Below are 245,036 nucleotides of genomic sequence, written 5' to 3' on the forward strand. Positions count from 1 at the left end.
TCCTGAATAGTAAGTTAAAGCCTATTCACAGTTGATTTGGTTCTGTTTTTGGTGGCATGAGACCCTCAGGCTGCATGGGGAGATGAGCTCTCCCACAGAAGAGCTGGCAGGAGCCAGCCTTGCAGAATTAGGAGCCAGGCTGGTCCTGAGAGGTGAGTCTGAAACCCCACACAGAGCAGAAAAGGAGGATGCTCCGAGCACAAGAGCCCAGACCTGTGTGCCTACACCACGAGCCCCAGTCAGGGACTGCAAACAGCTTCACTCCCTGCCAGGAGCAGAGAGAAACGTCAGAGCAGCATTTTGTTGAAAGGGGGTGAGCAGGAGCGTGGGAGGATGTGTTGATGCTCCCTCCCCAGAGGAAAGGGCACAGTCTTCAGTGAGAAAAAGCTGTGCCATTGAGGATGGAAAGCACTGGACAGGGAGTGCTGCAGCCTCCCCTGATGCCCAGGATACATCAGGGCAGCTCTGACACCCAGGTTGACCTGCAGAATCCCTGGCAACCCACCTCTGCCAGCCACCACCTTACAAGTACATGCACCATGATTTTAGTCCCGCTCTCCTCAGCATTGTTTGGATGCAGTGTCCTTAGCCATGAGCCAGCACTGCCTGGGAAGGGGCTCTTACCCACCTCCACTGCCAGGCACACAGGCTCTCCCATACAGAACACAGAACCAAATACTGGAATAAACAGGACAGCAGCCTACTAAAAGCCTTGAATAATGATTTCTGAACACAGTGACAGTAATGCAGTTGGGGACATACATCCACTGTGGATACCTGCTCTCAAAATACCTCCTGTAGGCTCAGTTCCACCAAGATGTTCACCTCCAGCAAGGTGGCTCAGCCCCACCAGCCTGGGCACAGAGAAATAAGCAGCCTCACTTTCCCACACAGCCCACGGTGCCCAGCAAATATTCAACCTATGTCTAACATGTGAAAACCATTTCTTTGATTGCATTTGCCCTCTGTCCCCCTCCAGGTAAGCAGGGACCTCCAAAAGTCCCACCATGCAGATGTGGAGAGGATGCTTTGAGCAGCACCCTGTTGCAGTGGAATAAACCCCTGCTCCAGGATTGCTGGGACAAACCTTGATTTTACAAAAGTGCTGAAGTTTCAGGGGGGCTTGAGAAAAGGAACAGCTTTGCAAGTGAGGTAGCTACATGGCAGTATCCATATTTCTCACTGCGAGGCCTTCCCAAGGAGAGACAAGGCAGGAGGTCCCTAGCATCTCCCCAGGGCTGTCCCCAGCAAACCCTTCAGCACCCCCAATGCCCTTCTAAAGGGGCTTTCCCTGCAGGACACTGGCAGGAGGCCAGGAGCTGAGGGAAGGGGGCTGCTGTTCCTCCAGCCTGTGAGCCAAGAGAGATGCACGTGACGAGGTGTTGGCTTGGATTTCCAAGCCCTGCGACAGCACCAGCTGCTCCTGCCCATCCCTCTCCTCCCAAAGAGGCCCACAGATCAGGTTTCCTGGGCTGCCATATCCAGGTGAGTCCCTGTAGATCAGGCCAATGTCCCCTTCTCTCAGCCATTCCACAGAGATGCCAGACCAGCCCTTCAGCAGGGGAGTACTGGAGCATCCCTGCTGACTCCAGCTGACATGTGGGCAAGAGAAGACAGTGCTCCTCACCTCCCACAAGCCCGGGGGATGCAAGAGGTGTGCTGGGCAGGGACTTACCCCAGCAGAAACCAGATCCGGGCCGCCCCAGAACCAAAAATAACCTGCCAGCTGCCCAGGAAGAGAGGAGAGCCAAGCGCGCACAGATCAGGCACATGTCAGGAGGGGAGTCATCTGCATCCATCTTCTGGGATAACAGAGGGGAGCATGGGGTTTGGTGCAATTCAATGCATAACAGCAGAGCAGCAGCACAAAACAGCCTTCAGGCTTTTTTGGGGCAGCAAAGCAGCAGACGGTCAATACCCCCAGGGTCCCATCCTCCACCTGGGGAAGAGCTGCCATGCCTTGTTCCTGGGAGCCGCAGAGAGCCCCAGTGCAGCTGTACCGAGGAGAAGAGACCCCCTGCTCTGTCCCTTCTGTCCTCCCCCAAGAGGCAGCAGCAGCAGCCAGAGCAGCTGGGAGCTCAGAGAGCTTGCAAACTCGTGCTGGGTGGGAGGGTGTTCTCCCACCTCCAATCGCTCCAGCAGCAATCACCCAGAAATGCTCTCCCAGACCGAGCAGGGATGAGTGGTGCTTGGAGAGGACTGGAGAAGCAGGAAAGAAAATCTGAATGTGCAAAACAGAGCAAGGAGGCACATCCCATGCCAGCCTCCTGCCAGAGGCTCTTGGTGCAGACACACCTTTTGTTTTTGAGGAGCAGCAAGAGCCCTGACCCTCACAGCTGTCAGGGAAGAGGGGAAGATAGAGCCTTTTGTCCCTTGGCTTAGCTGTGATGGGACAGAGAGTCCAGAGGTGCTTTTGGGATGAAGGAAGGCAGTCAGACTTCATAAACAACAGCCCTTTGAGCAGACCCAGTCCACATCAGAAATACATGTTTTTCTTATTCCCATTATTACACACCAATCACTACCAGAACTGAGGAACAGGGTTAGGCTGAACTAGAAAAGCAGCAGGTAACATCTCCAAGCACTGTCACCACAGCCCAGGGGAGGGCATTCCCAGGGCACACCTCATGGAAAAGCTCTATAAAATGGGGCCAAGCCCTCACCAGGTACAAGCTGACCTCAGTGAGCAGAGCCACAGCAGAGGTGACCTCACAGGGAATGCAGGAGTGCTTCCAACCAGATTTGGGAGGGAAGCTGGCATGAACAACACAAGGGTGCAGCGCTGCAGGATGCCAGCATTCACATTCACGCCACCTCCCAGGGTTGTGCACGGGATCAGGGCTGCTCCCACTTTTCCTGAGCCAGCCCCACTGGGCAGGAAGAGACAAGCACGAGCTCCATGCTCCTGGAGCTGCAGGAGCTTCTCCCTTCTCTAATGGTGGGAGAAGAAAACAACATCAAACAAGTTTTGGGCTGTTGCTTCCTGGCACCCTCGGCAGTGTTGCCCATGCCAGCACGGGATTTTTCCACCTCCTTCCCATTGCTGTGGCTGTAGAGAGAGAAGGAATGGCTCTGCTTCCCAGCCTGGGGGTAGCAGTGGCTGGGGAAGGATGAAGCCAGTTCCTCCCCATTTCCCAGCCCTGGGGCACTGCACCAGCCAGCAGGGCACATCTCCTTCCTGCTGTCCCAGCTCCTGGTGCAACAAGGACTGGGGGAAACCCCTGCACAGGGCCGTCACTTCCATGGGAAAAGCTCATCTGTGCAGGGTGGAAGAGGAAGCCCTGGCACCTCACGGCTTCATTGTCATCTCCCTGGAATTGTTTGCACAGACCTGCACTGTCCAGGTCTTCCTGCCCATTGCTAGAAGAAGGAAGGTACCAGCCCATCTCCCACACCCAGACTTTGTTGGCTCTGCTTCATAAGAGAACCTCCATGAAGTTTTGGACCAGACTCTCTGGTTGTCATCAGTAAGTCTTCTGGGCCAGAGGTTCTAGCACTCAGCATTGCCCACCCTGCCCTACCAATCTTCCTGGTGTGGGGAAAACCCTTTAACTCTGCTCTCCAGTCTGGGTCCCCAAAGCACTCACCAGGGATTAAGACTTCTCTGTCCTGGCCCTCAGCATCCCAAAGTGCTAACTCAGACACACGAAGAAACCAGAAGCTCCACACTGGTGATCTGCACCATCTAAAAGCCTTTTATCTCATTTCACTTGCTCTCTCATTTTAAGCTAGCCGCCAATACCTTGGGAAACACAGGCTAGAGAGACTTAGAATTTATTTTTGAGAGCTTAACATCCATTATGCTCTTAAAAAATTTATGCCCTTAAGCATCTCCACAGTGGCTGCTGAACACCCATTAAAAAAATTTCATCCATTGCTTAAGCCTGACAAGTCTCACCTTCAAGAGATACCCGTAAAGACCTGACAAGACAACTCAGCTTGAGCCCTGGGCTCCTAAGATCTGACCATAGCAAAAACAGCCCTGGGAAAGACGTTATCCCCCAAGAGAGCGAGACACCAGAGGTGAGGTTTATATCCCAGAGCAACCACGATGTGCTGACTTTGCCGCAGACGACCGTGGCAGGACAGCTTGATGTGTCAGTTGGAAATGCAATTAACTTCGATGTGCAAGGGGATAAGGGAAGAACTGAGGTTCCTATGGATGCAGTTGCTTGGTTCTTAATTCCTCTAGCAACGCTAGCCTAGCAATGCTATCCATGTTTCATTTCTACCCTTGCCAGAGTCAAAGTTCCCCTCAGCCTTGGGGATGCCTGTGCACACGGGAAAGTCACACTGTAAAAAGGGCCACTGCACCCAGGAGCTGTTTGCAAACAGCTTCACCTTCAAGACCCCCAACCCACCGTCCCTGCTGCCTCCTCCAGCAGCTGCATTTCACCCTTTGGGGCTTCTGTTCCAACATCAGACAGGAAGGGTCCGGGCTCCACCTTAGTCTGAGCAGGACTGTGTCAGAAGCAATCAGCCTGGGGTGTGTGGAGGGGTGCACACCTCAGCAGCCTCAGTGCAGGGCTCCTTAGAGGCACCTGCTGCAACACAACCCTCACAATGTGTTAGGCAGCTCTGAGGCTGCTGGTATGAGGCTCCCAAATGGCAGGCAAGGGATGAAAAGCGAAAAGGAATAAGCAACAGAGCTAAGACAAGCCTGTAGGAGAGCTTTCCTGTGCCCTTCTCCACCAGAGAGCTTCACCAGGTCTCTGTGGAGCCCATGATTCCCCCCCAAATGCTGTATCAGTGTTCACACAGTCTTGGAGGCAGGTCCCCGCTGGGCCAGGCACAGCACACACATGTACAGGAGCTGTTTGCAAGACAACAACTGGTCAGCATTGCAGCAGCAAGGAGCACAGGGAGCACAGGGAGTGAGTGACCAGACCAAGGTACAGCCCAGTATACAGCACCCACCACCTCACCTAGCCCCTGAACAGACTGGAGAGCAGCCAGGCACAGCACAGCATGTTAGACTGAGCCCCTAACATCTTCCCTGCATCCCACAGGATCCTCACTGTTCACAGTTCACTATAAAGGTAGCAGTGGTGCTTACACAGACTGCTGTGAACTGGCCACAGCCAGGGCAGGACCCCTTAGTCTGCTTGTCTCAGCATCCCTGAGGCAGCAGGCTGGCTGCATCCACAGCACAGTAACATCATGGGCTCCCTGCAGCCCAGGTTCCTTGTGGGATGCAGCAGCCAGGACTCCCCACAGGCAGCCTGTCCCACTCCACTGTTTCCTTTTGCACAGAAAAGGATGTGATACAGACTCTGCTGCAGCCCAGAAGGGTCTTTCTGCTGCCCTCGATGTGTCCAAGAGGTCACAGCTGCATGGGTTGTGCTCCAGCACCCAACCACATGAGTCCCTGCACACAGGGCAGCCAGGGCCAGGCACAGCAGGTCTCTCCAGATACAAGCTCTGATGAGCTTCAGCCCTTCTGCTCCCACCATGTCACTCAGGCCCCAGGCACTTTCTGCACCCCAGGGAAAAGTTCCTCTGCTCTGGGTATGAATTTCACCCAGATAACTGCAAAACTGAACAAGACCAGCAGCTCTGCCCACTGCCAGCCACGCCAGACCAGGCATCAGGCTGGAAGCATTTTGGACACCATCCTGAACTCATAGCATGGACCAGTCAGAGCCCAGTTCCAGGCAGGAGCACGTGTTCCTAATGCTCTCTCCAACACCCACACCCATGAAGGAAAAAGGATCATGTACAGCCCCTCAGCAGGCAAACATCCAGGCTGTGAGGAGGCTGAGCTGCACCCAAAAGCCCAGGAGCAAAAGGCTCAGCCAAGAGCACTGGGTTCATCTCTGCCACCCAAGCCCTCCCCTTGCCTTCATGCTGGTGATAACCCATGGGTGAACCACAGTGTGTGACCCTAGGAAGCAAAGGCAGGCCTGGGCCATCTGCCCCAGAGCGTCACCCAGCATCAGCCAGCTCAGCTGCCAGCTCCCTGCAGCACCACAGCCCCCCCCCACACACACACACCCCAGTTGCGTTTGGGTGGTTATTCCTGCTTTTCCAGTCAGCAAGGTTCCCGTACTGCGCTCCACCAGCCCCTCTCCAGCACATTCACCTGCCACAGAGATTTCATCCCCCTCTGCCGAGGCTCAGAGGGGCATGGAGGCAATGACCACCAGCACAGGGAAGCAGGGACAAAGCAGTTGAAAGCAGCCAGTGCCAGCCTGCAGCTGCCCAGCTTCACTGGGACAAATGTTTCACAGGCACCCCGATCACAATCCCAGTACAGGGTCGCCCACCCAGCTGTGGCTCCCACCACACACCCAAGCCAGCTCCGGCTGCCCCACAGCAGACAGGAGCTGCTGAGGGCTGGATGCTCCGCAGTCATCTGCCTCCAGGTTTGCACAAGCTGTCTAGAGGTAGCTGCTGGCAAGGAGCCAGGCAAGCCGCGGTGGCTTTGATGTGGGTGTCTGCTGGGCACATGCCAGGGCCGGGCCAGGGTGTTTAGCTGGAGGCACCGGGTGCTAGACTGAATTATGCCGGAGGGAGGAAGAAATCTCCAGGTCACGGCTGTGCCACAGTGGCATGAGAAATCTGCCGCGCTGCCCACGTTGTCGCTACTCCACACTTCTCTCCAGAGCTCTTTATCTACGGCGACCATGAGCAGGGACGTCTTCCCTGCAAGGAAACAGATTTTCCGTGGTATGAAGAGCGCTGGGGGGTTCGGCACCCACACCCCGACAGCTCCGGGCTCCCAGACAGAGAGTGCCGGCAGGAGGATGCTCTGGCGGGGATGCAGGACCAGAGCGGTCCAGCGCAGCGCAGCAGCCCCGCGGCGGGCGGGCCCAGCACCGCGCCGGCTGGCGATGCCCAGGCGCCGAAGGAGTTACTGAGAGCGGGAGATGTCGTTAATAAGGGAGGCCACGCGAGTGATTTTTATCTTTAAAAAGCCCACAGCCCGGGTTGCGCGGCTCCGCTAGGGAGCTCGCTCGGGCACAGCCACTGCTCCTTTAAGGTATATAACAACAAAGTGGGTGAACACGCTGGCTCCTCCCCGAGCCGGCACATTCCCTCCGGGTCCCCGCGCCCCAGCCACGAGTGGCAGCGGGGACCCCCCACGCCAGCCCCCGGACTACCAGTCCCGGCACACCCCGGGGGTTTGCTCCCTGCCGGGGATTGTAGTTCTGCCGCCGTCTGTCCGTCCATCCGCAGGGCACCGTAAGGCCACGCTGCTCCCGGCCGGAGGGGCTCTGCTCAGGAAAGGCTGCAGGTTCCATGACAGACGAGCAGCCATTAACCCCTTCGGAGCCCCGTGCCCGCTGGCAGCACTCCTGGAGTCACTTTAGCGGGGAAGAAGTTCCCCACTGGGACCCCACCGCGCCCGGGGCCAAATTCCCATTCACTACCCCAGCGTTCATTCCCCAGGCAAGCCAGAGCTCCAACTTTACTACAGTTTTTACCCCAGCTGCCCTCCCTACAGATTTGGCAAGAACAGGGAGCAGAGTTTGGTTTGGTTGCCATCAATGCCAAGCGTCACCTGGCACCCCAAGCCCTGGGCAGGTGGTGTCACTGGAGATGAGCAATGCCCAACACCCAAGGGTCCCCCGCACCAGACACTGCCTGTGCGATAAGATGGGCTCTGCCCTGCTCTGATGAATATCTAGAAACCACTGGACAGGGGAGATGGAAGGGGAAACAGAGGCAGGATTAGCCCTAGATCACAGGTGCCTGGTCTCCACCCCTCCCAGAACCCTATAGCAGCTGATGCCCAGCCTTCTCCTGCTGCTCCCATCGCCAGCAGGGAGCACGATTACAAATCCCACTCAGTCCCCAGCAAGTCCTGTCCTGCTCCACCTAGGACAGACGGGAACAGGATTTGCAGGTAACATCCCTCATTCATGCTGGTGTTGGAGACAGACTTCCCAGTTTGGGTAAGGACTCTGCTCCAGCACAGCCACATTTACAGCTGTAACTCGGGGTCAGACCAAGTCCAGGGATCAACCCTTGGCTACACAAATAAAGACTGCAGGATAACTGACCTAGCAATTAAAATAAGGTCTCTATCAGATACCACATCCCAGCAAACAGCACTGGTTGCCCAGGGCACCTCACGGCTCCTAAAAGTGATGCTTTGGGGCAGCAGCAGCGAGACCCCACAGCAGCTGCAGAGAACCACCAGCTGCCAAGGGAGTCCCCCAGCACAGACTTGTTTTCTCCCCCACAGTGTCAGAGGAACTCCCAGGATCCCACATGGCCCCAAAAGAAGGGTGAGCGCCGTGTCTGTTAGGGAGATTTAATGAGCTCCTTGGCTGGCAGGGCCCAGGGGACCACCCAGTCCAAGGTGTGAAATGCTCACTGGAAGGAGTGGACCCCAACTTCACCCCCTCTTCCAAAAAGGGCAGCTCCTGAGCTTGCCCTGAGCAGCTGTAGCATTCTGCAGTGGTTTTGCAGGAAATCAATGGCCTTCAAATGCCAGAAATAAGGAGACAAGGCACCAACAGCAATCAGCACAGCTGGACAGATTTGTTAGAGACATGGAGAAGTGCCTGTGCCAGGAGCTTTACAATGCAGAGCATCACACAAGCAGCTCTGGGCATGAGGTGAGCCACGCAACTCACACCAAGACCAACCAGGACACTGCAGCCTCTCCATGAACACCCACAGCTCTGCTTACACCATCAGCAGCTCATTCCCCTCCTCAGCTCTAGCAAGGAACAGATCTGCTACTGTTGATTGACCTGTGGGCACAGCAAGACATCAATGGGCTAAAACACATCAGCACAGACAGAAACCCCCTTCTCTTTTGGGTCACAACACCAGCTGGCCGACACAGCCAGCATTTGCCCCCTTGCAGCAGGATAAGCAGAGCCCACTGTGGAGAGGATCAGCTGGTAGCAATCACCTCCTCAATTCCACCCTTCCAGGATAAGTCAAAAGAAGAATCATACAATTCCCATCCAAGGGACCTCCCAACACTATGGTAGGAGCACAGAAGGCACCAGGAGAGTTTGTAAGCACCATGTCGGGCACAGGTGCTTGGCCACCCAGCAGTAAGAGGCAATGAACCAATGGCAGGGAAGCTTATGGAAGCACCCATACCCTGCACAGCAGTTCCCAGGGTACCAGGAACACAGGAAATGAGTTGGTGAATTTAGGTAGGAGGAGACCAAATCAAAATACTGAGCATGTCATCCATGCCCAGTGCCACTGTCGTGCTTGGGAGGCATTATACAGCTCCCTGCCTAAGAGCATGGAGAAAAAATAATTATATGGATGCTTTTTCAGTATGGTTTCTAGCCCTTTTTCTCCAGGATTTTATACAAAGTATTTGACTATGATACCAAAGCTGTGAGAAAGAGCTAACAGCTACAACAGCGAGGTGACAGCCCTACCCACAGCCCGCTCAATCAATACAGATGGTTACGCTTCTCCAAGGGCTGCTGGCTTTGAGAGCCGACATGGCCCATTCCCCATACGCTGCAGCAGAACCTGTGGGTCTGCCCTACAAGTCCCCCCAAGATGGGGAGCATCTTGGGGAGCCAGGCAACATTAAGCCTGCCCAGCACAGAGGAGAAGGTGGCAGAGGCCAGCCCTGCTCCAAGAGCTCAGCCTGAAAACCTTGTTCTGGCTTGTTTTCCCACTAGCTTTGGGTGCCTGACTTGTAATAAGTGAGCCTGAAAAGCAGGCTCCTTTTCAGACATGCCAGGCACCCGCAGCTCCAGCTCATAGACGCGTCTCCAGGGAGTCAAGTTCCAGGTGCACCCAAAAAACCTTGTGTTTCAGCCAATACCCAAAGGCCTCCCTTTCCCTGTCTGAGAAAAGCTGGGCAGTACCCAGGCCCAGGACTCCGAGGCTCAAGGGGAAATTGCTTTATAGCAGCCAGTCTAATTGCACTGAAATTATGAGATCAAGCAGTAAATTCACGTCTGTGTTCATTGCTCTGGGTGGCAAAGCTGCACTGGCAAGCGCCTGATCTCCAATCGCTGCAAATTCACGTTTCATTGGAAAGGGAAGGAGGGGGTTAATGAAGGAGAGCATTGCCAGTTGGAAGTGCTACCTAAAAAGGGTTTCTCCTACTAGCTGAAGCAAAATGGTTTCTCTTGCCAGCTTGTTTACTCTGCAGCTGAGAGCAGCGGACCGCCAGGTTTTGCTGCTGGAGCCCACTGCAGGATCGATGGCTGCGAAACCGGCCCTGGCACCAGGACATCAGCAGGGCTGGACCAGGTGTGGTACTGCTGCACCATCCCCAGCCCAGGAGCAGCCCCACAGTGCCCACATCACAGGCAGTCCCCAGGACCAGCATCATCTACACCAGGAAATGTGTAGCTTAACCCTTCAGAGAGCAAAACCTGGGCCCATCCTCTTCTTCTTTGGGGAAATAATGATTCTCACCATATAAAAACCAGCCAGGTAAAAGCTGGAATTACATTTAACCAAGATGGTTTTACATGAACTGTCCTCTACAGCAGTAAGGTTCTTAGGGCCCTTGCCCATGGAAAGGGCACCCAAACCCCAACACCAGGGAATAGGGATGCTGGACAGGACACACAGGTTTTCCTGAGAAAGGCAAGCACCAAACCCATCCTGCCCCACCTTGCTGCTGCAGAGCCAGAAAATGGACAGAACTCATTATCCTCTTTAGAAAAGCAGAACTTGCAATCATGTGCCAAGACAGGTATCAGCCAGATTCCTGTCTCTGGGAGATTTTGGAGTTCACAGGCCAAACTGAAGCAGTGTGGCTCTCGCAGTGCACAGCCCATCCCAGCTCCAGGATTAAAGCCACCGTGTCTGCAAACAAAACATTGGCACCTGCCAGGAGAGCCAGCCAGAGAGGAGAGCCAGCCTGCAGCTGCCACAGCCCCGCCGGCCGCAGCACGGTGCCTGGCAGTCAGCACGAGGATCAGGCCCACATTTTATAGCCTTTATATTAATTACCCAGAGTCTAAATAAGATTAAAGTTTTAATTCCATCTTCATCTCCTAGAGGCTCCTGCTGTGCTCTCGGGTTTTCCTGGTGCCACGAAGCTTCTCAGGCAGTTACAGCAGAGGGCACTTCTCTGACAGCCAGAGACAGCAGCAGCTCCTGCATCCAGGACTGCCCCACGATGCCCGACCAGCCCTGAGGATACACCACCCTCTGCACCTCCCTAAACCCGGCACTGCTGCAAGCAGAGCTCTGCAAAATCTATCTGACCCTTCACTGAAATCCCCAACTCAAGGCCAGCAGGGCCACTCGATGATTAAAAAGCAGAGGGCCAGCACTGGGCAGTGTCCTGAGCCCATGCTTGAGTTGTAGGCAGGAAGGTGAGCAGGAGCTCGAGGCAGAGTGTGTCTGCCAGGGCAATGCTTTGTGCCTGGCACCATCCACGCTGCCCAAGCCACCCCATCACAGTCAGCCAATGGGCAATTCAAGCTCTTAGCCTGGACCACCTAGGCTGGAGTTCTACAGCTGGAGATGGGCCAGAGAGCAGCAAATGCCAGCTGAGCAGGAGAAGAAATCACTGCCTGCGCTGGGTGGAGGATGTGGCACAGGTTGGCGGCAGCAGCAGCGCTCGCTGCCCTGGTTCCCCAGTGCCCATGAGGACAGAGAAAATGCTGCAGAGCTGCAGCTGGGGCTCAGTCCACAAGCACCAACCCCAACAGCCCATGATGGCAGAGCCTTTGATCTCACTGAGCAGCAGCAAGATCTGGCGCAAGCCACCAAAGCACCCAAAGCTCAGCACTGCTCTATGCAATGTGCCCAAACCCCAGTCCTGCTGCACCCCATAGTATCTGCACAGACCAGCTCCAGTTATCACCTCCTGGACCCCCAGCTGCTGTGCAGCCACAGCCCTGGAAAAGCCAACTTGCAGCCAGGGAGAACTGCAAGTGAGAGAGACTGGTGGAGGAGAGGACGGACACAGCATAACCCCCCCATCTCCAATGCTGCCTGTACCCACTGCCTTGAGCTACAGCCATCCCTTTGGAGGGTGTTAATGATCACTTTTTGCATTCTGAACAAGGAACAAGAGCATCCTACCAGAGCTCGGGAATGCACAGAGTGTCGTTCACCCCAGTTTGCGTGGCTGAAGGCAGATTGTGGAGAAGGTTGTTCCATGAGCATGCAGGACTTAGCCAGCTGCTCCTCAGGGAGAAATGAGCTGCCCCAGCCCAGCTGCTGCCCCAACCACCCTTCCACAGGAACAAAATCCTCGGTGATGCTGGGCCTGCTCCCATTCCCTTGAGTGGAGGACATGGTCAAGCTGGCCCAGCAGAATACAGCCAGGCCAGGAAACAAGAAAAGCCTCCAAGCATCCCCCTCAAAACCCCCCATAGAGCCCAGGTTCTGCACAGTGAGCTGATGACCCCAGTGATCACCTTGTGTCACTGCCCCTGTGGTTTGGCGTTTGGGCTGCACAGCAGTAGCAAGGGCTTCAGGGGCTTTCTTTCCAGTGGGCTCCCCACAACACACAGGCATGAGGCTGCCCATAGCTGCTGCTAAGGTATGCATGCCAGGGTGACCCCAAGGCAGGCACCTAGCCTGGAGGCCCTCTGCAGTCAGTGGGGAAACCCCCTCATCTCTCCCCTACCTTCTGCTTTCTACAGAAGATGCCGTTTCAGAAGCAGCTCCCATTGCCCCAGCACTGCAGCCCCTTCCTGGCAGCTCACAGCCCCTTCTCCCTGCAGCCTTCTGCCCTGAGCTCCCCAGCTCTTACCTGGTGAACAAGGGCTGCTGCTCTACGGTGTCACCAGCTTCCGCGGGTGCTGCTGCTCCCCAGGCAGGTGGTTGGGTGACTGGGTGACTGTGGCTTTTAAGCAAAAAATGTGGGGACACCCCTGAGTCTCTGCATTCCCTAAACCCACCCCCGAGCCCCTGCAGTCCCTAACCCCACAGGGACCAACCCAGACCCCTCCCCTCACACCCTTCTGTGAGGAAGAGCAGGGGCCGCGCTGCCCTGCAAAGCCAACACTGCTGTGTGTCCCGAGGCGGGACGGGAGGCCCTAATTAGCCCATAATTAACCCGAGCGCGGTCCTGCTTTCACTTTGGGGGAAAACCAGGTGTGATTGGGGCACTTTGTGAGAAGTGACTGATACACGGTCCTGCCCCCACGTCGGGGGAAAGCCCTGACTCCCCTCCAAACGCGGGGTGATGGCCGGAGCTCTCCAGGCAAGACAAGGGGTGTCCGTGCCGAGGGCTGTCGGGGCGCGGGGGGAGCCGGCAGTGCTGGCATGCCGCCAGCACCGAACCGGGAACTCCCAGGACTAGGACAGCCCAAAGCGGAGCGGGGCATTCCCCCCGCACCGCCTGAGATGAAATCCACAGAGAGTGCCGGGACCACCGAGGGTCCTGCTGAGAATACGCCGTGCCCGGGGGTGTCACAGGGCGGGGCGGGACGGGGCGGGGCGTGGCGCGCCCCCGCCCCCGCGGCTGCTCGGGACCGCCCACCGGCGCCGGCACCGCCCCTCGCTCACCTGTGCGAGGAGAGCGGCGCAGGGAGGCTGCGCCCCGGCCCCGCCGCCGCTCGGACAGGACTCCCGGTGCCCTCGGTGCCCCCGCCCGGCTCGGCCGAGCCCCCGCCGCCCTCACGGGCCGCGTCGCGCCTGACACCATTTGAACGGCACGAGGGGCCCGCCTCGCTCCTATTGGCGGCGCCGTCCGCCCGTCAAGCCGCCCGCCGCCTTTCCATTGGTGGCGCCGGCCCCGGGGGGCGGGGCCCAGGGGCCGGCGCAGCGGTATAAAAGGCGGGGGCCGGGCGGGCGGGCGTTCAGTGTCTCCGCGCGACAGGTACGGGCGGGCGCGGGGGGGGCAGCGCGCGGGTGGGCGGGGCGGGCGGGAGCGCGCGGAGGGGCGGGCGGGGGGCGGTGCCGCGCGGGAGGGCGGGGCGGGGGCGCGCGCGGCGCTGGTGGCGCTGCCCGCCCGCGCCGTCCGTGCTCGGAGCGCGGCGGCGGCGGCGGCAGCAGCGGGAGCCCCCGGCGATGCCCGCGCTGCTCCCGCCGCTGGCCGCCCCCTGAAGACACCCCTCTCTATTTCCCCCCCTTCTCCAGCGACCTCAGGCTCTGTCCCCCCTTTTCCCCTTCCCCCCCTCCCCTTTATTCCCTCCCCCCCCCCCGCCTCTTTATCCTCCTTCCTTACGACCCTCCGCACCCGCCCGGCTGCCGTGTGGATGCGGGCCGGGGTGCCTGGCTGCGCGGGCGGCGAGAGCCGATGCTGAGGGGCCGGAGGAGGATGGAGTGCACCCTCGATGCGCAGAGTTTGATCAGTATTTCCCTGCGGAAGATCCACAGCTCCCGCACGCAGCGAGGCGGCATCAAGCTCCACAAGAACCTGCTCGTCTCCTATGTGCTCCGCAACGCCCGGCAGCTCTACCTGAGCGAGCGCTACGCCGAGCTCTACCGCCGCCAGCAGCACTACCCCGACGGCGCCCCGCTCCTCGCCATGCCCGCCTGCCCACCGCCCGCCGCCGCCGCCCCGCCGGAGCTGGCGGCACTCCCGCTGCCCGCCGACACGCAGGACCGCGAGGCGCGGAGCTGCGGGGCTGCGCGGGGCGGCGCGGAGCTGCTGGAGGTGCCGGTGTGCGCGGCGCCCCCGGAGCTGCAGCGAGCGCCCTGCAGAGACTCGTCCCCGGGCTTCTACCGGGCAGCCGGCAGCGCCGGTCCCGGTGGCGGCGGCAGCGCGGCCCCGGGGCTGCTCTACGCCGCCGGCTGTGACTTCGGGAGCGGCGGGGCCCCGCACTGTAGCAGCCGCACCACGGTGCTGGATTTGGACACTCACGTCGTGACCACGGTGGAGAACGGGTACTTGCACCAGGACTGCTGCTCGCAGTGCCCCTGCTGCTGCCAGCCGGCACCGGGGCTCGCCTCCCCGCCGCCCGCGCCCGGCACCAAGCGCAAGTATTACCCGGGGCAGGAGGAGGAAGAGGAGGGGGTGGAGGAAGGGGAGCCGGGGGGAGGCGGGGTGGCGGGCGGCCCCCCCTTCGCCCCGTGCACCAAACGCGCCCGCTTCGAGGAGTACAGCGCCGAGCACCCCCAGGACTCTTCCAACATCTCCAACTTGATCTCCATCTTCGGCTCCGGTTTCACGGGGCTGGTGAGCCGGCAGCAGGCGGACTCGGAGCAGCCCCTCAACGGGCAGCTGTGCAGCAAGCAGGCGCTGGCGAGCCTGGGAGCCTGGACTCGGGCCATCGTCGCGTTTTAGAGAGAAGTGGGGGAGCAGAGGGGGTGTGTGGGGGGTGTTGACAAAACGGGGGTGCGATCCGAGGGACGGCGGCTCCGGAGGGGGGACCCTGAAACAAAGGCAGGGAGGGGGGTTGGGGCGAGGGGAGGGGGGGGTGCCGAGGGGTGCGCAGGGGAGGCGGGAGGGCAGAGCCGCGCTAGTGTTTTATAAATTGTACAATAAAGAAAAAAAAATCTAAGATCTTGGGACTTTATTTTTGCAGAGATGAGAGAAAAAATCAACAACAAAAACAAGCAAACAAACGAAAACAAAACAAAACAAAAAAAACAACAACGAAGCACCTATTTAAATAATCCTCTTTGTGTCCGCTCGGGTTCTCTTCACGGCGCGTTTCCCGGGGCCGGTGCTGGCGGCCGGTAGCGCCACGTGAGAGCCGGGACCGGCCCCGGGACCCCGCGGCGGGAGCGCCCCCGGCCCCGCTCCCCGCCCCGGGCCGCCCCGCGGGTCCCGCCGCCCCCGGCTCGGCGCGTTTCAGGGTGCGGACAGGGGAAAGCCGCTGCTGCCCCGTCGCTTTTGTGCGTTTCTTTATATATTTAAAAGAAAAGGAAAAAAAAAAAAAAAAAAAGGCAGAAATGAAAACATTTCAACTTTCCTCCCAGAAGAAATGTGTGCGATGTGACTTCTTCCCACCGCTTGTGCCAGGGGAGCGCTGGAGGGTTCTGAGAGCTGAATTTGGGGAGGGTGGGAAGGGGAAAAACAGGGGCCGGGGGTCCCTCCGGGCTGCGCCCCGCCACGCCGGGGAGGGGGCGAGCCACCCCCGGCAGCCCGGAGCCTCCGTCTCGGTGTGTGCTTGTGATGCCGCAGGTAACCGTGTAGCACGACTCACGTCTCCAGTGTGTGTGTCGGGTCTGACTCTTTTTTTTTTTTCTTCCCCCCCCCCCCCCCCCTTTTTTTTTTTCTTAACTGTTCTGGTTTCAGCCTTCCCAATCATAAAACCAGCATTGTTTGGTCTTGTGAAGAGATTGTCTCCTGTAGAGTCTCTTGATTTTTTTTTTTTTACATTGTTTTTTTAAAGAAAAACCTTTTGTTGTAAAAAGGTGGGTTTTCTGGTCGTCGTCCCCCCTCTTTTTTTTTTGCCCACTCCCAACTTCACTATCAGCACTGTGTGTAACTGAAGATGCTTTGCCAAACGGTCTGTTGGGGTCTTCTTTTTTTTTTTTCCTGCTCCTTTTTCTTTGTTTGTAAGCCTGTATTTTTGTGCATATGGAATTGTATATCACCGGGTAAAACTGTTCAGATTTGTTTAAATTTATAATCTTAATAAAAAGTCGATTATAAAGTTGCTGTGCCCTTGCTTTCCTTCACCCCGCAGCCCGCTGAAGCCCCTCTCCTGAGCCACCGCTTCCCCTCCGCACCGGGGAGCCTTTGCCGAAACTCCGACACCCCCCGGCCCCGGAAAAACCCCTTTGTCTCCTCCCCAACACCATCCCGATTCACCCTCTCCCCACACACACACCCGCAGCCTCCCCGGCTGCCAGGATGCAACAAAAGCCCCCGCTTGGGTCTGGCCGTGCCGCTCAAAGCGAGTCCCAGGTGGGGAAGGGGCCGGGGCTCGGGTCCCCTCCCCGCGCCCCGGGGCGGGGGGAGCAGCCAGGACCCCCTGGCCCTGCCTCGACCCGCACCTGGGCAGCGCCGCCGCCTGCGCGCCCCCCGACGCGCTCGGAAGTTTTTTTTTAAGTTGGAGTTTGTTATCCCCGCGCGGGGCCGCTGGGTGGTGCGGGCGGGTTTTCCTTTTTTCCCCCTTTTTGTGTGTGTGTTTTTCTCCTCCCCTCCTTTACCCCACAGGAACGAGCCGGGGCCGCTCCGCACCCCCTCAACAACCCCCGGCCACCTCAGGAGGGGAGATTTATTATTTCTTTTAACTCTGAGCATAACTCGCAATTTCTAGCGTGCAGCGCAAATCCCGCAGATAGAGCCGTCCCTCTGCCCCCGCACCCCCAGCATCCTCGGGAACCCCCCCAAATCAACATATGGACAAAACCTCCCTTCCCAACCCCGCGCATCACCGCGGGAGCGCAACCTTCCCTCCTCCCGGGCCGAGAGCCCGAAGCCAGGGGATTGCGGAGCGGGGAGGGGTTGCGGAGGGGGTCGCAGCCGCAGAGGAGCCGGAGCGCGGAGCCCCCGGCCCGGCTGCGCCCCCGCTCCGCGCCCCGCGCCCGCTCCGCGCCCGCAGCGCCCCCTGGCGCCCGCCGCGGGACCCGCAGCGCCCCGCGGGGCCGGGGGAACGGGGAGGGAGGGGGCGGCCCCGACCCCACCGTGGGGCAGAGGAAGGGGCAGGGGAGGCCGCGTTGTCCCCAGCCCCCCGTGCTGCTGCCCCGGGCCAGCTCTGTCCTGCTCAGGAACCCGCAGGGCTGAGCGCCGCTCCCGTCCGCTGCTGATCCTCCAAATAGCCTCCCCTCAAAAAAAATTACAATTGAAAATATAAGCCCTGTAACCCCCTGCCCAGGCGCAGAGGCACTGCGGGAGCACTGCTGAGCGCACTAGCGCTCTGCGAGACTAGAGCTCGATGCTTCGACCCGGGGAAATTAACCCATGGGGCCGTCGAGGATCGCCTTCCCTGCCCCGGCCTCTTGGGCCGGGACCCCCGGGGCCTCCACCGGCTGCATCCGCTCCCTTGCCCCGGGAGTCGAGGCTCCCCAGCACGGAGACGGCTGGAGAGGGGCCCCGGCAGTGGGATTAGCAGAAGCAGCAGCTCCTGCATCCATAGCCCTGGCTGCTGCAACACAATGTTTGGGGGAAGTTTGAAAACCCAGGTGCTTCTGAGGACGCCCACAGGTCAGCGCAGCCGGCTGCTGAATCTTAAACCCAAATCCTTTTCCCACAGCCCCTGCTCCAGGCAGCCCAGCCAGACGGGGGAGAGCTCGCTTTAGCCCAACAGCCACATGCACGCATTCATCACCCTTCCGAACCGCCTCCCATCTCCCAGACCTCGGGGTTTCCCGTGATAAAGGGGCCATCAGCAGGAGAAACCCCCGTTCCTGCAGGAGTCCACCACCCCAGGCGCACCTATCCCTCCAAATCTCCCCTCTCCCGGGGGCAGCCAGCTCTCGCCCGCCTTCACAGTGGAAGTTTCTGGGGCTTCACTCAAGGTTTCAAAGGCTGGAATTGGCAAAGACGCCTCCGCATCACCGGTACACACACGGGGAGGGGGAGTCGGGGTGCATATGCCACAGGGACACTCAAAAATCCCTGTCACTGAGGAACGAGGAGATCCCACAGCTCCGCGGAGCCGCGAAGACTCACACGCTCTCGGTGGCGCAGTTATTTATTTATTTTAAACGCTGGTACATGACATTTCTCTTCTTACGAAGGCGGCAGCAGCAGAAAACCCATCACAGCCTCTCCTGAAAGCAGAGCCTGGAAACCAGAGTCTCATCTGCATATTCATAAGTACCTGATAAATTAATCATGATGGCAGAAGCATTCAGGCTAGAAGGGAGGTGACAGGGGAAGGTTGCACCCCCCAACACAAGCCCATCCTCACTCTCGCACACGCTCCTCGTCTTCCAGGCACAAAATGTTTTGATCCCTTCACAAGTCGGCTGAACCCCCTGGGTGCTGCGGGGAAGGGGGCTGTGCCCCCCCAACACCCCGGTAGGAACCCACCATCTCGCCCCCCAACCCCTCCGGTCCCTGGCTCCGGTGAGAAATGCAGAACAGATGGGCTGGAGCAGGGTGGAGGACCCAAAATCTGAGGGAGCTCAGCTGCCACCGCCGCACCCCCCGGCCCAGCCGTGCGCTCTGCTCTCATGCCAGCGCCTGTCCCCACACCAGCTCTGCCCCCAGCACGGTCCAGCGTGCCCCAGGACTGCCCGACCTTTAGCTGATGCTGAAGAGTTTGACCCTAAAAATCCTTCCATATCCTCTCTCCCCTTAGTGCTCTCCCGGCTGAGGGTGAACGAGCATCGCCAGCATTTTGTGCCCGGCAGCCCTGGAGCAGGAACAAGGCATGGAGGGGTCCTCTGGAAGGGACAGGTGGAGTGTGGCTGGCACAGAACGGCGGGAGGTGGGAGACGGGGAGAGTGAGGGGAGCGAGGGGAGTCCTGCACCGTGCCAAGGCAGAGGGAGCCCCGGCTCTGTGCACGCACCGCCCGCTCTGCCAGCTGCGAGACAGCTGTGGCTTTCCCTTCCCAGCGCAAAATGCTCTCCACAAGTAGATCCGGTGCTTGTGGTATCCTCAATGTCACCACACGGAACCCCGTCGGTCTAGGGGAAGAGTCACCCTAACCCGGGCAGAGATGCTGCCTCCGGTAACAGAGGCAGAAATTCAACCCGAGGCTGGAGCAGCGCCTGAGCCCACCCTGTTTTTCCAGAGGGCTGCCCTCAGCAGAGCGGGCAGGAAGGGCAGAAGGCACCTGGCAGCTGCCTGTAGAACTCAGGAGGGTCCAGATCTCGCTTGATTTCCCTGACCCAGCAGCAATTGCAGAGGCGGCTGCAGGGCTGGGCTGGACTCATCAACAGCAGAGGGTCAGCACAAACCCAGCACCCATCACAGTGCTCTGCCCTGCACCACCAGCACCCCATGGGCACTTGGAGGGCTCAGGTCTGGCATTAGGGAGTCATAGATCAAGCCCAGTGCCAAAGCCAGCGGTTCAGCCAAGTCCTCTTGCCACTGAGGCGGCTCAGCTTGGAGGAAGATGTCACTGCACATCCAACAGGTCTGTCCGCACCAGGAGGGACAAGGAAGGACACAGTGATGGAGAACTGACCCTCTCATCTCCCAGACTGCCAGCCCAGCTCATCCCCAGGTCGCAGGGGGAGGTTGGGCACCCACCCGAGGAAAACCCACCCTCACACCATGGGCAAGCACCAATTCCCAGGTGCTGACCCACAGCTGGAGCAGCTCCATGTCCTCCTAAACCACAAATGCCAAGAACAAGCTCATAGCCAGTCCCAGCAGCCCATCCCCAGAAGAGCAACTTTGTGCTCTGCAGAACTCAGTGCAGGATCTATCTGTCCTTCCTTCCATCTGTTGATTTTGAGTCAGATCCCTCCCATCTCATCTCCCCAGCTTAAACACGAATGAGCAGAAGAATATTTTGGGATCTGCACGTGTTAGCAGATGTTTGTAGGAGTCCCCTGCAGAGAGAGCAGTAGGAGAGCAATGGGGGACCCAGCAACATGGTCGAGAGGCTGCTGCTGTTAGCGGTCTGTTTAATATGTTGGGTTTGGTCTGGGCCTGGGTAATTAGCACCTGAGCAGTAATTATTCACACTTGGCCTTTCTATATCCTGCTTATAGATTTGATGATTAATGTTGCTCCTTGAGTTAAGCCTGCCCTGGATTTACCAGCACGCAGTGGGAAAGTTAAGGGAAGGCTGTTGTGTGGCAGAAGCTGCTGTCCCCTCACATCGAACAGCAAAAACAGCACAATAGAAAAATTAGAGTAAAAAGCACTTTGCACAGAAGCAGCAGCCACTAAGCACAGAGCAGCCATCTCAGCAACACTCTGCCACCACCATTGACACACGAGGAGCTCGGTTGTACAGCAGGAGAAGCAAAAAACCTCCCTCAGCATTCAGAGCACACTGATGCCAAATGATTTGGGGGTTTACTGGCACCCCAGAGACACAAGCTGGACAGAGCCCTGCAGCAAAGCTCGGGTGCACAGACCCCCTCAGCCACCTTTCCATCACAGCAACACAATGAGGGGTCTGCAGAGAAGGACCTGCTGCCCCCACAAGCTGGGAAATGGGGAAAACAGCTGCTAACCACTCCACATTGGGACTTACACAGCTCAGCCAAGCAAAATCCATAAGCCAGTGGTGGGCTCACCTTCTCTCCTAGGCACTGGCTCCCCTGGTGTCAGTGCTGGTCCTGGGCGAGGGGGCTGCGCTGCCAGTGACAGTCCTGGTCACCTGCAGAGGGACCTGGAGCTGCTTTGCAGCACTGCTGACCAACACCCTTGGAGGCTGAGGGCTTCTCCAGCGCTCCTCAGGGCAAAAGACATTTCCAGCAGAGTTGCTCTCGGGGATTTCTATGCCAGGCAGGCAGGAGCTTAATCCAAGATCTTGGCCAATGCCAAACAGCACATGGAGGTTGGCATGGAGTGAAGGAGATGGCCAAGCCCAGAGGCAGAGGAGAGGCAGAGCTGCCCTGGCTCCTTTTCCTCAGGGAAAACACTGAGTGACTCCAGATCCTATAGATAAAGGAGCAGAACACAGAAGGGGGAAGCCCCTCCCAAAGCCTGCTCTTATCCTCACTCCTGGCCCCATGACTGGTCCAGCTGAGCAGAATCACCTGCCCCACACCTGCAGGGCATTAACCCCATCTGTGCTTCTGCCCAGAGGAGGGAAAAGGGTTTTCCCTGGGAAACTCCCACATCCATGATGCTTCTGTAGACCATTCCTACTCCCTGCAATCCTCCTCCCTTTTCTGGGACTGAAGCTGCCCCTTCTTGCCTGGCTGGCAGATACCCCATCAGGCCAGATCCATATGTTTTCCCTCCATACCTGTTGTCCCAAACTCATGAGGACTCCTACGTACCAGAGCACAGCATCTGTACCGTGCCCCTGTTCCCACCTTTCCCATGTGGGAAGCTCCAGCAGACACTTCATGGCCCCACTGGGCTTAACCCCAACAGACAGGAGCAGTTTTCGGGCAACCCCACCTGCCTCAGGTCCCTGATTATTTCCACACTTCCATTCTGGGAGCTTGGTTTCTAATAAACAACCCCCAAAGCAGTGCTTTCTCTCTCTTTTCCTCACCAAAATGAGACTTTTGCATTGAAACGTGTGAAGCTGCATTTTTTTCCCTCCCTTTGTCCCCAGGTTTTGCAACATGAAAGTGGATGTTGATGTGAATGGAATTCTGAAATTGGAGACAGGGAAGTTCTGTGCTGGGAGGTGACTGTTTGCTCACAAAATCGCCCTTTTTCAAGCTCCCCGATGAAATTCTGCACAATTATTTTTGTCTCCTCCTCACCCAGCCAGCCCGGTGCCCCGCACTGCTCCTGCTTTTGTTTCTCCTCTTCTCCCTGGTGAGGATGAACAAAACACCAACCACTGCCCATGCCCACTCCTCCTCCTCCTCCTCCTCCTCCTTTTCCTCCTCCTCCTCCTCCTCCTCCTCCTCTCACGGCTGCCAGCGCAGCCCGGTACTACCCGCCTGGCAGAGTGCTGAGGATTCGGGGATATTCCAATGAACTCCCCCCCAGAAGAGAGCCAGGGCTGGTTGGATGCACAGCTCAGGGAAGGGCATTCCAGAAACTCACCCTTCTGTTTGCTTTGGTGCTGGAGAGAAAACACCAGCCCAAAATACGTGCAAAGGGACAGGCTTCATCCTCACCAGCCCTGTGCTGGTGTGAGGCAAGGGGAAGCTCTGCAGACAGATTCCAGCAGGACTCAGGCTGGGATGTGGGATGACCCTGCACAGGGGTAAAGTAGAACCCAGGGTGTCTGGGGAACTCTCAGGGCAAGAGGAGAACCCCCACATCCAGGCTCTGTGTCTGCTCTCTTCCATGACCCATCTCCCCCCAGCTTGTGGTCCCCACAGCACCACGACCATCCCGGCTCTTCCATTCCCACATGAACCAGAAGGGAAGGACATGGCTGAAAAGCCCCAGAAGCTGGGACATGGAAACCCCAGGCTGTGTGGTGCTGTGACCTCGGCTCAGTCACATGAGAGATGAGGGGGAGGATTGAGCCTCCAGTTTCTCCCCCTGGAGTTACCACTGGATTAATTCAGCCTTTGGTTATTTCAGGAGCACTTACATCCAGAGATCTTTCAGCTTGGCCCGTCGGTGCCTGCAGGGTCAGACAGTGCCTCCAGCTTAAACCTGGGCTCGGGATCTGTTGACTCTGGAAAATCCTCAGGTTTTGGAGCACATCTATTAAAACAAGCAGTGCTGTGGCCATCCAGGCTCTTCCCCTTCTGCTCATGGACCATGGAGACCACAAGCTTCAATCTGGTGGGAGGAGAAGGGGAGCCGAGTGCCAGCCAGGGCGGATCAGCAATTCCCACGTGGTGCTCTGGATAGGGTATGATCTTCTTTCTTTGTCCCATGATCCTCACCACAACAACAGGCAGTGACCAGAGAACCCAGATGCGTGATTGGGGTAGGCAGGATAAGGAGTGCAACCAAAGACTGGCAGATGGAAATGCTGCAGGAGGGAGGAAACCTGGTCCCTCTGACCCCAATTTCAAATTCTCCTTGGTTTTGGTACCTCAGGTTGCAGTAAATAGGACCACACCACCAGGCTGGGCAGAGGGGACACACAAGGAGCTGCTGGAAGCCAACCCATGCCCAGCTCCCTGGATTTCACCTTACTGGTGTATTTCCATCACCTCGTGCCCAGATTCACCGGGTTTGTACAGCAGGACGGTGTTTTTATCCTTGCTCTCCAGGTGGGAAAGGGAGGCAGTGACCTCAGGTAAGGGCACAGTGGGGCTCCATGTAGAGCAGGCAACTGAACCCACAGATCCCTAATCTGTCCCAACCAGTGGTAGCTCTCTCATGTGTATGAAATTTATGTTTCACTCTCTCCCCGGGGATTCATCTCCCATCTTTCCCCTTTAATTATAAAAAATAGTAGGTTTGAGGTATATTTGAGGGTTTTTCTTTTCCTATGTTGATAAAGTGCAATATTTGATGACTCTAACCCCAAATTCTCTGTGACACAGATACCCTAACAATTATAAAATACTTCCAAGCTCGCTCCATAAACCCCTTTGCTGTTGCTATTAGTATGCATTAACATTTTATTGGTGTTACAGGATGAAACATCCAGTCTTGCAGCTCCAGTGGGCTTGGGGATTTCCAGCATCCTGCAATATGTATCCGTGCAGAGGAAATTAAAATGTGGATGGATCAGCAAGATACAGTCAAATCCTCTACAGTAATTTGGAGAAGACTAAACTCTGGTCTAGTAGAGCATATTCCAAGCTATCTAATAGAGAGTTGATGATCTCTGTAACAGCCTTTTTGTAAGTTTTATTCTCGCCTACAAGGGAATTTTTTCAAAGGGGGTATGTAATACCTAAACTAATATTTTTAAAGGTATATGCTCTAAACATGGAAAAGTTAGGCCCTCTGCAGAGCAGTCACTCCAGTGGTCAGCCAGTACCCAACAAAAGAATACACTCTGGTATCTTACAATCTAGCTGGAACTTCTAACCACTACACCAGTCATTTCTCTACAGTTTGTATCATCATAGGACACATAAAGTCTTAGGAATATTGTCATGCTTTGCTCTTTTAGCCACAGTGCAACACAGATACCCTTTAGCAGCATCAGCACTTGAAGCCCGAAGTGTTGTGTCTACCCAACAGCTGTCAGAGCATGGTGCTGGTGTCCAGCATCACATACTTCACCATCTCAAAAAAAAAAACCCAACATTTCCACACATAAAACTGGGAGGATTTCATGTTGTCCAAATGGAAAATCTGGGTACCTTGACTTGTGCAGTGCAGTCTGCTTGGGTTTATCTCTCCCAGGTGCCTTAAAACACAGGAGAAGCAATAAAGAACTGATCCTCTGCTTTCTCTCCTTCCTCCATTTATAGGGTCAGCAAAACCTTAATCTACTTTCTAAAAGGAAGAAAAATGTGCTCGGGAGGACTTAACCCTACACCTTGGTGCCCGCTGGGTCGGGGCACGGCAGCACCACTCCTACAGGACCCCCTCCTGAGAACTCTTTTTTCCATGGGTGTGACCACAGGAAGCATTAAGGAGCCCAAATTCTAATGTGGGATTTGGATGTTATTTATTATCCGTGTTACAGTTGCAACTGGGAACATGGGGAGGGACTCGTTCCAATTTTAGCGACAAATGCATTAATGCCCTGCATAGAGCTGGCCCATGTAGACATTCCCAAGCCCAGGTTTTTTATAGCAAGCAGAAGCAACCACTCCACCCCCGAAAGGCCTTTTCTAACCTCCAAAAACTGCTCACAGCCTTGTGCTCCTCAGAACAAGCCCATCTCCAAGCTGATGATGCCCATCACGGTTCAGCCCTCGCTGATGTGAATCTGATGTGCAGACAGCCCTTTTTCAAGTTGGCTCATACTAGTTTGAAGTTTGGCACCATTTCACAAGACCCTGTGTGTCCCCAGGATGTTCAAGGTGTTTCTCCAATGTCAATGGGCAGAGTGCTCATCCACTGAAGGGGAAGCGAAGTTAAAGGATGAAGATATGTCCTCTTGGCTATTAGAGCATGAAACAACCTCCAAAAGCCCTGTTAAATTCTACATCTGAGCCAGGAGAGTCCTTGTTGAAGCAGCAAGAAGATTCTTCTCAACCGTACAAGGTTTCCACCAGCATGTTGGCAGCGGTAGAGTCCAGGTTGCTTTAGCAGTTATCATTAACAACCAGTTTCACCTTCTCCAACCCATTTCTGCCTCCTTCCTTCTCTCAGGAAGCCAGTGCCGTTGCACAGACACAGTGCAGAGTCCAGGGCTCTTGTGTGGTTCACCACCAGGTCCTTGGGGTACAAAGTGCATCTTCATCTTGGCAAGTGCCCGCTCAGATGTTACAGGTCCTGCTGTGGGGGCTGCTTTGTTTATTCACTCGCAGGATCCCAGCACTGCACAGTGGAACTGAGCCACACACCAGGGACAAGTTAATACAGCAACAATGACATTAAGTAGTTCTATTTTTTATTCTGTTACTTCTATCTCCACATGAGGCTGCTTCACTCAACTCTTACTCCATCACTGGCTGCCACGAGCAATCATTTATGAAGGAGGGCTGTGAAAGAAGAGACAGGGCAAGGCTGATGGCGATTTGTGAAACGCACCCCGTGCGAAGGCAACAGCTGCTAAACAGCAACACGAACTGGCCTACGTATGGCAACCCCAAAGACCCAGCTCTGAAAACTGAATTTTTAAAAAATGGCTTGGTCAGTGGGCTGAGGGGGAAGATGGCCAGAAACCCACACTACGTCTGCTTCCCCTTCACTGCGCGTCATGTTCGCCAAGGGACACGTTCAAGACGAATTCAAGTGCCTTCAAAGAAAACATTTGTGATCCAAGATGACATTTCTGCTCACCATCCACCCCTCCACACTGCTGCCGCTTTTAGCAACATGCGCTCACACAGTTGGCCTGTGTTGATGGAGAAGATGTAACCCAGAGACAAGAAAAGGAGCATTTGCTAAGCACAGCTACGCTACCTCCAACCACTCGTGAGAAGGTCCAGGTTTAATTTAATTGAGGTCTATTATAAATCCAACAAAGCTGCTGAACTACACTGATGCTGGAAGTCCTGAGTCAGCTCCTACAGCAGGACAGGAAAAACATCTGAAGAAAAAGGTTGCAGTTCTCACCCTGCCTCAGAAACAAGGCTCAAACATCCTTTGGTTATGAGAGTCTCTGATCTTCAAGAGGTATTTGCTGGCCTGGGATCAGGCTTTGCACATCACCTACCTGCCAAATCCCAGCTGGGATGGGGGGTGGACACAGCAAAAAAGTTAATAAATAAACCATACAATAAACCAGAAAGACACCTTGGAAGGACACAAAGACAGACCGGATGGAGTTGATCATGCAGTTAAATAATGAATCAAATTTGGTGCAAGCATGAGGTCAACCACCGACATGGCAAGTGCCTCCACAAAGGCCTCTTCCCTGTGCCGAAGGCTCCGGCCCTTGGCTTTGCTGGCTCTGCTCCCAAAGCAGGAGCAAACCCAGTCTGAGAGAGACCAACACAGTCACCAGTGCAAAACACAGAAACTTTAATTAAACCTACAACACAGGGGGAGGTGGGAAGTGCTGCTTCAGACACGGAGCAGCCCTGGGTGCTGCCATGCGCGTGGGCAGAGGAGCTGAGCCCCTGGAGGATGTCACTGGGAGCAAGAGGAAGGCAAAGCAAGTGGCTGCCACGTGATGGGGGCACATCCCAAGCAGGCTGATAAGACTCAAATGAGAACTGACATCCCAAAATCTCCAGCAGGACAGATGTGCAGATCTGGGCAAGCAACAAACACAGAGCTGTGCGTGAGCCTCCTCCCTCCGCCTCCACAGGTCCCAAGCCCAGAGACACTGTCCCAAGGAGCAATGCTGCAGCTGCAGGGGAAGGAAGCACCTCTCCACCCTATTTTGGTGCTGTATTCCACATTTCTGGAGTCCCTCCCATGTATCAATGTCAGAACTTCCACCCATCCTTTTGCATGGAAGCCTCATTTCCACAAGACGACCTGGAGAGATGTTTTCCCAACCCTTGGGCAGATAAAGAAAACCAGATGCTTTTGCTCAGCCATTGCTGGCCAGATGCTGCAGAGTCATTTAAAGCATGGGGACACCTGCCAAAAGGCACAGCAATGTGAGGGGACACAGGTGGAGACACTGTGAGTCTCTGCTCCAGGCACGGGCTGCTCCACTGAAGATGGACTCATCAAGTCCCAGCAAGCACACAGATTTCCAGCAACATTCCAGGAGTGGATCCATTTGGAAAGCCAAGACAAAACACATCCCACTTAGGAGTAAAAGAAGACTTAACCCCAGTCTTCCATTTTCATTTAAAATACAAGTTTATAGTGTTGTTTCAGGCAGGTCAAAGGCTCCTTGTCCCCCACCCCCTGCCCAGGGCCAAGCCAGGAGCAGACAGGACAGCTGTAGTGACAGAAAGCTCTGCTTCAGCTCTGTGGACAATTCACCACCTCATAACTTAGACTCTTTTCTTACTCTCCTTCCCCTGACTGCCTGCAAGAACCTTTCTAAGATGGAATGAGTGGGTCTGTTAAAAATAATTAAAAAAAAAAAAAAAATCACAACCAGGTTTCTTCCCCCCACCCCAGCAGTAAAGCAGTGCAGCAGCAAAAGCTGAGCAGCCTGGCTGGGGGCAGCCCCTCCATGGTCTGCAGGAGTGCCAGAGGAAGGATTCCTGCTGCTCCTGATCCCCAGCAAACACCAGTCCAGAGCCATGTCCCTGCCACACCCAGCCTGGGAACCCCAAGAAGAAACATCCCCACTGCAGCTGCAAAGCTGTGCACCACCTTGGACAAGACCTATGGACAGACAGCTCTTCTCAAAACAAGCACCAGCCCTTTCTGCCCTCCAGTGATGCTGCTGGTGTGATCCAGACTACCTGCCTTCAACACACTGCTGCTGGTGGCATTGCAAGTGTGGTCCCTCTACCTGAGATCCAGCACAGCAACACCAGCAGGGAAGGAAAAAGGGAAAGAGCTTTCTCCAGGTATAACCTGCTGTCCTGGGCTATTTATGCTTTTTGTTTCCAGCACGAGTATATAAATGCATGAGAAGCCACATGCTGCCCCCTCATGCTGCCTGTGCTCCAGGGATGTCCCCCTCGAAGAGCTGGGGATAGTGCTGCTTCATGAGGAAATTCCTTTGCTATGGGGCTGTCACTACAATTTATGACCAAGCAGGAGCAACCACTGTCACCTTGTGCCACTGAGGCCAGCCCAGCCCCAGGACAGCAAAGCACAGGGAGTGCAGAGGGCAGGTTGGACCCAGGTATGGATGTGTGTGAATGTGTCAGGGTTTGTGCCAGTTTAGAGGGAGCCCAAGCAGTGTCTTTGCATAGCTGTTCCCACAGAGCTGGGTCCCTCCAGGGACCTTGCCTCCAGCTCCAGAGCCAGCTCAGACCCCCACAGCCCAGAAGGTTCCCAGTTTCACCCGAGAGAAGAGGCCCTAGTGGGAAAGGAAGACCCAGGAAACCTTGCAAAAGAGGTGGAGGAAGGGTGCTTTCCTCACCCAGAAAAAGGGAGAGACATACCCTGGGCTTCCACAACCCACAGACATTCCCTACAACTCCCTTTTCCCATTTCAGACCTCCTGTGCAGGCAAGAGCCGGCTGATAAAGACACGCACAGGCTCACACCTCACCCCGTGCAGTGGTTTCCCAAAGCAAACAGCAACAGGAAACTCCAATGAAATTCAAAAGGGAAATTGCAGTTACCACTGCCCAACACATACACACATGCCTTCCTCCCCTCCACACCCCTTTCTCTCGGGAAGAAAGCAGAGGGCCTTTGCTGCAGGGCAGCCCCTGCTCAAACCCATCCCCATGCCCGGCAGTCATGCAGATGCGGCACAGCGGAGCAGCACGGCCCCGGCTCAGCCGCTGGCGAGACGTCCCCAGGGTGAGGACGTGCAGGAGGAGCTGCTCCAGGTCCCATCTCCCGTGCCAGGCCGGCGAGTGCTTTGGATCTGTGGTTGCCAATGAGGATGTGCAGGAATGGATGGGCTGGGTGGTGAGGAGGGGGTGAGGGGAGGAGGAAGAGCACTGCGCTGTGCCTCCGCTGCCTCGACTCCTCCTGCGGTCTCCTTAAGATGTCACAGGCTGGATGGGGAGCAGGCTGCCGAACTTAAAGTGCTGGATCACAGGAAACTTCTCCAGGCACTGCAGGAGGGGAGATAAAGAGAGGTGAATTCAGGAGACATTTCCACCTTACACACATAGCCAGAGCCGCATCCTGCCCACAGGGTCAGGAGACAGTGAGCTCAGGGCCACTCAGCTCAGGGCCACTCAGCTCAGACGAAGGCAGAGGATCAGCCCCATGTCTCCCCCCTCCCCACATTCCAATCAGGCTTCTCAGGCCAGTAGCACTTCATAACCCCATCCCTTTCCCTTCAGCCAGAGTCTTTTTCTTACTGAAATTCAGGCCTGGAGCATGAGCAGAAGCAGCATGTCTATGTCAGCAGCTTTCTCCCTCACCACTCTCCTTGCTCAAACTGATCTCTTTGAAGAGCTTCACCCTACAAACATTGAGAACTGCAGAATCCCCCTGGGCAGAGAGACTCTGTCCCCCAGGCCAGTGCCCACACTCTGGGTTTGAGGCACCATTCAGCAGCTGCAAGGCACTGCCCAAACTGCATTCCAGACTCTCGGGTCTTTGATGGACAAGCACCAGTGATTTTGCTGCCATAGTTTAAGATATGATCCTATTTCCAACAACCCCTCAGCCCTGAAATTCTCACCTCCCATTGCAGAGGAATGGATCACAGGTCAGTCATACAGGTCCACTACAAGGCAGATTAGCTCAGAGCTACTTCCTGCAGCTACACCCGAGCTCAGTGTGCGGTGAGCAGGGCTCCAAGGGCACAGCCCCTTCCACTCACCAGCCCAATGGCAGGAAGGTCAGGGACTGTGGTCCATAACCACGTCAGAGTTTGCCAGCACTCACCTGGCAGAGCCACTCAGAACTCTGGTTTTTGAGTCACTGCCGACACAGACTGCCCAAACCTCACAGAGGACACAGAGCAGGCTCAACTCCATCACAGAGACCTCAGCAGTGCGTGTTTGCCAACCACAACGTGGTTACAACTCTCTACAGGAAGGAGTCTTGCGCTCTCCATGGGGCCAAACTGGACTCCCTGCAGCAAGGGGAGACTCTGGGGCTGGGGAGGAAGCTGTGTGCTGCAGACAGCTCTCACCCCAAGGCAGGACTCGGGCACAGGCACCCTGCCCTCGTGCTGTCGTCACAGGCAAGCGGGAGGATTTGTGCTCAGAAGCCCAGGCCTGCAGTAATCCCTTTGGAGCCAAAGGTCAGGCACACTGGAGCCAAACCAGTTTGGAGGTGGTGAAAGCACAACACGGCTGTATCCATTCCTGGGGAGTAATAGCCAGGCAGAAACCCACAAATCTCCACAGCAGGGCACCAAGGAGAAGTAAATCCTGAGAGCATCAGGCCACGTCACCTTCAAAGCTTCCTAATGCTCAGAGCTGCTGCCATCTCTCCACACAACCACTTACACAAACTCTCAGAGGAAGCAGGGCTGGGTAACAGGGACATGAGGGGAGAGCAGAGAGAAATGAACACTGGAGATGCTGACAGCTAGAAATGTCAGCCCAATTAGCTCCAAGGAGTCCCATGGAAGACCAGACTGGTTTGGGCTCCAGGTGAAGAAACCTTATCACCAGTGGGAAGAATAGGTATCCATTCCATGTAACACATCGCCAGCTCAAGAAGAGACAAGCAGAGAAACTTCTCCTATATCCAGAAGGACTGGCACGAGTTTACTGGATTATCAAATGTACCAAGCGACAGGGCCCTCCTTGCCTCAGCTGTGGATGAAACTGTATCTAACACTAGCTCAATTTCAGGTTTATTTCTTCTTGCTACCATCTTGATCACACTGAAGGTCTGCTTGGGACTCAACTGGGGAGCAGATTCATGCACCAACTCCAACCTTTAAAGATGGAACTGGAACTAGATTAGTTACAATGGAAAGTATTTCCTGACTGACTGCAGAGAAGGAAAGGTCAGGAGACTCAAAAGCAGGCTCAGGGGAAAAACATCAAGGCTGCTACTTTAACCACACCATTCTGTCAACTTCTTCACTTGCCTTTGATGGAGAGAATAAGAAAAGACCTTGGACTTTCAAGCAAACACGTCTTCACCCATTATATTATAAATAGACACATTCAGGATTTCATAAACACACAGAGCTGAAGACACATTGTCTTCAGTCTACTGCTCATCCACCCTGGAGTGCCTGGTCCAGACCACAGCTCCTGGACACATAGACAAATGTGAGCTTTCTGTCAGCTGTTTAAAGTCACCCCATAGAGGAGACAGAGAAGAGATAAAGCCTTTGGAGTGCTTTTTAAATGAACTAGGTCTGGGGGCTGCCCCACTCCCACCAAGTGGGATTTCTCCTGGTCTGTTTCCAGCAAGTGACCCCATCCTCTGCTGCTGCCTCCACTCAATCCCGGTCGGCGCCGTCCGGCACCCAGCGCTTTCCAGCCTCCCCAGGCGTGTCACAGAGCTGGAGCTTCCAGATGAGTGTCTGATTTCACCTGATCTAATTGCAATGGGTGATCAGTAGGGCAGGGAGAAGGGAGGGGAAAACAAATAAAACCTGAAATCTTGCTCTCACCTTCGCCAGTTAGACAAAGTGACACCACAACCCCAAACCTTCCCTCTCTTTGCCATCACATGCCCCAGGCTCTGCCACAGAAGCTGCCTGCCTTGAGCTGGACAAAGACCCATGTCAGCACTTGATGGGTGTTGCTGACTTCTCTTCTGCTAATGCTGGCAGTGGTTAATTCCAGAAAGACTGCATTGGTGAAGGCTACACAGAGAGCAGAAATACGCTGGAAGCCAGCAGAAAAGAGACAAGGTCTGTAGCAGTGACTTTGTACCTGGCCTAAGACACCCAGATGGATTCAGTTTGCAAAGGATGAGGGTTCAGTGACTCCTAACCTTGCATCATTCCCAAAAAATCAGCCAAAGAGATCCTCTAGTTGCAAATGTTGGTGTAACCTGCAGGGCCAGGCACACCATAACTGAAAGCTCTGCCCAGCCATGCTGCCATGTGCACATCCACACCCCCATCATCTCCCAAGACAGGCAGGAACTGGCTGAGCAAGCAGCAGGGTAGAAAACTCCCCAGAACAGATTATATCTAAAGATGTATCTATTGTAAAGAACCCTGAGGACTCCTAAGCAGGAGTGCCCCCTCTCCTCTGCCCATCCAGGTGAACACAGCTTCCATGCCAGGCCATGCCATGCCAGGAGAGGACAACACTGCACAAGGATCATGTTTTTATGATTAGTCCTTTAAGACCTACAAATATTATTTGAGGCAAAAAAATAAATTTAAAGCTCTTGGGTTGACTCAATGTTTTTTACACTTTAGCCTAAATTAGTGTCATTACCCTTCCCAGCAGTTTTTGCCTTCTCCCTTTGACACAGCTACCTCACAGATATTTCTAGAAACCTACCAGTAGTGGATCCAGCATTTTCACACAGAAAATTTTTGCTACTCAAAACAGATTAAGGCCTTTAGAAAAGACCATGTCTTGGGTGCACGCAGAAGAGCCAAAGAATGTCTCAGTCTCTAGAGGATCCCTGAGCTGTGCTGTCTCCAGCCAGGGGATAGATAGATCTGCCAGCACATGGCAGCCCCAAAACATCAGTGAATGTGTGCACTGCACTGTGGGCTCATCACTGCCAAGCTCCTCCAGCCACAAACAGGTGGGAGCAACCATGGCACAGGGCATGTGGGGCACCAGGCAGGAGCACCTGAACATGCTGGGGAATGTGGGATGCCAGGGGAGTACCCAGCTTGTGAAGGAACTGATCCAAAGGAAAGGAAGGACCACGGCAGGGCTGTTGAGGCAGCAGCAGACCACACTGAAGCTCTAGGTTTTAGAAGACTCATGTTTCACTTTAAAGGCATTCACAGTGCTCTGGTCCTCCCTTCAGACCCCTCAGCTCTCATACCTTAGCCTCCAGCTGAGGGTTTTTCAGCAGGCAGTGTCTCCAGCCCCTGTGATGGAGCTGCAGCCCAGGGACACCCCCCTCTCCAAGGAGCAGCCCAGAGCACCCCTCCCAGGAGCAGCCAGGCAAGGGGGTCGGCCCCCAGCCCCACTTCTCCTCTTTGGAGGCTGGGAGGAAAACTGAGCTGGGGGTGAGCTGGGGGCGGAAGGAGCCAGTGGGCCTGGGAGTGACACCTCACAGATTAGAGAGGTATGTGGCCTGGAACCTAAACACAGGATGTGCAGTGCAGAGGAAGGGCTGGGGGAGGGAGCGGCCGCTCGGCACAGTTAACCCCTTTGTGCACTGGGCCTGAGCAGAGCTGCCTGCAGAGCCTGTGTGTCCCAGCAACAGGAGCTTGTCCCAACTCCCAACAGGAGCACGGCTGACACCAGCAGCACTGCAGGGTGTGGGATTAACTCCTTCAGGCACCACCGGTCTCCCCCGGTGCCAGGAGGGAGTTGCACCATCCCTGCTCCTCCAGTGCTTTAGTGCAGCCAGTGCGTCCTGCAGAGCCAGCACCATTCCCTCTGGACTCCCAGATGTGTCGGTTCCTGTCCTGCTTCCTCAAATCCAGGGTTAGCTTCAGCAGGAAGGAAGATAAGGGAGAGCCAAAACTGCCCACTTCTCCAGGTCAGGGTTCGCCAGGAAAGCCTGGGGCAGCGCCAGCAGAGCTGGTGGGTGGAGGGCTGCCAAACCAGGGAGGTGGCTGTGGCCTTGCTGGGTTGGCACACGGCACAGATGGGGCTTGTAGAAAGGGTAAATCAGTAAGAAGCATTCAGCCTGCTCTGGGGCTCTTGAAACATGGGATGGTAATTTAAAATAAGTTTCCTCTAGCTGGTAAAATAGTGGTGGACCAGAAGAACAAGCCGGTCAAGACATTGGCCCTAATTTGGAGATCCGCACTTGCACTATGGTAACACAAGACCTGGCAAAAGTCATGTTTGCAAGGAATAGCCACTTTGGGATTGGTTTTGGGGCAAACACGAGGCAGGAGCTTCCTTCTAGCCAGCAGCACCTGAATGGCCAAGGGCTCCCAAGCCAGAGTCAGCAAGAAGTAACAAATAGCTGTGATGGGATCCCCACACCTGGAGCAACACAAGAGCTGACCCATGGTACTGTGGAAGAGAGGAGGTGTGTGGCTGAGCAGCCTCCCCCTGCCCACGGCACTCACCTCTGCCTTGTACATGCGGATGAGGCCCTGGTTGACCTTGGACCAGGAGGCCACGGCACTGATGTTCCAGAGCTGGTTGGAGTGCTCAGCAAAGGGGCCTGTCTTCATCTGAAAGAGACCCAAGCACAGGGCTGAGGGAGCCAGGCCAGCCAGGAAGCTCATGCACCAGCAGTGACTCACGCTCACACTCTCTCCAAGCAAACATTCCCACCAAGCCCAGTGACCCACGCACCAGCCACCTCACTGCGTCTTCCCTCCCTCCCTCCATGCTCCCTCCCGCTGTGGCCACATCATATGAAACCGTGGCAATCCAGCTCCCCTCCTTCCCTGATAAAATTAAGCCTCTTCCTGCCACGCTTTCCTAATCAGACCTCCCTCTGCACACCTCTCTTTTAATGACTGTATTAAAAAAGCCCCACATAAGTCCTGTCCTCCCCCCGAGTAGAGCTTGGCTCAACGCGGTTCCTATTCTACCCAGAAACCTCCCAGTGCAACACTGCTGGGCTTTCCAAGAAAATGACTCACTCCCCATTCAGATCAACAACAAGCAGCAGCGACAACCGTCGCTGCCTTCCCTGAATACAGAGGGCAGTGCAGGTTGGCAGCAGCTCTGTGTCCACAGCCCACTCCACACCTGCCTCTAGCTGAGGAGGGCTCTAGGGGAAGCAGGAGGGGACACGCTCCCCAAACTAGCTCCAGAGCTGTGAGCTGCTGGCTTGCAGCAGACGCCTTAAATGGTTTTTTAAATTTTTTTTTTATACTCCACTGTTTCTCCTCCCAGGGTGAGGAGTTTGGAGAAGGGAGGGCAAGAGGGAAGCTGCAATCAGGGGCAGTTACATGTAGATTCCCTGGGCAGTTGTCTCTCCTTCTCCTCCATGAACAAAAACAGACCCTTAGGGAGAAAAAGAAATACAACACAGCCACTCTGACTGAGCAAAGTTCCCATGACATCAGAAACCACAAGGCCGAAGCTCACGCTAAAGAGGAGCGTGGGGAGAGAGGAATCTCTTGGACTCTCATTCCCGACTTGGGGCTCGAACAACTAACCCCTTCCCTCTGTGCACGCACAGGCCTGGAGAGAGGGTGGGAAAAGTGCCTCCAAAACAACCTCCATGCCCACTAAACAAGCAAGCAAGGCCAATCAATCTGCTTTGGGAAAATGCTGCTGCTTTTCTGCAATGCCTGTGCGACACCAGCCTGCAGCAGAGAAAGAAAGAGAGGGAGAGGGTGGGGGGACCCAAAAACCCCACTGCTTGGAGGATGATGTGCTTCAAACCCACTGGCCTTGGGGTTGGAGCAGCGGGGGAAGTGGGTCTGCAGCTGTGCCTGGTGCCGGGAGAGCGCGGGTGCATCTCCACTTCCCCTCGGAGGTTCCCGTGAGCTGAGGGATGACGGATGAGCTGCTCCCTGTCCCCTCCACCACACGCTTCCCTCATGGGTACGAGATGAAATGTGCACACACACAAAGCACGGCGCTCCCTGGCAGTGCCAGCGCGTTACCCAGCACAGGACTTGGCATCGGCGGGCACCCAAAGCAGTGGCTGCCAGGGAGCTCCGAGCCAGGCAGCTCCATCAGAGCCTCCCCTCTCCACACAGGAGGTTTGGCTGCCTGGGTTTTGAAGCCAAACCTTCCCCCAGCATCACTGCCCTTCACAGGGCCACAGCTGGCATCAGCCACCACCACCCCACTCTTCTCCCCTTCCCAAGCCAGAGAGCACGGAGGAGGCAGGCACAGCTGGCCAGTCCCACGCTCGTGCCTGGCACAGCCACCACTGTGACCCTCCTCACCCAGGACACCCATTGAGGGATGTCTTGGCCATGGTTTCAAGCTGGGGTGGGAAAAATAAGAGGGATGAGAAGGGGAACAAAAAAAAAATCATCTCCTTCCAGCCACAAAGGGCGAAGAGGGAGAGCTGGGGGGGAGAGCGAGAGGCGGCAAGCGCGCTGCAGTCCCGCAGTGACCCCAGGGGAACGGAGTGAGTCAGAGCAGCCATATTGAGCAGGAAATTACTCACAGACGCGGCGTTCCTGCCTCTCGGTTCCCAAGAGAATCGGCCTTTTGTAAATGGTTCCTCTGTCAGTGCAGGGGGGAGGGGGACGGCTGAGGCCGTGCTTTCCTGTCAGCTCCTTCCCTTCCAGCAGAAACCCGAGCCCTCCCTTCCCAAATTTAGAAGCCAGATTGAAGCTTGAAATTCCTGCTGCCTGCCCTAAGCTCTCGGAGGAGCATCTGGGCAAGTGCCCCGATCCCCCACAACAGCTGGGGTGTACCCAGCTCCCCTCTTCTGCACACACACAGGCAGCCCTGCATCACTGCCCTCCACAGCCCCTGTGCTCCCAAACCCTCCTCATCCTCACACCTTCAGGTACCCCACACACCCCTTTGGCAGGCAAAGGCAGCAGCAGGGGAACAGTTCGAGTCCCAGCCAGCTCTGCAATCCTCACCCTGTTCCAGAGCCACGTGTTCAGGTCCAAACCCACCCTGCAGATTTTCCAACATCAGGTCAGCTCATGCAAGATTCAGTGCCGTGCCTGGGCACTGCTCTGAGGAGGATGCTGTGGTGGGTTCAGCCTGGACATCATCTTGCTGCTGCTTTAAGAGCCTGGGGTTTAAATATACACGTGGCAAACACCACAACAGCGTATATTCATATTCCTGAAACATCACCTGGGGGCTGAGAGCAGTATCTGCTCAAGAGCATATTCTCTCAGTTGACAGAAAACAACCTTTCTCAGTTGTAGTCTGAAACAAAACCTGCTCTCATGTTGGTAAAATGTACCAGACCCACCAAGGGAACTGTTGTGGTGTTTGTTACATGTTTAACACCTTTAAAGGAGAGCTGTTTCTAGACGACAAGCTCAGAAGAAAATAATATCGTTCATTTATCAAAGTCTTTAATCCCTTCTATCTTTTTTCCCTGCTATTTTGTTTTGTTGTTGTTTTTGGAGAGAAAGCATTTGGAGGGCACTGAGGCTGCCTCGCCCCCCCTAGTGGCAGTCATGGCCTTCCTGGGCGCTTGGGATGGAAAAACCCCAAGTTTTAAAAGGAAAATCTTTAAAAAATGAAGCAGTACCCGCACGGAGATGCATTGAATATACCATAGATTTGGTAATGCAGGTTGCTGCCGTCCTTTTCAGCTCACGGCAGGAGGGCCAAGAGGGCTCCTTGCCACCAGGTGGCACTGGGGAACTCGGAAGAAACACCGAATTCCATGACCCACAACAAATGCTCGAAAAAGGAACTCAAATCACTTATTTGAAAAGCCTACTAAAAATCTGACTTTCTGCAGGCAGAAGCAGCAGGATGGTGCTGGGTATTTTAAACTTCACCTGTCAACTGGGAGCTGCAGAATCTTCTACACACATTTCAAGAGATGTATGTTTTTAACAGGTCAGTGCACTGTCTGGATATTACAGAGGCCTAAACTAAAATAAATCTTTGACCCTCTTGGCTCCTGATTTCCTGTCCTCATCTTGATCTCTTCCACCAGCACCTCTTTGCTATCCATGGTATGATTTATCTTGGCATTAAGGGTTAAACCCTGTGAGGTGCTTAGTACCAACAAACCCTACCAGATTCAGCAGGACTCGACACAGCACCTCCTGGGGTTTGGGCCAAAGGCTCCTATGAAGATTTCCTACATGAAAGGCTAAGTTCATAGTCTGTAACCTCCCTTCTCATCTAATCACTAAACTAGACAGGCGAGGAGGGGGAAAGCGAACAGAACAAAGGGGAAGAACCGCACTCTGTCCTTCAAAATTAATCCCATCAACTCCCTCTTGCCAGAGACAAGAAATCCCTCACCACAACAGAGCGGGTAGCTCTTGCTCTCCCTGTCCAGACTGTGCAGTGAGAGAACTGGGAGAAACACGGCCAAATCCTCCACTGATGCTGACAGCAGTAAGCCATGAGCTCCCTCACTGAGAAGCAGCCCATGGCTGCCAACAAGCTGAGGATCACCTGCCCCTCTCCCAAGGGTCCTGCAGTGCCTGAGCAGAAACAGTCCTGAGAGCACTGCCAGCTGAATGAATCTTAGCACCACCTCTGCTCTAGGTCACTTGTAAATAAGGTGCATTTAATGGGCAACTCTTTCGGTAGAAGCTGGAGGAGACAGAGCAGCACAGGAGTTTGGGAGCCTGCCCTAAGCAAGGGGAGGCCCAGGGCTGCCAGGCAGCACCCGAGGGCTGCAGGGAAGGGAGGTTGTCTTGGCAAGCCCAGTCATTTTGCAGCTCCTACTTCATCTTCCTAGTGTATCTGCAGGAAACACTCTTCTCCATCCAAGCTCCCACTGACTGATCCAAGTGATGATCCAAGGTTATTTGTTTGCACTTGTTACAGCTCCCTTCAACTACAACCCACAGCCCATCCAGCTCAATTACACTTTCCTCTCAACATCCCTGTCTCAGCTCATTCAAGGAGAACACCTCAGCCATGCAACAATGGTTCATCTGCACAGTTCCACGAGAGCAAACAAACAGGCAAAGGAGGAAGAGAAAACCACCGCCAGAACCAAGTATCTAATGTCAAGAGAACGTCCCTATGGGACAAAGCTTCCATTCCTCACCTCTGTAATGAAGAGGATGCACTCCAGGAACATGAAGTCCTTATGGTTTTCATTTACCACCTTCTCATCAACAAAGTGCCGAGGTTCCAGACTTGGATGGTCTAAAAAGAGTAAGAGACAATAGGAAGTAACCTGTATGGCAAATCCCTCCTGAGACCAAGTTCAACCAGGTGTTGTCCTGCCCCACAAACACAATCCTCCCATCAGAACTCTTTAAAAGGCAGCACAGAGTTGCTCCCTTCTATCTCATCTCCCACTCCAGTGCCTCTGCAGGTACAAAACTCCCCAGAGCAGAAATTGCACTTTTTAGCACCAAAACCAAGACTCTCCTTTTAAAAAGCTTCATTGCAGTCATTGCAATAAAGACAGAAGTACTATACAAGGAAGTCTTCCATCTCCCAATCAGCTTTATTTGGAAAGCTGAGGTAAAAAAAAAAATCCAAGCTCCAAACTCTCCTGCTGTATTATACACAAATCTGACATATTTGAATTTAAAAGTCAGCACCAAGTCCCATCATCTTTAGAACCTAGACAGATGGGGGAAAGGGCAACCTGGGACACAAGAAGATTTTTATTAGTACCTATCAGCTGGGAACTGCCCCATATGAAAGGCAGGAATTGGAAGTCATCCAAGCCCCACACGCCCTGGCTGCCAGCAGGTTCCATCCTGTAGGTCTTCTGCAGTTTTCGCATCACTTCCAGGTACCTGAGACCAAAGAGAAGAGGAAGCATTAAGGCAAGGCCTTCTCCTGTCTTTGACTTATGTGAGGACAAGAACAGTCTGTCTGGGAAAGGACACAACTTTATCACTTGTAAGCAGGACCCCCACATGCAGCAGAGTTCACAGAATATATATTCAGCTCCTTTGCCACAGAAAGCAGCCTGCTGGTACCTCACACCAAACGCACAGAGAAATCCAGTGGCAGGAGTTTATTTCATCTGCAATGTCTTATGTTGGTGCAGATCTTTCCTCATCCCCACTGTTATGTGAAAACACTGACACTTCACATCCCTTCACCAACTTCCAAAAGAGCAGAGTTTTCTGCCTTATGGCAATCACTACTTCCACTTTTCAGGTGGAAAATTAAAGCTGGAAGTACTATCGAAGGAAATTGTTTCCATGCCACCAAACAGTGATATGGCTGGGATTAGATCTCCAGACTCCAAACACCCATTCCACCAGTTTCATCACTATCAACTCTGCCTCCTGGGCTGGAAACACATGTAGAGGAGCAGTGGAGGCCTGCCAGTTGCATAGATTTTTTTGTTTATGATGCCTGAAGAGATGTTAGATCAGATATTCCTGTCTATCACAAAGCACAGAGCCTCACCCACAGAGCTCAGTAACTTGTGCTCCACTAAGGTAACTTTCCAGAAGGACACTCTGCCTCTGGCAGACAAGGGGCCATCACCTCTTTTGGAGACAGTTATAATGGGTCAGTGTACAGTCCATTAAAAAGTACATCTGCTCCTAATTTTGTCTAAAATTGTCTTCAGCTTTCCCATTCTACCCTTCCCCCCCAAACTGCCCAATACTTCCAGCCCTTCTCCTCCCATTACCTCACCTGTTAAACACTTTGAAGACAATGGCCATCTGGTCATCCACTCTGAGCACACCGATTTTGCAGAGGCAGCAGAGAAAGGCTGCAAATGCAGCTTCGTGCCCTGGAGTTAAAAGACACAAAGAGACATGACACAGCTGTCTCTGGCCCCCAGGACAACCTTTCTGTGGGCACCACAACAGCTCTTCAGAAATCACAGCAGTCACAGTCTGCTCTCAACCCTGTTGTCACTGTTAATGCCATGAGCCGACAATATTTCATCCCCCTGCAGCACCCACCCAAATTATACCTTCTAGACCTTCATAAGGTGATCACGAACTTTGAGAAAAGAAGAAGTTCTTAAGGAAAAACAGCTCCAACTGGGCATGCTGGGAGCAAGGCAGGGACTTTCCCAGGAGCTTGCCACAGCAGGGGAAGTGGAGCACTGCAGAGTCATCTGCTCAGGGGATGCAAGAAAACCTCACATCTGCAAGCAAACAAATTTCCTCCTGCTTCAAAAATATCTCCGAGTCAGAAGGATGTAGATCCCATGACACTGCCAGAACAGTCTGTCCCAGAAGGTACTGGGATCTCAGGCTGAGCCTCTACAGCTTGGTCCTCCAGCAAACAGCAAGGAAAAGAAACAAACAGCAAACCCAGAAACGTGTTTTAGTGGGAAGGACTGTGGAAGAAGGGAGAGTACAAGATCGGCAGCTCTACACAATGGGCAGGTGCAGCTGCTGGTGTAGGAACAAAATGCACCCATAGTCTGGACACCATGAGCTGGGACATGGGCCCCTGGCTTGGGCCACACGGGATGGGAGGAGAGGTTGAATTTCCTTCTCTGAGCTGACCAAACCCCATCCATCGAGTCCCTTTCCAAGGACAACATCTCCCCCTGGTGCCAGTGAGCCGCAGCCAGCACTGCACAGCCTCCAATCCTTTAAAGCCTTTACCCATGGCCTCCTCTTCCTCTCCCTGCCCAAGTCCAAAGTCATGTTTCCTTACACTCACAGCATCCTGCTCTCCTGCCTTTTGGTGAGGACACACCTATCCTCCAGAGAGGAGCAGAGCACATAGACAATTCTGTATTTAGTTCTCACTGAAGCCTGTGTGGTTACTTCAACCTGCAATTCAGTATCTCCTCAGGTGCTTCTACCTTCCGATTTCAAGTCCCTCTCTAAGCAGTGATTCCCTTCTAGGGACCACCAGGCCATTATGATGTCCCTCTAGGGACACCTCCCACTGAACATGAACATGTTTCTCACTCTAGTTCCAATTCAAGCCAGTATATTTTATCCCTTTAAACTGCCTGCTGCAGGACTGCTGCATGCAGTGAAGCAGGTCCTACAGCTCATCCCAGAACAGCTTGGTTCCCATTTCCTTGGATGAGATGTGAAAGGGTGTCACAGCTCTAGCACAGCTCCCAGCCCCAGCTCTCAGTCACAGCCCACACAGGGCAGAGGGGTGAGGGAGCCCTAGAAGGAAGGTGTTCATTTCAAGCTGGCACTAAAAATAGTGGTAATGATATACTTAAATAAATACAGCACCCGACTCCAAAGGGTCCCTTCCTGACAAACCCAGCCTCGGCCAGTGTGCAAGCCCAGGTACCTGTGCCGTAGTCAATGCGGGTGGAGTTGCCCACAGATTCCTTCAGGTACACAGCCACTTCTGGGGCAGCATCAGCCAAATGCTTGGGAATCACTGCTGACACCAACTTTTCCGCCTCCTGAAAGACATAAAAGACTCCCCCAAATGAGCACCTGTCACCGTCCCCAGGGACAAGGCACCCTGTGCTCAGATGCTGTCACAGAGTGAGGGCTGCAATGGTGCTCTGCAATGCCCAGAGGCAGCACGAGAGACGAGCAAATTCTCCTGTTGGAGAAGTCATCTCCAGAGATGGAACAAGTCAGGGAGAGCTTGTCCTGAGACCTATGCAGGCCACGCACATCCTGTAAGACAGAAAAGCCTCATCACCCACGTACACTGACCCAGTTACCCACTGAGCCATCTCCAGGACGAAAGCACCACTAGAGCAGCAGAGCAGCTGCAAGGCCACTGCTGTGGGGACTTGGGGCTGTGCCACCCACAGAGCTTGGTGCAGGGCAAGTGCTCTGAGCTGAAGGAATTCAAGCAGTTTTCCCCAGTCTTTCTCTCATTTTGTGACACAGTGGGCAGTTACAAAGCAAAGGAATTCCTTGGGCTTGGACAGCCCTTGTAGCTCATCCAGAACTTGGAGACCCAGCCAAGAGCATTTACATGGCCCATATGCTCTCACAAGAGGAAAAGACAGCACCAAGTCAGGGGCAAACGATGCATATCAAGAGGTGGATCCTTCAAGGCTTATCCGAGCAATTCCTCTGTGAGCTGCTTGGCTGCCACACAGTGACAGAGCCATTCTCCCACCCCTGCTGGGCACACTGCCCTTCTGTGGGAGCTGCAGGTAACACTACTCACCTGGTCCAGTTTGGCGTACCAGGTCCTAAAGGCTTTGTTCCCAAAGCGAGAAGGTTGATCCACTGGTGGGGTTTCATCAATCCATCTGTCAAGGGTGTTCAGCAGAGCCACCAGCTTTTCAATGGGCTACAGAGAGCAAGAGGGTGAGGGGTCACAGTGATATAAAATAGCAGTCCCTCAGTCTCCAACATCTCTCCCCTTGATGGGAGTCATTAAAGCCCACACCATTCTTCCCAAGAGGGCACGTGGAAATGGGCTGTGCCAACCCTCCTCAAAATGCAGAGGGGACAGAAAAACCATTCTTCCCTGCAGGAGATCAGTCCAGTACAAAGACCAGCCTGAGGCAGACTGAGCCCCAGTCACCCACACAGTCTTTCATGAGCTGTAACAGCACCATGCTCCAAAATCTCTTGGAGAAGAGCTACAGCAAGCTCCCAGCTGTAGAACAGCCCTCACAGGATTGAGAGGCAAGGAAGTGCTACACAATTCGGGGACCTCCAACATATAACTCAGGCTCTACATCTTAAGGGTCCTGCCTTCCCCACAGGATAAAGAATAGCATGTATACAGTGCTATGCATCCTCACCAGTGGCTGATGATGTGATTTAAAGGCCCTCCCTAAGTGTCTCTCAGTAGCCAGGATTAGCAGCAGATGCTGTTAAACCACGACACATTTGTACAGCAAGTCAACCCTCTCAGCATGATTCCTGCTGCTTCAAACTCCTACCAGCCAGACCACCAGGCAGCTCCAGCCCAGGGACACCCACTGCATGTGGCAAAACACAACCTATCCAGGGGAAGAGGCAGCCTGGTTTGCCCATCAGTGCTCTCATCAGAGTAGGAATGAGAAGCTCTCAGAGAAATGTCTCAATTCAAACACAAAGCTGATAGGAAGACAGCAACAACAGCAAGACCACAGCGATGTTTCTCACACCCAGTGCTGGAAGTGAGGGACCCATGTAGGATGTATGAGAGTGGCCATGAAGAAAGAGAAAAGAGGTGCAGCAGGTGACATAGCACAGTGTCTCCAGCTGTGCTGTCAGACCAGGGCTGGCCAGTGCACACCCTCTCCCTGCCTGGCCCAAATGGCTGGGGAACACCTACAACCCCCATACCATGAGGCAACACCACAGGCAGCACTTTTAGCAGCTCCAGACAGTTTCAGGAGGCTCTGCTGACAACTGGTCAAGCCTGCCAGAGGCTCTGGGATCCTCCTTGCCTGACTCCAAGCAGCTGGAGAGCTGTCAGCCGCCACAGCAGCTGGCCAGGCCCCGGGCAATGTAGGCTACTCTGTCTCGAGAGGGGATTCCTCCTTCAAGGGGACAAAGAGGACAGCAGAAGCGGCGGCTGGTTTGACTTTGCTGGAGGCATCGACCGTGTGAAGCTGGCTGGTCTCCTGGGCTGTGGTTCAATTCTTCACGCTGCTGACGGGAGGACAAGGAAACAGCAGAGCCCAGCAAGTTTCCAGCCCTTGAAGTGCCACTTGAAGGAGGTGGGCAGAGCCAGGCATGGCAGAGCTGTGCTGCCACTGAACCAGCTGCAGGTTGCTGCTGAGAGGAAGGGTCTCATGGCAGACACAGCCTCCCACAAACAGTGACTCCTGAGGTGCCACCCCAAGGACATGGTGGGAACAAGCAGGAGAGGGATCCTCCCACCCCAGGAACTCGACATTTGGCCACTGAGGCAGACAAGAGACTGGGACAAGACCTGAGCACACCGAGAACACAAAAAAGCCAAGGGACGAGACGGCCTAAAGCTCTGGGTGGCCCTGGAGGCACTAACAGGCCAGTGCCCCAGATGCATGTGGACCAAAGCAGCACAGCCCCCTCTGCTCCAGCTCCCTGCTCCCAAAACACCGTAGGAAACAAACACATTCCCATTGCACTGGGCCAGGTTTGGACTCAGCCCTACTCCTTCCTGGCTATTGCATTCCCCTCCAATTAAGCAACAGCATCCCCAGCACTGGGTTGCATTAAATAATTAAATCGTGCTGGTGATTTATCCGCCGGCACCAGCAGCTCATTATGAGCAGCCACCGTATTTCAAACCCTCTCCACGAGCACTCGGTGCTGCCTGGATAAATGGCTGGCACGGACCAGCTCCTTCCCTGGGGAGCAGAGTCCAACCTCCCCTTCCCCACTCGCTGGTTTTAAAGGGATTAAAAGCCCAGCCCCACTGAACACGGGAGAGCAGGACCCAGCTGTCGGCTCAGCCACACCAATAAATAATTAAAGAGATGCGGCTCATTTTGGGCTCAAGGCCCTTTGAAAAGGGGGTAACTAAAAGAAGCAGCTTCCCATTGTCCAGCAGAGGAAGCCTGTACATCCAGGGCCGACCCCTGTGGGGGAGAAAGGAGCTTATGGGAACACAGCCATCAGCACACCACTGCAGCCTGTTTTGCCTGGCTGGGTTTTTAAGCTCTATTTTTGCTTTACCTTTCCAGTGATCAAAGCAAGGACAGCCTCCCCCCTGCTCTCCTTGCTCTTCTTGTTGTGCTGATTTTGCATCTCCTTGACCCTGAGTCTGCCACCAGTCCCAAAGGCAAACCACAGGGTTTCCTACAGAGCAGAGACCTGTCAGCAGCTCTCAAGAGCAGGGGCCAGGCAGACAGAGGTGCTGAGGAGGCATCACAGCAGCCAAAGCTGCCCATGGGAACCAACTCTCCCCCTCCGGGCTCCTCAGGTCCTGTCAGAATGGGGAGCTGCTAAAATCAGCATTTGCTGCTTCCTCCACTTCCTTCCTGGAAGCAGAGCAAAGCCACAAGATTGACCAGTTTCCCCCAGTGCATTGGGCTGTTTGAAGGGAAGGTCTGCTCCTTGCATGGCCAAAATTAACCTCCTCCTCCTCACTGCACTGCTCCTCTGATCCAAGTCACTGCCCCAGACTGCAGCCCCAGCAGTCGCTGATGGATCCCCACGTGGAAAGCACTCCCTCCAGGAGGGGAAGGCAGGTCACAGCCTATCACTCACACAACCTTGTGCCAGACACAGTGTCTGTGCCAGAGTCTGCTATCAGAGCCTGTCAGATGCCTCCAGCAAACCCTGGACAGCTCCACGCAATGTGTCAGTAGCAGCAGCGCAAGCTCAGCAAGTCTCCAAGGGGGCTCAGCCCCCACAGGATCCAGCTCCTGCTCCAACAGAAAGGTTGGTATCGACACACACTCTCTGGAAATCACTAAGCTGTCTCTTTCAAAGCAGAGCAGGCCATACTTCCATTTTTTATTCCATGGCAAAGCAATACCAGTAAGTCACAGAGAGGATATGCATTCAGCAGAAAGGATTCCAGGAGGTCATTTGCCAAAGGAAGGTGCCCCTGGCATTTGATCAGGGAGGAAGATGGGATGGCACAAAAGCACAAGGGCAGCAGGTACAGCAAAAGAGAAGAAAGCCGGGCAGAGATGCAAGAAGAGGCCACGAGGGGCTGAGCCTTTAAAAGCACAGATAAGCAGTTTGATCTACAAAGGAGCCTATGTGAACAAGCAACCTCATCAACAAGACAACCCTGGGGATGCTCCACCTGTGCCTCAAGTCACAGGCTTCTGCTCTCCTCAGTGTGTGGGGAATGAGGTTTGTTCCCTGCTACTTCCCAGGCAGTTGGGATTGTGTCTCTTGTTTGTTACTTGGACTGGGACCATGGATGGAAAACATTCACTCCAAGAGGGCTCTTCTGCAGGCACAGCCCTGGTACAGCTTTTCCTGACAGCTCAAAGGGCTTGTCGAAGCGGGTTGGGTTCCTCCCCGCCCCCCCCTTTGTTTTATTCATTTTTAATGCTCTGTTTCCCTAGAAGTGCTCTGTGAATGGTTGGGAACAAGCGAGATCATGACAAAGACAAAATTCAAAGGTGAAATGCAAGGAACAAAAAGGGAGCACAAAGCCTGTTAGGGAGAGACTCATTATCCCTGATCCCCTCCATGAACTACAGGGGAGATTCTCATTCACACACTGGCTCCTAGAAGGGACGGCTGGACTTAACACAGTACTTCAAACATGAAGACTGGATTAAACACCGTCATCAGCTGCCTTCCCACATCAGAATGAAGCTATAAACACAGGGCCCAGTCTGCTGCCCATTTTGCCTAGATCTTTATATACCACTCTCAGCTTTCTTGCACAACCCTGATCAGTAAAAATGTACCCAAGAATCTCTTCATTGCAGCGCAGAACAAGGGAGGGGGATCCAGTGTGCAACAAGGAAGCAAAGCTGGTGGCCAGTGTGTGCTCTGTGGATTGGCAGCACCCAGAGAACCCTCAGGGCAGCAGTGACACCACTGAGGGTGCCTGCCCTTTCCCTCTGGCTCCAAGTGATCTCACTGTGCTCTGAGAAGGTGAACAGCCATTAAAATTGGCTATGGCAGCAGGCAGAGACAAGTGACACCCATATTCATGCAAGGGAAAAACCAGGTGCTTTCTGCTTAACACCTTGGAAAGGGCGATCCTGCCCCACAGTTTAAACCTCCCAGCCCAGCTGCAATCTCTCAGCCCAACCCAGCACCCCTGTGAGCTCTGCAGCCCCTGGGACCTTTAGCACGACCCTGGGCAGGGCAGGTACAGCCAGTGACACACCCTGAGATCACAACTGTCAAACCAGAGCTTGCACAGAGTAGCTACAGCCTGGGCTGAGGAGATCGGTGCCGCTAACACAGTCTGAGCAACGAGGAGGGACAGGAAGAGAAGTGGTTTGCCCACAGATTTTCCTACAGAAAAACCACTTGGGGAACGGGAATGGTACAGACATCCCAGCCTTTTGCCTGCAAGCAGGAGGGAATATCACATCTTCAAAGCATCACTGGTTCCCCACCAGCTTCTGCCCACTTGCTCAATTTCCTGTCCACCAAGCACATCCAGAGTCTCTGCATCCAGTGGGAAGATGGCACCCTGACATTTGCATCCCCAACCATAACCCAACCACATTCATTCTCCCCTGGCTCCCAGATAAGCTACCAATTCATTCCTCACCCACAAAATACTCACTGTAGAGCCAAAAAAAAAAAAAAAAAAAGGCAGGAAAGGAGTAACAAGAGGATCCAAACTCTTCTCCTACCTCTGAAACTTTGTATTCACAGGTCAGCTTCTTGCCCCTGACGCCTTCGTTCAGAGTGAGGATGAAGCCCATGTAGTCTGCGTATGCCTGTGAACACAGTGAGACCACAGAGCTTCAGTGAGAGCCCAGGCTCTGTCTGAGCACAAAACACAGCACAGGAGCATCCTGCACCCCAAGAGAACCTTTCCCAATACACAACACTGCTTCCTTGGAGACACTCAGGAGTGCAGGGCTTGCTGTGAAGTTACTGCTCTTTTTGGCAGCCCTGGCAGCAGAAGGCAGGTGGCGATTGCATTGCTGCGAAAATTACAGAAAGGAGAATCCTAAAAATGCTCACACTGACCCCAAAATCATTCCCTCAGCTCCTATCAGGTCAAATTCAAACTCCTCAATTCTGCAGAGTCTCAGCTGTGCCCAGGCACCCTGCTCTGCACTGCTCCTCCCAGACCTGCGCTGTTATCTTCCCTTTCGCCCTCAGACTCTTCCCCCGTGCTCACACATGATAGGGAAGTGGGAGACAGCCCAGGCTCCTCACTCCTCCTCTCTTTAAATTTGTTGCTTTGGATGCATCATCTCCAGTGCAGCTCCACAGCAGCAGAATGCCACTTCTCCCTCCCTGCATCGAAATCCTGACCAGGTGCAACACCTTTAAACCCAGGAGACTTAAATTGGAAGCTGCACCCAGAGGTTTGCTTGACACCTGGCTATAACCTCAGCTTCTCTCAAGACATCTCACGTCAGTCATCAAGCAAGAATTTGCTCCTAAGAGGTGGGACAGGTCTGGGCCAACACCCCAATCCCTCAAAGGCAGAGAGGGAATAACCTGCTTGTTCCACCAGCTCCACAAAGGCTGTAAACAAAAATTATCCGGGAAATTGAAGGGCTCGGCTCTAGAGTCCTTTCCAGAACAGCACAGTGGGAAGGAGCCAGCCCAGGCTGGTGCTACCAGGGCCAGGCAGCAGAACCATGTTTAAGGTGAGCTCAAACAGGGCTGGGTAAATCTAGTTTGGTTATAAAGTACAGGCTAGGTAGAATGAAACAGTCACCAGCTGCTCATCCAACTTGTTGGGAGGGAGCAGTAATCATTAGCGCCAAGTAATTTTCCTACAAACGAGCACCAACTCTTCTGCTTTAAAACACAAATTCAATTATTTCCCATTCTTTCCCCAAACCTCCTTTACTTCCTGGCTGTTCCCAGGCCAGACCTGGCTGCCACCAAAAGATCAGCAGCACTTGCCAGTCTTCCCTGTCCCCAGAGCCGTACCTGAGATCGCTTCCACTTGGCCATGTCAGAAACCACATTTATCTCCTTTTTGGGGACCATGAAGCATTGCTGGACAGGAGGAGCCACCTCCTCAGAGGCACCTGGGAGATGCAAAAGAGAGGTAAGACACAGGCACTGGAGAAGGAGAAATCCTCTATTTTTCTTTCTTAAAAATGAACATTTGTTTCTCAGGAGATACAAAGCACACAAATCCATCCCAGCTGGGCAGTAATCTCACCAAGTCCTCCTCACCAACATCCACCCAATCCATGGATAACATCCTCCTAAGGACACTGCAAGCCTTCAGAAAGAAGCAGTATGTCTGTTTTCATTGTTAAAGATGCATTTTCCATTCAGACAGAGAGACTGGTGCAGGAGATAACAAAGGCAACATCCAGCCAGTTTAATTATTTCTGTCTAGTGCAGCCAAGCCTCAGGTCATGCTGAAGCACTGAGCTCTCCTACAAACTAACTCTGCCTTGTTTTCAGGTGTTAAGCCTGACCTTCATTCCTCTAGAAAGGATAATTCCTGCATGGACAAGCTGGAGCAGTGCAGCAAATGCAGCCCAGAGCCATAGCCCTGGTCCAGGCAGCACCAGGGCTTGGGGGATGATGGGACACAGCCTCTTTCATGTGGAAACTGTGAAGATCATTTAATTTCAAAGCTCTCTCAGAGTCCAGGATGCAATATTTAATGCAAATGTGAGTTGCTAATGAACTAGAGGGGCTCTTCGCCCCAGCAACAGAACCCAGGTCCCAACCTGCAGAACCACAAAAGCTCCAAGAGATTTAAAGTAATTTGTATTATGCTGCTGTAAGTGCAACTTTAAATAGCAAGAGGCAGTGCAGAGAGCAATGTCAAGGAACCTGGGCACTAATGTCAATTTATGAATCCTGTCAGAGTCACTCAGTCCACCTTTTTAATCGCAGAAAATCTGCAGTCACTTATTCAGCACCAGCTGTCCTGACACACTCCAGCAACTGCTCTCCACAACCCAGCCAGTTCAGGCACTGTCTCCCTAAAAAATACCACCAAACTCCAACTCCTTAAAATATCATCAGCTGCATCTACAGAGAAAACACCATCCAGAAGCATCAGCAGCCTTTTCCACAGTGCTCTCTAGCAGGCAGATCAGATTAAACAGAATCCAAAGTCCCAAGAACCACACAGAGTCTGCTACAGATTTGTCATACAACCTTTGACAGTCATTTGACTTCTCTGCTTTTCACATTCCCCATGCACAGAATAAATTCAACCTCATTTCCTGGCCTGGATGTTGTGATGTTCAGCTCATTCCTGCAATAGTTACACCAAAACTTCCAGCATGAGAGGAACAGCACGTGATGAAATTAAATGACAGACAGGTGTGTCTCTCTTCTGAAAATTCAGCACACAACTCACAGCGACTAGCACCATAACAACGGAGCTCTGCTTTTAAGAGTTTAGAACATGAAAACAATGAGAAACTCCCAAGCAGTGATGTGAAAAGGCAAACACTGACATGTCCATGATCACGACAAGTGCAGGTGACACATAAATCCCAGGGCAGTGTCCTGATCTGGGTGTTTGCCCTTAACAGAACTCCTTTCATTCCTCTGCGTTTGTTTCTCAGCCATCAATGCTTCTGACCCACACTTTGTGCAACTCCTCTTGGTGAGGAGACCAGGAATACTCAAGGAAGGAAACAGTGAGGGCTGCAGGGGTTACAGTATTCTGGGATGAATACATAGGAGTCCAAATCTACTGGTGTGATAGAGACGGGAGCGCGGCGGGTCAGCTTTATAACGAGAAGCAGCTTGGCCAGAGGGGACACTTTCAGGCTAATGTCATGGTGTGGGGAGGGGGAGTCAAGCCCCGACCTTCTAGAGCGCCAAAAGCCACCCAGCTCAGCACGAGAACCAGTCACAAAACCAGGCAGGGGCTCACAGGGATCCCGCATCCAGAGGCCCAGTCCCGACCACCCACCTCGCTCTGGGGTGGTGCCGAGACTCGGGGCCCCAGGCCCTCCACACCCTCAGCAGACAGCCCCCTCCCATCCTCTCCGCGGGCCGGGCGCTGCTGCCACCGCCCCCCCCGGCAGCCCAGGCCCGGCGCCCTCGGCCCCGCACCCCCGGAGCGCGGGGCCCTGCGCTGGAGCTCCCCGGCCCCGAGCACGCCCCTGAGAGGCCCAGAGCGCAGCCCACAGCCCCGCGGTTCCCGGAACCCCCGGGCCGCCCCTCACCTGCCCGCCGCTCGCTCTCTGCCATCTTCCCGCAGCCCGGCCCGGCCGCCCCTCACCTCCCACCTCCACGCACGCCGAAGCCGCCGGCGGCCATCTTTGAGCAGGGCACGCCGCGCGGGCCCGTCGTTCCCGGGGCTGTCGCACGGCGGAGCGGCTCCTGCCGGCCACCGTCGTGCCCACGCCGCCATGTTTGTGCAGGGCGCGGCCTCCGCTGCCCGCACAGCGCCGGGACGGGAGCGCGGAGGGAGCGGAGGCGCGGAGAGGCGAGCGGGAGGACCCTCCTCACCGCCCCCGGGAGAAGGCAGCGGAGAAAGGGGCTGTAATACGGCTCCGACACCGGTCGCGGCGCGCCCTCCGCTTAAAGCATCACTCTGCCCTTCTCAAAGATGGCAGGGCGGGCTTCGCCCTACTCCAGGATGGCGGCGGGGCGGCCCCGCCCCGGGGCGGTGGAGCGGCGGCGCCCGGTGCAGCCGGGGTGTCCTTGCGACGGGCCCGGGGTCCGGGGCGCGGGGCCATGCTCGCCTGGGTGGCCAGGGCTGCGGTAAGAGCGACATCGGGAGGGGCGGCTCCGCCAGGACCGGCCGGGGACGGGGCGTGAGGTGGCGGCCGAGCGGGTCGAGGGTCCCTGCGCCGGGCGGGGCACAGGGCGGGAGAGCAGGCCCGGGTCCGTGCGGGACCTTCAGCTGGGGCAGGGCAGGCGGTGGCTCCCGGCGGTGCCACTGTCGAGTGCGGCCCCGCGCCCCAGCCTGGGGCACAAGCCCGGGTCCCCGGTCAGGGACGGGCGGGCGAGTGGTTCGGATGGGCTCGGTGCCACCTTCCCCGGGAGCGGGGCAGGGACCCTGCCGAAGTCAGTCCCCCAGGCCCGCTGGTGTCTTCCCGTGCCTGGCGGCAGCGTGCGCGCTGAAGCTGTCCGGGATGGAGATGACAGAGTCCCAAATTGTTACGTTTGGAAGGGATCTCTGGAGATCACGCAGTCCAACCCCCCCTGCCAGGGGTCACCTGGAGCAGGTGACACAGAAACGTGTCCAGGTGGGTTTGGAATATCTCCAGAGAGGGAGACTCCACGCCCTCCCTGAGCACAGTGCTCTGCCATCCCCAAGGTAAAAAAGTTATTCCACATGTTGAGGGCAGACTTCCTGTGTTTTTAGTTTATGGCCATTGCTGCCCCTCTTGTCACTGGGCACCACTGAAGAGAGTCTGGCACAACCGTCTTGACACCCACCTTGGTGATATTTATATGCATTGAGATTCCCTCTCAGCCTCCTCTTCAAGTTAAACAGGCTCAACTCCCACAGTCTCTCAGTCTCCTCATATGAGAGATGCTCAAGTCCCGTAATTATCTTTATGTCCTCTGCTGGACCCTCTCCAGCAGTACCTTGTCTTTCTTGTACTGAGATGTCCAGTTGGGGCTGCACAGCAGAAAGGTGGCTGCTGGACAGGGAGGGGCCAGGGAAGCCCAGGCAGACTGCATCGTTGGCTCCCAACGTGCCCATCCTGCACACACGGCAGAGCTGTCAGATCCCTGTCAGGCTTGGGAGCTGCTCACTGGGAGCAGTCCCTTACAGGTCCTGAGAGGAGGAGACAGAGCAGCAGGACAGCAACTACAGTGTGGATCCATTCCCAGAGTTACTGAGGGAGCAGGCAGAGCCAGTTGTCTCTGGGCTTAAGGGGTACTCCAGCTTCTGATTTAAAAATAAAAGACAAACCTCTGACATCCTAACACTCAATGCTGTGGCTGTGCTGAGAATCAGCTATGAAATTCCTCCTGCTCCCCGTGAGGTGGATTTCCTTTCCCACCAGCTTTGCAGGCTCTGCAAAAGGTCCTTTGCTGTGTGGGAACGTGGCTCGGCAGCTCGGCTGGCCCTCTCTGCACACCCTGCTCCAGTGGTGTTCGTCTTCCTGCTGCTTGTGGGGAGGGGCAGGCTGTTCCCTCTGTTTGCTGTCAGCTGCCTCTTCGGCTCAGATCACTGTTCCTCCTCCCACCAAATCGTTGAGTTTAACTGCAAACCAAACAAGCAGGGGACAGCAAAGAGGGAAGATAAAAATGCATTCCACATTTTAACATTCAGTGGCTTCCCTGAGTTTGTTTTTGGATTTTCATTGTTATGCCATAGAAAATCTACAGCTGTTTGTTTGGAATCATCATACTCTATTCAACCTATGCAGACTGCACTCATCTACCCCTCAATTCATTAGACAGACACGAAGGAGGGGTTGAGATTCCTTGTGACTGCATGGCACTCTTATTGCCCTGCTGTGGAGTTACTTTTTGGTTGATTTTTTTTTAGGAGTTGACAACCCAGAACTCCCCAAAGTCTCAGCTTGCAATAATGACCACACATGCATGGGGAGTGAGGGCAGTTGAGATACTCCCCATGGTGCCATCTCCAGGACATAAACTGGGGTCTCTCCTGCCTTATATCCAGGTGTCTCTCCCAACAGCCATGGTAGTTTTGTGGTCCTGGCAAAGGCTGAGGGAACAACATCCCCAGCACCTCCCCCAGCACTTCTGCCCTGGCTGGAGCCCAGAGCTTAATCAGAGAGAGGCTCTGCCCAGGTATTGATCAGCACCACTGTTCAGAGCCACTGACAGTCAGGGCTGCCCAGAGAGGCACCTTCAGGGCAGTTGTCGCAAACCAATGGGCTCGTAAGTGCCAGCCCTTGAGCCCTCTGATCGGAGCAGTCATGTGGCAGTTGGCTAATGAGATGACGCCCTGCACGGGCAGCACATTGTCAGGTGGAAGAGGAGACCCAGACAGGCCGAGGGAGAGGTTTACAGTCTTTTCTGTCCTACCAGCCATGGATAGGAAGCAGAAGCAAGCAGAGAAGGTACAGTATGCCCACGCTGCTGTGATCAACACCCTTCTCTTCTTCCCAGTCCCACTCTTTTTTCATGCTTCAAAAATTCCTCCTCCTGTTGTTTTTCTCATTCCTTCTCCAAACCTCAATCTCACAGCTCTTGCCAGGTTCCACAAAGAGCACAGGGCAGTTTCTGTGGGGGGCTTTGTCACCTTGTAGATTTAGCTCTTTCTTCTCTGTGCTTAACTGATGGGAGGAGGTATGGGGACAGCTATTTTCTCACTGCTTTGGAAGTCAAAGGGAATGTTCTCAGTGGCTTTGCATCCTCAGTACACTGACAATGCAAAGTCCAGAGTCCTGCAGGAGTGTCTGATTCAGTAGATCCATTGGAGAGGGAGGTGTAGAGGGAACTAGAAACCTTGAGAGTAATATTGAAACATCTTCAAGTTGAAGAATGTCCAACCCTGTTCATTCAAAAGGATGTTGTTACTCTTTTTGGGGAAAACTGGTGAGTTGACTTCCGGGCGAGCACTTGGGTTTGCTCTGTTTTATTTCTCCAGCCAGGGAGGTGGTTGGTACTTTCTAAGGCTTTTGCTCCCATGTGACCCGACTGGATGCCAGGAGCCTGTTGGCGTCAGCCCCAGTTTCCTGAACAGGCAGAGAAGAGGCATTTTAATCCTGCCCCAAACTTAGCTAGATTCTGCCTCCTCAAAGCCAGAAGGGTAGTTTGGTTTGGCACAAGGATTCTGCTTAACTTTTTAGCCTTATGCTGTTGTAAGAAATAATGAAAGTTTCTGATAGTACAGAAAGTTGTTTCTTTCACAACTTTCTTCCCACTTACCATGGGATGGGAGAATTTGAATTTGTCCATCACATGGAGACTCTCAGCTGGAGGGTGTCCAGAGAGTGGGGACGTGTGTCATTATCCCAGCAGCTATTTCTCTGAGGAGCTGAGAATTGGTATCTTGGGAGATGGAGTTTCTCTTTCGCAGCTTTCCTGGATGTCCTGCACCCTCTCCAGCACACAGCTGTGCTCTGCTCCCAGGCTGGGACACCCGTGTGCCCACAGAGAGGCTGGGATGGAGACTCCTGGATCCAGGTTGTTTGCTACCTCGGGGAAAGTTTTGTCTCGACATTTTCTCTGTGCTTTGCAGGCCAGGCCCTGTGGCCTGCTGAAGCCGACAGCTCTAGACAAGATCCCGGGCAGATTCCAGCTCCACCAGGAAGCACTGCCCCACCTGCCCGTGCCACCACTCCAGCAGACACTGGATCGGTACCTGCTGGCCCTGCAGCCCATCATCAGCCCCGAGGAGCTGAGCCACACACAGGAGCTGGTGGCTGAGTTCCGCAAGCCGGGAGGCGTTGGGGAGAGGCTGCAGAAAGGCCTGGAGAGAAGAGCCAGGAAAACAGAGAACTGGGTAGGTCAGGGCTCTGTCCCCAGCTCCGATTAGGGAGGGTGGAGGGCTGATGTGCACCTCTCCCCTGTCCTAGCTGCATCCACTGGGCACCTGTGCTTTAATGGCATCACCTTCGTGACCAGTTTGCTGCTGATCTCCCCAAGCTGTGCAAACTCCACACCAGGACTTGGGTGAGCAGAGAGATTATGGCAGAACAGGGAGTCACTGGCCCTGCCTGTGGCTGCTGAAGCCTTGAACCTGTCTGCATCACACAGCTGCCCCAAGAAGTTGAAGGAAACCCTCTGCTCAAGCCCCGCACCAAAAGCCCCCCATGCCTTGCTCAAATCCTCCTCTCCCCTTCCATGTGCATAGCACAAACCCCACACACTTTGTTTGCAAAATGTGGGACAGAACTGGGGGAAGGATGCTGAGACCCATCAGCCACGCTTGGGTTGGACAGCAGCAGTTCCCTGCACGTTTTCTTTCTCCATCCCAGCTCTCAGACTGGTGGCTGAAGACAGCTTACCTGGAATATCGCCTGCCAGTTGTGGTCCACTCCAGCCCAGGCGTGGTTTTACCTAAGCAGGATTTTCTGGATCGACAAGGTCAGCTCAGGTAAAGTCCTTTTCTACCTTCCCTTAGGTTATAGGTGGGATGAGCATTCTGTGCTGAACAGGGATGAGGGTATTAAGGCAGATTGGGAAAGAGTAATTACTATGTGGTCCCCAGGTCTGAGCTGTCTGTGCTGTAAGAAAACTCCTGGTTGCACCAGACTATAAATATTTAATCAGGAGAGAAAGAGTCCAGTGGTTCAGGTATTAAACAGGGACTGAAAAACTACATTTAGGTCTTTGCTCAAGCACAGATCTTCACTGCAAAATGGTCCCATCACTGGCTGGAGACATTGTGAGGATGTACTGGAAGCACTATGATTGTATGTGCAGTTAAAGGAGACATAAAAAGTAGCCCAGGCATGTAAAGGAGATCACCCAGAAATGCCTCTGGAGTTTGCTAGTTTATAGGGATGGGGGAGCTTGACAGGGACTGTCCCCTATTGTGTCATTTCACTTGTGATTTATGGTTTGGGAAACTTCACAGTGACCAGCCTTCCCACTGTGAGCTTTTCCTTGAAATCAGACCCTGCCATGCCCTCTTGTCCTCATGGGCTCCCTTTAATTTTTAACCACTGCTAGGAGTGTGGTGAATCCACCTGCAAAACTTTAGCACTGACCTTTACACAGTTACCTTTGCCACAGTTACCAGTCAGCACTGCCCTGGCAGACCAAAAGTACCAGGGGATCAGTGAGGCTGGGAACAAATCCTCCCTCCCACTGTCTGATACACCTCAGCAGAGGATAAGCCTTATGACAGTGCAAGAGTACACAAACGTCTTTGAAAGCTGTCATATTATTGACTCTTAAGTTTTCCAAATAATCTGGAGAACTGCCAGTGCCCAACCAGTGGAATTCATCAGTTGCATAAAAATGTGGGCTCCTGTGTGAAATACAATCTAAATGTGTGTTTGGGTAGTCTGTGGCTGCACAAAGAAGTTTGACAGTGCAGCTTGAAATTAAAGCTTCCAAAAGCAGAAAGCAAATTTGGGATTTGGTGCTTTTCTACTCCTTAACCTGTCAAAACTGCTGGCTGAAAGCAAGTTGACCAACCTCTCCCATCTCCTTGAGCCCAAACTCCAGGCTGTTCATTCTCTGGAAATGCCTCTCTCACTGGTGTTTCCCTCAGGTTCTGCAATAACGCTGAGAAATTTTCATTGAAAACTGCTTTGCAGAATGTCTCATTAAACAGAACCCTTAGGTTCTTGGAGTTGTGCCCACTGATCTTTCCTAGGGATGGGTAGGCTGAGCTAATCTAAAGGACACTGCCTGCAAATGCCGAATGCTGGCACCACCTCAACTCAGCCAACCACAACCTCCTGTCCCAGTGGCCTCCTGCCTCCTTCATGGAGAGGTGAGACCTCCCATGTCAGAGAAGGCTGATCTGTCACTCCCAGATAAGCAGTTTGATGTGGCTTGTCACAACCCTGCTGGGAGCTGGCATTGGCAGTGTTTGAGTTGATCCTGGTAAGCACAACACCTCAGTGTCCACATGTGGCACATCTGCCTTTGTTTCCAAGCCCCCGATGCCAGAGGAAGGTTCTCTGGAGTTGTGTTAGCAGCAGGATGTTCACTGGGGTAGGAACTCAGTCAGCAGTGGTGTCTTGAATGCAGGGAGAAACAGCTGCATCTTGGCTTGACACTCCAAGGTGGCCCCTGGCCAGGGAAGGGCAGAAATCCCCTTCTCTTGGTGCTGTTTTAATGCCGAGAATCAGAACTCAGATGTGATAAAATCATAACACATCAGTAGCAAACGCTACTGTTAGAGGGTCATTAATGCATGACTGAATCCTGCTTTCTTGCAAGCTGTCCAGAATTCCTTGGCTGTAGAGTAAGACACATTAAAAAACAAAGTGCCACATGGTAGGACTATCCAGCAATCTCAAATCACAGCCCAGAGTGGCTGTATCATTGAACCAGAGATGGGCACAATGGGGGCTTGGCAGAAAGGCTGAGCTTTCTGAGGAGCAGAGAACAGCTCTGCTAATCCTCCTCAGCTCGTCCCTCAGCCCCAGACAGTCTGTGCTTGATCTCAGCTTGCTACCTTTGGTATTTTTCCAGGTTTGCTGCCAAGCTGATCGAGGGTATCCTGGATTTCAAGTCCATGATTGACAAGTGAGTTACTGACCCTCCTGACAGCTCACACAGCTTCCTTACTGTCAGAGAGAGGCTGAGCCTTGTCCAGAAATCTCCCTTCCACGTAGAAAGGCAAGAGATGACGGCACATATTTGAAGAGAGATACTGTAATGGCCAGCACTGCTCACTGCCACAGTCCCCTCCACTGGAAAAAAGCAAACTTACTCTTCCATCTTCACATTGTTTACTTTAATGCTTTCATTGGCATGTGAAACGTGCTTGGAGGGAGCAAGCACAACTGACAGTCCCATGGAGCTTTGCACTTCTGTTTGCTCACAGGACAAGCTACAGCTCAGGCAGCAGGAATTTGAGTCTCTAATTTTGGGTTCCTGGTGTTTCTCATCTCCCAGCTAGATGGGATGAGCTCTAGAGAAATTTGTTCCTCTCTTACCCTTTTTCTTTTGGTCACCAGCAAATCTCTGCTGGACATGCCTTATTTAAGGTCCAAAAATATGCTTACCAACACCAACAGTCAGACAAGGTTCAGGGTAGTTGGAATATGACTGCAGAAGCGAGTGATTGAGCCGCTGCCTAGTTCGTGAGTCATAGCAGCACATCAGACACTCGTCACTCAGCCCTACAGCCATAGCAGCACATCAGACACTCGTCACTCAGCCCTACAGCCATAGAGTAGGTCCAGAGATCTGATTCTCTGGTGTCACAGAAAGGACAGTTTTTTCCCCTTCCCAAATGAAAGGCCAGCAAACAGACATTTTTTGTAGCCCGTACTAAGAAAGCTGATAGGAATGGGGAAGGACAGCCCCTTTTTTATGCCACCAACACCTTTAGGTTTTGTGCGAGGGAGAGAGTGCGTGCAGCTATAGGGCTGAGCCTGTGCCCCATGTGGGGAGCACAGGCCTGCTCACACTGATCTGTTTTCTCTCTCCTCCTCCTTACTTTGCTGTGTCTCCAGTGAGACCCTTCCAGTGGAGTACATGGGTGGGAAGCCCCTCTGCATGAACCAGTACTACCAGATCCTCTCCTCCTGCCGCATTCCCGGGCCCAAGCGGGACTCCATTGTCAACTATGCCAAAGGCAAAAAGCAGTCCAGGCACATCACAGTGGTTCACAACTTCCAGGTAGGGGAGCTGCTGGGCTTTCAAGATTTGTTGAGATGCAGCTGTCCCTTTCACTAGCTGTTATCCAGAGGGAAGGGAATAACAAAGTCTCTGCCCACAAGCTTTGCCTCACCAGGGATTTGTTCCTGCTCCCTTTATCCCCTTTGCCTAGCTACAGAATTGACATGGGTAAGCAACAGACTAGAGGCAGAAAAATGCTGTCTTCTGCTGTTTCTTGTCCCTGCAATTCCTGTCTCCCAAAGATCATGTCTGCAATTGGAAACTGAAAGAGGAAATTGGATAACAAACACTCCCACTGCAGCTTAGTCTCAGAAACAGGAATTCCTCATTGGCCCTTGTTACTATGGCTTCATAAAACCAGGACTGTATTTATGCCCTGCAAGGGAAGCTGGACTTGGGTCTCTCATTTCTGAGCATCCTTCAAAGGTCTTGCAAGCTAAGTTCTTAGGCCAGGTCTTACCTTCTCAAAGTAGCTGTTCCTGGTTTCTGGGGTTGGACAATAATGATCTCTCATGTTCTGTCTCTGTCTTTGCCTGCTCTTCTCACCTTCAGTTCTTTGAGCTGGATGTTTACAACAGTGATGGATCTCCCCTTACTGCTGACCAGCTCTTCATTCAGCTGGAGAAGATTTGGAACACCTCCCTCCAAACAAACAAAGAACCTATTGGGATCCTCACCACCAATCACCGAAACAGCTGGGCAAAAGCCTACAACAACCTCCTGAAAGGTCTGTAGAGCCCCTAATACACAAGTGTTAATAAACACTGCAGATCCTTGAACAACAAACCTCACCACTGTGCTCTGCTCAGTTCTTTCCTCTGGAAGCTTGTTTTGGACACATAACATGAGCTTTCCACCTTCAAGAAACAACCATTACAATCTATTGTAATTTTTGGGTTGGAAGGTACAGATTCAAAGTGTGAAGTGTAGTGAAATCCCAGAGTTTGTTGCCTTGCAATGGAGAGGATGTAAGAAAAGTGAAAAAAGGAGGGTGAATGCAGCATGTTTACACCTGTAACAACCCAGCTGGCTGCAATTTTAATAGCTGTGGACACCCCCAGTGAGGTACAGTGGGAACCCAACACTGCGTCCTTCAAACCCACTCTTTCAAATTTCAATCTCCTTCCAATGACACAACTCCCTCTCTTACTCATGGTTCATTTCTCTCACAGATAAGACCAACAAGGAATCCGTGCGTGCGATTGAGAAGAGCATCTGCACCGTGTGCCTGGATGCCCCCATGCCCCGGGTGTCCGAGGACATCTACAAAAGCCGCGTGGCCGCGCAGATGCTGCACGGTGGCGGCAGCCGCTTGAACAGCGGCAACCGATGGTTCGACAAAACCCTGCAGGTAAGAGCTAATGCTCTAAAGGTGCTGAAGAGATGGCTCTGGAAATGTTTCCTGAGAGTAAAAAGTCAAAAAAAATCCCAGGAACCTTTTGCAGGCAAGGTTCTCATGTCAAGAGAGTGGAAAAACAAGGGAGACAAGGAGTGGTGTCTGACAGCATGAGATCCTGTGGTTCCCCCTGCAGTCACCAGCATTCACTGCTGCCTCAGGGACTTGTTTCTTTTCTGCCTCTGCCCAAGTTTATTCAGTGCAGCAGGTCTTTGTGTTCCTTACAAATCAATTTTCTGCCTGCGGTGAACAATGCCTCCTCTGCTCGGAGGCAGCCCAAACGATGGGAGGTCTGTTCCTTGGATCTCCTCCAGGCTTGTCACTTTTCCTGGTTCTGCCAGAAGCTGCCCAATGGCATTTTGTTTTGTATTTTGAAACATGCAACTGCCACCCCACAGCATCCCTCTGATCTCTTCTCCATTCAGTCTTGTCAAGATCCTTCAATAGCAGCTGCTGTTGGAGCTTTTCCTTCATTAGTTGGTATATCCTGGCTTGCAGATTGTAGCAATGGTGCTTTAGAGGACTTTCCTTGTACCTGCTGAACTCCTCATAGTGTTTTCAGCTGGTTTGTTCCTATTTGGAACTCTTCACCAGTGGGATAAAGTTCAGATGTTGCAGCTGATTGAAAAGAATGGGTAAGCCAGCATGTGGTGATGTTACTCCTGTACTGTGAGTGCATCTCAGTAAATCAGAACCATTGAACCTCTGTATCGCCAAAGCACTGAGCACACCAATATGTCAGGCACACCCTTATCCAGGGAATTTTGCAGAACTCTTAACAGTGCTCTCAGATCTTCTGCACCTCCTGAAAGGCTTCCACTGCTGTCCTGCTAAAGGAGACCTTTCGGTGTGCAAGGACAGGCTCTGATACAGACAGGGAGACAGTGAGGTCTCTCCGGGTATCTCGTGCCTCACACACTGCCTGTCTTCAACGCTGTCCTCTCGTGCTTCTCTCCCAGTTCATCATTGCTGAAGATGGCTCCTGTGGTCTCGTATATGAGCATGCTCCCTCTGAAGGCCCACCCATCGTTGCTCTTCTGGATCACATTGTGGAGTTCACGTGAGTCCTGCCCCTGCTTTTCCTCAGCGTTGGAGATCCCTTATTGGCACTGTGAGGGGTTTGTCGGGCTGTGACCAGTGTCACCGTTAGGGAAGATCTCCTGTGCATTTCTATGCTCTGGCATTCCTAGCTGAGCCTCATGCCAAAGGTCTGGTCAAACAGAACCATTTCTCTGTGCAGGAAGAAACCTGAGGAGGTGGTCAAATCCTCCATGGTTCCTCTGCCAATGCCCAAAAAGCTGCGGTTTAACATCACCCCAGAAATCAAGAACGACATAGAGAAGGCAAAGCAAAACCTCAACATGTGAGTATGAAGCAGTGGAGAGCTGGGTGGGTGACCGAAAGAGTAATTCATGCCCCCCTTTGGAGCATGCCAGTGGTTTAAATGAGGCTTTCCCCACTGCAGCCAGGGAGTTTTCCTGGTGACTTCTGGGATCAACAGCATTAAGCTGAGCTGAAAAGCACTGCCAGGAATAAGGTCAGAGGTGCTGACCTGGTTATTACTGATTCATCCCATTTGCTGAGAAAGAGCAAGGCTGTACTGGATCCAGCTAAGAATACTGGAGCATGAACACACACATGACCATCTAACCTAGTGAAGTTTTTCAGCAGTGGCCAAAAATTCTTACCTCTGTGGTGCTGCCCAAAGAGATCCACATGTGCTGGAGCTCTCTGTCCCTGCATAGGTCAGATCCAGATGGTCTGTTCCCTCTGAGCCTTGTGAAAGCAAATCCATTCCTCTGTGTTACAAGAATGAGCAACAAGCAAAGGAACAGTTCCTCTTTCTTTCCTTGTAGAATGGTTGAAGATCTGGATATCAAAGTCATGGTCTTTCATCAGTTTGGGAAAGGTTTCCCCAAGTCAGAGAAGATAAGCCCTGATGCTTTTATCCAGCTGGCCTTGCAGCTGGCATACTTCAGGTAAGACCACCCATAGGTCATTCCTCAACCTCCTCACTGACAGACTCAAACACATGAGCTTGATAAAGGTGGCACAGACAAGGCTCTTCCAGCGCAGACTCACTTGTGTGGCTTTCTCCTCCCTGTCCCAGGATGTATGGCCACGCCTGTGCCACGTACGAGAGCGCGTCACTGAGGATGTTCCGCCTGGGCCGCACCGACACCATTCGCTCCACCTCTGTGGACTCCCTCAAGTTTGTGCAATCCATGGACAGCCCTGACAAATCGGTGAGGATCTCAAAGAAGTGGAGTAAGAGGAATCCAGAAAAAACTTATTTGGCTAACCCTGTGTCATCTGGTTTCAGCTATGGAGGCCTGCACCCCATATTCAGCTATACCATAGCTTGCAGTATCTTTACACATCAGGGGTTTAATTTAACTTTTCCTTCACATGTACTGAAAGCCTGGGAAACATCATGTGGATGTTTCTTAGCCCACCAAAAAGTCCCCTGTAAGTCTGTTCAGCTACTCAAACTAAGTTCTGCTACTGATGGATGAACTCCATTCAGAATGAAGTAATGCTGACAAACAAAATGATGTAAAAATTAATTCTAGTAAATATTAGTTTCATGCACACACAAGGCAGAAATGTCCTCCATCCTAGAGAACAGCCAAAATTAGGTTCTCCATTCAGCAAAAAAACCTAAACAGATCTGTGTGTTCTCAGGACCAGGAGAAAGCAGACCTGCTGAGGAGAGCCACACAGGCCCACAGGGAATACACAGACATGGTGAGTGTCCTCTCTGCAGCCAGGCTTGGGGGTTTACCCAGCAAATGAGAGTTCTGGGAAAGACAAGACCTTAACACCTTTTGCTTCTGACAAAGCAGTGTGGCTATTAGTGTTGCAAAGGTCTGACTCTGATCTGACAGTGCTCTACAGCCACAGACTGAATCCTCTCTAGCTGGTGTGTTAAGTGTCCCTTGTGACTGGCCTAACGGAAAGAATCAAATACTAAAATAGCTTCATTTCTTACCATCATTGTTGCCGATAAATGCCAAAGTTGAACGGCGAGTGCTTAAACCAGAGGGAGTCCACGGGCAGGAACTGTAAGATTGTTTCCGCTGGTATGTTTAATTTCACAGTCCTTATGAACAAGACTATTGGTCTTAAAGGCAAGATCTAGTTTCCTTCTAACTTTAAACATTTAGAGACTTTCTAGAAGTGTTCTTTTCTTTAACCCAAAGAAATAGTTTTGCTCACTTGCTGCTGGCCTGGCTTTCATCTGTCCATCCTTCCTTCCCTCCAGGCCATACGGGGCAATGCAATAGACCGGCACCTCTTGGGGCTGAAGCTCCAGGCAATCGAGGACCTGGTGAGCATGCCCGAGCTCTTCATGGACACAGCCTATGCTGTTGCAATGCACTTCAATCTCTCAACCAGCCAGGTACAACTCATCTGAGCCAGCAGTGCTGTTTCTTTTCATGCCTTCCTTCTCCACATTTCTCTTCAGTTCCTTTCTGTTAGAAACTCATTTACATTGGGGTCAGAAATTTCTAAGCTTGCTGCCAATCCCGCAAAGCTACAGATCTGATCTTACAGCTGCCACAGTCCCTCACAGACATGTAGAACACTAACATAACCGAAGCTAGGATCACCAAGAGCGTTTGGTGTCTAAATCCAAGTGAGATCAATGAAGTCAGCAGCCAGAACAGCTTTGTATTAAGTGCTGTGCTCTGATTCTTACTGAATAGGTCTACTTGTGACTTACTACAAGCTTACCCTGGGGAGAAGCACTCCTTTGCAAATGCAGAGGAAAACACATTGCTGCTAAATTATAGGATCCAGCTCGTGTGTGGTGGGAGGTGAGGCTGACCAAAGGCCCTTCTGGAGCAGTTTAATGAGATGAGTTTCCTCTGTTGACAGAGCTGTTTGCATTTGGTAGCTTCATTTTTCTCTGACTGGTCAGCAGGTTTTAATCACATTGTCTCCACAGGTCCCAGCCAAGACAGATTGTGTGATGTGTTTTGGTCCCGTGGTTCCAGATGGCTATGGAGTCTGTTACAACCCTATGGAGGAACACATCAACTTTGCAGTTTCAGCCTTCAATAGCTGTGCTGACACAAACGCAGCCCGCATGGCACATTATCTTGAGAAAGCACTGCTAGACATGAGGTTCTTGCTCCAGGCAGCTCCCAAATCCAAACTGTAAGAGGGAAACCCCCCAGTTAAACGGGCTATCCCTGATGCACTGAAGCTCCCAGTTCCTCAGAAAATGATTGAGAGAACAGCTTGCCCTGGAACCTAAGAAGATATCTAGCATTTGTTTTCAGCAAGATGTTACAGAATAGTCACCCCGCAGATATCAGACTGCTGTAGTGAGAGGAAACACTGTCTCAACCAAAGCAGAACTGACAGGGCCTCTCCCATCAATGCAAAGTGCACCTTCCTGTCCTCAAAGAGGACTCAAATATGACTTTTATGAAAATTACTGTAAGGGAATACAGAAAGCACAGTCCTTACCAGTATCTAAATCCATTTGGTGAGGAAGGTAGTTCTTGTCCAGAAAAAGCAGGGAATGTTTATTGTATGACAGAACTACTGTAAGACCAAGTCTTTTTCCTGGTTTCATCTCCTGAAGAACATCTTCCAAACTTGACTGAAGATTTTTCTACTGCTCCAGCAAAACTTCATCACTGAACTTCAGCAAGGGGAGAAGGAAGTTAAGCCAGTGCAGATCCAGTCTCGTTAGAGCACACTGCACTACTTATCCCAGGCACTCCAGCCAGTACAGGCTTTACAGGAATGTTCCCTTCCCCTTGTTCAGGATACTGGGATCTCCTTTTTCTTACACTGACCCTCTTAACAATAGAATATGATGTGCTACAAACTAAGGTGATTTTTACTGTTTCAGGTTATTTTTGTTGTTGTTCTTGCACTGGGCTTTTTGTTAAGCTTCCTGCCATGGTCCTACCATTGATCTTCCAGCTCAGCCTAAAGCTTTTTCCCCATAAAGCTTCTACAAAACTCTCCTCACGCAAGTTTTGCCAGCTTTGGCTTTATGTACCTTCACATCTGCAGAGATGGGAAGGGATTTCCTATGCATTTGGCAGTACACTTGCTCCATGGTACCTTTCTTTGGAGCTGAGGAAAAGAAAAAGATGCTGACTCTGTTTACTAACCAGAAGGCCACATGCCTGATGTCCTTCAGGATACACACATTAACCCAATGTGATTTTATACCTTGCTTTCAGAAACAGCCTTTTTGTGCACAACGTTATGCCTGAGCTGTGGACAAATAAGGATGTTTCTGATCAGGAACTCCAGAACATACTTCCATTCCTGGCCCACAGTTAAAATCTTGTAAAAGCCAAAGGAAAAACAGCTGCAGAATCACCCTTCTTTCACATCACTCTGCTTCAACAAGGCAGGAAATCTTGAAAAACAGGAAGAAAGCTGAGTACACATGGACCCTGTAGGTGTTTCTGCATGGTGGCAGCCACTGTTCCTGCAGTAACAGCACAGCACCTTTTCTGCCCCTCTGGGGAGTTATTTCTTACTGAAATATTACTCCAATTCGTGCCAGCTTTATTGTGTGAGAGAATGATCTCATGATACTGTTTTCATGTTCAGTTGACAAACTTGAGACAGTAAAAGATCATATATAAACATTAACATACAATGGTAGCATAGTATGTACTTCCAACCAATCTGTCAGAACCCAAGCTCCTGACTACACTTTTATTTAGTAAAACCGTATGGTAATAAGGAATTGTAGTGCTATTTCTGCAGTAGGAATTCTGTATTTAAATTTCACACCCTTCAAGATGTGTCTGCTGGGACATCACCATAAACAAGAAGCATTAGGAGTGTGATGGCCTGTTTTGTTAAGAGGAAAATAATTGCAAGGGACATGATCAAAGTGCCTTGATGAACATATATGAAGAAATTTGCACTAAAGCTGTTTAAAGAAGAAGAAATCATTCTAATTTGTCTCTCAAAAGATACAAGCCAATGCTTTGGCGTTTTTTTTTTTTTTTCCTGAAAGGATGTTATTTCAAAGCTTCTATCTCATACCTACTAACAAACTTTAAAAGAGGAAAATTTAACTGAAACTCACCTGCACAGCCAGTGATTGTATGAACTGCCACTTTCACATCATCTACATGGATTTAGTTGATCTATTAGAAGAATCTTGAATGGAGTGAGACAGCCTAAAAACATGAATAGGAGCACTACAAACCTGCAAGCAGAAACCCCTGCTCTGGTGACTCCTCTGTATCAATGAGACTGAAAACTGCAAGAGGATACTCAGTATTATCAAACTCGAAGTGATTGTGTAAATACTACAGACAAGAATAAACCTTACTGGAATAACATCTGGATTTATGGAGCCTTTTACATGGAAAAAATAGTCCTTTTGCCAAAGTAATCCTCCCCCCATACTGAATCAGCCTCTGTTGCCAGAGGATGAGTTATTTTTCCATGTCTGCAATGCCTTCAAGCACAAGTAATGCCACTGAAGTATTTGAGACTGGCCCTTTTCCACTTCTGTCTCAAAGGGGAAGGCTCTCAAAGCAAAGTGCCTATTAAAGATTAAGCATAAGCATGTGCTGCTGAAGACTGTACCTCAGAAGATGGGATTGACCTATTCTGGATCTAAATCTGGATATCCCACTAGCTTCAGCAGCATACAGCTGCAAGGAGCAGACTGTCACACTGAAAGAGATACGAGATTCATAAACCACTTAATGCATCCTTACTGATACACAGAGCTGAAATTCAGATGAATGAGGCTGATTTTTAAAGTGCTTGAAAGGACACTAAAATCATTACAAGTTTTTTTTCCTTTTAAAAGTCTTTTCTTGTGGTACAAGTTCTAAAATGTGATGTCCTTCTGGTTCGTATCTTCTAGATTTTTTCAGTGTTGACTTACTGAATACTGTTCTCCTTGTTTCTGATTGTTTTATCAAGAGATGTCCATTGTCTTAAAGGCACATTAAGTAGAAGAAACTAAAGCTCCAGAAGAACTACTGATTTGGAATAAATTATTTCAGAAATTCATAGACTGAAAATATTCAGATAACTCTTGGGGTATGAGTGCAATTTTTGACACAGCCTGGTAGTGTTGCATGTTTTGCTGGTTAGCTGTGTTAAGTACTGTTGGGTAGTGGGATCCATGTCATGCAAAGTTTGGAAACGTTCATTGAATAAACTGAGACACAATAAACAGATAAATGCTACAAAAAGGCTTAAAATTCTTTGAACTGCAGAAGTTATATAACTGCCCTTATTGGGAGGATGTTTGTGTGGGAACAGCAAGAACAGTGAACCACAGCATTCTGTCACCTTCCTTTTATTGTCACATCTCCATCCAGCCCCCTTCAGTACAGGGGAGGAAGGGAAAGCATCTGCTTGCAAAGCCACATATTCCAAAGAAAATACTCCATTTCAGAAAACTAGTGGCAGGAGACTTCATACAAGTATAGGATAATAAGGCAGAGCTCAAATCTTTTTCCTGCACAGCACCATTTAGTTAAGAAAATCCATGGAATCACTAAGGAATTTCTACTGTATATCAAGTATTGCAAAGGCTTCTGAAAAGGTACAGCAAAAGTAGGCAGAAGATGCAGATTACAAACAACTCACAGAAAACAGAGGAGAGTTTATTACAGTGTCTTACAAGAGCTCTTCATCCTCTCCCTCACTCCTAAGAATTACTGTAGGAAGCTTGGGTTTGAAACCAACATGAAATGGAACAGCTTTTTACACTGCACTGCTCTCCATGAGGAGATGAACCCTCTTCCCTATGCTCAATAGGTGTTTCCATATTTCTTTTTTCCAGCAGTCTGTCATAACAGCTCGAGAGGCTGGGGAAGTGCTAAGCCACTCCTAGAAAAAATCTACTCTTTCAGCAGCCTTGGGGAAGAGAGGTGTGATCTCTCTTCTGGCTTTGTAAGTTCCCTTACAAGAGATAAAGATAAAATGAATGGTTTTACAAGATGTCAGTGATCAGTACCAGTTTTCAAACTGAAACACATGGTACCACCATGTCACGGGACCTGTCTGATGTCCTCTCTCATCCCAACAGAGCTGGTCTAAGTCAGATCAAATGTCCTTGTGAAAGCTGCAAGATGCCTCTTTATTATGATGCACCTTCAAAGCAGATCCAGTGCTCAGGTCCTTTAGATGTTACAGGATTGCTCATGTTATGCAAGTACTAAACAGTTCTTTAAAAATGTGTACCTATACTTGCTGTAACAACTGAAAACAGTTAATTTACTACCCATAGCTATTTAAACACAAATTTAAACAGCCTTTATTCCTGATCTCCTGGATCGGGATCACTTTCTACAGTTAACACTCTGGGTGTCCAACAGCAGCTCCCACTCCACACAAACACACAAACTCCTATAGCAACAGGCACACATGAAAACTTAAAAAAAAAAAACAAAACCAAGATGAACAGAAAAAAAACTCACTTCAAGCAGCTTTATAATGCAGGAGTCTGATTAAAGTGGAGATAGTAAAACAGGCAGCAAGACTGAGATGTGACAGTCATTTTACCTCTGCTCATGACTGCATCGAAGGCACACCGATGACCTTTGAGCCAGTTCAGAAGCTGTCCTTTATCTGTGAAAGTTCAAGTCAATTGTGCTTTGAATAAATACTTCTCTGTAGTTACACTTGAACTGCTGCATTATATACTAGAAATACAGAAAGTGTCCATGCACAGCCCTGAAGCACTTCGAGTATAGCCCTTGCCAGGTCAACTCATGGGTCACAGAGGTCGTAGGCATCACCAGCACACAGAGATGGCAGGCACACTCCCACACAGACACAGCATCCAGAGCGCCACTGGCCAGACGGAGAATCAGAATGGAAGAAGGATGGAAAGCAAAATTTGCTTGTAGGAGTTCAGCATTCAAGGTTATAGCTGCAGAACCCCAACCAAGCTACTGTGATAACTGGCAAGAGCCTCTGCTACTTGGAGCTCACGGATGGAGTCTAACAGGACTCTTCAAGGAATAATTCAGAGAGCAGCTGAGCTAGTTATTAGTCATTTGCCTTGTTGTTCATTTGTGGTTGTCACTGTGTTCATTCTTAAAAATCCCTCCCTTAAGCTTTACAGAAAAAAAAAAAAAATCCAGTGCTTAAGACAGAGACCAGCAACTGAATTTTGTAAGGCTTTGGGCTGACTCTTACTGGAACACAGCACTGCTTATAACCAACGGGCTTCCCAGTGCCCTCAGCACACTCAGTACAACAAAAGCTGTACAGATCACAGCAACCCTGAGGTAATAAAAGTATAAAGGAAGAGATGGAATAAATGTGAGATATGTATGATAATCTTGCCACCTAGAAGAGATTCTGAGAAGGACACTCTTGCTAATTACACAACAGGAGCAGCAGTGGAAAAAAAATAAGAGTCAGTATATTTGTGTTTTTCCTTTGTTTTACACACACACTCCCCTTAATTGGTATCAGTGCAGGCTTCCCTGCAGAACTGTCACTAGTGTTAAAAATCAGATATTTATAGTCTGTCTTTCTGTCTGTACAAAGTACAGTTGGAATTGATTTTGATCTCCCAGACTGACTGCAGAAAGGAAAGTCTTCCTCTCCCTTCTGTCTAGGTCACCCCATCCTAGTTCCCCTCCCTCCTAAGAAGTTTGTAAGAATTAAAAGCCCTAATTAAACATGATCAACTTGAGATTAGTTTTGTCATCTTCTTCCAAAAAAAAAAAACAAACCCAAACAAAAAAAAAAAAAGGCAAAAAAAACAAAACACACAATCAATGCCTCACCCACCCTATAAACAATAGTTCCATTTAAAAAAATAAATAAATAGTGTGTATATTTCATGCTGAAAAAAAAAGTCACAGAAAGGATTCATTTTTGGTTTTCCCTCCCCCGAACACGACACCAGGCATTTTCTCCCCCCTCCCCTGACGTAGACACGATGGTACATCCAACCATGTGCATCTGTGTTCAAAATGAGTTTCTACTCCTGCACGGTCCCACATGCATCAGGGAGCATCCAGCTTAGCTGCTAAAGCAGAGCAAAGGCTTTCAGGTTTTGGGTATGGTCCCTGCCTGTTCCTTTGGTCCGTCTGTTAAAAGGCTCCTTGCTGCTCCCAGGTCTCTGCTCTTGTCTGTCTCCGTTAAAACGCGCCCTGGTCCCCACGTTCCCGGTCACTGGAGCTTCGTACCCAGCTTGCGCTGTCTGTTCCTGCAAGGCAACACAGGCACAGGTGACACGGCAACCCCAACCCCATCCCAGGAGGCTGCAACAAACCAGGGGGGAAATACAGCAGGATTAAAGTAAGGCACACAAAACTGAAGTGCCTGTGCCATACCCACCAGGCAGATCAGCCCTTCCCACTCTCCACGCTTCCAGAACATCCACCCCATCTTCAGTGTACACAAGCTCACATGTGGACACAAGATTATAAACAACTGCTTGCAAAAACCACAGGCCAGGGAGCTGAAATGCTACTTAAATGAGATTAAATTCTTGGATCACTTCCTCTCCGCACTCACCTTTCAGGTGCAGCCATTAACAACTTGCTGTTTCTTTCCTCCAAGCTATTCTACCCACAGCAGCTGAAAATTATCAGCTACATATCAGAAAATTATTTAATAACTGCATCCAAAAGGTCAGAGCAGCAACCGCTCCTCCACTCCCAACAGAACTTACCTTGCTTCTGCTCTCGTGACTGTGTATTCAAACCACAGGATGTTAGGAATGAGGCTGGTATCTCGGATTAAAAAGAACTCTGAAATTGGCCTGAAAACAGACAATGTGGTGGAAAGGGGGAAATAATTAGACTTTCTCCACTGCAATTTTGATTTAAAAAAAAAAAAAAAAAAAGCACAAAACCTGCTCTAGTTAACAGTACTATTTTATCACTTCGGGCTGGGAAAAGGATTCTTTGTTATATTTAATCAAAAACTTATTCTTCTTTCCTTATACCATATTTCCAGACTATATTGCATGTAAATGGCTCTGCAATTTTACTAGGTCATTAGACATTCATTAAGAAAGATCTGCTGTTCATCTTGCAAAGCTCCTCCAGCACTCTGCCACACCTCACAGCTTTAGTAGGGCTTTACAAAATGTAGCAGTTGATCGAATTCCCTCTTCCCCACCCTTATCAAGGACACGTCATCCTTTGTATATATGCATGCACAAGAAAACATGGAGGAACAAAGTAGGTTACACAACAGCCAGTATGCAAAACTGGGACAGAGCCCAGGAATTCTCATTTCCAACATCCATAACAAACCTCCACAGAATAAAGAGATTTACCACGAAGCTATCCTCGGGAAGAGGGGAGTTAGGATCTCTTGTGTGAAGGCAAACCAGGCTATGGCCATGATGCTTCCTGCCACACCTCCATATAGGACTTGGCTCCAGGTGTGGTAAAGCAAATAAACCCTGCAGTGGAAGAGAAGAGTCACCAGACAGGCTTAAAACAACAGGAGGAAAGACTCAGGAGCTGAGGTGTCACGGGACCCACAGACGGTGTGAGCAAATTACCCTCCAGATGTTAAAAGTGGGTGTCTTTTTTCAGTAAAAAGCTGGCAAAAATAGTGGGGGGAAGAAACTGGGAAAAATTCTTCCCTGCTACAGCAGTTTCAACTTGGAGCTCTTCTAGTCTGAGCTTAACTCAATAACCCTCCACATTCTCCTTCATCCATCTTTGGATCAGCTGAAGAACTAATACTGTTAGTTCCCACAAGAGACTTTTTCCAAAGGCCGTAACAGGACGAGTCCCCTCCAGGCCACCAAAGCTGGGGCTTAAAGGCTTTTAAGAACATGGACAGCATTTTTTTTTGTGTGATTTTGCTGCTCTCCAATGTGACAGGCACAGAGGCTGCATGACCAGTGTGCTCACTGTGACTGCAGCCACTCAGAGCTGCACTGTTGGCCTGTTATATGTGTGCACAAGCTACGATCAAAATTCTTTTCGCCCATATATCATTCTGATCATCTTATCTGACCCTCTGTCTAACACAGGCCACTTGATTTCCTCTAATTTTGTTTTAATTAGACCATATACCTCTGACAAATTTGTCCTGTCAGAATTTTAAAATAATTAGTAGCAAGTAATCAGCTGTAGTGCACAGTCAACTGTGCCAACAGGTAATTACTTTCCTGTGGAAAATGTGACCCTATTTCTAGCTCGAATTTGTCTGTTTTTCCAATCACTGGAGCTCACTTTACATTTAATCTACTAAAGAGAAAAAAAATGCATGATCAAAGTTCCATTTTCTTTATTCATCTTAATACAACTAAACCTTGCAAGCCAAACAGCTATAAATGTTTTGATTAACTAATGCTCAAGCAAAACAATGGGACTGATCAACTGTAGCGATCCACATGCCGCAGATGCTGGTGTGCCAAGGCACGGGGCAATGCTTCCATGATCAGTGCTGGAAAGGGCGAGGCAGCAAGGCTGGAGCATGGCAGTGGAGCCCATGGGGAACTGGCACAAGCTCAGCTGGTTTGGGGTTTTACAAATGCTTCTGTGAAGCACCACACACGTAGCACCTTTGTTTATTGGGTCTCATGGCAATGCTTCTACAAAGCTCTGACTCGTACAGCCCAGCGGAGAATCAGGTGGGAAAGGCAGGATAAAGAATGCCAGGGTGGCTGGCTGGGACAGGCCACGGGGCTGTATGAGAGCAGAAGACAAACAGTTGCTCCATACCTACTATATGAGACTAGCAAAGCCACTGTGACGAGGCAGATGGACAGCACATGTCGCCATAGTAAATCCAGAAACCTCGCATTGTTTGTTTGGTGCATTCTGAAAGAGATGGAGAGCCATTAGCACAGGGCAGGGAACTGAAAAGTCCTGACCTCTCTCTCCCTCTGAAACCCTAGGAAAGCTCTACTCCAGTGGGGTCACGGGCAGCTCAATCCCATCCCAGCAGCAATCTGTCCCACTGGCAGCAGTTAAAGAGCAGCCAGGACACCACACATGTGTCTCTCCAGCTGTGAACAGGGATTGCTGTGATGGAAGGCAGGATGCTCACACTGATGTGAGAGGCATGTGCTGAGCATATGCAACAGGGAGCCAAGACATCAGAGTCCCTCCATCGCCCACAGAGCCAGGAGGAACTGTGAGTTTTGTCTTACTCCACACATACAGCCACAAGACAAAGCCATGCCCCAGCAAGAATTTTGTTAAAGTACAGCAGGTAAACCCAGTCCTTGGTAAGGGAGGTGAACTAAAAAGTCATGCAAGTGGACAGCTGGTATTACCCAACAGACTGTAGATAACCCCACTGAAACTGAGAAAAAATGAGAAAGGAGCTCTTCATTTCTCCTCCCTATCCCCCACCTCTTCCCTCACACTGGGGCAACATCACAGCTTAGAAAAAGAAAATTGGGAGACCTTTACTCTGACAGGTAAAAGGAAGCCCACTCACACACTCCAGTTTTCAGCCATGGTAACTCCAGCCCTACATTCAGATTGAGACAGACATGCTCCAATCCCACCCAAGCCACAATAAATTGTGCAGGTCCTCAGATTTAATTCCATTATCCCACTCAAGTGGCACCCAGCAAGGGAGCCACCCATTTCAGGTGTTTCAACATATTAACAGCCATAACCTGACCTGGAATTTTTACCTTAAATAAAGGAACAGAAAGGAATAGACAGAGAAAAACCACATGAATTGGGAGTGGCTGGACGGCATCCCATATTTTGTGGTCACTGTTGAATGGGCTTCTGGGAAGAGAAGAAGAAAGAATATGATCAAGGTATAGTCAGCAGATGGAACATTCCAGATGTGAAGCCAGACCACGCTGCTGGAGCACGCACAGAGTTCACAGGACGCGTCCCTGCTCAGGTGGCTCTGCCAGCCTTTTTACACCCAAACATCCACAGTCAACATGAGGCAAAGGGGGAAAACCCCTCTAACCCCCCACAGTCAGCATTCCACCCAAAACTCCCCTGACACCACCACACTCATGGTCCATACCCTACCTTCGCATGGCCGAGGCTCCCGGATTACATTTTTTATTAACCAGTTCACTCCCTCGTTGAACACCAGCCCTCCCAAGAAAGAGATCTGTGAAGGCAAGACAGCTGTGTCACCCCCTCTAAAAGATCCATCTACTTACCAGGCTCTCTCTCTCTGTTGACAAAACCCCAAACATTATGTTTCTAATTTTCTTTTTTCACTACTAGAGTTAAAACCAACGGCTTCCAAATTCTATACCTGAGGAAGGAAAGCATTTCTTTTCAGCTCACTTTCTATTTGGCAACACATTGTGTATATGCAGCTTTTCAGCAGCTGATACACAGAAAGACAAAAATGACACAGTAGGGCACTTCTGCCAGCACCTTGCACCAGCAAGTGCAGAAAGTGACCTTTTTAATAGGGCAGGTTTTCGGGAATTGGCTTTTCCCAATGACCAACAGGGGGAGTGCAGACACTGCTATTTGGGTAAATAGTTTAAAACAAAGGTGACTTTTTAGGCTTTCTGGCTTTTCCCTCTATGAGTATTTTCATCTTGAAGCTGCTGTCTTCAGTCTAAGATGAATTCACGTTCTGAGCTAAGCCAGACCTGGCAGCACTTATTTTTACTCTTCAACTCCACAGTTCATACACCTCCCCTAAATTAGTCCTGCTGCTGTGATCAAATTCCCAGCTGGTGATGACACTCTGCCTCCTTAACACTCAGTCCCATTCCACGTGATGAAGCAAATTTTCACTCCACATCCTGAGCCACAGATCAGGCTGCTGCAAGTCAGCCAGTATCTCTCTCCAGCCCAGTGGTGATCTCCCACATGAAGATCTGGGAATCAATCTCAACACTTGTCTCATTACCAACACCAAACAAGTTCCTGTATTCAGAAACCTATAAACCCGTGCAATAGTTACTCTGGCTTGGTCTCTCTTTTGGGCCAACACAAAACCTTTGAGTTACCAAAAGCAAACAGCTGCCTTTCCTAGTTAAAAGCCCTATTCCCAGGTCCCTTGGGCCACTGCTTCCCAGGACCCTGTGGCCCTACATTTGAAATGTGCTGTCAAAATCCTTTCAGTGGCTCCTGTTTTATCTGTTTACTGAGGGCAAATGTTACTAGAGGTTTATACGACCTATAGGGAGTTGATCCATGACACTGATTCCCAACTACCTGGCAGAGCAGATAGAAAGCATTATAAGAATTTGGACAGAAATAAGTCTCTTCTGCCCCTGGTATTCAACTCACATTTGAAAAGCAGCCCTTAAAGACAGATACACTCCCTTGGAAAGCTGTAGGTTTTATTTTTTAACCCCTTTTCTGCCTCAGGAGTTCAAAGAAAGTGCATCCTCCTGTGTTACACACATCATTTCCTGCATATGCTGCCCAGTGCTATGATCCTCCTGGATCTTGGGAGTGTTCCCTACTCTGCAACAGCATTCTGTACTTCCTCAGACATCTCCCTTGATGGTTCTGGACAGATAATGTCCAAAACGCAGCACAGAGTAACAGAGAAGTCGGCAAAGGCTGAGCAGCCTTTTAACCTCGTACAGGTGCTAAGTGTCTCCTGCTGTTCCCTGACAGGAAGATGCCTTTCCTAAGCTTGCTCCTTATAGAGAGAAAAAGAAGTGTGAATACAGGAGCCCCAGGTGACAAAGGAAAAGAATTTTGTCATAAGGAGAGGCTGGGAAGGGAGAGAAGGACTCACCGTGTGAAGCTCTCTCTTGAATATGATGAGTGTTACAAAGCCAACAATAATGAATATTGGACCAAGACTCAAATAAGCTAAAAGCTGGCCAGAGAAATCACCTGGGGAAACAAACAAGAGAAACCAATCAGTTTGAACTTCACAGGTACTTGCCTGCCACCACAGCGTGGGTCAGTCAGAGACCTGGAGCACAGAGCAGAGGGGCAAACTCAGCACTGCAGCCAAGTCCCCCTGTTCCAGTGACAGAGGAGCCGAGGCAGGGAGACAGCAGTGCTTCCAAGCGGGTTCAAAATCAGGGATGAAAGGAGCCTGGAATCGTTCAGCAGAGATTACTGCCACCCAATTTACAACAATAACCATGGGTGTGGGCCCAGAGCCACTTTAATCCAACATAAGCACAGGCTGCTGTAAAAGAGGCAGCATCTTTCCCTTCCCCTCGTTCCTATTTCCTCTCTGTGCCATCAAACAATCCCCAAACAAATCCTTTCCCACTCCCTCACTAAAATGGGTTAGTTTTCAGCTGGATCAGCTTCCTAATCTGTCTCACCATGTGTCTGCACGAACACTAGCATTAACAAAATGGGAAGGAAATAAATAGCTAAACATAGCAGGCGATGTCAGGGAAATAAAGGAGGCTCTGCATTTTTAACCAGTAGCCCACTTGTAGCACACAGAAGGGGATTTGGGCCTCCAACCCAAATAATTAACAGTCTAGTTATCCCCCAGCGAGAATCAGGCAGTAGCAATGGGACCTCAGAGAGGTCACAAGGTCCCTCAAAACCTTTATCCTGAACTACAACAGACACAGAAGTGAGCAGCAACAATAAGGAGCAGCTGTGCATTTTGATCCAAGTTTCTCTTGCCTCTATTCCCAGAAAAGAGACACATACAGAAGTATTTGGAGAAAAGATGTCAGCACAGATTCCAAGGAAACAAAAAATTATCAGAGTAATTTTGCTCCAAGATCACCAATTCATATCAGAAGAGCAAGAACTGTCTGCCAGAGACTCTTTAAATACAGAAGTCCCCACAAACTCGCTGTATGAACCCAGGAGCAACAGAAGAGATGGGTAGTTTTTGTATTGGTTCTCAGAGACCAGACTCTCTCCATCCCATCACTGAGCACAAAAGGATCAGCCCCCACATAAATTTGTCCTCCTTCCCTCCTCTCAAAAGGAAACAGGATGCCTCTGCAAGGCTGAGCACTGGACTCATTCCTAGATCAATTCCACTGCAAGATACTGAGTCTCCCCAGCCCACACACCCACATTTCAAAGCAGCACTTGGTGAAAAGGACTTTAACCTCAGCCTCTGAGTGCTGGAACTGATGAAAAAGAAGTTATTGCCCCTTTACAACAAAGTTCATGCTGCTGTTGTTATTGCCACATAGTTGGGGTTACATCAGGCATAGTGCATGGAAGCCTCTGGAATTCCAAACTCTGAGTTAAATTTGGGAACCAGCAACATCATCAGCAAGGATTATTAGCAGGAGTTAGGTGAAATGAGAAGATTTGGAGGACAAAACCCCCAAGTACACTGGGTTTCCACTGAAGTGAGGTTCTACTTTGGTTTTAACTTGAAAAGCGTTGAAATACTCCGAATTTGAAACTTTTCTTGCTCCATATGGCAGGTTTGTCTTGCATCAGGTGTGTTCCAAATGCTATCAAAGCAATGGATTATGGTAACATAAAGGGGAAGTAAGTAACAGTACCAGTTACCTGGCAATAGAGAGTCAAGCCCCTTATGGTTTTACATAAATCACAAACTCTCAACAAAATGAATTTTGTCATCAATGATGAGGGAATTCATGAGACAAGCCACCTTGTCAAGAGACAATTAAACTATCCTGAAAGCCTTAGGAATACTTTCCAATAGTCTCAATTCCAGCATTACCAAATGAAGAGAGCTCATCATCAAGAGATCACCATGTTTCAGATCATTCACTCTGTTAATCCACGGTACATAAAGGCTTAGCGCTTCCAGACGAAAAGCCATAATTTTGTCAAGCAGAAACCAAACCAGATTATTTATCTTCTCAGGGGGTTCTATTTCTTGTGCAGATGGTGAAAAGGTACTTAAGCAAGTAGTCTTTTAATTTAAATAGGATCAGCAGTAGCAAACTCAAAATCCTCTGTTATGTTACGTGATAACATTCCAAATCAATCAAATCACTCCGACTTCACAGGCACACAACCCACACCTGAGTGGGGAACCAGACACCATCACTCCCAGATGTGCCTACAGGCACCGAGCCCTTTACTCAATCTTAACATAAAAGCTCCTCAAATATTTTAGCTGTCCATTTAAAACAGAGCAGATATCCCTAATAATACTTCATGTTCCCGTGGCTAATGGCAATTAAACAGAGTCACATTCTGAAGCCACTTTTTCTACGGGAGGAGGCAAATAAACAGCTGGGCACTAGCTGAAGGCAGCACTGGAGCTGCCCCAGGAACACACTAATGCCATCACAAACAGACCCGCTGGATCAGCAGCTCAAGGCAGAGCTGCAGTGACTAAAGCAGCCCTGAAAGGACTGGAAATCCCCAGTGGAGGAGGCAAAGTGAGCTCTGAGAGAAAAGGCCAGCGCTGCTCAGCGCGCAGTGCTCCAGGGGCCTTGGAGCGTGATTACTTCTGTCACTCCTGTCTCCTCTCACGCTCCAGTGCACTCCGAGACTTATTCCCAGGGAAAGGAGACGTGCAGGAGAGCCACAGTTGAAAGTCCAGCCAGATCTAGCAAGCAGCACCCGTCCCTTTTTTTAAAAAAATTAATTTTCCTTTAATTTACTAAAGTTGGGAATTTTAAAGCAGTTCCTCCGACCAGTAGGAAGAGAGACAAAAATCTCTGCAAAAATGCAAAAGGAGACTCTACTTAATATACATCTTGGGTTTCATTTAGTTTTAAATTTTGCTTTTTGGAAGTCCAGCTTTCCCTGGACATTATTTGGAGCTCAAAAAGCAAAAATAAAGGATGCAGCTACCTCATTTTTGGGCAGCCAAGAGATAAGTACGTGCAGCACTATACATAGCTCAGACACACACTATTTTTTTCAGCCTTCATTCAGCATCTACTTCTGCTCCAATTCAACATTTTACCCAGCATCCTGTCAGTGGAAATATCTGAGCTTCACCACATCTACTTAACCTGTATAGGATGTAAAAATGTGAATCAACAGCCCCCAACCACATCCTACCACAAGACTGAGCTTTGCCACCGCCACTTCCTATTGAAGGATCTATTTGTGGCACTGCCACTGGTTGTGTGTTCTTGGCTAAGTCCATGTGTGCAATTTGAACAGACAACATGCAGTGTACGTGTGTCATGGGCATATTCATCACTAAACATTCATGATATAAAAGAGTCATTTCCTCTGCTTGTGCATATCTCCATAACACGAGCTGTGGGACAGCAAAAATATCTGCAGGAGGCTTTAAATTATGGCATAAAGGCAGGAATCAGACATAACTTTTGCAGGGAGATTAAACATAAACCCTGCATTAAAGCAGCCAAACAAGAGTGGGATCTGCTTCTTCCAAGAGATATTGCTTAGCTCTTGGAATGAGCCCTGACTTGTGAGTTCCCACTGCACAAAATCACAGGAGGGTTATCAGAACAAACATTCCTATAGGAGCTGCATGTGCTGACACTGAACGGCAACAAGAACTGCCGAGCCAAAACACAGACACAGCACCAGCACCTTTGAACCTCTTCACCCACAGAATGATTCTGCACACATGTCCCTCCAACTCTGCCTGGCTGTAGGAAACATCCTGGAGAAACTGGGAAAATGGGAATATTTTCTGTCATTTTGCAGAGAAAAGGTCAGGCACACCAGGTTTCTCCTTAAAGAATTTGTCCCGTGTGAGGAGGTCCAGAAAGTCTCAGAGCTCTAAGAATCCCAGCTGCACCAAAGAGAGGAAGTTTTCTTTCTTTTCTCCAAATAATAATAAAAAACCCAAACAAACCAGGAACTCAGTGTTTCTCCAGTGAAACTCACCCTACAGACAGGAAGTCCCTGAAGACGAGTTTTAAGTCTGCAGCACAAAGTCATCCCATGCAAAGCAATGCATACGGGAAAAAACAACCCTAATTATACTCATGACATGACAGGATTTAGTTCAGTTGTTATCAAACAAAAACCCTCACACTTAGTGTGTGCCAATACCTTCAGAGGAGCATCCAGTGCTCTGCAGCAGTCAAAAAGGCAAGAAGAACATTTTAAAAAGCTCAACAGAAGATACTGTTACAGCACTACAAAAATTTATTATGCAATTCTGGTGTCACCAGCTAAAATGGGAGAGTACACACAGAAAAGGCAAATAGAATGGGGACAAAGATAAGTATGTGACAGTAGCCATTCAGAAAACATCAAATAAATCAGATTTTCAGCTGAAAAAGGAAAACAGATGATACAACAGTTCTATAAAGTCATGAATTATATGGAGAAATTGACAGCAAACAATTGCTGCCTCTCACTGCACATGAGAGAGTGTTTGATGAAACTACTGAGCAGTAGACTTAAAAACAGAAAAGAAACAACAACCACATTAAGCTACAAAGCCCAGTGCCAAAGATACTGTGAGATCCAAAGCGGAAATGGATTCAAAGAGCAATTAGACATACAGCTTTTATACATCCATCAAAGGACTTAACAGTCCTGATGCAATCACCAGCTCATTACTGGAAGGACATAGGGAAGAAGGATTATTCCTGCCTACCTGCCAGCAACCTGACACTATGCCAGATCATTCCTTGGTCTCACCAAAGCAGAACTGCTAATATGAAATGCTCCAGGATCAAAAAATTCTGAAAGCACCATCAGGATGATATTTTTACAGGCTGTCCTCTGCAGAAGCGTGCTTCAGCACACCCAGGCAGCACTGCCATGGCTGGTTTTTTTTCTCCCTATGTTTAAGCCTAGCATTCCCTGTGGGTAGTATTTCAGTCAGGTCTCCAAGATTCCATTCCTCAGACCAGTCTGCAGTTGATTACCACAGTGTTCATCTGCTGTTTCTCATTTATTTGCTCTAAGTGGACATCACAGAAAGCCCAGGAGAGCTGTGCAGCCACACAAGCAACTACAGATGGATTTGATGTACCACTATTGATAAGGAAACATTAGATCAGGACAGGGAGCACCCTTCTGGAGACACCTCTCCCTTTCACAATTAGAAGAAGAAGCCCAAATCCAGGCTTTGTCTGCCAGGCATAAATCAGCAGTGACAGCTTTTGACCCGGTCCCAGAGAGTGGGACTGTCACCCGTGGCAGATGAAAGCTGGGGTGGCAGCAGTTCTGCACTGGAAATCTTTAAAGATGTGAGATTTCCAGAGGCAGTTGCCACAGTGGCTCAGCAGCCTCTGGGATCAGCCAAGAGACGAAGCTGTTTGCCACGGAGCAGTGCATGACATGCCAAGACAGCTTAATAATTGATGTTGGTAAAAGCAGGATCTATTTCTCATTCCGACCCCTCTCAGCAGCACAAGGCTGCATTAACTCCACTGTGCTGAGCACACTGCCAACATCACTACTTTATAAATATACATTATCTAGAAGCTTTATGGACCTGGACTTTAGATGTGCACAGGCTGAACGTAAACAGCTTTCTAAATAAAGTTAAGAGCACTTTCCCCAAATCCAGGTAAAAGCATCAGACCTACTATCTTACTGCAAGTCGGTTTTTTAAACCAAAATGTTGTCTACCTTGACTTAGTAAAGCCTTTGACACCGCTTCCCACAGCACTCTCCTGGAGAGCACCCATGGCTTTGATGGATGCTCTGTTTTTGGGGTAAAAAACCTGTACAGGCCGAGATTGGCAGGGGATGGAGCTAAATCCAGCTGCAGCTGGGCACCAGAGGTGTTCCCCAAGGCTCAGTTCTGGGGCAGGTTCTGTTTCATATCTTTATTAATGATCTGGACAAGGAGATCGAGTGCACTTTCAGACAGTTCACCGATGACACCATCAGCAGCTGGACACTGCTAAGGCCCCACCTCAAATCTGGGGTCAGTTTTGTGCCCCTCACAACAAGAGGGACATTGAGGGGCTGGAGCATATCCAGAGAAGGGAACGAAGCTGGGGAAGGGTCTGGAGCATCCAAAGTGGCTGAAGGAGCTGGAGGGGCTCAGCCCAGAGCAAAAAGGACACTCGGGGGGACCTTCTGGCTCTGCACAACTCCCGGACAGGAGTGTACAGCCAGAGGCAGGTCAGGCTCTGCTCCCAGGAAACAGGGACAGGAGGAGAGGAAACAGTCACAAGTTTTACCAGGGGACATCTAACTTGGATATTAGGAAAAGCTTCTTCACAGAAAAGTGCTGTCCAGCCCTGGCACAGGGCTGCCCAGGGCAGTGGTGGACTCCCCATGCCTGGAGGGACTTAAAAGCTGTGTAAATGTGGCACTTGAAGACGTGGTTTAGTGGTGGCCTTGGCAGTGCTGGGGGAACAGCTGGACTCTGTGATGTCAGGGGCTTCTCCAACCTAAATGAGTCTATGAAAATAAATTAACAAACTCATACCTCTGGCTGTTTTACTGTTTTAGTCCTTTATCTCCACTTTAAAGGCTTTAATAAATAGATGTTTTATCCAAGATAAACACAGTGCCCATCCCCTCCATATACAACCCTAAGCTGGGTAGTGATTTACCCCTCCACACAATCATCTCCTCCCTTTGCCTGTTTAAGGGCTCTCAACACAGAGAGAAAATAATCGGGTTATGTCACATTGTTCAAGATCTGACAGATAACCCTTGTGCAGCAATTTCCACCACCATTTCCCAAACCAATCCAACAACTGGAGCACAGGACGCTCTGTGTATACTGCCAGGTTCAGATAAAGAGATAAGATACAAAAATGAATATATCAGTACTACTGGCAAGATTATTCCCCATCTCTCCCAAACTGTCACATTAATATATTTGAGAAGGGGAATGGCAGAAGAGCTTACCGTGTGGAGGAAAATGCAAGACAGAAAAGGAAATGCCAGTATTTCACATAAAGCATCACAGAAAACCATGAAACAGCCATAAGGGGGAGGGCCAAGAAATAACATACCTCCAGTGCCAGATATTTTTTCAGTGTTGTCACATTTCAAGTCTCCTAGCTAAATGGGCACTTTCAATCCAGAAGATCCCTAAGCACTTTAAAAGCTTTAGGAATTGCACTACTGAGAGGAGCTTTCATCAGGAACTAAAATCCAGCTATTGAAACAGGACATACAGCAACACTTCATGGCAAATAGGGGGCTTGCTAGGAGAACTGGAAATATTGAGAATAGTGTTTAGACAAGATTTGGATTTTGCGCAAATGGTTAATACTAACACTCCGACACTTCATTTTTCTATTATCTCTGATTATAACAAGCACCCAAACCCAGTACAGCACAAAACACCCAGAGGAGCTCCAAAGGACCACAGATACTGATGGGACACAGTTTAGACATCTGCCAGCTGAACACAGACCCATTTGCTCTCGAACACTGGCAGATCCAGGAATTCATTCCACCTGGGTCGGGCTGCTGGTGGTGTGCAGGACTTTTGTGGATCATATCCGTCCCAGCTGGAACAGCCCATCCTGCACTCAGGCACCTATTGCTTCTCAACGCTGCCAGGACCCAAACCCACCTTGCCAAGAGCTGAGCCACGAAACACCCCGCGACTGGAGTCCTCGGGGCATTTCCCTCGGCGCTGACTGACCAAAGTGCTCCCAGAAAAGCCACTAGACCCGCCTGAGACAGGGACACCCTGCCACCTCCACTCCCAGCACAGTCACCGAACTCCCGTGGCAGCCGAGCGCACCCCGGGGACATGGCCACCCTGCCACATCCCCGCTCCCTGGGGTGCCACGAGGGGCCCCAGAGTCCGCCGGCACGGTGACACGCCAAGCCAGACCCCCAGCACACGGAGCAGGGAGGTGACACCAACCCCAGCACGCTGCTGGGGAAGCGGCGGGGAGCTGCACACCGTGGGTGGGACCCACGCCTCGAGGCCGGCGGCGACCACACATGGCCAGAGGGCTGCAGGGGAGGCGAGGCTGCGGTGTGGAGCGGGCAGGGCGGCAATGGAGGGCCGGGCGACCCCGGGACCCCCGGGAAGGACCCGCTCCCCTCCCCATTCCCGGACCCCTTCCCCGTCCCCCCCCCCCCGCAGCACCCTAACCCGGAGCCCCCACCGCGCATGCGCAGCGCCGCTCCCGCCGCGGCTCAATATCTGGCAGAGCGCCTCACCGCCCCCAGCACGCACGCGCGCCCCGCCGCCTCAGCACTGCTGCTCAATGGCTCACTATTTGGCAGCCGCCAGCCCGGCCCTCGGCGGCGCCGCAGGGCGGCGGGAAGGGCCCCGCGACGGGCGGAGGCGCGGCGGGGAGACCCGGCGGCGGCGAAGTGGAGAGTTACCTGCGGGATACTCGACGTGAGTGAGGGAGACCGGCCGCCACGGCGCGGGCAGCGAGCACTCCCCGACTGCGGCCATCTTACCCGGATACCGGGCCGGGCCGCTACGGCCAATCGGGACGCTCTCGAGGGGCGGTGCGGCCAATGGGCGGGGGCGCGGGGAGCGGCGGGCCAATGGTAGCGCGCGGCAGGTGAGGCGCCGCGCGGCCCAGCACCGCCCAATTAAACATCCAGCCCGGGGAGCGCCTCAGCCAATCGGCTGCCGGCACCGCGGCCCGGTAGTGGGTGGGCACAGAGAGCGGCACAGCCAGTCGGAGGAAAGGCGGGCGGCAAGACGTTTCATCATTGGCCAGAGGTGCCGTGCGGGTGGGCCAATCAGCAGCTCGCCCTGGCGCCAGTTCTCAGCCAATCAGCGACGGCGCTGGCGCGGCGGGCGCGGGGCGGTGAGGCGGGGGCTCGGCGGGAAAATGGCCGGGCTGGGCTCCCCTCAGACCCCCGGCGAGAACGGCCCAAGCTCCCCTCACATCCTTACGCCCCGGCGCGACCTGCTCCAGGTTCCCCTCACACCCCGGCGGGAACAGCCCAGGCTTCCCTCACATCCTCACACCCCGCTGGGGACAGCCCGCGGGTTCCCGCTGTGGTGCTGCCCTCACACCCCCCAGCCGCCCTAGTAGCTGTTGAAAAAAAAAAAAAAAAAAAAAAAAAAAAAACACCGAAATCCATAAAAATATGTAATATGTGCATTTAAATGAGAATCGTTCATTTCAAAAGGGTGTTACTACATTCAGCTCTATATCACAGCATCACTGCACTAGCCCGCGCACATTTCTATTTGCCCCACACAGGAGTGATTCACTGATAACATCCAAGACCCGTTGAAAATGCACATTTGGATTTTTTTAAATAACACTTAGGAACCACCTCTGTAAAGGACGAGCAGCTCCCGTGTGGACATGCATACGTGAAAATAAAAGCCTGGAATAAAGTAATCGAATCTCGGAATGGTTTGTTTGAGAAGGGACTTCAAAGGTCATCTCGTTCCACCCCCTGCCATGGGCAGGGACACCTTCCACTGTCCCAGGTTGCTCCAAGCCCCGCCCAACCTGGCCTTGGACACTTCCAGGGATGGGGCAGCCACAGCTCCTCTGAGCAGCCTGTGCCAGGGCCTCACCACCCTCACAGGGAACAATTTCTTCCTTAAGTCCTGGCAGAAAATCCTGTAAAGATTCTGCAAATGCCAGGCAACACCTGGTCCAGGTGATACTTTTTTTTCACCCCCAAATACCTTTAACTACTAAAATCACCCACTTTGAAGACCAAGCCAAAGGAATGTTCCCATATGCGACCCCAGAAATAAGACTTACCTGGGGAGCCTGAGGAAAAGCATTGCACAGAAAAGCTTTCAGAAGGCAAATCCACCTTCAGACCAACCAACCAAAGTTAATTCAGTATAAAAAAATTAAACTTACAGAAAAATAAATAGGCAAGAGCCCCGCAAGAAGTGATCAACACAGGCATGAAGTTGCCTTTAAGTGGTGTCAGGAAAGCACACGGATCAGGATTTCTATCCCATAAATTAAGATTTCAAAAAAGGAGGAAACTCCTTTTCCTGCAGTTGTAATATACCTGCTTCAATTACGATTACATCCCATTAATTTCAACAAGCTCTTCATAGCTGACATTCTCCCTGGCATTTCAAGAAGAAAAATAGCATTAAAGTCTTATTATTTGGAAAGAAAGAGCAAATATTTACTGCAGGAGCTCAGTTCATTGCACAAGACTGCTATGAGGGAGCATGAGTGATTTACTGCTTTCATTATTCAAGTTAAATAAATCTCCTCCTTTCCAAGCTATTGAATGTAGAGTTATGCTGGCAGAGTGGATTACATTTGATCTATGTACCATGACAAGTACTGAAAATTGTGGGCTTCATTGCTGTATTCACCCACTCCTTCCTGAACAGGAGAAAAAAGTGTCAATACATGGAGCAGCCTTTGCTCTGTGCCTCAGCACAAGAAAGCACAAAGCTGCTCTGGAGCTGTAATGAGTGTGGAGTCTGACTCCATGGAAACTGAGATAAACTCCTTTTAACTCTCTCAACTAATGATCAGGGTGTGGCGTGAGACAAAAATTTTCCTATCCACGAATATTTTATTTGCATACATCAGAGTTCATGACAGGCTTGCATTAATGCTAACAGAGACTCGTTTTTACTTTTTTTATTTTTAAGCATAAGAATGAAATTTTAATCACTGTGGAAGAAACAGCCTATCTGATTCAGTCTGGTTTCTCTATCATCTGAAAATGAAACTATTTAAATCCACTATAGTTGTTTCAGAAGAACAAGAAGATGATTTTCTTGCCTTGCTCAGCAGACAGGCAGCTCTGATACCAACCCGCAGGCTTTAGTCTGGGTTTCTCTCACAGAGTTTGGGAAGCTGATAAGTGCTACAAGAACTTGGACAATGTGTAAGAGATTCTGCTCCTCACTGGGATTTTCTGTTACCACTTCATCACAGCCTCCTCACACCACACTCCAACACAGCCAAACCACCACAGAAAAATCTGAAAAATTAAACCCCACAGTTTCCAACCATGGTTCAAAGTACAAGGAGTTGTTTTGTTTATTTTATAGCCCACTTCATCTGTGGACTTGTCAGTAGACCCAGGAAGACTCCCCATGCAATTAAACCCTTTAACTTTACATTTAAACCTTTCAAGTTCATCATTCTGGCCCTAGGAACAGCAAGCCTAGTTTGACACCATCACTAGAAGCAGAGGTGCCACCACAACTGTCACCTAAATCAGAAACCAAAGACTGAGTTTCTACCACGTTTCACCAGGAAATTCAGGAACAAAACCCACAATCATGAAGTAAAGTTTTATTTTACTTGTAATGCCCACATCCTAAGATTAAAGATATTTTTTAAAAATCAGCTGCAAAGAAAAAGATAGGAGCAAATCAAGAACAGATTTTTACACCTTTAAGAAATCAAGAAAAAAATAGGCACAAGTTTACATTCATTAGTTTCAGATATGGCAGAGGAATGTTCTACTGAAGAGGGATAAATAAAATCCTGCTTTCCCACCTCCCTGTATGAGACAACACAAGTCATGCTCTTCAAAGCCACACTGATTTTGTAGATACAAGGCAGATTTTTCCTCATAATTTTATTACTGTGCTTAAAGATCATAAAGACCCTCCTAGAGCAATTTGGCATGGTCTCTACATACATACTAAAGTACTGCGCTTGTTACAACCTCCACATAAAAAATGAAAGTCATGCATATTTTAAATTCTGTTTAAGCATCAGACACTATTGAGGGATTTTACTTCATGGCTGCTAAGCCACTTTAAATCCCCATCAGTGTTAAAATCTTGCAAGTGTCAGCCCAGGATGATTTAACCCCTTGAGAATAAGGGTTCATCATAAAAAAAGGTGAATGTCTCATCTCAAGGGATTCTACCCAAATACACATCTCAGCTGCTATTAATACTGAAGAATTTCCTTTGTTAAACACAGTAGGTGGGGGAAGGGATTTTCTAGGGATCTCAGGAAGCCAGAGGGCAGGCAGGTGTTCCATCATACCCTTTAACTCTTCCCTGCAATACAGGTGAGTATGAGAGTCACCTTTTGGGCTGGGCCCTGCAACCCGAGGGCTGCATCCAAAGGAGTTGAACACAGCAGGTCCCTGACAGCACTGCTCAGGCCAGGGAGAGCTTCTTCCACAGGAACAACTCCTGTGAACCCGCTGATCCTTGCAGTTCCCTTCAGAGGCTGCAGACACCTTTCTGCCTTTCCTCTTGAGCTACACTGGGATTGGGGAGGGACAAAGAGCAGCAAGGAAATGAGGGGGAGATGTAGAGAAGTTTAACATCCATCCCAGTAAAGATAAAACCAGTTTGTCTCGGCAAACATCCTTGGCTGGTGCAGGACTAAGTCACTGCTGGTGGGCAAAGGCAGAGAACTCGACTTTCAAGAAGCTGCAGATGTTCCCGAGGCCGATTCATCTTTACCTTCACTGGGAGGGCTGTGTAACCTACTTGCAATAAGGGCTAAGGAAAAGCATCAGGCTGTAATAAAACAGTCTTTCTTCATTTGATTGATTAGGAATTTACAATTCCTCTGCTTAAAAAGCCACAGTGCAAGTTAGTGTTCGCTTCAGGGGGACCCTGTTTCAGTATCCTCTCCCAGAAGGATGCAAAAGCTCAAAGTTAGCGGCCAGTGTTCTTGTCTGTACACAAAACAGGCAGGCTGCCCAAGCACTGAGGCCAAAAGACACTCAAAATAGTAAATAAATACACATAAAACAACACTAAAAATGAGAATTTAACAGCACTGATTGTTTAGAATTACAGTCCATCTCATTACGTTAATCTTCATATTTTAGCATCTTTTTAATCACTGTACAAAAGCTGCTGAAGTGACTTTCTTCTAAACCAGCCATACAAGAGCACAAAGCACTATCAACATTATCTTTTTGGCAAAGTAACTTGCTTTCAGAATATACCATACTTTCGAATCACAGTTTACATGTAGCAGGTGTGACATGCTAATACAACATCCTCCATTTCTTCTCTTCCTGCACACTGCCAGGAGCAAGACACCTCAGAGACCTTTCCTAGTTTCAACTGCTGTCTCTTAAATCCTTCTCATAACAGTTTATTCCATGCAGCCTCACTTGGGGCAGCTGCTCCTAATTTCTGCCTCAGCGTTGGTCCTGTTTATTGCATTAATCTGGTTTCCAGGATAAGCCACATCAGTCTGATGTGCTTACAGAGCACCAGATGTTACTGTGCTCTACACGCACCCCCCTGCAAACATCTCAGGAGCATTTCAAGGAATCAGAGAGCCACAGAATGGGTCAGGTTGGAAGGGACCACAGTGGGTCACCTGGTCCCACCTCCCTGCTCAGGGAGGGTGACCCTAGAGCACATGGCACAGCACATTTATCTGCTCCTTTTATGTCCTCCTGTTTACTTTTTTTCTCTGTTTGCTTCCTTCCTGCTTTTACCAGCAGAATCCACAATAGATATCTGAAGAGGAAGAAAGCATTTGTATTCTCCAAGCCCACGGACTGATTTTCCACTCATATGGAAATTCCAGATTCTTACGTATTTTTTTCCACTTGCAAAAATACGTCCAGATAAGCCTCATGTCTTTCACCCAGAACAGACACAAGGGGTAACTAATCAGTCTGGAACAAAAACAGTGAAGCTCATGTTTTTGTGGAAGTCCTGAAGACCTCCTCATTCCGAGGGTGGGACTTGGACTTACATGTGGACTGAAACAGAAGAAGGCACAGGCTGGATCTCAACCTTCATCTGTGGCGCTGTACTCACAGAGGACTCAGCAAATCATTGCAAACCTCACACAAAAGCCAGGACTGCCTCAAGTCAATGGCATGACGCTGAGTTGGGAGAGGTTTAGGTTGGATATCAGGAAAAGGTTTTCTACCCAGAGGGTGGTTGGGCACTGAACAGGCTCCCCAGGGAAGTGGTCACAGCACCAAGCCTGACAGAGTTCAAGAAGTTTGGGCAACTCTCTCAGCATATGGTGGGAATGTTGGGGTGCCCTATGCAGAGCCAGAAGTTGGACTCAATCCCGATGGATCCCTTCCAACTCAGCATATTCTATTATTCTGTGATTTTTATGATTCTCTAGTTCAGCACACTCCACTGCTGCTGTCCTACACGAGTATCCAACTCAGCTCACATCCCAGAGGAGCCAGATTCCAGGTGCTTGCTGGGCAGTCAGGATCCCAGCATTTGAGAAGCACTACCATATACACACATTTGATCATTACCCAAAATTATGTTGTATTTCTTAGGACTGACAGACGGTAAAGAGTCATTTCCTCTCTAGAAGCTTGATCCCAGCTCTCCAACTATCCGCACACATAACCTCACATCCAACATCTACACCTCTCACTACCCTGTGCATAACAGCAATAAGCACCATGTTATTACCCTTTCCCTCTGCTTGTACACACCCCACACCTCTGACCCAGCAAAAGCTGCTGCTGTCTCATTCTGAAATCCAGCAAGGCACTTTGATGGATGCCAAAGACTTTGTGCAAACACAGGCAGGATGCAAATCCCTCCCCTCCTCACACTAACTTGTCTTAGGGGAAAACACAGACCTCAGCAACCTCCTAAGCAAGGATGACCAGGACACAGAGCTCGTCATCATCTGGTCTCCAAAGAGCAGCAACACCAAGGGAACAGACCAATTCCCCTAGAGCTTCAGACTGCTTACAGAAGTCTGCATTTTACTTCAGTGCTTTACAGAACTATTTCTTCCTCCCCAGGAAAGAAATCTTTGCTAGTCACATTACATGTGTTAACACACTTAGGGTAAAAATTAGCAGTAATTAATGTCTGTAGGAACACAGCAGAGCAGAACAGTAACAAAAATCCCAAAGCAAGCAAAGCCTCCTTGAGAAGGTAATGGTCAAGTGGAGAATTTCCCAATGATATTCCTGTTCCCACGCACAATCGTAAACGTCGGGGATTTACCTCCCAGAAAACACACAGGCAAAATAGGTACATACATTGCCCTATTCAAGAGAATTGGGCAAAAATCTGGGCCCGGGCAGTTCAGGACACGATGTATATATAAGACATTGAAAGTAATAGTAATAAGAAGAACAGGAAGGTGGAACAAAGGAGAAATTCAAACCATAAGCTGGCAAGTGGTCCTGGATCCATCCCAGCAAACACTACTGGCTACAAAAAGCAGAAGGTCCCACCAGATTGCTGTGTCTTCATGTAGTCTTCCTGCCACCGCTGCACTTTGCAGGTAGTTTTATCCATCTCTGGGAGGAAAAGGTCCCTGTACAAAAGCGTTTTCCTCTGCTGACATCAGATGAGCTCCTCCTTCAGCGGCTCGGTTACGCCAGGAAGCATGCCGTTCATCTCTGGGGAAGTCTCGGTACCCAGGTATCCTAAGAGGATCTCGCTGCGCCGCCGCGACAGCTGCAAAATGTCCTCTGCCAGCAACTGCACCGTCGTGTACCTCACATTGTCGAAGTCAAACATGTCCTTCAAATACTGGACGATCTGGTGCTGCAAAAAAAGGAAGGTTTACAGTCGCATTCCTTCACCTGCTGGTACCAGCCACCAAGAGCACATATCAGCAGCTTTAAGCCAGCAGACAGGAGTCCCACACAGATGAGGTACAGAAAAGCCACCTTACCTTGAAGAAGCTGCAGACTTCGGATAGCTGCTGCTTGGGCCCCAGAAAACCAAAGGCTAGAACAGGACTGACATGCTCCGATACGGAGTAGAAATGAGAGATAAAGCCATCTGGTACCTGCCACAGGGAAGAACAGAATTAGATGGTCTTCATTCTCAGACAGAATTAGCAGCTTATTCCAAATCAGCCACCAACTTCCCTGCCAGAAAGCTTCAGTAACTGAAGTTAAGAGCTATTTGGAACATCTCCTCCTGCAAAACTACATTTATCTTTCAGATCCCTTGAAGGATGACTAGAGCTTTGTATCTTCATGTTTCTAAGCTGCTATTTCAAGAGGAAAATGAACAGAAGAAAATGAAAAGCAATCACCAGCCAGCCTTTATAGCCTCTATTTATAATTTGCTGACCAAGCCAGGAAAGGACATGCAAATATCCAAGGCAGAGCTACTGCATGACAGCACCAGTAGAGCTTCTAGTGCTCTCATTTCTCTCTGTGCCATCTCAGGAGCCAAACCCCGTCATACCAGCTGGCTGTTGGGACTGAGCTGAAAACTTGCCAGAGGCCACAGACCCTGTGGCAGAACTGGGGTTGTGAAGTTGTGGCTTCCTGTTCCCCAGCTCCATAAACTCGTCTGCTGTGATACTTTAGGAAGTCACAGATTTAAGTGAAACTCATCAAGTAATGGCTAATTAGCATCAGCATCAGGGAGCAGAGCAGTGCCTGAACCATTCAGTTTGGTGCCAGCAAGGAAAATACAATTCAGGAGCAGTCCCTTGTTGCTTGGGATCAGCAGCCACTCCTACAGTATTGTGAGCAGGGAGAGGGAATACCAGACAGGCAACACTGTCATTTGAATCCTCACATTAAGAGAATAAGGGAGAATAAACTCAGATTGATTCAGTAAAATACTGGCATAGCACTGGAGCAGTGACCGCAGGACCCCAGGGCTCTAAAGCATCACAAAGAACGTGACTCTGTTCAGTCTTCTACCACTTAAGACTTCATACTTTGTCAAGATCTATGTGTCCTCTTTTCAGCCTCAAATACATTAGATTATTTCCCTTTGGATTAATTTTGCTTACCATCAGAAGCCTCCTTTTTGCTTTCAGAACTGACCAGCAAGCAGTTGCTAGAGCCTACAATTAACAGAGAGAGCCCATTAGCTACTGGGATTACTTAAAAAAACCCAAAGTTTACCAACACATTGTCATCAAAACATCAAAGCAGCCGCCCTTTTGTGCCAACAACTCTAAAATGACAAAATTGAAGTGAACTGGAAGCAGATTTAGCCACTTCAGATCCATTCCAGAGAAGCCAAAGGGTTTCTGAAGATTGTTAATATGATCTGACATAGTTGCCCAACAGCCCACAATCCCCTGTAAGCAGGCAGTTGTTACAAAGTGCCATTTTATTCTCAGTCTATCAAACTAATCAGTCTTAAAAATACAACTGGGGGCAGGACTAAAGGAAAGCTTTGCAATTTCAGCTTCAGTGTCTGCTGAGGTACTGCCAGAATGAATGGCCATGTGCTAAAACCCACATATTTTTCCCTGTATTTTGACCCTTTTATTCTCATTCATAAAAATAGGTGCTGTCATCTTTTAACATCTCCATGGCATAACTGATAAAGGCCCCTAGAGCCATAAGTCTGGTTGCCAACCAGATGCTTTCAAAATAAGGAAAGCTTTCCTGTAAACAATTTCCATGCACAAGAAGACTGTTGTTTAGAGCTTCAGGAAAGCGTGGCATTGATAAAGAGAGAATTCAGCTGAACCAGGAAAGATGAGGTTATGCTCTTTTCTGGCCTTGGCACTGATCTCACACTCACACCAGCACTCCCCATCTCACGCACCGTCTCCTTGAAGCTGTCGGACAGCCAGCGGTTGCGCAGCACAGCCAGCACGGAGGAGGGAGGGTTCTCCAGATCCTCAAAAGCATCCATGAGGATGAAGTCCAGCACAATATCAAAGAAGCTCATGCACACCACCTGTCAGGGAGCAGAACAGTCTGTAAAGGGAACGGGTTTTAAAGAGACAGGCTTTTTTGGTTAGAAGCAACAAAATGTAACAAGCTGAAGTCAATGTAATCTTATTTCACCAGCAGCTCTTTCACTCCTGGGCCATTCCTACATTTTCATTATAATAGAATCACAGTGGTTTGGCTTGTAAGGGACTTTAAAACCATCCAGTTCCACCTCCTGTCATGGGCAGGGACACCTTCTACTAGACCAGGTTGCTTCAAGCCCCGTCCAGCCTGGCCTTGAGCACTTCCACGGATGGGAATTCCACAACCTCTCTGGGCAAGAAATATCTTCCAACTCCTCTGCAACTCTGTAAAGATAATGTCTTTACCAACCCCTCTTCCCTCCAGCTCCTGCTGAGTGGTCGGCCAGGTCTCTTGCTTCAGGGCATAACGCAGCATCTCCTCGTAGCTTTCCAGGAAAGCTTTGGGATTCTGGGAGAGCAGAGGAACAAAACAGAAGTTTGACTACTCAGATTTGAGCTGACATCAACATCACAGTAGTCACCAGCACTCAGATGAAGTTTTCTTCTTCCAACATACTGGACAAACTCTGGGGTGGGATGGGGGAACAAGTGTCCCTGTACTCAAGACACAGCTTAGTTGTTACATAAACTTCCTACCTTTTCAGCTTTTGTCATCAGTCCTATCACCATCTGCTTCCCAACCTCCCCAAAAAACAGCTGATTGCTTTCATCCTCCAGCAGCTCCTGCAAAGGGAACACAGATGTCTCCTGTGAGGACCTACACACCCTCAAATTCTGAATTGGAAGAAAAAAAAAGGACGGGACATGAAGCAGTGCAATGCTGCACACACCAGTGTCATTAACCTTTAACAAGCTGGAATCTAGGAAACAAAACTGCGCTCTCCAGGAACGTGCTGCTGGCAGCCATGTACCCATAGAAACCTGGGAGCCTGGAGCCAGTCTCACCTGGAATGCCTGCCTGACACAATGCAGCTTCGCCAGGAAATCCTGGTCACTGTAGCAGCCAAGGAGCTCTGTCCTAGAGGGAAAGGGGAAGAATTGCGTAAATTCCAGTTCTCCTGATGTTGGTGCTCCTACCAACTAACCACAAAACTAAATTCCCAGTTTGTGCATAGGAGAAAGGAACAGTCACTTTCTCTTTATCCAGCTCCCTGGGGGAACAGAGGACCTCTGCCAGGCTGGTACAGGACTATGCCAGCCTCCCAGAACAGTCACACTTCCTATCACTAACTTCCTGGGACAATTACTCTTTCTTAACATGTGAGTCCCTAAAATCTGGGGCTAATTCCCTGGGAAGGCCAAACCCCAGCAGGAAGGATGCTGTGATTTTATGACCCCAAAGGGTTTTTCTGGTTATGGGGCTGCTCAAAGGCAAATGATGTGTTCACAGTGCCGCAGGGGACACAAGATCCCACAGCTCCAGCTGCCTCTTCACCTCAGCGTCCGGCACGCAACCTTCCCTTCTTTCACCAGCTGCAGAGCTTCTTCGTATGCTGCCACTGGCTTGGAGAGGTGGAATGGCATTTCCTCAAAGAGGAGAGAATCAAAGAGCTGCAGAGGTAACAAGAGACGTGGGAAGAACAAAATGAGCTCATTAAATATTTGCAAATACACAAGAGACTGCACACAAGCAAGGTAGGCCTTCTTCAGAGAATTTTCAGCTAGCAAAGTTTGTCAGTGACAACTGTTTCATGCAAAGATATTTCTTTTTCCACCAAAAGCTGTCTCAGCTCTGACATAGCCAATGATCCATAAAATTTACACTACCAAGCCACCTTACATTAGATAACAGCACTTTCCTAGCTGTTATGGCATGTTTTCTACAGTAGATAAGAAGATGACATGAAGTGCTGGTTGGAAAAGCCTGCACCATCCCCCTCATTAAAAAGCTTTTTCCTAACATCCATCATGAGCCTCCCAGCCTGGGGCTGTTGCTCTCTGTTTGATCATCTTCCTCTCCCAAGATGCGTTTGGCTCTGCTGACTTTGTGCCTTCCCTCCAAGCCACTGGGCTGTGACACACAGCTGACACTTCAGTCACCTCTGCTGCAGAGAAGAAGGAATCCTCCGAAGCCGAGCTGTCCTCATCATCCGTCCGCAGCCGCAACGATCCGTCCGCCAAGGGAAGCATTAAAGTCTTCTCTGGAGGAGAGAAAGAAGCCACACGTGTTGGAGTTCACGGACCAACATTCCTCTCAGCTCCTGTGCTCTCTTCCACTCGCACTTTGTCACTCCTCCTTTACTTGGCTTACAGAAAAGACATAAAACCACGCAGGAAACTGGCATTTTACTGTAGTCAGATGCCCTACCCAGATCCAGCAGCACGCTGTCCGACGGGAGCGAGGAGCCAAACTCTTCCTGGAGGTGGTAGGCTCGGTGCAAGAGGGACTCCAGCTTCTCAGCAAACTCCCTTTTCTGGGACTCCTCCTGGAACACACATAAATGCCACCCTTAGTTAGCCAGCTGGGCACAGACAGATTGGACAGCACAAATATGGGAGGAAAAATTCAGTGAAAATGGGATTTTCAGTTTGCAGATTAAATGATTAAAAATAAAAAGAGAGAGGAGTCGTTAATCCTACAATGCAGCTAATAATGCACGGAGAGGGAAGCTTCCACACAGCCTACTCAAACCCTCTGGCTTTTGAGCTTCACAATTTTGTTTTCCTCTTAAAAAAGGAAGAAAGAACTCAAGAACTTTAACCTGCCACCCAGAAAAACAGGTATTTTAATAAGTTCTACACCACTTAATTCTCCTGCCTTTTGACTTTAGCCTCATTTCCAGGAGAAATAGCATCAGGAAACCTGTGTTGAATATAACAGGATATCCAGAACTGGATAACAGTATTTAGATTAAGGTGCTGGGTATAAGCAAAGTTTGCTGTAAGCAACACAGGAGGATGGAGGAAAAAAAAAAAAAGGTGTGGGGAAAATAAGACTTGAATGGCATCTTGCCTTCATGCCCCTATGTTTGCATGAGTATCTCACCCGGAAGACAGAAGCATTAACAAGAAGCACAAAATCTATTTTCATAATGAATCAACTGGTCTTAAGGCAGTTTTAGAAACACTACAGGGCTCTTCAAGGAGAGCCAACAACAACATAATCCAGATTTTACTTGGATAAATATTATCCAGCACAAAAGACAAATGTCCCACATACTTACTACACCAGACTCTGTTTACAAAAGGCTGGGAACACTTTTTCCCAGTGAGAACTCCTGGAGAGTTGGGAGTTCAGCTCCTTTCACAGCCCTGAGTTACAGCAGGTTTTTTAGCTTTGTGGCTGTCACTGAGCCATTCTAGTTTAGATCTCCTTTAACACAGGTCTTCCCTGCATAGTCCTCAAGTCTCAGACAGCAAAGGGCTGTCCTAAAATCCTGGCTTCTGTAGCTGCAGGCTGAGTGAGGTACACATCTCCCTGCAGGGACCAGGGCCACACTCAGCTCCTACCAAGTTACCACTGCTTTCCTCATCCACACACACACAGCTGGGCTCTGCTCTCCACCCAGTTCCCAGAAGGGACAGTGACCATCAAGATCTCCATTTTCAAATGCATTAAAAAGTTACAGAGACAACACTGCCAGCCAAAGCTGTGCTGCATTCATCACAGCCTTTTCTCACCACAGGCTGTGCCACGGGAGGACACGTGTGACAGTGAGTGACACAAGGCTGGAAGGTGGGTAGAAAAGCTGGGGAATGAGGGGGCGAGACATATTAAAAAGAGAAAGAAATTAAAAACACCCACTTCCATTGCATAAGGAAGCTGCAGATACAGACAGCTCTTAAACAGAGTCTGGCCTGTCTCTGCCCTTAATTTGCTCTCCTTTTAACCTCCCACTGTTTACTGCTTCCAGCACCCAGGCTGGCCTTTCAGCATGTGGGGACCTACCTCTGAAAGGTTCTCAGACATGCTTTCTTGCTGCTTCCTGCTGTCCCAGGGCACAGGGGTGCTGGTACAAGCACTGTCCCTTTGCCTGATGCTCAGTGCCTGTTCCCATTTCTGCAGGGCCTCCTCAAACAGCTCCATGCCTGGAAACACGACCAAAAGCTTTGAGAGTTCCAAGGCACTCAGGAACAAAGAGATACAGGATGAGTCTTTGCTCACTCAGACAATCCAGCAAAGAGGGAAATCCCTCCCCAGCTGAAAGAATAAACATATTCCCTTTCTTTCCTGTTTAAATATGGTTTATTTTGGATTAGAAGGAGAACATCCCCAAACTGGTTAGAACATTATCCATCTTACATTCAAAGTACTGTTCTCTGCACAAGATGAGCCTGTGCTCAAGAACAGTATTTTGGAAGTAAATTATTCACTGACAAAAAAGATCTTTTTTTTTTTTTTAAGAGAAGATGGGATTTTTATTTGAGTTTAGGCTGAGAATGGAAGGGAACTTTCTGTTAAGAGTTCTACATTGAGTGCTGATGCTCTGTGTCAATTCTCACACCCTTCTTGCTCTCACAGTGATAAACAACCCCCCCAGGGGAATGACCTTGTGCCTGCTTACCTTGAACATAGAGGCTTTCTGCACTGGAATCACCAATGGCTCCAGCATCTCCCATTGCCTGGGCCTCCCACATCCCTGGGGGTATTGGACTTGAGGAGTTGACTGCTACCATCTGCAGGAAGGGAGCAGAGGGCACCAAATGCATTTAAATTCTCTCAAGGTTAGAGATGCTAAGATCAAACAAACACCAGTTAAACTTCAGCAAAAAGGCATTTTTCTTCCCCATGTTTGCCCTGTGCTCCCCTGTATTGATAAGGACTACAAGGAGAGCACTGATGGAGGAAACAGCCCAGGAAAGGTCCAAAGCAATCACTACAAAGGCACCAGGATTTTGATGGAAAGCTCATGTCAGCCCCAGCTGCCTGTACAAAAAACACTGGAAGTGGCAAGGAAGAAAGCACAGTCCAAACAAAAGAAACAGTTTCCCAGAAAAAATACAGCCTGAGGATTCCCCAGAGGGCAAGGGGAATCCTCACTCTTCTCTTTGTAACCAGACCCTCTCCTCGGAGGGCTGAGCTCAACAATCCACACAGCAGTGTCAGCTTTGTCCAGTTTCACACCAAGGTATCAATGTCTTCTAAAGTCTGACCCAGTAAAGTGCTGGATTCAACACTATCAGTGACTAGCATTTTCCTGTGGCTTAGAGAAGGATGTCCAAACATGAGCTTGGTACCAAAAACAAGCTACAATAATCAGCTGACAGATGAATTCCTGCCCTGCCTCCATTGATCAATCCCTGTGGGATGTTAATAAATCACCTTGAGATCCAGAACTGCAAATCATCAGCTCACTGCTGCCAATTTACTTACTGGATAGCAAAGAGGAGCCCAGGAAGCAAAGGAGAGCACAGGCAAACCTGCAGCTGTGCAAAGGATCACTTGTTTTTCCACCAAGTAATATGAAAACTGTAAGTACAGGGTCAGCTCATCTGTACAGAAACAGATGCCTGTCCGTGGGGATATCCCCACCCAGGCACCAGCAGTGGGAAAAGGCATTTACGGATTGCTTTTTATTTAAAGAGAAACAGAATTTCAGTGTTACAAAACCTGGATAGCATCCGTGTGAACTGAGAAGCCATGGGGGAATTACGTGGATGCGAGTCCCTGTGGGGGGAAAGAGGCCAGAGCTGGACACAGCTTGGTGCTCACGGTCACATCCCATCACACCCCAGCTCTCCAGGGAATGCTGTGCCGTGCCCAGCGCCGTGCAGGCACTGCCGCCTGCTGGAGACACACTTTGGCCAGCACGGATTTTGGCAACTTCTGGTGCTTTAGCTGTACTAAAACCAGCAACACCAGCATGTGCTGTGGGGTCCTGGCACCCAACAGCTCCCTTCGAAGGGATGATTTTTCCCTCTCCTTTCCCCAGCATTGCCAAGCAGCCTCTGAGCCTGGGTGATGACGAGGGAGGACTTTGCAGCCACTCACAGAGGTTCATCTGTGCCCCCCTGCTCCAACAGAACATGAGGCTCTGGGCAATGGGGATGTGAAACAGGTCTTGAAGCCACATATGCTTCCAGTTTTGGTCTCACAAAAGGTGGATATAAGCACTGATGGCTTCTCCTGCCTGGTTAAGCCTGAATTACCAGTACTGATAGGCTGCTTTTTGGCTTTGGAGGAGGCAGAGTGACTGGGCTGTGTTCTCAACCTGTGCTGTTTCCTGAACAGAGCCATCAGATTTTAGTAGCTAATTTGAGTTAATTTGGTTTTAAGAACAAAGCAAGCTGTGAGCAGCCCCAGCACAGAAGGGAGAGGCTGCTGGGCCACCCAAACCCGCACCATGGAGGGAAGCAAACAAGCTCTCCATGGCTGTGAGACCCAGAAACAACCCAGCCTAACTCCTTGAGAGGGTCACAGACAGCTCCAAGGAACCATGGCCATGTCCCACAGGGAAATCCCTCCTGCAGCTCCTCCTCGGCCAAAGAATTGGCCAAGGAATCCTGGAGCTCTTGGCCACAAAAAATTGCTGTTTGCAGGGAACTCCAGACACTCAGTGCAAGGTTAATATCAGAACCCGCCCTACAATTACACTGCAACCTGCTCTGCTCCAGAGGCTTTGGCATTCTCCATGAGCCAGTACAAGCCCAAGGACTTGGTGATCTCGTGACAGGTACGTGCACTGACATCTCCCAGCCCTGCCAACAAGGTCCTTACCGAGGCAAGGCTGTGGGAGGAACTGGAATGTTTGCTGGGCTCAATGGAGGAAATCCCGCTGAGCGTGTCATTGCTCTTGCTGCCAGGGCTCTGGACTCTCCTGCTGGAGTATCCTGCAGTTGGGAAGGTCACACAAAAACAGGATTTTAGGCCCAGGTGACTGCAGCAGGGAATAGGGAGGGGAACATCACCCTGTCCAGTGTGACTGTGAATGGGCAAAGCAGCATCCAACACCTAGAAATAAGCCACAGATCTCCTGTCTGCTCTGCTTTGCTCTGAGCCTAAGAAAGCTGGTGTCAGTGGGGATCTGAGGCTGAGGAATGAATTCACTGCTTATGGACAGCAAGAGACAAGTGGAAACAATCAAGCAAAAACTCCTCCACCTTCCCTCAGGGCAGGCAGAACACAGACACTGCTCCCTTGATTTTCATACATTTCACCAAACAAATGCTTAATCCCTAAAGTGCTTTGCTGAGAGCCTGGGTCAGTCGTACCCCTAAAATCAGTACAAGCAGGTGAGGAAGCTGGGAGTCACCGCAGAGCTGGAAGGACACTCCCAACTCCCCAGCCTGGCCCAGGCCACCCTCCCCTCCCCTGAGCAGAGCACAGGACCCGCACTGACGTCACGAGATCAATGCAGAACCAGGTCACTGCGTGCCCTGGTCATTACTGGGCAGCGTGGTAATTGTCCACAGGCTGCCTGCAGGAAAGGGGATGGGAATGCAAACCTCAGGGAAAACCTCAGGACACCTTTTCTTCCCGAGGACTGTGAGCTCAGAGTTGTCTCCCTTTGCTCCCCAAAGCCTGTGCTCATGGCACTGCACTTCAGAATTCCCACTTCATTCCCCATTGAAGCACTACACCAATGGCTGTGCTTTCCTCTCCCCCTGCCTTCCCATCCCTCCCCGTACAAAAAATCCTCTTTGGGGATTTTTCCCTTTTTGTAAGGCCAACCTTTCTTCACGGAGGAGACCCTCCTGGTTGGCAGGATGGGCACTGTGATCCCTCCCGGTTTAAAGCCACACTTGTCCGGAGCAATTTGTTTCTTTCGGCGGCGCCGCCGCTTCAGCTGATGAGCTGCAAGAGCCAAGGCAACCGTCCCCAGAGCTGTGGCAAACAGCACCTTGCGCAGGCCTGGAGAGAGTCGCAGCTGAGAGAAGACAGACTTTAAACACAAAAGAAATGGAAGAGCAACAATGAAAAACCAATTCCATTGCCCTTTTTAAAAAAAAAAAATTTAAAACCTGTGTTAAACATGAAACACGTTGGCTTTACCCTCCTATCTACAAAACAGGCCCCCTGCTACACAACTAAGACATAGCAACAGAGAGACTGTGAAGCATCATTTTGACAGGACCTGGAGAACTTGGTCTCAATCCTCATTGCCAAAAAACACTGCAAAATCTGCACACAGCCTGGGACAGATGCAATCCAGGTTACCCAAATTCAGCTCTGAAGCCCTGGCGTGAAGCTGAGCTTTATTGCTCCAAGTGCTGCATCACTACAAGTGGGGAACATATTACTCTTCTTTGAAAGACACGTCTTTTTATAGTGCCTTTGATGAAGAGAAAGATTGAACCTGGGTGTTCTCCCAGGGAGGAATGTGGGAAGCGCTTTTCTCTCCTCTCCAAGCCCACTCAGAACAAGTCTCTTCCACCACCCCGAACTCCCCCTGAAATTCCTCCAATCCCTCAAACTGCCCAGGTCCCCCAGCACCACCCCATTGTGCCTCCATCTCACGCAGACAACCCCGCAGAGCCAGCCCCAGGAATGTGACAGGAAGACCTTTCCCGCTCCTTGTACCTGCCCAAACGTCGTGTAAACAAACACGGGGATCTCTGCCACGGTCATTGCCAAGGCCTGCATGATGGACATTCCCTCTGTCCTCCTAAATGCCATGTCTGCACGAGGACCTCGGCACCTTCAGGAGCCGCCACGGGGAAGGGCACTTGTGGATGCTGTGTGAGCTGCTCACAAAAGAACCCAACTTTTCTCTGACATGTGGCTCAGAGTCCTGGAATTGGCCTCCATCCAACAATCCTCCTGCGGGAAGAGGGGAAAAATCGGGTGAGTGAGGGGAACACACGCCCTGCTCCTCCTTGCAGTGCACTTCACAAAACACACACCAGGTCACTTGGAACAGCGAATACAAAACATCTTCTCACCAGCAGCAGCAATTCCTTTGCTTGTCCTACCAACCACGGGGACAGATTCCCAAACTGCTCTATGGCAGCAGCACCCTCAGATTTAGCAGCTCCCAGAAATTTCTACATGTACCAGAACTGCCAGCACATGGCTGGAGGAATTTTCTTTGCAGTCCCAATATAAAAAAGCCCCAATTATCCCAAATAACCATACACACGTTTTCAATGCCAAAACTCTGCTTTCACACAACTGTCTGTGCATCACAGCCTTGCTCAAGAGCCACCAACCAAAGGGGGTTCTCCCAGGAGATTTCCATGCTGCCTGAGCTCCCTCGGAGCTTTGCTAGCGGGGCTGGGCAGGAGGGATGTGCTCTGGGCAGGAGGGATGTGCTCCCGTCAAGGACAGAGCGGCAGAAGGCACCGGCGTGTGACAGAGCCCCGCACCCACTGCCCCGGGAGCACCGACGGAATGTTCTCCGGGCACCGGGAGCCCGCACGGACCGGACACCGGCCATGGGCTCTCCCCACAAGGTTAAAACACAACGTCCTGGCCGCAGCAGAGATGAGCAAAGTGCAAGGAATTTTGGGCACGGAAAACAGCCTAGGGGTTACCATACCGGGATAGGGAGTACAGGCGCCGGACGTACCAAGGCAGCCCCTCTGTCCGGGCATCTCCCCCCAGCCCTGCCCGCCGTGGGCAGCCGGCGCCGGGGCTTAAACCCACCGGCCCGGCGGCGAGCGTCCCAGGGGACCCCCCGCACCTGCACTGCAGCACGCAGGGCTCCCGCACCCCCCGCAGCCCCGGAGCATCCCCGCACCCCCGACATCCCCCGCATCCCTGAGCATCCCCCCTGCGCCCTCAGATGCCTCGCACCCCTCCGGCATCCCCGGGCCCCTGCACTCGCTCACCCCGGGGGCATCCCCGCCACCCCCGCACCCTCTGTACCCCCCACCCCCATGACCGGATTCAGCCGGGGGTCCCCGGCTCGGCGCTTCCCCCTCCTTTCCCCCCCCCCACTAACGATGGTGCGGCCCGGCGGGCCCGGCCCCCGCGAGCGGGCGCGGGCGGCACCACTCACCGCGGCGGGGGGGGCGCGCGGCCCCGCTCGGCGCCCTGTCCCCGCGCCGCGCGCCATGGCCGCGGAAGGGCAGCGTCTCCTTCCCCCGCGCCGCAGCCCGCCCCGCGCAGGGGCCGGGCCGCGCGGAGACCCCGCCCCCTCTCCCATCTCAGCCAATCAGAGAGGAGAGCTGCCCGCCGCCGCGCCAATCGGAACGCGCCCGGCTCGGGGATGAGGCGGCGCGGGCGGCGGAGAGGGGAAGGGAAGGGGCGGGGAGCGCGGCGCGAGTTTCTATTGGCGGGCGCTGACAGCTCCCCCCGCAGCCGCCGCCGCGCTTAAAGGGGCCGCGCCCGCCATCCGCGCCCCCGTCCGCCGGGGCGCTGCCGAGGCGCACGGACCCGTAAGAAGTCGCAGCCCTTTTAAGAGGCGCGGAGCGGGCGTCACCCGGCGCTATAAAAGGCGGCGGAGCGGCGGGCGCGGTGACAGCGGGGGCGCGGCGCGGCCGGGGCGGCTCCGGGGCCGCCATGGAGTTCAACGTGAAGAAGCTGGCGTCGGACGCGGGGGTCTTCTTCTCCCGCGCCATGCAGGTGAGGCGGGGCTTGTCGCCACGGCAGCGGCATCGCCCGGAGGCCGCGGGGCGGGAGGCGCGGGGGATCCGCGGAGCCAGGCCCCGGAGGAGCCAGGGGGGTTTGCCCGGCCCCGGGGAGGCTGGAGAAGGAGATCGGAGCTGGGTGGGTCCGTCTGCCTGAGCCGCAGCCCCCGGAGCATCACCCGCAGATGCATCACCTCGGGAGCTCGGGGGTGCCGGGGAAGGTCCCAAGGGAAGAGCCCCGGGGATGGTGCTCGGGATGGGGAGGGGAGTGCGAGGAGACATTCGTGCCTGGGGTTTGCTGCTCTTAAAGAAACAAAGGTGCTGGCACACGGCTGCTTTGTCCGTACCCAGACCCAGCGGGAAGGGGTGCAGAGCTCTGGAACGGGTGCCCAGGGAGAGCATGGAGTCTCCCACCCTGGAGACATTCCAAACCCGGCTGGACACGCTCCTGTGTCACCTGCTCCAGGTGACCCTGCCTTCGCAAGGAGATTGGACGGGATGATCTCCAGAGGTCCCTTCCAATCCCAGTCATTCTGGGATTCTGTGGAATGGTCCCTGTCGCTGGGGAGGGGTGGTGGAGGTGCCTTGCACCTGGTCTGCGCTTCAGCCCCTCGGGAGGAGCAGGAGATCCCGGGGCCTGCGAAGACACTGGGATGTTCAAGGGATGGGATGAGCTGCTGAGAGTGAGCAGGTCAGGTCTCATGGGGTTGCTGAGGCATCAGGACCATGCGAGGAAATGTCTGGAGCTGAGTCGGGGTGGGGTGAGGTTGAGTATTAGGAAAAGGTTCTTCCCCCAGAGGGTGGTGGGGCACTGAACAGGCTCCCCAGGGCAGTGGTCACAGTCCCAAGGGCTACAGAGCTCAAGAAGCATTTGGACAATGCTCTCAGGCACAGGGGGGATTCTTTGGGCTGTTTCTGAGCAGGGCCAATTGTACTTTGATGATCCTTGCGGGTCCTCAGAATATTCTGATATTCACAACTTGAGATCAGGAGCTTCTTGGGGATGAACTGACCCTCCTGGAGCTGTGAAGAAATTTGGGTACACGTGTGCAGCAGATGTGCAGCAGGTGGTGAGATGGGGCTGCTGAGTGTGTTCATTTCTTGGGCATAAGAACTGGAATATTGCTCTTGTTTGACCAGGAGAGGAGAGAGGCAGGTCAGAACTGGTTGGGATCCTGCCTGGAAAGTGAAGCCCAGACTCTGGGACTGGGCTTCTTGCTCTACCTATTGTGTGGGGGCTGGTAAACAAACAGCAGAGCTGCCTTGTTCCAGACCTTCTGTGCAGGGGAGTAATTCTGGCTCTATTGAGAACTGGTCTCCTGTAAGCAGATATCAGCTCCTGTAGCCGTGCCAGTGAGTCATATGTTATGAAAAAGAAAGATATTAACTACAGGTGCAAAATAAGGAGCAGATGGAAGGCCTAAAGATGCCGTTCTCATGCAAATGACCTTGGATGCAGAAGAAATGCTAGAAAGAAATCTTGTGTTTAGAAGCCTTATTGTAAGTCTCTGGTAAGTGTTTTTTAGCTCCAAGGCGTAGGAAGGAGACAGGCCTGGGAACAGTGTCTGCACACAGTGATTCCAGAGCAAGGAGGCGTTTATAAATCGTGGCTTCTGCTTGCTACACCTACTCCACTGTCTCGTACATGAATATTCATATGCCTAATTACAGTAGTAATTTCTTGAAATCAAATGAGCACTGGCACTTGTGGACAGTGAGCAGGTGTGTAAGGAGGGGGAACTGGAAGGAAAGAGATCTCTGAGGCTGAAAACCACCTCATGAAGTGTCACTGCTGGGGGAATTCAGCCTTTTTGGGTCCTCACAGACTCCTGGTGTGGGTGAGCCCTGCCCTTTCTCCCCCGAGAGCCGCCAGTGACAGCTGAGGTCTGCTGTGGGCAGTAAGGGCTGGGTTTGTAGCACTCTTTAGCACTGCAGATCTTCTAGGACGGGAATAAGCTGTCTAGAAAAAGCTGTTTTCTGTAGCATTTGGAGATGCTTTCTCCAGCTCCAGGCATTTAACAAAGTGATGTTTTACTGGAACTGCAGCAACTGGAGATAAATGGACTGGCCATTATGTGCTGTTCCACTCAGACAGCATTAGCTCCTGCTGTCTGGCAGAGCTGTCTGACCAACACACAGGAGCTTCACTCAAACTGGAATTGGGGCTCAGCTGGGGGAAAGGAGACAGGGCATGGTCAGCACAACACCTCTGGGCTGGCTCAGGGCAGGAGCTGATTTGAAACCTGTCAAATACAACCCAACGTAGGTGCTGGAAGAAGGATTTTGGACTAGGCTCCTCATGACAAAAACAACCCAATCAAAACAGCTCAAACCCACTGCTGCCTTTACATGGCTCTTCCTCGCTCAGGCATCAGTCACAGGGCTCCTCCAGAAAAGCAGAGCAGACAGTAAAGGTGGGGTAGGAAAGTAGTGGACAGCTCTGCTACCCTGGGAGTGGGGAACAAGCTTCTAGGCTGGGGCAGCTGCAAGGATATAGAGCTTGTGTAGGATTCAGCATCTCACCTGAGCATGGCCTGTATTGACACTTGCACTACCAGTTGCAGCCATCAGATCAGTATTCTCTGAGGGGATGTGGCACCTGCAGACAGATTCCAAACAGGTCACTCTTCACTTGAAGGAGGGCCTCTCCCTTTGATCAGATGCACCTTCCAGTTATCAATGAGTGGGTCTGATCCCAAACCTTGGCCAGTGGAAGCTGTGTGGCCACACACTGAACGTCTCTGTTCTAGATAGGCTGCAAGGCAGGCTCTTTCAGAGAGGTCTGGAAATAATTGTAGGTGTCTGTCTTTTGTCAGTTCTGATGTAAACAGGCTCTGGGTGAAAATGCCTAAGTGTGAGTACAGCTTTTGGGTGCTTACTCCCCCACTAATGTCATTACTAGAACGGCTAGAGGCTGACTTACTCTCTCTTGAAGCTCCTGCAGACAGACTCCCCCAGCTTCCTGAATTCTGGTGATAAAATAGACTTTTATCATTAGTAGATAAAATAAACCCTCTGCTTGCTGACCTTACTGGTGTTCACACTTTAAAAGTTCAGAGAGCAGAAGGTGACCCAAGGAAAGGACAAGGTCTTGGTAGGGACACCTGACCCAAGCTGCCCAAAGGGATATTGCATACCATAGGACATTGCAGAGCAATAAAACCTAAGAGAGAGGAGGAGGGGGGACATTATTATAGAGCACATTTGTCTTTTGGGGTAACCATGCCATGTACTGAGGCCCAGCTTCCCAGGAAGTGGTCACACATCACTTGCAGATGGGAAGGAGACAGGAAAATTTTTTTGCTTCCTTTGCTTCCATGCACAACTTTTTCTTCATTAAACTGCCTTTATCTTTCACTATGAGGTTTTTCCATCTTATTTTCACCCCCCCTGTTCTGCTGAGGAGGGAAGTGATAGAGAGATTTGGTGGCACCTCATGTCCAGCCAAGCTTAACCCACCACAACAGTGTTTTTTTTTCCTCTCCTAGATGCCTTGCTCATGAGTTAACCAAGCTGTCCCTGTTAATGACTTCCTTCTGTCCTCTAGCACAGTTTCACTTGGCTCCCAGCCTGGCTTTCCTGACTCCTGGTGACCAAATACTTGGAGCAGACTCTGTATCTGGTCCAGAGTTGCTGAAAATCAGGTAGTTTTCAGATGCTGAGTGGCTGTAGCTTCTTTCTTACTGCAACACTGTTCAAAGAGGGAGCCAGATTTGCTCAACCTATTGTGTTGTGCCTCTGATCAAAAAGAGCAAATGTTACTGTGTTTTGGGCATTTTGAGCTATTTGGAGGCTTTGAAAAACCCAACAGCCTAAATCTACTGGCAGGTACAGGAGACTATTCCTGGTTTAAATCTCCTGGCTCTGGTTTGATCATTGTAATTTAAAGTGGAAAGTCATAAGTAACGTCCAGTTGGATAAAATGGGGACCCTGCAAGTGGTACAAGGGCCTGAACTCTGCCACCAGATCCTCTGCAAGGGGGCTGCAGCCACCCTGTTAGAGATCACAGCATACAGGCCTGGGCTTTTATTATACTGGGATTTTATTCCCCTCACTTTTAAGGAGAGGAAGGTGCTGATGCTTTCAGCAAAGGAAATACCATGGGCTATTTTATAGCCTAACTCTGATGGCATTTAGTCACAGGCCTGTTTGATCTATACCTGTAGTGCAGGGGGGCCCCTCCAGCTCAGCACTACTTGCCAACCCCCCTGACATCCCAGATGTGTGTCTGCCAACTCTCTTGGGGGAAAGGGCTTTTCCCCAAGCTGTGAATGCTTAGGGCAGCTGCCCTAGCTGTAGTCCAGCACATCCATGCTCCTTTTGGGCCTGTGGCCCAAGTGCTGCTCTCCTGCTGGGTCACCCTGTTTGCCCACCTGGGCCCTGATAAAGCATCTCTGGTTCCTGCTGTTCAGCCAAGACTCCCAGAGGAAACCCAACCTTCGGCTGAATTATTGATGACCTGGAATGCAGCACTTCCTGGAGAGCGAGAGTGGCACTGACAAAAGGCTGCCCTGCGTTATTAAGCAGCCGGGTCAGCTGCAAGGATGAGCAGCCTCTCAGCACTGTGACCTGGCTCACGATCCCAGGATGCAGATCTGGGAATTGGTTCAGGGCTATTGACCCAGTCCTCAGGTTCTAGAAAACAAGCAGTAGCTCTGCCATGGCAGGATGGAGGAGCTGGAGGTTCTTTCTCAACGCTGCAACTGCCTGTGCTTTGCCAGCCCTGCCTTCCTCCCCGGGGATCTGCACCAAGCCTGTAAATCAACTTGATGAAACCAAATATCACTCCTGTTTGTGGCAATCTGTTGTGAAAGACAGCAGTGCTGCTAGTCTGGGAACAGCAAAATATAAAATACTCAAAATCTGTCTTTTTACAGTTAGGAGGCTTGAGGGTATGATCAGTTCATTTGTTCTGCATCTCTTGATGTCACAGTGAAATCTTTTCAACCAAATTTCTCTGTTACGAAAACAAATTCTCAGGAATATAAATCCTTTACAGAGGAGTTCTGCCTGAAGTGCTTGAGTAGCCAAATTCATAAACTGCTGTTCTTCTACCCTTCTTTTCACTGGGCAGCCAGGTAAGAAGGGATCAGCAGCTGAGACCTTTTGTCACCTAAAATCTCAGATTTCCACTTGCACCAGACAAAAAAACGAGCCAGCTCGTAGGTCAGTGTAACTCACCTGTAATCTCCTGCACTGGCTGTGCTTCCAGGAGAAGCTCCATCTGATCTCATGGCAGGCTGCTCCTGCAGGAGGTGGTCCTGCTCTCCCTACACTTCATGGCACATCCCCACTACTGCTGTGAAGTCGGGTGGGCTCTCTGATAGGTCTAAAAAGTCACATTAGAGGTCAAATGGAGCTGGATCAGTGACTCCCTGTGCACAGGGAGGAGGAGGTAACACTGGGCAGCGATAGCACCCAGTGCAGCCCCTGCAGTGAGGCACCAGCCCCCCGAGGCTGTGCCTGGGCTGGGTTCAGCACACCCAGCTCCTGGGCAGGGGTCAGGGAGACACTGAATGAGTTAAGTGTCAGTGGAGTCACAGCCTTCTATGCCTTGCACCTGCTTCCCGACCTTCCTGCCCTGCTTTCCAACCCTGAAAGGAAGCCTGAATAAGAGATTGTTTTCTGGCCTGACCCTTTGGAGCTACGGGCTGTGACTGAGATTCCTGCCCATCCTCCCCTTCTGGGATAGCCCCCAGGCTTGCTGTGATCCTGGTGCTGCCCTCAGCCTTGTTGCAAGACAAACAGCTTTATTGCCTGACTTGAGATAAGAATTGTTTCTGAGTCCTGGCGAGTGCTGAGCTGTGACCCCTGCACTGGGTTACACAAAACAGCCACAGAGGACAGTGATGCCAAAGATGCCACTTGTTAATAAAGCAAAGGGCCCCAGAGCTGGAATGGTTCAGGACAGTGGCAGTAGTGCTGTGGAGATGCTGGAGGGCTTCAGCAGTGATCTGGCACTGCAGCAATGCTGTAAGAAGCTGACTCAATTCAGCTGATAAGAAACTGGGTTTAGATTTGACAGCTCCAGGGCAGCTGCTGGTGCAGGATAAGCCTAAACTGCAGGAAAAAGAGCTGGACTTGAAAGTGAGATGAGGTCTCAGAATGCTGTCTGGGAAAGGGGGATGAGAGAGACTTATCTTTGCATCAAAGAGTCTTGGCTTGTTTAGGAAAGATCTTAAACAGATGACTCAAGAATTGGTGCCAAATACCTGGGAAGTCCCAGTTTGCTGCATGGCAGTGACTCAGCCCAGCCTGGCAGAGTCTGAAAACAGCTCTGGGCTCCCAGCAGTGACAGAGGAAAGCAGCCTCAGCTGCTGAGAGCCATGTGTGACCCCCCAAAGAAATCAAACAATACAAACACCCTCTCACCTTGAATCTGCTTTTACCCATTGTCCAGAAATGGCATGGGGGACCATGGCAAAACCCAGTTAAAATTATGTGCCAGTAACCAGGGGCTGCTGGTGCAGGGGACAGAACAGCAAAGTCATCCCTGGTCCTCTGTCCCCAACGGGCTGCGGGGGACAGTGTGACTGTCCTGTCCCTGCAGCTCAGAATCTGTCACCACCTGCCTCTGGCAAGGCACTCCACTGGCTGGAGCTCGAATCGTGCTAAACAGGTCGCTGTGTAAACATACCTGGAGGGCTTGTATATCTCAGACATCTGGTAACAGGACTCCAAGGGCTGTTTGCTCCTGCTCTGGGCTCTCCTTATCTCACTTTGTTCCCAGCATTGTGCTGGATGGGAAAGGAACAGAGCTGGCCAGGAAGCCTTTCAGGAAGGGCAGCAGACATCAGAGCAAGACCCCATGGAAGGGACATTTTAGCCTATCTAGAGCTGAGCTCTGGTGTAGGGAAGCAGAGAGGAGAAGGTACCAGCAGTAGATCAGACAGGAGCTGCATTTCAGCTAAGAGCTTTAGCCAGGCTTTAATCTTTGGCATCTTTTAATCTTTGGCCAGTATTGCACAGTACCATGTCCTGATAGTGCAGCAGTAGCATCAGAGACCATTAACAAGGGTTAAAGGACAACTGGAGCCTCTGTAGGATCTCAAATGGCACAGCTGACCAAAGGGTCTTTTAGCATGATCCAACAAGATGCTGGTTCTGTCAAGAGCAGGAAATTGTGCTTAAAAATACACTGAAGTTGGCCAACTTCACTGAAAGGAGCACGTGGGAAATGGGGATGGGATGAGAGGGAATGGGCTCTTCTCTCAGAAATCCCTCAAAGAAGCAATGGAGGGTGTCCAGGCCATCTGATGGTGCATCTCCAGATTGACAAACCTGGTCAGATGTCACTGTGCAGTATGAAAACACTGGAGACTTGCACAGCCCAATTCTCCCTGCTGCTAATTTTAAACTTAAAAGGAATTGCAGAGGGAGGGATTGTCCATTGCCAGTATGAATCTGAGTGCTGAGAAGAGTTGAACAGTGTTATATTTCAATTCCCTGCTTCAGAGGGTGTCCCAGAAGAACAGTCACGTGCTGGAAGTGGTTTTATCTAAATCCTGAGTCTCCCAGCTTGAGGTGGTAGTGGCATTCCCAACCCCTTGGGTTTGCAGGACACAGAGTTGATCAGGAGGATATGAAGGGATTCAGCACCTTCCCTCATGTGAAGGATGTCTGTTGCTGTTCTGCATGAAGCAGTGGAAGGCATGTGCATATTTAAATAGATCCCTCACAACTGGAGTATTTTCATACTAGACCTTATTAAAAGTTACTTATTCTGGAACACCTCTCAAACCTGGAGTCTATTTTAGGTTGATGTTTGTTCTACTCTTGGGCAAAAAATTTGCCCTCTTCCCCTGAAAGATGCCTGGGAACAAAGAATGACATCTTGAAGGGTTTTTAGCTCTGTTCTAAGGTAAACACACAAGACAAAAGCAGCTTCACTGTCCCTTATTAGCTCTATAACACTAAATTTGCTTTGGGAGAACAGACCTAATGACTGCCTTCTTCCGGCAGTTTACTGAAGAAAAGCTGGGCCAGGCTGAGAAGACTGAACTTGATGCCCACTTTGAAAACCTTCTGGCCAGGGCAGACTGCACAAAGAACTGGACAGAGAAGATCTTGCGTCAGACTGAAGTTCTGCTACAGCCAAACCCGAGTAAGTGCAGCTTCTCCTAAGGCTTGAAGGACAAATGTCGCTTGCAACTCAGTGGTGAAAGACATGGCCTCTGGCAGAGAGCCCTGTAGAGTTTGTGGGGCTTGGTGTCTTTGCAGGGCCTGTCCTTCTTCGCTGTGCAGCTGAGAGCACCTCAGAGCCTGGCAGTGCGCTGGGGCAGGGACACCTGCTCCTGGCACTGGTGCCTGCTGTCCAGTGCATCACTGAGGACTGCGTGGGGTGGGCTATCATGAATCCCAGCTCAGGGACTCTCTTCCAGCCTCCCTGGTCTCCTCGTTCCAGGTGCCAGAGTAGAAGAATTCCTGTACGAGAAGCTTGACCGGAAGGTGCCTTCCCGGGTCACCAATGGGGAGCTGCTGGCACAGTACATGACAGAGGCAGCCAATGACTTTGGGCCCGGGACACCTTATGGTAAGTCAGCCTGGCTAATGAAGAAGTCCTGGGAATCCATCCCTTCCCAAGAGAATATCCCTAATACTTGCATTGAGATGAATGCAGCAGGCTCCTTCCTGACCACACAGAGCATCTTTCTGCTCTTTAAATTCTCATAGTTGTCCCTTCCTGGGGGAATTTTGGGTTTCTTTAAGCAGCAGACCTGCACAGAGACACAGCCTTCACTTCCAGCTGTCCTTGCTCCTGCCATGAGCTCTGTTCCTGCTCTCCAAATCAATAGTTGTTCAATAGTGAGTCCTGTTACAGCCAGAGCAGCTGTAACTGCATCTATAGCCAACACTGTCTAATCAACTCATGTTTTCTGCTCTGGTGCTTTTTAATTTGCTGCTCTGTTCCTGTGCCTCTGTTTTATGAGGCAAAGAAGGATCATTCTGCGCAAGCAGGTAGAGCAGTAAAATACATCAGTGCCATAAGTGCCTCAGCAGATAGATAAGATCAGAGTTGCCCTGGGAGCAGTGAAAAGACGCCTCAGGCCAACAGCAGAGTGGGTATGGCTGGAGCTGGTGTGGGACTTTGCTCAGGCCAGGCACTGCTGTGCCTGTGTCCCCCAGCATGGGAGTCTGGAAGCTCTGGGTGAGTTGGCTGGAGGCAACACGTGGTAATTGGTTTCTCCTGGAGCTGAAGGTTCCCGTTGTTGCAGGAAAGACTTTGATAAAAGTTGGAGAGACTCAGAGGCGCTTGGGTGCAGCAGAACGGGAATTCATCCACTCTGCCTCCATCAACTTCCTGACCCCTCTGCGCAACTTCCTGGAAGGGGATTGGAGAACCATCTCTGTAAGTGTGGTGGCAGGGAAGGGGAAGCTTGTCACGACCCTGGAGACAAGGAGGGCAGGGGGAGAGAGAAACAGTGCTAAGAGAACCCCTTATCTTTCCTTGTGACAAAGGATGACTCCATACCTCTCCCCTTAAAGAATGCAAGGATGAGGGAACACCAACCCTAGATCTGCTCAGGTTCCCCCTCTGACAGAGAAGGATTGCCAGCTGATGTGCATGAGGAAAGTAACTCCTTTCCCCACTCCTGCAGCTTGTGGGCACCACCCATCACAGGCTGCCCTGTTTTCAGGAGGTTATCCTGTATCCCTGGCAACCAGCCCCAAAACTACTGCTAAGGAGACGAGCATAGCAACGGGTTCTTTCTCCCTGGCATGTTTTGATAAAGAAATAGATTTGATTCCTAGGTGATACCATGTCCCCTCCTCAACCCTGCTTCTAAGCAATCTGCTCTGACCCATCTCCTGTCCCTTCCAGAAAGAGCGGAGGATCCTGCAGAACCGACGCCTGGACCTGGACGCCTGCAAAGCCAGGTTGAAGAAGGCCAAAGCTGCCGAGGCAAAAGCAGCGGTAACTCCTCCCCTCATTTCCCTCCCCGTCTTTCTGGCCCCAGGGCTTGGCTCACATCGTCAAAAATTAGGTTACCCTGCTGTGTCCTGTCTCTTGCAGGCATGGGTGGGGCAATTCCTCATCTGGGATGGAAGGGAACTGGGAGCAGGAGCCATGTGCCTGTTTCTGAGATGTCCTCCCTTGGAGGAGTTGTTGAAGCAAACAGTTCTGAGCTTCTGGAGTCTGGAAACTTGCACTTGACCCAGGCTCCTGCCTCCTGACTGATCAGGGTTGCTGGATGAGTTGTGCTAGTAACTATAAGGCTGCATCTTCTGAGGACTTGCTTTTCACTGGGGATCTCAAGCCAAGCCAAGAGAGAGCTGAGCTGAGAGGTGCACGAGGGAAAAGCTGCTGGAGCTCTGCAGCAGTCCCAGCCTGTCAGACTAGTTAGGATTCTGCCAGCTCCCAGGCAGGAGTGCTGTGGGAGCAGGTAAGGGGTGGCCAGGGTCAGACTGGCTACAAGGTCCACTTCTGAGCCTCTCTGCTCACTCAGCTCATGGTGCTCTGGTTACAGGTTTGTCTTGCCCTCTGGCTTTGGGAAATTCATCACCTTGGGCACTGATGGGTTCCCTGGAGGGCCTGGTTGGAGCTGGTTGTCATCCTATAGAGCTCTGGCTGTTGGCACAAGGACCTGCCAAGTTCTGCTTCTGCCTTGGGGCCAGGAGCTCAAGTGGCAAATGTGTGCAAGTCAGAATCAGACTGTCCTTGTCAGTCAGTCTCTGGGATGCACTGGGATACCAGCCCAGCAGCCCTGCTATGAGTCTGTTTCTAACCATCTGCCAGCTGGGCCTCTGGCCTTGTCTCTCCCTGGGTAGCCAGTTCCCAGGTGTTTTCCCTTTCCTCCAGCTCCAATTACATCCATGGCAGATGGGGAAGCTGTGCTAAGCTCTGCAGCCTCCATCAGCAGGTCTGACAGAGTGCTCAGACCTACACAGGACAGCTGTGAACAGCAGTAGTAGCTGCCCCTTTTAAAAAAGCCTCCTCTAATCAGTCAGGTCCCCCAGATCCTCTGAAAGTAACTTCAGGAATCTCACATTCCCCTTCCAGAGGGGTCAGTGCCCCCAGTCTCAGGGGGAACTGGTGGCCCTTGCTTTATCTTTAAGCTCAGATCAGAGCAGGAATTGAGATACCTCCTGTGCTTCCTCCCTTTCCACCCTCTTTACCTTGCTTCCTACAGGAGGTGATCCCAAGGCCTCTCACCTACACACACACCCTTGGTTGAGGGACTCCCCTGTAGCTGGAAAAGAAAAACTTTGTTTCCCACTGGAACTTTTGGGGTGCCCCAGGCAGGTGCAGAGCCGATCCAGGCTTTCCAGGGTGTTGTCCCCAGGCCAAGCTTCAAAGCAGCAGAGTGGCTGAAACACTGATGGCAACAGCAGAGCAAATTCAGCTGCTGCTGTGGGGACCCATCTCTCAGCCAGCTCAGTTTAAAGGTGGGGTCCCTGGTCTCTGGGTGCCTCCCTGGCTGCTGGATGACAAGGTGGAAGCTCTCAGCACCGGGGAGAGCTGCTTCCTCTGCTCTAGACACCTCATCTAGATCGCAGCATTCCCTGTAACATGCCTGGAGTCCTGTGTCACACCTCCCCATCCAAGCTGAAGTATCCCAGCTCTCCCAGCTCACCTCTCTCTTGCTGCTCTTCCCCTCTGTACTGCAAATCTGTGTTCCCACAGCTTCTGTCTCGTGATGCCCCTCTGAGTGCTGCTGCCCAGACCCGTGAGCTGCTGTGGAGTACCTGGGCTTGTGCCTTTCCCACAGACTCTGTGCTTTGTCCTTCCTGTTGATGCTGTTTTGTTTACTAACCTTTTTGTTTTGTTTCTTTGTAATTTGCTCAGTGTGAGGGAGATGTGAGTATTGACTGTGCTAACAGTGCTGTGATTTTTTTTTTTTTCTTTAACACCTCTCATTGTCTCTCCCATTTTTAAAAAGAAAATTCATATCTTCTTTGTCCCGTTGGGACTGGCCCTGCAGCATGTTCTGAGCGTGATCAGGGCTGTGGCTGCCTGGGGAAGGTGCTCCAGAAGGATGGGAGTGTCAGGGACCTGCCTGCAGCCCCTCTGGAGCATCCCTTGGGTCCATCCACGCTGCCTGCAAGCAGTGCTCAAGAGAGACAGGGGCTCCCCTAAAGACCCCCTCGGGCTCCTCCAGCTGCAGGCAGGAGGAGGTGGGGTTGGGTGGCCAGTCCCTCTCTGGAAGGGCAGCCCAGAGACAATGACAGGCAGGATGATCTGGTTGTGGTGCTGTTCTGCCCCTTTTCCCCATTACCAGACTGGAAGAGGGAGGGAGGTGGGTCCCTTTTGACCACTGCTTGCAAATACAACTTCTCCATGCACAGAAGAGAAGCTTGCCTCCTTCATCCCATGTGCTGTGACTAGTTTTGGGACTCCCTGGAGACCAGGGAATGGGAGGAGAGGTTTCTTCAGTTGCTCTTGATCTTTAAAAAACAAAAAGCATAAGCAGCTATTTCTGTGAAACATCCTTCCTCCCCACAGGGAGGAGTCCAGCCTACTTGCTTTGCTGGCCTCAAACCTCACTGGTGCATTTTTCTCCCTATACTCAGGTTTAACTTGTAATAGGAATTGCTCCTCCTTATTCCTTCCTCCAGCCATCCCTAAAACTCCTAAATGGTATGGAAAAAAAAAAAAACTGTTGGGACTGCCTGACTGCTCGTCCACACACTGGTCACTCATTCCAGCTGGCTGCTCGGGGCCCAGCAAAGTGGGCCAGTGTGTATAAGTGGATCTGGGTGACTACAGAGAGATTAACCTGGGAGAGAGAATGAGGGGCCTGAGGGGATTAATGCCAGAGCTGGGATCCAGCACGACTGTGCCAGCCCTGCACAGCAGCTACTGTGCAGTAAGGGCTGGCCAGGAGGATTCCTGATGTCAGGCAGCTCAGTTTGTCTCTTCAGGTGGTTCTACAGCCAAAGGCCATACCAGGAGGAGGCCTGATCTTAACTGAATAAAAGCACCACGTTATGTGGTGGTTAATGAGCCCATAACTGTGTGGGAGTGGACTGAATCCGTTGCACTTCCAATGAGGAAACTGGACTCCAGAGTGCTCAAGTCTTCCTGCCCCAGGGCAGAAGTTTAGCTGTGGAGAATGTGGCTTGGAGGTTTCCTCACCTCTGGGATGAAAACTCCTACACTGCCTTTGGCTCTACCTGGCTTGGCTAAGCCGTGTTCCTTCCTGAAAACAGCAGATCTGGCTCCATTTGGAGGAAACATGGCTTGGAGAGAGTGAGAGCAGTAGAAGGCACTGTGGAAGGGGTGCTCCAGTGCTGGTAAATCCTCCTGCCTTAAGGGCAAGGCCCTGTACAGTGACTGTAGGCAGGAGACAAGGGGAAGGAAGGTCCTGCCCACGGAACTGAGCTAATACAACAAGAGCAACCTGCTGGCTGTAAGGGAATGGGAATGCCCTTGGGATTGTGCTCTATGAGCTGATAGCTGTAAGTACAGGCAGAGTTTCTAACAGCAGGAGTGTCTGCTGTTCGCGTATCAGGTGTGACTGCACAAGCCTGGCCTCCACGTGCCACTGCTGAGACATCGGGAGACCTCCCTCCTGCCTCTCATCAGAATCCGAGCAAAGCTCCCAGCACAGGCAGGAAAAAAAGCCACTGGTCTCTTGTTCCACCCATCGCCCAGTGACTCCTGTTGACCCCTCTGGTGCCTTGTACATGACACTCTATTCCCCCCCAGGCTGTGCCTGACTTTCAGGAAACCAGACCTCGTAATTACGTGCTCTCCGCCAGCGCATCAGCGGTAAGATCACCTCCTCCCAGATACTGCCTCTTCCTAGATATTGCCTCTTCCTGCCCTTCTCTGTACCTGATGTAAACTCAGACCTAGTGCTCTGCTGTTTTCAACATTTTAATGTGACATGGGCTGCCCAGGGTTCCTCTGACTCGGCCTTGAGGATTCACATCACCCCCATGCGGCTGCCTGCTCAGGGTCTGGCCCTTTGCAGCTGGGTTTGCTTTCCAAACCAGTTTCCCTGCCAGCCCTCTTCCACATTTCTAGTGGGGATCTTCAGATGGGTTTTTATTGCTAGTGGAGCAGTTGAGAGGAACAAACCTCCAGGAGTGCCCTTTCTGGATGGTTCCAGCTGTACAGTGGCAGCGTCACACATGTGACTGCCTGATCTGTACCGTGGTGTCAGAGGCTTTGTAGCTAGTCAAGAGAATCAAAGATGGAGGAATCTCCCTGCCACCAGTGTCAATAACAGTGCAGACTTTTCTGTTCTGCAAACAGAAGTCATTTTTTACTGTTTCATTGTGTTGGCAGCTGTTCCACAGCCAGATGTGCCTGGGGTGGATGAACAGCCCACTGCATCTCCACTCTGTTGCACTGAGTGGATGTGGCCAAGCAATTGACTTCCCATGCTGTGTTCATGGCTCCCCATTGCACAGTGTCACATTTCTCGTTAAAATGTTGAAAACTGATCATCTTGCTTCCTAACTAGCATTCAGAACAACACTGATGCCTGCTAATAGAATAATCTGGAAGTGCTGGGGAGTGGAATCTGCAGATATGGAAAAGGACAGCCCGGCCTTCTCAGAAACAAAAAACACTATGGAAACAAGGTGGATTTGGTTAATGGGAAACCCATCCCATTTGGAGACAGAGGTGTGTCTGAGCTGACAGCATCAGTGTTAGTTCCTAGGGCGATCTGTCCTGACCTTGGAGAGTGATGCTGGGATCAGAAATAGCTTTGCACAATACCTAGAAAACGATTTCCATCGGTCCCAGGCTCAGTGATGAGAGTCCTGCAGAAGCTGATACTGATGATGCTGCAGCAACTGCTCAGTTCTCCTGTCTCCTAGTGCAGCTCAGAGCCAGCTTGTGGCTCTGGCTTTTCCCTTGGGAAGGTCTGTTCCCAGAGACTGCAGTTAAGCTCTAGGAGACCCAGAGGAGAGAAACTGGGCTTTCGCTGCCTCTGAATAGACATGGGTATCCTGACTGTTCCCCAGGGCTAAAGCACACCTGAAGACAAGCATTTGAACAATGTGCATTGGCATCTTGTGGAGTGCCCAGACACTCAGTTGGACACGTGCAGCCCTCACCAGAGAGTACCTTGATCTGCTTCTGCTCTATTGCAAAGCTGCTCTGGGGAGCAGGTGCCACATACAGAAACATAACAGGAGAACAGATTTTGTGAAGATTTTTAGCCAACAAGTGTCTAGCCTGGGACATCTGTGCCTAGTTCAGTGCTCCCTCATCAGGCTCTGCTAGTGCTGGTGGCACTGGGCAGCAAGAGCAGGGCTTTGGGAGAGCAGCCAGCACTGACCCCGATCGAGTTTGATGATTGCACAGCAGGGCCTCCTACCAGAAGTGCCTGTGGGAAGTGTGCTGGCCCAACCAGTGTCAGGCCTTGTGGCTTCCAAAGCTCTTTCAGAGGCTGCAGTCGGTGGGTAAAGGGCCACCTGAACTCCAGCTGCACTGGCAAGGGTGACCTGAATTACAGTTTACATCTCTAATTAGCAAAACACAAGCTGAGCCCAGGCTGCTCCCCAGCTCTGAACAGGCAGCTGCTTTGCTGCAAGCTCTCTAATCCCAGCATTCATCCCAAGGGGTCAGGCACTGCAGCAAGGTAGGAGCTCTTCATCCTGTTGCTCTGCTTTTCTTCCAGGCCAGAGTCCTTGTGCTACTTCTTAGTGTGCACTGACAGTGCAGAGCAGTGGCTGCTGCTCACCTCGCTCTTGAGCTCGGCTCCTTTCTGGAGGGAGGGGTTGGTTATGCCCAAGGTAACAGCTTTATCTTACAGGTGAGCAAACAGGTCAGCTCTCTCCTGGACCACACGCCCTCAGCAGGGCTCTGATTTGGATTCTAAATTTACATTGTTGGTTTTTGGAGAGGTGGATAACACGGTGCTTTTATTTTTTTCCCCTTCCATGACAGGAGGGCTCAGATGGAATTAAATCCAAGAAAAAAAAGCACCTCCCTTGTTTTGTATGAGTTGGAGGCTGAGGAGCCATTTCTCCTCTCTCCCACACTGACCTTTTGTTTTTGTGTAAGAAGGTGTATGTGGGCTGTGCAAGCCTAAATATTCCTTTCTCTCAGACCCTGCCACGCAGTGTACCCCTAGGAATGATTCCAAGAAAAAACATATTGAGTACCTTAAAGAGGATTCCTCTGGCTTGAGCTGGGGTGCAGGAAGACAATAGCAGATCATGGCCTTTTCTGCTCTCTGAGCTGTCCAAAAAGGAGCTACACCGAGTCTTAGCCCAGGGACAGATCTGGGCAAAGCTGGACTGTTCCAGAACACCACAGGACCAGACCTGGAGGTAGCACAGCAAAGGCAACAGAAGAGAAACAAATCTGGCTACAAATTCAATGGGTGCTGCACTGATAAATGGGCCTGATGTGGCTTAAGTACTGTTCACAGTGTCTGAGTAGGAAGGCCTGGGATCAGAGGGAAAGCTTCCCCTTGCTCCTATGGTAAACCATGCTCCAAAAACACGGAGGTGTGCTGGCAAAGGCCTTGTGCCAGAGAAGCAGTTCAGGAGCTGCTTCTCAGCTTCCTACAGGATGCTTCCACCACCTCCTTCCAGAGCAGGAGCTCTTAGAAGGGAAAGGGACTCATGTCCCCACACATGGCTGAAACTGGCCAGGCCTTACTCCAACCAGTTCCTGATTTGCAGTAACAAAACATCCCCATAGAAGTCGAAGAAAACACCCACCTCAGCACCCAGACCAGTACAATAATTCCACTGAAGTAAGAGATGCCAGTCAGGCTACAGACCACAGAGCAGGCAGCAATCCCAGGAGCCTGGCAAAACACTTTCCTGCTTCAGCCCCTCCCCAGTACAGGCAGGGCCTACAGGTGCTCCTTATATTGGCTGCTGAAGTCTCTCTGCACCTGGGGCTCCCACAGCCCACCTGAGGACAGTTGGTGAGCAAAGCTCAGCTGGGAGAGCCTGGTCCAAACAGAGCCTGTTCTCCCTCTGACACCCACATCCAGCACAGGTGCCCCCAGTGCAAATTCAGCTGTGTCTGGTGAACTTCCCTGACCTGCAGAGGTGACCCTGGGTGGTGAAGCTGAGCTCCACAGGGGTCATGCCCCTGGCCCCACTGGTGTGGGTGTTGCAGGCAGGCTGCTGTGCTCCCAGATCCAGGGGGATTTCACATTGCCAGGACTGAGGCAGTAGTTGGCTGCTGAGTAAAGGCCAAGCCAAGGACCTCTGGGAAGGATCAATGTGTTTTTCTGCCTCCTCTCTCCCTTTGCCATTGCTGTGTGTGACTTCTGTTCATTGTTTCATGTCCTGAAGCCAGATCCCACGAGCAGCTGGAGGTGTCCAAGTCTGCCCCTGTGGGGAAGGAGAGTAGGAAGGAGTCGTGTGATGTTTTGCCTGGCTCAGAGGCAGCAGCCAGCCCCTGCTTCCTCCTTGCTGTGGCTAAATAGGCCTTTTGGCACTTCAGGCTGGGTGGATTATCCCACTAATCTGAGCTCTCTGGACCATGGGTGAGGAACACTGGCCTCTGTGCAGCCTGAGCTCAAAAAGCTCACTTGCCTCTCCACAATCCTAAAAGAAGGGCTGTCCTTCAACACCAACCTCTGCAGCTTCAGTGAAGTGAGCCTTGCTGTGCAGAGGACTCTGCTGTTAATCTTTTTTTTCCTGGAGCCTGTGGAATGCAGTGGCTGTAGCAGCCCTGGCAGGGAGCAGAGCTGGCGTGCTGCTGGCTCTGGTGGCATGAACTTGCTCTCCCATTGTGAAACTGAGCTCAAGGGTGCAGGAATGAGGGGAAGGGGTATAGATCTGGCAGCTGCTGCTGGGTGAAGGGCTGGCTTGTCCCTGGAGTTGGCCTGCTGTCCATGGAGCACCCTTGCCTGTTGGTGTTAATGCCGAGTGCTTCGCGACGTCTCCAACACTGATCTCCTTTCCTGTTGCTCTGTGGCCCCTACAGCTTTGGAGCGACGAGGTGGAAAAAGTAAGTATCCAGCTGGAATTGTGCTCAAACCTTCTGGGGGTGTTCAGGGGACAGGGGTGCTGTGGAGCCCTTCCTGCTCGCAGGCAGGGGAGGATCAGGGGCTGCTGCTGTTGTGTGCCCCAGCCCTGATCCCTCTGTGTGGTTCAGTGCAATGACAGCGGCTTGGGATGAGCCATGGGCCCGTTGGCTGTCCCTGGTGGGAGACACTTCCCTGGCATCCAGGCGTGTCTGCGTGTGGTAAAAGGAGGCTCAGAACACTGCACTGTGTGACAGGAGCAGAGGTGATGCTTGAGGTGTGATCCAGCTCTGCTCCTGTGGCCAAGGCTCTGATCCTCCGTGTGCCTCTGGTAGCCCCTGGCCTAATCCATCCAGCTGGCTCTACACAGAGCTGGAGCAAGGACAGAGCATTTCCTGTGCCCAGCCCCAGCTGCTGCAGGGAACAGCTCGGTCAGGGGTAGGGTGGAGGGAGGTTTGAAGCCTCATGGAGTTGATTCTCTCTGGGTGAGCTGCACTTACCCTTCTGATCCATGGAGGCTCTGGAAGGGAAGTGTGACTTGTCCATGAAGGTGGATGGAGGGCTGAGACCAAGGTGAGCTCTCTGTGGAGCTCCAGCACATCAGGGAACTTCCAGAGACACCTTTTGGGATCCTGTTCCTTTCACACCTTGAACACCCCCAGCAGGCATTGCCGTGAAGCCTGAAGTGCAGAGTGGCAGAAGTTCTGTGTGCTGTGCATGACAGCAGCCTGTTGCTGCCTTATTCCAAAGGCATCTGCAGAATGGACTGGCTGTTCCCAAACCAGCTCTTCCTGTTCTTTAAATCCTTCAGTCCCTCAACCAAACAAGCTGGCTACAGTTAGCTATGAGCATGCAAAGATCTGTTCCTCTATCCTCTCTCTTTGGGTTATTCTGCTTGGGTAGACCGAAGTATGTAAGTAAATACTGAAGTTCTCCATGTCTTGGAGAAGCACAAGACTGGAAGGGGCCTCCCAGGTCACCATCCAACTCTGGCTTTATAGGAAACTACATCCTGCAACTGCTCAGAGTTGGCAGGGAGAGGCAAACCCCAGGCAGCACCAAATGGAGCTGCATCTGCCTGGCACAAGTTTAAATAGTTCTGAATACTGGAGTCTCAGTTCATGGGAGCAAGAATCACTTGGTGTTTTGAAGGCATTGCACTGGTATTTCCTGTTACATTCCCCCTTCTCCTTTAAATAATCCCCTTCATACAGAGGATGCAAGAAAATAGATCAGTTGAGTTGCAGCTTAAAATAGACAAATCTGATTAAAAGACAGTCAGAGCATTTCTTTGTTGTAGCCTGGCTCTACACTGGTAGAGAGCTGTGCTGGCCCCAGCAGCACCTCCAGCTTGTCCTGCTGAGAATACTGGGTCTCCTCTGGGGTCACCAGTGATGTGGCCTCTGCTCTGAGACTGTCAGCCGGGCTGGATCAGCCCTCTGGGCTCAATTCCAGACATGTCAGTCCTGGGCCAGAATGGTCAGGGCATTCCCAAAGCAGTGAAAGGAGCCCGTGCACCAGGGCAGCTCTCTGAGCTGCACGCTCCTGGAGGAGGGGAAAGGGTTCTCTTTCTAGTGAGCTGGAGCTGAGTGGGTGTTGCTCTTCTGTGACCAGCCACAGCACATCCCAAGAGGACTCCAGCACTGTTAAGGAATTAAGGAATTAAGGTGTTGAGGAATACTGCATGCTGGAGAGAACACGTGGGCCTGCTTGTCACCCCTTTCCATCAGCAGGAGGGGAGAGCTGGCACCAGAACACTTGGCTGCTCCAGCACTTCTGGAGAATTCCTTACCAGGATCCACCTGGGTATTCTGGTACTGCCAGAAACTGCCCCAGTGTAAATGCACTGTTTGGTGGTGGGGGAGAGATGGGTCTCCAGTGTGAGTCTGTCTCTGGATTCCCAAAGCCTGCTGTGGAGCTGCCTGCTATTCACCAGTGTTTAATTCCTCCTAGCTCAGAATCAGTAACTAGCCCCAAAGGAGACTCTTGGGTAGAAGTTGGATTGGGATGTTCATCTCCATTGCAGATTTAATTAGCAGCAGCAGTTTGGTAAATACTGCCTGGCCTCAGCCTTTGTTCTGGGGTGATAAAAAGGAATCTACTGCTCTTCCAGAGAGAAGCCTAGGGAGGCTGTGACATTCCTATGCCTGCAGGTGCAGAAAGAGGGGACTAAAGGGACAGGAGCTGGCATGGGACTGGCTTTCCACATACCTCAGGATTAACAAAGGAGCTTCCCTGCTTGATGCATCAGTTTTGAGCTGCCATTCCATCACCTGCAGTGACCCAGTGTAGGATTAAGAAGGAATTAAGCTGAAATGCAGCCAGAGGTCTCTGGGATCCCAACCCAGGGTCTCTTGTGCCTGCTGCTCAGTGTCACAGCTGCACATGGATCCTGCAGCACCTGTGTCTTGCTGCCAAAGAGGGGGTGTGAAGGTAGAGGGCTGCAGAGACAGAACAGGGCTCCTGCCCTGTGCTGCCTGAGCCCCCATCCTGTTTGCAGGCGGAGCACGAGCTGAGGCTCACCCAGACCGAGTTCGACCGCCAGGCAGAGGTGACCCGGCTGCTGCTGGAGGGGATCAGCAGCACACACGTGAGTCCTCTTGGGCACCTGGAGGTGAAAGGGACTAAGACTTTTGGCTCCTGCCAAGAGGATTATAGAGTCCTGCATGTGGAATAGAGGTAGAAGAGGTGGTAAATTTGGGGTACCTCAAGGGGGTAGTAGCTGCAGCAAGAGTTTCTGTGCCTGGTAACCAAACTCAGTCAAGCTGATGGTCCTTTTCCCTCCAGGTGAATCATCTTCGCTGTCTCCACGAGTTTGTGGAGTCTCAGACCAACTACTATGCTCAGTGCTACCAGTTCATGCTGGACCTGCAGAAGCAACTGGGCAGGTAAGACAAGAGACTGCTTTTACTTCTCTGAGGGTTATTGGTCTCCTTACCCCCAGCTCAGGGCTCCTTCCCCCTCCCACATCAATGTTGGGCAGAAGTTATAAAGTGCCCTCACAACTCTGACAGAGCTTCTGAGTTTACAGAGTGGTGACCAGTCCTGGTGGTGGTGATGCATTTGGAGCAGGCTTTGCCATTGGCTTTTTACATTCCTCTCAAAGCACGATGGCCACAGGAGTTTGAACATTCTTCCTCTAAATTAGTTAGATCACACGAGACTCAAATTCCTGTTGCCAAGCAATGAGCCTGAGCATGCTCTGGTGCAGCAGTAACAAATCCCAGATTCCATATTCCGTGCTGCTGGCTGCACATCCCGTGGGGTGGGGTGGGCTGGGATGTTCTGTCTGGTAGTGTCACACCAGCACAGGCCTGACCCAGGAGGGGCTGTTGCCTCTATGTGATCACTCACACTCCTGTTCCGTTCTTTTTCCATGCCTGCAGCTCCAAAGGAGAAATGTAAGTATGATATTGGCCAGGATGATTTCTGAGGGCTCTCCTCCCCCCAGTGACTCTGGGATCTCTGTGTGATCACTGCCAGGGCCAGAGCTGTACCCCCTTAGATAACTGAGCCTGAGCTCCATTACTGTCTCTAGAGAGCCTGTAAGGGCTGGGAGCCTCCAGCTGTGGCATCCAGTTCAACAGCAGCAATGCCCATCCCTTTGCTGAAGAATTAGCAGGCAGAACAGGTAACACAGACCGTGTGAGAGCAGGACAAGGACACAGCACAATGGACCCAGTCACACAGAGCCGAGAGCAGTACCTGTCCAGCCCCCTCTGCAGTGTCACATGTCAGTCTGGTACTCTGCAAGTTGTTGAAACAGGCACTGGAGTCAAAACAGGCAGACAAGTGTCACTTGCTGCACAGTCTCACCTGAGAACTGAGGGTATTTCCCCACATGAAGGGCAGTGTGGGTATGTTACAGCTGGGTATGTAGGCTGCAATTCTCGAGCATCATCTCTGCAGTGCAACTGCTGAAAGGAAGAGCTCGTGGTTCCTCAGGCTGGAGCCTCACTGAACTGTGCTTTTCTCTCCTGTGCAAGATTTTCAGGCACATTCGTAGGCAACGCGGAATCCGCATCTCCCGCAGCCGCTACCTCTCCTCCAGCTGTTGCTGCTGCCACGCTCCCTGCTGTGCCTACAATTCCAGTGGTGCCCACAATTGTTGGGGTGCCCAACACCGTAGCAGAGGGTGTGCTAAACCCCAACGAAGTCAAGCCTCCTGCCAGTGGGACACGCAGGGCCAGAGTCCTCTACGACTACGAAGCGGCTGACAGCACCGAGCTGGCACTTCTTGCAGATGAGGTTGGTGGCTTTCCTGAGTGTTGGATTTGGCTATAACTGCCCAGCAGCCTGTGGTGTGCCCAACAAGGACTTTGGTTCCTTTTCCTGCCCCTAAAACCTGATTTATGAAATAATAGAGTCTTTACCTGGATACCAGTATCTGCTGAGTTGCAGTGAGCTTGTGCTCACTGCCATTTACTATTTAACATCACCCAAATAACTCCTCAGTTCCTGTTGGAGCCCAAAATAAAATACTCCAATACTCAGTATCTTCACTGTGACCCTCAAATACAGCTGCCTTATCCAGAGCCATAGGATAAGCTGTTGGCTGGAGGCCTGCTCTAATCATGCTGAGAAAAAAAGAAAAATCAGCACGTTGGAAACTCTTCTGTTCTCTAGACTGAACTTCTATATTCAGAAGGGATGACAAAGCAACATGTAGAAGTACCTTGAGTCACTTTGGAGAATGAAAAAGCAACAGGGACATCACTGGGCAGTTTTCCATAGATCTGGTGTTAAAGCTGCAGATAGCTCCAGGGAAAGGGCACTGATGCCTGCTAAATGAACTTCAGGAATTACTGTTCTTTCAGTCCCCATCTGACTTAATTTCTTGGCTCTGTCTGCAGAGTAAGGTCCTGTCTAATGTGCTGTCTTCTCTCCCCAGATGATCACTGTGTACAGCCTGCCAGGCATGGATCCAGACTGGCTCATAGGGGAAAGAGGGAACCAGAAAGGGAAAGTTCCTGTCACTTATTTGGAACTGTTAAGTTAAATGTTAAGGAAGAAGAATGTACAAGCAGAATGCATCCCTCATCTGGCACTTCTAATGCGGATTTCCTCATCCGAGACCATTGCTCTCTTCAGGGTCAACACTCCATTGCTAATATGGGAATTATGGGAAAGAAGTGGGAAAACTGTTATGGTGAGGTTTTGGGAAAGGGCTGATGGCACCCAAGACTGAATTTGTTACCTACCAGTGCAGCCTGCTTTGAGGTTAGTCCTGATGGCACAAGATTCCTTGATTACTTTTTCCCTTCCCTGCCCCAGTCTTGTTCCTCACAGTGGCTTTCCCAGGGCGAGCGAGCTGTGTCCCTCAGCAGCTGCTCACCAGTTACACTTCCCTCATGTCTGGTGTGGGTTAGTGCCTGTCTGCCCCTCCCCTCCTCTCTTCTCCAGCAGCAGAATTGCCCAAGTCCAACCATCGAGCACTCCAGTAGGGAAGTGTCCTGCACACCCTCTCTGACATGTCCCAGCACATAAAACAAGAAGGCTGCAGCTGAGATTTAGGAGCCTGTTAAACCCACCCACCCTGCTCACCCGTGGGAGACCAGCAGTGCACGGCTGGCCAAGAGCCACACTCACCATCCTGGGGCCTGGAGGCTCCCACCTACCCCCGTCCCCTGAAGCTGGAAGATTTCTTTGTGGAAACCACCCTGCTACCGTAGGGCCTAACCCCAAACCTCGTGCAAGGGACCATGCATCTCGCTTGCATTTCCTCTGGGAAATTGCTCTTGGACTGCAAAGTTTGCAAGCCTTTTTACAAGCTTTGCTCCCTGTGTTATTGTCCAGGCTTTTCTTTCAGTGTGTCTGTCCAGGCTTGTTTTAGCCTGACTTTATTTCCACCCTGAATCACTGATTTAATGAATGTTTCCCCTCCCATGTCAGCAGTGAACAGACTTGGTGCATCCTAGTGCAGAAAGGGACAGTCCCACCTGCTGTGACCCCCAACACAGAACTGTTCTTGGCCATACACACACCATGACCCAGGCTGTCCTGGAGGGATGGGTTGGTTTAGCTCAGGTGTGTGTGTGCCCACTCACTCCAGAATGAACTCCTAGCTAGAGCTCACTTAAAGGACTTCCACTTGATGTATCATGAGTTTTCCACTCAAGCTGGATGGAAGAGAAACTCACCTGCACCAAGCTCTCTGTTCACAACCTTCCCCTGGGTATGTCAGAACTAACTTTGCTTGTTTATTGATCTTTTGCACTTTCCCCAAAGGTATCGTGACCATTCTAATGTAACGGGCACTGAGCACCTGTGTTTGTGGGGCTCATGGGTTTCAGCACTTATTTGCCAATAAACAAACTGCCTGACCTCCTGCCTCAGCATCTTTCTGTGGGCTCAGGGCTGTCCCTGCTCCCCAGCCACAGGGCTGTGGAGACAAGCAGGGAGACAAAGGGAGCAGCTCAGGTGAAAGCAGTGCCCTCCTGCTATACTCTAGGCTTGGAAGCTGGGGTTAAAAGCAAAACAAAGCTGCTCATCCTTCCTGTCCCACCTGACACTCCCAACACACTGTGAGAGCCTTGTGGTTCCTTTCCCAGCTGATGCATCTCAGTTGTACTACAGCTTCAGGGGCTCTGAGAAACAACAGCTCTTCCTGCACCTGAAGCAAAAATAGAGCAGCAGCATGACTTCAGCTGCTGAGAGACCCAAGTGCTATTCTAGATCTAACAGACTTTTTTAGTTGTTATGGAAACTAGATCTGCTGCTAATCTAAAATCATAAAGTCGTGTCCCTAACACCCAGCTTGGAAGGAACTCCTGGGAAAAGCAGCTGTTGAAATGCTCTGTAGTGCAGCAATAATGTTTAGCTGTTCTAGTTAAGGAGAACAGGGAAATCAAATGATGTTCCCATTCTAGTTGGTTTTAAAATTGCCAGGATTACCACTCCCATAGTCCTGATCTATTAAAGATCCACTCCTGCCTATTTCCCTTCCAGCATGTATATTTTCCCTCGGGCCAGTGACATTCCTGTTCCCCTGCTATTCTTCTCCTTGGTACATTAAAGAGGAAAAACTGTTTTAGGAAAAACAGCAGCAGCTTAATGAAGCAGAAAATGGCCTCAGAGCAGCCAGAAGGAATTCTCTTCCTGGCACCAGCACTCTGTTCCCTCTGCAGTAGAAAAGAAAGCACGTGGAAAATCCGTTGCTACTCCTGACTCTGTACAGAAGGTGACACTTGTGCTGCTTCTTTGCAGATGTCAGGGGAACCCCCCTTGGCTGGATCCCCTCTGTGCCCGAGGGACAGGGACAGGTACGACTCAGGACTGAAGTGCTGCTGTAGCTCTAAAATACACATAACCAACAACACCCACTGCTTTTGGTGTCTGGCACCAAGGGCTCCTGCCAAGCACCAACTCACTCTGGTGCTTGAATAAACATCTAGAAGAATCTGTTCTTGTTGAACACCAATACAGTGATGAGCACACTGTAACTTCCAAAGCCATAACAAAAAGGAAAGATCCCAACCAGAGCTGTCAAGTACCAGCCTCTGCTGTAACTGAACTGACTTAGATGGACCAGCTCCAGCCTTGCTTCCTCTCCCCATGGTGCCTCTCATCCATTTGCTGTCTCTGCACATTGTTCACCTTCAACTCTCCATGGCCACACCCAGTTCCCCCATAGCACGAAGTGTTTCTGGTTAGAGGCTGCCCCAGCAAAACACCGCTGAGTTTAGGACTGTCACACCACCTCACAAGCCCCTCTCCCTTCTACTTTAAGACTTTACTCCAGCCGGTTCAAATCTCTCCAAAGCCCTCAGGGCACATGACATTAGATCAAACAAATGTACGAGGATATTGCCAGCACTTAAGCTTACAAGGTAAAAAAGCCCAAACAACCTCAAACCAATATAACCTCATTTTCTAGCTCTAGTCTCTTAAAACCATTGAAACTAAAAAGGTTCTGGCTGGTAAAGCAATCAAGTGTCTCTTTAGGAAAGAACTGGTAGGTTAATAGCTCACAGCTACACTGAAATTTGATTTACCTTAGGTAAGTCCGTCTAGATTTCCAGCTGTATTTTAAGCAATAATTACTGACTTTCTCTTACTGTCCTTACTACACACTGAGCCTCAGAACCTTAAAGTTTGTTGATCTAGAGCTATACCACATGATCCACCTTCACTGCAGACAGCGATTCCTGTGCAGGGCCCTCATCACCATGTGCAGGGGAATCATCCTTGAGGAATATTTTATAGTGCTGCTCATTTCAAACCTCCTACAAGTTCCCCAACAGCAGAGTAAGAGAAAGGCAGTGGGTGTGGGGAACTCAGGGAATCAGCCTTTAATTACAGTAATTTCAGACAGTCTCTGGATTGTCACTCAGAAGTCACAGCATTAGCTGGGACTTCAGCTCAGCAGAACTACTACCCAGACACTGCAGAATTGGTGCTGCTGTGACCAACACAAACCCATGAACACAGCTGCTGTCTATAAAGGTTTTAATATCAGTATAAATAGGGCACAGTTACAAAAAACTGCAAGACTGGAGCAATGGAATTTTGACGTAAAAACCTTAAGTGAGGCTTGCTCTTCAGAAACACACACAACACACAGACTGCAGGGTGAAGGGAAGGCATGAGCACACATACACCATCGTGCCTTGAACCATTCAGTACAAAAATAGCAGTAGAAAGATGGTCTCTGAATTGCTGGCTGATCCCTTGGGTGTGCCTTAGCTGGAATCCACGTGGGAGATGCAGATTGCACCTTGTGTTAGGAGCAGAGTTAATGCCCAGCAGAATGTGTCTCCCCCTCTCCATCCAGCCACAACTTCCCCAGCTGAGGTACAAGCTATAAAAATAAAGGTTTTGACTGCTCAGTGCTTGTATGCAGCCAGGATGCTCTGGCAGACAGAGCGAGCAGACTGTGCACGCGGGCTGGTCACCGGAGAGCCAGCTGGGCACTCCTTACATTCACTCTGCTCCTGGGGGGCGAGAGTTCCATGGGATCTCACTGCTCAGGTGACACCACTGCCCACACTTGGCCTCCCTCCCTTCCCAGTCCTCATTACAGCTCTGCCGAAGGTGATGCCTTCTGTGGTGGACGTGAATTGTTCCGCTGCAAGTCCTGACAAGGGAGGCAGGGCCAGGACAGGATCTATCTCTGCACATGCCGGACAAAGGCCTGCACAAGCTGAAACAAGGGCTCCTGCCCCTCTGGACCCAGCTTGGAGGCAGACTTTCCTTGAGGAGAGGGAAGGACCCCGCTGGCAGGTGAAGAGGGACCACCCCGGCGAAAGTAACGGGACAGGCTGGAGAGCAGCGTACTCTGAAATTAGAGTGTGTAACAAGTCAACGTCGTTCCACCACACGCCCTCTCCCACCCCAAACCAGGGGCTGTGGCACAGGAATGTGCCAGTATGAGCAGCCCAAGGCTGTTCAGTCATGCTGGGAAATGGGCAGCCACAGATGAGACACATTGAACCGTGAGAGGACAGCACAAGGTGCTCACCAGCTCCGAGCTGAGCTCCTGCTTCATCCGCTGCTTATCCCGGGGGTGCACAGCCGGGTCCCGCAGGTACCGAACAGCCTGGGAGATGAGCAGGTAGAAACAGTTTTCCATTGTAAACATGAGCAGAGACCTGTGCAAAGAAACACAAATCAGCAGGAGCCAAAAAGGTCAGCACACTCTGGTTTCCAGGTCAAGTAGTTATTGAAGGACTTTATGCACAAGGGATGCAACAAAGACACACAAATGCCTCTACACCTCAGTTCTGATCTGAGGAGCTCTGACTTCTGCTGCTTGGCTGTAACTACATCAAGTAACTAGAAACTTACTTGAGGGTTTTGGTTCCCTCTTGCATATTTAGCCCTGCAGCCTGAGGGAAAGGTTCCTTCTTCTTATCCATCTTAGAGAGAAAAAAAGACAGGCATTAGAGACAGGAGATAGAAAAGAACTACTCATGCTCTTCCAAGTATCAGTTGAATGAGCTCTCTGAGATCACTGCAACTGCCGTGCTCCCAGTTACAGATAGGGCCAGTACCTCTCCCAGCATGTTCAGGGCCACGTTGACTGTGGCAAGCAGGGTCCCAAAGGAAGGTGCAACGTCCGAATCAAAGGCTGGTGTGGTGAAACTCAAGACAAAGAGCACATTGTACTCAGCAAGGTCCAGCGACTATGGAGGAACAGAAAGAGGAGTGAGACCCTGGAGGCCATGAGTATGGTGTTGCCATAGGAACAGGAATACCCAGTCCCTTATCACGCTTTTCATATGGAGAAATAGAAGCACTGTGATAATTTCCCAAATCCCAAGTGTACAGCTGGAGCAGTAAAATGTCCTGTACAGCACTGCACAATCAGACTGTATGGCTCTCCTCACACAGCTGCCATCACTGGCACACCAAGGTACTGGCTGCCCCCAGAAGCACAGAAGGACGTGCCCTATCCAGCAGTTAGCAGCAGGACACTGCCAGAATCAAGGACTAAACCTTCCTTTTCTGAACCTGGAAACCAGGCACTGGGTCACACCACCATGGGTGGATGACAAGAGGATTTTTCCTAAAGAATGTACTGAAGGTACAAACCAACTAAGTTATTGTTTGCTCCATTAAGGTCACACATACACAGCCTTGTGTAGATCACACAAAAGCTCAGCCAAGTCTTCCCTTCACACTGTGCAGTGCCACATTCCCAAGGCAAATTCCTTGTCTCCTGCCTTCCTGCTCTGTGCAGAACAGCAGACAGGTATACAGTGGGGTCACTGTATCAGGACACACAGACCCAGAATATCCCTGGAAATGCTGGAAACTCTTCCCTTTGGAGAGCAGCACCTCTCCTCTCTCCCCACCTGGTCAAGGAGGATCTGGCAGACATCAGGGGTGAAATGGCGCAGGGCAGCAAGAGATTTGCTGAGGATTTTGAGGAGGCTGTACTGCACTGTGAGCAGGGCCTTCTGCTCTGCTGCCTCTGACTCGGGGCTGGGGTGTTTGGAGCAGGCCTGCGGATTACGCTGCACACGGGGAGTCACACTGGATGGAAGGGAATCGCCATTTTTTGTCTGTGGAGAAAGAAAAGAGAAGGTCTTGAATACAGAGACGATTATTTTGCACTAAGACAAGTGTTTTGATAAAAAAAATATGCTGTGAACAAAGAGAATGAGGAAATAAGGCACCCAAAGTCTGTCACCTGCTGGGAATCTACAGTTGGTGTGGGCTGGGGAGACACTGCATTGCAGGGAGGCAGCTGCAAAGAATGTTTAGATTCCACACTCCGGAAAAAGAATGATCAACAGACCAAGTCTGAGCCATGCAGAAGGAACACTGCAGCAGCAATGCATCATCTCCACCTCATTCATCTAAAGGTGTCCCAAGAACAAGAACTATCTGCCTTTAACAAATTAAATCAAATCAAGGACACCAGGTCAACAGTGGCTTAATTAATGGCACTCCAGAGTCCTACAGCAATGCAGCCTCCTTATGACAACAGCACCATTCAGCACAGGCTGCTGGTTATCTAGGACTGGCTTTACACAGTCCAGAGGTTTTCAGAGTCCAGACTACTCTTTGCACTATTTTTTTTTTTGCCATTAAAAAATGCAAATCCTAACTGTTAATGGGTGTCAATAATCACCACGAGGACTATCAATAATCCATTCAATATCCAAGACCCTTGATACTTAATAATGCTCCCTTCTAACAGGGAGCACAGGCATGCAACACAACTTAGAAGTTTGGTGTAGGACACTCACCTGCAGGTAGTGCTGGAGCATTTTGCGGCTGTGCAGGAGGGAGGTACAGGCCTGGCACAGGTAACACAGATTCACCTGAAAGAAATAAAGACAGGGAGAAATCTCATAAAAGCTCAAACCCCATCTATTCACTACCACTGCTGGAAACTAGAAAATCCAAACACAGCTCACATCTACTGTGATCATAAAGGATCCATGAAGTCTCTTAATTTCCCAGTATTTTCTTGAAATCACCTGGCACTAAGAACTGAAAGTAAGCCACTCTATTCCCCAAGTTTACTTTTCCAAGCAACACCACTTCTCTCTCTCCCAACAGTTATATTTCCTCACTCGAGACAAGGTAGTGACAGAATGGGCAGTTAAATAACCTCAGCTGTAATTCCCATTAAAGGAATGGTACTAAAAAAGTGATATAGTGCCATTTTCTCTGAAGACATCCAAATCTCTGCACTCCAAGGCAATGTATTATCCACAGCAATATCCTTATTCCTACCTGCATGTCCCTCATAAGTTGTGGCAGGTGGAAATGCCACTCCTTTGTGAAATTTGAGAGTTGAAGAATGAAGCCAACAGTATGATCAGCCTCTTCCAGACAGGCCAAGCTCTGCACGGTCCGTACTGCATTCAGGCACTGGGAAGGAGAGAGAAGTAAATCAGGACCATGACAGATAAGGGACAGATGGGATAACATGCCATCCTCCTCTCACAATTATCTCCACTGTAACCTTTCCCAAGGCAGGAGTGACTTTTCAATGCTTCTGCCCTTTCTGAATCATTTCCACTGCTGTTGGAACACATGAGCCAAGTGAAGCACAGAGGCAGTTCGTGGCACACCTGAAGGATCCTCTCTTGATGGACACCCACAAAGTCCAGTGCTTCTGTCAGGAAGTTGTATCTCAGTGTTTTGAGAAGACGTTCCATCAGGGACATGGAGAGGCGATAGACCCCGGGCCAGGAGGGGGCATCCAGGGACTTCCGGGATGAAGCAGATGTCTGAACAAATCACACAGAGAAATAAGCGACTTTTGTTCCCTCCACACCAATCTGGCAGTCTCCAGTCTCTAGGGGTGGCTGCTGTCCTCCCACCCTGGGAGGGCATTGCTCCAGCCACAGCCTGTGAGGGCATGGGAAGCTCTCTGGGTGCATTCCCAGCTGGAATGAAGGAAGCAGCACCCACCTGAATGGTTCCGTTTGTGCTGAGCTGGTACACGCTCAGGAGGGGCAGGCAGACGCTCTGGGTGACACCAGCTCCAGCCATTGCTGCTGCTCCCTACAAGAACAGACTACTGTTGGAATCTGTGCCTCTGCTCTCAGGGACTGAAGAGACTTGTGTTGCAGTAGATATTTCTGTCCTTTGCACTGTCACCACCCTTTCACAGAACTTTTATCTACACACACTTCTATGTTGTCAAAAGTTCAACATCAAGAAAAGCAAAATCTAGCCTGCATAACTGTACTCAGAATTCCATTTATCACCTCCTCTGGTATGTACATTATCTTTGCAAAGGGCTTTGGAATAACCTTGTTTTCACCTAAAGCCCCACACAAGTTGAATTTGTAATAGATAAATAACACTTTATTAAAACTAATGAAGAAGCAGGTTCCAACACTCAATGCTGGTTTAACAAGGGGGTATTTGCATTGCAGAATCCACTGAGTGAAGGTGCCTGCTCTAAATGACAGGTCTGCCTGGCTGGCTCAGCTTTTCCCAGACATCCCACTATAGAGAACAAGACACATTAAGCAGGTGTACATACAGGACCTGCTGCTTTCCAGCCTCCAAAAAATACCCCTTTATCTACAGCTTATCATGCAGCTGCATCACAGACTGGATAATGAGATATAAAATGAGACACACTTTTCTTATTTAAAGTGTACAGCTATGTGCTCTCACTTCTCTGCATCTCTCACCTGCTGAGTCCTTGCTAAGGTCAGCAGCAAATGTAATGAGGCCTCTGTGAAGTGCAGGTTTTGTTTAACTCTCAGGCTGATCTCCAGTGCAGCAAAGATGGTAGGAAGCACAGGGACTTTCCTAGTAATCTGCAGCCAGCAGTCTCCATCTTCATCCACTTCACAGAGCTCCTTAGCCAGGTGCAGACCCAGAACACACACCTACAGTGACAAGGAAAGGTAGGTAGGTACAGGGTTGTACCAAGAAAAATCTCAAAAGCACTTACTAACACAATCTAAAGTTCAATCATTCTCAGAACCATGAATGAAGGCTCCTGGTATCCCTCACATTATACTCTGTACACCTCTTGGCTGTATCAGCACTCATGACAATATTTTTTAGGACACATCTGAAGGAGAGGCAGCAACAGCCAATTGCCAGACTGATGTGAGCCAAAAAAACATCGAGTAATTCTGAAATAGAAACTGCTAAAACTTCCTTTGAAGGCAGCAGGCTACAAGGGAAAGTTGTTCCAAGCATCATGAAACTTTTGTCTAGAGAGAAGAGACAAGGCTGCAGAGCAGAGGAACGGGTCCTTTACCCCATCTCGCTGGTCTTTGTGCTTCACTCGGGAGGCATCATCAGTCTCCATACTGTCCTTGTCATCTGCAGCATCTCCCAAGGTCAGGCTGTGCCGAGTCTGGTCCAAAAGTGCAATGACCTCATCCTGGAGAGTCTCACACACGCTCAGCACCAGCTGGGGGTACTGGGGGATGTCATTCACTGTGACATGCACAACAGACACCAGTTAACACACAGTCCTTGTACTCAGGTTTCCAGTTCAACTGATAACATCACTGAGCCACATTTCTTGGAATTAGCATTTATTCTGTTCTCATTTCAAAAGCTATAAAACAATGGGAGGAACTGTGACTAAGTTAGATGTTTAAGTCTAGGAGGATATAATAAAGGATTATATTCATCTGGATAACAAAAACATGTAGTTTTACCAAGAAGTCATATAAATTCATGACATGTCAAAGCATAAATCGAGCACTACTATGGACAGATTATTCCACCACAGCAATTCCCACCCATTGCTCCAGACTGCTGGTACCAGCCCAAGCAAATTGGGTGTAGTCTATGGTCTGTGAGTCCATATAAATACTACATTCTTATCAAAACCATTTTAATAAATTGCACCACCTTTTACCAGCATGACTAGAAACTCAAATTCAACAGCAAAGAAAACAATTAAAACCAAACTAACCCTCCACTTTCTATTTTTCAAAACATAACAGGCTTGCAGAGCCAAAGCAGTGGGACAAGGAAAATAAGACAAGTAACCTGACACACTTAATCCCAGTGGCCTTTGCATGTGCTGTACAGAGAAATACTGCCAAGATTCCACTGCAATGCCAGATGCCCCACAAGGGACAGGAGTAGTGACCAGACTGGTTTCTGTGGTTTGTAACAAAATGTACCCTTTCTCATGCTTGGGTCTTTTGTTATCTCTAACTAGAAACCCATGTCAGAATCTAAGCTCTACAGTCACTCTGAGAGAGCCTGATTTAGGTGTCTCTCCACCATACACTGAGCTGTTTCCAAAAACACGCAGGAACCAAACTGATCAAACAGAGGTTATTGTCAGGAAAAGACAAGAGAAGGGAAGACATGGACATAGAGTGAACAAATGATAAACCTCATCTCTTTTCAAAACCAGCTAAAGAAAGGAAGAAAAAAGGAGAGAAGTCCCACAGGCTGGTGACTACATTCAGCACCCTGCACTACTACCAGCACCACACACGTGTTTATCTTGCACATGTTGGGTGTAAGGTGTGTTCAGACCTGGCAACCTGGCACCTCGACACCTGCACATGCACCACCTCACCTTTCATCTCCTTCATTTGCAGAACAGTGATAAGAGCTGAGAACACTTTGGCTTTGGTTTTCTCCATCATCTGCTGATCTGCCTGTAGTACTCCCTCCAGAATCTGCGTCAAGGAGTTTATGATTTTATCCACAGAACCCAACTCGCTGACAACAAAAAGGGAGAGCTCTTCAGATTAGACAAGATCCCTCAATAAATAAATTGTCTTGAATGAGCTGTGTGGATCATAAGTTAAATGACCCCCAAAAGTAAAAGCAATTCTTCAAAGTAAAATTTAAGTCACCACCTGGATCTCACTAAAGACATTCCACAGAATGAGAGAATGCATTTTCCCTTCATTGTGAGAATGAGAGTGAGAAAGCAGGGCTACCTATCACAAAAGCTCTTTTGGTACTTTTCACCAGCAAGCAGGAAACCAAATAAACTGTATTGCTACTAGAGACTTCTTACAGTTTCAGCAACAACCAAGAGACATTTGACATCCCAAAAGAGAATTCAATGATTCAGTTCTCTCCCCAGACCACTAAGGGATTCACCCTAGAAGCAAAACACTTCAACATAATCTCCCGAATTTTTATTTAAACGTGATCTCCCAAGTTTTTATTTCTAGCAGTGACTAACAATTATCTAAACAAAATACCTACCTTTTCCACTGCTTGAGCAGGATCAGAAGAAGGGTACACAGCATAGACCCCAGCTGCAGACAGGACACTGACATGGGAACTTGGAGCTAAGGAGAAATACAGCAAGAGTTACAGCTGGAACAGACACATGTAAAAACACTTCAGAAATGCTCAGCCCAAGCACCACCACCAAATGACCAGGTTTGTTCAGCAGAACTGAGGGGACCAGAGCCAGGACCCTCGCAGGGTCACTCAGTGATGACAAGAATGACACATACAAAATAAAGATTTAAGCAGCTCATCAGTTCAGGGAGAAAGACTTTGTTTCAGCCCAATTTCACAGGATCTAAAAAATCTATGATCACAAGCATCTGCAGAAATAGAACCCCTCACAGTGCAAAGAAGATAAGCAATTAGGAAATGAAAAGAACTGATAGGAAGCAACACCTACCAAAACCTTGGTGCCATTTAGCACATCCAGAAACAACTGCTGATGAACTGCAGAATCGGTCAGATGCATGATATCTGCCTAAATCCACAAAGATAAAGATCAATCAGCACAACAAAAGATGCATCTTCTAAGAAGCCTAAAATCAGTTTACTGTTTTGTTATTTTATGAATCCATCAAATTTTATAGTTGCTGAGTTTTACAGAAATCATTTTAGTCCTACATTAACCATTGACAAGAAGCTGGTAATGACTAATTCTCCAATGGTGCATCCCTGCCTCACTTGACACAGGAAAAGCTTGTCAGGATTACAGAATTACTTAGAATCCCTCTAAAAAATATTTACTACCTCCCTCCTCTGCTGAGAGAACAATATGCCCATTTTGATCAAACAGCAAAATATCACCCACTCTAATCTCTTGCACCATGCTCGTGCCAACCTGCACTGTGTTCACACACACAACAAAACTGAAAGAAAAAAACCAGTGAAGTCTGCTTAGCTGGCCTAGGAAGCTGTTGATATTGTATTATTCAAAAAGTTCACTTCAAACTCTCATGGAAGATAAGAGGCAGCCCTTACATGGCTTGTGGAGATGATGAGCAGCATCCTCCAGGCCGAGATGAGCATCTGATACTCGGTGATGGAGGCACAGCTGGTGCCCTCGGTCTCTGCCACGTGCTGTGCCAGGGACTTCACGTACTCTGACCAGTAGGCAAAGCGCTTTTTGGTGGAGAAATTCTTCAGCGTGTCTTTCAGGGACTGATCCAGCGAGCCCCTGACCAAATCAAGAGGAGAAGTTATCTTCATTTAGTCTTGGGTCAGAAAATACACTTCTATGATTCAGGGAGGAAAGCCAAGGACACAGCTTGCAAGGAAGGCTATTCCACATATTAGACCTGTGCAGGGAATCCCACTTTTTGTATCAAATATGAAGGAACAGTATGAATCCTGAAGAAAATCTATGATTTTTTTTTTTGAACAGAGATTTTAGTTAATCCTGACTTTTCAACGTAGGAAACAGCTGTTATGTTCAGGAAAACAAATCAAGTGGGAGAAAATTACTAAATGTGATTCATTCACTGCAGGTTTACTTGGCTTAGTTGACAATTAGTTTTAATAAATACTGTATATTCTTATTCCAGGATACAAGGAAAATACTGATACATTCTCACCTAAAGGCTGCAGAAGGATTGTAATATCTTTCTGCAATTGGACATTGCAAGAATCTCAAATGAATGTTTGTAATGTGCTCGTGAATCACTCCCAGATTTTCCCAGGATTACATGTGCTTTGCCCATCAAAGCCCACATGGTGTATCAAGAGTTAACACACACAGCTGCGACAGCTAAAAAGTACAGGGATGAAGGGGAGACTACCAAAGACTCACTTGACAACATAGTAGATCTCCAAGCAGATGATTTTCATTATTAAGGCACAGGTATCCAAGACACTGAGCTATGAAGACAAAAAAATCCCAAGCAATTTAAAAAAAAAAAATCTGAGCTCTATAGCGTGAGTGAAATTCTGATTTATCCCTACCCATCCACTTGGGATGGCTGATACTCCAGTTCCACAGGAGACTTATTTCTCCCTCAATAGGAATAGTTATGTCATTTTGTCCACAGATAGGTGACAATAAGGACAGAATACTGTGCTCAGAGTTCAAGCTCTTCAGTGAGAACACAGGGCTTTCAGAACGAAGAGAAAAACTCGCACAGAAAGGAAGAACAAGAACCTAATCAATTCCTCCATAATACCAGTCAGCCTGAGTCCACAATATAGATACATTTCAGACAGCACACCTTCCACAGTGAGTGTTACTACAGCTGCCACATAGCTGTTTTTGTTTCGTATGTGAATAAATAGCAGAGAATTTCAAAAGACAGTTCATGGCTGCCCAATCTCTGAAAAGCCAGACAACATTCACTTCACCTCCTGCCTGTGTTTAACCCACTTGGTCACAGTCCTTTTAGGAAGCTGCAAGCAGAGGGAACAGCCACACACATCACTTAGAAACCTTTTCTGAGAAATACATAAATCCCTTCATTTTGTTTGGATGTAACTCACCTCTGACGATTCAGAAGGCGGAGGAAGGGTCCCAAAGAGGGGATTAGTTAAATTTTCCCAAAACTTTGGCCTAAAAGATATGAACAAAAGTAGTATCAGTTATCTCCCTCATGTCACATGCCTAGCAGCATTTTGAGTGTTCCAAATGTAGAAAATATGCTTTGGTAAATACAAGTTTATTTAGCTTTGTATAAAAGAAACAGAAATATATTTGCTTCTGACACACTGGGGCTTCTCATCTTTCACACTCAAAGCCCACACAATGCATACCCTCACCAGGGCACACGTTGACTAAAATGGAAATGTTCCTGAAAAGCCTGACAAACCACAGAAAGAATGTCTTGGAAAAGAGGAAGGAAAATGCCTTGTTGAGGAACACCAACTCACTTTGTCCTTAGCACGAGCATGGCGCTGTCACGACGGTCCTGCCACAGCGCGTGCAGGAAGGCGATGGCAGCGCGGTGCAGGAGGGGAGGGCACCAGTACCTCTCCTGCTGTTTGGAGTCAATCAGCTCTAACACCACTTGGAGGCAACTCCACTCCCCTAAGCTGAATTCCTAAAGCAAAAGGAGACAAGAGGTTACAAGTGGTTATAATGCTGGAGAATTATATTGTCCATTGTACCCAAATCTTTAGCTTTCTCATTGCCACAATGTCATGAACGAGTGTTTTAAGGTCACTTAGAGAACAGCACACAGAGTGAAGAGAGCAGGTCACAGGCACCCTTGGTCTCAGCAGATGTTCTTTTGCTAACTCAGTATCTGCCTTGAAACACTGGGGAAAGTTTCTCTTTGGTTACAGGGAAAAGTGAAGCTGGGATACACCACATCCATTAAATACAAGCACAACCTGCATTTATCTTTACATTAAGCACATCAGGTTACAAGTAAGAACTATCAGATTTTAGCATCCAGTGCTGTAATATGCAAAAAAAGGCGAGTGAGTCCTCAGGCAAGTATCTGCTATTGTACCTTCGACCCATCACTGCCATCCTTCACTTCCAAGTTCAGGAACAGTTCAATGAGCCCAGGTTGAGTCTCCACTGCAACTGTGAGGAACTCCAGGATCATGACCTTGATGCGCATGTCCTCGATCTTGCTCTGCAGGTGCGTGAGGAAGGCGTCGCGGATGGCAGCTGCATCACTGCCCAGGCAGGCGTACACGGACATGGGAGCAACCTGCCCATGGAGACAAACATCAGAGGGAAAAATAAACATGCTCTAGAGAATGCTTAATTCTACATAAAAGGTGATTGTATTGTATTGAAACTCAAAAATATTTAATATTGAATCTACGAACATATCAAAGTAAGTTGTCATTAAGCAAGAAGAAATGTGACAAGTGATCCAAATATTGCTCTTCAGCAATTCTGCTCTATCCTCACCTACTTCTCTCAGGTTACAAAAGAAATATAAAGGACAAAGAAAAAAAACAGTCTGGGAATTACACTTCTTGAAAAAGGTAAGCTCAGATCTGGATTTATATGCTTTAAGAAAACTATAAATACTCAGATGTTTAGCAGACAAAAAGAGCAAGTACAAAAGGCTTTGTAAGTCTAAAGTCTACTTTTACTAAGTACGGAAGTCTAAAAGTTGAAAGGTCCCGATAAAAACTTAAATAGGACCCTCTTCTCAGTAAGATGTTAAAGTTCCAGATAGGAAGGTCTAGGAATTGTATTTAAGACTGTGACTTGTGAAAGTTGCTAAAAAATTGGGAAGAGAACAACTGGAGGTGCAAATATTTTGCAGAAAAAACCCCACTCACGGGATGCCTCTCAGTGAGTGCTGAGTGACTTCTGAAACAGCAGAAGATCACATTAAAAAACTAAAGGACCCTTTAGATGATTTTTCATGTGCCCTAACTTACAGCTGTCAGTCCACCCTGCTTCAACTGACTTGCACTAAGCTCCCTGATAGAAAAAAGCCTGAGGAAATTATCTTGAGAAAATTGGAATCAATCCCAAGGGGAGAAGCAAAGGAGCACTGGTGTGTCTTATCTTACTGTAGCCAGTCGTTTGAGCAGCTGGATGGCCAGGCGTGGAAGAGCAGGGTCATGCTTGTGGTAGATGTATTTGGCCAAGACAGCAATAAGGTTGTTTCCATGAGCACCTGGAGAGAACACAAATAAAATCAAAGAGAAGAAACAGCAACAAGATGTAACTATTTACCAAATAATGATTTCCACAGCAAAAGATGAGAACTAAGTTGGTCTCCCAAAAGAACACGGTATTGGTCCAGCCAGAGGCACTAACAGCAGCTGATTTAGTATATTCTGTAATTACACTAATCCCATTACAAAACAGCAAACAATAAGCCATGTTTGATTAATCCTTTAAAAGCTGTCCCAGAGGGGAAGAATGCCTTAGAGGAGGGAGAAGAGGCCTTCCCCCATCAGTAGCAACCACTTTTTGTAACCTGGAAACCTTAACTCGTGTTTGTGATGAGACACACAGTGCCATTTGCAGATCACCCAGAAGCCCAGGCTGCCCCAGGGAGCAGTACCCACCATGCTGAGTGAGTGCCTGCTCTAGGGGAGACACCACGCTGGAGGGGGGCTTGAGGCGGATGACGTTGTTGGTAACGGAGAACGCCAGCTTAACTGTCTGGATCAGCAGCTGCCCTTGGCCTTGGGACTCGTCACTGCTTCCAAAGAGAAACCAAAGTAAGGAACTGTGTTCACAATCAACATTTATTATTTGCACAACATTTAACAAGGAAACTCCATCGGGGTTACAAGACATTTTCACTCAGAGCCAGCACACAGAAGCTGCCCAAACAGCCACGCCCCACTCACCTGCTGGACTGGGAGGCCATTACCATGTCAATGGTGTCCACCCCAATTCCCATGATGTTAATGACAGCTTGCCCTGCCTCCGTGTTGGCCAGGCTGAAGATACACAAGGACTGCAGGCTGGGGGCATTGCTGTGACACAAACACAGGTCAGTGTCACCAGGTGCATTTGTGGCATTTTGCCACACCACACTTAGAAAACTACCACAAAGTAACCTCTTCATTTCTACATCCCCACTAACCCTTCCTTTACTTTCCCTTCTACTTTCACCAGAGTACACCAAATAGGCAAGTGGATGGCAGTGTATCCCAGGAAATCTATGTACTCTTTTCTTTTTTTTTACCAGAAGTGATGTGATTTGCTCTGTCCCTAATCTTTTCTACCCTTCCTGTACTCAGTAATGCAGCAAAGAGCTGAAACCAGCGCTACACAGCAATGCCAGCTCCCTCCTACTTGTTTGAATTCAAAAACTGAAACAAAATGACAGTGATTCCTGCACTGTAAACCAGGCTACTGCAGGTCTGAGACCTCTCACCTGTCTTACCTGCTGCGAGGATCCATTTCAGGGCATAAGTTCAGTATAGCATGGATCAGCTGCAGAATTAGGCACCCTAAAAGAGAGATGAAATGGACTACTCAGTTTTTGAAAACTGTTGCCTCATTCCTAATATTTTCAAACAAATCACAGCATCTAACAATATCAGATGTACAATGCAAATCCCAAATGGCTGCTAGAAAACAGAAGGCAGGTGATCCCTTTTACTCCCTTGTCCTCCCACTCCCCCTTTTAACATTCTTACCGATTTTCTCTCTCACTCCATGAGAGTTGTATCTCCATTTGTGGTAATTTGGTAACATTTCCTTCAGAACAAACACAATGCAGGGCACCAGGCCTTGGCTTTGGGTGCTACCAAGTTGTCCCTAGGAGAAACAGAAATATTATTTAATCAGGAGGAGGACAAGAAAACTTTTGGAGGAAGATACTCCTTATGGTCTTTGAAGTGTGAGAAAACCACAGAACACGGGGACACAGATGTACAAGCAATTTCTAATCTTTTCTAGTCATTTGAGATGACTCAAAATGGTTTTTTGTAAGAATCAGATCAGAGAAAGCACAAACAGCAGTGCAGAAAGGAGTGTCAAGCAAAGATTACTGAGAGAGATTGATCTCAGACAGGGCTGTATTTCACTTCCCAATTACAACAGCTCAGAGCTGGTGTCACATCAGAGCATTCCAGAAGCACTCACCCGGACGAGAGTTGTTACCAGGTTCAGGAAGGAGATGGTAACACTGTACTCGCCTTGGGGCTGTTCCATGCTCATCAATAGGTTTCCATAGCCCCCAGCATTCATCCCCTCTGCACTGTGAAATGAGCAAGAGGGTTCATCACATGAATAGCACGATTCTGACATGAGTGAGAGATGTCAGGTGCAGAGATTGCACACTGGCAAAAAGTTCTTATCGCATGTTATGAATAGGTTAGGCAAAAAAAAATGGGGTGGGGAACATGAATACCTAATCATGTGATTCATACTGGACAGTGGATTGGCAACAAACGGCAAGAACCCTGTGTGGTGAAGGTCAGTCCAAACCTGCAAGAGAAGAGGTACAGATACACCTTCTCATTTACATATAAATGTACCAGTTCCCACCAGCAGGTCCTTTCCTCACCTTGGCTGGCATCCGAGCAGCCAGGACTGTCAAGCAATTGACACAAGAAGCAATAACATCCACAGGGGGAGAGATTACAGTTGTTAGCCTACAAAGGAGAAACAGAATGCATGAAAAGCACTGCCACCTGCGGTCTAGTCTGGTTTTTTAATCAAAAAAGCTTCTTTCCCTCTCACTGAAGTACACATATATAAAATTTAAGCAAATAAATACAGACCCCAGAGTCTGCACTTTCAATCTAGACTTGCCACCTCCCCCTCACACCTGAGTCAGATCAATTTATTGCCAGAGCAAGGCTGGCAAGACGGCAGGTTGTCACAGCAAACAAAAACTATACAGCTGAACATCAATTCCCAGGCAGTTAACTCTGGGAGGAGTTAGCAAGCACAACTGTTTTAAAACCTGGGAGTTACTGCTCTTATGCTAAGCTTTATCACCCTTCCATATAAATACAACTACTAATCAAAACTGCCTTTAAATTGATAAAATTGCACATCTTTCAGGAAAGAAGTAGAAGAGGGGCCATTCTGCTGCATCAAAACATTAAACTATGTGTAACCAGAACAGTTTTGAGAGCTGAACACCAGTCTTGGGGAGTTCAAGTACTGACACACATCTTGTAAAGCTCTTGGCAAAATAAGTAATCAGCTATTCCTCCAGGTCACTCTATCTGCTTTAGGTACCTCTGCTGTCAGTGACTCACCTCTGCAGGAGCATGTAGATTCGTGATGTGATTGGCAGAAGACAATCTGCTATTGATACATCAGTGCTGATCACTTTATGAACCAGATCAATTATGGGCTTGACCCTCTGGCAATGCTGAATCACATCTGGGTCAAGAAAACCAAACATCAGAATGCAAAATCATACTTCAGCAGTAATCAAGCTGGAACAATGCACATTTATCTTACCACATATCTTCATGATTCAAAACCATCCATCTCCCATACCAAAAAACATCTGTTTATCTATCTCAACTTCTTCCTCATCTAAAATGTATCTTATTTCACTACATGCTCTTGGCCTTTTGCAGTGAATTTTACAGAATAATAATAATCACCATCATCAGGTTTCTGAGAAACTATTCCATGCTCTTTCGGAAGTACTCAGAGCTTTTCAGTCCTACTACTAAACTCAAATTGACGCCAATTTATAATTATTTGTTCTTTTTACAGTCCCAGCCTGTCTCACCTGCTGTTGACACAACATGGAGCAGCATCTCAATCTCACAGGTGAACAGAGTCCAGCTGCTGTAGGAATACTCCCACCGTACCAAATAAGCCCGATCATCCAGCATCACTTGGCCCACTGTTCCCTGAGGTATCCGTAGATTTGTTTGACCTAGTCCTAAAGATTGAAGAAGAAGGTGAAATAAAGTCACAAACTTATCCATAAGTTAGAAGCCAGGTAAAGAAAGAGCTAAATTTCCCAAAGCATTTCAGTAAGAAAAGGTGAAGTGCAGCTTCCTTACCAAGAGGATAGAGGAGCTTTGGAGCCTGCCTTCGCCACAGTGTGCCGTCCTCATGGGAGATCACATCTGGAGGTTTGTGCTTGTACAGTTCAATATAGAAGGACATTTTATCCAGGAAACTGTACACCTGCATCAGAGAGAGCTTCAACAACACAGCTGAAGAGCCAGAGCTTCTTAAAAATTTATCAACCAGGTCATTTCCAGGAACAGGAAAGTTTTCTTGAGGTGTACAGTATTTTTCTAATACATCAACCCTACCAAAACATTATTACACAGCCCACCTGTTCAGACAAGTCTCATCTAATGAATCAGGTAAGTATCCCCTAAAAATTAGTCAGCATCTTAATCTTCAACCACTGAAGTTGAAAACTTTTCTAGAAGCCAGAAAACAGCGTCCTGCAACAGCACACAACTCTGAAGGAGCCCTGTCCACTGTTCTTAGACAAAAGCTTAATGTCTGTTACCTAAGACTGCAGTTGAGATAAGCACATGTAATGGAAAGAAAGAATCACAGAACATGTCATCCCTGTCTTGAAATAAATCATCTCCCAAACACCAAGAGAGATCCTGTACCTTTTTTGCAGTAGATTTATCAGACACAAGGGCTTGAAGCAGCTGAAGGAGAGGAGTGAGAAGATGGGGGAACATCCCACAAACACTGTCCAGGATAATACCCAGACCTGCAGTAGGTTCCTGGTGGTAGAAACGAATGTCTTATTACTAAAAAGAAAAGCTAGAAGGGTCTCGGTATAGCATAAGGTTACAGTTCCTTTTGAAGCTGTACATTTAACATTAATCATGCATAAAAGTATCACTCCAGTGACTGGAGATCACACTGGCACAGACTAAAGCATGAGGCAGTCTGCAAGTATAAGGCAAGAAGTAAGACTGTAAGGCATTACATATCACCCTAATTCTGTGACAACAAAAAATAAGCACAATGCTTTTGCCAGCAGTTAGTTCAATCCTTGCAGCCCCAGCCCTGCTTTCAACTATCACCTATATTAAAACTCGCTCCAGTATCCTTTTCAAGAGTAAAGCCAAGGCTGTACCTAAAAGGCAGGAAAGGGCAAAAGTAAATCAAAGATAGATGCAAATGAATATTTGCTCCTCAGGCCCTCCTAGAAACCAACTCACTAATTACAACCAACCTAATCCTTTCCTAAAAGAGAAACTTTTATCAGGTCTTAGTTATAAACAAGGTAGGTCAAACAAGTTGCAAACACACTCACCGTCTTCCAGAAGAGCTGAGGAATGCTGGAAGCTGCCAGAACTTCACATGCAGCATCAATTATATCCTACAAAGGATGATAGGATGGAGAAAATCAAAGCTACTTTACACAGGGGGATTTCGTCCCAACCAAATTCTGCCACATCTTTGGAATTTAAGTTTCCATGTTTACCCACCAAGATGTAACTACCTCCTGGAGCCAAAACACACCAACACACTCACTCCCAGACCACAACCTAAAGCCATGCTCCTCATCATGAACGAACTGGCCACAACAAAGGTGTCCATGATATCTGCAGAAGGCTGTAAGCTGTCCAGTCCAACTCAGAAATGGAGTTTGTATTATTTCCATTGTTTTGGGACTAACAGATCAACAATTCGTTTCATACCCATAGGATTTCAAATGTATGATGTGCTCTTTCACTACTTTCATTATCTGCCAGTCTGTAAAGGTGTTTACTAGGTTTGCATGGTGTACATGCAGTAGGAAAACCAGCAAATCACTCATTTGGGTCTACCTAAGCCATATAAAGCTTGCAGTCTGAAATGCAGGATTACAATTTAATAGGCAATTAGCATCAGTTATGACAGGTTATTTTAAATTATGTAACAGATGCAAAGTGCCTTGGATGCTTACCTGCTGATTGCCCAATGTATGCAATTCCAGTGATGTCAGGACAAAGGAAAGAAGTCCATAAATACACATACAAGCTGTGCTGGCAGTACACTGCAAAGGAAGAGTACACAAGGTTGCTATGGGAAAGACTATGAACTACAAACATGCTGTAACTCTACTCAGTCTGCTTTACACACCAAGTAACTGCCCTTTTCATATATCCTTGCTGCAAAGGAGAAGCAAAATAGGGAGCAGTCATTAGTTAAGCTCCACATTAATATGAAGTATTTCACTGAAAGGAGAAGTCTTGACATGACTATTATCACAGAAATGCCTTGCAGACCATCAAAATAAAAAAAGAAGCACTCAACACTTCTAGGAATCAAAAGGATTTGCTTTCACTGGCTTCTGTCTACAAAGCAGTTTACCCTAATACACCATGTTGTCTAATGAAACCATATGCAGAGAATAGTGCAGTTAAATCATCCAGTACTCAAGATCCACAATGGCAAATACACTGATGGAGGCAAATCAAAAAACGTGATTAACTGCAGTCTATTCTGCTCAAGAGAGATGTAGTTCCTTGCTTTACGAAGCTTTTCTTAATTCTCTGGACATAAAAATCTGTTTCATTCCAACTTGATTTCTGATCCTCACTGAAATTTAAGATGATAGTACATGCTTTACTGCATGTTTAAAAAGAACATTGGTTCAGTCATCTGCTTCCCATCACAGCTTTACATCAGGAGCAGTTAGACCTTCAAAAGCTTCTATGTTCAATCTAAGAAACTCACATTCTTGCCCCCACTGCTGAGGGATCGCAGCAGCTTTGTCAGATACTGGAAGACGTTCAGCTGGATAGCAGTGCTGCCCATCCTCCTGATGATGTTTGTGGACTCCTCTGGGTTTATAGTGTGACGGAGCAGAGCCCAGGCCAAAAGCACCGGAGCATGATGTGAGACATCCCCTAACTGCAGCAGCTGATTGTCCATCTCCTGCACAGAGACAAATCAAAAGCAAAATAACTGAGATCTGAAAGTAATCCATACTCAACAAGCACATAGCTGATCGTGTCCCTCTCATGGTATGTGGATGCCAGCTCCTACACTTGGCCAACAAGCCCAAGGACCAGAAGTTTACAGACACAGCAGTGCCTGGCTAATCACAGGAAGTTCTGCACTGTTAGGCCTGAGAAAGGGTTGGTTACTCTGCCAAGGTTTTACCTGGTGGATGTGCTGACTGTTGGCCAACTTGTGCTCCTCCGTCCTGTCATCCAAAGCACGCTCATGGAGGGAGTCAATTTCCATGCCTTCCACCAGAATAAGAGCACTAAAGTAGCTACAAGCAGTAAAAGAATAAAAACAAGTAGGTCAGAAACCTTATTCGAGAATTCAGGGAAGGCTTTTTTTAAACTATAAGTGGTCAAAAAGCAACCTTTCGTTTGCTTTGTCCATCTTTCTTTGAAGCAATAAGAAATTACAAGAAATTAACAGCACGTAATCCAAATTTTGTCTTGAAATGCTGGTAGAGGACAAATTACAACCTTCAGAACTACCTTTTCTGGTTGAACAGACAAAAAAGGGTCACTGAAATTTGAATAGCTTTTCCATCTTTATAACTCTCTGCCACCAGGATGTATGGCAGGATTTTCATTCCCCCTTCGAGTCATGGCCCATGCAGAACAACAAAGACATACTTATAAATGCATTTTTTCCTGAGAAAAGCAATTGTTTTGCTCTGTACCCACTTCACAAACACACACAACACTTACCCAATACGATCCACGAGGTGATCCATGCTCTCATCTACTAAATGTCTGTTGGTCTGTCTCGTGCCAAATCCCTGCTCTTTGAACATCTTTGCAAACGCCACAAGCTCCTCAGGTGCCATTTCAAAGTATGCATAGTAGAGGAAGATGACTTCCAGGAGCATGGACTGTTCCCGAAGGCACTGCACAAACCACCGGGAAACCTGACGTTCTGTCTGCACAAAGGAAAGTTCCACCATCACATACTGAAGCTCACAGGGCAGCCAAAGCAGTCAGAAACTGAGAAGTGTGGAGGCATTTCAACAGCTTGTGTAGCCAACAATTGAGTCAATGCCAAGGGAAGCCACTCTAAGTACACAGAGTTCATGAACAACTACACATAAATGGCCCTGCTGGCCGAGTGCTCTCCACAGATTTATTACAAGGAACCGTAAGTTTCACAAAACTCTCTGTCTCTGAGCAAAAGTGTGTTCTGTTAGAGAGAAAACAAATTTTAAGTTTCTTGGACCAGGAGAAACGTCCTGTTTAACTGCATCTGCACAGATGTATTTTCCAATACACTACATGTAAGGAAAGACTTTATAAGCCTGATAAATAATAGTAAGAAACAAAATACCATGAGATTTCCATGCGTTTCCCACGTGGGAGCTTCTGCTTTGTACAGCGCTTCAAACTGTTTGCGGTAATTCGGAACGAGTTCCTTGTCCAACTTTTCAACACACTGGAAGTACTGTGCCTTAAAGAAACAAACAAGTCCATGAACTTCTCACACGCACACTCGTGGGCTTTTTACACAGGTAGGGAATGAGCTTCCATATTTAGCCTATTTCAATGACACCACATCCTGTACTCACTGTGTAAGGGTGTCTCTCATCCTGGAAATACGTGAGCAGGTGGAGGACGCAGCGCAGGATGCAGATCCTCTCCTCATAGTAGTAGTCAGCGAGCTGTGAATGTAAAGTGCCATCAATACCAACCTGGGACAGTGTCCAACTCCCATCCACCTCTCTCTCCCAGCCACTGCCAAGGCCTTCACCACAGGAATACAGAGTTACTACAGATGGAGTTTCAACTGAGCAGTTTTGAATTTGGGGGGAAAAAACCCAACACTTAATTAACATTACAGAACTCAGTCAAGCATTGCCGTAACAACAGGTCTACAATTACACTGTTAAAGTGAGAAAATGTGGAAAAGAAAGGCAAAAAGACCCTATTACCCTCTGTCAGAAACAATCATCAATCTTGTCAAGTCAGACAGTGACACACAAACCTGTAAGTTTTGGAAAATAAGACAGTGTACATCTACCCAGCTAAATTCCCCGATATCAAGCCTAAGATTTCATTTCTGTAGCAATTACTAACACCGTTCACATCTACATGCACATCTCTCAATTTCAGAAGCACCTTCTAAAAGCCATCCTTTATATGAAGGAATACTTCAATTATTTCAAGATATTCCACAGAAATAAAGTAGGTTTGCTGCCAACAGATCTTTTCCACAGAAAATACAAATGGAAATGACTAACCTTCAGCATCAAAGCCTGACTCTGCCTTTCGTCCTGAAGAACTGTCTGTAAACAAAATACAACAAAATAAATAGCTACTGGAGAAATACCTACTGACAAAATTTATGTTCACAAAATGACTGAAACAAATAAAAGACAATTTTTCTTTCCAGTTCATTTGGAAAGACAGATTCCAAAAGCACAAAGCCAAAACACTCATTTTTAACTACATATTTATTTTTCAGCTCAGCTCTCATTCACAAATCTGTAGCTTTCCTGTATTCCTGTGACAGAAAGGGGAGCTGAGTTCCTGCAGAGAACCAAGAAGGAACAGATAAGCCTGGATGCAGCTTCAGAGAAGAAAAGCTACAAAGCCATTTCCCAGTCAGGATTCGAACTCACATTTGCATCAAAAAACAACTGATACTAAGGAAAGATGTGGAGTAAATAGAACATAAATGGGAGCTATGGACCTTCAGGGAGTCTCTTGTTCCTCTGTAATCCTCTTGAAGATAAGACTGTAACAACTGCACACTCTGCTCTTCATCCAGACCCTGAACAGAAGAAAGAGAAATGATCTGAAATTAATAAAAGGCAACTGAATTCATTAAAGACTGAGATTCTCTCCAAATACTCAAGCAGCTCTTATCTTCAAAACAAATAACATGCCAAAAGAATATTTTTGCACCAGGCACATGTATTAATCAGCACTTCTTTTAAAGCCCAATACACAGGCTTTAATGTCACTGAGCTGCAGTTTAACTTCAGATAAAGGACCATCAGTCATTTAAATAAAGGTACCACCAGTCATTGAACTCTAAACTCGTGGCCTAAAGAAGCAGAACCTTGCAGGTAAACTGAGAGGACTGTCAAACACAGCAACTGATTTAAGGGACATCAGTTTTTTAGCTGAGCAGTTGTCCTGGAAGAACCCAACTCAGAGCAGGAGTAGGTGGCTGCTGCTGCAAAGGACCAGGAAAACCACAGCATCTCAAAGTTACTCATCACTTTGGAAGTTTGACCTAGAGCCTCAACATGTACTCCAACATCCTTTAGATTATTTTGAACAGACAGGACCTTAAGTTTCCCTCTACTCAACATCAAGAAGATTGCTTCAATACCAGAATCCCAATAACAATCCATTCCAGGGATAAAAAATAATGCAAGAGCAGCTTCACTCACCAAAAACTTGCTGACCCTCAGACCCAACTCTTTTAGTGGAGCAGCTACATCCTTATCAGCTTTAATTTTTTCTGCTGAAGTCGTACTAAAGTAAAAAGAAATTTTAGTCATTAAAAATGCAGCAATCTCAAGGAAAGAATAGGTATAATTTCAAAGTTCTCAGTTTTATCAGTTTAAACTGAACATTTGCTTTTTCCTTAGTGACCTGTCAATATTTCATACAACAATATTCTGTAACCTTTCTTTACTTACAACAAAACTCCACATTAGAGAATCATTTCTAAAATCAGGCAGTGACTGTACCTTGGTGGTTTGTAGTACGACAGTCCCTCTAACAGCCTCTGCCAGTGCTTGTTCAACTCTGCAGCAATCTGGGCCTAAAACAGAACCAAACAGCCCTGAACAGACTCCTCAAAGTGCATTACCAAGTATCAGGTCTGTTAAAACTTAAGCAAAGCAAAGAAATTCCACCACCACAAAGAGGCAGGAACAACACAAGACAGGTGTGATTCCAGATGCAGTACTGAACAGGGCAGTGAGCTGCATTCCCTAATCCTAGGGAGGGTGGGAAAAAGGGAGGCAATGGACCAGGTTTAGAAACATTTGGATTCCCAACCTCTGGGCAAATTCTTGAAAGCACAGGCTCCATCCCTCAAAATAAAACAGCAGTTGTACCACACATGAACACCCCAGGGCACCCCAGGCAGCAACACAGGTGGCCACTCCAGAAAAGGAACCACCTTTTCCATACACCCTTCCAGGCAGCTCATGCAGCAGCTGTAAACAAGCAGCGGAAGAACAAACAAGGAGCAGAGATACGGGAACAAAAATCACACTAAGAAAGAAGGAAGAGCAGCAAAACCTATTTTCACTAATATTCAAAGAGATGTAGAAATGATGTATTTGGCCACGAAGCCAAATAAGTGATGGCCAAACCTGCTCACCAGGACATGAACTTACTGGTTCTCTTAAAGCTGATCTGCCCAGCAGAATCGTCCATAATTCTCTGCTGCTCCTGTAAACACAAGGAAAAGGTGGAGAGTATTTTAATCATCAACGTTATTCCAGGATTCCATTTAGCTTACACTTTTCAAACCCGCAATTAACTTGCAGCAAACGACACTGCAATGCAAGAAAAATGATTTAAGGAACATTAGCTTTTATCTAATGAGTTTCAGATGTCCTAGAAAAACCAAAGAAAAATCCAGAAGAGGGTGACAACTGACACAGCAAGACCTGTGAATTCATACCAAAGCTTCACATTGATACCAGGTTACCAGCTCAATTTGATTTTGCTATTTGAACATTTAAGGCTCCTAAGAAGAAACTTAATGAAAGCATAAAGCAGTATTGTACTGTTACATTCAAAGCTCTCCTTCAAACAAATTCTTCCATCAGTTTCATCCTCCACTCTAAGCCGAGCATAAAACCGTGTGAAGTGAAAAACTGCACCATCTTTACACAGACACCAGAGCATAAAAGCGGCATAATAAATGACAAAAACGTGCTCTGGAGAAACGAAACCACCGAAGTTAGATGATCACTGGACATGGGATTCATTGAATCGCTTCCGTTACACAGCTCCACGTGTGTATTTTGACTTGTACGCCTGCAAGAGCCACGCGGGAGGCGCAGCCGTCCTCGGGGAAGGGCTGAGCGTCTGTCAGGCACCTCCGCGAAGTGAGCGCACATCAAACCCCCGGCCCCGCCAAAGCAACGGCTCCTACGGAGTCCTGCCCAGCCTCTCATCTCGTACGACAGAATAAAACAACCACAAAATCCCCGACAGCCGCTTCTCACTCCGGTCTTTGGGGACGAGGGTCCCTGAGGGTCCCTCAGCGAGGGGGGGGCGGGGCCTCGCTCCGCGCGCGAGGCAGGGGCGGGGCCAGACCGACGCGCGCCCCGCCGCAGTTAAACCCTCCCGGCCAGGCGCTGCGCCCCCTCCCCGCCAGCCCCTCTCGGCCCCCGGTCCCGCGGAGCGGGGTCCGCCCGCAGCAAGAGCGGCGCCGCCCCCGCGTTGCCCCCGCGTTCCCTCCGCCCCAGCGGCCGCAGCCCCGCACCTCGCGCTCAGCCCGCCCGCCGCCATCTTCGCTCCGCTCTCACGTGACCCCGGCCCCCACCTCCCCGCCCACGCCGGCATCACGTGGTGCGGCACGCGGCACGCCCCCGACCACGCCCCCGCGTGGGTCATGTGACACGCGGCGGGGCAAGATGGCGGCGTCCTGCGAGGTGGGTGCGCGTTGGGCTCCCGGGGGCGGGGGCCGCAGCTTCGCGCTGGAATCGGCAATCGCCCGGGACCGCCTTCGACACCTCCGGCGGGCGGATGTGGTCCCCAGTAGCGGAGGCTGCGTTGTGGGTGTCGCGGCTGGCTGGGTGGGAGAGGAGGAGGCGGCGGCGAGGAGCGTGGAAGGGCACGGCGCGGGCAGCCCGCGGGTTGAGGGGAGTCCACAGCGCTGCGGGGACGTGGGGAAGAGAGGGAGCAGGCAGGGGCGAGGCGAGGACTACCGGATGTTTGGCAGCACGTCAGTGGGAAGCTTCCCTGCCCAGAGCAACGGGGATGCGGATCTCGAAACGGGCGGAAAACGCTGTGTCTGGCTTGAACCGGGGGCTGACGGGTCCCGTTCGGTGATGAGAGAGCGGCAGTGCCGAGGAGCTTCACATTACCTGAAAGAAGGTGTGGAGGAGGGGATTGCGGCAGGCACAAGAAAACGAAATAATTCAGCAGTGAAATATTTCGCGTTGCAAATTGTCAGGTCTAAACATTCAGAACTGCTGCATCAGAAACCTCACCCGGGGTGAAATTCTGCCTAGCCTTGCAGCCAGGCAGCCTGGCGGAGAAGCTGTCATGTGCCATTGATATAGGAGCTGGGGTGGAACCTTAACGTTGCCAGACTGAGTAGGAGGACTCTGTCTTTGGTTGGCAGGTGACATTTACTCTGCCTCTTCTCAAATAAGCCTTAGGTTTCCCCCTCCCCAGTGCTCAGAAACAGCAAAGAGTAGGACCCCAAAACCATTATTGGTTGGAGGTAGCTATTGCCCAGACCAGTTCTGTTTTAGTGACTGTATGATTAATTCTTCTCCTGTTTAAAAATTAATTGTGATGACAAAAGATTACACTTGGCCTGATGGAGCTGTGTAGCAACAGTGCATGTCATGAAGCTGTTTGGCAATCAAGTATTTCAGGCTATATGAATAAGGATGCCAGAAAGCAATCTATTAATAATTAAGTTTTCAGTACAAAGTCATAAATATCTAAGCACTGCAGACACACAGTCTAAGGAAGTTTGACACTACAAACTGTAATAGTTCCTCAGTAATATTGCTATTACTTTGTCAGCTTTGTAATCTGGTGTCACCATTCAACACTGGCTGAAAACCCAAAAGAGAACTTTAAATAAACTTCTGGCCTTCCATGAGGGAGCTGGTGTAGATATTGGCAATGAGACTTGGGGAGCAGAATTTAATCAGAGTTTCCTGCTAATGAGCTTAAGGGTGGACCAGAAAGGATGAAGTAAGCCACTGTTTCACAACTGGATCAGCCATAATATTTCCAACAGAAATAAAGAACCTGAGACCTTCAAAGACCCCAGAAGAGGTACCAGTGTAATGGCAGAGGCTTACACATGGCTGATTATCAAATTACATATCCATAGAGAAATCAAGGTTGCCAGAAAGCAATAAATGCTGGTGAGAATTGCACAATGTTGTCAATGCCCACAATTTGAAGAAGATAAATGAGATTTAACCTAACAGAGTAAATATGCCTGCTGCTGGTTATTTCAACTCCGTATCTTCCAGTCCAAACGTTTCAAGGAAGGTTTGGTTTGCAGGGCAGCTGTCAGTGGGCTGTGAGCCTTCATTCAGAGGAAGTGAAGAGCAGGATTGGCTCACCGCACTGGTTTGGTTTTTTTTAATCATCTGTGTGTTGACATTAGCAATGGGCACATAACTGTCAGTTTAAATTGAGTTTAAGAACAAAATAGGTGCACAAACACTTTAACTGTCCGAGTAGTTGCTTTAATTGTTTGCTTTTTTTTTTTTTTTTTAATAGGAATTGCAGTAGTATGGAAGGGAATTCTTAATGGACAACTGAGCACAGTGGGAGTCCTGAGATCCTGCAAGCTTGAGGCACGCTGGGCTGGAATCATGTTAAACAAAGCAGTGCTGGTGGAGTCGCTGCTGGTGTTCACCGTGGTGCTGTCGGTGCACGCGGTGGTGTGGGACCGCTTCTCCTGGTGCGCCGTCGCTTTGGCTGTCCAGGCCTTCTACGTCCAGTTCAAATGGGACCGGCTGCTGCAGCTGGGCGGGGCCGTGTTCCAGTTCCGGGGGGCGGCGAACAGCGGCCTCCTGCCCGCCAGCATGGTGATCCCCCTGCTGGGGGTGGTGATGAAGGAGCGCTGCAGGGCCGCCGGCATCGTGTACTTCGAGCGCTTCGGCGTTGTTGTGGCTTCCACGGGAATGCTGCTCGCTCTCTTCCTGTCCATCTTAGCAGTTGGCATCACCAAACCTGTGCCAACCAACACTTGCATCGTGACTGGTATTGCTGGCAGCATAATTATCTACACCATGAAACATTCTTTGACTGTCTCTGAAGTGATAGAGGTTCTAGAAGTGCTGCTCATTTTTGTCTACCTCAGTATGATCTTGCTGTACTTGTTGCCTCGATGTTTTACTCCTGGAGAAGCGCTGCTGGTTCTTGGAGGTGTAAGTTTTGTTCTCAATCAGCTCATTAAACGCTCACTGAATGTAATTGAGGGCAGAGGGGATCCCATTGACTTCTTCCTTCTGGTAGCTGTTGTCGGAGTTGTTCTTCTTGGTCTTTTTTTCACTGTGCTCTTCATTTTCTTGGATTCGGGCACGTGGATCTCCTCCATGTTTTTCCACATGATGACAGCAGTGTTAGGCTTAGGGGTCATCATGCCTTGGCTGTACCGACTGATCCAGAGGAACCCTTTGTTCTGGCTGCTCCAGTTTCTGTTTCAGACACAGACAAGACTTTACCTTCTTGTGTATTGGACTTTCTTGGCTGCCTCAGCATGTGGTGTGGTTTTCTACCAGAACGCCAAGAGATCATCTGAATCTAAAAAACACCAGGCCTCAACTATAACCAGGAAATATTTCCATTTCATTGTTGTAGCTACTTATGTTCCTGGACTAATTTATGACCGCCAGCTCCTCTACGTTGCTGCAGTGCTGTGTCTGGCAGTGTTCATCTTCTTAGAGTACGTTCGGTACTTCAGGATCAAACCCTTTGGACAAACCCTGAGGCATTTGCTCTCTCTCTTCTTGGATGAAAGAGACAGTGGACCTCTAATCTTGACTCATATTTATCTCCTCCTTGGCATGTCCCTCCCAGTGTGGTTGTTTCCTAGATCTTGTGCTCCTAAAGGCACCTTGCCTGGGGCAGGAGCACTGGTCCCCTACTCTGGGGTGTTGGCAGTAGGGGTAGGAGACACCATTGCCTCTGTATTCGGCAGTACAATGGGGGAAATCAAATGGCCAGGAACAAAGAAGACCTTTGAAGGGACAATGACAGCTATTTTTGCTCAGATTATTGCTGTGGCTCTCATCCTGATCTTTGACAGCAGTGTGAATCTGAACTCCAGCTATGCCTGGATTCTGGCATCTGTGAGTTTGGTTTCTCTTTTGGAAGCTTACACTACCCAAATTGATAATCTGCTGTTGCCTCTCTACCTCCAGATCATGCTCATGGCATAGAAGCATTTCCAGGAACAGTTTTCTCCCTTCCTAGAGAAAAGTGGTACTAGAAAATGCAGTGTAACGAAAGCTCAAAGCTTATCTTTTGGTACAGCAGAGACAATTGTTGAGAATAGGAATGAAAAAGACTTACTTAAAATAAAGGTTTTGATTTGGTCTTGTTTTTACCCCCGTTGAAAATAGCCAGATTTATGTTCTAGCAGCAACAAACATGACTGATAAAAACAGCACTTGTGTTTAATCCAATTTAAGTTTCTTCTGGGTGCCCAAGGGAAGCAGAGGAAGAAGAGGTAAGTCAATTAGAGAGGAAAAAATAAACAAGCAAATCTCTCAGATGTTGCTACCTCTGTACTGCACCTTGTTTTCTGTAATGAGTCCTGCATCTTGTGTTTGATGTGTGAGCTCTCATTTCTGTATAAGCACAATGTAAAGCATGTTTGATAACGAGGGTGGGCACAGGAACCAGGTACAAGTGTCCAGCTGTGTCCAGTCCTCATCAGCAAGAGCCAAAACCACACCACGATGCACAAACACGACTCCAAAATCTGTCACAGCTGAGTTTATACAGGGTGGGTGGTGAAGGTTTGGGAATGTCAGACACTGCTCATTCCAGACCATACTAATAAGAACAATGAATTTTTTGCCCTGAAGTTTGCTTCAGCAAGAAAAATGTTTTATCTTTCTTAAGATTTAATCTCTAAATTAATTTGGAATGAATACGGGGGGAAAATTAAGCAAAGTCACAGCTAAAACTAATTACACATTAATCCTGAAAGCAGAAAATCTGTTGAAGTCAATAAAATTTTCTACTATTGCACTTTCCTACTTTTCACATTTTTTCAGCCAGATAATTTATAAAAATGCTTCTATGAACAAACTAACTAAAGCCACTGAGTTACATCCATTTAATTAAAATTACAGCTACCATTTCGTGGCCAAAAAACCCATTTTTATGTATGAAACCCTTCTGTATCAACAGTCTCTTCTCACTGGTTTGCCAAGTGTCCATTAGAACAAAACACAAGTGTCCTCCCTGCCTCTTCCTGTCTCCAGGGATGGGTCCAAGCAGGAGATTGTCATCCCAGGATTCTAGTTTGCATCATGCAGTTCACTTCTGACCCTTTTTTAATTCACTTTTGGGAACAGTTTGGGGGAAGTCGAAGGTACCTTACACAACACTGTCCTGCAGCCCTGTAGCTCTGAGACCACGTCTTGGGAGGAAACATAAGACCAGGGTGGAGTGAAACTAGTCTCTGGGTCAGCAGAATTGGCTCCAGAATCCAATATTGTGTGTCCCTGCAACAAGCCAGGACTGGAATAGCTGAGAGGTAGCATTGCCCAATTCATCACCCTGCCTGGGAAGGGCTCCTGGGATATAGCTTTTCCTGAGGATGCCAAAGTTGGCCAGAGCTGGTTCCTAACACAGTAAATTGTCAGATACTCTGTAGGAAACCAGACTCAGTAACTGCTGGGCTGTTACCTTCACGTTTAACAGGAAATCCTGCCAATCAATTCAGCTTTTTTAATTTTATTTAGGCACTTGAAGTAGATGGCTTTGCACACTGCAGGTAGTGGTGCAAGTCAGGACAAACTATCTCTCCTCAGCAGAATTCTAAATTATTAACTCCTCTCATGGAAAGACACAGACAACACTTGAGTTGCTTCTGTCACAAGCCACAGCCTTCACCACTGATGTCATAAATTGCACCAGAGGTAGAAAAATTTGCTTTCCTTCCACCCTTCTTCCAACTTTCAAACAAACTGCAGAAAAGGCAGTTTTTGAATGCAGAAACTTTGCATTTAGTGTTCCTGCTGTTGCCATGACCCAGCTCCCCAATTTACTTTTGAAAGGGATGAATTAGTAAGATTTGGGTTCACTCTGCCACAGCCCTCAGCAGCCTTAGGGTTACTCTGATGCAATTCCTGCACTGGAGGCACTGGGCTCCTATCTCAGGGCTGCCGGTGCACCAGTGCTGGTGAAATCATACCTACACAGTTTCTGTTCAGTTCAGGATACAGGCTGGAGCTTGCCTGGGATGTAGCTTGCATTTCCAAACATTCCTGGCTATAAGTTTGTTTGGGTTTGGTGAGGTTTTGGGGATAGAAATTGTTCTTGTGCATATTGAGAGTTCCAACTGCTCATAAGACAATTTAGCACTGTCCCCATCTGTTGGGAGAAGGTCACACTGTGTCTTCCTCAAAGAAAAGATGATGGAGATGAAAAGGAGAATTTCTATCTTTTTATTTAAGTGTAAAGAGTTTGATTGAGGTTCTTTGTTTCTATCATTTCAATATGAATCTTTAAGAATTGTCATATTTTTAATCAACACACCCAGAGATAAAACACTCAGCTACAGTCTGTCAGGAGTATTTAGAAGATTGACTATAAAAAGCAGACCTTCTGCTTCAAACAAGGCTGTTTGAAATCACTGTTATTCCAACAATAGGACAGAAACCTGGAGGTGAAAATCAAGCTTCTCCCCACAACATGTTCACCTGCATTGCTGGAATCAACCAGCCAAGAAATGCACTTAAGCTCTTAAACACAAGAAAATACTGAGTATCTGCAAGGAGAAATACTTGGGAAGTGGTTCCAGTCAAGGTGCAATGGTCTTAACTGGTTTGTTTTCAAGGCTGAAGGTGTTTCCTTACCAAAAGGACTGGGTGACTACTCTCATACTGGCAGGGCTCCTGCTGCAGTAGAAGCTTCTGTCTACTGCAGGTTTTGGGCTGTGATAATGGTCCTGGTTTTGAGGAGGAGGATAAATGAACATTAAGAGCTGATCTAGTGAAGGCTGTGTTTAAAGAGACTGTGAATGAACAATCAGGAAGGAATATTGATCAGCTATTGACTCCACAAGCCAGTCACTAACTTCAAGTGTAGAGCGATGGAAAAGGCAGTTCAGGAGTTGGCTGGAGCCTAGAGAGTAAAGAAGAGGTAAAAACAAAACTTCAGAGGCTGTTCCAGCTCTGCAGGTATGAAACCAATGCCAACTGAGGCACTACCAACAAACTGTGACAGGCAAGACCCCCAACAGTTATCCTGAGTAGTACATTGGAAAGGCTTCAATTGCCTCAGCCACTCGTGAGGATCACGACCTTACCAGTTCTCTTTGCTCCAGGTGGTGCCTTTGGCTTCCATCACGTGGAAGGTGAACACATGGCGAGAAGACTCCGAGCTGTTGAGTTCACTCTTATGGACAACCTCGCCATGGATGAGTATGAGTCCACCTGTGGGAAAGAATCACCTGGACTGCTGTTTTCCAAAAGATGAGCTCTGCCTTTCCAGTGGAAGGGAAGGTGCAAGGGTTAAAATATGATTTTAGCTCCCTTGTGTTTTCCTGAGCTGTGAAGTGCCCCGTTTGGGGCTGTTTGTACCTTTACTTATAGGCAGAGGTATGAACTGCTTGTCCTCGTAGGCTGGCTCTGACCCTACAAACTCTACACATGTTGAGGCACCTGAAGCTGCACGGACCATCCTCCGGGTAATCCCATCTGCAAATCCACAGAAAAAGCAAACACACAAAAATTAAACCCCTGGCTACATTCTGCACAGCAAAAAGGAAAAATATCAGTGATTTCTCTTGGCAATGATAGGAACTTTATTATTACTATATTCACACTTTCCTTAGTAATTAGGGTGGGGTCTTTTTCATTAAGTAGAGATTTAGGATTTTCCAGCTGTGGCAGAAACAGATAAAACAGCTGCATTTTGTTTGCCTTTCTGGCCCCTTCTGTGCATTGCAACAGACCCTTAGGAACACAAATAGTCACACACTTATGCAAAGCCAACCTTGGGTCCATTTGTGCTTTCTACAGGAGCATAAACTATTATATGAGTACAGCCGGCTCCAGGATTTGAGGATCGAGCGGCTTAAAATCTGATTACACTCACTGAGGGACTCTTCAGGTGAGCAGAAGTTTAAAGCCACCCTGTGTGCTCTAGAGGTGGGGAAAAGCAGAACTGTGCTGGTGACCAGCAGTGGTCACACACGTGCTCTTACTGGTGTGAGAGCCAGGGATGAACCACAAACAGCCATTCTCCTGTGTGGCATCTTCCAGGGCGATCCAGAACCCCAGGATCCTGCCCAGAGGCTCCGTGTGCAGGAAGGTGGCATCCTGGTGTGGTGTTACTGCAAGGAGAGACTGTCATTGGGGTTTCAGTTCCTCTAGAAGGACTTCAGGGTTGCATCCCCCTGACTCAGAGCCCTCCCCTGCCCACCCACCTATCACACACATTAAATCTTACATAAAAATACCACCTTTCAGCCTACTGCAAATGTAAAAACAGCTCTTTGTTCAAGCTGCATATGATGTAGAAACTTTTCTGAAAAAATGGGGATTTCAAAGATTATTTTAAGAAGGTTTGGACCACTAAACTCACAGGTTTAAGTCTGATTCTGAGCCTTTTCCTTGGTAATATTCCTTTCCTAAAGGAGCATTATCTGCAGTGTGATATAGAGACAACACAAATCTCACCTTCACCACCAATGCCAGGTTGCTGCAAAGAAAAAAAAGTGATGTGTGAAGAGTTTCACAGCTTCTCACCTATCAGGGTCTTATTTCTTGAGTGACAAGACAACTTGGAATTACTGTACCTTGAAGATATACATGCTCTGCACAACTACTGGTCTCTCAAGGCCTAGTTTTCTTCCCAGTTCCTACAAGAAAATTTTCCAGGATTTATGTCTTCTGCACAATATTTAACATTACTCTTTGAAGATCTTTAAATTTCCTTTCACTGACAAAATGACTCTCCCGGGACCATAAGAAAACTAATTAACTACTCTGCAATTTTTTTTTCCCCCCATACCATTATTCTAGGAAGGAGTAACAGCTCACCTGCACCTTGGGGGAGTGGGTGATTTGCTTGAAGACAGGATCATAAGCATGTAGAGCTAAGGGCAAAGAAAAGGCTCAGATGGAAGATTTCAGGAAGAAAAGGGAACGTGGCAGCTCTCAGTGATGAGCTGCAGACACCACAGCCAAGCAGGATAAATTGCAGGCAGAAATTTTCATCCCTCCCAAGATGGATAAATGTGGCTTATCACACCTAAGGTGATAGGACACTTATAGGTTGTACAGTCATTATTAAAGACTATAAATATAATCACTCCCTGGCCACAAACTGCACATATATTAAAGCCAGTGTGTAACAGTGAACAAAATGGAATATTATGTGATTCAATATTATATTACACAAATGACAACCACTACACATGACCCTGAGGCATATGGGTGAATGCATCCTTTAAAAACTCACCTCTTAAGACCTACCAGAAAAGTGAAGTACTGCAAAAAGGAGCTAGAGCTCATCTTTAGTGCCCTTGAGAGAGCACCAGCCAGCAGGTCAGTGTTTGTGCAGACACTTGCTACAACCCAACTCTGACAACTCCACAAAGCAAAGATTCAGAGTTGTGCTTCCAGCTCATGCTGATCATGCCACAACGACACACACCCAGCTCCAGCAGGAGCTGCTCTCGAGCAAGGGATGAGACTTGACCAAAATGAGTAATTACAGAAAATAAGACTAGAGAAGGCTTTTGAATTGTTAAATTGCTGGGTCAGCAGGGATCTACAGTTGTTTTCACTTCCCCTGAGGAAAAGCTGAAGTGTGACAGAGTGGCAGCGGGCCTGGGAAGGGGAGAGTGTTTCTCTGAGAAAACCAAAGAACAAGAGCTCTTAGTACTGAATTTCCAACTGTAGTAAAGTTTAGTCTGAACAAAGTCCACATTTGCAGGTGCGGGGAATCCTGCTCTCATTTTCCATGTACTGTTTGAAAACAAAAGGGATCAAAATGCAAGTCCAGGAACTGGGAGAGAGGAAATAGGTCAAACTGAAACCACTAAGGGTAAAGAAAAGGTGCTGGTGACACCACAGGAGGGAGGGTAGCTTCAACATCGCCAACCCAACACAGCACAGGATACAGGAGAGAGTTTGGTCTGTACTGAATGTCACCAGTCTCAGGTGGTAAATTTTTAGAGCAAACTTCTTACATAAAAGAGCCAAGGGCTGAAGTCCAAACTTTCACATGTCAGTGACTCTGAGCTATTCACTGCTGAAAAACCTCTCAGAAGGGGTTTTTGAAAAGGATTGGAACAGAAGATAAAGTCCTTTGAGAGCAGAGAATGAGGGGCAGTATGGAGAGAATTGCAGAGACAGTTATGTACAGTGAGTAGGTCTGGAGAAATCCTCGTGTCTAAAAACCACATCGCTTTTGTCCATCCCTCTCCAAACCCCATCCTTTAAACATACCATGGCCAATCTTGCTGACAGACTTCTCCTTTGGAATTAGAAAGTTACCTAGAAAACAAAATCATAATTTAACATTGTTTGCAAAGTAGGAATCATTCCTTAAGCTGGAAAGTGGCCCCTGATCCCTCACTCAGCCTTTTCCCATCCCCTCTGTGTGGCTAGCTCAGGCCAGGGCTTACCTTTCTCATCCAAAACACCTTTCTCAAAGAAGAATCTAATTTTGTCTCCACTGGTTAGGAAATAATCCGAGCTGCCCTGCCAGGGATAAGAGCCCAGTAACAATAGCATCCTTGTAAAAACAAAAATGAACCTTCAATCAAAGCATTAACACTCACCTGCATCTTTTTCCCACCAAGCCGCAGCATAAACAAAACACAGTGAAAAATCACTCATAAAAAGGCTTTCCACAACACTACATGTCTTGGTGCTGATCAGGGCTTTACAAGAACCTCTCACACAGAGGTTATCCTTGCTTTTCTTTTGCTGGCTGCCTGGAAAATAACCAGTTTTCTGTCTGCAGAACATGTACAAAGTGATCTGTGAGAGCTGCTTGTGGCTACCGGGGGTTGAAAGCACGGCTGAAAGCCACGCACTGATAAGACTCTTGATAAGACCCCAGAAAACATTTGCAGAAAGTTGGAGAGCAAATTCCTCTCCCGGTGTTATGTTCAGTTAGGAGAAAGAGTCATGTTCCCCCAGAGTGAACCCTGATCAGCAATTCGCCTTTTCCCTTCCTCCTTCCAGGGCTCCAACGGGGGCAGCCCTGCCCTTCTCGGTACCTGCGCCTGGAGCTGCTCCTGCTCCCTGGTGGAGAACGTGGTGCGGCAGTGTGGCGGCACTTCCATCTCCGCAACGATTCTCTGGATCTGGGTCCTCATGCTCTCACACTCCTCTGCGCTGAAAAACTGCTCCAGGACAAGGAAGCCATCCTCATGGAACTGGAAGAGACAGGATGACTGCTCTTCCCCAGAGTCCTCGGGGGAAGTAGTACAAAGCAAGAGAAAACAGTTCTGGCCCTTTACGGGGTGAGAAGCATCCCAGCTCCAGCTCTGCAGCCAGGCAGCGTGTTCTTAACTTTTAATTTGAGGAGGGGTTTCTGTTGCAAAATAGTCATTAAGAGGCTGAAATTTCAAACAGTTAAGAACAATCTATCTCAATCCCTCAGTCTACACAAAGCAAAGAGCTCATCACTAGAGCCTTTTGTGGTTCAAGGATATCTTAACTAAGACCTGTAACCAGAAGCTATTAAAGTACCAAGGCCAGTAACGCGAACAGGGCAGTCATACCTGTGTGCCAAATCAGAGTGAGATTCCTCTACAAGCTGAAAAGCTTTGTTCTCTCTAAGGAAAAAATCCCTGGGTGATTTCTCACAGTTCACTACACAATCCTTTACAAAATGAACTCTGTTGGCAGTGAACTCAGTTTCTTTATATAGAATACCCTGGAGATTATCCTTTGCCAGGAAGATTTCGAGTTCAGGGATGAGAGCCAAGCAGCATAGACAGAAGGGGCACGGGAGAAACCCCTCCAAGAGCTCTGTGGGACAAGCTGCCCCCAGAAGAGTTTGTAGCCACGACACTCACACACTAAAATTAACGTAATACAAGAAGCTGAGGAGAATATAAAGTGTTTGTAAAGGAGATCTTTGCTAGACCTGCTGACAGGTTAACTAGCAGCGACTGTATCTTACACACAGCGTCACCTGCCTGCACTCTGGACACGCTCCCACCCCGGCCACCAGCTCCTTACCTTCTGGATCTGATGCTGGGTTATGGATGCCATTGGGACAGAAGCTCCGCAGATCCCACCACCAACACCACGATGCCACCCGGGCTCTGCAGGGCTGACTCCGCCTCTCCACGTGATCCTTGTCCCAGCATGTGAAAAAAGCCAGTGCTGGACAGCTGGACTCTTGCACAGCTCCAGAGCTTTTTGTCCCCATCACCAGCTCTTTGTTCCTGGCAGGGACATTCAGGGCTGCACAGTTTTGCTTTGGCTCTTGGTGGTAATAAAGCACACAAAGATTTTCTGCTCAAGTGCAATCACAAACTTGATGAACGTTTTAGTTCCAAAGAGGAATCACATTTAATTAACAACCCAGATTTAAAAATAGGGCAGTTAAACTGGTAATCACAGGAGTAAATAAGGGCAGGAGTAAAATAAGATGCAAGTGTGAATAAAAGATCAAGATGTCTTAGAACAAATTAAAAGAACTGATTCAGGATCTTACAGAGCTCTTTTTGCTCAGTCAGTGAGTCCTGCCAGCACTTCAGCATATCCCCTGAAAGGGCTCCACAACCCAGGAGCTGACAAACAGACTAAAGGGTGGTAAAGAGCTTGTGCTGTTTGGTACAGCCCATAAAGAATACTTGTGCTATTTTTGTTCACAGCTGGTTTTTGGTAATTTACACCTTCACTTGCTCGGTTCACTCTCCTGCAGTTCCAGAAGTCCATGTAATATTTACAAATAAGTAAAGCCAAATCCACCCAAAGTTCAAACCAGAGAGCAAAACTGCAGGAAGTAGATCTAAAAGGCAGAGAGGGAGGAACAGTTGCCAGCCCAGCGGTGGCGCTCCCAGCCAACACATTCCTCCCATCGGGAATCCCTGGGGAAGGTTTTTCTCTCTAGAAGAAAATGTGTTTGGCTCCTACAGGAAAAACTGAAAACACCCATGCAGCAGCACTCCACAAAAATAACGCCATGGGGGTGGGTTCCCGCATCACTCACCCAGCCAAAGGAAAATTCAACAAAAGGAAGGAATGCAAAATGCTCACAGAAAAGTGTTTACATCCTAGCAACTCTGCACCTTTTTTTTTTTTTTTTTTTTTAATAAAGAGGAAATTACGGGTTTAACTTATTTTCAGGCTTTTCCCTGTATACAGGAGGATATGAATTCAGTAGTTGAAAAAGCTAAATTTTGCCAGCGACTTTAATCACTGGGCTCCAAACCTGGAGGAGGGGGAAAAAAAAAAAAAAATCAGTCTCCAATGTTGCAAAGCCCAAAAACATATTCCAGTAGTTCCTTCTTCTTCTTCTTAACAGTCTCTCACCAACTGATGGAGTGGAAATATTTTTAAGGAAGATGTGTGACCAGTGGGGAAAAAAACATGCTGTAGGCTGTTGCCTGCACGTTGATCGTGTGACCCACCTCACCCCTTCCCAGGAGGCAGTAATCCTGGAGAAATACTCCTGGAAAACACTCCCACGCCACTCCTTAGTCCCTCTCCGTCACTGTCGTGTCATGCCCTTCACATTCCCAGACACGGTGGTTTTTCCAGCAATTTATCACGTCACCTTCTCCACTCCCCACCTTACGCACACACGATGACTCCAGAGGCTGTTTTGATTCATGCCACAACAGCAAACCACAGTTTTCCTGTTCCATGGAATGTTTTGAGCAATATAAACAGCAGATCACAGCAAACAATGCAGCAACTACCAGGAGATAAAACCCATCCTGGTTCCAGAAGCTTTCCATATTTGTCCTTAGGAATCCTTCTGTTCTTTGCCACTCCAGCCACGCCCCTATTTTGAGGCTCAGAAAGACCTTTCCAGCAAGAGGAAAACCACTCTGGCCACACACTGCCCAAAAAAAGTCAAAGAGAAGGATGTCACCATTGTAAAGCCTTCTCTCTCAGTAAGTTTACATAGAAAGGTTGACAGTACTTAGACAAAACTGAGAAATGGCTCCTTTTCTTTCCCTTCCTCCCCCTCCAATAGCTCTTTTTGCAGACCCTTAACATTTTCTTCTGCCAGCTCTGCAACAAAACTTCTGGCAAACTCCATTGGAGGCTGCCAAAGCCCATCCCATGTCTGTAGGAAAGGTATAGATCAAGTGTTTCAAATGCCTTTTGGACTGGCACGATTATCCCAATTTCCTCCTCAATAAGGGTTCCTATTGAAGCTATTTGGGGCCAAGCAAGCTCAAGCAGCTCAGCACTCTCACCAAAACTGCTGCTGTGGAGCTGCCAGGGTTATCACAGAGGAAAAATTTCCACTGGACCACCTCACTTCTCCTGAAGTCTTTGATATGATCAGCAACAAGTGACAGAATATTTAATGAGAAACAAGGAGCAAAGGAAGCATAATTTCCTCAGTTCCTTGAAGACCAGGTAAATCCTTGCCAAAAGAAGCTGAGGTCCAGGTGAGCCTTAGATGACAAGGGGCATTTTGTCCTCTCCTTTCTTGGTTCAGTCCTGCATTTATTAAAACTCATCAATAATCAACACTATAGACTCCGACTCGCCTGTTTCAAAGCCTGTTTACGTTCTCTGTCTGCAGTGGGGCCAGTGTCACTGTGGTCAAGTAGTCAAGGACAAAGGAAATGAGGGAAGGCAAAACACAAGAAAACACCTTTCTACACAGTAAAAGAACTGCACAGAAACTCAGCTTTTCTTCGCAGGTCACAGGCTGATTCTCTGTAACACATCATGAATTGGGAAAGACAGTATCTGCCAGCATTTCCAGTTAAGGAGCCCATGGGGAAGGCAGGTAACTGAAATAATTTACCAGTCTGAAGACAATGCCTATGGCAACAGGCAGTTGTCTCCATCACCTTCACTCCCTATCCCTTTCCTATGGAAGGGGTGACATGTATGCAGTTTGAAGACACAACTGGACTTCTGTAGCTCCAACAGCCTTAAATTCAGCAACAGAAACTGTTTCAGACACGTGTTGAAGTGATAACGAAATCCATGACACAGCCCCAGCTTGTCACAGAGCAGCATCCCTTTCTCTGTATATCTACTTAATTCAGAAAGGATTGTCATAATCCACAAGGACTTGTGTAATGAGTAAAACAACCCAATAACCCCACACAATAGCTGGAATTATTAACATCTGTCTTTTGAAAAGTGACATCATGGAAGGCTGAATGCCTTTATACACAGGAAACACCAAAGAAAGCAGACATAGAAAGCAAATGCAAATTAAAACTTTTATTCTGGTAAAGTGTCCAATCGTACAAGTCTTTCAGAGCAAATGAGCAGCCTTCAGTGCTCACGGGGAAAAAGGTGCTGTTGCTCAGCTGCCCAAACAATCCCATGTACAAAGTGAATGTCATGATTCTGAAATGTTACACCAAGTCACAGGTCCCAATGCCAAACCACAGCCCTCCTTGTGCATTTAGGGAGTGAACCAAGTTTAAGCCATGAGTAGTGACTTATGGAAATGGACATATCTGTCAGCTGTAAAGATGACTCAGGCTTAGTAGCCCCCCTTCTCATTAAGTTTCCTCCAGAAAAATTCTTCCATTGTCCAATAAAATTCCTTTAAAGGAAACAGAGGGAGGAAGGGATGGGAAATACCAGGAATCCTAAACTAAGCCTTTGTGTGAACTCACCTGAAGTTCACCTTTGCCTTGGGGTCCGGAATTCAAGTGCTGCTACTTCTGAAACTGGATTTTAGAGATGAGATTTCTGAAGGGTTTCATACTCCCAAAGCAGTAGAATATTAACCCACTGGAGAGAGAAGGGTCTGAATCAAACTTTAACAATCCTGCCCCATTCCAGTTGTGCTTCATACACAGTTAGAATGAGGTAGGACAGAAAACTCACTCGGTTTTGGCACATGCTCAGGAAAAGGACATTATCCACTGTGGCCAAACAGTAGGGTTAAAATGGAAGACAAATTTAAAAAGTGAAGTTTAAGCAGTAATTTTACTAAGTCAGCATCCCCAAAGCCTTACCTTAGGTGACTTTCAGAACAGTATGACAATATTGTCTGGCAGTGAGAAGTCACCCCAGAAGTTAAGAAATCTCTATACCGTTGAAAGAAAAAGAATCGAAGGGAGGAGTTGGCTTCAGGCAGGCACTGCTACAAATACACTCCAGGGAGCAAGTGCCTCTGGGGAGATGTTACATTAACAGATCTCTAGAGAAATCACAGCTATTGATGAGGGGGAAAACAGTTACTCCTCCCCTGAACGATGACTTAAAAAAAAAAAGGTTAAAAATCCGAAGAACTCAAACCATCTGAGTTCCATTCTGAAGCAGGAAAAAAGATAAGAAAAGGAAACAATGTCACAGCCTAGGAATCAATACAATTTGAAACTTTTTTCCAAACAACTCATCCTCTGTAAAGGATGTGTTATTGTTCTCAAAATTCCTAAAATCAATTGTTAAAGAGGAGGAAAAAAAAAAAAGGAAGAAGAGGACTTCATGTGGTTCAGTAACAGAAAACCACTTAATACTATTTATGGTAATGAACACCAAGAACTTTAATTAAAATGGAGTGAGCTAAATGGAGTGTATAAATGGTAATAAGAAAAAATAAAAAATGAGGTAGGATATTAAAAAGAAGTGACAATTAATATGAAAGAACAGCACATCATGAAAGATACCTGTAACAGCTATTTAACCACTCAGACTGACAGAGTAAATTACTTCCAGGTGCTGAATTAACTGGAAATCAAATAATAAAATCAGAAAGCAATCTGAAACACAGAACAATTTCAGCTAACATTCCAGTGCATAGTGTCAGAGTACAGCACAATTTTACACATTTAATAGGCTTGGTATTCCTTGCCTTTCAGCTGGTTCAAAATAACTAATTGCAACTTATCACTTTTTGGGGTATTTAGCAGGAAAGGTAAAGTGCATGTCACTAACCTTCAATCCTAACATGGGACGAGTGTCCTTGTGATCTCCAAGAACTTGTTCAGCTCAGAAGTGCTATTAAGGAAACAGGTGGGTTTATTCAAGTTGCTGTATGGTTTAGCAGCTAATAAATAATCTGGTTTGGTACTGTTTTGAAAAGCCTATCAGGAGAACAAGACACTGACCAGGGTAGTGACTGTCTGCTTAAACTGAATGCTTTTTGTGAATGCACAGATCTGTGTCAGAAATAAACCCCCTAAGCTTCAGTCTGATGGAAACTTAAAGGAAAATACAGAATATTCATGGATTGAATACTTGCAAGTGAGGAAGGATTGTTGATGTAAGGGTCATCCCTCACAGAATGAGCAATCCAGAAAAGTTTGGGAAGTGAGTGACTCGCTCTGCTATGGGGTTGAGTTTTGCAGCAGTCCTCTGTCATAAACATGTTCAGGACTCGTGGTCTAGATCCTATTCTTGGATGTTTTAAAGCTTTTTCCATCTCATCATACACTCTGGAATCAAAAGGGAGACCAAGCAGCACGTATCAGAAGTAAATAATACATATTGCCATCTTTCCGAGTGACAGTGTATTCGTGCCACCTCTGTTTCTGGTACAAAACGTTATCAGACTGCTCATCCTCATTTTGCCACACAGGGAGCTCTCAAGCCCCAGCAGCCATAACCGAAAGAGTTAAGCTTGGACAATTGCAAAAGCAGCACAAAGCTGGCATTTTCATGCATGAACAATACCAGTTCGTCTTACAATTGCTTTGCACACCTCAGGCCCAGGGCAGTCTCTAGTCAGGAAGCAGCAGGAGCACAGCACTGTGACTTGATCAGGAATTGGAGGCAGTCCCTCCCCTTTGGCAAAACCTGGCTGTTCACCCATCCTGCTGGGACACAGAGCTGTTCAGGAGGCTTGCAAGCTTCTAGAAGCACTGCAGCACACGTTCAGGAGCTGCTTATAGAAACTCTAACTCAGCTGTGCAAAGTTTAGGTTGTATAACTAAGACCACACCTAGAATCAAGAGTCAAAGCACTCATCTCCAATCTAGACATCCTGGAGGAATCTCACTGCTCCTGCGAGCCAGGTGAAACTGCCAGGAGATGCCTTGCCCTTTCATCCCTGCCTAGTCTAAAATACATGTGTAATAAAAGTCACCCAGTGGCCTTGAATAGCAAACATTCTTGAATAGCATCCAAGTCTCCATTCAGTGGCCATTACTCTCCAGTGCTATCTTTTAGCACAGACTAAGGAAAAAAGTTGCCTTCACCATCCAAACAGGCCCCACATCCACAACAGGGAACTGACTGGAAAACAGCATTTCTGTAGCTAAGCCTGAAGCCATTCCTGCTTTACTCAAGAAGCAAAGCCCACCTAGCAATTTCTGTCCTTTCTGTGATCCAAAATGCTCGGGCAGATACAAATACAATCCAATCAGCATAGTCCTTCCCCATCCTTTTAGCTGTGGCCCCAGCTCTAACACAATTTTAAGACACTAACCCTATTAGAAGCCAGAAAAGCTTTTACAGTACCTTGCCTCCCAGATGGAGATTTAATTATATTATACCCTGGACTGTTTAGACTTTTCATTATGAATGGACTTTCCATAATAATAAGGGAAGCAAGATTTACATTTTTCTTAAAAGCAGTTTTATAAACAGATCTCCTGATTTTAATGTAGCTTTATTTAAGCATCTGAACATCAATAAATCCAGAGTCCAGTTAACATTGTTCATGGTTTCAGCATATTTAATATATATATATATATTTCATATCTTACATCTGATGAAGAGAGCCACACTGTGCCTTATTGCCCCAACATCCATGGGATCACCACAATCCACTAAGCCAGGGCACTTGCTGGCAGCTTGTCAGGAATCACTCTGGAGCTGGATGTAGCTTCCCCCTTTGTACACATGGGAGGCCTCCAAACTTCTCATGCCCCAGCTTGCAGCGCTGCACCTTGGAGCTGACCTGTTGATCTGATGCAGAGTGTTACAACCAGGACCTGTAGGTCCAGGAGCCTCCTCTTCCTTCTGATGGAAAAGCACAGACCTTTGTGTCCTGGAGGCATCTTAACCACCCCACCTTAAGGACATGATTATCAGTAACTGTTACACATTATCTACCTCTGCCAGCCCAGAAGGTTGAGGGGTTTTTGTCAAATACTGCCAAACAGGTCAAACTTGTTTCAGTAAAGGCTGCTCTGTTCCAGGAAGCCAGAAGAGCTCAGTCCACAGAGGATTCTCATTCTCCTCCTTAACACCAAAGGAATGAAAAGGGGAAGAAACAGGAGGACAAGGTTTCTTTTCCAGCACCAGATTCAATGAGCATTAGCCTCTTATTTAGGTCAAGAGGTGTAACAGGAACTGACAGCTTTTAAAGTGAGGGCAACAACAGAAGAGAACAATCAAGCAGCTCTCTAGACTGCATCCATGAAAAACACTGGCAGAGCATTGAACAACTTAATTTAACAAGGGAAGGCAGGATGGGGGACAAGATATACAGAGGAAACCCAAATTTCCTCTCCAACCCCATGAGAGCTCCTGACACACTGGCCAGTTGTACATTCCTACTTGATATGCAACAAAATACCTGCAATTCAAAAGTAGCTTGGAACTAAAAGCCAGATCCTGAAGCAACTCGATGCTTCCGAGAAAGCAGATAGACAGTCCAACTGCTTTTTATCCAGATCTCCCACTTACACTATAACCATCCATTTCAGAACAGGCTAAAGCTCTGGAATTGTGTCAGTTAGTGCCTCCAGGACACCAGCTGGAGAAGGATGCTGTGATCTACTCACCCAAACAAGTGACTTGAAACCATTACAGTAGTGCAATCTTAACGGAGCAGATAGTTTGGTTCCTTCTCCAGGAGCAGAGGAGAAGGTGGGGAGTGTGCAAAGGGGAAAGAAAATTAGTAAAAAAAAAAAAAAAAAATTCTGCCTTCAAGCAGCTGCGAGATGTTTATCTCCCAAATCCTAATGCCAGCATCTAGATAAAATCAGCTGTCTGTGTCCTATCCCACCCCAATCTGGGGCCTCGCTGCCTGAATCTGAGTCAGAGGGGAGCAGTACCAGGTGTCACAGAGATGGAGGTTCAAGAGGTTTCCTCCAAGAGGCTTCCTTGTCTTGATCTTTGCTTGCAGGACACTGGACTCCCTCACTCCCTGACACATATAAGCCCTATTAGGAGCAATGCAGCAATCCCCACATTCATTTTCTCCTCCAAACATCTTTTCTTCTCACCAGCACCATCCACCTCACCCCAAGTCCTGTCCAGAAGAACAGCAACACCTCTAAATCCCCCCAGGCCCTGCTCAGAGGCCAATTAATCTGTCTTGATCCTCATCCTGATCCCAAGCCTCCCCCATCCTGCATCTGAGGCAAGAAGCTGACTCATTCAGAGTCATGTTTGTCAAGGACTCCTTGGCCAGTCTGATAGTGATCGGAGTGGAGAAAGGGGAGCATCTGGGTGAAAGGGGACTGAAATGGCCTTTTGCTTCCTTCTAGTTGATAACAGGCTTTTCCCTTTTCTCGGGGGGTTCAAGCTTGCTCTTTGTCTGCCCTCCACAGGCGCTCTTTGACTTCCAAGGGCAGGGTGTTGAACAGGTCCTCCTCCACCACGAGCCCACTGCGTTTCAGCAGCGGGCACTCTCCCAGCTCCACAGGCAGGCACTCCAGGCGGTTCCCTCGCAGCTCGATCTGTGACAGATTCGTCAGCTCTCCCACCCGGGAGGGCAGTGACTGCAGCACGTTGTTTCCCAGGTTCAAGGTTCTCAGCTTCCTGCATTGGAACAGCTCTGGTGGGAGACTTTCAATCTGAAAAAAAGAAACCAATCATAGGCAAAGTCACCAGCAAACATGGAGACACGTTCACAAGTGACCGACAAGCCAACACGAAGCTCCAAGGTTTAGAGTCATTGTTTTCAATCATCCACTTCTCCCTTGAGTGAGTTCCTGCTTTCTGAGCTTACTGCTTTGGGTGCTTCCAGCACCATGATTTTATGGATTCCACTGCACTAGTTACAAGAGATCACCAGTGATGGTGGCTAAAACAGATATTGTCTCCAAGGCCAGAATTAGAGGACCAGAAACCTGCTCACAGCTGGCCTGTGCTGTCACATGCTTCCATCTGTATTGGCTTCTTTCCATCCCAAATCCTTTACTTGTCATTAGATCTTAGTTCCTTTGCTTTAAGAAGCCATTCTACAGTTGACATTATACTGAACAAAGACTGGATTTACACAGGACTTCTAGTTTGGCTGTAAGACGAGCAGAGGCTACATGGGTACAACCTCCAGGCCCTGAGAACTGGGAATCTTCTTCCATCATTTCTGTAGGGCTGTGAAACATTGCAAAGACTTTCTAGGCTCCAAGTCATAGGGGTTTTTTTACAGTGCCAAAATAAAACAACAACAACAACAAGAAATGAAGCCACCAGCTGTTAGCTTTCCCAGCACCACCTTCAGGTAACCATGAATCATTAATTTAATAAGGCTTATTTCTAGCAAATCCTTGTAATAGTCCAGTCCTCCCAAAGAATTTCTTTCCACGGCTAAGGTTTAGCGAACACTAGGCTAGAAACCAAATGTAGCAACTCCGGAGTCTCCCCTTAATACAAAGTCTCAGCTTGGAGGCTATCATTTGCCTTTAAAAGCAAACACGACCTTTCTAAAACTCAAACTATGTATCATTCATGGCTAAATTAGCCTGTAATCCATTCTGAACGAGGAGGAGTCTAAGGAAAGGCCAAGATGAAACCAGACCAATTAGAGACAACTGAATGCAGTCATTGTTACTGGTACTGGAGTGCTTTGCAAATAGCAACATATGATCACAGACTCTTGAAATAATAGAGTTATTTGAGGGACAAGTATTGGTTTAGGAAGGAAGCAATGTGTTATAACAGCCTGCTTTCCAGAACGGGACAGTAGTGCCAGCCAGCTCCAGAAGCCTCTATTTACTAAGACTGCTGAGCTACGAGAGGACATTTGATATAATTCCTGGCCTTGGGAAGTGCCAGTCTACCAGTCCTTGTGTTTCTTGCTGTCACCATTTACTGGGAGTAACCAGGCTGTCAGAGCCTCAGTGTAATTCTGGCTTGCCCAGGTACCAGCAGAGGACACAAACAGGTTGGCTGTTCCATTGGGTCCTCATCACCTTTTGTTTCTGAACACACCGGAGCAAAGGCTGCTCCATTTTTCCTGTTGCATGGGGCTTTTTTTCCAGAGAGAAATGGGTGGTGCCACACTGTGCTGCAGAAAATGGAGCTGCCTCTAACTCCTCTCATCCAAGAAATGCTCCACCCCAAAACTGCAGAGGATACACTGCAGATTAACCCTTGGGAAGCTGTGCTAGGAAGGCTGCCAGAAGGCAAACGGTGCAGAATTATCTGAGTTCTGAACAGTAACATACCACAAAGTTTACCAGAGCTTCAGCCACCCACACAAACAGATACACAACCATCCAGTGCCAGGAAACCCCAGTGAGCAGCTGTTCAGCTGGAATTGCTGAACAACTGCCCCTTGTCTGCCCCTATGCTGCAGAGGCACAACAAGCTTTCAGACACTAACCTCAAAATGTGGCTGGAGTTTTAGGAACCCTAATACTGAAATGCATTAGCAATTAAATACTTGATTTGAGAGCACTTCTGTGAAAAGCCAAACCACACTCAAGTTGCTCTGTGTCTCTCACAAGCAAACTGGCAGTGTTCAGCCAGGAACAGATCTTGCCAATAGCAGGAAGGACCTTGATATATGACAGTGAAAACTAGCACTGCTCCAGGACAATTCTGCTTGGTCCCAGAAGAACCCAGAAGCACCTAATTATGTCTGTTTGCAATTTGTACTTATGTTAGAGGCTCTTTCAACTTTAGGCGATAATAAAGGGAAAAAGAGAGTCTCACAGGAATTAGCAGATAGAATGAATGAAAGTCTCAACTTTGCCAGACATGGTAAACGAAGTCTCCTTAGTCTTAAATAAAGGAACAGAAAACCTGACATGGGTATAGTTTGCTTTAAGCAAATAAACACCCTCCAACACAAGCCAAGAAACATCTTATGGTAACCAAGCAGCAGAGCACACTTGGTCATCCTCTGTAATCTGCCCTGCACTTAAGACTGAAACAAAAAGTACATGTTTACAAGACCAAACTATGGAGTACTCCCTGCAAATGCAAAGTACTCTAAGGAAAACTGTAAGCCACAGACGTGCATTCCCCACATGGCTGCTCCCATAGTGTACATACATGTCTGAAGTAGACAGGTTTAAGCACATGGTTTTAGATTAAGACTACAGTTTCTCAGATCTCCATTTTAAGCCCAAAATCAATGTCAATCTAGAGACTACATGCTTCCAACTGCAGAGAAACAACTGACTTGCAGAGTTTCTAAACAGCCTCCAACCGGCACTTGGAAGCAGTCTCACCATTAAGAGAAGAAATGCAACAGAACAAGGGCTCTTGGAAGACAGGCTTGCCTTAGATAAACCCCTCAGCAAGATACAAAAGCAGTGCCAGTCGTATCCACAGACCATTGTAGCACGTTTAATCACACAGATAACAGACGTGCCAGTGCTATTTCCTCACACAGCAACTCGGCTCTTTGCTCACTTACCCTGTTGGCTGTCACAGCCAGATTCTGCAGGTTTTGAAGAAGTCCAACATCTGGTGGTATGAAAGTTAAGTTGTTGTGGCTGAGATCCAAGTACCGAAGTTTTCGGCAATAGAAGAGCTGGGTAGGGATCTTTTCTATCTTGTTACGGTTCAGGTAAAGGCGTTCTAAGTTGGTCAGGTTGCCTATCTGCATGGGGATGTAGGCAATGTGGTTGTACCACAATTTAAGGCAAGTGAGACGATGTAGGTGCTGGAAGCTGATGATTTCCTCAATGGTCTTTAGGTTGTTGTCCTTCAGGTCTATTTCCTGCAGATTGTGGAGGCTAAAGATAGAGTGAGGAATGCGTTCCAAGTCACACCGGATCAGCTCAAGCTCTGTCAGGTTGACCATCTTCTTAAGGCTGTTGAGGACAATGAGCTTGGTGCCCTCATTGTTGATGGAAAGCTTCTGAAGATGCACACCAACATCTGTCACCACCTGTGGCAGCTTGGTGAGGTTACTCTTCATCCTCAACACCTTCAGCCTCTTCAGCTCCCTCAGTCCATCTATCACAATGTACCGGTTATTTTCAGCGCTCAAATTCCCTGTCAGGTGAAGCTCCTCTAGTGTCTTCAGGCTATAAATCCAAAGAGGAATCTCCTTAATGTCTGTGAACTTGATGTGGAGAGATTTCAAATTCTCCCTCAAAAAGGCAAGGGCTGGAGCCTCAATTTTGGCAGCTGTGTGGTAGAGCCACAGTTCCTTAAGGCTGGTGAGCTGGGCAATGCTGGGGGGAATAGTGACATCAGGGATAAGCTCCAGCTTCAAGACCTCCAATTCAATGAGGTCAAATACTGTGTCAGGAATGCCACTCAGCATGAAAAGATGCAATTCCAGCTTATCCTGAGAGTTTTTGGTGATCCTCTGGCGTAGTTTCTCCAAAGTCCACTCATTGTTGAGGTTCAGCTGCCGCAATTTGTTCTCACTCACCTCTGACAGAAAGACAGCAAAGCGCTTGGAGTAGAGGGGGTCATACTGATCGATCAGATGGAGCATAAAAGCAAAGTCATTTTTCACATCAGGAATGTCACTGTAACTGCTCTCCTCCCGGATGGACTCAAAGGAGTATTTCTTGAGTGACCGCCTCAACATCCACCACAGCGTGTACATGCAGATCAAACCATAGAAAATCACCAGACTGATGTAGAAAGACGCCAAGATTTTGAAGAGAGTGGCCAAAGGATGAGCACAGCGGTACATTCTGTAGCCAGTCAAGCTCTCAATGTCCACTTTACAGTCCACATCAAATGTTATGTTGTTGACATAGTACACAGTATAGCATATGATGAGAATGAACTTGATTACTTTGATTATGGTCTGTCTCATGTACAGGCGATAAACTATGTCTCCCTCTTCCACATGAGTACGAAACTTTTTCACTTTCTCAAAGAGTGCTTTGGCCTGCTCACCTTCCTTTTTGTCCAAGACACCAGTCTCAGACCTGTCCACAATCCCTTGCTCAATTCGAGACTTTGTTCTCTGCAGCATGGGAACAGTGGCTTCCACATCCTCACTGACCGTGGAGGATTTCTTGTCCATGGAGCCATTCATTTTTCCAAATGCTGGTTTGGTATCACTCTCTTCCACCACTGTCTCAGACAACGCTCTCGTTGTCCATGGAGAGTCAAAACACTTGAGCAAAATAGACACAAAATGCTCTAGCTTGGAGCTGGTCCTTGGGAACTTGAACCAGAAGTTGCTACAAGCCAGAAATATGAGGGTATGTAGCAGCACTAGATAAGGAAAATACTTGGCAAACCAGTGAAGACGGTTCTCGTAACACACCGCATCCACATAGTTGTACTGGTGCCGGTCCAGATCATATCGGATCCCTGTAGGCCCGGAATCAGCAGAGGGAACGAGACTAGTGTTGTAGTAGGTACGCTCCGGGGCTGCCGCTGTCCATCCCCTGACAGAGTCATTGCAAGAGTCTTTGGTAACCCATTTACAGGGCAAACAAATCATTTTGTCCTGGGTGACCTGAAGCGTTCCTCCGAACACGGCGATCATCAGCATCACTATGGAAATGTAATCCGTGAAGACGTCCCACCACGGCTTCAGGATGCGATAGGCTGGCTGAGTATCAGCAAAGTAGCGCAGCTCAGTGACTGGAATCATGATTCACCTGGAAGAAAACCAGAAACAGCTTAAAGGGTTTTGTTATGCTCTTCAAGAGGGCAGGAGAAAACACATGTTAAGTGCTGGTATAGCAAGACTGGAATTAGCTGAGACGCAATTTCAAGTAACTGAGAAAAATGAATGAGGCTGCCTGTGAGTCATCGGCTATGGCCCAGGCAATGAAGTTTGTTCAGCCTTCCCTGACAAACAAATTGTCACAAAACCTCAGAACTGGTACTTACTGTTAGCAGTCTGTAGGGCAAGATACACTTAAAGAAAGATCACAGGGCAGACTTAACTCCCTTGACCAGACCACTATTTGGAAATTTACTGTTTTATCTAGGGATTTTATTTCAGGGATGAAGGAGTTTGCCAGCAACATCAGAAGTGATAAAATCTACATACAGAGCCTATTTATCATTGTTTTGTTACTGCTTCTACATAAAAATTCTGCATATGGCTGGTTCTCAGATTGAAGGGGCAAGGAAAAAGATCTACGTACAATACAGTTGTATTTCCCATAACCACTTCATTGATGCAACTCATTATGACATTCATTAAGCAAGCTGGAAAAGAGAAGAAACATTGCTCAGTACCGTGACTTTTCCAAGTAAGTAACTTTGGCTTCCTTCCTTTGTGTAAACTCTCCAAGGAAAGATTAGCTACTTGCCATCTGATAAATTGAGTACTGAAATGCTGTAGCAGCTGGGTTTGTTGCCTTACTTACTTGAAAAACAGAGGAAGGGGGAAACATATTTCAAAGAATTTTCTGCTCTGACCAGCCACTCCCACCTACAGTTCATCTCAGCTGGGATTTAAGTGTCACAAAGGAAACCAAAAGGTTCTGGGAAGCACAGGCCTGATGGCAATGCTTGTTGTGTCCTTCAGACTTCCAGATGAAACTTTGAGCATGCTCTTCAACAAGCCATAGAAAGCCCTGAAGCCTGACTGATCCATGGATAATGGAGCTCACAAAACTCCCCTATTTGACAGGTAACACAGAAGAATATGAAGTCACTGTAACTCATTCTAATGATGGTGAAAAAGCAGTAATACCACAGCATCTTTCTAGCAAAGTTCGGGAGCAGGACAAGCACTAATCTTTCAGTCACTTTGAAACTCACACAATTCAAGTATAAAGGAGAAAAAAAAAATTCAATCGTGTTACCCCAAGCTGTTAAGATTTCATTTGTGCAGACAGTCCAACAAGTCCTGGGAGGGCTGAAAGCTCAGTATCACTGGCCGGGACAAAGCTTTCTGTGACAAGGGGGGTGCCCACACCACCCGCTTTGGTAGAATTCAAGTTTTTACTTAAAATGGACTTCCATCACTGAACTGCAAAGAAAGCCATTCCTAACATGAACTCAAAAAGCACCACATTCCCTAGAGACACTAAATGCAGAGCTCTATTCTTTGGTTTGCTGTTTACAACAATAAATGGTCTAATGACAGCTTTGGCTCAGTGCTACTTGGGAAGGTTTCAAGCAACTACAGGTGGTAGATTGATAGATGAAAACCATTCCTGATCTAATCCAGATCCAACACTACGTTAGTGCATCGCAAAAGAGACTGGGGAAATGCCACTTTTTTTTTTTTGGTGGGCAATTTTGAGAGAAAGTGGCATTACCTGTGCTAGAAACTCAGTAAAACAAGGAACAGCAAATCTATTAATGATCAACTAGTAAAGTCACAAACAAGGGATGAAAAGAGCCATCGAGAGCACTGTTAGAGGGAAAAAATACTCTGCAGGACTGCAGAAGCAGCTGCAGAAGCAACTGCACTAAACAGAGCAGGAGTATTGCACATCCACACGGGAGGGAGCAGACAAAGCTGAACCTCTTCTGCACAGCACCTGAGCAGCCAGAGAAGACTGACAAGGCGTTCAGAGCCTGCTTCCCAGCCCTGTGACTACCGTGCTGCAAGCCCTAGGCAAGGTATTTCAGCTTCCTCCTCGGAATACATCTGCCTCAGGGGGGAGAGAGCCCATGTGCGAGAATACATTTGGGAAGAGCTGTCTGTACATACTACAGAAATAATAATTCCAGGATAAAGCGGGGTACAGAAGCTCTCTTACACACCAGAACAGCTGAAATGAATCCAGCAGTTAAACAGCTATTCATGAAAGAACTTACTCCTTCTACTCCATATCAAGGGAAAAAAATACATTTATCTCTTTCCTCTTGACTAGATATCACTTCTCCTCAAAGATCCTTCCCGCTTCCTCCTTCATCCCTCTTGCGAGAGAAACTTGTGGGAAATATCAGACACTTCATAGTAGGCTTATGAAACTGGGATGATCTCCTTTCAGGAATTGGAGTCTCATGACATTTGCAGACTAGAGTTGTAGTGCTGGGTTTACTCATTTTGCTCAATCCAGAAAACGCCTAAGTTTTTCTCACAAGAAATGAACCTTGTACTCACTTTGATTTGTAGCTCAGGGTAAGTAGGAAGGAAACCAAAAAGAAATTAGCACAGCTGGCTCCCTAATTCTGCTTACCAGTTACACAGTGTAGGAAATCCCCTTTACACTGTGAACTTACGAGACAGCTAAAAAAAAAAAACCATGAGCATCCCAAGAGAATCTATTACATTTCAGTGTCAGCAATTAACAGGGCGGAGCAGGAAATCTCCTGCCTTCCAGGAACAATGACAGGAGCACTAGAGGAAGAAAAGAACATTCACAGCAAATTCCCACTTCTGGCAGCAGTGGAGACCCCATTCAAGTCCCAAAGAGGAACAATAAAACTAGGGGCCACCTTTGCAGGAGCTGGAATTGGCTATGTCTTATCTAACCTTATTCCCAGCATCTGCAGTAAAAGGGAAAAGTACCCAGCAAAAACTTGAGAAAGTAGATGGGGAAAGTCACATCCCTCTTCACCCAGATTCCCTATGCATGCAATCCAATTCTAATTCCTGATGTTTCTACAATGTCATCAAATGTCATCTTCGTTTTGTGAACTCCATCTTGTAATCATTTTAGAACACAATTCTTGTTGCAACATTCTCCATGCTGGATTAGAGCAGTTTTGCTGCTGGGGTGATGACAACAGCAGACTAAAAGTCAAATTCTCAGGGGTCATCTTTGTCACTTGATTCTCCCATGTACAGAAGGATTCTTCCCACAAGGACTGGGATTTCCACCACTCTACAGGAAGAAAACACGCAGGTAGCTGGAACACCGACTCTCCCAACATGGGCAGTAGAACAGAGGGATTTACATGGAGGGTATTATTCTGGCATAGGACTGGGAGCAATCCTTGCATGAAGGGAGTTGGCCAGAAATAAAGTTACCTCCCTTGTGACCAAGAGCAGACCAAGATCCACAGGACCAGCAGATGGGAGATTTCAAGCTTCGGCTCTTTTTAAGAGTTGGATTCCAGGATGCTTTGTCAGCAGCAAAGTATTCACTGTGGAGAAGCTTTATTTGCCAATCACGCAGCCTCACCAAGGGCTGAGCACAGAACACCTGGACTGAGTGACTGAGTTTATGGACAGGAACAGCTATGGAAAAGGAAGTTCAGTGTCACAGCAGTGTTGGTGAAGTAGGATCCAAGCTCCATCATATATACTTCAAACTGCAGAACCTTCCAGTTGGAGCTCAGGAACAGACAATTTACTTGCAGTGTAGTTACCTCTGCCCCATGGAAGTCTTCAATACCGAGATTTTGAAAGAGTGCTTAAGTTTAAGGACAAGTTGACTTCAATAAACTTGCATAAGCTGATACATAAAACTTCTCTGTCTAAACTCCTGTCAACTTATCAGACACATAAGAAAGCAAGTTTTCCAAGGGTAAAATTAAATACACAGGCTTTGGGAGGGAGTGAAAGGGGAGAAATCTTACAAGTGGCTGTCTCAAAGATGTTTCAAGTTTTGCATTCCACAGAGCTTTCCTTGCCACGACAGAGTCCCTGAGCAGTCCCTCAGCCCCTGCCTCCTCAGAAATGACTTTACATTGGAGGGTTTCAGCTACATCAAGCAACACTACTTTGAGCTTTTCTATATCCAATATAGAACCACCTCAGGACAGTTTAGATCAGCAACATCTGAGATTGTTCAGTAAAAGATCTGTATGCTAAAGCATACAACAGGATCAATCCAGCCTACATAAATATGTTCCTGAAATACTTACACATTCCATGTTTGGCTACTACATACCTCTTCAGGGTCTGCAAATTCACCTGGATCCAGGTTTGCATCCCGCCAGGAACCATTCCTGCCTCAGCCTGCTGGGCACAAACTTACAGCCTCCCCACTAATGCTGAACTGGCTGATCCAAGAGAAGGAACAGCAGTTTCAGACTTATATAACCTGCCTGCCAAACCTACCCAGCCTTCAGCCAACCATAAGCATCACCAAGTATTAATCCTATGTTTTACCAGACGCACCTGGAGGAGAAAGATAATCACTCACGTTGGAATAACAGGGACATTCTGAGCAAGCCACACCTACACAGCAAAACCAGTCAGAAACAAGATTAAACGTATCTGGCTGACAGACATCATAAAAGCAGCAAGTACCTTCTTAAAGGCTGGCAGAGCATGAATGCTTCCCACAAACCACACGTATTAACAGAGTAGCTATTCTCTGATTTGGACAATTCCTCTATCCAAAACCCTTTAATCTAAAAAACTGAAGACTGACCTATTGTCAACAGACACCTAGCTGAACAGTGCTTCAAATTCCTGCCTGCAGCTGTTGGCCAGCACATCCAGCTCGGGACAGAGTGAACAGAAACAACATCACTGTTCTGTTTCACTGGCCAGTTTGTCAGCTTGACTCATCATTGCTGAATACTTCATCCAGCCTCCTCTTTCCTCCTCTTTTCTGTTGGCCATTCTGTTATTAACAAAGCTAGTGGCCAAAGAGCACTTACATGCACAACCTCAGGACACACACAGGAATGCACAAACCTCCCTGATTTGAAGAAAATCCTCACCTTCAGTCACGTGCAGCTTTCAAGTGAATCAGTCTCACAAAACAGTTCTGGGTAAGTAAACGTGGATGAATTTTATGTTGAATCTTGCAACCCTTTAGTTTTCTCTACACATTTTTAATTACCAGTTGACTTAATTTTAAGATTGTGGACTGCAAAGCACAAGTCAAACCCTGCTGACAGAATTTCTTACCTCTCAGAAGCCCAGAGAAAGACAGAGTTGTTCAGGTGCTGACAGCATCAGAGGTGGATAAAGGAAATAAAAGCCTTGATGCTTTCAAGACTACAGCCCTGATTATTGACGAGCTACAACATGTTACAGTAAGTTTTCAACACAGCAGAGCTTCCCTCCCCAGCATGCTGCCACCTGAAATCCTAAAGAACGACATGACACAGAGCTCTTTGTTCAAAAATCAGGAAATGCAAGAGCTTACTGGGCAGAAATGGGACTGGGAATTTATGTGTCACCTCCCCCATGTTTATTAGGTCCAGAATTAAGAGGGGGAAAAAAAAAGGAGGCTGAAAACAGAGCTGCTTTCAGGCACCCCTCAGAAAACCTTCTAAGCTCAAGGACAGCCACGTGATCAACTGCAAAAGCCCAAGACATGAGATGGAACAACTCAGGTTGTTTTGTCCTCTGCTGTTTAGAACAAACAGCAGTGAAGCCAGATGCCAAAGCCCTAAGTAACTGTTAAACCTATATCAGGCCCCTTCTGCTTTAAAAAGATAAATCCGTCCTGTGGGACAAAACATGTTCTGAGACAGAGAAGTGAACACGATCACTGGGTGATCTTTAAGGTCCTTTCCAACCCAAACCACTCTATGATTCTATGTCAAGTTAAAAGGGTTATTTATCATTTAGACAAGCAGAGTGGTGGAACAGCAGGTGCCAGAACTTACACTCCTCTCAGTGGAACAGGCAGTGAACCCAACACTGAGAGCAGGGTAAGGCGGTTTTCACAATGTTCAGCCCCACCCAAGCCACAAGACACAGCAGGATGAAGTGAACCCACTGCATCACATTGTCTTCACTGAAGTTTATTAAAAAGAATAATCCACCTACACTGTGGTTAGTATTTTATCATCTTTACAGCTACCCATTAGTTGACTTTTCCTGTCAGATGCAAGACTGTCAGTCTTAACAGTCGAGTGCAACAGCTCCTGTTTACCATCACACAACCACGTGTGTCCTGACAAGTACAGGGAAGAACAGCTGCACTAAAAGAACAATCCATGCTGGACTTGGCTTGGCCTGCCACATTTTCTGCCACCTGACAGTGTTTTGCCCTAGCTGCACAGAACTGAGCACAGTCTGCAGTTACCAGCATCACTGACCCTTGGGGCAGGGACTGTCTGCTGGTGTTGTAAACTTAAGTGCCATCAGATGACTTGCAACACTGATGTAAACCAGAGCAAAACGGCTGTGTCAGCTTATAAATTATGAATGTATGTGGCCACAGGCTTCCTATCCAAAATTAATTTTCTCTCGGCCATAACAAAGATGTTTCAAGGACAGGGCACTGGAGCTGTCTTGGAAAAGGCTTCTTCCAACAGGACACAATGAAGCACTCCCTTGTGCTGCCTAATACAAGGGATTGAATTAATTCTGCTAGTAACTACTCAAGAAAACCAGAACAGTTCCAAGCACCTCACCAGATGCAGGAGAGGGCTCTTCAGCACTTAAATCCAGCACTGAGAGCTGGAGGAACCAGCTGTTCTCAGTAGGAAGGGTAGACAGAGTTTTGGCACAACTAACAGATAAGAAATCAACACTAAATTCAAAGTGAGTAAAAGCAAGGATAACTTAATTCATTGCTGACAGACTGTCTCAACATGCACAAATCCATGGGTGTTGCCACAGCAATTTTCAAGCTCCAAGAGATGAGCCAGTCAGGATGAAAGACAACACAGACAAGAGCAATGCAAGACAATTAAGACATCAACTATCAGCACATGAATATTTTGCCCCAGTCTGAGCAAAGAGGACCAAGTACCTCTTCATATTTCAAATGCCCTATACCCTACAGGCCTTGCCCTCAGGACTATCAGCTCCAAAACTGTGACTATGACTTCCAGCTCAGAACATTTTCTGACTATATTAATTAATAAAGAACAGACCACCTCACCCCTCATCATCAAGGTCTGATAAAACCACAACTCTAAAGGAGAACCTGTTAACTAGTCCAGCACACACCTTTACTGTGCACAGAAGTAGGCTGAAGCTACAGGAGCAGCAGTGACCAGAGGATCTTTGTGAATTGCAAAGGTAATTTTATAGCAGACGTTAACAATGTTTGGTACACAAAGTGAAGGCAGCACTGTTACTTCAGTGGTGGGGGGGGGGTGGTCAGGACTGAATAGCTTTTAGTTTCAAAAGCAGTTTCACAGCAGCAGGAAGGGCAGATATAACCCAGCTACAGGAACTGGATTTCCAGTTGCAATACAAGACACATGCACCACATCAGCTGTTTAAGGAAAAAAGCTGTTTGGAAGCATTCAAGATACACTCTTCAAAACATGTAGACTGTGGAATGCTTGTTCAGTATTAGTGTGCATAGCCTAAACTGAGGCTGGATTTGAAAACACTAGTAAAAATGTGTAAAGGAGACTCACCACACTGCAGCTGAAGACTTGAATTTTAACCATTACCAAAACAACAGCTGCGCACACCACTCCTCACCTTAATGAGCCCCACACAAAAATCCTAAAAAACCCTTTTCCAGCACCACTCACCACATAGTGCACCTCTATTTTCTGAGATACCAGTTAAGCTCAGTTCAACACAAAAAGGCTTGCTGCTGAAGTACTCTACTGAACAAAATCCTTCTTTAGTATGTGGGAGAAGCACATGAAAGCTTCTAAAAAGTCTGCTCTAATCATACCGCAATAATTTGATACATGTGACCTCCACTGCTTATTTAAAATTTTTAAAAAATAGCATCAGGGAACCCCAAACCACAGACCATCTCTCTGACTGCCTGCAGCAGTTACTAGAATGTAACCAGCTTCAGAAAGTCACCACTGGAAGGCTTCAGGCACTCACATCTCAAGCATGGAAACATTATCTTTTAACACATGGCTTCTGGCATGCTTTAAGGAAATATTTATGCACATTGTCTTTGACCTACAAGAATTAAAAGGGTTTCCAAATACCATGACAAGATTAGTAAAAAAAATTAAAAATAAAAAAGTCAGTGAACTGCCTGAACACCAGACAAGCCTTAAGGGTTTCTTTTATTCTGGAATCAACACACTGCACATCCCTGCTCAGAACACAGCCAAGCTAGACAGAATTTCCCATCATGAAGCTGGGCACAGAATTGTGCAATCCCTTTAATCACTGTCCCAGTGCAGAACCAAGGAAGCTGAGAGATTCCTGCAACTAGTTTCTGTCGTTGCCTAACTGACACCCACACAGGTGACTGGTGAGCGCACTGGGAAAAGCTGCCTGGAGACGCCTATACAGGAGGACAAACATTACCCCACAGGAAAGGGAGGGCACCCACCAAACCAAACAGCTCTTCCTATTTTTCAGCTGGACTCCTTTTAGGCAGCAGTCACCAAAATATTTAGTGGGCAGCCTCTGTATTTACTGTTAAGTGCAGTAATAAGTCAGGGTTTATGCGGCCAGGAGTTGGTTTTATGGGTGACTATATACAGTTATATTCTACTTTGGACAAGGCTCAGTTCCTTTGTCATCTCCAAGCTGCCTAAGGGCTCCCAGAATTTAATTAACACCACCACAATTAAATACCACCACTCTCCCCATACCACCCTCTGACCAACCACCTTTCCTCCATGTCAATTATCTCATGTGCTGCACTTTGCATCTATGGTTAAGCAGGACCCTGATCTTATTTTTTTTTTTTCTTGACCACTCAGAGCTGGCCCAGAGCCCTCACCTTGTAGCAGAGTTCTGCTATCTGCACGTCAGTTCTCTGTGCTGGAAGTGGCTGATATTCCTACGTGCTGGATCCCAAGTGAGTGCTGAAGCGCTGCACTCCCCACAAGCCATGGGAACAGCTTCCCTGAAAGGAAACACAGATTATCAGCAAAAAAGAGGGGATCGAGTTCACAGAGAGACATGTAAAAGCTCAGTAAGCAGTATCTAAGAAGCAACGAACAACTCAGAGGATCACTGGGTGCCAGAAAGAGACATGCTGATACCTAGAAAGATGGCAAGAACACTAGGAACCGAGTAAAACTTTAAGCAGGAAGGAATTTCCAGCATCTGTTATTCTAACAGAAGTTACCAAAAAGCAGGTGTTGCAGACCCAGCCAAAAGAGAGGCTGAATACTAGTATCATAGCTAAGCCTACACAGGTAGAGACAGAATAACAAATTATTGTCAGATGAAGAAAGGGATGACATTACTGCCTATTTTCTAATCTGAAAAGCATGGTTCACTTTAAATGTTACCATCAAGAGTATCAGAAAGCATAGATCGCACTTCTATGTGATCCACTCCAGATTCAAGCAACTGTCCCCTTCCCTCACAACATGGACCTTCTTGAAGTGGCAGCAGTTTAGCACCATCAACAAAAATTACAACAGGGCTAGTTTTTTTCCTTGCTTCCTGCATGTCAGCACAGGGCATGGGAAAAGAGGCGAGGGAGCAGATCCTTGGAGTGATCTCTCAAGCACCCAGTCTCTCAGCCATGTAGGAGAGGACTGCAGAACATCCGAGAGCATTGTGTCAACAACAGAGGGAAATGAAAAAGAACAGACATCAGTAGGAGAAAGTCCAACCCCATCATGCTGAAGATGTCCGAGGATACATTCCCCTTGGTCCCAAAGTTACCATTCGGGCTGACAGATTTTGAAGCAACACCCTGGAAACCAAAGCTATTGCATTTTAGCCGTACCACAGTGCCGCAAAGGCAGCACTGGGAGAGGACTCTCTGACCTTCTCCCCGCTCCAGGCAATGGGCACCAGCCCCAACCCAGCACACCTCGGCACCAGCCCCCGCTACTCCACCGCAGCTTTCCGGACACAGACGGGAACATCCTCCGGGAGACATAAATAAACCGCACCGCGCTTCCGTCCGCAGGTAACAAACAGCGGCGCCCTCCCCTCGCTGGGGGGACACTGCGCACACCCCGGCCCTGCCTCGCCCCACAGCCGGGGCGAGCAGCCCCCTGCCCCGGGCGGTGTGAGGGCAGGGACGGCGGGACACGGAGGAATCGAACTGCTGCCGAATTACTCAGCAAATCCTTTCCGCTCGCCGCTCCCGAGCCCCCCCAGCCGACCCCCCCGACCCGGCATCCCACCCCATTGCCTCCGGGACGCCGCCCCACGGTGGGACACGTCTCCACAGCCCGCCCGTGCCATGAGGGGAGTGCGGCACACCCACCTGCCCGCTGCGGACGTGGAAGAAACCCACCTGCCCACGGCCGCCACCCTCCCTCACGCCGCTCCGGCGCCTTTTGTCCGCCCTGCCCGCAGCAGCCCCGCCCCGGATCTGACCTCACCCGGGCGGCACTGCCACCATCGCCCCGTCCCGCCGCCATCTTGGGGGCGGGCACGGCGGCACCGGCGCGGCGCCATCTTTGTGCAGGGCGCGCTCCGTAGGGGAGTGGGCGGGAACGGGGGGCAGTGAGGGCGGCGGCGCCATCTTGCTGCCGGGCAGCGCTCAAAATGGCGCCAGGATTAAAGGGGCTGCCCCATCTGCAGCCGGAGCCGAGCGCCTTCAGCTGCTGGGAACTTTGTGGTGCCTGAAAAAAGTGATTCATTGGGGTTTTTTTTTTTTTTACTTGTCTGACGCAATGGAAGACACTGGGCAGCATAATTTCTTTTTAAATTCACAAAGCATGTTTCAAAGATTCGTTGTAATTTTATTAGTGTACAGGAAGCGGTTCTGAGTGGTTAAGCGCAGCCAATTTTAACTTGTATACACCAGTAATGTCTGTAACAGTAAAATAAGTGTGTCTGTGGCTTTCTAGGAATATTATAAGTGTTGGCAACTTCCTGCAGGCACAGGCACAGGACCTGTACCAGAGGAGCTGGGATCCCAGTGCCAGGACACAGTGCTGTAGACTCTTATCAGCCCAGTGCAACAGCTAATTTTTTTTTTTTTTAACTCAACGCTAATTAAGAATTGTACATGTCCAGATACACTTATTAAATTAAAATGACCTGAAGAAAAAGAGGATTGTAACTTTCCTTGAGTTTTACAGCAAAAAGTACAAGGTCAGATGTGTCCTTTACATCACTGACCTCAGCCAGAAATTTCTGCTGAATTTCAAGAGGGCATTGAGGTGAAGTTTCATGATACTGTTGGACCAGTATAAAGTATAAATCCTGACAGAGAAGGTGAGGGCTTATGTCCATCCCTTTTTCTCCCTGCTCCTCCCTGCCCACATCTCTTTTTCCTTGAGCCAGTTCAACTCAGGGACCCGACAGAAAATTGGCCACTCTTCTGCCAAACTGGCTTTTTGCTAATACTTCTAATCAAACGAGCTCAGTTCAGGGGCAAGCAACAACCAGGGAAGGCACAAGGCTGGTGGAGGACAGGGCAAAGAAAACACAGGAAAAAATGCCACTGAGCCATTCGATGGCTCAGGATGTGATGTGAACATTCTTACAGAACCAAGTTTTCTTTCCATCTGTTTGTTTCAGTGTTTGAGTTCAAAAGAAATTTAGAAACCAGAGTTTTCTTCTCCCTGCACAGACATTCCCTCCTGCTTAATCACCTCAGGGATGCCTGAGGGATGTCGGTTTGGGATTGGGAATCTCTGGTATAGCAGATGCATCCGCTTCCTTTCCCCATGGCTCACTTTTTCCTGCTGTGAAAGGGAGACAGAAATTACTCACTCAGGAGACCTACACGACCTGACTCATCGGTGCAGGTAAAGCCCTGTCACAGAAAGAAGAGTAAGAGAGGGCGATTTTCTCTCAACACCTCACTGCAGCTACTGTCAGCTCTCAAACACTGATGGGGAGTTCAGCTCCGGCATCCCCGCACTGAAATCTGCTATCCCTGCCCACCCACAGCCCAGGGGTCGGGCAGTGCTGCAGGATCTGCTTTAGGTTGTGTCGTGGCAGGAGGCCTTTACCCTCTGATGGACCTTACAGTTATCACATCCCTTCTCTAATTGTATTAAGTCTGCAGGATTAAATTTTTGGGAGGATTTTGACTTAAAAATTCATTTTTCAAAACGACCGAAGGCTTCACTCAAAAGGAAATTCCCTGCCCTTGCCGTGCTAAAGTATTTACAGCCAAACCACAAAAATTATGCCGCTATAGTTATGCCAGCATGAGCTTCCACCCGAACAACAAGCTGGGATACTTCCCCAGGCAGCCAAAGCCCTCGGAGCCCACAGAGCCTTGCCCGGTACACTTTTCCTCACCAGCGTTGTAGCTCCAATCCTGCCTTCCTGCGGCCTCTGCGACTCCTCCCAGGAAGTCCCAGCCGCAGATGAAGCCTTTCGGGCAGAGAAAGCAGAATGCGTGCCAGGGCAGCCTGGGCGGCTGTGCCTACCTTTGCAGCGTAAAGCAGCGCGGCCCAGCTCGATGTAAGTTGGTTTTGTCCCCGCTCTCCCTCTGGCAGCTGCTTTTTCCCCAGTGTCAGCTCCTGCTGGCGCTGCTGCTGCTCTCGCCCTGCACCCGCCCTGGTCCTGCACCCCTCCTGGGGCACATCCAGGGACACCCGTGTCCCCAAAGCCTCCCGGGTGCACCCCCGAGCTGCCAAGTGGGGGGCTTGGGGAGCACCGGCATGGAGGAGACGGCTGCGACCCGCGGGCTGGAGGCGGTGAGTGACCGGTCCCCGAGGTGACCTTCCGGCTGTCACCTCCAAAATCCTCTGCTCAGTCCAGTGCACCCTTCCAGAGTGAGTGGTGTCCCGGTCGGCTGCTCCCTGGTGCTGCCCCCAGCCCTGTGCAGAGCTCTTACACAGCTCTGTAGTTTGCTGCTATCTGATAAAGCCTTTTTTACTGCCACACTTTGATTCTGTCCCCTGCAGGGTAGGTCCCCTCATTCCAGGACTCCTTTGCTTTGCATCTCAAAGCAATGTCCCCCCACATCTCAGTGTCATGCGAGCACAAGGTGGAGATTTCACAGTCATGAGCAATATGATGCTCTGGCTTCCCATTTTTCCATACGTTGTGCTATTTTTTCCCACTTGGCAAAAAGATGTAAAACTCCACTGGTCTCAGCTGGCAGCTGCTTTGCACTTATTTTAGAAATAACAAAAAATGCAGACACTGGGGACTCACATCCTGCATGTAAGCGTGGACAGTGTCCTCAGGAGTACTGAGAGCTTATCTGTGGGCTGGTCAGCTTCAAACCTGTTTTAATTAATTTTTTTGGCACATGGGTAAATTAATTCATGGCTGGTCGTAATAAAGGTCCATGCATCCTCCAGCCTCATTGCTTTTATCTCAAGTACCTAACAAAAGAGTCACTTATTTTAGCTTAAATACTGAATGTTTAAGTGATGCTTAAATATTAGAATAGTTGAAGAAACCTGAGGCGAAGGAAGAGGCTGCATTTTAGGCACAGAAATTAATTTGTTTGGGGCCTTGAAGGAAAGATAATCACCAAAATCACTTTAGAGATAGAAGGTGACATCCCGTTAATTGGAATAAAACTTGTGACTAAATCAGAGCTGCAGCAGCTGAGAGGCCAGAGATTCTCCGTATGGGCCAGGAAGGTAAAGGTGCTGCAAGGGAGGAAGGGTAGAGGCAAGACTTACCTGGGATCAATGACACTGGATGGGGAGCTGATGCTGAGTACCAAATTCCCAGAGGATGCCCTCTTGCTGGTGTCCATACCACTCTCCTCGGGGCAGAGGAAAGTGGGGGAAGCGTGGATTGGGAGAGAGGAGGCAGAAGTCATGGTTGCCCTTGTGATCCTGATTCTGTGTGTCATGGGCACAAAGTACAGCCCGAGCACTGCTGGACATTGCAGTGACAACACACAAAGCAGCTTATTTTGCCTTTTCCTCTCTGTGGCAGAACAACCTCCACTTTGGGTCTGGACCTGCCCCATCCCAGGTACACGTTTTCTTTAACCCTTGAGCCCTCAACGGTTGTCTCAGCCCTCTCCTTTGTCTCCGGGGAATTGCAGGTCTGTGCCTATAGGAGTGAGACAGCAGGAGCCGTGGCATGCTCAGGAGAGCAGGACCATCCCTGCGTCACTTCTTGCTGGAGAGGAACAGCAGCATTGGACATAGATCGTGCTCCAGAGAGGTATGGAATGCCCAGTGGGACTGTTCCTGGCTGGCAGCCTGCCCAGGGCCACTCACCTTGGCAGCAAGAGCAGACAGAGCACGTCAGGAAAAGCCACTTTGGTGCAACTTCCTCTGTGCCTGCTTATTTCCAGGGAGCGTGTTTAAAGGATCCTCATAAGCAAGGGGATATCCTTCATAGAGGAGAAGGCTCCTTGTTTGTGGGGTTGCTTCATCTGATGGTCTCTACTATAGCCTCTTGGCTTGTAAAGTACTTGGAAAATATCAGCATCTCACATGCAGAGCAAGGCAGTCACGCACAGACACCAGAGTCAGTGGTGGAAGATCATGGATGCCAAGTCTTCTGCATTGGCATTCAGCTCTCCTGTGTGGCTGCCAGGCAAACTGCACCTGGAGAAACACATCCTTCTGTCTGGGGACCAGAACAGGCTGAAACAGATTTGAGGTCTGCATGGTCCTGAGCCTGTGTTGCTCTCCATGGCAGCATCACATGCAGGCTGGGGATACGATGGGATGGAGGGGACATCAGAAAAAGAAAATATTTGTTATTTCTGTTCCTGAAGCAGACAAGGCCTTTCCTCAGAACTGGGAATTTAAAGGCTTGAGGCACCTTCTTCCCACCAATCCCCATGACACTTGTTCATCTGTTAAATTCTCTGGCCTGTGGCCTGCAGCAGCCTCACCTTGCAAGAACAGCACTGGAGCTGTTAATATTTCACCTCCAGCTATCTTTTATTTCCCAGGCCACAAATCCTTCTGCTCCCACCCAAATCAGCTCAGGCACCAGGTCTTGTGACTGTAACAGCCATGAGCTTGTGCAAAAAGAGCAAAGCTGGGCTGAGGGAGAGGAGAGAGGCTGCCCTGGAGCCAGTGACTTCTGCTTGCCCTTGGCTGCCTGCCTAGCACCACGGTGGACCAGAGTCCACCTGGTGCCCTCTGAAGCACAGGGCTCTGGCTCCTCAACAGGGTGTTTGCAAAGATCCCCGGTAAGGCCTGAAGCTGTATAAAATCTAAGGACCTCAGCACAAAATATCCTTGGGGCACTACCCAAATTCAGGTGCAGTGCTGTGGGAACAGCAGAGGGGAGCAGGCAAGTGGGGAGTTCCTGCTGCAGCTGAGTGTTGGGAGGAGGCTTACCTGGTATCCCCCCCCACCATCCTGGCACAGCAGAGCACAGACCCCCTCACACCCCAGCTCTCCATCTCACCTCAGCTGCTTTCATATGCCTTCCTTGTTTCAGTTCAAATGTATTTTATTTGCTGTGGTGACAATGGTTTTCTTGACTCATTGCTTTAGGGCTGCCCTCCTCATGCCCCCACGCTGGCTCTTCATGGTGCACTGAGCATCATTTGTCTCCAGTTTCCAGCCCCTTCCCTGTCTGGGTACCTTTTTCCTGCACTGCTGAGTTATTAAACTCTGCCTCTGCCACTTTCCATCATCTTCATGATGAATTCCCCATCAAGCATATCTAACTTTCTCCCACTATGCTTATCCATCTGGAAGGAGGGTTTTGCATTCAATGTTTCCTACTGTCTTTCTTTGCACTCCTCTGAGCCATGATGTACATGGAAATTGCAAACCACTCACAGCATGGTACCTCAGTGTCTCTGTACATCACACTGACCTCTGGGCTGGTCTCTCTCTTGCCTGTACCTAGTTACTTCTTGGGTTTGACATGAACTTGAAATACAAAACCCTGCACATTCTATAGCATCTAGAGCAAGCCCCCCTCACCAAGCGCTTCATTGGGACAGAAGAGTATCTACTTCTGCTATTTCATAGAGCAGCATGGAATAAAATAGTTTGTTCTTCTAGGAAAAGGGGCCATTTCATGGCTTGTAGAGTAAAAAGGTCCTTCCCATGAAGATGGAGAGGTTATGGCAGGTAAAAGCCTACGGTCTGGGGTCCTTGGCCTGAGTGTTACAGCCTGGCTGACCTTGACCCCATGACTAATCCCAACAGGTTTAAGGCATTGCCACCTCCCTAGTGAGTGTACAAAAGCTTCTTTTGTTCATCTCTTTTCCCAATTCTTGTTGAAACTTGTAAGTGAAAGCAGAAACCACTGCAACAGCATTACTGCTCTAAGGTCAGTCAGGAACAGCCCATGAAACAATAGTGAAAGGCACACCTTCTGTTGGGAAAAACTTCCCTAGGGAGGCCACAGCCCCTTTGTGGCCTCATGAGTAAAAGCTTCAAACTCGCTTTCTTTCTCTCTGCAGGCAAAAATGTCCAGGCCAGTGCAAGCTCGGAGGCTGGAGGGAATAGATAAAAATATCTGGTGAGTTAAAATAATATCTGGTTTACCCAGGTGGTAGATGTGGTTTTAGGGATCCTAAAATCAGATGGAAACCACAGCAGCCACACAGCACAGAGCAGAAGTTTCCCTTGACTGCTTTGTATATGTTCAGGAAGCACAACAGAACAAGTTTGTCCTGGAAGACTTTACCCTGAGTCAGTTCTGTACCTGCTGCTCTCACTTTATGCTGTATCAGGTATTTTGCAATACCAGGCAGGCAGAAGCATCACCCTCCCTCTGACTCATCCACCCAAATGATCCCAGTGGCACCCAAATCTAAGCCAAGTGTTTGCTGCACACTGGCTGCAGCCTGGCACCTGCTCCAGGCTCACCCTGGGGCACTGCAAGCAGAGAGGCAGGTGAAGGGCTGCTGCAAATGCCATTCCCATCCTGCCAGACACAATGTGGCATTGGGAAAGTTGCATGTTGGAAGAAGAGATTTAAATGGTCTTTCCCCAAGTTCCGTGCTGTGCCTGGGTTCAAGCTACAAACTGCCAGTGAGCTTCCTCTTGTTAGGTTTGAGATGAGCAGGGAGTTCAGCCCACCTTGCCCTCTGCAGAGACCTTCACAGTGTCTAGTTGCTAAATTTTGCAGAGCTGGTATGAACTTGAAAACCTCCAAGTCCCCTTCTGCTCAGTCCAGTGTGATCAGAAACACCACAGGCTTTCAGCTGTGACTACACACTGACCACAGGAGCTGTTTCCTGGGAGAATAAATTAAAACCATTCCCCCAGTGCAATAGTTCATCACCCTTGGTTTAATTGCAACAGGTCTGAAATGACCTGTGCTTGGTCCTGCCTGCCTGTGAGCAGCAGGATGGCTCTGCAGGAGGGACACCAACCCCACTCCCTTCCAAAGGGATGCTGCGAGCAGACCCAGTGCCAGCACACTGCCCAGACCCTCTGAAAGTGCTTTTCTTTCCCTTCTCTCCAGGGTGGAGTTTGTAAAACTGGCTGCTACCTACTCCAAGGTGAACCTGGGCCAGGGCTTCCCCGACTTCCCTGCACCAGACTTTCTGACAGAGGCATTCACGAGAGCCCTCGGCGGGGGGAACCACATGCTGCACCAGTACACCCGTGCCTTTGTGCGTGGACAGATCTCCCTCCCCAGCACTACCCCTTCACATCCATCAGCCCTGACTGCTTCAGAGCTCATCAGGCAGCAATAAATGGAAAAAAACATGAGGCAAAACACATCCAGCCTCAACCCATGCCCACTGTTCCCAGGGCTGTAACTCCCTGCTTTACTGGGATGTTTGAAGCAGCTGGGCTGGAAGATGTCTCACAGGGCTCTTGGCTTCCCAGCCCCCTTCCAGGGGTTTGTCCTTGGTTTAGGAGTCTTCTGCAACTCAGTTCCCACCCTCCTCTCACCCCACAGGGCCACCCACCTCTGGTGAAGGTCCTAGCCCAGTTTTTCGAGAAGCTGCTTGGACGAGACGTGGATCCTATGACCAATGTGATGGTGACTGTGGGGGCATACCAGGCCCTGTTCTGCTGCTTCCAGGCTTTAGTGGATGAAGGTGATGAGGTAAGCCAAGATTTAAGCAGGCTGGTTTTCATTGTCCTTTTCCAAAGCAAAACCAGTTTTATCCCCATTCTGCAGTACTTGAACTTCCAAAGGAAGAAATCTGCTGCAGAGCACTGCTTCATTTCTGCATAAAGCAAAACGACCCTTTGTCCTGAGTGGTGGTGTCCTTCCTGACACTCCCCACAGGCAATGCAGGTTCTCCATTACAGTAATTAAGGGATTAAAATGTCCTATCCCTCCCATTGCTCTCTGCACTCCTCAGGGAAGGTCTGAGCAGGACCAGGAGGATGCTGACATGTCCCTTTCTTCCAGGTGATAATCATTGAGCCCTTCTTCGACTGCTATGAGCCAATGGTGAAAATGGCTGGTGGGACACCTGTGTTTGTCCCTTTGAGACCGGTGAGTGGGTGGAGAAGGGAAGAGTCACAGCACAGTCAGCAAGGAGGTGAGTGGTAAGGAAAGTGCAGAGGTAGCAAAGCAAATCAAGATTCCCCTGTGTTCTCTCTAGAATCCTCCAAAAGATGGAAAATTGATGTCTAGTGCAGACTGGCAGCTGGACCCAGCTGAACTGGCTTCTAAATTCAGTGAACGGACAAAAGCCATTGTCCTGAACTCACCCAACAACCCTCTGGGCAAGGTAACACCGCTGGCCATACTGGGCCCTGGAAGCTGCTGGGGTGCTGCAGCCACATTTGCAGTGCAGCAGTGACTCAACTTTCCTTGCACACGAGGGAAGTGGGTGTTGTGGGGGCACCACACGCTGTGCTCAGTCGCCTGGTGTTTTTAAGCCTTTTGTGCCAGCAGTGCTTTTGCCCTCTTAGACCACTGCAGCCAGCTCCTGCCCACCCTGGCATGGGAGATGGTGCCAGGAGGATACACAACCTTCAGGGACAAGCAGGGACAGGCAGGGGCTCAGAAATGCCCATGCTGTATCTGTGCTGCACTCTGTGCCTGCTGCAGGTGTTCAGCCGTGGGGAGCTGGGGCTGATTGCAGAGCTGTGTGTGAAGCACGACGTGCTGTGCATCAGCGACGAGGTGTACGAGTGGCTGGTCTACGACGGGAAGCAGCACATCCGCATCGGTACAGGCAGGGCCGGGCTGGGGGCTGCTCGGGGCCGGGAATGGGGATTTCATTGGCACCCGCTGGAAATCCCAGGGGCTGCCTGCATGCACAGCTGTACTAGGCATGAATCCCCACTGGAAGTGTGTTGTTGTGCTTCAATCTCAACCTCCAAACCAGGTCCTAAACAGAAGCCCTGACTTCAGAGCAGTCAGAGAGGAGATCTAGAACAAAAAGCCCCTTGGCTCCAGCGAAACTGATGGTTTTCCCATGCTTTGTAAAGCCACAGTTTTCTGAGTGTCTATAGTTTCAGGAAATACATTTCAACACGATTTTAGCCTGTTCTTCCAGTTGCAGTAACATGCCATCACCTTGATGCAGGGTGATGGTGCTTGGCATCTGCGGGAGCCCCTGGGGCTGAGTACATGCCTGTGAAAATGTTTAATTAAAAGAAGATCCTCTTGAGAAACCTGGCTGCCTGCTTGGGATGTGCTTTGAGGCTCATCCAGGTGAAAGATGTGCTGTGAACACAAGAGATCACCATGGATTATAGTGGGCAGAGAGCTCCCACGTGCCATTAATGCAGCCCAGAAAGGAGCATGCTGAGCTCTGCCATTGGGATTTCTCTCCTTTCATTGCCAGCCAGCTTACAAGGGATGTGGGACCGCACGGTGATCATCGGGAGTGCTGGGAAGACCTTCAGTGCCACTGGATGGAAGGTGAGGCACCTCGTTCTGTCCCCATCCCTGCCCCTTTGCCATAGCACAGCACCAGGGACACTGTGGCCATGCTCAGCTTTGAGCCTCAGGGTCTGAAAGTACCGAAGGTGCTTTATAGAAGTTCTGTCTGGAAAATACAATGAAACCAGCACAAGCAAAGAAAGGGGAGCCTGAGCAGGTACCCAGAGACTCACCACCTTCCTCCTCCTCTCCTGGCCACAGGTGGGCTGGGTTGTGGGACCCAACGGGCTGCTGCAGCACCTCCGTACCGTGCACCAGAACTCAGTGTACCACTGTGCCACAATTGCTCAGGTAAGGCAGCTCCCTGCACCTGGCCCTGCAATTCCCAAACCCCCAGAGCAGGGGTAAGAGATGGTCCTCTTGCTCACAGCTGACCTGAAAGGCACACACAAGTGATTTTCCCTGGAGAGGCTCCTTCCTCTCTGTCTACAGTTGCCCCGTATCAGGGAGAAAGGGGAGTGTCCAGCCTGCCTGGGGTATATTCCTTATCGTGCATTGACAAATCTAAGGGGCAGTTTGGAGGGGCTGGAGGCAGAGAGCTCTGTGAATTGCAGGAACTTCAGTTCCCAAGAAACCCCTGACCATCTTCCCACTGGGCACTGGCTCCTCTCTCCTTACAGGAGGCTGTGGCTCAGGGTTTCCAGAGGGAGCTCATGCTCTATGGAAAACCAGAGAGCTACTTTGTCCAGCTGCCCAAGGAGCTGCAGCAGAAGAGAGACTGGCTGGTCCAGAGCCTGGATGGTGTGGGGATGAAACCCATCATCCCTGAGGGCACCTACTTCCTGGTGGCAGACATCTCCCAGTTCAGTGAGTCACCTGCAGTCCTGCCCAGGTGGGCTGGGTGTGGTAGTACTGGGAGGGACAGGAACCTGCATAAATCATCATCAAAGCAGGGATGGACTGCATGTTCTCCATCCAAGCTGCAAGGATGTGGGTTTGGGACTCAGCTAAGGCACCTGGCAGCTGCCCCAGCCTCTGTCCTGCTGCGCTTCCCCTCCAGAATCTGATGTCCCCGAAGTCCCCAACTCAGATGAGCCCTACGACTACAGATTTGCAAAGTGGATGGTCAAGAACAAGGTAAATGGGTCTGGCTCTTCCTGCTGCCTTTGCCCTGGGTGGGTTTGTACCCACTGTGCTGGCTGTGCCCACCCAAGCTCATGGTTGGGGGGTGTGGAGTTCACCCACACTGGGACACAGCAGGCTGCAGGCCAGCCCCAGAGCAGAAACCTCTGCTCTACATGCTTCCTCTTCCCAGGGACTTGCTGCCATCCCGCTCTCCACTTTCTACAGCGAAGCCCACAAGAACAACTACACCAATTTCATCCGGTTCTGCTTTGCAAAGGTGAGATACATGGCAGCACAAAGGAAGGCAAGGTTGGGAGTAATAATCAGGGCTGGTTTAATGAGAGAAATGCCAAGAAGCAATGCAGGATGCTTTGGGTATTGGAGCCCAATCATGGCATTGCAGCTGGAGCAACCTCTCCTGCAGACACACGAGCTGAGCTGGAGCAGCAGGTGTGCCAGGGCCACCCTAAACTTTGTCCTATCAGCATCCTACATTTCTTGGCCAAGGCAGGGACTTTCTAGGTGTCCCTTTAGCTGCCCAGTGGCTGTGCCTGTCCCACAGGTGGCTGTGCCTGTCTCACACTGAACCTGCAATGCTCAGGAATGAGAACAGGACTTTTGTACCAACAATGGCTGCAGTGAAGGGAAATGGGATTTGGCTGAGACCCACTGACCAAACCTGTGGTATTTTTTAGGAGGAAGCTACACTGAAGGCAGCAAATGACATATTGCAAAAATGGAAGCAGGAGAAAACCAGCTCCTGAATACACTGGAGAGAGAACCAGGCTCTCCTTGGTCCTCATCTGCCCTGACTGCTCTTCTTCTTCACTTGTCTACAAACTTTGATATGGTCTTACTTCTGTGCTTTCAACAACATTTTCTGTCAGACAAATGGTTAAGTTTTTCCAGGCCCAGGGCCTGGGGGACACTTTCAGTCACTGTGAAATGATTGCAAGAAGTGAGACTTTGTGTGCACTGACAGTATTTGACATTTCTTACATGTAAAGACTCTGCTAATCAGTTCTGGGATGTGTCCAGCAACACACAAGGTAAGGATGGCTCCTGGGGTCTGTCTCACCACCAAATTCTGAAAAGGTGTTTCAGGACCTACCTTTAAGGCTGTGCTGGAGGATTAGTATGGCTTGTCTTGCTCCACATCCCCACTCAGGGCAGCATTTCCACTGGCACTCACATTCCCACAGGACTGGACAGTATCACCAGCCATCAGTAAGGTGACTCTATGATCCTAACTATAATAAACCCAGTGAAATTACACTTCCCATCATAAACTATTTTCCCACTATTTTTTTCTGTGCATCTCTGGGGAAGATGACCACACAATTGGTTTCCCCCCAGGAAACAGGCTTTCACCAGTAGCCTGGCTATTGTCAAACCTTCCAAATTACTCTTGGGACTTTTTCAGGGCTTGGCAGCATTGTCCCAGCTGCAGAGCAAAACCTTCAGGCCTTTGACAAGTGCACACAGTGGCAGGGGAGGACAGGCACCGTAGCCTTGGCTGCTCCTGCTGTGGGTGACCACCAGAACCTCCCATCCACTGGGCTGGTGGGGTAACATGAGCGGTGCTGAAGAGGTAATTCTTGCATCAGTGTCGATTTCAGCCTGGATAAGAGTGTAAACCACCATCATCAACCATGTGGGAGTCAATGCAACAGACTGTGATGAGTATTTGTAGCAGTTAAATTATTAAAGTGGATTTACTGCAATCATGGAAGAGTAACTGTCTCTGTAATGACTGCAGGACTGATGGAGCTCTCCTTGAGAGCTGCCTCACCTGTGCTGGATCCTGAGGCAGTGGCTGCTTGTCTCAGGCTGGTGGGGAGACCTCTGCAGGTTTTCCACATTGGGCTGCATCTGGCGGTACCAATCCCCTTGGAGGCAGAGCTGCATGTGCCAGCAGGAAGGAGGGAGAGAGGGAAGGAGGCAAACCCCCACCTGCCTTCCCTGGTGTCCCACCTCACCTGCTTGCACAGTCTGGGTGGGTGAGGGCGCTGCTGAAAGCGCTTTTGCACCGATATATGTGTGCCAAACACGGCGAGACTCGCAATTGCCGGAACGGAGAGAGAGCCGAGCGACCGGAGCGCAGAGCACCGAGCACCGAGCGACCGGAGCGCAGAGCACCGAGCGACCGGAGCGCAGAGCGACCGGAGCGCAGAGCGCAGAGCACCGAGCACGGAGCGACCGGAGCGCAGAGCACCGAGCACCGAGCACGGAGCGACCGGAGCGCAGAGCACCGAGCGCAGAGCACCGAGCGACCGGAGCGCAGAGCACGGAGCACAGAGCACCGAGCACCGAGCGACCGGAGCGCCGAGCACCGAGCGACCGGAGCGCAGAGCACCGAGCACCGAGCGACCGGAGCGCAGAGCGCAGAGCACGAAGCGACCGGAGCGCAGAGCACCGAGCGCAGAGCACCGAGCGACCGGAGCGCAGAGCGCCGAGCGCCTGACCGGGGGCTGCTCCCCCCCGCGGGCGGCGCTCGCGCCCTCCGGCCAATCAGCAGCGCGGGGCGCGGCCGCGGCGCGGGGAAGATGGCGGGCGCGGAGAGCGGCGTGGGGAAGCGGTGCAAGGGCGCGCAGGTGGGCGGCGGGCCCGGGGGTGCCTCGGGTCCGGCTCTGAGGGGAGCCCGGCGGTAACGCGCGCTGTCCCCCGCAGGTTGAGGACAGGAAGGTGGACTGGCGGCGCTGGAAGCAGGAGAGTAAGGAAGGCCGGGCACACGCGGGGGCTGGGGCGGTCACTGCGCGGTGTTTAACGCCAGGCGCTGTTCTCCGTCCCAGGGAAAGCAGAGAAGAAGAAATGGAAGGAAGTGAAGCTGCTAAAGAAACTGGAGAAACAGCGGATGCGGGAGCTGGCAGAACAAGAAGCCCAGAAGCAGAAGGAGCAGAAGGAAGACAGAGGTGATGCCGCTGTGACTCGGTGGGGAGACCTGGGGGGAAGGTGCTAGAAAACCTGGCTGTTAAAAGGCAGTCAGTGTTACTGTCGGTAGGAAAGGTGTTACTTCATCGATCCGATATGGATCGGTCCACATGCCCAAACAGGCACGAACATGGTGCAGCAATCACTGCATGAGAGATCTTTCTTTAAGAGAAAACCTGTGATTAAATCTAAGAAACAGGGGTTGCTTTTCCCCCACCACGAGTGCAGCTGAAGCAGTAAATGTGACGCTGTACATCAGCTATGAGGCCGCGGCTCTCTCTCATGTCTCTGCTCCCCAGGCCGTCACCACACACTGAGCGTGGCTCTGCCCGGCTCCATCCTGAACAACGCGCAGTCCCTGGAGCTGCGCACGTACCTGGCGGGACAGATCGCCCGGGCCTGCGCCATCTTCTGCGTGGATGAGATCGTGGTCTTCGACGAGCATGGAGAGGATGTGAAGTATGGATAAGACTGAAGGAGAGCATGCTTAGATTAGATTTTAGGAAGGAATTCCTCCCTGTGGGGGCAGTGAGGCCTTGGCACAGGGTGCCCAGAGAAGCTGTGGCTGCACCGTCCCTGGAAGTGTCCAAGGCCAGGTTGGACGGGGCTTGGAGCAACCTGGGATAGTGGAAGGTGTCCCTGCGTGGCAGGGGGTGGAACAAGATGATTTTTTAAGTTCCCTTCCAACCCAGGTCATTCTGTGATTCTCTGAAGGAAGAGCTATCTTGTTCTGCACAGTATTTCCTCTCAGCTTTCTGTTCCTTCACTCTTTTATTAAGCTAAAGCCAGGAACAAACTGCATGTACCTCTCCCCAGTGCCAGGATTATGGGGACCACTGTACCACAGGGAAAAAGATGTTGACTTAACTGCCCTGGCAGCTCGGATCATTTATCCCAGCATGGGGTTGACAAAGCAACAGGAGGCCAAGTTCTCCTGTACCCTTAAACCTTGCTGTGGAGGGACAGGACACTCCTGTATCCTTACAGAAGATGCTTTCCTATCCTTCAGTTTTTCACTTGGACCTGTACCTGAGTTAACTGGCCAAGCCATGCAATCCTGCAGCATCCAGCTCAGTAGCATCCACCTGCCAGGTCACATTAATACATAAAGACCAAAAAACAAAACTGAAAAAGATACTTGGCTTATGGAGATAGTTCCAAGGATGATTTGTTAACAGACTGCCTCTGGAGCAGCCCTTTTACAAGGGTTAGACTGGAGGGATGTGCTGCTATTGTCAGGTTAAGAAGCAAGGCTTGGTCTTCTGGAGACCTGACCAATCTCATGGCAAGTTCACAAGCTGCTTGCTTTCATTTTCAGGAGTGTGGAAGGGGATTTTGAAGGAATTGGGAGGAAAGGCAAGGCTTGTGTGCAGCTGGCTCGGATCCTGCAGTACTTGGAGTGCCCTCAGTAAGTTTGCTTTTCTCTATACTCAGCTGCTTTGAGTCAGAACAGGGCTAGAATTGAAATACAGATTCCATAAAAATACTTTTTCACATTTCACCTTTCTCTGGCAACAGGTACTTGAGGAAATCCTTTTTTCCAAAACATGAGGATCTGCAGTTTGCAGGTAAGATCCAGTTGTCTCTCTCCTTCCTGAGCTCTGGCTCGTTATGTGTGGGACAACCAGGACTTTTCCCCACTTCACTGCTGGATCTGAGAGGGAAGGAGCATGGCAACACCTGCACCTATGTTTTCCCCTCAGCACCTCTTTGCTCTGTGCTGTTCTAGGGCTGCTCAACCCCCTGGACAGCCCCCACCACATGCGGGTGGACGAGGACTCGGAGTACCGGGAGGGCATTGTGCTGGACCGGCCAACGAAGCCAGGCAGAGGCTCTTTTGTTAACTGTGGGATGAGGAAGGTGTGTGTTACCCATAGATGCTCCAACAATTTCCCTTGTCTCTCTGGCAGATTTGAAGCAGGCAGGGTGGGCACTGCTGGGTTTCTGAAGGCTGCAGTGGGCCAGTGGGGGTTTAAGGCTGTTGCTGTCTTGTTCCTTCTGATTTTGCAGTGTTTGTGGCTTCCCAAGCCCCTGGCATGCCCTGCCCATTCCAGCACATAATTGCTTTACTGCTGCAGCTGAACCTTTGAGTAGCAAAATAAGCTTCAGACTAATGACCAAGCCCCTGAGCCACAGAGCTCCTCATTCCAGCTCCAGGCCAGAATAGACCCCCACTTCCTCAAAGGATTCCCTTCCTTCCCTGCCTTCCCCAGCCCTTCCAGAATCTCTGGTGCTGATGGTGACTGTCACTGCAGGAGGTGCAGATTGACAGACAGCTGAACCCCGGTCTGCGAGTCACCGTGCGCCTGGAGGAGCCCCAGAATCCAGGTAATCCATGGCTCCAGTAGCATCTGTAAACTTCAGTCCTGCAGGAGCAGGTCCTTCCATATGACAGGTTTGAATGTACCCAGCAGCTCTGCATGTTCCCTTCACTTCACACACAAATTTAATGACACCCTTACCATGCCTCTCTTGATGGCATGAAAGAACTGGAAAGAACTGGCAGCTCTTTGACCAGCAGTAAACAGCCCAAACACACTCACACATGCTTTCCAGAAGTCACAGAATTTCCAGAATACTTTTTCACATTCTGGAAAAAGGGAGGGTGATGTTGCACACCAAGTCAGTGCCCTGTTCCTGGAGAACACGGAGCTGTCTGTGGCTGGTCAAATCTCACCAGAGCACAGGGGCTGTTAAACCTCTCTGCTTTCTTTCAGAAGCCAAAGCGCGCAAAGGCACCGTGGTGTCCTCGCACCACCCTCGGACAGTCTCAGGCTTGTACTGGGGTTACAGCGTCCGCCTGGCCTCCTGCTTGAGTGAGTATCTGCTGGGATTCTCTGCCTGGGCTTCCAGTCTCAGGCCTACTGGCTGCACACAGCTCTTTCCTAGAAATCTCTGTGTCTGACGGGCAGCTTACACACGCAGCCAGCAGCCATGTGGCAGTCAAATTTTAGGGCTGAAGCGAGGCATGAATCACTGCAGTCACCCTCCAGGACTCTGCCCTGTACCTCCACTCACCCATTGCTCCAAATGGCTGCACAGCAGCAAGAGATGAGTTGGCGCTCTTCTCCATTTCCATGATAACTACATCCCACTCATTCACATCAGAGCCGCCAGTGGCATTTGAGTTCAAGAGCCCTGGAAAATTCTTTTCCTGTCTTCTGGTTGATTGGACCTCGTAGGAAGACTGTAAGCTATTAGGAGGTGGTTTCCTGGCACCTATCTTGAGCTTTGAGGAAAAGGGTGTGGGAGACTTGCAGCAAGGGAATTATGTGGGAAAGAGGAATCATTCTGTCTCCAGATACACTTGTGGCACTGAAAGCAACTCCTTCTGCTGCCACCACTCAACCATGGAGTGTTTTAGCCTGTCCAGAAGGCACAGGGGTGAGGAATGGCAGTAGTAACCCCAAACTCTGTTTTCCAGGTGCTGTCTTTTCTGAGTGCCCGTTCAAGGAAGGCTACGATCTCTCTATTGGGACCTCAGAGCGGGGCAGCTCCGTGGACCAGGTCACTCTCCCCTCCTTCAGGTTTGTGTCCTGCCTGCTTGGCCCCACTCAGAGCTCCCAGTGAGGCTGTTGCAGGCAGCAGAGCAGGGGAAATACCCCAGGACAAGGCCAGTTCTTTCCCTGTTTCTCTGGAGTTGGTAGCAGGGACTGTCACATTGGCCAAGTGCAGTGGGGCTCTGGTAGGGACACAGCTCCATGCTTCAGCAGCACACAGGAGCCTGGACACAGACCTAGACAGTCTCCCTCTCAACCCTGTCCTTGTGCTCTCCCCAGGCATGCCCTTGTTGTATTTGGAGGCCTTGAAGGCTTGGAAGCTGGGGTTGATGTGGACCCAAACCTGGAGGTCACTGACCCAAGTGTCTTGTTTGACTTCTACCTGAACACGTGTCCCAGCCAAGGCAGCAGAACCATCCGGACAGAGGTAGGGCTGATGGTGCTGGGTGTGCACAGGGCAGTGCTGGGTGTCTGCCTGTGGCAGTGACACACAAGGCCCAGGTGTGGTCTGACTGGCTTGGCTTTGCTGCAGGAAGCACTGCTGATCTCTCTGTCTGCGCTGAGACCCCACATTGAGGAGGCTGTGAAGACACCCAGAGACAGCTGAGGGAAGGGAAAACACTGACCTTGCCCTTGGGGAGGCAGCTCTTCAAATGTAGGGTGCTGGGCAAGTCACTCCAGGAGCCTGGTGGGACCAAGGCACAGTGTGACTGAAGCTGGCAGCACTGCCCAACCAGGCATTCACTGCTGCTGGGAGCAGCAAGTCTGTGCCCTCCTGCCTGCATGGTCCAGCCAAGCACTGGTTGCTGCTTCCCAGCAGCTGGGACAAGCTGGACAACAGACTTGGTCTCAGCAGCTCAGACATTTGGGGTGGGAATAAAGCAGTATGGAACCTCAGTTGCTGTGAACTCCAGGTGTGTCTTGTTCTAGGCACAGTTGGTGCCTCTGGAGCGATGTGGCCTTCAGACTGAAAGAAAGTCAGAACTTAATCCTTATGTCAAGAACCTGTTCCTGCCTCAGCCTGACTTCCCCCAGCCCCTCTTCGAGGCTTCATCCCTCCCAACAGCAGGAAGGGCTGGAGCTTCAGCTGGCCCTCAGCACTAAAACACATCATCTCATTACAGTTTGTCTCCATCTGTGATGCTTTAAGCTCTGCCTACAGTGAGCTCAGACAGGAAAGCAGCTGGAAAAGTTGGCTCCATCCTCCCTTCCTCCTGCTGAGATACTTAGAGCTTTGGTGAGAGCAGATAAGAAACAACCAACCAATACTGTGTGTGCTCAAAGCTTTACTGCTAAAACCATCTTCTGAAAGAAAACATCATACAATTCTTTGGCCACAGGAAGGCAGGAACTTCTCCCGTAGCACCCATCTTGCTCCTCTCCTTCCCTGCTAAACAGCAACAGTGACTTCACTTTATGCCTGCATGAGCCTCACACAACTCCAAGGCAGCAGAGGATTAGGGGCAAACCCTAGAGAGTTGCTACAGTGTCAGGTGGCCCTGAGGCTCCTGCAGGACCCCCCTGGAGACTCCGTTGTGTGTCTGTGTTTCAGACACCACAAGGGGGAGGGCAGAGAAAAGCACACGTTTAATTCTTAATTTCCACATTTGCAACTGCACAAGGAACTGTGATTCTGCAGGTGACTGCCAGTCCCTTGCCAGGGGTTACCTGGATTTGTCTAGTCAGGGTTCAGTGCTTTCCAGCTGTGATGGCTTTCAAGTTGCTTGTTCTCTTGAGGATGTTTGGGACAAAGAGGAGCCCTGAGGCTCGCTCAATGCTCTCGATGGGAACCAGGAACCGTTCCAGGGGGATTTTATCATCCACAGGGCTATTGGGCATAACGTAGGAGCGCAACTCAATCTCCCCACTCTCCTTTTCCAAGATGAGCACCTTGAAGAAATGGGTGGGGACAGCCACATTGTTCTTCCCAATCACCTGGTACTTCACATACATCTTCCCATCGGCCTCCATCCTGCACCAACAGCAACATCCCAGGTTATCTCCTAGTTTGGTGTCACTCTACCCCCTCAGTCCTCCAACACCCCCTGAGCCCCCGCCCACAGCAGGCAGCAGCTCTGCTCCTGCAGCAGAGCTGTAAAACATGGCTGGAGCAGAGGCTATGTGACAGGGTGCATTGGGGCTGCTCCCAAATCCCCTCCCTGCTTACCAAACTATTTCCTGCTGCTGAAGAGATCTCAACATGAGACAGAGCTGCTACATGGCGATCTTTGAAAATGAAGTCATGTCCTTAAGTGGAAAAGTAGTCCATGACATTGAACCTGAAAGCTTTATTCTGCAGGGATGGGGTTTGCAGTCTAATTTGGTAATCTCCTATCTACTAAATTGTTAAGGACTGCAAACAAAAACAACCTGGTTATGCTGTAGCTCAAGAAACCCACTTTACTCATGAAATAACCATCTGGATGGGAAATACATAAACTAATCCTAAGAAGGTACCTTTCCACAGAACCTCTATGCTCAGCTGGTCTTACCTACTGAGAGGGCCCTTAGCAGATCTCTCCTGTCTGGGAGCACCTCAGCCTGTTTTCCTTTGCCAGCACAACACATCTTTTGGGTGCCAGTCCAGCTCAGCCCTCGTGTTTACCTGGGCAGGAAGAGGGGTCCTGTGCAGACATAGACATTCCTGTTGTTTTTTGCCAAGCTTCTGCAGTACTTCTCAAGGTTATTCCAGGCATTCTGGTTTAAATGAGGATTCTAGAAAAACAACCAGTAGTCAGTTGCTGGGGTATTCCCTCACTGTTCAGAGTAACACCACCTGCCTTTTCTGTAACACATCTCACAGAGCCCCAAGCACTTTCCACACAAGATCTCCACTATCACCTCTGCTTTGGGACCTGTGATGGCCTGGTTTGTATGCCCAGGACGGAACCCATTGCCTCAGGCCACAATTTTTTTCCAAGTGTTTGTCTACCTGCTCCTGACAGGAGCTGCACTGAACGGGGTCTCTTTCATGGTATGAGAGACACATACAGGCGGTGCATTTGCAGGATTTCTGTTGTCAAATTCAGGAGGAATCAGCACCTCCGACTGACTTTGGCCCCTCTCTGCCTGAACTGCTGCAGGCACAAACACAGCGACGCTCCCAGGTGGTTTCCCGCAGGGAGCAGCGTCTGCCCTTGAAGGCGGGCAGCTCCGGCTTCCCCGCAGGCCTCGAGCCGTACCTGCGGGGCGATGTTGCTCAGGTAGAACGTGTCCCGCATGGCCTTCTGGCTCCACCTGTGGTTGGCGGCGGCGGCCAGGTGCCCGCGGTCGAAGCCGCTGCCGCGGTAGTCGGCGTTGGTGGCGCGGTGATACTCGTGCACCGAGTCGTCCTCCTGGAAGTCGCAGGCGGCGCGGTCCGAAGCGCCGCTGAGCGTGTCCCGGTTGAGCTGCTCGATGACCCAGAGCGCGCTGCGGCTCCGCGGGTCGTAGCACAGCACGTAGGACTCGCGGCTCCGCAGCTGCGCCAACCCGGGCAGCCCGTACTTGCTCAGCTCGGTGCGCCCCGAGCCCGGCGGCGCGGGCAGGCTGGCCGCTGCCACGGCGGGCAGCACGGGCAAGCGGGCCAGCAGCCCCTCGGCCGCATCGCCTTGGTCCCGGTGCTCCCGGCGGCCCAGAGCCGCCCCCAGCCCCGCGCCCACCCCCAGCGGCAGCACCCACCGGGCCCGCAGCATGGCCGTGCGACCGTGGGGCCCGGCACGGCCTTAAACGGGCCGCGGCTGAGCCTCAGGCGGGCGCGCTGCTCCGGCGGCATCGCCGCTTTAAGGGAGAGCGCGCACAGGGCGAGCGGCGGGCACACCGCGATCCCGGGCCGCACCGGGAGCGGGGATCGCTCCCTCGGGAACGGCGGGACCGGAGCGGCCCCGCGGCCGAGAGGGCGGCTCGGGACACGGGGCAGAAGGACAGAGCGGTCAGCGAGGCGGGGGGACGCGCGCTCCCACCGCCACCGAGAGCGCTCGCAGGTGCGGTGGCACCGGTGCGAGGTATTCCTGGGGAAAAGGCACAGCTCCCGCACCGGGGGAAGGCAAAGCAAAACCATCGCCGAAAGGAGATGGCGGTGGAAGAGCCAGGCTGGTTCTCCAGGGCTCTCCGCAGCTCGCTGTGCTGCTCTCACACCTATGGACACTGCAGCTGGAACCTGGAGCAGCCCCAACTCCGAATCACACCAACAGGAGAGGTTTGCACAGACATCCGTTTAGTTAAAGGAAACGTTATAAGAATAGTGTTTTTAAAAAGAAGCATAAAAGAAGGAGTTTTATAGTGATGAAGTGTTCACTACACCCTTTTCTGGCAATCCTTCCCAAATAAAGTGGGGGGGAAAAGTGTTATCTGTTCCTTTCTTTGGGGAAAGGGCATTTTGGAAGACTGCTCCGAACAGCTAAAACAGTCACTGACATTCCTTAAGGGAAAACAGCCTCTGATTCCCAAACACCCCAGACTCCCCTAAAACAACTTCTGGCCTTCATTCTACTCAATGGCAAAGTGCAAATAATTCTAGGTTAGGTCACAAAATTCAAACTCAGAATCAGTCTCTTGCGTGGCCGCCACCACCACCAACTTGATCCACCCCATTGGCAAAGCCACAAAGTTCCTCGAAGCTTGAACTCCAGCGAGGTGCAGGTAGAGCAGACCACTCCTCCCCAGGGAAGGCTCATCTCTTCCCACACACCAGGAGTGTCCTGTTTTCCCTCCCAGCTGAAGGTGATTTCCGTGTCCCCTGCCTGGCAGTAGTCCTGCCTAGGAGGAACACATGGTAAGAGCCATTTAAACATCCCCTGTTCCTTGTGAGATAATGGGTCCCCAAGGCAGCCCAGACTAACACCTCTCACCCCAAAGATCAGCTCTTTCAGCCAACCTCGCTGTTCTCGCAAGGATTATAAGAAACCAGAAGTGGAAACATCTCAAGGCTGGAGCAGGTGTTACTTGGCCACACGAGCAAGGAAACATCAGTTAAGTACCATCTCACTTCAAGAACAACAAAATTAAATCACCAAAAGCCTTCAAGGAATGAAGCCAAGGGAAACATGAGGAGATTCAAAAGCTGGTAAAAGGTTAAGACTTTCTTTTGCCCCCTTAAAAAATCTGGTTTTGCTCTTAAAGAAAGGAGAAAGTCTTAGAATAAAGAAATGGATGTCCCAAGACAATGAAAAGTACCACTCCTTTAAACAGCAGGACAGAATCTCTACCACACAGGAAGGAAATAAGCAGGAATATAAAACAGCTTTTTATGTATGGAACAGCCTGTCTGGATGTTTCAAAGTTGTTGCAAGCTCTCACCAAAGAACTCAATAGGTCTGGCAGCCATAGTTTGGATAAGGCTACAGAATTTATCCCAGAGATCCTTCCCAGCAGCCAAATCTCTCATTGCATCCCTTTAAACCACTGCAGACTCCTTTCAGAAGCATTCACTGTCACCCCCTGAAGCAAGGTGACATAACATGAGCCCTTGGACACCTAGGAAGGGAGAAGACAGCATGACACCTGCACTGCCACCTCCCCTATGCCTTCCCCAAGCGGGGAAGGTCACCCTCAGGGCCCAAAGCTATGCTGAAAATGTGCAGAAGTTCATCTCCAATTAATGCTTTCATCCTGATTTGCCTGCTGCCTCCTCAGGTTACTTTAAGGAGACTTCCAGCTGCTGCTCAGAGCAGGATGGTCCTGTTGCCAGTGAGAAATTCCAGCATAAGGAAAGCCTGCACCTGCCAGGGGAACCCAGAATGAACAGCCCAGCACAGGTATTCAGGGAGATGAGAGCAGAGTTTGTGCATGGAATGGGAAAACTACAGCAGTATTTATAGCAGTTCTGAGGCAGAAACGCTTGGAACAGGTACAATTCTGCCTAGGAGTGTGACCCTCTGGTTCTACGTTTGTAGAGAACCTCCCAGGTGACTGTTTGACCACACGAGGTCTGGCCAACAGCCTCCCTAGTGCAAGTACCCAAGAGCTGAGACATAAGACCACCTGGAACAGCTCAGAAAGAACATCCATCCAGTCGCTAGAGCAGCCAGGATGCTTCATCACACTGCTGTCCTGGTCTACCTGTTCCATTTTTCTTGGAGGAAAACTTTACCCTCAAGGAAAGGTTGCAGCAGAGAGGGATACTGTTGCCACAGGTATAAATTACAGATTGCTTTAAACCTTCAATTGCTCTTGCAACACAGCAGCAACATGTGGCTGCACAAGTGGCACTTGAGCACCTTCTCAAGAGGCAGAGATTGCTTGGGATTGCCAATAAGAACATGGGTACATGTACCAACATGTCCTGCCATCTCCCCACACACCTTGCTGAGAATTACAGCAGCCTGTGAAGGCCTTCAGTGAAGAAAATAACACCAGTAAAAAAAAGCTGAAGGCTGCCAGCATCCCTCCTGCTAGGGCAAGTCTAGGCCAGCAGCAGCTTAAGCAGGTCTTACAAAGACTGACTGACCTTTAACAAATCAACACTCATAAATACCAAAAACTGCAGCGTCCAACAGCAGAGGTGAGCCAGCACAGCAAAGAAAGAAAGGGAAAAGCACGTTGGATTAGTGTTCACTCAAGAGCTTCTGCACCACACAAGCACCTGGGTGCTAGCAGTTTCTCCCTCTGAGGATTAGGGTTTCTGCTCAGCTCGACACTGTGGCAGGTCAGCAGTTCTCCCTGTGGTTTGTCTCAGTCCCTGTTCACCTGAACCCACTCGACTGTATCTGAAGTGCAGCAGTTTCCCTCTCAGGAGGAACAAGTGTCCAGCTCAGGACTGTGACTCCAACAGGACCAGGACAGAACTGTGGATCAGCCCTAGCAGTCAGCTCATGACAGATGCTTGTATGTCTGCTGGACTGTGCTAGAGAAGGACTCTTACTGCAGATCAGAACTGTCTCTTTCTGACAAGAAGTACTGTGAGACAATAGCAAGGTTACTGTGACCAGACCTTAATGTCAGTAGTATTATTTAAGCCACTGAGGCAGAAAACTCCAGTTCTGTACCTGTATAAGCCCCTAAATACATCTGTCTTCACTGAACATGATTAGGTATCCATTTCTTTTGTTTCAGAATCCTGATTGTAGCTGGATATGCTCCAGTTCAGAGCCAGGAAAGCAGCGTGAGGCCTCCCTGCAGTAACAATCCTGCTCTAAGGCTGTGCGTACTAAGGCTGGACTTGGAACTACACTTCCCTGGGGGATTAAAACCACCAGAGTCTTGCTTTCAAGAAGACCTCGCTGATAAGGCGGTTCTGGATTCAGGCAGTTTGAGTGCACAAAGCCAGCAGCTGTCACGGTGTCCTCCCACCTCAGCTTCCCAAGACTCTTTCCCAGTCAAAGGAGTGCAAACTGCCAGGTGACCTTCACCAGAAACTGATGCAATCTTCTTCTTCTTTTTCACACACCTCAGGGATGGCAAAGTGCAGACACGAGGGAGGAGAAACTACCCGAATGGCAGAATGTGTGACTTCACTGGAATACATTCTGTTCACAGGAGGAAGATCCTTCTATCCTCACCCACCAAAATTCACTGGACTTAAGTCTGTCCTTTCCCTACCAGAAGTTCCTCCATGTGTTACTTCCATGATACAGGAGTCCATCCCTTCTGGGATATGCAGACAGAAGGTTTCTTTCTCCCCAAACTCAAAGTCATTAAAAAAAGATACAAAGAACTGCTTTTGGCAGCAGAGAGGCATTTGAGATGTGGAAAAATCTGGAGTGCACGACCCAAGTAGATGGGGAAGTAATCAGTCCTTGACCTAATAAATAGAGTAGAAGGAAGTCTTCAAGGTGGCCAGTAGCCCAAACAAAACCTGAAGCCTTGCAGAGACCAGTAGGAGCTTTAGTGCATCACACTGCAAGGGGCCATCTCCTGGGATCCACTGCCACACAGTTCTTGGACACCTTTTGTTAGGCCCATGGACTATTTGGAATCTTGAAGTTCCTTTGCCTTCTTCAAAATTAGATGAACATCAGAGATAGGATAATCCTATGGCAAAGAAACAAAGGGATTTCAGTGACTTTCCCAGCATTCTTGATCCAGATTGTTTTGCTTAAGCAAGGCAAACCTTGAAAACAACATTCTTGGCCTATTATAACACAATGCCATGTTCAGTTACTCCTTTAACAGCTACAGTTTCCTGTTTTGTAACTGATCAAAACTCAATACCCTTCCAGAGGGTTTGTTGTTGGTTTTTTTTCACTTTGTTCTCCAAGGGCACAGTAAACTGGCCTGCCACAGGGCTCTCCTCATGCCAGAGAGCCTTATCAAAACCCGTATCTTGCAAAGCCCAAAGCAGGAACTGGCAGAACATGAGATATCCAACTGTGCAGTGCAGACGTTTCCAACCTAAGGCTCTCACAGATCTCAGAACTAAACAGAACCCTCTGGCAAAAAAAATCAGCAGTGTTACAAAATCTTTGCTTGAAATTATTCCTTTTTTTTTGCAAACCAAAGGAACATTAGAAACCTCCAATCTATGATAATTTCTCTGTAGGGTAAAAAGGATGCGTGTCCAAAAGACTCCCACTTCCAGTAATGAGGGTGCTGTAAAATCCCTGCAGATTTTCCTGCATGCAAACATCACAAATGTGGTACTTGTCTTGAACCAGGCATACCCTCCCACCCTCTCACATACTGTCATCCTCTCTCACAGTACTATTTTAAGACTTTTCCAATTGCTCTCTGTGCCCACTCTATTTAATTCTTACCTGTAGCAGCCTCATGTTCAGAGTGAAGTCTCCTTCCAGCAACTGATCCCGGATGAGTCTGAAAGATGGAAATTATTCCAGCTACTTTTGACTCTTTAGGAAGAAACTTTAAAATCTGTAACCTCTTCACCAGATGCCCTAACACATGCCTATAGAAGACTCCTGGATCCATGGAAGAGAAGAAGAGGAAGGCTATGTGTGTACTTACGTCAACATGGCACAACAGACGAGCAGGAGGAAATCGAAGCGCTTGTCATCAGCAAAGAGGGAGTCCCAGATACGGATGACATCTGGCAGCAGGAACTCTTGGGACAAGAGCAACGTCAGCCAGCGGAAGGCAAAGAACTGGGGTTTGATGTTCTGTTCTTGCTGTCAGACAGGCACCAGGCAAACAATGAATACGTGCTCCTGGCCAGCTCCCTACAGGCAAGAGATGCACCCCCTGTTTCCATCCCCGTCTCCTCCCCGACACTGCTCTAAGCTCCAAGCTCATCTTGCAGCAGCCGGAAAACCCCTGCATCCTTTGGAGACTCTCCCATTCAACCTCGACCGAGAGATTTTCAGTGCACCCACACTCCACCCCTACAGCCAAGCCAGAAAATGCTCCTCTGTCCACAACAGGGAGTAAAGGAAGCTTTTCCCCCTAAAGGCACTATCTGTGTTCCGTTAAACCTGCCAAGTAATTTTAAAGTTCCCATTTGAACAGCATTTTATCTGCAAAGCTGCAGCCATCCCCCGCTAGCACAGGCACTGTTTGTCAGGATTTCCTCTCCTTTCCAGAACCCTTGTATTTATCAAAAGGTTTGCTATTCACAAAGAGAAACAAAGATGGAATAGAGTTCACACTGATGGTCAGTAAAACATGCTATAAGCACCTTTAACTTGAACCTTTCCTGTTTTCTGATGTTAAATCCAAGGTAGCATAAGTTTATTCAAGGTCAGACAAGTTCAGGATTCTGCTGATATTCGTAAGGACCAGCTGCTGCACAGCCAAGACCATTTCCTGCCAGCCAAACATTAAGCAGTTTTTCTCCCCACTACCAGCCAACACTGTGGGCTCTGTCACTGTGCTGACAAACCATCTTTTGGATTACAAAAGAAACATATCCTGACTTTTCTAGACGGAAAGAGATCACAGTGTGATTTGGTCAAGGTTGCAGTAACAAGAATTGCTTTCCCTTCCAAAGTCTCCTTGGACTTTCACACCAAATGGACTATAAGACTGAAGATGTTTGTAATGAAAGCTGCCTTCTACATGTTCTACAAAACTCACACAAACCCAAAGCACTTGAAAACCTTTGGATGAAGTGGAACAGTATAATTTGGCCAGTGGGATCATCCAGCTCACTTGATTTCATTTTTCCTTTGGAATGAGCTCACGCAGTTTAAGTCAGTGATGTCAGGGCATCCAGTGGCAATAGAAGTGCGTGTGTGCAGCGTGGGGGATGCTTTTTGTTTTGCTCTTAAAGGCAGAAACAATTTCTGTAACCTGGGATGCTGAAAAGCTCTACAGCAAAACCTGTGTTTTGCCTGATGACTACAAGACAGTAAAGACTCTAGCTCCAGCTGTGCAGGTGACCAAGGATCGTGGCCAAGTCCCTTCAGAGTCCCAGCTGGCAGCTATGCAACAACCATAGTTTGCTTTCAGAGCCAGGCAGGGGAGGAAGCCTTGCTGTGTCAGCTCGCTCTGGGCTCACTCCAAGGAGAGGCTGTTTCAGCTCAGAGATAAGAGTCTCTCTGCCCCACAAGCAAAGCCCTTCATACACTCTCTGTGTTCTCCTTAAGCACAGTTTAACAAAACTGACATTCACATGCACTGTTAAGCCACTCCTTGCATCCAACCCAAGACCCAGAGAAACACCTGGCTCCTCACCAGTTTCAAATACAGCTCCACATCTTTCTCCTTCAGGGTGGAGTACACCTTCTCCATTTTGTAGGTAATACCACACTGAGAATCATCCAGGCTCTTGATGAAGTTGTCCCGAATTTCAGCCATTAGATTGGTAAAGCAGAAAAACGTGTCTGCTTCAGCATGTTCTGGGGAAAGTAAGACCATGAGGGAATAGAGGAAGCATCACTGACAGAGGTACAGAGCTGTAAAACTGTCCTTGCTCCATAATCTAGTTGCTGTATTAGATTTAAGGAGTAGGTCCCACCAGATCTTGGCTTGCTTGGTCTGGGTTAAGGCTAGACAAACTTTTTTTTCTTTTTTTTTTTTTTTTAACAGAAACATCTACAGAGCCACTGGAGATACTGACCCTGTGTGCAACACAAGGTCTTCATGACATGAAGTCACAAAACAGTTATCTGTGCCCAACAACATAAGCTGCCACCACCACACACCCTCAGAACTGTGAAGCAGAATCAACAGGCAAAGTCCTCCCTTTCCATTCTTTTCTATATAGTACAGAGAAACAAGAGCTTCTAAGGGGATTTTAAGTTAAACAAACAACAATTGCTCAAAAATCCTCACTTTTCATGTCCTCACCACTTGAAGCCCATTCAGCTCCTACCAATTCCCCAAAACTCCTCATGCCATGCAGAGAACTCGCAGTACCACAGCCACTGCTGAGCAGCCAAAAGGCCCCCTCACCTTTCCATTCGCTGTTAGGGTCTGTAGCAAAGGTGTAGTAAAGAGGCCCCACAATTTCATTCATGCCCTGGACATAGGCTATCCCGGGGTTCAGCTTGGCATAGATGAACAGGATCCGCTCCACCACTTCCCAGTGAGCTTCGCAGCCATTGGGCAGAACTTCGTACTCGCTCAGAGAGCTGGAGGTGCTTTTAAGAGGGGAGCTCACCTGGAAAACAAGGCTGAATCAGGATAACCAACTGGCACAGATCCTTTAGCACATGTGCCAAGGTTGGCTTTTAACACACATAGGCCCCCCAAAAGATCTGGGCTGTTTATACCACATAAACCAAGACAAGCAACTCTGGGAGCACACAGGCAAGGAAGTCCTGGTGCTGGCTGTCCGTGAAGAAAAAAGTCTGTGCAGCAACAGACAGTTCCCTCTGAATCATTGTACCACATGATCTCACACAGCAAAAACCACAGCAGTTCCACTTCGTTAGTAGTATGAGGGAAGGATACTGATGGTTGTGGAAGAAGCCACCTTCCCCAACAGCACGTGTGCTGTAACACTCATGAAAGGGGAAAGAGACAACACATTTTAACAGATACTCAGCTCTTCTCCTAATTCCAGGTTTGAAATCCAGTTCTGGAGGACTATGGAAATTTGTAATAAATTCATGGTAAATTAACTCTTCAGTGTTTTGTTCCCGTACAGGAAGGCGTATGTCAAGCACAAAATCACTTGTGACTCCAAATTCTACCAGAAGTCAGGTAAAAACAATCCTTAAAATTAAATGCACCTATAACTGCCTACAGTCTGTCAGGCACTTCAACTGCTTCTACAATGTCCAGCCCCAAGAATGCTCAGTATCTGCTGGGGTGTTTCCTTAATTCCACTGCACAAGCAGAAAGAGAAACAGAGACAGTCCAAGAATCACCCTTCCCCTTCCCAATCCAAGGCCCTGCCCTGTGACAAGGACAGCCCCAGCCCAGAGCTCACATTTGTCACCCCACTGCGGTTTCGTGCCACCGTCTGCGACTTGAGCGTGGTCTGCTCCACCCGTCTGCGCAGTGTCTCAAACTCGTTCTGGGGGTCCAGGATTAACAGGCAGGGATAATCTGTGGGGCGCTGGAAAAACGCCATGTCAGGGTACAGCCTCCTAGGATGGACACAGAAGGAAATCAGGAACAAGAAGGAAGTACATACCCCATGTCGAGTGGGAGGCTCAGTTTAATATTAAACTTCGTTTTCAAAGTACAATTTGTTGACCAAACCTCTTGGGTTCAGAAATCTGAGTCGTTCTGCCTCACACACCTGACATCTTTGTCTATCTGGAGGAGCACTTCATTATCCTTGAAGTAAGTGTTCCACCGACTGTCTGGATTTGGATTGAGGGGCTAAAGAGAGAAACAACAGAAACGGAACAAGTGTCTTTCACACATATCAAAATCCTCAGTAAACATACAGTGATTTAACATTTCTGCTGTCACTCTGCTACCAGCACAATCTGAGCACATCAGGGTCATTTTTTCTCTCACATTTTCAATCCCTTTTCATTTGTCTCTTCAAGAATTTGTTCCCAAATCAGGTATTTTGTCCTCTGTTAACAAGATTCCTGATTACAGCTCCAAACGTGGATATGGTATTTGGACTTGCAGTAAGAGTTATCCACCCACCCAGTACTTTGATGGCTGATTAAGCACCACCCAGGAAAAAGAAAATGTGTATTCCATGAACTACAACCTATGCTGTATCAGACCAGTTTCCCAATATGATAAACTTAACTCCCCCCTACACACACACATTCTTCTCTCCACACCAAGATCCACACAAAGTTAACAACTAACCAAGAAAAAAACAACAAGCTACATTCCAAGGGATTCAAAGATCATTGTGACCTGCCTGTGTGGCTTTACAGACATGCCAGTTTTACACCACCAAGGCTCCAGAGATCACAGTGGGGCAGGTGACTGCAGGGGAGTGAACACTCAGAATGGTCATGGGAGCAGCTGTATCATTTTACAGTCTCTTCTGATCAGTTACTTCACTCACTCACTCCTCCCACACACACACTCCTAAAAGCACTTTCACAGAAGAAGAAAACCAAGGCATGCAGGCTTGCCATAACAACCCAGAAGCATTACTAGAAATAATCAGCTCTCCTGCCTTCCATACCACAGTCCAGCCTGACTCTCCTGCCTCTTTTCTATCCTCTGCTCAACAGCCTGCTCCAAATGCACTCATGGACCCTACTTCCCAGGGGAGCATCTCACAGCTCCAGCTACCTCTTGTGAGCCTTTCCCTTTCCCTACGAGACCCACAGCCCAGGCAGGTAGTCCCAAAAGGCAGGAGAAGGAAAGTGCACAGCTGGAAACAGCTCTCTACAGAGCTATTGGTGCTTTGTCAATAATTCACGCTCAAGGCTACCAAGACAAAAGTGGCAGGCTGGCACCTGGGAACCATCCTTCCCTCTGGCAGGGCAGAACAGTTGGGAACAGAGCCAGGAGTAGCTCAGGGGGCCAGAAAAATCCCCAAGGAATTTTCTGCAGCACAAAGGCTTAACAACACTTACATGATCTTCTAGGGTCACATCTTCCCTTGAAACACCCAGGTTGGCTTTGGCGATCCCAGGCTGGATAATCATTTCTTTCAGGAACTGGGAATACAGATCCCTTAAAGAAGAAAAGAGGAATTTGCAATGAGGAAGATAAGGTCAAGGTGAGCACACAGAGTTCAAACAGATCTCTCTGTCCCACCCTGCTCAGCCAGAAGGCATCTGATTTTCTCTTCAGTGTAACTGAAGGGGTCAATCTACCAGGCAGCTGTGAGAACAGCACATTCCACACAAGAACAATTTATTTTATGAACGTACTTAATTATTTAGAGACTATTCTCCTTTTCTGCAGATATTTTTAGAAATAAATGGACAAGTACCAACATCCTCACCTCTGTTTCTTCAGCAAAGAGCTCCATAAGGCTTTCTCTAAAGGGAGGTAGTTCAGGAGTATCTGCACAGGAAACAGGTGAACAGGAATTAGTATTCAATGAGCTGTTACACCTGCAAGATGAGCAAAGCAAACACAGTGGCTCGAACTGGCTTTTGGAAAATACTGGGAGGTTTCTCCAGAAAGCCGAGTACTTTGCCAAGCAACAGTCAGGAATATTTCAGGGACTGGCTTTCAATACAGAACTATTTGTAGGACTGATCAATAGCTAACCAGACCGAAATGCACTGCTAGCTTAAAACTGACGCTGTTCACATCCAAAATGCTGATCTCCACAAATTACTGCTGACTTCTAGTGCCCTTTAAGCTCTGGATTTATTGTTTGTTTGTTTACAACTTTAAGCACCAAAAAACAATGCTACGTGTACTTAACCAACCCAAAGCATCACTCGCAAGAAAGGAAAGCACCCCAAGCAAAACCCACCTTCCAGCACAGGCAGCGCAGCCCACCATCAAAGGGAATTCCTGTGGAATACCAGGCAAAGAAATAACCACGTTAGCCCATCTCTCACCGCGGGTTGCTGATGTCACCTCACGAACAGGCCTGGCAACATTTTTCCTCCCCGAGGGGCATGAAGTTTCCCCTGGGACGCTGCCGGGATTATCCACAGTGTCTCCCACGGGGACCCCCCGTGTCACCAGCCCGGGGCACCGCCGTGCCCGCAGCCCCTTCCCCAGCCTGGGGCCGGTCCCCGCGGAACTCACCACTGAAGCACAGCTCGCGGAGCTTGGTCAGAGCCACCGTGGGTTCTCCAAGCACCTCCTGGAAGTCCGCGATCCTGAGAGGAGCGAAGCCGCGGGCGTCATCAGGGTTGGTACGGGCAACCTGAGACCCTCCAGAGCCCGCAACCCCTCAGAGCCCCCGATTCTCGAGAGCCCCCACCCCGCCCAGCGGAACCCCGGCAAGGTGGGGAGGGGAAAGACCACAGTTCCTACACAGACCCCAACACCGACCTGCTCTGGTGCAGCCGCGACATGGCGGCCCCGACGCCCCTTCCCCGCGCGCCGCATAAACACTCCGGCTGGAAACACCGCCCAGGGAAGGGGGATGCGGGACGGGCCCCGCCCCGGGCCCGCCCGCCCCGCCGGGCCCGCCCCCGAGGGCGTGGCGACACGGCCGTGGCCACACGGCCCCGCCCCCGCGGCGCTCGCTCTCCGCTAAGCCCCGCCCCTGCCCGGTAAGCTCCGCCCCCTCACCGCCTCAGGGCGCTCCTGGAGCCCCGCGGGCCCGCTCCGTGCCCTGTTCCTGCTCCCCGCGCCCCCCGGGACACGGCGTGGGTCCCTCCCCAGGCACCGAGCGCCAGGAGAGACCCCGCGGGCTGGAGCAGCCGGTCCCCCAAGCACTGAGGAGACTCCCGGGGTGGTCGCGCTGTCCCGGGTACGCTCTAGCCCGTGCCTATGGCAGCCGTGAGCGGGGCTCGCGGGAATGGCGCCCCTCAGTGAGGGGGCGCGGTGGGACCCTGGCTGTGCGGTGCCGGCAGCCGCGGCCCCTGAGCGAGGGACGGGCCGGGCTGCGCGCACCTTCCCGGGGAGGCCCTGCCGGGACGCCGCGGCCAAGCTCTGCCCCCCGCAGTGACGTCAGTGCCTCCGCCGCGTGGCGTCACGGCCTTGTGACGTCACGGAACGTCCCCGTCCCCGCCGGGTCCCCGCTGACCGAGCGTTCCGGCCGGGCCGGTGTTTCCGGGGAAGGACTCGGTGGCGCTTCCGGCGCGGGGGGAGGAAGTGACGGCGGGTTTGTTGACAGCGGAGGCCGCGGCGGGGGGAGCGGGCCCGAGCAGGACGCGGACCCCGGCCCGCCCCGGGGAGCCGGGACCAGCCAGGACCAGTCCCCCATGGCGCCAGGTGAGTACCGGTGCCCCCCTCCCCAGCCCGACCCGGGGGCACCGGGCCTGCCCGCCCGGGCGGGGGGAGGAACCGCCGCCCCCGGCAGTGCCGGACGGTGCCCCCGGCGCAGTCCCCATCCCCTCCCGGGGACGGCCAGGAGCAGCCGGGCCCCGCCGAGCAGGGCTCCGGGCCGCGGCAGCAGCTCCGGCGCTGCCCGGCGAGGTGACCTCTGAGTGCCTGGGGGTCGAGGGAGGGCTCGCGTTCGGGGCCAGCGCTGCCCGCGGGGTTGATAGAGACCATCGCGGGCTGATGGAGCCCCAGCGACCAGGGAGCCGTGACCAAGGGCTTTAGGTAGTCTTCTTGGGCAGGTGACCTGTGGAATGAAAATCCATGATGTAATTCAGTGAGCTGAAGGAGCATCTTTACTGCAGGCAGATACAAAGATGAACACATTCCCCGGCGAGTGCGAGCTGTCTCACTTACGATGTCAGTCCTGGCTGGTTGACAGGGTTGGGAGTTGGCTGGGACAGAGTGTAGCTCGATCTCCTCCTACTTCACTTTCCCTAGTGTAAGAAGGGATGGTGTGTCCCCACACAGGCAGCCATGACCCATCAATTAATAAAGTCACAGTGATTTGCAGCTGCAAGATGCCAGCTAAAGTGACAGTGCAGTTTCCCTTCAGAGTGTAACCCGTGCCAAACTCTGCATTTACATTACATTTATAATTCTGAAGTCACTGTAATCAGCTCGTGGCAGTGCATATTGTTTGCCCTCTCCTTGGATGAGTCCCTGATGCTGGAAAAGTCAGCTTTGCCAATCATTTTTGTAGCAACAGCATAAACGTTACGTGGTTGGCATGGAGCCACGGTGAGTCAGGCTTGGCTCTGGGCACTGCCTGGAGAGGGGCTGGGAGAGATGATCAGTCTGAAGTCCAAGAGAGAGGATATTGGCACTGGTGGCCCCAGAAGTGCCAGGAGAGGTCCCGAGCCTCACATGCCAGTGCAGCCTGGAATGCTGTAACAATGCATATGCAGCCTGGAAATGAGCAATATTTGCAAAGAGGCTGGTGGGTCCTGGATGCTGGGAATGGGGTAAGTAGAGCTGCCTGTACTGCATCTGGTTTTGGGTCCGTGGATGGCAGGAGGTTGCTGTTACTGCACAGAGAGGGCTGGGTGCCCACAGAAAGGGCTTTTGTGCGCCTGCTCTCGAGGCTCTGAGGAACTTAATTCCTTGGGTGCACTAAGATGGAGGCAAATCTGTCAGAGAAATAAACTGGAAAAAATACTGGCAGCTGAAGTTCTGGTCACTTTTCAATTCTTGCTCTTGAATTTTCAGCATCTTTCATGCATCTGTCTTTAACTCTACCAAAACCCACATGGCACCAGGTAGCTCTTTGCTGGAAAAGCACTGGTGGCAGTCACTAGGCAGCTTGATCCTGAAGCTTGTGTGAAGCTTCCTGAGGAGAACAATTAGACAAATGTTAATGATTTTTCAGCCTCTCATTTCTTTGTGTCACACGCCAAGGTTATAACTAGAGACAGTATTGCTCAGGGCAGCTATTGACACTCTTACTTCCCTCTCTGCTGCCAAAGTGTCATGTCTTCAGTCTAAGGAGGGAGAGGCCAGCTTGTGTCCTGGACAAAAGGTCACAGCAGCTGCTCAGATACCTGTAATAAATCAGGAGGATGAAAACTTTTCTTTGGTCTTATTTCACTGGGACAGTTTAACCATTCTTGATATTAAACTTCTGCATGGGATTGTGTTGGTGGATCACAGGGAGCTCAGAAGTTAAAGGGCAGCTGATTTCTTCAGGGCTGAGATCAACTGGCAGCATTGTGCTGGTCTCAGCAGAGAGGGAACAGAGGCTTGTCAGAGAGCCACAGGAAGGCAGTCCTTGCCCTCTGGTGCTCTGAGCTGCTTGGACAAGTCCCAAGCACTGGCTGTTTCCAGCTGCACGCGACAATAGATTGTCAATGGGAATTTGTTTTCGAGTTCTCTGGCCCTCAGTAGTAAACAGTGGAAGAACACTGGCTGCAGGGACCTCCTGTCTGATGGCACAGGGGAACTGGTAGGGACAGCAGAACATACTTCCCAGCTGGTTCAGATCTTCCTGTCAATCTTGCCTTTCGGGAAAGATTCTCTCCAGCAAGCTTCAGGCAAAATCTGCGAGAGGGACTTGTTCTGGAGGTGAGGCCGATTTATCTCCAAAGCAGACACAGGACAGCTTCCTCCCACCTGCATTCCATTTGCCAGGACCTCCCAGCCAGTGAGACAATACACTCAGTGGCCCATTTCAGTCTTGACTTCTCACCTTACTTAACTCCAAAGGAGAGAATTGTGGATTGTGGAGCTCCTCCTTTATCAAAGCTGAAAACCCTCAATTTTCATTGACTGGACCACATGCACCACAAAGGAACTATTGTGGCACTATTGAGATGTTCTTGTGACCCCCAGCTCAGCACTCTGTGACCAAAAGAGCAAGTTACACCCTTAACACCATGATTGGAGAGAGTTTAAAGTATAATTTTTATGATTGCTGAGGTTTTAGGGGTTTTTACCTCAGCATTAGCTTTTAGAGTGATTAAGCTGAGGAATGGGAGTTAAACTCTTCTCTCTTGTACTGATACCATAGGAATGAAAGAAAGAGCAGCAGAGGCTTTAGAGAAGCAGAGAGCTGGTGACACACAGGTGTCCTGCTATTTGCAGCTGCAGGATAAAGATCAGAAACGGAATATGGTTAAGGACATTTTGCAACAACTTCTCCAGCAACGGCTGCTCAGCTGTAGTGCAGAGAATAACAACTACCTCCACAGCACCAGTGTTCTCAGGGCCAGCAGGGACAGACTTACTGATAGGATAGAGGTTTTATATAATAAATAAACATTTCAACACAATTTTTTTGTGTCTGTGGAAATACGTAGAAAAGTTTTGGTTTGCTTATGTGATTTGACCCTTTGAAAGTGAAATGTAATTGTTGGTCTTCAAGCTGACTCTTCTGGTAACCCCTCAAGGCCCCAGTGAGCAAGTCTTGATACCAGAGCAGTCAGATCATTTCAAATCAGAAAACAGGGATAGCTTCCGCCAGTTGTCTGCCTCACCCATCCTTTATCCTGTTCCCAAAATGAAGAAGGGGAAAAGCACCTCGCCTTTTTCCAGTTTAGTCACTTGTACTCCTTTGTGACAGATTTGGGATCGTGAGGGTGAGCTGGATGGAGAGGTGTCCAGCACAGTCACAGTCCTTGCGTTACACTGCACTCAAATGGATCCCAGGCCAGTCCATGTGTTTCCCTCTGGCTTCTGATCCACTTCACACTCTAGTTCAAGGACTTGCATGAAGCTTCTGGCTTGGCACTACAGAGAAACATGGAGCTTGAAAATTAAACTTGACTTGGAACGTTGGCAAAGAAAATTGCAGGCAGGAAATACAGGGCCACAGATCCCACTGGTGCCATACAAAGGATTAAGTTGACAATAAATGTTCTGCTGGTTTATCCAACCTGCTCTGAAGGAAACCAAGCAATGCGGCTTCTGCCACTTCCCTTTCTGAGGGCCTTTGTCAGCCAGATAACCCTGCAATGAGGAAGCATTTTGCTGTGTAGCCTCATTTCCAAACACAACACACTAACTCAATCCCACAGTATCCCCTTAGAGTGGGAATACCAAGGAATTAAAGGCACACTGCCAGAGAGGCCAAAGTGCTGCAGGTCCTTTTGAGGTCAGCAAGTGATGGGCTGTAAATACAACAAACATCCTGCTGGTGTGGCAGCTTCGTGGGACACTTGCAGTTGTGCTTTTCTCAATGCATCTTTTTTCCCCTCTGCTTATAGCTGTCCTGATGGCCCCATAACTTCATCCCAGAACTTCATTTGAGGGAAGGATCTCCTGCATCAAAAGCTTCCTTCTGCTCTTCTCCTTCCCGTAATTTCCCTCAAAATGGCATCCGACAGTCCCGAGTCACTGATGACCTTGTGCACCGATTACTGCCTTCGCAACCTGGAGGGGACTCTCTGCTACCTCCTGGACAACGAAACACTCCGGCTCCATCCCGACATCTTCCTGCCAAGCGAGATCTGTGACAAACTTGTCAACGAGTACGTTTCAGGCCTGGTTTGGGAAGGAGCTGGGAGCTCAGAGAAGTGGGAGTATAGTTCTCCAAAAAGAATTATGGGAAAGAATTCATAGGGCTCTGTTTTTCCAATTGATCATACTGGCAAATAAGGGTTTGCATGAACTTCAGAAGGAGGTGTTCCCTTTTGTACTGCGATCATTCTAATTTCTGTGGTAATCACCCTTTCCAAGTTAGTCAGAGCTCAACGAGATCCTGTTAAAAGGGAAACTAAAAGAGTAAAACCAGAGTGAAACAGTCACTGCTTCTTCCTAGAACATCAGCGAGCAACAAAGAAGCCTTCCCATTTCCCACCACTGAAGTATTACAACACTCTCTCCAAGCAGAGAAATAAGAGCACAGAGTGCTAACAGGTGTTACATTTTAAGGCTGCTGCTCCCATAGTTTTATAAAGCAACCTGTCTCCAGGGATTTATGTAATTTGGCTGTCACAGTCTCTCTCAGCTGAACTTGTGCCCACAAAGTCTGGCAGAGAATTTTGGCCAGCTAATTTTCTGAAAAATGAAAAAAAAAAAAAATCACATTACTAAGTTTAAACAGCTAGTGAAAAAAATCCTGGAGTCTGTGCTTGCCACACACAGAGTCTTGCACTAATCTTTGCCCAAGATTTTCCTAGGGATTGTTAGTTCTGTGCCAGAAGAGGTGGGTGACTTCCTTTACCCCAAAAGCTGATCTGGGTGATTGGGGGTGGGGGGGGGGTTTGCTGTGTGCTCACACCTTGGTCACATTTCCTTGTCACCAGTGCGGGTGCCAGAGCTGTGGCTGAGCCTGTGCTGTGCTAACACCATTGCCCCACACAGGTACGTGGAGCTGGTGAAGACAGACAGCATCTTTGAACCCCATGAGAGCTTCTTCACCCTCTTCTCAGACCCACGGAGCACCAGGCTAGCTCGGATCCACCTGCGGGAACACATTGTGCAGGACCAGGACCTGGAGGCCATCAGGAAGCAGGTGGTGTTGCACTGACAACTGCCACATCACATAGCAGCATTGCTGCATGGGCACCAGCTAGAATCCCAGACACACAGAGATTCCCAAGGCTCCATCCTTCACTGTCCAAGCTTTCTTTGGACTAACCTCAGCTTCTCCCTTCTCAGCTCCCAAAGCCACTGTTGGGAATGACATAGGACTGGTCAAGTTGGGTGATACATGGTCTCAGGCTGTCCCAGTGGGAGGTGTGGAGCAAACAGGGTGGGCACTTTACCTGTGAAATATCTCTAACCTTGATTTCCCTTTTTTCAGGATCTTATTGAGCTCTACCTGACTAACTGTGAGAAGCTGACAGCCAAGAGCCTGCAAACCTTGGTGAGCTTCAGCCACACACTGATCTCCCTGAGCCTCTTTGGCTGCTGCAATATCTTCTACGAGGAGGAGAACCCTGGGGGCTGTGAGGACGACTGCCTGGTGAACCCCACTCGCCAGGTCTTGGTCAAGGACTTCACTTTTGAAGGCTTCAGCCGCCTGCGCTTCCTGAACCTGGGCCGCCTGATCGAGGGGGTAAACGTGGAGACACTGCTGCGGCCCTTGGCCTCCCTTGCAGCTCTCGACCTTTCTGGGATCCAGCTGAATGATGTGGGATTCCTGACCCAGTGGAAGGACAGTCTGGTTTCCTTAGTGCTTTACAACATGGACCTTTCTGAGGAGCACATCCAAGTGATCGCACAGCTTCGCAAGCTCAGGTCAGCAGATCTGTTCTGATAGGGAAAGGTCTTTCAGGAATGGTCTTCTTGCCTGCTACCAAAGAGGCACCCACTGCTAGGTTCAGCTTATAAACCTTCCTGTGAACAGGCTCACTCATTGACTCACTGTACATAACTGACATGTCTAAAGCCAGCCTGAATTTTGCTTGTAAGAAGACACCACTTAGCAGAAACTTCCCATTGGAGAAACAAAAAACAACACACATGACCCCATCGCCCCACTTGGTGTGCAACAGGTAGAAGACACTTTAATGAGTGGGATGTTGGCTCCAGTCTTAGGCAAGAGCCAGCAAAGTCTCTCTGCCCTGTAATGGACCCCACCTGCACACGATGGCTGGTTGGTTTGTCCCACCACTCCTCTAGCAGCAAGATTTCCCCAAAGCTTAAGCATTTAAATACCTGAAAGAAATCAGGATAATGTAATAGCCTGGGGTAGAAAAATTATAAGACTGGGGAGGCAGACAAAAACCTGTGTAACTTAATTTGTGGGATGAGGCAAGATACGTTCCTGGGGATGCACAGATCCTCTGGTGCATCTTAATCTCCAGGTAGAAATGCTCAGGTGGCTGCTGGGATGGAGTTTGGAAAAGGCAGTTTCTGAGCCTGGAGCAATTTCCTTTGTGATGTGTGGCTAGATGATTCACTGTGGTCCATTCCAAGTAGCCCTCTCCCAGATACCTGTGTGCTTTGGTTGAACACAGGGCCAGCTGCTGCTGCCAGAGCCTACAGAACCACATTCCTGTATCTTGGGAAGGAAATAATGATAAATAATAATCACACTTGGCTCTGGTAGGGAGGCAGAAGCCCCAGCTAATGCTTTCCAGGCTGTGAGATGCTCTCTATCACCTGCAGGCACCTGGATATCTCCCGAGACCATCTGTCCAGTTATTACAAGTTCAAGCTGACCCGGCGGGTTCTAAACTTGTTTGTGGAAAACCTGGTGAACCTCACTTCGCTTGACATCTCAGGGCACACCATGCTGGAGAACTGCACTATCCCCAGCATGGAGGAGAAGATGGGCCAGACAAGGTAAGGGAACAGCAATTACTGAGGTCTGTTTGGAGGGATAGATCAGTCAAAGATGAATTAAGAACAGTTCCCTCTTCTAAGTTCCCAAATTCTGTAGGTCTAATTAGTACTAAAAAGCAGGATACAACTCCTGCCAGCTTCCCCTGACAGTAAAGACTGGTGTGAGAATCAGCTGTGATTGCTGTATGCAACACATGTAAGGACTTGTAAGAGTAATAAAGAATTCATCCCATCTGCCTGCCATGCATATCATATTTCAGTTCTTTTCCACACACATTCTCCCAGGGATCTCCTGCAGGATTTTTTTCTGAAAGGACTCCAAAGCCTTACACATTTCCTACACAAAATATTCTTACCCTTGCTGAGATGCAGACTCTTCTGACAGAACATTTATACACTGAGTCAATACAATAGCATTCATAGGAGGGCTGAGTGTTTTAGGAACTTGGAATCTAAAGGCCTGTTTTCAGATTTGACCTGGATAATGGGCAGATCAACTCTTGGAAATCCTGGTGCCCCTCAGTAGAGGCATACCTGGAGGTCTGGTTTTCCAGATCAGCCAAGAACTCTGCCCTCCTATAAAGCACTTACTGAACAGAAGCACAGGAATGAGACAGTACTGGCTCCTTTTCACCAGAGCTGGTAAAAATGCACTGGCTCTTGGTCAACAAGGAACATGGCAGCAAAAACAGTGTTCCTGCATGCTCACAGAAGCAGATTTAGCCTGTCTGTCACATTGCAAATACATTGGATGAGTGAAACACATCCCTTTAAGAGGAAATTTTCACCCCAGCTAGTGAATTTCCAGGACAAATTTTACCTGGGCAAGCTGCATCCTGTCTGCAGGAATTCTTACTGCTGGTTCCATTCAACACATTCACCTTTCACTCACGATCACTGGGATGAATATTTAGAGTTATGTTCATAAGCAGCTGACTGGTATAAAATGAAGTGTAGCTTTTACTTCTCTGGGTATGAAACAGCACAGTCAGAGTGAATGGAGGGCTGACAGCCATCTTTGTGGCAGGAGACACCTGGAGAAGCTTGGTACCAACATGAGCAATCTCTTGTTTTTTCACCCCAGCATTGAGCCAGCAAAGAGCAGCATTGCTCCCTTCCGGGGTCTGAAACGACCACTCCAGTTCTTGGGCCTTTTTGAAACATCCCTCTGCCGCCTGACCCATATTCCAGCCTACAAGGTAAGGAGGCTGCAGGAATATTGGCAGTAGGAACTTGTTAGAAGTTGAAAGAACATGAAAATACTGGCTGCCAGTAGAGTGGAGTTCTTTGGGTCTTGGGTGTGACACCTGAGCTCTGACCTTTCAATAACTACTTCATAATGCCAGAAAGCAAGACCTGTACCCCGCGTAGTTTTTATAAGGGTTGAAAAACATGCCTCTTGGAGAAAAGCATGGAGAAATCATCCTGCCTGAAGGATGTCTGTGACTACAGAAAAGGATTTAAGACAGTAGGAGTTCTACTTTTGAATAGCATCCTCCTGCCCCAAAGATGCCTTTTCTCATCCCTCTGGACTGAAAAGTGACTCAACCTCTGTCCCATCCTGGGCTGAAACTACTCTCAGGGCAGAGGGAAGGTATACCCTTCGACCTCTCAGCATTTCCTTCTCAAGTTGGTTTTCCTCCTTTATAATTTCTCCCCTGACTCTTTTTGCTCCTCCACGCCAGGTGAGTGGAGACAAGAACGAAGAGCAAGTCCTGAATGCTATTGAGGCTTACACTGAGCACCGGCCGGAAATCACTTCCCGGGCCATCAACCTGCTTTTCGACATTGCCCGCATCGAGCGCTGCAGCCAGCTGCTGAGAGCCCTCCAGGTAAGCCTTGGCTTCACCCTGACAAGGGGAATTTTGCACTTCCAGTCCTTTTTTCCACCCTGGGACACTGTATCAGGCCATTCCAGAGAAAGTTCCTGTAGCGCAGTGCAACTGGGTACCTTCATTTCCTAAGCGCGTTCCTGCAATGCCTGGGCCACACATTCCTTGTGGGCTTCTAACAGTCGCTCCAAGAATTAGCAGCGAGTCTGTGGCACTAAAGCTCCCTGTTGCTTCTCTGCAGCTGGTGATCACAGCCCTCAAGTGCCACAAGGATGACAAAAACATCCAGGTGACGGGCAGCGCGGCACTGTTCTACTTGACCAACTCCGAGTACCGCATGGAGCAGAGCGTGAAGCTGCGGCGCCAGGTCATCCAGGTGGTGCTGAACGGCATGGAGTCCTACCAGGAGGTCACAGTAAGAGCAGCCCAGGCTCCTTTGGTTCCCATAGTCCTCTTTCCCTGGTGTCAGCATTTGGGTTTCCTCTGCCTGCAGGGAGTTAAACAAGGCAGAGGAGTTACTGCCCAGGTCTGCTCCTGGCCTCCACTCAGCAATGAGGATTCGATGCAGGGTGCTCCTTTTTATCCATGGACAGTGGTCAAAGGGTGTATGTGACACACAGACACCCAGCACTGACTGTGAGGTGAAATCGTGGGTAAAGGGGGTATTGAGTCAATGGAAAGAAACATCTCAAATCTCTGTACTGGACATCAGCTGTGTAGAGAGCCCAAAGGCAGCGAGGAACTGGCTCGGAAAGCAATGGGCCCTGGGTAATTGGGTGGCCTTATGAGGCTGGGGTGACAGTCATGAAGCATGGCTAAAGTACAGCACTAGATCAGAGGGTAACAGAAATCTCAGTAGCTGTAATCAGGCAAGAAGATGGTTTCAATACCAAGCAGCAAGGAAACATGAGGCGGCGGGGTCTGTGATTTTGTAGCCACTTGGCCCAATGTTTGCTTCCTTTTGACCCAGGTACAGCGGAACTGCTGCCTGACACTGTGTAACTTCAGCATTCCCGAGGAGCTGGAGTTCCAGTACCGCCGAGTGAACGAGCTGCTGCTGAACATTCTCAACCAGAGCCGGCAGGACGAGTCCATCCAGCGCATCGCTGTGCACCTCTGCAATGCCCTGGTCTGCCAGGTGGACAACGACCACAAAGAAGCTGTGGGCAAGATGGGGTTTGTCATGGTTGGTATGGTCCCAAGGTGTCTACTTATCCATAACCCAGGCTGGTACAATTCCCTTGCAGCTGTCCATGAGATGCCTCCAGCCATGATCCAACCTCTCAATATCACTGGAGGGAACCAGCGTCCCTGCTGACCTCTCCTGGAACCTACCCCTTTACTGGCTTACCAACACTGGAAGTTATGATCACAGAGACAGGCTGGTGTGAGGGCAGAAAGGCACTGTAACCTTACACCTGACCTCACCACGTCGGGTTATTTCCAGATCTGGTGCCGCCTTGTGACTGGCTCCTCCTTCTCCCCAAGTTTGCATCAGCTTCCCAACTCAATCCATATCCCTCATCTTTTCCACGAACTGCAGAGGCTGTTGTTTTGGTGCAGTTATGCCACATCCCAGACCTTGTCATACAGATCAAAACTGACTCAACTGCAAACTCAACATCTCAGGGACTGTGGCATAGTTCAGCTCTGTGAATACTTGCAACTTGGAACATAACCCAGTCCCACTGGTTTAGAGAAAGAGATACCAAGTAGGTTCTCTGCAAAAGATCAAAGTTGGCCATAACTGCTGTGATACTACAGGGCTGGTTAAGTTTTAGCTCCATGACTTTTGAACTGTTTTTCACTCTTCCTCTTTCTTTGTCCACAGACAATGCTAAAGTTGATTCAGAAGAAGTTGGCTGATAAAACGGTGAGTGTTTCCCAAAAAAACCATATACATAGAGTATTTTTTCTTCAGTCTGACTTAGCATGGAGATCAGCCCAGACTGCCAGCTCAGCTTCTCTTAACAAACACAAGACATCTCAGCTGACACTGTAGAATTTCTTGTCCCGGGGTGAGGGCAGGGGAATGTGACAAGGAAGCAAAAATATTAAACAAAAAACCCACTTACTGACAAGTTGTAAGTGAACAAGGTTTTCTTACCTCTGAAGTCATCTAGGGTGATGCCAGAGAGGAAACAGGTGATTGGTTTGCACCAGGCTCCTGCATTAGCATAGCTCTGATTCTGTCCCTTTCCCTATAGTGTGATCAGGTGATGGAGTTCTCCTGGAGTGCCCTCTGGAACATCACTGATGAGACCCCAGATAACTGCGAGATGTTCCTTAACTACAGTGGCATGAAACTGTTCTTGGAGTGCTTGAAAGTAAGTGTCTGATTGTCTCTGGAGAGATGCTGACAGGAGCAGTGGAGATGCAGGTGCCTGGGCAGCATCCCTGGCTCTACTCCTCTCCAAGCATTACTTCCTACATTGCACAAACAGGAAAGTAAAAGCTCGTGCAAGTTCTTCTTTCTCACGTCATTCCACCCAGCCAGTAGAACAGAGAAACTTACAGTGAACACATCTTCCCCTTTCCCCATCTTTGCTCAGCCCCCTCAAGCAGAGCAGCAGTGCACAGTGGGCCTGGTTTTGATCCTCTCTTTTCGCACATACCTTTAGCATTTGGCACCTGCCAAGGAGCCATTGCTGACTACCCAAAATTACTGAGCTTGTCTAGATGCACTGTACAGCCTTTTCCCAGGGTTGCTTGTTCTCAGCATCACCACAGTCCTACCTGTGTATAACCCTGTTCCTTGCCTGGCCAGGAGTTCCCAGAGAAACAGGAGCTACACCGCAACATGCTGGGCCTCCTGGGCAATGTGGCAGAGGTGAAGGAGCTCCGCCCACAGCTCATGACCTCCCAGTTCATCAGTGTGTTCAGGTGAGTGCCTGGCTGGCGACCAGCTGGGCTCTGATCTCGTCTCCTGAACCACCTGGAGACTTGTGAATCTTTCCTGCATCAGCAGCTCTAAGTGATCTTTCCTGCATCAGCAGCTCTAAGTGATCTCGTCTCTCTTGGCAGCAACCTCCTGGAGAGCAAAGCTGATGGGATTGAGGTGTCTTATAATGCCTGTGGAGTGCTCTCCCATATCATGTTTGATGGTCCAGAGGCCTGGGGGATCTGTGAGCCTCACAGAGAGGAGGTTGTGAAGAGGATGTGGGCAGCCATCCAGAGCTGGGATATCAACTCCAGGAGAAATATCAATTACAGGTGAGGAATGGAAAAGTTTGGCCCACTCACCCAGGAGCCAGGATTGTCATAGGAATGAAACACCAACAGAGAGAAAGGAAGAGAGAGAGCCCAGTATGAAGACTCTGTTCAGAGTGAAGGAGAAACATCCTCAGGGACATACTCTTTAGTGAGGGTTTTACATCTTCCTTTGAAACATGTTACATAAGATGCTGAAATTAGACACCTTACATGACAATTCCTATGGGAGAAGTTTGGCAGCCCAGCAGAATTTCTCCTGTATGTTTCTGCTGAAATTGAGTAGCTCAGGAAAACCATGATCTGTCTGGGACTGCCGAAGCATTTTCCTCTGATACTGCTGTCCTTTGCAGTCTGTCCTTTTAAGTCTGTTTGCTTCCCAAAGTCACATGCTTTCACTCTTCTCTGGGGCATATTTAGACACTTAGAAATCCCTTCAAAGGCTAATACAACTGCTGGAATCCTCTAAACCCTTTCCTGTAGGAGGGTATCAGGTACTCAGAATTCCCTTAGTGCTTGGCAGGGATCCAGAACTGGCATTCCAGTGCCTGTTTACAGTATAGACAGTGTAGTATTGTTGTCAGAGGAAACATAGCAACCCTTGCACATGTGCAGCCAGCTTTGCCTGGGTATGGTTTGGCTTTGTCCCTCCTCAAACTCATCCAGTGCTGCTGGATCTCAACTCTTGTGAGGAAATGCCTAATGGAGGATGGAAATCAGTTCCTGGGCTCAGTTGCCTTCATTGCAGCTATTTCTCTGGGGAGCGTGTGCTGAAGTGGTGGGGTCTGTAATCCTGCCAGCACTGCCCTGGGACACAGACTTAGCCTTGGTGCCAAAATCTTTGACGTGCCAATGGATTTACTGCTGTGGTACGTATGAGCAGAGAGTTTGTATTGCTGTGAGTGGCAAAGGTGCTGAAAGAATTAGCTCTCAGATTTTTAACAACTTCGGTAATATTTCTGTGCAGGTCATTTGAACCAATCCTTCGACTTCTTCCACAAGGGATCTCCCCAGTCAGCCAGCACTGGGCCACCTGGGCACTCTATAACCTGGTCTCTGTCTACCGTAAGTTCTCTTTTTGAAATCATATTCCCTGCACTGTAGAAGTTGAGGGGGTGGATCTGAGGCTGTCAGCAGAAAAAGCCTTCCCAGATAAACGATGTAGGTAGAGAAAATCTTCTTTGAGTGATTCAGAAATGTCCAGGCAGCACAGCCAAACAAAGGTAATTAGACTTGGTGTGTAGGAAATTCCTTCACTGTCCTGATCCTTCTCCTTCCTCTCCTGGCACCCTTTGTACCACTGTTGTGAGGGTTCACAAGGACCTGCTTTATTCATTTCTCTGCAGCTGACAAGTACTGCCCACTGCTGATCAAAGAAGGTGGGATTCCTCTCCTGAAGGACATGATTAAAATGGCCTCAGCACGACAAGAGACCAAGGAAATGGCCCGGTAGGACACCAGTGCACAAAACTCACAAACTCTCATTTTACCCTTAGTTTAGTTTTTAATTCTTCCACATGAAGAGGAAGCAAAGCAAGGCCTGCAGTGATGTGTATGAGAGGTATGAAGTGAACACAGGAGAAGCAGAGGAAAAAGAGGATGAAAACAGAAGACTAGAGATGTTTATAGGTGGTCAGTACACACAGATCATTACCAGGCAACTGGGTTGTAGATTGGCTTGTTGAGCAAGGGAGCCACATAGCTAATTGCAGTTCTTAAGCCAATATCACTTTTCCCTGTACTTGGGTGGGCTCCCTGTCTTCAGAATCATACTGGCCTGTCACTGAAGTGCCAGCTGCACAGTTAAAATGAGAGCATTTTTCAGAAGGTAGAGTCCATCACCCTCGCAATGACACCTTTCTTTGGAGTCATCCTTTCAGAGCTGTAAAAACCAGCTGCAGTTTCTGATCATTGGCAAAGTGAGAGCTGTAATTTCATACCTGCAGAATGAATAGAAGAGAGAGGTAGAGATCAGGGAATACGTACCTGGTGAGTGGGCAGCAGGTATTCCCACAGCTGAAGGGCTGCTAAATGCTGCAGGGGAGTGGAGCCTGCAGAAGACAGTCACAGTCACACACAGTGCGTGGGATGCGACAGGCGACAGCACAGTGAAGGACAAACATTTGTATTCATGGGTTTCCTGGTAGGATTTAAAGGCATCCAAGGTTTTGAATATGGGGGTGATGAATGAATGGTCACAACTGAATCTGGATGTGCACTACCATAACTTGACATTCCAAACTGGTTTGTGGAGTTTACTGGTTTTGACACAGTTTGTGTCTCAAACAGGACACAGTTACACAGAAATCAACTCGGGAACAGTTCTTACCTTACTGTCTCACAGCTGAGATGCAATAAGCTTTAAACTAAACCGTCTCTCCTTGTCCTTGTTTTATCCATAGGAAAGTTATAGAGCACTGCAGTAACTTTAAGGAGGAGAACATGGACACTTCCAGATAGAGGCAATCACCCAGTGCCTCTTGCCAGCACTGTATCCAGCTTCTCTCTAACTCACTGTACATAGGGAGGACTCTTTCTTACCAACTCGCCCGTTGGAAGGAAACTTTATGTGTGTGTGTGAGACCCTCAGTAGATGAAGGTGAATAGGGGAGGGGGGAGGGACTTTTTGCACAACAAAATGCTTTCCTTAACTTAGTGGACTTTTTTGTTATGAAGTTTCAGGTTGAAGTTCCGTGTGTATGATTTCTGTATAAAAAGAAAACAAAAAACAAAGACAACTACATTATGTATCTTTTAACCTTTTTATTTTAGACCACACAGAGAGCCTCAAATGACCATGAGCTTGAAGACCTAGTTGTGTGATCACTAGTGTGACATGTCTATTTCCCACTTTTTAGAAAATTCCCTTTTGCTGTACTGCATGAGGTCCTGAGATGTCTGCAAGAACACCAGTCCTGAATCAGCACTGGCTGCTCAGTGGGGTGACAGGCAGTGATGAGTTATTTATTTGGTTAGAGAGGTTGGGGGACAAGAGAGACAGACCAAAAGAACTGACCTTTTAGTGAGATGTATAAATGGAGAAACTAGAGAAGACCTTTCAAGCTAATTCACTCCTTTAAGGGCTTTTTAATAGAAGGCTCACATTAATGGAAGCACTGCTAATTCTGTGTGGGTCATTTGGAAGTAAGACATTCCCAATAAATTCAAGAGGTCTGTTTTGTCCCCATTGGCAGTACAGTAGGATCTGCCAGCCCACCCAGCCTCAGAAGGTATGGGGTGACCAGTAAAACCAGTTACACGTTCTTGGCCACACAGCTTCTCTCTCAAAGGGAGCCTGTTCAGCAAGGCACAAGGTTTGTTCACAAAGGGCTACACACCTGCATTCCAGTCCTTCACCACCTTTTTTAGTTGTGTTCTATTTTGTGGGGAAGGGCTACAAAGCCAATCAGAGTATTTCCCTCTGCATAATATACTCTGCTAGGCCCTAGTCCAGAGCAGCTGTACCCCCTTGTGCAAGTCCCAGGAAGGGACTGGAGCTGTTCTGCTCTCTCAGTGTCATCACAAGCTGTGCTCAGTAGCATCATAATCTCCCTTCACAAGAAGCTCACTGCAGCACAACTGCTGGAATTGGAGGTGGGGAGTCTCCAGCCAGTCCCAGGAAATAGCACCTTTTGTTCCACCCCAACATCTTCCCCTTTTTCTTGGAAGCAGAAGGCCCTATTCCTATCTGACTCCCAGAAGCACTTAGCAGTGCAGTCCCACTCCCATCAGCAGCATTACTCCAGTCTGTGTGACACAGGTGAGAGTCCTGCTGAGCTAGTCTTCACCTGTAACCTGGAATGGCTCAAGAAGCTGAAGGCCAAGGCTTGCCTCACAGCCAGGCACTCAACAGCACAGCTGTCCATATCATAGCCCACTGCTCACCACAGTTCTTTGACAATTCACAAATCTTCCCTTAGAAGGGATTCAGAAAAGATTTTGTGCCTGGTAGAGGGCAGATGAGCCCATGGCCATGCAGGCTGGGACACTTCAGGCCTCAGAGCACAGTAACTCGCTGCTCTCTTCCCTCGTACACTTTGCTCTCAGATTTGAGTCGCTGCTATGAGGCTCTGCTAATGCACAGAGTTCATGTCGTCCTTGTGAACACGTTAGAGACGGATCCTTGATCCACAAACTGACACTTTAACTGACAGAACACAACTGCCTGGAGAGGTTTACTTTTACTGCCAATACGGTGTTATTCAATGTCTTTTTTTTTTTCTTTTTAACCATACGTCATTTGTTTTGGTATTGTGAGATCTGTACTTTTTTCTTTTAAGTATTTTTCAAACTTATATATATTTTTGTGTCACTTTTAAATTGTTTTCATAAGATTTGCAAAACTTGACAAATTATACTTTTTTGCAGTCATTTGAAATGTATTTTTCTCTCTCACTTATTCCTGTTTCCCAAGAATTTGTGTCCCTATGAGCTTTGAGATAGGGAAGCTTATTTCAAGATCTGTTTTCTGTGTAACATTTGCTAATCTTCCTTCTAGATGCAAAACTAAGAGGGGCTGCAAATACAGCCTTGGTTGTTAGGGGAGTCAGGCTTTGTTCTTTAATTCCCCATTTAGTGCTGTTGTCCTTGGGAAGTTGTTTCATGTGGCAGTGCCACTCACCATGTCTGCTTCCTTTCCAATGCCCATGTAGTGAAAGCTCCTGCCACTAAAATCTTTAACCACCTGACAAAAAGCACTCAAGATTTTGACTGTGTTGGCAAGGTGGGAGTAGAGCAGAAGGGGCCACATCACAGATGTGAGGTATCAGAAACCCTTGTCCCCAGAAAGCAGCTGCTATGCTGGGGAGACAGTGGAGCTGAGGAACTCCCATCTCAGCTGGAGCAGATCCCAGCCTCTCACTGCAATCCAAGCCAAGCAGCTGGGCTCTACTCTGAGATTTTGGCACAACTACATCAAGGCTAGTGAACAACCAATGACTTGGTTTTATCTGCCTTGAGGCCCCAAAGGTTTGGGTTTTCCAAACCAGTGCTTCCACAAGTTGAGCAGTTACTGGAGTCTCACCTGCTGCATCCCAGACTAACAAGATCTACACTGCATCAAAGCTGTTTCACACTGTAAAGGTGTTTCACACCTCTGTCCTCACTGCTCACAGACCCTCAGCAAGCTGTACCTCAGCCTGAACCAGGATAAAAAGATTTCAATTTCCCAGCAATAAGGAGATGAATGGAACAAGGCCAGGCTGCCAGAAAAGCTCAGCTTGCTGAAATCTGTCACCAATCCCAGGGGAAAGAGGGAACTGTAACCAGGCTGTTGCAGAAAGCCTCACATAAGATTTTGAGTCAGGCCACCAGCAAAGTAAATGCCTGAGGCAGCACATTAAAAGGAGTAACATCTCTGTTAGAGTAACATGAGCTTTGCCTACAAGCTTTAGTGTCTTCAAGATTTTGTGAGCTGAAAAATAACATTTTCCCTTCAGTAAGGAGCAAAGAGGGAAAAGTATCCTCTGAGCACAATCCAAGAATTCCTGTAACTGGAAGTTTGAAACTAGTTTGGGCCTCAGTTTCTCTAACTGAAACAACAGGCATAATGCATGACCTGCAAAGCACTTTTTGGTGGCAAGGATTTAACTGGTGCCATAGATCAGAGCTGAGGACAGAACAGGCCTGCAGATACTGTATCAATGCTCTGCAAAGGAGGGGAGGGCAAAGTGGCAGATTTTTTATGACGGTTTAATGTAAAAGGGGAAGTTGGATAGCCTGAAATGCATCCCTCAGGCCTTCCAGCTTTGCTGGATCAAAGGAACAAGCCAGGAAACTTCAACTCCACACAAAATTATACAGCCAGTGATCAGCCCTGCTCAGAAAACCAGAATGGGGTTCTATTTTTCAAATGAAAATCCAGCTGGAGAGAAGTTCATAGCGTGTAAGGATATTGCAGAGGGGCTCCTTGTGCTCAGTAGCTGTTGGCCCACTCAGACTCTTCATGTTTTCACTACTACATTTCCTTTAATATTCCAAAGCTTGGCAAACAAAGCATGAATGCAACTCAGTAGCTCCCTGCAGAGACTGTGCCAACAAAGGAACCCTCTACCTGAACTGTGCGTGGTTTCCTTCCTGGCTGGAGGCTGCCCTGTCCTTCAGTGGCCCTTTTCAGTGACCCAGCAGTGCCAGGTGCCCATGTTCTCTGGAGCAGATAAGAGCAAATTGGTGAGCAACTTCCCACCAGTGCTTCCATTTTACAAGATCTGTGGGAGGAATTGCTCATAAGGATTGGCATCTACTTGGATGGTGTTTTACACCCAGCAGCACCAGACTTTCTCATCTAGACCAAGCCAAGAAAGTTTAGCACTGATATTTGTGGCAATCAGAACACTGCAGATAATTCATCTGCACCATGGCTGCTATTTCCCTGCACCTTCCTACTGAAATTATTCTCTTCAGCACTGAATCCTACCCAGCTTGTCACCGTGGCTGGGCTTCTGCTGCTGTCACTCTGGTCTCTGCAAAAGATGAGTGGGAAGAAAAGTCTTGGAGCTGTGAGTCAATTCCCTCTCATTACCTGAAGAAGGCAATTAATTTCCAGTAGGGCAAGAGCTAGAGGGCACTGCAGTCAGGCACTATCCATAGAAAAGACATTTCCTTGAGACTGTTTAGGGAGGAGTCTGCCACAGCTCAGGTGTTAGAGGACAACTTGTGCTGGAAAAAGAGAATTAAAAGTAGGGAAACAGCTGGTCTCCACAACAACCATGTGTGTGAAGCACAGAGGGCAGTAGTCATCAGGAATGGATGAAAAGCAACATGGGGGCTGAAGGAAAAGAGAGCACTTAAGGAAATGAGGGAGATATTCTGCTGAACTGAAACACTTCTGCTTTAGCAGACTGTTTTGATTTCACATAATTGTCACTGATTCTCTCTGTAACTCTTTTCTTGTTTTAAAAAAGGTTTTTAAGCTAACTAAATATGTATTTCCTTGTTTTGCAATGAAAATACCCTCAGTTATAATGAGCAAGTGTCTCCTTTTACTCTGTCCATGGACCTGCCTGATGCTGAGGCCTGGTTCAAATGTTTGTACCTGGTGAAACTGAGCAAAAAAATCAAAATGCACAACTGTTGCTTCCTTAAAATTCTGAATGAATTAACTTTTCTGTTGTATCCGTTGGATACCTGCTGTGTATTAAACCTAGCGCTCAAGAGTGTCTTCTTCCTTTGTTCTGTGAATGTGGTTTATTTAGGTACATTACTGGTCCACTGGCTGTCACATATTTAATTAAAAATGAAAGGAGCTACCACGTGTTGATGATGCCATTCAGTGCCTTTGCCTTTCATCACTCCAAAAGATACAATACTGCTTGTCAGCAGAAAAAAGCTGTGGAGGAAGAGAGCACTATTAGGAAATTGTGCAAGAGGAGAAAAAAATCCTCCTGTGCAAGAGGAGAAAAAATAAAATTTGAGTGCCAAGATTGCTCTGAACTCAGTAATGTATCTGCAGGTCACACTCCACAGCCTGGGCTTTGTAAGGGGCAGGATCTGAGCACTTAAAAAAAGCCAATCTGCTTTAAGGCCAGTGTGACTTTCTTCTTAAGACCCTGGTCCTGGAAGGGCTCAGTGCCAGTTAATTCAGTGGTCACTGAGGAGTCTAAAGGAGCAAGGTGAACAGGATGGGAGGAGCATTTGTATGAAATGGAACTGCCTGTGAGAACATGCCCTGTTGTACAGAGAGATACCTCAGCCTTCCAGCAGCACGGGGTCCCTAGCTGGAATGCCATAGGAAGCAAGATACTCCGCTCAGAAACTTGCTAGTAGAGACTTTCTGGAACTGAGCCTAATTTCAACCAGTCACTGAGGCTGAAACCCTTGAGAAAGATATAAACTCTGATCTCTGCAAGACTGGTTTCAAAGCTGAAGGAGAAGATAAAAAGACTAACATGCACCAATTTGTTTTAATCACAAAGAGAGTTAAGAATACATTCCTTAGGAAAGATTATTCTAGAACATCAAAATGTTTCTACTTTCAGGTGAATAATATTATTACTACCCAAATTTCTTTCATTAAGCTTTAAAATTTACACCTCTCTGTGAAGAAGGAAAGACACTACCCACCTTTTTCCAAGCACCAGTACAGCCTGAGGTGTCTGAGGAAAGAGAGCCATAGGCTTTGCATTTACCTAGAATTTAAAAAAAAAAAAAAACCCAAGAGGGTTTGAATGATTGCTGGAAATTTAGTATACAATTTTTATTAACATTTCAACCCAGCTGTCTCAGGTAAACCATTTAAGCACACAACCAGGTGCTTTCCTGGCATCAGCAGGTGGACTTATGCAAAGAGACTAAAATAATCAATTTGTGGGCAAACAATACCAAGAAATCAACTACTTGTCAGGTGCTGGAGGGTAAACTTATAAAGAATATGATACTTCTCTCCAAACTTTTATTGGGAAAGAAGGTTACAAAAGCAGCAAGGTATATCTATGTTAAAACTGAAAGGAGTTAAAAGAGAAAGCACTGATTTTGGAACTTTTACAGACCTGTGATGACATTCATCTCCCTCAGACACTCAAAGTGTAAACAGATATGTGCTGTAGTCACCTTGGCTTTTTTTATTGTTAGCAAGAGAGAAAAACGCATCTCAGGTGCAATTCAATTGCTTTTAGGTGTCTGTTCCAGCTGAGAAGAATTTATACACACCTGCTTCCCTCGGCAGCCCTCGGGGGAGTTCAGCGACCTCACCCAGCCAGGAGCCTCTTGACTGCAGACATCCCAACCAGATCAAATCCCTCCTCGAGTTGTGTCAGACATTCTCCACGTTCTGTTTGGTTAATGGGGCCGTGTAGCTGCTTCCAGCCAGGCACAGCCTCTCTGCGGTTCTTCCCGGGGGATGGAAACCCACCCATGGAATAACCACGTAGGCGAGAGCAGAGTTAACGCAGTGCAGCGCCTCGGGAACCGCCTCGAGGAGCCTTTGAACGGCACCTGCTGCCCGATCCATCACTGCCAGACCCTTCCATGCTCCGTGCACCCAGCAGTGTCTGCCCCGGTGTAACGGAGCCTCT

General features: G+C 49.3%; 15 protein-coding genes and 1 long non-coding RNA gene across 33 annotated transcripts; 7 read left to right on the forward strand and 9 right to left on the reverse strand.

Annotated features, from left to right (window-relative positions):
* Positions 1 to 13,877: 13,877 nt before the first annotated feature.
* IER5L (immediate early response 5 like) lies at positions 13,878 to 16,460 on the forward strand. Its single transcript, XM_048325891.1, has one exon. The coding sequence runs from the start codon at positions 14,153 to 14,155 to the stop codon at positions 15,140 to 15,142; it is 990 nt and encodes a 329-aa protein (XP_048181848.1). The 5' UTR covers positions 13,878 to 14,152; the 3' UTR covers positions 15,143 to 16,460.
* An 8,408-nt stretch (positions 16,461 to 24,868) lies between these two features.
* PTPA (protein phosphatase 2 phosphatase activator) lies at positions 24,869 to 51,693 on the reverse strand. Its single transcript, XM_048325268.1, has 10 exons — positions 51,606 to 51,693; positions 49,384 to 49,484; positions 48,120 to 48,206; positions 43,079 to 43,204; positions 42,233 to 42,350; positions 40,646 to 40,745; positions 39,662 to 39,786; positions 39,081 to 39,181; positions 34,519 to 34,626; positions 24,869 to 29,482 (listed from the first exon to the last, which is right to left on the reverse strand). Exons 1-10 carry the CDS (start codon positions 51,628 to 51,630, stop codon positions 29,408 to 29,410), a joined length of 966 nt encoding a protein of 321 aa, XP_048181225.1. The 5' UTR covers positions 51,631 to 51,693; the 3' UTR covers positions 24,869 to 29,407.
* Positions 51,694 to 51,846: 153 nt separating this feature from the next.
* CRAT (carnitine O-acetyltransferase) lies at positions 51,847 to 68,238 on the forward strand. Of its 2 annotated transcripts, XM_048325266.1 has the most exons (15): positions 51,847 to 52,146; positions 54,332 to 54,434; positions 55,559 to 55,822; positions 56,298 to 56,416; positions 58,474 to 58,527; positions 59,463 to 59,628; positions 60,181 to 60,355; positions 60,801 to 60,979; positions 61,984 to 62,084; positions 62,265 to 62,387; positions 62,881 to 63,003; positions 63,135 to 63,270; positions 63,710 to 63,772; positions 64,290 to 64,427; positions 64,977 to 68,238. In XM_048325266.1, exons 1-15 carry the CDS (start codon positions 51,992 to 51,994, stop codon positions 65,190 to 65,192), a joined length of 2,115 nt encoding a protein of 704 aa, XP_048181223.1. In that variant the 5' UTR covers positions 51,847 to 51,991; the 3' UTR covers positions 65,193 to 68,238. The 2 variants fall into 2 exon arrangements, with proteins under 2 accessions (XP_048181223.1, XP_048181224.1); XM_048325267.1 differs by lacking the exon at positions 54,332 to 54,434 and having other exon boundaries at positions 52,043 to 52,146.
* An 82-nt stretch (positions 68,239 to 68,320) lies between these two features.
* Positions 68,321 to 85,175, reverse strand: DOLPP1 (dolichyldiphosphatase 1). Its single transcript, XM_048325270.1, has 8 exons — positions 85,057 to 85,175; positions 76,670 to 76,770; positions 74,980 to 75,064; positions 74,622 to 74,721; positions 73,696 to 73,794; positions 72,291 to 72,419; positions 71,679 to 71,768; positions 68,321 to 71,210 (listed from the first exon to the last, which is right to left on the reverse strand). Exons 1-8 carry the CDS (start codon positions 85,130 to 85,132, stop codon positions 71,174 to 71,176), a joined length of 717 nt encoding a protein of 238 aa, XP_048181227.1. The 5' UTR covers positions 85,133 to 85,175; the 3' UTR covers positions 68,321 to 71,173.
* Positions 85,176 to 87,639: 2,464 nt separating this feature from the next.
* MIGA2 (mitoguardin 2) lies at positions 87,640 to 104,225 on the reverse strand. Of its 3 annotated transcripts, none has more exons than XM_048325273.1 (16): positions 104,141 to 104,225; positions 102,721 to 102,960; positions 101,872 to 102,067; positions 100,918 to 101,030; positions 98,765 to 98,876; positions 98,149 to 98,288; positions 96,568 to 96,685; positions 96,300 to 96,400; positions 95,695 to 95,810; positions 95,205 to 95,277; positions 94,896 to 94,982; positions 94,609 to 94,707; positions 94,106 to 94,240; positions 93,336 to 93,389; positions 92,253 to 92,369; positions 87,640 to 92,122 (listed from the first exon to the last, which is right to left on the reverse strand). In XM_048325273.1, exons 2-16 carry the CDS (start codon positions 102,814 to 102,816, stop codon positions 91,919 to 91,921), a joined length of 1,761 nt encoding a protein of 586 aa, XP_048181230.1. In that variant the 5' UTR covers positions 102,817 to 102,960; positions 104,141 to 104,225; the 3' UTR covers positions 87,640 to 91,918. The 3 variants fall into 3 exon arrangements, with proteins under 3 accessions (XP_048181230.1, XP_048181228.1, XP_048181229.1); XM_048325271.1 differs by having other exon boundaries at positions 101,872 to 102,082; XM_048325272.1 differs by lacking the exon at positions 104,141 to 104,225 and adding an exon at positions 103,083 to 103,582 and having other exon boundaries at positions 101,872 to 102,082.
* Positions 104,226 to 104,575: 350 nt separating this feature from the next.
* On the forward strand, positions 104,576 to 128,933 carry SH3GLB2 (SH3 domain containing GRB2 like, endophilin B2). 8 transcript variants are annotated; one of them, XM_048325458.1, is made up of 13 exons: positions 104,576 to 104,706; positions 112,675 to 112,816; positions 113,117 to 113,245; positions 113,928 to 114,061; positions 114,536 to 114,628; positions 116,501 to 116,512; positions 118,364 to 118,426; positions 122,570 to 122,593; positions 125,110 to 125,199; positions 125,397 to 125,497; positions 125,996 to 126,010; positions 126,596 to 126,857; positions 127,501 to 128,933. In XM_048325458.1, exons 1-13 carry the CDS (start codon positions 104,644 to 104,646, stop codon positions 127,606 to 127,608), a joined length of 1,236 nt encoding a protein of 411 aa, XP_048181415.1. In that variant the 5' UTR covers positions 104,576 to 104,643; the 3' UTR covers positions 127,609 to 128,933. The 8 variants fall into 8 exon arrangements, with proteins under 8 accessions (XP_048181415.1, XP_048181418.1, XP_048181420.1 ...); XM_048325461.1 differs by lacking the exon at positions 125,996 to 126,010; XM_048325463.1 differs by lacking the exon at positions 118,364 to 118,426.
* A 2,110-nt stretch (positions 128,934 to 131,043) lies between these two features.
* NUP188 (nucleoporin 188) lies at positions 131,044 to 155,575 on the reverse strand. 2 transcript variants are annotated; one of them, XM_048325676.1, is made up of 44 exons: positions 155,524 to 155,575; positions 154,424 to 154,478; positions 153,767 to 153,840; positions 153,464 to 153,548; positions 152,755 to 152,835; positions 152,303 to 152,347; positions 151,631 to 151,723; positions 151,393 to 151,512; positions 150,780 to 150,991; positions 150,232 to 150,346; positions 149,803 to 150,003; positions 149,030 to 149,119; positions 148,394 to 148,459; positions 147,735 to 147,854; positions 147,162 to 147,288; positions 146,882 to 147,037; positions 146,394 to 146,520; positions 145,691 to 145,778; positions 145,535 to 145,611; positions 145,267 to 145,381; positions 144,819 to 144,939; positions 144,563 to 144,629; positions 144,021 to 144,149; positions 143,733 to 143,866; positions 143,229 to 143,335; positions 142,199 to 142,405; positions 141,615 to 141,784; positions 141,228 to 141,297; positions 140,548 to 140,615; positions 139,740 to 139,935; positions 139,162 to 139,239; positions 138,732 to 138,817; positions 138,088 to 138,233; positions 136,798 to 136,979; positions 136,217 to 136,417; positions 135,483 to 135,575; positions 135,140 to 135,298; positions 134,799 to 134,936; positions 134,306 to 134,380; positions 133,406 to 133,615; positions 132,602 to 132,733; positions 132,396 to 132,466; positions 132,070 to 132,199; positions 131,044 to 131,886 (listed from the first exon to the last, which is right to left on the reverse strand). In XM_048325676.1, the coding sequence occupies exons 1-44, from the start codon at positions 155,547 to 155,549 to the stop codon at positions 131,716 to 131,718; spliced, it is 5,214 nt and encodes a 1,737-aa protein (XP_048181633.1). In that variant the 5' UTR covers positions 155,550 to 155,575; the 3' UTR covers positions 131,044 to 131,715. The 2 variants fall into 2 exon arrangements, with proteins under 2 accessions (XP_048181633.1, XP_048181632.1); XM_048325675.1 differs by lacking the exon at positions 155,524 to 155,575 and adding an exon at positions 154,968 to 155,125.
* Positions 155,576 to 155,628: 53 nt separating this feature from the next.
* DOLK (dolichol kinase) lies at positions 155,629 to 159,998 on the forward strand. 2 transcript variants are annotated; one of them, XM_048325644.1, is made up of 2 exons: positions 155,629 to 155,692; positions 157,515 to 159,998. In XM_048325644.1, the coding sequence occupies exon 2, from the start codon at positions 157,610 to 157,612 to the stop codon at positions 159,179 to 159,181; it is 1,572 nt and encodes a 523-aa protein (XP_048181601.1). In that variant the 5' UTR covers positions 155,629 to 155,692; positions 157,515 to 157,609; the 3' UTR covers positions 159,182 to 159,998. The 2 variants fall into 2 exon arrangements, with proteins under 2 accessions (XP_048181601.1, XP_048181600.1); XM_048325643.1 differs by lacking the exon at positions 155,629 to 155,692 and adding an exon at positions 155,934 to 156,137.
* Positions 159,999 to 161,406: 1,408 nt separating this feature from the next.
* Positions 161,407 to 167,320, reverse strand: PHYHD1 (phytanoyl-CoA dioxygenase domain containing 1). 3 transcript variants are annotated; one of them, XM_048325645.1, is made up of 12 exons: positions 167,186 to 167,314; positions 166,216 to 166,374; positions 165,772 to 165,777; positions 165,616 to 165,691; positions 165,437 to 165,484; positions 164,024 to 164,079; positions 163,780 to 163,842; positions 163,661 to 163,682; positions 163,186 to 163,314; positions 162,560 to 162,676; positions 162,286 to 162,412; positions 161,407 to 162,101 (listed from the first exon to the last, which is right to left on the reverse strand). In XM_048325645.1, exons 1-12 carry the CDS (start codon positions 167,216 to 167,218, stop codon positions 162,056 to 162,058), a joined length of 882 nt encoding a protein of 293 aa, XP_048181602.1. In that variant the 5' UTR covers positions 167,219 to 167,314; the 3' UTR covers positions 161,407 to 162,055. The 3 variants fall into 3 exon arrangements, with proteins under 3 accessions (XP_048181602.1, XP_048181603.1, XP_048181604.1); XM_048325646.1 differs by lacking the exon at positions 165,772 to 165,777 and having other exon boundaries at positions 167,186 to 167,313; XM_048325647.1 differs by lacking the exon at positions 161,407 to 162,101 and having other exon boundaries at positions 162,321 to 162,412; positions 163,186 to 163,327; positions 167,186 to 167,320.
* A 3,039-nt stretch (positions 167,321 to 170,359) lies between these two features.
* On the reverse strand, positions 170,360 to 191,179 carry LRRC8A (leucine rich repeat containing 8 VRAC subunit A). 2 transcript variants are annotated; one of them, XM_048325716.1, is made up of 4 exons: positions 191,098 to 191,179; positions 189,646 to 189,771; positions 178,653 to 180,816; positions 170,360 to 175,857 (listed from the first exon to the last, which is right to left on the reverse strand). In XM_048325716.1, the coding sequence occupies exons 3-4, from the start codon at positions 180,807 to 180,809 to the stop codon at positions 175,582 to 175,584; spliced, it is 2,433 nt and encodes an 810-aa protein (XP_048181673.1). In that variant the 5' UTR covers positions 180,810 to 180,816; positions 189,646 to 189,771; positions 191,098 to 191,179; the 3' UTR covers positions 170,360 to 175,581. The 2 variants fall into 2 exon arrangements, with proteins under 2 accessions (XP_048181673.1, XP_048181674.1); XM_048325717.1 differs by having other exon boundaries at positions 191,128 to 191,171.
* Positions 191,180 to 191,557: 378 nt separating this feature from the next.
* LOC125336746 lies at positions 191,558 to 195,651 on the reverse strand. The gene is made up of 2 exons (XR_007207840.1): positions 194,438 to 195,651; positions 191,558 to 192,529 (listed from the first exon to the last, which is right to left on the reverse strand). It is a non-coding gene; the product is annotated as an uncharacterized LOC125336746 (long non-coding RNA).
* Positions 193,123 to 203,347, forward strand: KYAT1 (kynurenine aminotransferase 1). Of its 3 annotated transcripts, none has more exons than XM_048325719.1 (14): positions 193,123 to 193,259; positions 194,812 to 194,933; positions 197,152 to 197,210; positions 198,162 to 198,312; positions 198,606 to 198,755; positions 199,068 to 199,154; positions 199,264 to 199,392; positions 199,716 to 199,836; positions 200,458 to 200,534; positions 200,757 to 200,846; positions 201,176 to 201,362; positions 201,556 to 201,632; positions 201,811 to 201,897; positions 202,316 to 203,347. In XM_048325719.1, the coding sequence occupies exons 2-14, from the start codon at positions 194,850 to 194,852 to the stop codon at positions 202,382 to 202,384; spliced, it is 1,368 nt and encodes a 455-aa protein (XP_048181676.1). In that variant the 5' UTR covers positions 193,123 to 193,259; positions 194,812 to 194,849; the 3' UTR covers positions 202,385 to 203,347. The 3 variants fall into 3 exon arrangements, with proteins under 3 accessions (XP_048181676.1, XP_048181678.1, XP_048181679.1); XM_048325721.1 differs by lacking the exon at positions 193,123 to 193,259 and adding an exon at positions 193,280 to 193,495; XM_048325722.1 differs by lacking the exons at positions 193,123 to 193,259; positions 198,162 to 198,312 and having other exon boundaries at positions 194,901 to 194,933.
* A 223-nt stretch (positions 203,348 to 203,570) lies between these two features.
* Positions 203,571 to 208,948, forward strand: SPOUT1 (SPOUT domain containing methyltransferase 1). Its single transcript, XM_048325718.1, has 12 exons — positions 203,571 to 204,214; positions 204,291 to 204,333; positions 204,413 to 204,532; positions 204,851 to 205,010; positions 205,870 to 205,959; positions 206,070 to 206,119; positions 206,281 to 206,411; positions 206,807 to 206,879; positions 207,269 to 207,367; positions 207,976 to 208,078; positions 208,331 to 208,478; positions 208,584 to 208,948. The coding sequence occupies exons 1-12, from the start codon at positions 203,657 to 203,659 to the stop codon at positions 208,656 to 208,658; spliced, it is 1,650 nt and encodes a 549-aa protein (XP_048181675.1). The 5' UTR covers positions 203,571 to 203,656; the 3' UTR covers positions 208,659 to 208,948.
* Positions 208,949 to 209,317: 369 nt separating this feature from the next.
* On the reverse strand, positions 209,318 to 211,740 carry ENDOG (endonuclease G). Its single transcript, XM_048325724.1, has 3 exons — positions 211,234 to 211,740; positions 210,657 to 210,766; positions 209,318 to 210,023 (listed from the first exon to the last, which is right to left on the reverse strand). Exons 1-3 carry the CDS (start codon positions 211,723 to 211,725, stop codon positions 209,741 to 209,743), a joined length of 885 nt encoding a protein of 294 aa, XP_048181681.1. The 5' UTR covers positions 211,726 to 211,740; the 3' UTR covers positions 209,318 to 209,740.
* A 489-nt stretch (positions 211,741 to 212,229) lies between these two features.
* TBC1D13 (TBC1 domain family member 13) lies at positions 212,230 to 223,368 on the reverse strand. The gene is made up of 12 exons (XM_048325723.1): positions 223,259 to 223,368; positions 223,010 to 223,083; positions 222,729 to 222,769; positions 222,246 to 222,307; positions 221,872 to 221,971; positions 220,614 to 220,696; positions 220,299 to 220,458; positions 219,317 to 219,524; positions 218,597 to 218,760; positions 216,932 to 217,092; positions 216,724 to 216,781; positions 212,230 to 216,001 (listed from the first exon to the last, which is right to left on the reverse strand). Exons 1-12 carry the CDS (start codon positions 223,279 to 223,281, stop codon positions 215,936 to 215,938), a joined length of 1,200 nt encoding a protein of 399 aa, XP_048181680.1. The 5' UTR covers positions 223,282 to 223,368; the 3' UTR covers positions 212,230 to 215,935.
* A 151-nt stretch (positions 223,369 to 223,519) lies between these two features.
* On the forward strand, positions 223,520 to 243,182 carry ZER1 (zyg-11 related cell cycle regulator). The gene is made up of 16 exons (XM_048325070.1): positions 223,520 to 224,146; positions 227,956 to 228,219; positions 229,055 to 229,205; positions 229,497 to 229,933; positions 230,807 to 230,983; positions 232,068 to 232,182; positions 232,669 to 232,815; positions 233,057 to 233,230; positions 233,786 to 234,001; positions 234,647 to 234,688; positions 235,023 to 235,142; positions 235,583 to 235,698; positions 235,840 to 236,028; positions 236,993 to 237,090; positions 237,372 to 237,474; positions 238,428 to 243,182. The coding sequence occupies exons 2-16, from the start codon at positions 228,062 to 228,064 to the stop codon at positions 238,483 to 238,485; spliced, it is 2,301 nt and encodes a 766-aa protein (XP_048181027.1). The 5' UTR covers positions 223,520 to 224,146; positions 227,956 to 228,061; the 3' UTR covers positions 238,486 to 243,182.
* Positions 243,183 to 245,036: the final 1,854 nt, after the last annotated feature.

The sequence above is a fragment of the Corvus hawaiiensis genome, chromosome 21 (genome assembly GCF_020740725.1).
Source record: "Corvus hawaiiensis isolate bCorHaw1 chromosome 21, bCorHaw1.pri.cur, whole genome shotgun sequence".
Taxonomy (NCBI): domain Eukaryota; kingdom Metazoa; phylum Chordata; class Aves; order Passeriformes; family Corvidae; genus Corvus; species Corvus hawaiiensis.

Bases quoted from the DNA above. Each gene is read 5' to 3' on its own strand.
- IER5L (XM_048325891.1), top strand. From the start codon at position 14,153: ATGCTGAGGGGCCGGAGGAGGATGGAGTGCACCCTCGATGCGCAGAGT.
- PTPA (XM_048325268.1), bottom strand. From the start codon at position 51,630: ATGGCAGAGAGCGAGCGGCGGGCAG. The intron at 40,746-42,232 runs GTACCTGGGCTT...TTTTAACTCCAG, and splicing joins CCGCATTGACTACGGCACAG to GGCACGAAGCTGCATTTGCA. The intron at 39,787-40,645 runs GTGAGGTAATGG...CTTTGGTCTCAG, and splicing joins GTCTTCAAAGTGTTTAACAG to GTACCTGGAAGTGATGCGAA.
- CRAT (XM_048325266.1), top strand. From the start codon at position 51,992: ATGGCAGGGCGGGCTTCGCCCTACTCCAGGATGGCGGCGGGGCGGCCC. The intron at 56,417-58,473 runs GTAAAGTCCTTT...GTATTTTTCCAG, and splicing joins GATCGACAAGGTCAGCTCAG to GTTTGCTGCCAAGCTGATCG. The intron at 63,271-63,709 runs GTGAGGATCTCA...GTGTGTTCTCAG, and splicing joins TGGACAGCCCTGACAAATCG to GACCAGGAGAAAGCAGACCT.
- DOLPP1 (XM_048325270.1), bottom strand. From the start codon at position 85,132: ATGGCCGCAGTCGGGGAGTGCTCGCTGCCCGCGCCGTGGCGGCCGGTC. The intron at 75,065-76,669 runs GTGAGTCCTTCT...TTGCCTTCACAG, and splicing joins TCAAGAGAGAGCTTCACACG to ATCTCTTTCTTGGGAGGGCT. The intron at 71,211-71,678 runs GTAAGTTCTGTT...GTTGCCTTGCAG, and splicing joins GTCACGAGAGCAGAAGCAAG to GAACAGACAGCGCAAGCTGG.
- MIGA2 (XM_048325271.1), bottom strand. From the start codon at position 102,816: ATGGCATTTAGGAGGACAGAGGGAATGTCCATCATGCAGGCCTTGGCA. The intron at 98,289-98,764 runs GTAAGCAGGCAC...TCGTGTTTCCAG, and splicing joins AGAAAGCCTCTATGTTCAAG to GCATGGAGCTGTTTGAGGAG. The intron at 94,983-95,204 runs GTGAGACTGGCT...TTCCCTTTGCAG, and splicing joins GTGTCAGGCAGGCATTCCAG to GAGCTGCTGGAGGATGAAAG.
- SH3GLB2 (XM_048325458.1), top strand. From the start codon at position 104,644: ATGGAGTTCAACGTGAAGAAGCTGGCGTCGGACGCGGGGGTCTTCTTC. The intron at 118,427-122,569 runs GTAAGATCACCT...TGGCCCCTACAG, and splicing joins TCTCCGCCAGCGCATCAGCG to CTTTGGAGCGACGAGGTGGA. The intron at 126,858-127,500 runs GTTGGTGGCTTT...TTCTCTCCCCAG, and splicing joins TGGCACTTCTTGCAGATGAG to ATGATCACTGTGTACAGCCT.
- NUP188 (XM_048325675.1), bottom strand. From the start codon at position 155,023: ATGAATCCCATGTCCAGTGATCATCTAACTTCGGTGGTTTCGTTTCTC. The intron at 144,630-144,818 runs GTAAGAATGTTA...TCTCTCTTTTAG, and splicing joins TGGAGTGAGAGAGAAAATCG to GGTGCCTAATTCTGCAGCTG. The intron at 141,298-141,614 runs GTGAGTTGGTGT...CATATCTTTTAG, and splicing joins ATGCTCGTGCTAAGGACAAA to GCCAAAGTTTTGGGAAAATT.
- DOLK (XM_048325643.1), top strand. From the start codon at position 155,972: ATGTTTGGCAGCACGTCAGTGGGAAGCTTCCCTGCCCAGAGCAACGGG. The intron at 156,138-157,514 runs GTGTGGAGGAGG...TTTTTTTAATAG, and splicing joins TTCACATTACCTGAAAGAAG to GAATTGCAGTAGTATGGAAG.
- PHYHD1 (XM_048325645.1), bottom strand. From the start codon at position 167,218: ATGGCATCCATAACCCAGCATCAGATCCAGAAG. The intron at 164,080-165,436 runs GTATGTTTAAAG...CTTTGCCCTTAG, and splicing joins TGTCAGCAAGATTGGCCATG to CTCTACATGCTTATGATCCT. The intron at 163,683-163,779 runs GTACAGTAATTC...TTTTCTTTGCAG, and splicing joins AGAGCATGTATATCTTCAAG to CAACCTGGCATTGGTGGTGA.
- LRRC8A (XM_048325716.1), bottom strand. From the start codon at position 180,809: ATGATTCCAGTCACTGAGCTGCGCTACTTTGCTGATACTCAGCCAGCC. The intron at 175,858-178,652 runs GTAAGTGAGCAA...TCTTTTTTTCAG, and splicing joins TGGCTGTGACAGCCAACAGG to ATTGAAAGTCTCCCACCAGA.
- KYAT1 (XM_048325719.1), top strand. From the start codon at position 194,850: ATGCTCAGGAGAGCAGGACCATCCCTGCGTCACTTCTTGCTGGAGAGG. The intron at 200,535-200,756 runs GTGAGGCACCTC...TCCTGGCCACAG, and splicing joins TCAGTGCCACTGGATGGAAG to GTGGGCTGGGTTGTGGGACC. The intron at 201,898-202,315 runs GTGAGATACATG...GGTATTTTTTAG, and splicing joins TCCGGTTCTGCTTTGCAAAG to GAGGAAGCTACACTGAAGGC.
- SPOUT1 (XM_048325718.1), top strand. From the start codon at position 203,657: ATGTGTGCCAAACACGGCGAGACTCGCAATTGCCGGAACGGAGAGAGA. The intron at 206,120-206,280 runs GTAAGATCCAGT...GTGCTGTTCTAG, and splicing joins TGAGGATCTGCAGTTTGCAG to GGCTGCTCAACCCCCTGGAC. The intron at 207,368-207,975 runs GTGAGTATCTGC...TCTGTTTTCCAG, and splicing joins CCGCCTGGCCTCCTGCTTGA to GTGCTGTCTTTTCTGAGTGC.
- ENDOG (XM_048325724.1), bottom strand. From the start codon at position 211,725: ATGCTGCGGGCCCGGTGGGTGCTGCCGCTGGGGGTGGGCGCGGGGCTG. The intron at 210,767-211,233 runs GTACGGCTCGAG...TTGTTTTTCTAG, and splicing joins TGAGCAACATCGCCCCGCAG to AATCCTCATTTAAACCAGAA. The intron at 210,024-210,656 runs GTAAACACGAGG...CTGTTGGTGCAG, and splicing joins GGACCCCTCTTCCTGCCCAG to GATGGAGGCCGATGGGAAGA.
- TBC1D13 (XM_048325723.1), bottom strand. From the start codon at position 223,281: ATGTCGCGGCTGCACCAGAGCAG. The intron at 221,972-222,245 runs GTGAGGATGTTG...TTCTTCTTTAAG, and splicing joins TCTTTGCTGAAGAAACAGAG to GGATCTGTATTCCCAGTTCC. The intron at 216,782-216,931 runs GTAAGTACACAC...TCCATCTTTCAG, and splicing joins GTCTGTTGTGCCATGTTGAC to ACTCATCCGGGATCAGTTGC.
- ZER1 (XM_048325070.1), top strand. From the start codon at position 228,062: ATGGCATCCGACAGTCCCGAGTCACTGATGACCTTGTGCACCGATTAC. The intron at 228,220-229,054 runs GTACGTTTCAGG...TGCCCCACACAG, and splicing joins TGTGACAAACTTGTCAACGA to GTACGTGGAGCTGGTGAAGA. The intron at 235,699-235,839 runs GTGAGTGCCTGG...CTCTCTTGGCAG, and splicing joins CAGTTCATCAGTGTGTTCAG to CAACCTCCTGGAGAGCAAAG.